This window comes from Oryza sativa, chromosome 2, assembly GCF_034140825.1.
Source record: "Oryza sativa Japonica Group chromosome 2, ASM3414082v1".
Lineage (NCBI taxonomy): Eukaryota > Viridiplantae > Streptophyta > Magnoliopsida > Poales > Poaceae > Oryza > Oryza sativa.
Genome location: NC_089036.1, coordinates 32,735,099 through 33,009,747, shown reverse-complemented (window position 1 = coordinate 33,009,747; position 274,649 = coordinate 32,735,099). Strand labels below are relative to the sequence as shown.

The 274,649-nt window shown below is 44.6% G+C and overlaps 37 protein-coding genes, 4 long non-coding RNA genes, 1 other non-coding gene and 1 pseudogene across 57 annotated transcripts in view; 28 read left to right on the top strand and 15 right to left on the bottom strand.

Moving 5' to 3' along the window:
* Positions 1-672, top strand: part of LOC4330867 (nitrate reductase [NAD(P)H]) — a 3,399-nt gene extending 2,727 nt beyond the window's left edge. Inside the window, exon 4 of the mRNA XM_015767224.3 lies at positions 1-672. This exon is cut by the window's left edge and continues 917 nt beyond it. Coding sequence (XP_015622710.1) covers positions 1-421 — 421 coding nt within the window. The 3' untranslated portion in view covers positions 422-672.
* A 319-nt stretch (positions 673-991) lies between these two features.
* LOC4330866 (separase) lies at positions 992-16,515 on the top strand. 2 transcript variants are annotated; one of them, XM_015770658.3, is made up of 27 exons: positions 992-1,773; positions 1,863-2,040; positions 2,128-2,232; positions 2,663-2,797; positions 2,897-3,360; positions 3,556-3,662; positions 4,431-4,561; positions 4,646-4,945; positions 5,020-5,139; positions 5,249-5,470; positions 5,551-5,661; positions 5,769-5,915; positions 6,015-6,386; positions 6,473-6,562; positions 6,703-6,951; positions 7,246-7,369; positions 7,762-8,604; positions 9,195-9,438; positions 9,540-9,642; positions 9,822-10,013; positions 10,093-10,148; positions 10,601-10,830; positions 10,918-11,164; positions 11,310-11,703; positions 12,532-12,771; positions 13,278-13,365; positions 14,222-16,515. In XM_015770658.3, the coding sequence occupies exons 1-27, from the start codon at positions 1,052-1,054 to the stop codon at positions 14,728-14,730; spliced, it is 6,723 nt and encodes a 2,240-aa protein (XP_015626144.1). In that variant the 5' UTR covers positions 992-1,051; the 3' UTR covers positions 14,731-16,515. The 2 variants fall into 2 exon arrangements, with proteins under 2 accessions (XP_015626144.1, XP_015626143.1); XM_015770657.3 differs by having other exon boundaries at positions 3,556-3,670; positions 4,436-4,561.
* On the bottom strand, positions 15,412-19,169 carry LOC4330865 (uncharacterized). The gene is made up of 2 exons (XM_015770660.3): positions 19,044-19,169; positions 15,412-16,673 (listed from the first exon to the last, which is right to left on the bottom strand). Exon 2 carries the CDS (start codon positions 16,659-16,661, stop codon positions 15,624-15,626), a length of 1,038 nt encoding a protein of 345 aa, XP_015626146.1. The 5' UTR covers positions 16,662-16,673; positions 19,044-19,169; the 3' UTR covers positions 15,412-15,623.
* Positions 19,170-22,796: 3,627 nt separating this feature from the next.
* LOC4330864 (WRKY transcription factor 72B) lies at positions 22,797-25,529 on the bottom strand. The gene is made up of 5 exons (XM_015768451.3): positions 24,974-25,529; positions 24,660-24,809; positions 23,977-24,414; positions 23,761-23,874; positions 22,797-23,656 (listed from the first exon to the last, which is right to left on the bottom strand). The coding sequence occupies exons 1-5, from the start codon at positions 25,400-25,402 to the stop codon at positions 23,060-23,062; spliced, it is 1,728 nt and encodes a 575-aa protein (XP_015623937.3). The 5' UTR covers positions 25,403-25,529; the 3' UTR covers positions 22,797-23,059.
* A 12,744-nt stretch (positions 25,530-38,273) lies between these two features.
* LOC136355390 (uncharacterized) lies at positions 38,274-40,332 on the top strand. The gene is made up of 2 exons (XR_010739630.1): positions 38,274-38,408; positions 40,090-40,332. It is a non-coding gene; the product is annotated as an uncharacterized lncRNA (long non-coding RNA).
* LOC4330863 (uncharacterized) lies at positions 38,274-40,332 on the top strand. Its single transcript, XM_015767658.3, has one exon. The coding sequence runs from the start codon at positions 38,773-38,775 to the stop codon at positions 39,352-39,354; it is 582 nt and encodes a 193-aa protein (XP_015623144.1). The 5' UTR covers positions 38,274-38,772; the 3' UTR covers positions 39,355-40,332.
* A 1,424-nt stretch (positions 40,333-41,756) lies between these two features.
* Positions 41,757-44,878, top strand: LOC4330862 (protein CPR-5). Its single transcript, XM_015767592.3, has 5 exons — positions 41,757-42,098; positions 42,611-42,667; positions 42,758-42,793; positions 42,872-43,540; positions 43,626-44,878. Exons 1-5 carry the CDS (start codon positions 41,760-41,762, stop codon positions 44,160-44,162), a joined length of 1,638 nt encoding a protein of 545 aa, XP_015623078.1. The 5' UTR covers positions 41,757-41,759; the 3' UTR covers positions 44,163-44,878.
* A 953-nt stretch (positions 44,879-45,831) lies between these two features.
* LOC4330861 (proteasome subunit beta type-6) lies at positions 45,832-49,419 on the top strand. The gene is made up of 8 exons (XM_015770314.3): positions 45,832-46,113; positions 46,790-46,866; positions 47,183-47,238; positions 47,364-47,436; positions 47,621-47,732; positions 48,132-48,205; positions 48,421-48,495; positions 49,046-49,419. Exons 1-8 carry the CDS (start codon positions 45,972-45,974, stop codon positions 49,175-49,177), a joined length of 741 nt encoding a protein of 246 aa, XP_015625800.1. The 5' UTR covers positions 45,832-45,971; the 3' UTR covers positions 49,178-49,419.
* A 377-nt stretch (positions 49,420-49,796) lies between these two features.
* On the top strand, positions 49,797-51,616 carry LOC4330860 (pentatricopeptide repeat-containing protein At1g05750, chloroplastic). The gene has a single exon (XM_015770312.3). It carries the CDS (start codon positions 49,827-49,829, stop codon positions 51,408-51,410), a length of 1,584 nt encoding a protein of 527 aa, XP_015625798.1. The 5' UTR covers positions 49,797-49,826; the 3' UTR covers positions 51,411-51,616.
* A 10-nt stretch (positions 51,617-51,626) lies between these two features.
* On the bottom strand, positions 51,627-55,852 carry LOC4330859 (mitogen-activated protein kinase kinase kinase 1). 3 transcript variants are annotated; one of them, XM_015770311.3, is made up of 9 exons: positions 54,723-55,852; positions 54,093-54,177; positions 53,920-53,982; positions 53,578-53,735; positions 53,377-53,452; positions 53,231-53,290; positions 52,830-52,934; positions 52,242-52,462; positions 51,627-52,135 (listed from the first exon to the last, which is right to left on the bottom strand). In XM_015770311.3, the coding sequence occupies exons 1-8, from the start codon at positions 55,604-55,606 to the stop codon at positions 52,283-52,285; spliced, it is 1,611 nt and encodes a 536-aa protein (XP_015625797.1). In that variant the 5' UTR covers positions 55,607-55,852; the 3' UTR covers positions 51,627-52,135; positions 52,242-52,282. The 3 variants fall into 3 exon arrangements, with proteins under 3 accessions (XP_015625797.1, XP_015625796.1, XP_066163397.1); XM_015770310.3 differs by having other exon boundaries at positions 51,627-52,110; XM_066307300.1 differs by lacking the exon at positions 52,242-52,462 and having other exon boundaries at positions 51,627-52,110.
* Positions 55,853-56,216: 364 nt separating this feature from the next.
* On the bottom strand, positions 56,217-59,841 carry LOC4330858 (mitogen-activated protein kinase kinase kinase 1-like; annotated as a pseudogene).
* Positions 59,842-63,036: 3,195 nt separating this feature from the next.
* On the bottom strand, positions 63,037-66,588 carry LOC4330857 (L10-interacting MYB domain-containing protein-like). Of its 3 annotated transcripts, XM_066307880.1 has the most exons (4): positions 66,359-66,588; positions 65,829-66,292; positions 65,268-65,579; positions 64,488-65,181 (listed from the first exon to the last, which is right to left on the bottom strand). In XM_066307880.1, the coding sequence occupies exons 1-4, from the start codon at positions 66,372-66,374 to the stop codon at positions 64,657-64,659; spliced, it is 1,317 nt and encodes a 438-aa protein (XP_066163977.1). In that variant the 5' UTR covers positions 66,375-66,588; the 3' UTR covers positions 64,488-64,656. The 3 variants fall into 3 exon arrangements, with proteins under 3 accessions (XP_066163976.1, XP_066163977.1, XP_025878893.1); XM_066307879.1 differs by lacking the exons at positions 64,488-65,181; positions 65,268-65,579 and adding exons at positions 63,037-63,580; positions 63,666-64,431 and having other exon boundaries at positions 65,829-66,576; XM_026023108.2 differs by having other exon boundaries at positions 65,829-66,586.
* An 18,542-nt stretch (positions 66,589-85,130) lies between these two features.
* On the top strand, positions 85,131-88,096 carry LOC4330856 (lysM domain-containing GPI-anchored protein LYP6-like). Its single transcript, XM_015768587.3, has 5 exons — positions 85,131-85,857; positions 86,790-86,907; positions 86,998-87,159; positions 87,237-87,268; positions 87,661-88,096. The coding sequence occupies exons 1-5, from the start codon at positions 85,176-85,178 to the stop codon at positions 87,942-87,944; spliced, it is 1,278 nt and encodes a 425-aa protein (XP_015624073.1). The 5' UTR covers positions 85,131-85,175; the 3' UTR covers positions 87,945-88,096.
* Positions 88,097-95,080: 6,984 nt separating this feature from the next.
* LOC4330855 (auxin-responsive protein SAUR32) lies at positions 95,081-95,925 on the bottom strand. The gene has a single exon (XM_015768581.3). It carries the CDS (start codon positions 95,773-95,775, stop codon positions 95,389-95,391), a length of 387 nt encoding a protein of 128 aa, XP_015624067.1. The 5' UTR covers positions 95,776-95,925; the 3' UTR covers positions 95,081-95,388.
* A 22,417-nt stretch (positions 95,926-118,342) lies between these two features.
* Positions 118,343-129,785, bottom strand: LOC107277268 (uncharacterized). 5 transcript variants are annotated; one of them, XM_015770378.3, is made up of 20 exons: positions 128,249-129,785; positions 126,281-126,366; positions 125,834-126,202; positions 125,654-125,737; positions 125,127-125,549; positions 124,477-124,543; positions 123,578-123,673; positions 123,481-123,508; positions 123,231-123,334; positions 122,921-123,124; positions 122,484-122,737; positions 122,176-122,400; positions 121,878-122,099; positions 121,749-121,802; positions 121,509-121,574; positions 121,278-121,415; positions 120,879-120,932; positions 120,518-120,577; positions 119,571-119,936; positions 118,343-119,496 (listed from the first exon to the last, which is right to left on the bottom strand). In XM_015770378.3, the coding sequence occupies exons 1-20, from the start codon at positions 129,570-129,572 to the stop codon at positions 119,329-119,331; spliced, it is 4,392 nt and encodes a 1,463-aa protein (XP_015625864.1). In that variant the 5' UTR covers positions 129,573-129,785; the 3' UTR covers positions 118,343-119,328. The 5 variants fall into 5 exon arrangements, with proteins under 5 accessions (XP_015625864.1, XP_066163178.1, XP_015625861.1 ...); XM_066307081.1 differs by having other exon boundaries at positions 122,921-123,121; XM_015770375.3 differs by having other exon boundaries at positions 123,481-123,673.
* Positions 129,786-132,851: 3,066 nt separating this feature from the next.
* On the top strand, positions 132,852-136,259 carry LOC4330853 (STOREKEEPER protein). Its single transcript, XM_066307079.1, has 2 exons — positions 132,852-133,850; positions 135,752-136,259. Exon 1 carries the CDS (start codon positions 132,961-132,963, stop codon positions 133,843-133,845), a length of 885 nt encoding a protein of 294 aa, XP_066163176.1. The 5' UTR covers positions 132,852-132,960; the 3' UTR covers positions 133,846-133,850; positions 135,752-136,259.
* Positions 136,236-139,498, bottom strand: LOC4330852 (soluble inorganic pyrophosphatase 6, chloroplastic). Its single transcript, XM_015771029.3, has 5 exons — positions 139,030-139,498; positions 137,514-137,614; positions 137,237-137,418; positions 136,678-136,776; positions 136,236-136,600 (listed from the first exon to the last, which is right to left on the bottom strand). Exons 1-5 carry the CDS (start codon positions 139,413-139,415, stop codon positions 136,508-136,510), a joined length of 861 nt encoding a protein of 286 aa, XP_015626515.1. The 5' UTR covers positions 139,416-139,498; the 3' UTR covers positions 136,236-136,507.
* Positions 139,499-140,845: 1,347 nt separating this feature from the next.
* Positions 140,846-144,474, top strand: LOC9270428 (uncharacterized). Of its 4 annotated transcripts, none has more exons than XR_010739732.1 (6): positions 140,846-140,967; positions 142,700-142,821; positions 142,945-143,013; positions 143,119-143,245; positions 143,549-143,775; positions 143,853-144,474. It is a non-coding gene; the product is annotated as an uncharacterized lncRNA (long non-coding RNA). The 4 variants fall into 4 exon arrangements; XR_010739731.1 differs by having other exon boundaries at positions 143,119-143,320; XR_010739733.1 differs by having other exon boundaries at positions 142,700-142,850; positions 143,125-143,320; positions 143,605-143,775.
* A 7,921-nt stretch (positions 144,475-152,395) lies between these two features.
* Positions 152,396-155,266, top strand: LOC4330851 (WAT1-related protein At1g21890). The gene is made up of 6 exons (XM_015767679.2): positions 152,396-152,728; positions 153,620-153,682; positions 153,772-153,888; positions 153,990-154,395; positions 154,491-154,642; positions 154,780-155,266. Exons 1-6 carry the CDS (start codon positions 152,538-152,540, stop codon positions 155,003-155,005), a joined length of 1,155 nt encoding a protein of 384 aa, XP_015623165.1. The 5' UTR covers positions 152,396-152,537; the 3' UTR covers positions 155,006-155,266.
* A 2,700-nt stretch (positions 155,267-157,966) lies between these two features.
* LOC4330850 (transmembrane emp24 domain-containing protein p24delta3) lies at positions 157,967-160,909 on the top strand. The gene is made up of 4 exons (XM_015770356.3): positions 157,967-158,266; positions 159,839-160,048; positions 160,157-160,233; positions 160,624-160,909. The coding sequence occupies exons 1-4, from the start codon at positions 158,042-158,044 to the stop codon at positions 160,766-160,768; spliced, it is 657 nt and encodes a 218-aa protein (XP_015625842.1). The 5' UTR covers positions 157,967-158,041; the 3' UTR covers positions 160,769-160,909.
* Positions 160,910-161,506: 597 nt separating this feature from the next.
* Positions 161,507-164,506, top strand: LOC4330848 (uncharacterized). 2 transcript variants are annotated; one of them, XM_015770352.3, is made up of 5 exons: positions 161,507-162,142; positions 162,434-162,543; positions 162,623-162,985; positions 163,209-163,721; positions 164,081-164,506. In XM_015770352.3, exons 1-4 carry the CDS (start codon positions 161,911-161,913, stop codon positions 163,719-163,721), a joined length of 1,218 nt encoding a protein of 405 aa, XP_015625838.1. In that variant the 5' UTR covers positions 161,507-161,910; the 3' UTR covers positions 164,081-164,506. The 2 variants fall into 2 exon arrangements, with proteins under 2 accessions (XP_015625838.1, XP_015625839.1); XM_015770353.3 differs by having other exon boundaries at positions 164,036-164,506.
* LOC136355372 (uncharacterized) lies at positions 161,586-162,629 on the bottom strand. The gene is made up of 2 exons (XR_010739586.1): positions 162,384-162,629; positions 161,586-162,210 (listed from the first exon to the last, which is right to left on the bottom strand). It is a non-coding gene; the product is annotated as an uncharacterized lncRNA (long non-coding RNA).
* Positions 164,507-164,516: 10 nt separating the features above from the next.
* LOC4330847 (uncharacterized) lies at positions 164,517-165,326 on the bottom strand. The gene is made up of 3 exons (XM_015770355.2): positions 165,043-165,326; positions 164,863-164,952; positions 164,517-164,758 (listed from the first exon to the last, which is right to left on the bottom strand). Exons 1-3 carry the CDS (start codon positions 165,295-165,297, stop codon positions 164,681-164,683), a joined length of 423 nt encoding a protein of 140 aa, XP_015625841.1. The 5' UTR covers positions 165,298-165,326; the 3' UTR covers positions 164,517-164,680.
* A 247-nt stretch (positions 165,327-165,573) lies between these two features.
* LOC112936045 (uncharacterized) lies at positions 165,574-171,147 on the top strand. The gene is made up of 3 exons (XR_001543450.3): positions 165,574-165,751; positions 167,180-167,252; positions 170,802-171,147. It is a non-coding gene; the product is annotated as an uncharacterized lncRNA (long non-coding RNA).
* Positions 171,148-182,316: 11,169 nt separating this feature from the next.
* On the top strand, positions 182,317-183,614 carry LOC107278246 (ethylene-responsive transcription factor ERF014). The gene has a single exon (XM_026022923.2). The coding sequence runs from the start codon at positions 182,489-182,491 to the stop codon at positions 183,203-183,205; it is 717 nt and encodes a 238-aa protein (XP_025878708.1). The 5' UTR covers positions 182,317-182,488; the 3' UTR covers positions 183,206-183,614.
* A 692-nt stretch (positions 183,615-184,306) lies between these two features.
* LOC4330846 (uncharacterized) lies at positions 184,307-188,184 on the top strand. Its single transcript, XM_015767681.3, has 12 exons — positions 184,307-184,416; positions 184,849-184,908; positions 184,995-185,048; positions 185,131-185,191; positions 185,279-185,355; positions 185,686-185,735; positions 186,142-186,224; positions 186,500-186,570; positions 186,894-187,044; positions 187,356-187,489; positions 187,560-187,652; positions 187,991-188,184. Exons 1-12 carry the CDS (start codon positions 184,378-184,380, stop codon positions 188,084-188,086), a joined length of 969 nt encoding a protein of 322 aa, XP_015623167.1. The 5' UTR covers positions 184,307-184,377; the 3' UTR covers positions 188,087-188,184.
* Positions 188,185-188,313: 129 nt separating this feature from the next.
* Positions 188,314-190,098, bottom strand: LOC107277305 (probable E3 ubiquitin-protein ligase RHC1A). Its single transcript, XM_015767680.3, has 3 exons — positions 188,992-190,098; positions 188,613-188,701; positions 188,314-188,518 (listed from the first exon to the last, which is right to left on the bottom strand). The coding sequence occupies exons 1-2, from the start codon at positions 189,938-189,940 to the stop codon at positions 188,664-188,666; spliced, it is 987 nt and encodes a 328-aa protein (XP_015623166.1). The 5' UTR covers positions 189,941-190,098; the 3' UTR covers positions 188,314-188,518; positions 188,613-188,663.
* A 1,044-nt stretch (positions 190,099-191,142) lies between these two features.
* LOC4330845 (mitochondrial phosphate carrier protein 3, mitochondrial) lies at positions 191,143-195,033 on the top strand. The gene is made up of 6 exons (XM_015771117.3): positions 191,143-191,550; positions 192,359-192,720; positions 192,821-192,864; positions 193,721-193,935; positions 194,411-194,535; positions 194,632-195,033. Exons 1-6 carry the CDS (start codon positions 191,257-191,259, stop codon positions 194,696-194,698), a joined length of 1,107 nt encoding a protein of 368 aa, XP_015626603.1. The 5' UTR covers positions 191,143-191,256; the 3' UTR covers positions 194,699-195,033.
* A 3,240-nt stretch (positions 195,034-198,273) lies between these two features.
* Positions 198,274-201,415, top strand: LOC4330844 (G-type lectin S-receptor-like serine/threonine-protein kinase At5g35370). The gene has a single exon (XM_015767761.3). The coding sequence runs from the start codon at positions 198,561-198,563 to the stop codon at positions 201,276-201,278; it is 2,718 nt and encodes a 905-aa protein (XP_015623247.1). The 5' UTR covers positions 198,274-198,560; the 3' UTR covers positions 201,279-201,415.
* Positions 201,416-202,070: 655 nt separating this feature from the next.
* On the top strand, positions 202,071-203,608 carry LOC4330843 (flavonol synthase/flavanone 3-hydroxylase). The gene is made up of 3 exons (XM_015769329.3): positions 202,071-202,771; positions 202,845-203,172; positions 203,265-203,608. Exons 1-3 carry the CDS (start codon positions 202,317-202,319, stop codon positions 203,475-203,477), a joined length of 996 nt encoding a protein of 331 aa, XP_015624815.1. The 5' UTR covers positions 202,071-202,316; the 3' UTR covers positions 203,478-203,608.
* Positions 203,609-210,183: 6,575 nt separating this feature from the next.
* LOC4330842 (triacylglycerol lipase OBL1) lies at positions 210,184-213,897 on the top strand. Its single transcript, XM_015771311.3, has 5 exons — positions 210,184-210,863; positions 211,480-211,673; positions 211,768-211,801; positions 212,140-212,768; positions 213,390-213,897. Exons 1-5 carry the CDS (start codon positions 210,524-210,526, stop codon positions 213,639-213,641), a joined length of 1,449 nt encoding a protein of 482 aa, XP_015626797.1. The 5' UTR covers positions 210,184-210,523; the 3' UTR covers positions 213,642-213,897.
* On the bottom strand, positions 213,823-219,067 carry LOC4330841 (THO complex subunit 5A). Its single transcript, XM_015771310.3, has 8 exons — positions 218,775-219,067; positions 218,390-218,680; positions 217,414-217,750; positions 216,629-216,963; positions 215,897-216,144; positions 215,026-215,611; positions 214,824-214,937; positions 213,823-214,742 (listed from the first exon to the last, which is right to left on the bottom strand). Exons 1-8 carry the CDS (start codon positions 219,015-219,017, stop codon positions 214,488-214,490), a joined length of 2,409 nt encoding a protein of 802 aa, XP_015626796.1. The 5' UTR covers positions 219,018-219,067; the 3' UTR covers positions 213,823-214,487.
* A 3,175-nt stretch (positions 219,068-222,242) lies between these two features.
* On the top strand, positions 222,243-227,690 carry LOC4330840 (uncharacterized). 3 transcript variants are annotated; one of them, XM_015767393.3, is made up of 8 exons: positions 222,286-222,531; positions 222,996-223,104; positions 223,191-223,295; positions 223,386-224,162; positions 225,143-225,500; positions 226,648-226,729; positions 226,874-227,133; positions 227,253-227,690. In XM_015767393.3, the coding sequence occupies exons 1-7, from the start codon at positions 222,397-222,399 to the stop codon at positions 227,072-227,074; spliced, it is 1,767 nt and encodes a 588-aa protein (XP_015622879.1). In that variant the 5' UTR covers positions 222,286-222,396; the 3' UTR covers positions 227,075-227,133; positions 227,253-227,690. The 3 variants fall into 3 exon arrangements, with proteins under 3 accessions (XP_066163946.1, XP_015622879.1, XP_015622878.1); XM_015767392.3 differs by having other exon boundaries at positions 222,996-223,128; XM_066307849.1 differs by lacking the exon at positions 222,996-223,104 and having other exon boundaries at positions 222,243-222,531.
* A 1,108-nt stretch (positions 227,691-228,798) lies between these two features.
* Positions 228,799-230,429, top strand: LOC4330839 (putative mannan endo-1,4-beta-mannosidase 9). The gene is made up of 5 exons (XM_015769478.2): positions 228,799-229,152; positions 229,241-229,435; positions 229,561-229,683; positions 229,790-229,986; positions 230,069-230,429. The coding sequence occupies exons 1-5, from the start codon at positions 228,799-228,801 to the stop codon at positions 230,427-230,429; spliced, it is 1,230 nt and encodes a 409-aa protein (XP_015624964.1).
* Positions 230,430-230,839: 410 nt separating this feature from the next.
* Positions 230,840-231,965, bottom strand: LOC107280099 (uncharacterized). Its single transcript, XM_015769559.3, has one exon. It carries the CDS (start codon positions 231,771-231,773, stop codon positions 231,138-231,140), a length of 636 nt encoding a protein of 211 aa, XP_015625045.1. The 5' UTR covers positions 231,774-231,965; the 3' UTR covers positions 230,840-231,137.
* Positions 231,966-232,760: 795 nt separating this feature from the next.
* On the top strand, positions 232,761-237,823 carry LOC4330838 (bZIP transcription factor 23-like). Its single transcript, NM_001416921.1, has 4 exons — positions 232,761-233,940; positions 234,404-234,475; positions 235,550-235,579; positions 237,135-237,823. Exons 1-4 carry the CDS (start codon positions 233,050-233,052, stop codon positions 237,213-237,215), a joined length of 1,074 nt encoding a protein of 357 aa, NP_001403850.1. The 5' UTR covers positions 232,761-233,049; the 3' UTR covers positions 237,216-237,823.
* A 1,335-nt stretch (positions 237,824-239,158) lies between these two features.
* On the bottom strand, positions 239,159-240,545 carry LOC4330837 (uncharacterized). The gene is made up of 2 exons (NM_001416922.1): positions 239,928-240,545; positions 239,159-239,636 (listed from the first exon to the last, which is right to left on the bottom strand). Exons 1-2 carry the CDS (start codon positions 240,403-240,405, stop codon positions 239,557-239,559), a joined length of 558 nt encoding a protein of 185 aa, NP_001403851.1. The 5' UTR covers positions 240,406-240,545; the 3' UTR covers positions 239,159-239,556.
* A 6,197-nt stretch (positions 240,546-246,742) lies between these two features.
* LOC4330836 (protein DCL homolog, chloroplastic) lies at positions 246,743-252,823 on the top strand. Its single transcript, XM_015771911.3, has 3 exons — positions 246,743-247,452; positions 251,806-251,920; positions 252,400-252,823. The coding sequence occupies exons 1-3, from the start codon at positions 247,040-247,042 to the stop codon at positions 252,586-252,588; spliced, it is 717 nt and encodes a 238-aa protein (XP_015627397.1). The 5' UTR covers positions 246,743-247,039; the 3' UTR covers positions 252,589-252,823.
* Positions 252,824-257,275: 4,452 nt separating this feature from the next.
* On the top strand, positions 257,276-260,353 carry LOC4330835 (ferredoxin--nitrite reductase, chloroplastic-like). The gene is made up of 4 exons (XM_015768278.3): positions 257,276-257,721; positions 258,597-258,948; positions 259,043-259,331; positions 259,415-260,353. The coding sequence occupies exons 1-4, from the start codon at positions 257,595-257,597 to the stop codon at positions 260,150-260,152; spliced, it is 1,506 nt and encodes a 501-aa protein (XP_015623764.1). The 5' UTR covers positions 257,276-257,594; the 3' UTR covers positions 260,153-260,353.
* Positions 260,354-260,547: 194 nt separating this feature from the next.
* LOC4330834 (sterol carrier protein 2) lies at positions 260,548-261,447 on the top strand. The gene is made up of 4 exons (XM_015769567.3): positions 260,548-260,740; positions 260,837-260,897; positions 260,987-261,086; positions 261,197-261,447. Exons 1-4 carry the CDS (start codon positions 260,615-260,617, stop codon positions 261,276-261,278), a joined length of 369 nt encoding a protein of 122 aa, XP_015625053.3. The 5' UTR covers positions 260,548-260,614; the 3' UTR covers positions 261,279-261,447.
* A 425-nt stretch (positions 261,448-261,872) lies between these two features.
* TRNAA-CGC (transfer RNA alanine (anticodon CGC)) lies at positions 261,873-261,945 on the top strand. The gene has a single exon. It is a non-coding gene; the product is annotated as a tRNA-Ala (tRNA).
* Positions 261,946-264,238: 2,293 nt separating this feature from the next.
* On the top strand, positions 264,239-266,137 carry LOC4330832 (alpha-amylase-like). Its single transcript, NM_001416920.1, has 4 exons — positions 264,239-264,379; positions 264,488-264,620; positions 264,715-265,526; positions 265,611-266,137. Exons 1-4 carry the CDS (start codon positions 264,272-264,274, stop codon positions 265,860-265,862), a joined length of 1,305 nt encoding a protein of 434 aa, NP_001403849.1. The 5' UTR covers positions 264,239-264,271; the 3' UTR covers positions 265,863-266,137.
* A 3,270-nt stretch (positions 266,138-269,407) lies between these two features.
* LOC4330830 (alpha-amylase-like) lies at positions 269,408-271,270 on the bottom strand. Its single transcript, XM_015768164.1, has 4 exons — positions 271,115-271,270; positions 270,882-271,014; positions 269,981-270,792; positions 269,408-269,889 (listed from the first exon to the last, which is right to left on the bottom strand). The coding sequence occupies exons 1-4, from the start codon at positions 271,202-271,204 to the stop codon at positions 269,638-269,640; spliced, it is 1,287 nt and encodes a 428-aa protein (XP_015623650.1). The 5' UTR covers positions 271,205-271,270; the 3' UTR covers positions 269,408-269,637.
* Positions 271,271-274,649: the final 3,379 nt, after the last annotated feature.

Sequence of the window (274,649 nt, the reverse complement as noted above, 5' to 3'; positions counted from 1 at the left end):
CGAGCGCCGGTTCGCGCGGCGGCTCGCCATGGTGGCCGGCGGGACGGGGATCACGCCGGTGTACCAGGTGATCCAGGCCGTGCTCTGGGACCAGCCCGACGACGGAACGGAGATGCACGTGGTGTACGCGAACCGGACGGAGGACGACATGCTCCTCCGGGAGGAGATCGACCGGTGGGCGGCGGCGCACCCGGCGCGGCTCAAGGTGTGGTACGTGGTGAGCAAGGTGGCGCGGCCGGAGGACGGGTGGGAGTACGGCGTGGGGAGGGTGGACGAGCGGACGCTCAGGGAGCACCTGCCGCCGGGCGACGGCGAGACGCTCGCGCTCGTGTGCGGGCCGCCGGCGATGGTCGAGTGCACGGTGCGGCCGGGCCTGGAGAAGATGGGCTATGACCTCGACAAGTCCTGCCTCGTCTTCTGAAACGTGACGTGTGTAGTGTACGACACTGCAAAAACTGTACATATACGTAGCATAGTTGCATAAATTTTAATTCAAAGTTTGGAGCTCTCTCGAGTTCCGGTACATCGGAGTAGCGCGCGGCGGTCGCATTCGATGGCCATGGAAAAAGTGTAGAGTGTAGATTGATGGATGGTTGTGCACATGGTTCATTTGAGAATCAAGATGTATATTTCATTGGTCATACTAGAGCAAATAAAACCGAGATATTACTACGACTGTAACAATCTGTTATTACATTGTGTTGACTGTCGGCAAAACTCACTCCTCTGCCTGATATTTTTCAAATGTTTGGAAATGGCTAATGTTTTCTTCTTGCATCACTAACCAAATTGTTGAATTGAAGTGAGGCCCATATAGAGGTCATCAGAATAGGCCCACTGGCAGCCCACAAGATAATTTACCAGCCCATTAATCAAATCTTCCAGCGTACGCCTCCTCCTCGCCGGTCCCCACCGTCCTATCTCCTCTGTCCAGCGCGCAGAGCTCCGAAATCCTCCTCCTTTCCCGCCCATCCCCGTCCCCGAAATCCCCAAATACGCGCACAAAAATTTCCCCACACGCGGCGCCGCAAGCGCAATCCGCACCACGGCAATGGAGGCCGCCGCCGCCGACCTCCTCGCCGCGCTCTCCTCCCCGTCCTCCCAATCCGGCCTGACCTCCCGCTTCGCCGCCTACCTCGAGCCCTTCTCCCCCTACCTACCCACGCTAAACCCTAGCGCCAAACCGCCGGCGAAGAGGACGGCGAAGCAGCGCAAGCAGCAGCCGCCGCCGCCGCCACCCGACGCGGCCACGGTCCGCCCGCTCGCTAAGCGGTTCCTCCCCTTCCTGTGCCGCGCGCTCCAGGTACTCCCGCTGCTACTCCGCCCCAACCCTAGCTCAGGCGACGCCGGGTGCACCGACGAGCTGCTCGACGTTTACGCCCTCCTCCTTGACTGCCTCGCGGTCATATCGGCGTGCCTCGCCGGGAAGCCCTACTCCGTGCTGCTCCAGCGCGGCCGATTCGTGTGCTGCCTCGAGTCGCGCGGACACTACGCACGCGCCGAGGCGGACGCTGCTGCCACTCTGGATTCGCTTCGGTCTGTGCTGTCAGTGCCGACGGCCTCAAAGTCTCGCCGTGCTGCGACTGCGAGTTTTGCTTCCCTCCTTCCTGATCCTGGCATCTCAGGGGAGGCTGGTGCGGACCCTGAAGTCACCATCCTCGCGATTGAGCTCACCGTGTGCTTTGCTAATTGTGCCAGCAAGTGCAAGGTGAAGGAAGCTGCCCCATACGAACGGGTTGTCAGCCTTGTTGACCAACTCCAGCCATGGCTTCGGTGAGATTGTGTGCTCAGCTAAGCTTTGCATTCAGTTTGATTAATAAAATAGGAAATGAGTGGTTTAAAGTGTACTTCTGTGTGCGCAGGATTCTGGCTGAGGATGTCAGCAGGAAGTATCTGACACTGCTTGTGAATGCATTAAGTCGCTGTGCCATTCTCTTGGTTGCTGAATATTCAGTGTTCAATACCAACCTTGTGTGTGAATTCTGTCGTGCAACCTTGGGGGAGTGTATGAAGGCGCAAACTATTGAACGCTTGCCGGCAGTATGTATCATTACACAATTGATTACCCTCTCGAATTTGCTAAAAAACGTGGCTAGTCAATGATGTTACTATATTTTTATGGATCAGGTTGCTCGCAAGATTTGTTCATCTGTAGATGTGAGTTGGGGTGGGGGCACTCAGCTTTTGCTTGATGTCTTAAAGACCGTTGTTGGGTCTGCTGCATGTCTAAAGGTATTTTCATGCTTCCTTTGTTTTTATGCAGCTGGAAACCTCTTTCTAGTTTGTAGTTTCTCTTACATTTTAATTTGCTTAAACTGGTAACCATGAATGCCCCTTATATAGGACCATTTCCAGTGCTTGTTATTCCTTTATGTTAAATATCATCGAGGACTGATCGGTGCTGTTTCACTGTATCATTTTCCCCCTCTTTTGAGTAATGTAGTCATGTGCCATCTGATGGGCTAAGTGATAATGACTAGAAACAACTAGGTCATGGAGAGCAGATTTGTGGCGCACTCTGGCCTGATTTGTTTATTTGTAATGTGCAATGACACCTTCATCTGTCTATTCTTTCATTCCATAAATAGCCAACAACCTGTTTTTCTGCCAAGGCATCTTTACCTGTGTAATGTTGTCATGTAAGTGATGTAACCTTTTTCAGGCTGACTTACCAAGGGCTGTAAATGGGCTTGTAGAATTTGTAGCATATTTTTCTCGAAGCTTTGTTTCTTCAAATTGGGATTTATCTGTTGGTGCTGCTGAGCTAATTTATGAACAAGGTGGTTATTTCTCTGAGGTACATGCTGTACTATTTCGTTAGCATCATTTAATGTGAATGCATACCATCCCAATGCAAGCAGTGCTTTTGATTAATTCAATTACTTGCTGTGTGTAGGTTTCCTCAACCCCTGCAACTGCCTCAGTACTTATTCTTTATGCCATTGGATTATACTGTAGTGCTCAGCAAATTGAAAATAGAGAGCGGCCTCATAAATCCACAGATTTTCTTAATGATGAAAAGCATCTACAAACTTTAAAGAGTGCCCTTGCCACACTGGCACATCTTTTTTGTTTTGCCAATGGTAGATCCATTCCACTTGATACTATGGGTAAAGCTTCTAGTTCATCAATGCAGCCTGGGCATTCTAATAAGAAGAACAGTTTGTCTCACTCTGATGACCATATATCTTTTGTGGCATACCTGGATTCGCTAGAGTTTCTTTGCAAGATATTATCACAGTACGTGAATGCAGTTTGGAAGAACTTCTCTGAAGGAATAACACCCAATTATTCTATAAACATGACCTATGTGTTAACAGCACTGCATCAGTTTATCAATTCCAGCATTGCAGCTTATAGGTAGGTTCATCAGAAATACACAGGCAGCATTTGTCAGCTCTACACTATGTTGCAAGTTATTTTCAATTATTGATATGTTCTTAGTCAATAGGGTTCCCACCTATGTTTATATGAGCAAATTTGCAAAATAGTTATGTTGATATAGATGAAACAAAAGGGATCCCTGATTCTGCGTGTTGAATTTTCTTGTGACAGCTGTACAGAAATGCCTGAAGGAGACAAGGATAAACAGCATGAACAACATGGAACCTTGCTGAGAGCCCTAGTTTCAGCAATGAAAGTTTCTTTTATTACCAATGAAGGTATCCAGGTACCCCATTCGCTTTTCCTGTATCTATCTTGGAGTTAATTGTTCGTTTGGTCACTTAATTACTGTTTGTGGTTCACGTTGGTCCTTCAACTAGTCAAATCAATCCTCGAATTTCATTAATTAGCTCTTTTAGTCCTTGTGTGTATGTGGCATCACACATCTCTATGCTGAGTCAGCACCTAGGATCTCCAGCCAACCTAGAGTACATGAAATGACCAAATTTGCTCTCCATTAACATTTTTTTAATTTCCATTGCTCATAGACCCAACAGAGCGTCTGTTGTGTTTGTGCATGATGCATAAAACCATGCAGTGAAATAATTAGAGGGTATTTCATTCGTTTCTCATAGTTCTTGTTGGGTAACCTTGGCTGCTGACCCAGAATATGGACGAGAATGGGCCAACTAATAAAGGTCATGTGCTAGTATGACTTGTTTCTTAAGTTGGAGGACTGATTTGAGCAATGGGTGATGGTTGGGACCATGTGAAGTATTTACACATAGATTGAATCTGATTAATTTGAACGGACACCATTTATCACTGACACTATGTCTTTTGCAACTACAGTATGCCTTGTTTCAGCCTGTTGGTTTTTAATATTGATATCATTTTATTACATATAGAAACAGTTGACTTACAAGTAAATCTGTTTGTTGTTCTCCTATCCAAAGGACATTAGTGGAGTATTGCCTTTACATAGCCTGCTGTTTACTAATTAGAATTGCATCCTTATCACCTATTAATGTATCTTGCTTTCATAGTCCAGAAGAGCGTGTCCTTCATCAAATGTGCCATTTCAAGTACATGGATAAAACTTGATGAGATCAAATTTCTCATGTCCTCACTTGGTAACATCGGTGTGACGCTTTACAATATTGGACATTTGGATGAGGTACCATTCTGAGATGTTGATCCATTTACTTGAACATGCTTTTGAGTTTTAACCACAAATTCAAAACCATTTTCTCTATTTTAGGCACCAAAGGCTTTAGAGCTATGTTGTCAAACAGTATGGGTGTATGCCAGGCTTTCTTACCATAGACTATCTGCAAGCCAGGACGAACAGAGAATTATTGAGGATATACCGAAAGATACATTGAAGGACATCAGTATGGATGCGTTTGCTAAGATTACCAAGATGGTTGACATTCTCCATAGATGTGGAGTAAAAATAATACCTGATATTATTGTGAAGAGCTTGTCTGAATTGCTGGCTAATGATAGCACATCCGAATTTTTGAACAGTTCATTAGTCCTCATCAAGTTGTGGGTTAAGGTACTGATCTGAAAAGAATTATGTTGCTACCAAGACCACTATTGATTTCATTTAATTGGTTATTCACACTACAGATAACACACAAAGATGCTAAGGATGATGAAAGTGTTGATAGTGCTCCCCTTCTGTACCACTCTCTTATGGGTTGTACACCTCCTTTGCCTACAAAGTTGGTAGGCTTAATTTTAGAGCAGGTACCATGTTATATTTTATTGGTTAACAATAAATAATGCTGTATCTGAGAATCTGTCATGTTCTGTATTTGAAGCTAAATGGTTTTTGCACGTGCATTGATTTTCACAGGAATTATTGGCTTATGCATTAGTTGAATCTCGAGGCACTATGTTTTGTGTAGAAATGCAAAAGAGGATCACAAACATTCTGTTGAATAAAATATACTGTTCAAAGGAGTATTATTTGGAGAGATCGAGGGTCCTTGTTAGAAAGGCACGTGTGCTTCGTACATGTGGAGTGCAAAGTATAAGCAGCTGCCTTGAGTCTTTATCTGAAGCCATATCTTTACTGGTGAGTTTGGGTCTACTGTCCACTTATTTTATTTAGACATAAAAGGGAGATCTGACATTTGTTTTTTCTTCTCAAACCAGCGAGACATCCCACTGGATTCATCTCAAGGCAATGCACCTGCAATCCATCAATTAGCTATTGCATACTGCCTGCATGCACATTGTGCGCAGGAAGCCAATCTTGGTGCGGAGGTAATTACAACAGATCCTAGATGTTTTAGCAAGTATATAAACAAAATAAATACTTCTGCCTTTTGCTTTTTCTGATCATGCTTGTTACATCGTTGTCATCTGAATAGGTAATCTTTGATAGCGCTCAGAATGTATTTGGCCTGTGGTCAAAGATCAAAACTTTTGGTTACTATTCTCCTGGTATGATATCTCAGCAGCCATCAGAAAATCTTGTACCACTTCTTTGTTCTTTGGTTGATTTGTTGGCAATGAAGGTAAGCAAGGTCATTATAGATTTTTCGACCTAGTTTGGATGAGATGCAATTGCTATCCTTTTAGCAACATAGTTATGTTCTTTTACTGTGACATATCAGGGCTGCTTTGAGCTTCAATTTGATCTGTGCAAGCTTATGATAATTATATGGAAGCAAGAAAACTTACCCCCTGAAAAGTTATTTTCCATGCTATTTACCAATGGGCGCCTCCATCATGCGTGTTGTCATCTCCCAATGGACCAACAATTTATTTCAATTGCAGAGCATCATCTTGATGTTGATTGCCATAGTACAGAATTTTGGAGAAACTGTTTTAAAGGAGACCATCCTTCTCTTTGTATGTTTCTCCAGAGATTGTGGCCTATTGATTCCTTTATTTCTACGACATGTGAACCTTCCTTTCGAAGGGAATTTGGTTTCGGTGGTAGTGTTCATGAGGTTGATAGTGTCGCATCATCTTTGGTTTCTGATGTAAGTTTTGTTATTTGCAGCACAATTGCATTGTAATTATGGCTGTTTTAGTTTTCTATTAACCATTGTGTACTGTGAATCTACAGGCTACTGTAAATGATCAATCAACCTTTCTAGCTGGCTATCTGTACTTTGATTTATCAGAAAGACTTCTATCAAGAGGAGAACTTTTCCAGGTAGTTGCACCGGTGCTCCAGTTTGAAATATCATGTCTTGGTGCAAGATCTTTATTTGTAGGAATCATTGCTAAATTGTTGTCTTGGTTGATATTTTAGATTTCTTGTGATATAAACATTTAGTAGTTCTGTTTTTGTAGGCCTTTTCATACGGAAAAGAGGCCTTGCATTTACGCAAGAAGCTCCTAAGAAAGAAATTCAAATTCAATTTTGGCAAGTTTACAAGTGGGGAAGCTCAATGTTCTGGAGGGCAAAACTCTGTTTCACTTGAAGCATGGGGATCAACAATAACTGAAATTTGGCCAGATTCTACCAGATCAACTGGAACAAGAGATTCTTTCCTTACTCCTTGGACTGTACTCCAGTGCTATCTTGATAGCATTTTGCAGGTACAATAATGACATGGCGTAAAGGCCATTGCAATACTCTTTAATGATTGAAAAAATGGAACTGGTACACCACTGTAGTCAAATAAATGTGGGCCTATCTGTCATGTCAATGTGACATCCAACCTGCTGATGGGTGCCTACTGTGGTATGCAAATGGCTGTAGACATAATTTTTACAGTGCAACACACAAATTGTTGGCATTTGGCCAGCATTCTTAACTTCGGGAATGATGCTTCCTAAAATAAAAAGAAACTTTGTGCATGATGCTCACACTGTAATGCATTAACTATTCAGGTTGCTTTGCTGCATGAATTGATTGGTAATGGTGCCGAAGCAGAAGTTTTGTTACGAACAGGAAAGGATATATCACAATTTCAAGGATTGCCGGTTTTTGGTGTCCTTTTCGCATCAGCTTTAGGTATGTGTGTTTATATACTTCCTTATCAATTTTAGGTCTGTGCGTATATATATACTTTTACATCAGTGTTACGAAGATCAAAGAGGCACTATTACTTGTAATTTAGTTTTGGCACTTCATAAGTTATGAAAAGGACCTCTTGGGACTTCTCCAAAGATAGTACTACCTCCGTTTCAGGTTATAAGACTTTCTAACATTGCCCACATTCATATAAATGTTAATGAATAATGAATCTTGACACATATATATGTCTAGATTCATTATATATGAATGTGGGCAATGCTAGAAAGTCTTATAATATGAAACGGAGGAAGTATACAACAGTTGTACATATTGCTTTTGGTGGTTTTTGCGTCATTTGTCCTTCTGCCTCATGTTGCCTGATTTTTTAGGTCAAATATACCGCAAGAGACAGCAATGGGACACCGCAGAGGGCGAGCTTAAATATGCCAGGGATCTTCTTGCACAAAATGCTACATTCATTTCGTGCAAGCTCTGCAAGTTAACTCTGGATATATCACTTGATGTGCAAGCTGGAGATCTATTTTGGAGTCTATATGAGAAAGACTTTCAGAAACAGTCAGCAGGCAATTTGTCTAATGCTCTAGGCATGTATCAGTCTGCCCTGGATAAACTGAACGGCACCAAATTGGAATCTCCTGTTGACTCATATGATAAGCTTAAAACTACTTGCATTATCTGCAGCAAATATGGGAAAGAACCATTAGCTGCAAATGATGGAGTGTTACCTTCATGTACTGTATGTGCAAATTTTAGTCAGGCTTCCGGTGATCACTCGAATGAGTTTACGGCATTAAAATTTCTGAAACATAAGGATTCTGAATGTTGTCCACCATTGGATGTTAAAGTTAAAAGGACAACCAGAAATTCATCACGTTTAGCTAAAGAACAGAATGTGGAAGCTCATGTAAAAACTAGGACGCGCTCTAGTAAGCGAACTGCTCATATGAAAGGTGAAAAGGCTTCAACTGAGCTACACTGTAAGAATGGCCTATCTTGCAGCGATAATCTGTCCACAGATACTTTGGTCCGTGGAAAAGCAAACTGTATCCTTGATGGCGTTGACCAGAGCATAGATTACACATGCAGTATATTTGGATGTTGGAATTGCCTTTTTGTGAATACACTCAACTCTGGGTCCATCCAGAATATTTTGCAATTCAGATGGGATTGTGTTTGGCATCACAACCATGTGTCTATCCTGTTAAAAATAGGTACTTTTCTCTATTTATGCTCCTTATTATGTGTGTTAAACAAATAAATTGCACACTTGACGTAATAACATGTGCGCAACTAAGGGCTTCACAATTTGCGCATAAATTACGTGTATGTTTTCAGGTTTTTGCTAGTTTATTTTCGATATATTTCATGTTTAATCATTTATTTACTATTATTTTTTAGTAACATGCTATAACATTCAAGAGGATACCTTTATTATGGAAGACCCATGGACCAGTCCAGTTTTTCAATTTTGTATACCTGGCTTTTGAGCAGTTCTCTGTTGAACAGCAGGAGTGCAGTTATTTCTGTGAAATGCTGTTGGTTTACACATATGAGATGGGAAATCCTCTTTTAGCTCCAAATGATATTCATATAAAGTTAAGTTTATTTATACATTCGAAGAGATTGTTACGGGTGAACATCAAATGATCTTTTGCTACTGTGAAATGCATTGAATCATGTGATGGTGACAGATATAGTCCTTTTGTTTAAGAAGTCTGATTGAATTTTATTCATTACTAAATTCCTATATAATATATTCATATAGTTTTTTTTTCTCACTTCTGAGTGTTGTATTTTACAGCAAAAGCCTTGGGTGCTCATGGAGGATTGCATGGAGCTCATAAAATTCATAATATCTATTGGCAGTGCATATCATTGTTGTACTTTAGATCCCTTCCTCAGGATTGTTATAGAACTTATGAGCATAATTTATTTGGACTAATCATGGATCAGAGCACTGGTGATTTTCTTATTTCAGAGAGGGCAGAAATATTATATAGTATGAGTTTGTTTTTGCTCAAGGGCTTCCTTTCAGAACAGTCAAGGTTATTTCATTGTCTTGCTATAGTATCAGTCACATATCCACATTGCAATTGTAGCGCTTCGTGAAACTTGTGTAAGTTGTTTTCATTTCATCTGTCTTCAGGGACATATGCTGCCGCTTCTGCAGTGTACAAATGTCTGATGTTGTTCCTTGGTTGCTGAAAGCTTTTGTGCTGTCCAGAGAGAATCCCTCACTTTTTCAGGAGGTCTGTGATTTCCTTTAGTCATGTTTCCATGCAGTATAATGTTTTAAATGCTCATTGCATATTCTTAATTTTATCATCTCTGAGTGCCTGCTGAGTTCAGGCTATAGTTTCCTTCCGTCTTCAAGTATATGTTTTACTGTTGATGGTTCTTGTGTTGAAATCCAACTCTCTTGGTTCAGGTTTGCAGGCTACTTGCATGTATATTCTTACTTGCAACGATTGATTCCACGGCTCAATTACCTTTATACTCCAGTGGATCTCTCTCTTTGAATCATTGGGCTGCATACTTTCATCAGAATTCTGTTGGAACCTATCTCGATTGCCAGTACTTTGCTGGCTTAAAATCATTACTCAGAAAAAATGACTCGAAGGTTTGTACGTAATTCACTGCTAAATCAACACATTCCTTTTCATGTACTATTTATCTTTAATTTTTACCCTGCATTTCAGGCCGCTCTTGAAGATTTTTCAAATGCGTCAGATGAGAGTCTCTCAAAGTTTTTCAGGTTCAAAATGTTTATGTAGTAAATTAGCCAAATCATTATTTGTCATTGTATAGGGGAAATATCATGTGAAAACGAGCTAAGTGTTGGAAACTCGTGAAAATCATATCTAAAAAGCTTTGTAAATTAATGAAAAAATTATTAGAGATAGGTGTACCTATGAAATACACTCACCAAATTCAAGTCCAAACTCAACTTCATTCGAGAGAAACAAAAATAACAAATTTCAGTTGAATAGTGTCCTGTTACTATTCACCCGAAATTTGTTCTTTTTTTACTCCCAAATAAAGTTGAGTTTGAACTTGAGATTTGGTGAGAATGTATTTCATATCTACACCTATCTCTAGTAATTTTTCATGAATTTACAAAACTTTTAGGTATGATTTTCAAGAGTTTAACACTTAGCTCATTTTTACCGGATTTGTCCTCCATGGTCATATTTAAATTTCTCTCAGGTTTTCATCAGCAGACATAGGACATCTTGAGATACATATAAAAGAATTCTTCCATAAGCTTCCTGATGTACCAATTGTGTGCATTAGCATGCTTGAAGGTGATTTTGTGAATGTTCTTGGGGAAATTCTTCTTCTCCCTTCTTATTTTCCTGCTTGGATGATGCTTTCGAGGTTTGATTCAACAAACAAACCTATTACAATGCTTTTGCCAGTGGATGCTATTTCTAAAGGTTTGTTGATTCCATATTAAAATTGCATAGCTTACTCTTAGTATTTCTTTTGTGTTTTTTTTTTCTCACATGGCTGTTGCTTGGCAGAAACCCAACATGAAGATTCCTGTACCAAAGAACTGGACAATCTAATGAGAGCCACAGATAAGAATTGGCAGTGCCCTTGGGGCTACACTATAATAGACTACGTGGCTCCTACTTTTAGAAAGATACTTGAGGAGAACTTTATTTCCCTCTCTAGTGCAACCCTCACTCTGAATGATGGACAAGCAAACCATGTAAAGTGGTGGTCACATAGAATGAAGCTCAACAACCACCTTGATAAGATGCTGAAGTAAGATTTCTTATGTTATGGCAAAACTTGAAAATTGATTCCACAAGATGTATTCCTAAAAAAATGTTTGAATTTTCTGTTGTTGAGATGGATCATATTTTTAATAACTTTTTGGTTCTGGTATGTTATGTTCTTTTTTGAACAGAGACATGGAGGAATCATGGCTGGGGCCATGGAAATGCCTTCTCTTGGGGTATGATTTAACTGACCAACACATTGAGGAAGCTCTGACAAACCTGATTGCTGGTCTGGAATCAGAATTCAAATTTGAAGTAAATCCAGTGCTCATCAAGGTCATCCTTGGTGGTGCTATGTCAGTGGATGAAGTGCAGGACTGTGTTTCCCAACTTATATCGTATAAAGGATATTTTGGCCGAGGAGGGTGTTGTGGGAAAGACAGACTTAGAGCCTTATCTTCTTGCTGTATTGAGTCTGAAGCTCTGGAGACAGTCGAATGCTTAATAAAAAGTACAGTGAATGAGCTGATTGAACCAGTTGATAGAGATCCAGTCATTTTTGTTCTGGACACTAATGTGCAGGTGAGCAATAAGATGGCCAGATTGTGAACTATGTTTACTGTGTGGGTTAGTACATGTGCGTAGATATTTCTTCGAGTCCTTGAGATAGTGTTATGGATGTTTTCCTTGACTGTTCGGTCTAATGGTAGGAATAGATACTGTGGATTCGATATCATTTGTCTCAAGCCTGTGTTGGTCCAGGTCTGTGGTTGTATTTAATATGAATATGAATATTAAACATAACCACAAATATCTTAAAACTGTCGCAACAGCTTGGCACTTACAGTTGTTGAATTTACTGCATCCTTTGTTGATTAAAAAAAGAATAAATTTCAGAAAACGCCATGCTTTATGGTTGGAGTTGTACAAAACCTTAGGAACTATTACTAGCATAGCTCCATAGCCCTGGATATTATGGTCCTAAAGTTTCACAAAATCCCACCCCTATACATGCAGAGCATATATTTACTTATTTTTTAAAAAATATGGAGTGTCTATGCTTTTTTTTAATTATTGACTTCTTGATTAAGGTGATTGGTTTAACTCTTCACTAATTTGAATAATATTTTTTCAGATATGCTAAAATTAATAGAGATTTGAATGAAGTTGGGGATTTATGAAACCTTTAGACAAAAAACTGTGGTTATGTGAGTCATAATACGTGTGGTTTTCTGCAGCTTTAACTATAAAACATGGCATTCTCTGAAATTTACTCTAAAAAAATAATTGCCTCTGCTTTTTTTTTCAATTTCAATCAGCAGTCCCTGTGACTCTGTGAGGCTGTGATGTATGTTCCTATCATTTATGATATCTTCATTAACCTCTTTTGTTTAAAATGATTAAATGCAGATGCTTCCTTGGGAAAACTTGCCTGCACTAAGGAATCAAGAAATTTATCGCATGCCATCAATTGGAAGTGTCTTTCTAGCTTTGACTAGAAGTAATAATTATTGGAAAGATGCCCGTGTTATAGCTCCTCCTTTTCCTGTCATTGACCCTTTCAACGCATTTTATCTGTTGAATCCTAGTGGAGACCTGAGCAGTACACAAGAAGAATTTGATCAGATGTTTAAGAACTACGAATGGAAGGTAACATTGATTTGACAACAATTTAGAAATGATAAAACAACAGTCCTTGTTCTAACAACCATTTCTCAGTGCTAAATTTGTGAAAAATAATTGCTTCCACCAACTGTGGAAATGCTCTTGTTGGGAGATGAGAAATGGTTATATTCTGGCATCTCAATGTGCTTGTAAACATGTGCTTGCCATACCAAAAGTGGTTATATTTACTGCTCCTTTCACTTTAGAAATATAAATGGCTGCAAAATCTTGTCTACCTGTAGGCTAGCACTAGATACCTCTAGCTCAGCTTGTCTGCTTATTGCTACTGTTGGTTGCAACTAAATTTAATAAATTGCATCAATCAACTACAGCGTCTAACATATGTCATAGAGATAACAGGACATGAACCCTTAGGGCTTTTGCAGGCTTGCTGGAGCATTTATGTTGCATGTTAAAGCATGAATTTGGATGCCTATATAGTGCACCAACAAACGGTTGTGATTTGTGAATGTTGCAACGATTGTATGCAGGGAAAGGCTGGGTATGCTCCAACAGCTGAAGAGCTGGTGTTGGCCTTGAGGAATCATGATCTTTTCCTTTATTTTGGTCATGGAAGTGGTAAGCCCTATAGATATAAAGATTGTAGTCATCATTTTGCTGGATCTACATATTAACGTTTTCTCCCATTCATGTTAAACCCTGATGCCTTCGGTCCTCAGAATTAAGTCTAGTAGGGTAATACTCCATCCATTTCAAAATATAAGCACTTCTAGAGTTTTTCACGGGAATTAAGAAGAGGTGAAATTAAATGAGGGATGGTTGTCATCGATTAAGATGAGAAAATATGTAGAGAAATTAAATGAAAGATGGTTGTGATTGATTGAGATAAGAAAGTAGGTGGAGAAGTTTTTGCATTTCGGGATAAAATTTTGAACACTAGAAGTTATATTTTGGGATGGAGGGAGTACCATAGTTAAGTTATTTGCTGAACCTGTTTTCTTTTTACTGATTGCTGCAACAGCGATACATTAAGGATTGCTATTTTCAACGGGTGATAACATGACCTAAATTGTTGATTGGTCTATTATGGCCACCTGGGTGAAATTTCTTTAGATGAATACTCAAACCCAGCTTTTATATAAAAATAACTAAAGCTTGAACCGCTAATTCATTAGATGGTGCCCTTGAGTCAACTACACAAACCGGCCACATGTGATAGCAGAGTGGGTTATGTGTCAATTGGAACAAGAACAACTGCTTCTAGGGGGCCCAGTGCCAATGGATGCTTTCAAGTTTTCAATTGTATTTATTACCTATTGATTGGACTGTTAGGAATAAGAACTAACCTAGTGATCATGAGTATCTTTGTTCTTACTGGGCACTGTTCTGGTAGCCTTTGACTAATACAGAGAACAGCCATTTTCATTTATTAGAACTAAACAGTTATTTTCTAACTGGTCTTGAAATGTTGCAGGAACTCAGTATGTCTCTGGAAAGGAAATTGAGAAATTAGATAATTGCGCAGCTGCTCTTCTTATGGGTTGCAGTAGTGGAACATTGCGTTGCAAAGGGTGTTATGCTCCTCAAGGAGCCCCTTTATCATATTTATCTGCTGGTTCTCCAGCTGTTATCGCAAATCTCTGGGATGTGTCAGATAAGGATATTGATCGATTCAGCAAAGCATTGCTCGGTTCATGGTTGCAAGAGAATTTTGTAGCGGCCAAAAATTGCTCGAAGTGTTGCCAGCTAACACGAGAATTTGAATCCATGACCATTGCTGTGGAGGGTAATGGCAGGCCGAGGCGAAGAGGCACACGAGGGAAGAAGTCCGAACGAATGAATAACTGTAGTAAGCGTTGCACTTGTGGCAACAGGCGAGTAGCTTCATATTTAAGTGAAGCTAGGCGTGCTTGCAGGCTTCCTCTTATGATCGGTGGATCTCCCGTTTGCTACGGTGTGCCTACCATCATTAGGAAAAAGTAACTGCCCTGTGCTCAAGTGGGAGATTTTGGGTGTCCAATGCGCCTCCTGGTTCTGGGCATTGAGCAATCGATGACATGATGGTGTATGGCGTTTGACAGAAGTGAGCATTCTTGGCACCGCATTGCACGAGCTCGCATGTGCTTGTGATGTTTGTGATATTCATTCGCCATCTGGGAATGTAGATCAGGCAAGATGGTGTGAATTGGCAGATGCCTTCGATCGACGGTTTACTAGAAGATCTGCTGTGGAAATGCTCATCGACCGTCGTGAAGAGATACAAATCTTTCTTCTTGCAAGTATATACAAGTAAATGATTATATTAATATATGCTCTGTAGAATGTAGTTATGAACAAAATTGTAATGTTATGTTACGGGAAATCATTTAGAGCATGTATGTTGATGTCATAAAGTGTAGGGCACTTCAACGATGAAGTGTCGAACTCAATGATAATGTATTCTACAGTTTCTATGTTTGGTTGAAACATGAGCTCAGGTCATTGTAAGATCTTACTGCTTCTTATGTTGTAATATCGTCAGTCAACACCTCCGGTTTAGCAAATGTTCAAATCTATGTTTAGTCAGCACTAAGCACAACTGAATATCTGAAGCTGGTGAGATCTAAAATCGATCCCCACTGGATTAATATTTAGCAGAGCTTCTGAAAAACTGGAAATAAAGGCTACACAAACCGCACAAGATGGGTGCGGTATTTTCCTTTTCAACAATGAATGTGAGATGGCATACATTGAAGTGAAACAATGAGCTAAAAGGTTAAGACAACTACTTTGGTACATGATCATGAACAAGTAAATTGAGGTTGAAATTGATGAATGCTATGCACCAGAGAACCAATTGTGCAATGTACTCCTCCAGTGGTAAAGCCCCTGTTGTCTCAATTAGCACCTAAGAACAACCTCTCGCGGTTTCTACGGCGGCGCCGACGCCGCCTCTCTGGTCTAACCATACCGGTGCTTCCGCCTCCGGCCATAACCAAATCATCCTCATCGTCGCCTTCCAAGGGGTAATGGTAAGGCGTGGTTGCATTTGCACCACTGCTCACCGCATAATTGTCCTCGGCACCGCCAGTTGTACCAATTGCATTCTGAAGCCTTTGGTTTTGATGATGCCGAGCAACTTGGCGCATTAGAAACATTAACATTCGTCTAGTGTTATCTGTCCCGTGTCCGTTGGCATTGTCATCCTCATCACTTTCTACATCATCTAAATCATCTTCATCTTCCAAGTCTAGCACATAATCACCGAAAACAATCGCCCTCCCCATAGTTGCTGTTATCGTACTGAGTGCATCTTGCCTCTCTCTTTCAATCTCTAGCAATCTCCACTTCTGTTCAAGGATGGGATCGACTTCCCTTGGCTTTGCAAGAGGGTGCTCTGACTTCACATGCTTGCGGAGTTCCTTGTAGGTTCCTACAAATGAGCAACCATCCTGCATGCATGTCCTCCTTTTCCCATTGAGATAACTTCGAGCTGGTTCTACTATAGTCCATCCCTTCACCTTGCCACGACACAGTGGACATGCAAGATCAACAGACTCATTTTTTTCACCTGCAATCAATGGCGTCGAGTCCAAGTTCGTGCCAACAGTGTTGGCAGGAAGTTCCTCTAGCAATGCACCCTTGGTGTAAGCCTTCTTGAATTGATCAAGGCAATTTGAGTGGCGGTGGCTAGTTCCACACATGTAAGGGCGACAACCTTTATCATGCGAAGAACAAAGGAGGAGAACAGCATTATGCGGGTATTCCATGCACACAGAGCAGTTGGCATCTTCCCAGTCCATCTTCTGTGCAGCTGGCAGAGTTTTCTTTCGGTTTGATTCTTTCATTGCTTTCCAGCGGTACGAAGGGATGGGATACGGTGCGGATCTAAGCTGACGAGCCACATGCCTCCTTGCCCTTGCACTTCTTGCCATTTCTTCGGAAACCTGTCCAGAAAGAAACCATAACGTGATTTGCATGAATTGTTGATACAGTTGTTTTCTTATAAACAAAAACAGGCCAGGGATCTGCAAGGATATTAAAATACAAGATAAACACAGAAATTAACCTTCTTTAGATTACAATTTTTTTTTGACTGGGAAAACTACAAGGGCTTTGCCTAGTAGTGTAATTTCATTAAAGAGAGAAAATATGTACAAGGTTAATTCTTTATATTACAATTTAGCAAAACAAAAGGGAAAAAGATTAATCAACTTTGTCAAGAATGTGTTGAGGACTTTTTTTTGGGGGGTGGGGGTGGGGGTCAGTAGGAGCTGCACAGATGGATCTTCCTTGGCCAAGTCAAAACATTTCCTGATTCCTTATCTGGTCATTTTCATCATTTGTCAAACAGAACACACAAGGCAACGTAAAAATGAACACAGCTTTATGGATGGATAGTTGAAGGGCGCAACTAAAATCATGAAACAAAAAACACAAATCACAACTGTCCAACTTCCAAAGGCAGCAATTTCTGTTGGCATTGGAATCACCATTTGCTGCTCCATTGAATTGGCATAAGGAGGAAAGTTTAATATTTAACATGATGATAGGGATGAACCCCGCCACAGAGGCAGTGAATGTAGACCCTGATATAATCACATAATCAAACAAGGAAAAGAGGCATCCACACAGTTATCATTTTTGTGAGTCAAATCAAGCATATGAAACCAAGCAAACTTACTAAACTAAGGCTGCAAACTTATAAAAAAGAAGCAAGAAGTAGCAAACTGGCATTGTACAATGTCAAAATGGAAAACAAACAAAAAGATCCTCCTTGGTTGTTGCAATTATACAAGAAAAACTCATGAGCAACATTACCAACCAATTGCAGCTTTACTCTTGCAGCAGCCTTCCTCCTTAAACCAAGTCAGCAAACTTAAGATCCACAACAATGACTAACAAGCAACCAAGGCAGCAGAAGTCACAGGTAGACTTTATGGGATCCAACCACAGAAGGGTAGGAACATAAACAAACGAATAGCAACAACCAAAGGCTTTTAAATAATCAAATCAATGAAGCACATTAGATGTGATCTACAATACCCATTAAAAAAGTCACACCTAAGAGCCAGATAAGAGATAAAGGGAAAACCAGTGGCCCACATGGAGCATGTCAGGACCCCTCCCAGATCTACCAGAATTAAAGAGAAACAAGGAACAACACATAACTTTTTAATTAGAGAGAATCAATTGATACTGCAATTGGGCCAAGGATTCCATCCTTTAAGAACATGCTAAGTAACCAGCACAAGAAAGGTATTTGAAGCAAAGGGCTTCTTTAAGTTTTACTTCAATCTTGATCCTCCTACCATGATTGCTAACACATGGATGGAGGTTGGCAAAAGGGTTTTCTTATGCCACAAATTGGTTCAAAATTCACCATTTTCAACTCAAATCAGTGACAAAAACACTTTCTTCTCCATCTAAAAAGTGCACCTTATCCACTGAATAGTGCATTATTAAATATTACCCGAGAAGCATCTTTCTTCGTTAACTTTAAGCAAAGAAATGAAAGGGCCACGGCCCAAGACTAGATAAGTGCTCACGATTTAACTAAAATGCTATCCGAAATGCTATTTTTTCTACGTTAATGGCATTATCAATGGGCACAAGGACAGTTCAGAAAATGAAGCTTTACTGCCAATTAAATTTCCTTACTACAGTACCTTCTCGCAGTAGATCATTTCCTACAAAATTGTTAATCACTACTACAACAATCAAAAAGCTTAAAAGCATCAACAGAAGCTCAAAAGATACATTAAAGGGTATTTTGCTACGCCATTGCGGCCAATCCTCCAATCTACACGCAAAGAATACACCGAGAACACCGCTCTCGTGCTACTGGTTCAATGACTAAAATTTTGACAATAGGAGGCCCCTTTTGCTCGCCCATCTTCGTTTTTAGGTCAAATACCCCAGCAATTGTAACCACAGTCACCTAAATCCTCACTGAGAAGGCATAATTCACCTTGATAAGATCAAATTAGGCCATCCAGTCTGAGATCCCGACCTAGACCACTCCCATCAGAGAGCTCCACAAAATTCTCCCGAAGGAGCGCCAAGAACCAGCCAGAAAACACTCAAATCAGCACCGGAACCCCCCAAATTCCCCCAAACCAAGAAGAATTCCTCCCATCCGCACCCAAATCACAGAGATAGAACCCCGAAACAAAGCTCCCTAGCCACCATTCCAGGACAAAGAACTTGGGCCTCGGCGCCTGGCGAACCAACCCACCACCAAGATACCCAACCAACCAAATCTGACATGTTCGAATCGGGACGAAGGGCATGGGCAGGGGGGCAAGGGCAAGTACCTAGACCCGGGGGGCGAGCGCCCGATGCGGGAGCGGAGGAGGTCAGCCGGATTCCGGCGGCGGTGAGCGCGAGGCCGCGACGGAGTTGGAGACGACGACGAGGAGGAGGAGAGCAGCAAACCGAGCGAGAGAGAAAATGGCGAAAGACAAGGACACCCCTAGTTAAGCCAAATTAACGAAAAAAAAAACAAAACGAAAAAGAAAAAGAAAAAATGGCGCAAAAAATAAAAAGTGGATTAGAAAGGGGAGGAGACGCAAAGATTTTGGGCGGGTGGGCCCCACGTTTTTTGGTGCGAGTTCGCGTTGCAATTACAGTTTCGCCGCCTGTTCACCCCTGCGTGGACCCGGTCCATGCACCGGCTCCCTCCTCGGGCGGGCGGGAGCCGGGACGGAAGCCGGGGTCGCGGTGCAGTCCATGGACCGCGTCCACGCAAAAGCTGGGGTGACGAAACCGGCGGAGACGGGGGGTGCCTTCTACGGGACGTGTTGCGATTTGCCGTACACCGTTGAACTGTAGCACGTTGAGAGAGAGAGAGAGAAAATAAAATATAAAAAGGAATATTCCTCTTATCGTTTGTACTTTTATCGTAGGGTCGAGTAAATTTCGGCGTGTTAACCCGTATTAAACGGGAACAGATTCCTTCCCGCCGGTGGTCATCAACCTCTATGTAAAGTTAGTGAGTTCATAATTGGAACAGCTAAAATTCATTAATAAAGCTAGTGAGATTACAATTGGAACAGCTGAAATTAACCCCATGGATAAAATTCAGAATGTTTGTTTTATAACTTGGAAAAGTAGGAATGTCTCACTAAGCAGAGTTTTACTTGACCAGGCAACTATAATTTCCTCGCTGTCACTGCGTGATTGTGGTGGAAGACGGGGGGATTAGGTTGGAAGATTCTTGTAAACACGCATGAGAAACAAGCGAAGAAATAGCAGTAATGAGTTGGGATTAAATCAACCATATCCGATATATTCTGATCTGGGATAGGGTTGGATAATTGGATTGGGCTTGGCGTTTTTCGGATGGACCGAGAAGCGCGGCTCGCACGAGATCAAACCGAGATCGCTCGCTGCTCCTGCGATTCTGGATGGGTGGTTCAGGCTTCAACACTGAGTACTGAAATTTCTTCAGAGAAGAGTTTGGTGGCTTTGGTGGTGGTGGTGGGGCGTGGGCGGTGGCTGATCACATGATCCGTGGGACTGTGGCTTTTGCTGGCGTATTGGTCCCCAGCCTCTCTCTCTCTCCTACCTCCTGCTCGAGGCTTCAGGCTAATGGCCCTGTGATAAAAGTTCAGAGAAGTTCAGTGTGGATTTTGGGGTTTTGTACTAAGGCTGTGTTCGTTCTAGTGACATTGGGTGAGAAAGCTCATCGTTTTTCGTGCGCACGCTTCCCAAACTACTAAACGGTGCGTTTTTTGCAAAAAATTTCTATAGGAAAGTTGCTCTAAAAAATCATATTAATCCATTTTTGCAATTTAAAATAGTTAATACTCAATTAATCATATGCTAATGGCCCACATCGTTTTGCGTATCTTCCCAATCTCCCCAATCCCCTTCTTCTCAAACACACCCTAATACTACAAGAAATTTCAGACTTTAGTGCTGATGAAAGTACATGCCAGGAGGGGATTTAACACTCGTGTAAGTACAAGCAATGACTGAGCTTAACGGAAAATAGGCTTAGTTACGCGAAGGACACTACTGCAAGAGAGCATAGGCATGTTCCAGAAATGGTCAGAACCATGTGACCAGAGGTGTTAGAATGATCAATGGAAACAAGGGGTTGGAAGTTGGAACGTAGTACACCACTCTAGAGTCTGGAGAAGCTTGTCCGGAGCGTACAGTGATTGTTTTCCTCTATACGAATGTAATATGCGATCTCTGTTCTTCCTTGTTTAGTGATAACATTTCCCCTTTCTTTTTGGGTACCGAGACAACTTTGCCCTATATACCCCATATATAAGATATCTTACTGAACTGAAGAGTTAGCGGCTTAGCGTTCTCTCTGTGAAATTCCTCTGGGGCCTTACAGAGGCCTGCCGGAAGATCCTGTCCACCATACTGGCTTCTAATGTGCTACAACAGTCGCTTCATGCGCAACAATAGTTTGCAGGCATCGATCCGGCCTGCATCCTGATGGCCGCTACCAACAAGCTGGTTCGCTGCAACGGCCTTGACTTGCATATTGCATCCCCGGCCGCGCCAATCTCTACGTACTCCCTCTGCCTTAAAAAAAAAAAGACAAACACTAGATTTTTATGTCAAACGTTTGACCGTCCGTCTTATATGAAATTTTTTTATAATTATTATTTTCATTGTTGTTAGATGATAAAACATGATTAATACTTTATGCGTGACTTGTCTTTTTAATTTTTTTCATAATTTTTTCAAATAAGATAGACGGTTAAACATTGAATACGAAAACCCAGGGTTTGTCTTTTTTTTTTTACGGAGGGAGTATGTTTTACAAGAGAAAGCTGAGCTGACGGCGCCAGATTGCTAATTAGTCAGGAGACCATGCAGAGTGCACAGTGCACTGCAGGCTTCCTTAATTTGAATGGTGCTAGACGACGTTCTCAAACCGAAAAATCAAAAGGAAAAATGAGTTATTCGCGGAACAACTCTTGCACTGCTAGCAGTACAGCACAAAACAATACTTGCTGAATTCGTATGATCTGTCTTAATTAATACTCCCTTCATTTCAGAATGTAAGACTTTTTAGCATTATCCACATATATATATATATATATATATATATATATATATATATATATGTTAATAAATTTAAACGCATACATATGTCTACATCTATTAACATCTAAATAAATGTGGGTAATACTAGAAAGTCTTACATTATGAAACGGATGAAGTAGTCATCAAGCTATATATTTATATATATATATATATATATATATATATATATATATATATATATATAGTACTAGCCACAAGATTTCAAAGTGTGGTTTTGTTATTAGGCCTAATTCAGTATTGTTGTTCTGGAAGCCAACTGATAATGCTTGATCAGCTACAGGTGTGACCCTGGCACAGTAGCCCATACAGTGTTTCATAAATGATGCGATCCTGTCATGATGTAACCCTTACTATTTAAGCGAACCTCTGTGGACATTTGTTTTCTCAAACAGAAAAAATAATTGTCACAATATATATAGTTACAACCAGATCATGTGTATAATTAATAGACCAAATAATGAAAACTCTTTTTCATTAATTACATGTCTAGCCACTTACGTTGTGTAACATTTTTTTATTCTAATACATTGATGTGCAATTGTTTTGCGTGTTAAAAAAATAAAAATAAATAAAAGGAGAGAGCAAAACAACCGATCAATTTAGACATAGGGACCAAATTGAAACCACTATTAAATGCACTGATATATCCACCGGTTAGTTTTTTTTCTCCAAAATTTAAAATGCCGGCAAACATTCTTGAATAAACCAAGGGCAAGTGTGAAATCGACTGCCCATAAGAAAATGAGAAATTTTATGGTTCTTAATAGAGCAGGTACCTACATTTTACACTAAAAATTTTGATAACTAATACCACCATATGCATCAAATTTTATACTAGAAAATATTTTCAATATAGAAAATATGGTAACTCCCGATAACTCCTTAAGTATGGTAAAATAACCATAAAAATGCTTATAAATGTAGTAAATAAAAAACTGTTATAGCACACAGAACTGAACCCCCACGGCCCTACTAATATAGGATACTACTTTGTATGATCTGAATATGATCGTACAACCTTGTTAATTAATAAAGACGATGAACAGATACTGTAATTTACGGTTAACAACAATTCGATCTGTTCCAAACAAAAAAAAACTGAAAAATTACAACGAAATCTCCCCGAAAAAAATGTTTCCAATGTGTGATTTCCCCTAGTTTGATTTGTTTACACGCAATAATCCTAACTGATTTCCCAATCATTGAATCAATCTTGTCACATTTGATTAGCTAGTAACTAGTAATATAATTCTCACTACTACTCATGGGGTGGAAGTGATTCAACCACGCCCCACTTACTACTACTCTTGCCGCTGCTACTCTCGCCGTCTTTCCCCATGAAGTTGTTGATCGCCGCGGCGATCGCCGCCGAGAACTTGTTCGGGTCCGACATCACCGCGCCGACGTTCTCGGCCAATGCCGCCGGCGCCGGCTTGTCCCCGTCGCCGCCGGCGCTCCAGAACGGTCTCTTATTACCTCCGGCGCCGGCGAGCGGAGGGTGGTTCGGAGACCACGGGTACTTGCTGGAGCCTGGCGCTTGCGGAGCTAGCAGAGACGACGACGACGGCGAATTCCCGAACAGGTTGAGATGCTGCATGCCGCCGCCGCCGCCGGTGGCGCCCGGCATTAGCAACGGCGAGGCGGAGTTGAGCAGGTACGGGCTGAGGTAGGACGACGACGGCGCGGCGGAGGCGTCGGAGACGGAGGAGGAGGAGGTGGTGCTGGAGAGAAGCATGAAGGTGGCCGCGGCGGAGGTGGTGGACGCCATGGCGGTGGCGCCGACGGGGAGCGGGTGGTTGTGCGTGCCCTCGTACGTCGTCACCAGGATCGACATGTCCTCGAGGCATCTCTGCACCTGCACACAATCAAACGAGATCGATCAATCCATGCACGAACACACATGATCATGCATGCAACCAATGCTAATCAATCTGAATTCTTGTCAGTTTCGATCGTCACCTGCTTCCGCACCGGGCAGCCCGGCGCGACGGTGCACCGGTAGTAAGCTCGCGGGCACGGGTTGCCCTTGGCGACCTTCTGCCCGTATTTCCGCCATTGGCACCCATCGTTCATCTGCACCGGTGCGACAACATCACAAGATCAATATTAGTAATTAGTACTCGTATCATGTACTGCACGCATGCACGCACAGATGTTGCATGCATTGTGTCTTACGGTGGGGCCTTGGCACCGGACTCGAACTGAAACCCTAGTTTTGCGGTTGGCCGGGTTGACGCTCTGGCTCGTGATGCCGCCGGCCGCGGCGAGCTCGCCGGCGGCCGGCGCCGCGCCACCCTGCACCTTGCTGCTCTCCAGCAGCGCGTACCCCCTCGGCGCCGGCCTGCTGCCGTCGCCGCCGATCATGGCCGCAGCCGCCGCGCCGTCGACGTCGTGCGGCCTTGCTTCCACCGCCTTCTGGTCGTCGTCGTACGACGACGACGCTCCCAGGCTAAGGGACAGCCCTAGATCCTCCTTGCCGCAGTCGCTGTCGTCGCTTCCGACAGAGCGCCGCCGCCACGCGGCCTGCTCCTTGCTCTTCGCCTCCGGGAAGCCGCCGCCGCAGCCGGCGGAGGCGGCGGCCGTTGCGCCGAGGGAGAGGAACACCTCGGTCTCCTACACGGAAATCGATCGAATCAATCACGAGTTCGCAAACAACAAGGCGTGACTTAATTGAGTAATATGGTAATTATGGTGTGTCACGTGGAAGAATAATTAAAGTCATGCACGAGATGAGCGCGCGAGCTAGAGCTAAGCTTAGTTTCAACATGGGTAGGCTCAATTGGATATTTAGCCTAGCTATAATAGCTAGCTAAATCAGCTTGGTTAAGCTAGCTCAGCTAATTAAGAAATTAAATCACCTTAGGCTCATCTGCTGCTGCCGGTTGCTGCTGGTAGGCGGCTAGCTTCATCTGCAGCTCGTAGTAGTCGCGCACCGTCTTGTCGACGACTCGCCGGAGCATCCGGTTCTCCTCCTTCATCCTCTCCATCTCCTCCTGCATCTCGCTGAGCTGAAGAAGCACACATATATATGTCAACTCCAAATGGGAGCAAAGGACAAGAGAAATCTCCATCGATATTAATTCTATCTACTTGCATCACATCACCAGCTAATAGTATAATTAGGAGTTTTTATAATCGTCGGTAAGTTTAATTGTAGTACTGTGTATAGTACCTCATCTTGCGCCATGGGGGTACGGCTATCGCCTCCGTCGTCGCCTTCGCCGCCGGTGGCCTCTGTTACCATGTGCTTCTCTTCCGCGCTAGCTCCGACTCCGTCGCTGTCGCCGCCATCGTCGTCGACGTTTGCTGCTGCAGCTGGTTGCTTGTCCTCCTCGATCATCTCTGCTTGTTGAGTCCTATATTTGATCTCCTCATTGGAGCCGTCTTCTCCTTGGTCCACAACCACTTCAACTACCTTCTCCTCCTCGCCGCCGGTTTCCTCTTTAGGGCCCTCTCGTTGCTTGACATCACCATCTTCCTCAGCTGCAGCAGCGGCGCCATCGCTGGCTTCGCGATCGCTGCCGCCGCCGCGTTCTTCTGGCCGTCTTCTCTCTGCCTCCAGGGAGAGATCTATGGCAGCTCTCTTCTTCTTGGATGACATGCTCCTGGCCTCTTTCTGGTAATCTTGTGTACCTTTGTCTCTCTTGGTACAGCTAAAATGGGGAACGGTCTTAAATCCTAATGCTACTTCTCCCGAGGCATCTAAGTCAATGTCTGGGTGTCTAAGACGTATTAAAAGGGCAATGAGGAGGGAAGACTCCTCCTTAATCCTATTATCCCATGTCATCTCATATTCAACAAAATATATTGCCTTGACACACATGAATGCGTATATATACACGACCTTCTACACCTATTGATATTTTTTGGGGGCACACATGTCAGTGATGAATACAATATGAGGGTTTTTACGACTCGAGATGAAATATCAACGAGATGGATTAATCTGAAGGAGTAGTGTGAATTGTGAAGTGCACGGTGGTGTGATCCAAATGACAAGGGATACCGAAGTCAAGTGGGGGCTTGGTCATGTGCATGATGGGAGAGAGCGCTTCTAACGCTAAGGGGATTAGTATTGTATGGAGCCCAGGTCAACTCTTGGAATTTCTTCAGGGCCGCTATCATCACGCACCTTAGTTTCCCCATTACCAAAATGACAGATTAAAATGTGAGCTATATATACATTAATATTTTCTTTTCATATGTATAAATCTAGCATTCTAGTTGCACAATGTCAACTTTCAATGCCATGTTTAGTACTTTTATAGAACTCGCTCGCGCTATAAATTGAACTGTTGACTTGTGTATGTGACTATAATTTAGTATCAAGTGGCTCGCAAGCACTTCATTTCATGGAGAATATAGCTGTCTACAGCACCTTAGGAATTGAGTAAAACAACATGCAAATTTTTTTTTGATGATATATATGTGTTAGACAATATAATTCGTTCATGACCTTTATATAATTCTTATGTAATTAAGGAGTGCCCTTGATTGAGGTTGCTAGCTAGCTTGTATGCAAACCTAGCAAAACCCAAAAATTAGTTAGAAAAAAAAACCTAAGGTGTTACCATTTTGTTTTCTAAACGCATGCATTAATTGTGATTCACAACACTTAGTGTATATATATGCTTCGATGTCTTAAGTCGGACCTCTGCAATGTTGACTCATGGCATGCCATCGTCTGCATCCTGTAAGGTGATAGCCATTTCAGTGCCTTAATCTGATCTCCTTCTATAGCTCACCGATGACCGAAGATTTATACAGTATAATGGAAAACTAAGGCCGGACTAGCAGTTGCGTCTCCGTATAAAATCTCGAGTCAACTTGTTTGGGCCACACAGAATTTCAGTAACAATGTATAGTTATTATTTTACGCCAACTATCCTCTCTTCTGTATTATAATACACCTTTGATCCTGATAATTTTTTTCTCTAGCTCTTCGATCGTCATGATGATTGAGGTCAACTGGTTGTTGGAACCAAAAACTGGCTAATATATAAGCTGTTCTCCTTTAATTGGACGTTGGACTTGGAATAGATCTCAAGATTCTCATTACCACCAGCAATGCAACAGACATATATATATTATGAATGTTAATTACATATTATGGATAATTAATGTTCTTACTATTAATTAATCTCACTGCTAATGTAATGTATATGCATGCAACATCTATCTTATATCGTTTTCTTTTTTGAAACAACCTATCTATCGATCTGACTATGCACAATAAGTAACAGTTTTTTTTGGTTAGAAAACTCAGCTCCTCGTGAGAGGAGGAGCCCCGTACGAAATCCCAAGACGTGGCTTCGGGATCAGGCATTGCATCGATATGGATAACACTTACAAGGGCTAGAATTAATCAACATTTCACAACAAGACACATGTACTGCTACAAGCAAAGAGTCGTAACAAGACGTAGTTTTCTTGGAATTCTAGTGCGTGTGTGCTTGTTTTTAATTTAATTTTATGGTCTTGCCTAGCTTGTAACGTCTCATCAGTCGTCACCGTCGTCGTCGTTTATTTCGGCGGTTGCACGGCCGGCGACGACCGGAGTGCTCATTGGACTAGCCTGAGAGTAGTGTAGATGTGTGTCGGCCATGGCGTTTTCCGGTTTTCCACGGGTCCGTTTCAGGTAGATGTAGGCATGTTCAGACGTACTGATCGTGTTAAATTCCAGATGGAATTTTAATTGCAGCATTAGTCTCTGTGCGATTTGATTTCCATGTGTATTACGTGTGATCGGTCTGGATTCTTATGCGTGTCACTTACGTGTGCATGCAACAGGAGAGTTCGAACACGTACTACCAGGTGTTTAGTTTTGACGTACGTCGAATTAACACGCGGTAATTAACGTACCGGTGAAAATGCTCTAGCATAGTCAAAGGTATGGAATCTTTCAACATCTTGTCGAGTGGTCTAATTTGATCGTTCCATTATAGCGACCATGGTTGATATTCTTCAGTAGCTAGCAGTCTTAGCTTGTTGGTTTTCTCCAGCTAGATCAACGATGTGATATTTTCTTGACCTCATCATTAATTATTTTCTTTCTTTCTTTTTCATTCGAGACAAGGAGAATATATCCGTAGAGTAAGTTTCAATGTACGGCGTGTTTAACTCGATGCCAATGTTATTGTCACCATTAACTCGATCCCAAATGTAATTGTCACCTACACTAGTCATGCACACGTTTCGGTACTCTAACATAACACGACTGCAAAGTAATTAAGCTGTCAAATTAGTTCACACCAACTGGTGTACTGCTTTGTAGCCACTAACGCCGGGGCCCAGAGTAGTACTGCGCTAAGGTTTTTCAGTCATCAGGTCTTACATGTCGTCGAGAGGCGACACGTACGTGCCTATATTATCACCGATTGAAATTCTCTCACATAACTTTCCTCCGATGTGGTGGCTGATATATGAACTCGAGAGTGATGGGTCTAAATGTTATTCACGGTGAACGTATAATAACGTAATGTAAGATTAAAGTGTGTTTTGATTCTTATTCTGTGATGAACAATTGACATCTGTGATTATTGGTTTTGATATTTGGAGATTATCGTCGAAGTGGTTTTGGAGATAATCAATTTTCAGGTGATGATCGGATTCACTATTATTTTATGTGACCGGTCCGACTAGGTGGTGTATGCCGGTCAGACCGGTGGTGATCGAGCGGTCAGACCGGCCAGCCCGCGGTCTGACCGGCCGACGCTATGTCGGTTTCGGTTTCGGGTTGTTTCTTTGGATATCCATGATTGTTTCATGGTTATGACTTCTAGATAGATAATATACGTATGTAATACTGTTGTTTGCTAACAATGAGTCAAGTTGGGGATAGCTTGGTATCGGAATATGGTTTCTTTGTTTATTTCGTGTGTAGGTGACTCGATGCCTCGGAAGAGTATTTGCGGTGATGGACTGAGAGTCGGCTTGATGGTAAGACGATGTCCGTGGTGGTCAGATATCATGCGGGATACTAAGGCTAGAGTTGATGCACGTGGTTGGTGAAGATTCCATATGGCATACGATGGAGGTATTGTGTGCGTATGGGATGCGGAGTCGAATTTGGAAGGAGTCCAAATTTGGTACAATTGGTTATGTAAAGTTTGTGTCTTGTACTAGAGGGTTTCCTAAGGTGTTTAGGACTCTTAGTATGAGTTTGGTTCGTGGCTTTAGGCTGCCTACCTCATGAATAAATAGAGGGGGAGCGTGAGTCTTCCCAGTATCACTTTTGAGAGTAATTGAGTTGCTAGTTTAGTTAGGGTTTCGAGTTTAGTCGAGATTTTTGTAAGGAGTGTTGTTGGTGCACTTTGTAAACATAGAGAGAAGTAATAAAGTTATCATCTACTTTGAGAGTTCTTCGATTTGTGTTTCATCGGGTTTCGGCGGTCTAACCGGCGACATACCGGCGGTCAGACCGGCGGCGACTTCACACGCGACAGGCAATCTTCAGGCAGTTGGACCGGCGGATCAACACTGGTCAGACCAGCGGCACGAGCTCGGTCAGACCGGCGGATCAACCTCGGTCAGACCGATCTACATCGAATTTGAGGGTAACTTTTATTTCCGCTAAAAGTTTGGGTTTTGGGGTATATCAACCATTCACCCCCCCTCTGGTTGGCTTAGTTCTTGTGATTCGATCCTACAAGTAGTATCAGAGCTTTGTTTGCTTCTTTGGATTTTAACCGATCCAAAGTTTTTGCCATGGCTGCTTCTAATAAGTTTTCAACTAAGCCTCATGTTTTCGATGGAATGGATTTTTCTCATTGGTGTAGTAGGATGCAATCTTACATTATGGCTGAGAATTATGATATTTGGAGAAAAGTTTCTCTTCCTTATGTGATTCCTGAAGTTATTAATACTGCTGCTGAAAAAACTGCTTTTGAACTGAATTGCAAAGCTCGCAATATTTTTTTGAGTGGGATTTCTCGTTCGGATTATGATTGTGTTGCTCATCTTCAAACTGCTCATGAGATTTGGGTTGCTTTGAATAATTTTCATTAAGGTACTAATAACATTAAAGAACTTCGTTGTGATCTTTTCAAAAAGGAGTACATTAAATTTGAGATGAAACCTGGAGAAGCTTTGGATGACTATCTTTTTTAGGTTTAATAAAATTTTGGGTGATCTTAGATCTGTTGATTCTTCTTATGATGCTAATTATCTACAATTTGAGATTTCTCGTCACTTTTTGAATGGTCTTGACATGTCTATTTGGGAGATGAAAATTACATCTATTCAGGAGTCTGTGAACATGTCTACTTTGACTTTGGATTCGCTTTACACAAAACTGAAAACTCATGAGATGAATATTCTTTCTCGTAAAGGTGATTCTAATTCTAGTGCTTTGGTTTCGTCTTCAACTTCTTTGGATGTTGGTGCTTCTTCATCGAAGTCTTATGTTCTTACTTTATTTAATGCCATGTCTGATGATCAACTCGAACAGTTCGAGGAGGAGGACTTGGTTTTGCTATTTAACAAATTTTCTCGAGCTATGAAAAATGTTAGGAACAGGAAAAGAGGATAACCGAATCGTTGTTTTGAGTGTGGTGCACTTGATCATCTTCGCTCGCATTGCCCTAAGCTTGGGAGAGTCAAGAAGGAAGATGATGGTAGAGTCAAAGAGGATGACGTGAACAAGAAGAAGAACATGAAGGAGAAGGAGAAGAAGAAACATTGCATGCAGTGGTTAATTCAAGAACTCATAAAAATTTTTGATGGATCTGAAGATGAAGATGAGGGCAAAGGTAAGCAAGTTGTTGATCTAGCTTTTATTGCTCGTAATGCAAGTTCTGATGTTGATGAATCTGATGATGATAATGAAGAAAAGCTTAGTTATGATCAATTAGAATATGATGCTTACAAATTTGCTAAGAAACTTCAAACATGTTCTATTGTGCTTGATGAGAAGGATCGTACGATTGAGATTCTTAATGCTGAAATTGCTAGATTAAAATCTTTGATTCCTAAAGATGATAATTGTCAATCTTGTGAAGTTTTATTTTCTGAAATTAATGCTTTGCGATATGTCAATTCTGTTAATTGCAAAAAAATGGAATTTGAGATTGAAAAATCTAAAAAGTTGGAGTCTTCTTTTGCTCTTGGATTTGCTTTACATGCTCGTGTTGTTGATGAGTTGATTTTGACAAAGAACGTTTTGAAAAAAATACAAAGTTGCTTTTTGTGCAAGTTCTTTGGTCAATGCTTCATGTGCAAATAAGGCAAAACAAAACAATGGTGTTTTGATTTCTCAAGATTGTTCAAAGTGTGTTTTGAATGAGTTGAAGTTGAAAGATGCTTTAGAGCGTGTTAAACACATGGAAGAAATTGTTAAACAAGATGAGGTGTTTTCTTGCTCAACTTGTAGAAAACAAAAAGGTCTTTTGGATGCTTGCAAAAATTGTGCTATTCTTACTCAGGAGGTTTCTTATTTGAAAAGTTCTTTGCAAAGATTTTCTGATGGTAAAAAGAACCTCAACATGATTCTTGATCAATCTAAAGTTAGCACACACAATCGTGGTTTAGGTTTTGATTCTTATGCTCATCATACTAGACATCCTCCTACGGTTTTGGGTGTTGCTGGGAGAGGTGAAATTTTGATTGAAACTGAGCCTAAGAACACTGTGTATAAATCTGCTGGCATCATGTCTTCTTTGAATGCATCTTCTTCGAAATCAAATGTTGTGAATGCAAAACCTTCTGTTGTTGCAAAACCATCAATTTCAAAACCATCCACTTCACAAACTTGTCGTGAGAAGTACACTTGTTCTTTTTGTGGAAAAGATGGACATTTGGTTGGTTTTTGTTTTAAACTTGCCCATAAACAGAAAAAAGGAAAGAGAAATTGCTTTTGCAAAACGACGTTGGCAAAAATCGGGTTTTAATTCGAGGACCACGGTTAGACCGACACTGACCAGTCAGTCAGACCGTCCAGCGGTCAGACCGCAGTTGAACCGGCGGTCAGACCGGCTGTCAGGCCCGGTCAGACCGTAGGCACAGCGGTGGTCAGACCGACCTCGGGGCAATTTTGTACGAAATTTAACTCAGACTTTTGTGAAGGAAAAAGGTAATTTTTCAGGTAAGTCTGATTCTGATTTTGTCAGTGCATTTGTACCTACTGGTTCTACAGGTCGTGTAACTCAGTGTTGGATTCCAAAATTTCTTATTTCTAACCCCAACACGAAGGCCTCGACATCTTCTCGTTCGTAGGTATTTTGGCAGCATACTCCCTATGAGTGTTCAATTTTGAGATGACGATTGCTTCACAAGGTAACATCAATTTAATTTTGGATTGACATATTTTTTGTTCTACTTTCTTAATTATTAGCTTTTCATATGCTTGTGTTTGAGGTAGTAGTTTTTGTTAATACAAGTGTATACATGTCAATTCATGATAATCTTGGTGATATCATTGGCAATTGGATGTCTTTTTCAAAATCTTTGATTTCTTCTTGATTTTTGTTTGGGGAGAATTGGAGGTTATTTTGAGGGGGAGTTAGTGCTTATTCGTGAATCCTTTTGGCATGTTTTGAGGGGGAGTTTGTACCTCATGGTTTTATCAAGCAATAATATGACAATGAAAAAATTGAGAAAAGAGAACTTTGTTTTATACATATGGTATTTTCTTGTGCATGCTAGCAATACTTTGAAGGTTTATTTGTCTCTAGCAAAGCTTGTATGTATTCTAGTCTTTTCATGTGATTTAGATTTTGCTTTCAAGGGAGATAATGCATGACACTTAAATTCTATACTTGAATTAAGCAAATATGCAATGTTGATGCTAGCATATGGTTTGATTTATAAATGCTTTATATATATGCTTTATTGACTTGTTATTCCTCAAATAGCTTTAATTGCTCATTGTGAAAAACAGAATAAAAATATGAGAAAAAAATAAATACCGAATCCTTGGAAACAGTCTTGACGACAAGGACGTATTCGATGTGAGCAAAATAATGGGTGCCGAATCCCTAGAAACAGTCTTGATGACAGGGACGTACCCGGAATAAAAAGAGAAAAATATGAGCAAAAATGCTCAAGAAAAAGAAAAAGTTAAAAATTCTCTTGGTTGTTTTGTGCTAAAGGTTATTTGAGAAAGAGTGATAAATGCAATAGGTATATGTGTTTAGTGTTTATTCTTCAACCTATGTGCTTGTAAAAATGTTGCATTATAAATCATATGAAATCATGAATTTTGATTGTTGATTCAAGCTTAATTGTAAAATCTTTGGTTCATGGTTATACTTTAATGCATGCTTGTTCTGTTATAGATGGGTTCATCTTCTTTTTATTGCAATACATGACTTGATATGCTATATGTATACTAAGCTCTTGAACATTAATGAACATAATTCCTATGCTTGATGAAATCATTGTCAAAAGGGGGAGAAGTAATGTGAAAATTTTTGGATTTTTTGAGAAGCAAGGTGGATTTTTGGAGAAGCAAGGTGAATTTTGAGAGTTGTTGAGAAGAGCATGTTTTTGGTTCAATTGGGGGAATTTCTTTCTTTTGGATTTTTGAGCACAGTGTGTATAATTGAGAATTTCTTTCTTTTAAAAAGGGGGAGAAGTTTTCTTTTGGATTTTTGAGCACGATGTGTACATTTGTACGAAGTGTGTTTTTTACCACTTTTGTTTTTATTTTTCCAAACACCAAAACATTTTTTTATGAGGTTTGCCAATGTGTTCATCAAGGGGGAGATTGTAAGATCAAAGTGTGTTTTGATTCTTATTCTGTGATGAACAATAGGTATCTGTGATTATTGGTTTTGATATTTGGAGATTATCGTCGAAGTGGTTTTGGAGATAATCAATTTTCAGGTGATGATCAGATTCACTGTTATTTTATCTTACCGGTCCGACCGGGTGGTGTATGCCGGTCAGACCGGTGGTGATCGAGCGGTCAGACCGGCCGGCCCGCGGTCTGACCGGCCGATGTTGTGTCGGTTTCGGTTTTGGGTTGTTTCTTTGGATATCCGTGATTGTTTCATGGTTATGGCTTCTAGATGGATACTATACGTATGTAATACTGTTGTTTGCTAACAATGAGTCAAGTTGGGGATAGCTTGGTATCGGAATATGGTTTCTTTGTTTATTTCGTGTGTAGGTGACTCGATGCCTCGGAAGAGTATTTGCGGTGATGGACTGGGAGTCGGCTTGATGGTAAGACGATGTCCGTGGTGGTCAGATATCATGCGGGATACTAAGGCTAGAGTTGATGCACGTGGTTGGTGAAGATTCCATATGGCATACGATGGAGGTATAGTGTGCGTATGGGATGCGAAGTCGAATTTGGAAGGAGTCCAAATTTGGTACAGTTGGTTATGTAAAGTTTGTGTCTTGTACTAGAGGGTTTCCTAAGGTGTTTAGGACTCTTAGTATGAGTTTGGTTCGTGGCTTTAGGCTGCCTACATCATGTATAAATAGAGGGGGAGCGTGAGGCTTCCCGGTATCGCTTTTGAGAGCTATTGAGTTGCTAGTTTAGTTAGGGTTTCGAGTTTAGTCAAGATTTTTGTAAGGAGTGATGTTGGTGCACTTTGTAAACACAGAGAGAAGTAATAAAGTTGTCATCTATTTTGAGAGTTCTTCGATTTGTGTTTCATCGGGTTTCGGCGGTCTAACCAACGACATACCGGCGGTCAGACCGGTGGCAGGCGGCGGTCAGACCGGCGGCGACTTCACACGCGGCAGGCAATCTTCAGGCGGTTGGACCGGCGGATCAACACCGGTCAGACCGGTGGCACGAGCTCGGTCAGACCGGCGGATCAACCTCGGTCAGACCGGTTTACATCGAATTTGAGGGTAACTTTTATTTGCGCTAAAAGTTTGGGTTTTGGGGTATATCAACCATTCACCCCCCCTCTGGTTGGCTTAGTTCTTGTGATTCGATCTTACACGTAAGAGAATTTGCTCCCTATTATCAGTGAGTTCGATCGCGAATAGATAAAAGATAATTCTAAACTATCTCGAGGGACGTCATCTCGTTGTTAGAATTTCATTTAAATAGTTATGAAATATTTTTAGAAGATCAATAAGATGGATTAATATGTGATAGATTACTCCACAAACATGTGCAATGATAGATTCAACTTTTATAAGTTAAAAAATACAAATTTAATTGTGAATATACATTAGTTTGATTAGTTATTTTTGTTGTAACTTGTGAGAGTTGAATTATAGCTTGTATATTTACGGAGTAATATATCACATATTAATTTATCTTTTTAATTTTTTTCATAAATATTTAGATGGTATATAGACAACATGAGGATATGTTCTTAAGAGTTTAATATTCACTTCCCGAATAAAATTAATTCTCTTCCCACATGCCTTCAACAAAATATTGTACTCCAATAGTACAAGACCAGTAGTAACTAACTCCCTTGGTAATAAACTGCTTAATTAGCACGGCAACCGTTGCATGTAAACAAAACAAGGTTCAACTTGAACTCTGCTCATAGTCGTCGTAGCCCAAAGCAAAATGGATCGGAACGACCAATCACGTGCAAATCTACCAGAAGTTCTACTGCTAGCTACTCTGCAAGCTGCATCGATCCTTCGCATGAACGTGTACGGCCCCTGATTGGCCATGATATTTGAAACGATCTGATTGGCCATGTTGCAGATCATTAGAGTTTACCTTTCTGGGATTAGTAAAAATTTATTCACAAGTGGTTTTTGCTCCCTTGTGATCCATTTATGACGACGTTGTGGTTAGTTATGCCATGGGTTTGAGTGCAGATTTGGATCGGGTTCAATTCGGTACGTTATACCCCCCGTCCCAAGTGCAGTTTTGTACTATTCACGTTTAACGTTTGAGGTTGAATGTTCGTTTTATTTGAAATTTTTTTATTATTAGTATTTTTATTGCTATTAGATGATAAAACATAAATACTACTTTATGTGTGACTAAATTTTTTTAAATTTTTCGCAAATTTTTCAAATAAGACGGACGGTCAAACGTTGGGCACGGATATCCATGGCTGCACTTATTTTGAGACGGAGGTAGTATTTAAATTTGTGCAAATGGATTAGTAGCTACCTAGGGCTCTCGGTTTCCGAGTCACCAAGTGATCAGCGATACATCACGATTCGTGCTGGGGTAAACCGGCTCGGTCCGATCGATGCACACAGGTTTAATTTGGGCCAAGTACGAGTCGGGATAGGGGTCGGTTTGACCCTTGTTTAGCCTATCAACCCCGTCCCAGGTCGAGGCCAAATTAGCCTCTAATTAAACAATTCGCCATCTAATAAACGCACGGTGTCCGGGCCCACGAGTCAGTGACTCGCTCTAGCTGGACGTGACAAGTTGCACGCTCTCAAAGCTACTAGCAGCAGCTACCCATAGGGTAGTTTCACCTATTGCGTGCACTCCATTTATAACACTGTTACCACAGTAGCCATGGCGTGTGCAAGGTGAGAGATCGTCGTGGACCTAATGGCTTAGGTGACCAATCAGGTCGAGCGGCAAGAACTGACTGGTAGAGATGATCATGTGATAGCCTACCAGAAAGCACCAGACGAGGGAATATGTCAAACATTTCGGGCTCTGGGATAGGTGACAGCTGTGACATACTCCCTCTATTCCAAAGAAACTTAACATAGAACTATAATATAATACTAATATAATCTAGTACAATAAATCTGAAAAAAAACAATCTAGGATTGAAATGTGACATAATCTAGTATGTCTATATTCATTATATTAGGTTGAGTTTTTTTTTGGGACGGAGGGGATGTATGATCGAGCTCCAAGAATTAAAACTTTTATAAATAGTTTAGCTTTTTATTCAGATTCCAAAATAAAATAAATAAAAGTCAGAAACCGAGAAATTCAGCTTCTCAAGAATCTCATAAGTTAACTACCAAGGACAACTTCTCAAAACTTAAGCTCATCCAAACAAATCCTAGGACACGAAGAGAGAGAAGTTTGGCACTACAGTAAACTGCACCCACAGATCGTTGTTGTTGGCCAGTTGTTTCGGCGTCACGGAGACCGTGCACGCACGCACGCACGGACGGACGCTGTCCGCTGTGGCTGAAGCGACAAGCATCAAGGCTCTATAAAGTGAAGTAATAGTGCCCTAGATATATAGGCCTAGGGCTGATTTCATATTTGGTGAATGGTGAAACAAATTCCATGCTGATACGATCGAACATTGAAGTCGTGCGGATTATCTAAGCGGAAAATGACCCTTGATTTTGACAATAATAATTAAGCAGAAGATTGCATATAGCCTAGTGGCTACAGTGACCTGAGTAGTACCCCAAGGTTCTGAGTTCAAATTTTCTATGGAGCGAATTTATTGTTTGCAGAACTAAATTCCCTATTTCAATGGATGCATATATTCGGTTGGATATAGAGGCCGGGTAAAAAATACCCTTCTAAAAAAAGAAGCAGAAGACTGCATTTTGGCCTTGATTTTGTAGTAGCTAGACCGTGGACAACCGAAGGCGACGCGGCGTCGGTATCCCATTCCAGACCACCATCTAGGTGGAATAAGTTCACTTTAGGTCTCTTAATTTTTCGCTTGGTCTGATTTTCGATTTTGAAAAAAAAAATAGCTAGACCGTGGACAACTGAAGGCGACGCGGCGTCGGTATCCCATTCCAGAGCACCATCTGGGTGGAATAAGTTCACTTTAGGTCTCTTAATTTTTCGCTTGGTCTGATTTTTGATTTTGAAAAAAAAGCCAGTTACAATGGATCCAGGAGTTGAATCTGGAGTGTAATTGTTGAGTAGTCTAAACCTAACTTTGCCTCTCTAGTTCATTTTATAAAAATGCTCCACCGAGCTTCGCGAGCTCCGCTCTTGTTTTAGCTAGAGCTACAAATGTTTGGTTGGTTCAGCTCCAGGACATGTGGAGCTGGAACCCACAAATTGGTCAGCCCACAATTGCTGAGGCCGGCCCAACATATCGGCACAGTTCACGGGAATCTGGCTCAGGCCCAGATCGTCGTTACTGGGCTGGTAGTTTGTGGTCTGTCCATAGCGCGATATCAGCCCAACATTCGCGACGTGGGAATCCAGTTCCGACCAATATTTCCGCACGTAGGCCGCATTACCGTTCCGGCCCATTTCGTCGATCGCCACGGGAACTCGCCGTGCCGCCCGCTACCGACGCCGCGGCGCTCTCCTCGCGGAGAGTTATCAGAACCTGTTCCGGTTAATTTCCATAATCACCAAGAACAACGGATGGTTTTATTCTCACCGCCATAAAAAAAATCGTGGCTGCATTGGACGGCCAGACGATCCAACCACGGCAGCATCTCCATCTTAGGCCTCGTTCGGCAGCGCCAGGAACGGCCCGGAACGGCCTCAGTTCCGGCCGGAACGAAGCGGCCCGTTTCCAAATCTGGTCTGGCCCGGAAGCGTCGTTCGTTTCGGCCGGCCCGGATTGGAAACGGGCCCGGTTTGGCCTGCCTCCCCCTGTTCCTGGCCCGGATCCATTCCCCACCTCTGACCCTCCGGTTCCAATCCGGACGCGAGGCGACGCGAGAGGAGAAGCGAAGAGGCGACGGCATGCGGCTGGCGACGCGAGAGGCGACGGCGACGACGACCCGCTTCCCATCCGACGTCCACGCTCTCCGCCGCCTTCTCGCCAGTAACGCATCACCGTCGTCTTCCTTGTTCCTTTCTCTCCCCGGCGCTAGGGTTGTTGCTTGCTAGGGTTCTTGGCCACCGCCTCCTCCCCTGCCGCTGTAGCACGCCACCGCCGCCTCCTTGGTTTTTGCTTGCTAGGGTTCTTGTGCTGCTGCTGCTCTTCTTCCGCCCAAATGAGGGCTTTCCAAGGGCTGGTGTTTGTTGGGGATTCCGATCCGCGTAGGGGGTGGGGATGGGGGAATCGTGATGGGTTCTTGGAGATTTGGTCTGTGGTTTAGGTTCTTGCAGTGTTGCGGGGGATTCTTGGTGGAAGAGCCCTAGGTTCTTGGTTCTGTTTCTTGCCCTAGATCTTGGCTGAAGGATCGATGTGTTGCATAGCCATGGATCTGTCAACCAGCTTCCCTTTCAGTTTGTCTTCTTCTCGAATGAACCAGGAAATTATGCTGAAAAAAAAACATGTCACTGTAACTGGACTGGTGCTCCATCTCTGTTTTTGTACTCACCCAAGCCAGGCTAAGTCAAGATTGTTATTAAATTCAGTGTTGCATAAGAAAAGATCCTTTGATAACCAGTTTTTGTCAGTTCTTGATGGCATTTCTGTTCATTATTCAGATTTTGATAACCACATGTCCTCATGGATTAGCTGCTTTTTAGCTTGGATACTTAATTTTAGCCAGCACTGGCTGCCTCAACAAACTACTATGCTAATTATAAACCTTTTCTATTTCCATCTTTCTGTTTATGATTCATTAAATCTTAGCCATTTTCCATCAGATGCTTTGGTCCCTTCTCCCTTTCTCTGCATATATCATTGTAGATTGTCCTTGTTCCGATGGGGCCATCCTCTTTCTCTGAGGATCATCATGCATGACAATTTGCACCTCATAACCAGAATTTGCAGGAAGCTTCAGGCGTTTTCAACAGACATGAAGGCCTGGCATTACTGACAACTATTGTTGAGGGTGGTGGAAACTGCAATCCTGCTAGTGATCCATTAACAAACCAGCCCCTGTTATCAGCAAACATCATTAACAAGCATATTTTTCTGCTTTATTTGGAGAAGAAAGCTTTGCGCATCGATGCTGAAATATAAATTGAACTGCAGTAGGAAGATGATTTTGTTGCCTCTTTTTTGGCTGCCTCATTCTGGCAACTACAGTGCAGTATCTTAACATTTTTTTCAGCTAAATTGCCTCTTATGTAGTCTGTAATAAATGACAACAACAAATAGGCTCATATTTTTCAATTACATCTAAGTCCTGGAATAGGACCATTTTCTTTCTAAGCTCTGGGTAGTTTAGGCTAATTAAAAAACTCAAACATGTGAATAAATGGAAATTCTCTGTTCATTACCAAATTTTCTTTTGAATTTACTTGATATTATGTTGTATTAGACTTCACATATCTACTTATTATATAAGCCGACAAGTTTGGTTTTTTCGAATCTGAAGATATCAAATGTTGTGTCCACATAGGATAGCCCTTTTATGATGATAACACAAATGCAGATCCCCCAAGTTTGTTTGAATGCATGCAAACAAACTTGTAAAATGGATAATAAGTGTGAAGTTCAACAGCTCTATTGTATTTTTACTTGCTCTGTTTTTACTTGCAAGAGTTGTACTGCTTCTATATCACACTGTCTAAGTCTTAACCGCAAGATTTCTTTGCTATGGCTGCAGCGGATAATCAATTGATATTCCCAAATGCCGATGGATTGCTACCAGAGGGACCGGAGGAAGGCGAAGCCAGATTGATTAGTGATATAGTCCTGAAAAGAATGTGCTTAATCCTGAAATATATTACTGTTCATGCTTAACTAGATAGAAATATGCATGATGTTCTGAATTCTGATGAATGATGACAGCAACTGAATATGGTGAAGAATTGTCCTGATGCTATTCAGGGTGTTCCCTGTCTTTCTATTTGGGAATTTTGGTTAATTAACTCCTGCAATATACTATTACTGTTAGAAATTAGAAATGTGCATGATTCTGAATTCTAATGAGTGATGACATTAACTGAATGTTTTGAGTTCTGAATCACTGGATCTGATCGATCGACAATCCACGGCAGCTTGAATGGCTTCATTCCATTCCAGGTCAAACCGAACACAGATTTTTGAAGAGGTGGATTGAAAAAAGGAATGGATTCAATCCACAGGTGGTTCCAGTGAATCCACCCGGATCCACTGAAACCTGGCCTTGATCAATTCCTGGCCTGGATTGGAAACATGCGTGCCGAACAAGGCCTTAGCCGACTCGCCGTCACAGCCGTCATCGGAGGCGTCGTCGTCGCGTCTCCGCAGCACGACGGTGACGAGCCACTTGGGCACGAGGTGGAGCGCGAGGACGCGCGGCACCTCGCATGGTTCGGCGACGACGTACGTCCACCTCGCAGACGAGCCGCGTGCGTCGTCTTCCCATCCGTCAGGTCGAGCCACCGGTCGATATGATGCGGACCAGCCCGGCGAACGTCTTCATGATCGACATCCTCGATGGCCTCCTCGTCGGCCATGATGTGCGGCGGGAGACCGAGCAATCATCAGCCACGTCCGCCGCCGCTTCAGCTGGATCGGGATACAATGAGGCCGTCGCGGTTGGTGATCGGCGGCAGGTCGGCCGCCGGCCAGCCTGTGGGCACCTCGCCGCCGGGCGCGGTGGTCTACCCGCCGCATCATCCATGGTTATTTGATTGATGGATATCTATCTTCTCTTGGATGAGGATGGGATTATGGGATGAGGTGGTTATAAATAAGTGGCAGATATGTTAAGGTAATCGTCAGGTTAATCAAGGGAGGATTGAACGAGATTTCGTGCCATCGAATCCGGTTCGCGCGCAAGCAAAATCAGCAGCGTAACGGGCCTTGTGGGTGCGGAACCCGTTGATAGCGGAGTATCCAGCCCAATCTTGATGTGCACCGGCCTGCAAAGACCGAGTGGCAGTGCAGGGCCCAAAGCTACTGACCAACTTCTCTCGAAAACTTGAAGAAAGTTTTTTGATCTTTCAGTGCATGTTTTTTGACGGGCAAATATTTCGGAAAAAGTTTGTGAAACCTTCTTAGAAATTTCAAATGACACGGTAAACTTCGTGGATACTACAACACCAGTAGTTTAAATAATATTCCTATAATAATTTAACACTGCTTTCCTTCCTTACAACATTTTTCCTTAATGGAAACCAGGCCAAAAGCCTAATATACACGCACAAAACGGCACAAAGTTTGCTCAGAATTTCCGAGTTTGCTTAACGGCTAACGTAAACCGCACCGTGACGCGACGCGACCCCGAAGCCGTTCCGCGTCGCGTTCCCATTTTGACTTGCCTTTCCTAGACTCTCTCTCTCCCCCGTTATGAGAAGCCCACCGGAGAGCGGGTCGCGCACCGGTCGAGGCGAAGAAATTGCGGCGCGGCAACTAAACCCTACCGCCTCTGCCTCGCCGCCACGCTCCCTTATTATGGACGGGGCCTGCTGCGACGGCGGTGGCTCGCCGGAGTCCGGCGGGGCGTCCTCGTCGGCGTCGTCGTACGGCTCCGCGTCCCGGCTGCAGAAGGGGGTGCGCCTGCGGCGGCGGCGGCAGAGGCTCCGGAGACCGCTGCTTGCGACTGGAGGGGATGGGAGGGGCGCCGCCGACGGCGCGCAGGACCTCGCGCTGCCTCTCGGGATGTCCTTCGCGGCGGTTCTTGCCCAGGTGCGCGTTCGCTTCGATTCTTGACTGGTTTCTTGTTTAGTCGCGGCGGAAAGGTTCGGTTTTTACCCTCCTCATGTGGTTCACCCAATTCTTGCCTTGCTGGGACGGTCATTGGATTATGAATTTAGGATGGAGAAGTAGAGATATTCTTTTGCTCCGGAACTCATTTTGGGCGTCTTTTCACATTGCATCTAAATTCAACTAAAGTCGTTTATATAACCAAATTGAATTAAGCAAATTTACATGGGACGGCACTAATGAACAGAAGCGTGTGTTTTGAAGCGTAGGCTCAGATATGTAATCCTTCTGTTCTCTGGATGATCGTCTCGCCATTAGGATGATGAAATACATCCAAGCCAAATTAAAATGAAGTTGTTTATTTACAAAAATGAATCAAATGAATTTCTTGGGCTCTCCAGTAGAGAACTGTGGTTCTGAAGCATGGATTCAGCTTGTATGGTTTAACCTTTTCTTACTCGTAATTAACAAGAACTGACCTTATCCTGTTTCAGGTCCTTAATAGAAGCAGTTGCTCTGAAGGAAGATTACAACCTGATTTCCTTTCAAAGGTACACAGTTCATGTAATTAGCCTTTCTACAAATGATGGCCATGGACTATAACAGAACTTCAGGTATGCTAACTCTGAATCTTGATGCAGATGTGCACGTCAGCAGTGAAAGAGTCCTTGACAAATGTATGAATGGTTCATTTCCTTGTCTGTGATTACACTTAGACAGGTTTTTTTACATATCTGACTTACGTTATTCTGCAGATATATGGTGATAGATTCGACAACTTCACGAAAAACTTTGAGAAATCATTTGGAAGTACATTGAGGACACTTCATTTAATTAATGAGACACCTGTCTATGAGCAAGATAACTCTCGGTTTTCTCACGAAGATGGTACTTCTGCTGCTGAAATCAAATTGAGTGGTGCTGATTCAAAAAGGCCGGTACATGATATCCAGGAGAGTACATCGTTAAGTTCAATGGATAATCAAATCATTCTTCATGCGGGCACCGATCAGCAGTTGGTTAAACTACCTCATAATAAAGCTAGTCCAGAATTTGATAGGCACATTCTTAATGTATTTGAGAGATCTCTGAATGAGCAGACTCGTTCAAATGAGCTCAAGGAACTTGAAATAGGACTAAACATGAGGAAATTGCAATTGAAGCAATCTCAGATAGCTCTCAGCTCATACTCACACATGCTAGAGAAGATCAAAATTTCTATGGGATTTCAGAAAGCTTCTTTCAGAGAGGAAAAATTTAGGACGCAAATGGAGGACACAAGACATGCTGAACTCCTCAGGAGGCTTATAGATTTGCTCCTTACCGCAGTGGTATTTATGTCTGTCTGTTTTGGTTATGGAACCTATATTTATTCGTACAAGCGGATAACTGCTGTTACTGCAGCTTGTGCAGCGGCTTCAAGGGTATGTCCCATCATTTTTCGCTACTAACTGCTAGTAAATATTTGTGCTATGAACTAATCTCTTTAACCCACTTTTTTTTTGGCAGGAACCTAAATCTTGGTGGATGCCAAATTCAGTATCAGCTTTCAATTCGGGTTTGCTGTTTTTCAGGTGTCATTTAATAGCAGCAACAAGGATGTCATTTGGCATGTTAATGATTCTCTTGATTGCTTGGTTGATATTCCAGCGTTCTGCAATGACTGGACCAAACATGCCAATAACGTTCAATGTTATGTTATTGGGAGTTCTCTGTGGTTCTGTCGGAAGGTTCTGCGTTGACACACTAGGCGGGGATGGAAATGTCTGGCTCTTTTTCTGGGAGATTCTCTGCTTCATCCATTTATTTGGGAACAGCAGGCCATCTCTTTTATACCGCATGCTTTATGGTCCTATTTCAGTGACTGACAGAACGAAGGCGTCTGATTTACCATATCGGGTTTGCCGATACACATTTTATACTGTCCTGTCGGTTATTCTCCCATGCTTGGCTGGTTTGCTGCCATTTGCTTCCCTGTCAGACTGGAATGAGCTTGTGGTAGAATATATGAAGTCCAAATTCATTAGAATTAATACTGAGGTTTGAGAGATTGGATCTGTCTACCAGCACGACAGAAAAGCCTTGATATGTTTTCAGGTTGGACAATAACACTTCCAACGTTGTTGTCAGATATGGATCAGATTTGACTGTTGTAAGAAGGGCTGTGTTTTTCTTAGGTTGCTCAGCTTTGTAGGTTGTTGGCATGAGCAGAACTTGATTGTTGAAACGTCAGATGAAGCAGCCAAGCAGGTTTTTGGTTGTGTTCATTTGCGCACCATTATCAAGTGCAAGATGCTTCATTTCCGATATGTAATTTCTTTTCATCAAGGAAGTTCAAAAAGAATATCGTTTATACTTTAATTGCCTCTTTTTTGTGGCTCTGATGCATATGGGGCTTGTCCTTCATATTGGGGGTATGTTAGTTATTCTTTTCTGCATATTTGAGTTTTCTCTGCGGCTTCAAGACTTCAACTGACAACCAGATTGGTGTACTTATTCAGGCATAGTTGATCGGTCTATGTAAAGTTGTAAATTGTAATGCCAACATGTTCGATTTATTAATTTCGTATTTTCTTGCCAATGTACAGTATGGGTCGTCTGATGTATGTACATGTAAATGGCTGTAAAACATTCAGCAGGTGATGTACAGAGTCTTGGTTTGTAAATACTAAATTGAAGAGTTATTTTTTCCAGTTTTGCTGTATGGATCAACCGGTGAAATATGTATATCGATTTTAATCAATGCATTTGATTTCTGTGTATTGCTTTCCTCCTCAGTTGTTTACAGTAAGGTGGTTGTGATATCTGTTTAGTGCTTGCAGTTTCCTCCAATGCTGTTTTTGTAGAGTACATTGCAACTTTTTTTTTCTCTGCTCCCTTCATCCCAAAATAAGTTAACATAATATGAGATGTAATATACTTTCTATATCCCAAAATATAAGTGATTTTAGTTAGATGGGACACATCATATTATTATGAATAGCTTTGTCCAATTTCGTAGTGCTAAGATGTTCTATCAAAATTAGTAGAACTAGGATGTTCTAACCAAATTTATAGTGTTAGATGTGTCCCATTCGATCAAAATCCTTTAGGGACTCTTTGGATCGCAGGCATGGAAAAAACAAAAATGAATTCAACTACAAAATAAAGGATTGCAAAATGCATGAAAACATATGAGTCAGATGAGAGGGATAGGCTCAAGGGAAAATCTTCAATAGATTAGAGCTCTTTTCAAGTTTCCTTCAAAATCTATATAGGATTGTCCATTTCATAGGAATTTTAAAATGATAGGAATTCAATCCTTTATTTCAAAGGCATCCATATGAAATATTCTTATATGATTAAAATCCTCTAAAATTGTTGTTTTTCCCTACATATCAAATAAGTTCTTATATTTTAGAATGGAGGGAATACAAGTTGTTAAGATTCGTAGTATATGTTACATCATATACTATGTAAATTATTTTTTTTGGAAGTAAGTAGTGTTGAATCTGAGTTATGCTGTGGGATATCGTCGATGCGGACTACGTCAAGCTGACGTCATCTCCGACCCGACCTCGGTCGGGCTCGGGAAGTCGGTATGTGGTTGCACCGGCTCGTGGTGCCATCGGGTCGAACCGCACCAGCACGCGACAACTCCGACCCAGTCACGTCCTCGTCTCGTCTCCGTTTCGTGTTCTTTCTTGCGGGGGAGGCCAGACCAGAGCCCAAAACCGTAACATACACAGCTCTCTCGCCGTCTGGTCTCTTCTCGCTCGCGCGACTGAAAGGAGCGCCTCGACTCGCATCTCGCCGCCGCGCAGCTAAGCTAGGGTTTTCCGCCACCGCCGATCTCGCCCCCGCCCCCGGCCAGCCATGGACGCCTCTCTCATGGGCGCCCCCTCCGCCGCAGCGGGAGACAATCCCACCTCCGGGGAGCACCGGATGGGGACCACCATCGTCGGCGTCTGCTACGACGGCGGCGTCGTCCTCGCCGCCGATTCCAGAACCAGCACCGGTATGCCTCGACACCTCCCGATGCGGGAGATCTCTTCCATTGATGTGGTTGGGGTTTAACGTGGAGCCGGTGGCGTCGCGGGCCCAATTTTGATGCAAAATCGCGGGGGATGGGGGGAATAGGAGTAGTGATTGTTAGCCTCTGCGATCCTGATTCAAGTTTTACTGTTTTAGGTTTGTGACTTATGAGATTATTAGTTGTAATATATATATAGCGTCCACAGTGGATCACGTAATGTAGTGTTGATGGAAAATTGCTTCTTACCACTAATTTATCCTGCTTAAATCTGTATGTGACGAGTAGAATGCGTGCTAAAACTTGTATGGCAGATATGTGAAAAAATCGTGACTGTAGCATTAGAGGAAACTAGAAACAACACCAATTGTTCCAGTTGTATTTTTCTGTCCATATAGTTCTCGTTTGGCCCTGAAGAGTGAAGAGTCAGAAAAGTGTACACGATTGGTGTTTAGCGTGATGTTGCTGTTTTGGAAATTTAGAACATTGGGTCTCGTGTCTACATGATTAACAAGCTTTCTTAGATGATTTTGATGTTCTGACTTGTTATCTTAGATGTGCATGTTCTGAACCAACTGAAATCGATGTTATGTTGACGTACTATGTTGGTTTTTGTTACTTTCCTTTAATATACCCTTTGTTGTCTGGTATTAATTCTTAGGAATGTATGTGGCAAACCGTGCGTCGGACAAGATTACTCAGCTAACTGACAATGTGTACATCTGCCGCTCTGGATCTGTAAGTATCTATATTAGGGACTTTACTCCTTTTTCATGTTGTCTCATTGTACTGTGGCCATAAGATATTGGGAAATCACGAGCTTCCTATTCATCAAGTTATATATGTTCTTTTGTTATACTGTGTCATGTCATCTTGATCGGTTTTCCCAGTCATTCATTGCCCTCTCATAAGTTACACTCTCATTGTCAATATTTTACTTTGATTCATTTATTCTGTAGTTGTTAGTAGTCGGCTTCTAATTATTATCAGCTAAGGCATTTCCAAGAGTCCAGTAGTATTCACATGTAAATATTTGTTTCTCTCTGTCTCACAGGCTGCTGATACACAAGTAATTTCCGATTATGTACGCTATTTTCTCCACCAACACACGTAAGTTGTCCCCTTGAAGCGAATAGGAAGAAGTTGAATGAACTCTTCATATATATTGTTCTACTAGTTACTGGAAACATTTGATGTGCAAGACAGTTCATGCTAAATTTTCCCTCCATTTTCAGAATTCAGCTTGGGCAGCCAGCTACCGTGAAAGTTGCAGCCAACTTAATTAGGTTGTTGGCTTATCAGAACAAGGTATATTTTCTATAGCATTCTGCGATCCAATAACTCCATGACTACATGAGATGAAATTCTTTCTCTGATACACGATTTTTTAAGTTATTGTTTTATTGTCGCAATGGTTTCTCTGATACACGATTTTAAGTTGTTGTTTTATTGTCGCAATGGTTTTTTTTTTACCATTTTTTTTATTTTTCAGAACATGTTGCAAGCTGGCATGATTGTTGGTGGATGGGATAAATATGAGGGAGGCCAAATTTTCTCAGTCCCCCTTGGTGGAACAATTCTGAGGCAACCATTTGCAATCGGAGGTATATATATTATGGCAAATGTCTCTTCATTGGGCTCAGAGTAATCTAATGGGAAACATATTTCCCACCAACATTTGTGTCTATATATAACATATCTACATATCGTACAAGAATAATTTGTCAGTTCAATAGTATAAGCCAATTAGTTATGAGATATTTTTTTTCAAACTTACCTGAGCAGTTTAATTTTTTCAAGCAAAGCAGAAGCAATCTTTTGCAGTTAGCAAGATTCATTTCTTTCTTTATTTGTTGATGTCTTGAATTAGCTTGCCTCATTCTTTTTTGTTTACCAACACTGTCCTGTGCAACCCTGCCCTGTTATAATCATTGACTATAAAATTTTCCCAAGCCCCTGTTTGCTGTTTGCCTGACACCAGATGCTATTTCTGAGTTTTGCAGGTTCAGGCTCTAGTTACCTCTATGGATTGCTTGACCACGAATGGAAGGAGGGCATGTCCCAGGAAGAAGCTGAGGTACATCATCTAAATATCAAACAGTCGTAATCCATGAGTAATAAGAGATAGTTTGTCAGCATTTTTGCCATGATTTAATGAAAATATCACAAATTATTTATATGTCCAGATTCATAGAGTGCAAAGATCATTTTCCATCACTTCAGTGTTCCCTGTATAATATTGCTGGCTGCATCACATCTCTTATTACTTAATTTTCCTCTTCATCTTTACAGAAGTTTGTGGTTAAGGTAGTTTCCCTTGCTATAGCCCGTGATGGTGCTAGTGGAGGGGTTGTTCGTACCGTCACTGTAAGTGCTCCCTTTTTTCGTCCTTATTGTCATTGTCTGTTCCCTTGTTGTAGATATTTTGAAACATCAGATACCGGAACTGATTGCTTTAGTTGACTTCATACAAACATGTAAATTTCTATGCTATATTTGTCATGCTGTTTGCTGTGATGGCCATAGAATATAGTATCAGATGAAACTTAAAATGAAAAAGTTGGCCTTTTTTAACTTCCATGGACTGGTTTTCTTGCCAAAAATGGATAATATTTCAGTGTGATATATCCCTTATACTTCATTCAGACCTGTTTTACTCTTTTACTAAAATGTGTTAGGGTATTGTAGACAAGACATTGGATGATTGGAAGCATTAGTAACAAATTTTCTTATGTCCTTGTTGGGCATCTATTTGCTTTGATTGCATTTTCTTGTAGCTCTTCCTTTTTCTGAAAATGTGTAGCATGTGGCAAAGTAAATTTTAAGTTGAGGCATGTCTTGTTATCTTTGCTTAAAATGCTATTACTTTTCTGAAAGACCAATGATTCTTGAACTTATGGATATGATAATCTTGCAGATAAACGCAGATGGTGTTTCGAGGAAATTTCACCCTGGAGACAAACTACAACTGTGGCATGAAGAGCTGGAGCCCCAGAACTCGTTGCTGGACATACTTGCAGCTGGGAACCCTGATCCGATGGTCCAATGAATCTGCCCTCCAGCCATACACCTCCCTTAAGCAACTTTCTTCTGTATCTGACTTTCACTAGATTTACTGAAGAACTGGACTGCAGAATTATGTTCAGCTGTGCGCAATTATCTAGTGCAAGATGCTTCTTGTGCTGTATGTAATTTCTTTTCGTTAAGGAAGTTCAAAAATATCATTTAGACTTTGATTTGCCTCCTTTTGTGGTTTTGATGCATATGGCTTGCCCCCTCGTATTGGCAGTATGTTGCTTTCTCTTTTCTGCATATTTTCATTTTGTGGCTCCATATGCACGTCGTACCTTATAGTCTTCAACTGAAAACCAGACTGTTGTGTTTATTCAGGCATAGTTAGAAGATAAAGGTGTAGATGAAGATTTAAGTTTTTTTACGTAAAACGAGGTGATACTAACGTATGATTGGTTAAGTTTTAATTATTACAAACTTGAAAAATAGATCAATATGATATTTCAGAGCAACTTTCATATAGAAAGTTTTCGCATGACACATACTGTTTATCAGTTTAAAAACCGTGCCATGAAAATCTTTATCTTTATCCAACTCTTGTTGGAGAAATGAACAGGATCTATATATGTTGTGAATTGTATCGCCAACATATCATTGGGATGCTAATGAAACCAGGATAAAAGGGGATGAATTCTGAAGAAAACCTGAAGAAACCAGGGGAGAGCAAAGGCTCCGTGCCAACGTGCCCGCGGGGAAATGCCTCAGCCCTCAGCCATAGACCTTACCTCATGGCCGTCGTAGCCCCTCCTTCCCTTGCCCTTCCCCAACCTCCTCAGAACCCAACCCCTAAACCTCGCCGCCGGCCGCCGCGAGACGTCGCCTCATGGACGTCCGCCATCGCGCGCCCGGCGAAGCAGGGCGACCTCCCCGCGGCGGCCGCTGCGCTCTCCGCCATGCTCTCCTCCCCCGCGGCGCCCGTCCCCAACGACGTCACCCTTCTCACCGTCCTCTCCGCCTGCGCCGACTCCCCGTCCTCCCCGCTCGCCCGCCGCCTCGCGCTCTCCGTCCACGCCCGCGTGCTCAAGCTCTTCCCCTCCCACCTCCTCCTCTCCACCTGCCTCGTGCGCTTCTACTTCGCGTCCCGCTTGCCCCACCTCGCCCTCCAGCTGTTCGACGCCATGCCCGTGAGGTCCGCCGTCACCTACAACACGGTGATCTCCGGCCTCATGCGGAACGGCCTCGTCGCCGCCGCGTTCGAGGTGTTCGACGGAATGCCGGCGCCGGATAAGGTCTCCTGGACGGCTCTCATCGACGGGTGCGTCAAGAACGGGCGCCACGACGAGGCCATCGACTGCTTCCGCGCCATGCTTCTGGACGGTGTCGAGCCGGACTACGTCACGCTGATAGCCGTCATCTCCGCGTGCGCCGAGGTCGGCGCGCTGGGGCTCGGGATGTGGGTGCACCGGCTCGTGGTCCGGCAGGGGCTGGAGCGCAACGTCAGGATAGCCAACTCGCTCATCGACATGTACGCGCGGTGCGGGCAGGTGGAGCTCGCGCGGCAGGTGTTCAGCGGAATGAGGAAGCGGACGGTGGTCTCCTGGAACTCGATGATCGTTGGGTTCGCCGCCAACGGCCGGTGCGCGGACGCCGTCGAGCACTTCGAGGCGATGCGGAGGGAGGGGTTCAAGCCGGACGCCGTGACGTTCACCGGCGTGCTCACGGCGTGCAGCCACGGCGGCCTCACCGACGAGGGGCTAAGATACTACGACCTGATGAGGGCGGAGTACGGCATCGCGGCGCGGATGGAGCACTACGGCTGCGTGGTCGACCTGCTCGGCCGGTCGGGGCAGCTCGAGGAGGCGATGCGGGTGGTGACCACCATGCCGATGCGGCCAAACGAGGTGGTGCTCGGCGCCCTCCTCGCCGGCTGCCGGATGCACGGGGACGTCGGCATGGCCGAGCAGCTGATGCAGCACCTGCTCGAGCTGGACCCCGGCGGCGACGCCAACTACGTGCTGCTGTCGAACATCTACGCCGCCGTCGGCAAGTGGGACGGCGCCGGGAAGGTCCGGAGCCTGATGAAGGCGCGGGGGCTGAGGAAGAGGCCGGGCTACAGCGCCGTGGAGATCGACGGCGACGTGCACGAGTTCGTCTCCGGCGATCGGTCGCATCCACAGGCGGAGGAGATATCTCAGATGCTTGGGTTGCTCATGCATGAGATGGCAGGGCATGATTATGACCATGTAATCGATTGCTTGGATGGGGGATGAATTCAGACCCTGGAGACTGGAGAATGCAGAAGACTGATATTCTGAAGTCAAAAGATAGCCGACGTTAGATTAGAGAACTGTTGTATATCAGTAGTTCAGTACATTTAGCTGTCCTGCCACTATGATTCCCCCTCATCTGTGTAGTCACAGGAGTGAAGTCCAACATGAATTGAATTATCGCAAAACACACTGATTTTTCTGGACAATTTCACGGTATGGCTATAAAACAAATTGGATTTTCTCGTCAACAGTCAATGACATACACAAGGAAGCCACTTTACAGGTACAAAAACGCTGTACAGAAACGCGGTCAGAAAAGTTAACTGTGCCGTGAGCACTGAGCTTTCTACGTCCCCTGCTTGGCTGCTTCCATAGGCCACTAGGCGAGATACCACTAATCCTCCTTTTGAACCTTTCCCAGTTTTTATCCAAGTCATGAAACGTAGTTCGATGGTTCGCACTGGAACTCATAATCCCTGACAATCAGCACTAAAAACTTTGGACAACCAACTGTTCACCCTGATGGTTGTGAAGGCACGGAGTAAACACCTGACAAGGTATCTTCTGTTCACATGATCCAGCAGCCTGAAAGGTATCTTCAGTTGAATATAGCTTGCACATGCTGTAAGCTCGACTTCCTACAAACTACCGCTGTATCATGGCAAGGGATTTGGGATCATCCTCAGCATCAACAGCTTTCCTGTTTCCACAGGTAAAATTAAAATCTATGAAATGCAACAGAGAGAAATCCATTAATGTTTGCAATACAGGATCATAGTCATAGCGCCCTATTTCTTGAAATTTTTGTATGAGAAAGAATGGAATACTGACCAGCTTATGTACAAGCAAGTTTGTTAGCAACACAAGAGTGATTAGGCGCCTTTATGTTGCAGTGATCTCTGGACAAATGGATGGTCCAACAGCTGAGCAGCAGATGGCCGATCATTTGGATTTACTTTTACACACTTAATTATGAAATCACGAGCATCTTCTGACAGTGTAGCTGGAATTTCTGGTGGTATTCCTCTACCAATTTTAAGCAAAGCATGCGTCTACATAGCAGAAGAAAAGACTGCATCACGGACAGTAATAATACAAATTCCCGGATAATAAGAAAATTAACACAGCAACATACAGTGGATTTGCTGTTTGCAGTTCTGAATAGAAATGTTTAATTTTCCTACTGACATTTTTAAATCCAATACTACCCAAATTTTCCTGATGAAACTAATGTTTGATTTTCCCAAAAAGATATACTTCATACGTACTGATGTAAGCAAACAAGTCATCAACATGAAGAAGTTGTCATCAATGTTTTTGCTCCTTTAATTAAATAGCGTGCAGCCCGCGTATATCAGTGCATTTGGTATTTAAAAATGGGATGCTGTTACTGGAAAGTAAGACAAGAGATATACTCACCCATTCCATATCAGGGTATGGAACTTTGCCAGTCAGCATTTCTAAAACTGTGCAGCCAAGACTCCATATATCTGCTGGAGGTCCATGAGGCTTAGCCTTAGCAACCTGAATGAGAACATGCTATCAGAAAATTTACACGCTCGGTACAATATGGAGACACATACCACTTTATGCAAAATATTGCTTGAACTTGCAAGACCGTGACTTTTTGACCACAGAGATACAATTATGTGTCCATGCAACATCTTACAAGTATAAAGAGGTGAACAATATGAACATAATAGATCAGGCATAGAAATATGCTTAAAACATAAAATGGTAAAGCACCTACACTCTTCTGAATAGGAGCGTAAGGTAAATGGGTTGTACAAAAAGGACCAAAGCATAACTGTGAGACTAACCTCAGGGGCCATCCAGTAAACAGTTCCCTTGCTAGATCTTGCCTGACTCAAAATTGACATCTGGGACATGCCAAATTAGAAAGAGTGAGGGCAACATGTAGTCTAGTGACAAATTGATTACATCAGATATTTGATAGAGCAAATACCTCTTTTGCAAGCCCAAAATCTGCCAGTTTAACTAATCCATTTGAATCCACTAGGATATTTGCACATTTAATATCTCTGGTAACATAGGAAAGAACGGGGTATCAATAGGCCAGCAAGAATACAGTTGAGCAAATCCTAAACAATAAAAACATCTAAGCTAGAGTACACTATCACATTGATAGAGCATTATAGTAATGCACCTGTGTAACACGTTCCGCTGGTGTAGATAGTTCAAACCTATCAAAATCTGCCTTGTGTACGCTGAGACTTGTGAGTCCTGTAAACGGTATTTTTGATATAGAGCTGCCAAAGAGCCTTGAGTTACTAGTTCAAGGAAAATATACAGTTTTCCATCTTCCTGTAAAATGTTTATCCAACAAAGTAAACGTAAACGTCGAAATCAGCAACTCAAGTCAGACAACTGTTGTTTACATGAAGATAACTAGCAGAGTAAAAGCAACATAATATTAAAATCAAACGAAAAGAATACATTCACAACTGTAATCTTAATGGAATTAACATCTATAAGAAAGGAGGATTACCTTGTCTGTTCCAAAATACTGAACAATGTTTTCATGCTCCAAACGACTCAACAGAGAGATCTCCTGGAACCAAATGATTCACCAGTATTCTCAGTGGATTGAAACAAAACAATTGTTGCTTGGATATTAAATAGTTCAATAACAAACATAATGTTTGAAACAGGGTAACTCACATGCTCAAGTTGGACAATGCGTTGTTTTGCATTGATCCCTTGATCAATCAATGACACCTCCTTGACAGCGAAGAAAAAACCATCACTGTAAAATAAATGTTAAAAGTCGATTATGAAGCTTTTTATTAACAAAACGAGGCACGGCTATATAGTAACTGTTGACAGAAGTTATATTTTCCAAGAGTGGTTTAGATGGAATCCACGCAGTGCTACAAAAGAACTACACAAGGGTTCACCTAAATAATTAAATTTGCCAAATGAAGTGTAAAAGCACTGAGTAAGAAATTTAGCTAGCCGCATGATTCAGATAATATGTTGCATCAGTATGTTCAAGTATTTCATTCAACCCGGCATAAAATAAATAGCCCAACAAGTTGAAATGGATGCAGCCAATTTGTGAAATCTCAGTTCGGTGGACACATGAAGCTAATACTCATTCTGATATACCAACAATTAAGTGAACTAGACAGATGACATATTCTGATTTCTCTGCATAGTCCAAAACCATTGATATTCTTTCTTCGTTGTATTCCTCTCATAAAACAGTAGCAAATGCAAACATATTAACAACAAACATAATGAAAACGAATTATGCAATCGTCAAGACAGAGTAGGCAGATCGATACTTACTCACTGATAGCCTCATACACTGACCCGAACGATCCACTCCCGAGATGCTCTCCCTTAAGCCAGGACGTGATGGTTCTCCTAAACCGCCTGTGAGGAGAGGGTGAAATCAAATGCTCGATGTCACGTGAAGTGGACTCCCTTGTCGCCTCCACGACCAGAGCCGAGGCACCGGTGGTCTCCCTTGTCGCCTCCACAACCACCTCTCCTCTAATTTCCTCTCGTGATTTATCCAATCTGACCAATTTACCTTTCTCCTTGTCCTCGTCTGCACTATCCTGCTTCAGCAGAGCTCGTTTAGAAGCTACTGATCTGACGCTCGCTGCAGGCCTTGCATATGATCGTGTGGAAACTTCTATAGCTTCTGCTTGAACAAATTTGGTGGCCGATGGAGCTACTACTCTGATGCTCGATTCTGCTGCAGGCGTTGCATTTGCATAAGCTCGTGTGGAAACTTCTGTAACCTCTGATTGAACCAATTTGGGGGCCGGACCAGCTTCCTCCCCCTTCTCGACTGCTTCCCGATTCATCGGAACCGCGGCTTCGGCTGGAGAAGCTTCTAGAAGCTCCGGCGGGGAAGCCACCTCGAGCGACGCGCGGCGGCGGGCGGAGCTGGAGAGGTGGGACATGGCGGCGGCGTAGACCGCGGGCGGGATGGTGAAGTCCTCGGGCCCGGAGAGCCCCAGCTTGCGGAAGATGGCGGTGACCTCCGCGGCCCCGCGCCCCCCGCGGATGCGGAAGCTGGTCTGCGACGCGTACTCGCCCCCGCCGTCGTCGAGCTCCCCACACACGTCGTCCCCGGAGCCATCGTCCCCCGCGGCGGTGTAGGAGTGCCTCATGGCGTTGATCCGCGCGAGCTGCGCCTGCGGCCGCTGGCGCGCCGCCATGGCCAGTGCCCCTCCCTCTTCCTCCTCCTCCTCCCCCGCGCTCCCGCGGCGCAGCAGCAGAGCGAGCGGATCGCGAGAAGATTGGGGGATTCTGCTCGTGGTGGGGTTTGACTAGGCACGGGGGGCTCACGCGCGACGACGGCGACGCGGCCGTGCGATGTGGGTGCGTGCGCTTTTGACCTGGACCCGGTGCGCTGCTCGCCGTGGCGCCGAGGGGTGGTGGCGAGCGAGTGACAAGGCGACGCCGGAAAGAGACCCGCGTTGCGGATGAGGGCCTTTTATAACGGCGTGGAGCCGACTACCCTCCCCGTACCCCGAGAGCGACCCGAGCGTCGATCGAGACGGCGTCATCGGTAACTGGCTAACTGCTCCCGTTACGACCAACCGCTATCTCCGAGTACCAAGTCGTGGGAATTGCGGAATTGGCTTTGCTTGTAAGATTCAGAGTGTGTGGCTGTTTGGTTTCGTCACCGGGAACGTCAGCGCCGTCGGTTCAGACTTCAGACTCAGACATGCAGACGCGGAGTAGCAAGTCGTCGTAAGTCTCAACCATAAAATACATGATTGGTTGATTGCTCTCCCAACTAATGGTCAAAGTCGCAAAGTTGGATAGTGGGATATTTTTATAAGGAACAGATGTCGTACAAACAAGTACTCGTGAAATTAGCCATAGGACTATGAATTTCCAACCACAAGCATTCTGACTTTCTGACCCTGAACTTACAGGAAGGAAACAAGGAGCTACTGAATGTTCTTCGCCTAGCAATGTTAAGCAAACATGCAGCATACTAGTCTGGTTCTGGAACAGCCACGAAGGGATGATTCAGCAGTTCATCTGCAGAAGGCCGATCATCAGGATTCACCTGCAAGCATTTGTGGATGAAATCGCGTGACACCGGTGATATGGAGCCTGGAACTGGAGGAAGTTGACCACGGCCAATTTGGTAGAAGACTGATACCTGATAGAACTGAATCAGTATCGAATTTGAAGAGACTGTAAGAAGTCTAAATGAGTACTGTAGGATTTACTGACCCAGTTATCATCAGGATAAGGAATTCTTTGGGTAAGCATCTCCAAGACAGTGCATCCAAGGCTCCAAATATCAGCAGAATACCCATACGGATTGCCACGAACAACCTGATCATCATCAGATATTCAGATAACCAATATAGATTCTGCTGGTCCGGAAAGTTGGACGACTATCGTAAAGTAAAAGTGCAATAAATTCTTCAGAGTAACGTTTATCTAGATACTTCATACTAATATGTCTAAGAGGGTTGCTCCCATCCAGCAACTTGTACCGGCAGGTACTGGTACCGGCAGGTACAGAGATAAATCCATCCGTCCATGTTAGAAGGGTACGATCGGGAAACAGAGAAAGGAGTCGCACCCTCGCTTTCTCTTTTTCGCTCTTTCTCTGTTTCCTCCCTCCGTGTGGCGCTGCTTTCTCATCTAATCTCCTTTTTTTTCCTCCCTCCGAGCGCAGCCCCACCCGTGCGAAGCCCACCTGAGCCGCGCGCATGCTCACCCCGCATCCATGCCCCCGCCTGTGCGCTCGCTTGCTCGCCCCGCATCTGCCATCCGCGGCGGCGGAACCAGCGAGCTCCTTCACCAGCGGCTTCATTCACGCCCTTACTCGAATTGCAGTAATCAGTAAATGATATGGGAGGGTATTGGCCATTTGAACATTCACAAAGAACAAGTAATGGTTGAGCTCATCAAAACATCCAATAAATCGTACAATACAAATCCTATAAGCAATGAAGAAGAAGAGTATATGCAGCCCAGAAAATGAAAGTATCTACTGCTGCAACCAACCGAACCTAATGATTTAGATCGGATGAAAAGAAATCGATGTATACACTGCCACATCGCCTGCTAAGACGACTCCATGACCATCTCGTCGCTGCAGCCGCCACAACACCGGCTCCGACGACCACCTCATCACCACGGCCGGCACCATCGCGCCCGTCGCCACCTCGCAGCCAAGGCTGCCCACACACCAGCCGCCGCCGCTACCTCGTGACCGTGGCCACCACCAGGCCACCGCCGCGCCCGCCACCAGCAGCACCAGGCCACTGCCGCGCCCGCCACCACTGCGCCCAACACAACCTCGCCGCAACGAACCACCTGCCGCCACCGCCGTCGCCGCCACCTCCGCCTCAAACGGATCAGACGCCGCAGCCTCAAACGGATCAGCCGCCGCCACGCCGCCTCCTCCCACGAAGCAAGTCGTCACCGACGAAGCAACTCGCCGCCGCCGACGAAGCACGAAGCAACTCGCCACTGCCTCCCTGGACACTCCTACGCGAAAAAACAAATTTACCCTTCCACCACTCGAAATTTTTTAGCACCTCCTCATGGGCAAATTTGTACCTGGAGGTACCACTTATTTTCCACCGTCCGATTTCGCTGATTAAATGGCTGAGATTTGGTACCGGACAGTCCCGATGGTACCTGCTGGATGGGAGCAAAACTCTATGTATAAATACTAAGTCAAACAATTACCTCTGGAGCCATCCAATATACACTTCCGGTACAAGATCTTTTCTGCTTCCAGACTTTTATCTGGCATTACATCAATTAAAAGGGTTGAGAATTCACATCGTCAATATCAAACAAAATCATTTCATAATCTGTCAGTCAAACCAGGGGAAAAAAGGACACTGAAACCAAAAATGAAGTAACCTCCTTTGCCAGTCCAAAATCTCCAACCTTCACTGCTCCATTTTTATCAACCAAAATATTTGCACACTTAATATCTCTGCATTGAAAAGGGAAGGACAGTGCAGATTTACCATAATATGACAAAGAAGTACTTCACTCATTTAGTCATTTGATCGAGAGTTGTACATCTGTACTTAACTTGATCACTACTATAACAAGTACATTTTCAAATGACCGGGCCAGCAGCAAGAATTTTTTTGTGGAGATAATGTGTTATCACCTATGCATTACATTATGATGATGCAGATAAGCCAATCCATTGAGGATCTGTCTTGTATAAAGATGATATAGTTGATTCCTCCAGCTGTTGCTTCTCATATACAGATACCAAAGAACCTTCACTCACAAATTCAAGGAAAATACATAGCACGGTTTCTCCCTGCAAGCAAATCCAAACAGGGATAGTAAGCTCAAACCGAAGAAAAATAACCTAAAATGAAGGTGTTTGGGAGGCAACAGTTTGCAGAGGCGATCAGCAACATAATGAAGACACTTGTTCAACTAGCATATGAGAACTGGCATACCATTTTGGCACCAAAATACTGCACTATGTTCTTGTGCTCCAACCGACTAAGAAGCAAGATTTCCTGAAATGTTGTTACTAATACTGAATTAGCTTATACTTGGAATCATTTAGAATTGGAGAACATCAATACTCTGAAATTTTACCCCTGACAAAAATTGCAATTTGCTTAATTAAACACTTACAAGATAATTTTTCACCTAATTAATTGATAAGAGATAAAACTACCTGCTTTAGCTGACATGCGGTTTGCTTCGTATAGCTTTCGGGACCAATCAACGAAGCCTCTTTGACAGCAAATACAAACCCATCCCTGACAAGGCAATAATACGAAGAAGCATTGAGAAATACAGAGATAACTCATCCGAAATTGCCGGTCTGCTGAAAGAATAGAACACACAACCAGACACGAAGTACAATGAAGCATTGCATCGAACAGTTCATGAGCAAGGCAAACGGTAAATCGCAAGCGGACTTACTCAGCCACCGCTTTGTACACCCTGCCGGACGATCCGGCCCCGATAAGATCCAGCTTACTCCAATTCAAGATGCTCCTCCTGATCACCATAGCCGCGTGGACAGAGACCGCAGACGAGCTCGAAGTCGACGCCTCCTCCACCACCAATGCGGCCGCCTCGGCTCCACCTGCCTCTGCATGATCTCCGACCTCATCTTCCACAACCCTTTCCTCCAGAACGGATTCCTCCGTCGAATACCAGAAGGCGGGTTGGTCCGACTCCGACGGCGGCGAGAGCTGTGACGCCGGCCGGGCCACGTACGCCGACTGCCGGATGGCATTGCGGCGGCTCAACCTCGGTGGCCGGCGGGATCGTTGCGACGGCTGCATTATCTGTGTTCGGGCTGACTGGATGATTTGTTGCTTGCTGGTGTTCGACAAAAAGAATTGTTGCTTGTTGACTTGGCATTAATCGTTGGGAGATGGAGTACTCTACTTCGTGGCGCGCGGGGAGCAAACAGCGTGGAGGAATGGGTGTACGGCTGTACGCGTCACGGGCGGGCGGGACGCATCTCCGCGAGAATTTAATATTCAGAGTATCGTTCAGATCCAATTATCGGCCCATGTACGGCCTATTTTATATAGGCTAAATCCAGGCCCATTTCATGGACGGCCGCTAAACTAGTTTAAACTGAGTAAAGTTATGGCCCATGCACACGGATATAAGACGATTTCAGTCTAATATAAAGTTTTTACTACAATTTTGATAAATTGCATGTTTCCTTATATAGTGGTAGTAACTTTGGTACGGGAGTATCTAAAAAAATGTCTCAATTCTTTTAATGAAAAACTTTCACATATAACAATAGTAGTATATAATTGAGACACAATTACATTGTAACTGTACTGTAATTACATGGTAACTACGATATAGTAACTTATATAAAACTTGTATTCAAGTATGGTTTGATTAGTTAGCATCATGTTCTTACGCGTGATATGTGTAAAAAATTATTTCTAGAAAAAAAATTCTTTCATGCGCAAATCTCGAGGTAATCCAATGGTTAAAAATCTAATAGTTTTGAAGGAAAAAAAAAAACTTACGGAAGTTTTCGAGCAAATAGGTGCACTGCCTACCAGAGGGCACGATTACTGTCCTTTACGACAAAGCTTCAGCTCTGGATTCTCATCCTGTGAATAGTGGATTTAAAGCCAAACCAAACGTTACTAAATTACAATTCTTTTGAGATTATAGCTAGTGTAATGCCCCGTTTTTTACGTGGCGTTCAAAACTGATGAAATACCTATCCGTGAAAATCTCGTATTCTGAGTGCTCTATTTATCTCCTTTCCTTCAAAACCAAAATTGACTCCTCAAAATTACCGTTTCGAAATAGACTCGGAGTTTAAATTTGCTTGTTTGAACCTCCCTCCTTAAGTCTATCAGTAAATCCTTTCAACTATTCAAATCCAATCCTCGTTTCAAGTAATCTTACAACTCCAAAATATTTGAGTCCCACCGTGTTTCCCTTCCTTGAGTAGTCCCTACATTCAAATATCAAACTTGAATCAAATCTCCGTAACGTCCAATTTCAAATCCAAATCAAATCACCCTCAAACTTCATCCAAATAAATCCCTCTCATGCCTATTTCTCCAATCAGGCCGCTTTCTCCCTTCTTTATCTAAGCAGGACAGCCCAGCAGATCCCTCTCCCTTACGCTCGCGTGCCGAAGCTCCGGTCTGCCCGAGCCCGACTCGCCACGGCTGCTCATCACGTGCTGCCGCGCACATGCAGGAGAGTAGGCAACCTCGCTCGCTCGCCAGCGCGGCCAGCCATGCAACCTCGCCGTTTCCCGCCCTCGCGTGCGAGTCACCGCTCTGGCCGCCGCCTTGCCTCCGCTCGCCGCCAGGCGCCAAGCTACCATGCCTGCCTTTACCGTCACAGCCGGCGTCTCACCATGGCCCCGCCGCTAGTGTCCAAGGCGTCGACGCCGGTCAGTCCGCCTTGCCAGTCGCGCCACCAGAAGCAGTCAAGCAGAGGGAGGCCTCGCTTTTTCGCCTCGCGCTTTTCCTTTTTCCTCCTTGCCTCTACCTTGTCCTCTAGCTCGGGGAGACGCGGAGGCAGGCACGCCGATGACGTCGCCGCTCTGACGCGCTCGCCCCACCTTGACCACGCCAGCTCTGTTAGAATAGGTGTCGAATATACTAGTCCTATTTGGTTATAGTTGGACTTGGAGTTGTAATAGGTGTTAGGGGTGGAGTTAGAGTCGGACTCTGTAACCCGGCAACTATCTTAAATAGAGAGGGGGGCACCACGATGTAACCATGACGACTACAATGTAGCGTAGACACGCAGTGAGAGGATGGCGGCGTGGCCATGGACTCGTAGCGGCTAGGTGCTATGTTGGTTGGGGAGGAGCGTCCATAATCAGAGCCCCGGGGATGTAGGCTTCGGCTGAACCTCGTTAACAAATATCGTGTGTTCCTGTGTCGTCATCTGGCATGTCTTGGGTGATCAACGACTGAAGCGATCGGGAAGGTTAGTCGTCGTTCCGCTATATCGACTAAATTTTATAACATGTGGTATCAGAGCCCAAGGTTTGAAACCCGGAATAATTTCCATGGGTCACATGGTGGAGAGGCCAGGTAAGAAGTCTTCGGGGTCACATGGGTTGATGTGACGGGGGAGATTATTGGGCCCGATGTGTGACGGGGGAGATTGTTGGGTTTAGTCCCACATCGGTAATTGATGGTGGGGGAGCACGACTTAAAAGGTGGGGGCGGTCCTCACCCATCAGACTAGTCTTTTGGGTTGTGTAGGCCCAGGACCTAAAGTTGTGGCTCCGGTCACCACAGGCCCAACCGGAGCCACAACTTTAGGTCCTGGGCCTACACAACCCATCGAGCAGAAGGTTTCAGTATTGGATCGAGAAGACATGTGGAGGAGGAAACACGAGGTGAGGATCGTGCATCGACAGGAGATCGTCAGTCATGGCGATGAGATCGATGGCGACAACGAGGACGTTGCGGAGGCGACGACCTCACTCGCGATCAGACCGACGATGGCGGAGCGTGACTGGAAGACGAGGCCGGGCGTGGCCGAAGGCGTTCGGAGAGATCGGAGGGGTAGCGCCATGGACGGCGCGCCCGACGCACGCGGCGATCGCGGATCCGCGGCGGCAGGGAGGCTAGTGATGGAAGGGCGAAGCCGGCGAGCGTGGCGCGGCGCGGCGGACGTGCATGGCCGATGATGACGGGGTCGTAGACGGTGAACACGAGGGCTGCGACTGCGGTGCGTGCGGAGGTACAGACGAACAGTACGGATGCTGTTCTTTGCGTACAACTTGAACGGAGTCGAGCAAATCGCATGGATCGGAGAAGACACTTTCATGCGGCACGATTTGTATACAATCATCATGGCTGCATGCATTAAAATATAGGATGGCTAGTGCATGGTGGTCGTCAGGCATATGCACAAGCTGCATGTTACAGTGCTGAGATTAAGGCCCTGTTTTTTTCAGCTTAGGATTATTATAATCCAACTTATTGAGTCAGATTATTATAAGCTGGATTATTATAAGCTAGAGGAAAATAAGCTGTGAGCTGTTTCTTTCTCTAGATTATTGGAAACCTGGATTATTGAGTTTGCATGGCTAAAGTCTAGAATGCCCTCAACTATTTTTTTGGATGCCTTTGTCATCATTCGGTGACTTTATACAATAGATATAAATTTGATGTAGATAAATAAAAATTTGACAAATATTTATAATTATACATTCATGAATATTTCTTCCACATATATATTAGACTTAAAACCAAATTATTATCTCCTAGCAAATAAAGCATCAGCAATACTATCACGGAAGGCATTTGCGTCCCCATCTTCGTCTCCCATGTGACTGGCATTCCCTTGAGATGAAGGCATCGGCATGTAGTTTTCATCATTATCACACAGATCAAACTCTTCATCACTCAATTTGCTATCTCGAATAAAATTATGCAGCGCCATGCAAGCATGTATTATTTTTGTTTGCTTGAGCATTGGATAACTTGGTAAGTCCAATAGAATTCTCCATTTCATTTTTAAAACACCAAAAGAGCGCTCAATCACATTACGAAGCGATGAATGTAAGTGGTTGAACACCTCCTTCTTGCCACTAGGACGTGGACCCTCTCGAAATTCCGGTAAATGGTATTTGGTCCCTTTATATGGAGATAGATATCCTAGTCGATTTGGATAGCCCGAGTCAACAAGGTAAAATTTCCCTGTTAGCATAAACATAAACCATGAGACATTATTTTATAATTGATGCTAGTTCGACGAGACTATTAAACGGATAAGAGAAGTTACCAGGTGGTGGATGAGGGAAGATAGCGGCATATTTGCGCAAAGCATCATTGAACACCCTCATATCATGTGCCGATCCAGGCCACCCCGCAACAATTAATGCAAACCTCATGTCAAAGTCACAAATGGCCAAGCCATTTTGCGTCGGATATTTATTTCTACCCACATGTTGAACCACCTTTGATGCGGGCACAACTACTGGTATATGTGTCCCATCTATTGCACCTATGCAATTGTTGAAATGGGGCTCAAACCGATCATCAAGTAGTCTTGGGTGAATAGTTGTGAAGTTTGGGTCTCTAGGTTTGACAAGATCTTTTGAAAGGAGATAGATACTCTGCAACACTTCATTGAATTTTCTACTAATTTTTCCTTTTGACCTCTCAAATCGGTTCTTAACTTGAACAAATGATTGTGGAGCCCCAATGGTCCACAAAAACATTTCTAAAGCTTCAACTGAATCCATCTTACTAGTTGACTTCAGACCATAAGATGAGACCAACAAATTATGTAACCTCTCAAAGAGTGGCCTACTCATTCTAAACATGTCATAACAATCTTGTGGAACTTCAAGGTTTCTCATAACCCAAGCATGACCCGCTAAATTAGCTTTTCTATACTTGGACTTGTTCAAATAATTTTCAGCGTAGAACATACCAAATGATGTCAACACCGGTCCAAATTTTCTCATCATATCTAGTTGTCTGCTAGCAACAATAATAGTTTCATCCTCCTCCTCATCGTCATCATCACTTCCATACATGCCCATCTACAAACAATGCAACAAATGATATCACCTCAATAGTCACAGAAAGACCATGTTGATGGATCACTAAACAGTAGTTCATCCAATCAAAATTAAGGCGCCATATTACATGGCCAGGCAGTACATAAGTTCATGCGAATAAATAAGTAGCAATCTTGCTAATACATATTGTCTGACAAAGTAAAAACAGAGATAACTAGTTCATGCATATAAATAATTAGCAATTTTCTACTGCTGCCCTTCCTTCTCGCACCATCTCTGCAACCAAGAGAGCCTTCCCACCTTGGTGGTAAGAGTCTTGAACATATCACGATGTTCAGCTTTCACAAATAATCTTGTAGCCATGAAATGCTCCGCACTTCCTTCTGCTGCCCCGCAATCCACCACCAAATCCATCACCTCCTTAATGGAATTGAACCTAAATTCACCTTGCATCACCTTGTTGGCAATATCACAATTGGTATCCATAGTGGTTTGAATATTCCTCATTATCCTAACCATGGGGTTCTTAACCTTCTTGTATGGACTAGTGGCGGTGCTGGAAGACCCTCGCTTCACTGGTTTTTTACCCAATGAGCAATCTACTGGTGTGTCGCCAAGGTCCTGTACATCACCACTTGCATCATCCCCTCCAGCATTTTCTCCAGGTGCACAAGCAGAAGAACCATCAACAGCAATAGTACCAAACATTTCATCCAGCAATTCTAAACATTCTGGTGGTCCATGTTGTAGCTTCTTCCATTCAGAATGTCCCTAAAAATAAAACATCAAATCTTCAATTATTGCAAGCACTTAAAACATTTTCATGAAAATCATGTACATGAGACATGAATTATTACCTTGGTGACTTTTTTCCAGTACTCAACAGGTGCAGCAACTGTTCCTTTTGCATGATCCCATCCAAGCCCTGTGTCGTTAAGGAGACCAAGCCAAAAGCTGTACATGGATTTCAGCACATCCCACCGGTTCTTCAGTTGTGTCTTATTGTGTCTTAGCCCTGTCTTTTGGAAGTACTTTTTGGCTATGATCTGGTACCATCTAGTAGTCATTATCCCGATAGGCCTATTGCCGTCTTCAATTTGTTGTACGCATAGTTCACAAAATATCCTATTGTGTGTGCTAGACCAATCTGCTTTATCAAGCTCCTCCTTCTATTTGATAAATCAAACACATCAAGGTTCAGATTTACATGTTGTTTTACACCACTAGTGTTTATATATTCACAAGTATTTCTATATTAGAAATGGTAAATACATGACCAATTAGCATAGACACATACACATTAATTTTTCATATGTAGTACACATACACGTTAAATTCAATTAGATTCAACCTAATCCTTGCAGTAGATAAATGCATTAAACCTTAATTTTTGAAGTAGAGAAATGAAGTAGACGTACCATTCCATGAGGCGCACTGTCCATTGTTTCTTCTGTGAAGTCATTGTCTACACCAGCTGCTCCCTCGGCGTCGCCGACAACAGTTGCACTGCTGGATGGCCTTGGTGGCTTGTATGGCACCTTGTTTCCTCGGCCACCACGTGCGGAAGGTTGTGTGGCCGATCTCTTACCACGTCCAGGTCCACCACCATGCCCGCCACGCCGTCCACGGCCTCTGCCAGGGGGAGACACATCTGCCACCGCTTGGAACACAGTGGCGTCGCGGTGCCCGGCACCGGCTCCATGGAAGACGGGTGATCCGCCAGAACTGCCGGCGCCATGGGGGGCAGGCGAGACATGGTGGCCGTGGACGCCGGGTGAGCCATGAAGATCGCCTATATGTCCATCTTCGCCGACGCCGTCGCCCCAAAATCCATCAGAGAAGCTGCCGGAGCCATGTAGGCCAGAGACGCCATGGTTGCCTCCTGATTGGGATCGCTTATTCACCACATCATCACGGTATCGAAATGCTTTCGAGAGGGAGTCCTCACCATCTGCAGGATCCATCTCCGTCGGAATGGGCTATGGACCTCGCCGCCGCACGCAGCATGCCCCCGAGTTCGCTGCTGCCGCGCACCGGACGCCCTCTGCTCGCCTAGGCCGATGCCGTCGCACAGCCCCCTCGCCTGCCGATCTTCTCGGTGGAAGAAGAGAAAGTGGAGGGGAAAGGGGATCTCGCGACTCCCGCGCAGGATACGAAGCGGTCACACGGTCAACGAAAAAAAGAAACGAAGCGGTACGCGGTGGCAATTCAGGTAAATAATTAGAATTAATCAGGGGCAGTGGGTCTTTTGCCATCTAATAATCCAGAAAAAGCTCCCTTTGGTGAGCTTATTAGATTACAATAACCCATCATCTAGATTATAATAAGCTGTAAAAATAATCTTCCTGTTTCTTTCAGCTTACTTCTAATAAGCTGGATTATAATAAATCCTAAGCGGAAAGAAAAAGGCCCTAATGCATGGGAGGCTAGATGCAAGCAGGTGCATAATTTGTGTATGAGCGTGGTGTGGCAAGCTATTTGCTGAGAGGAAGTTGGACGTGAGGAAAACGCAACAGAGGTCTAGGCGGACACGGTGGCTGAGTTGTATCTTTTTCTGTGGCCATTAGAGTCAAGTTGTGCAATCGGATTGCATAAGTCCATCAGAGTCAGACTCGGTTGTTTGGAATTCAGTTTGACTGGGACTTTCTTGGGCAATGGTAAAAGCTGGCTTGGGAAGATTCGATATGGCACAAAATTGGCAGAAATCGGCGCAAAATAGTGACTTGGCGAGAAGGCTCCTTGGGAACTCTGTAGAGATAGTCTCACGGTGACGAGGTTGCTCAGCAAGGTGGCGAGGTATGGCTCAGGAACAAGGAGTATGCTAGAGTGTTGGCCGGACCGAACCAGAAGCAGGACGGAGGTAGACCGGCCGTGTAGCAGATTGGTTGGACCGGTGCGGCAGTGGCAAACGGGTGGTTTGCTATGCGAGAAGTCCCGGGCAACATCGGGTCAAATATCGTTGATGGGGTCAACGATACTGTTTGGCAGTACAGGATATATCCAGAATATGCGGGTCGGCATGATGGGATATATGGAAATCTGCGTCACTGAAGGAGTAAGAGCGAAGGCTATCATGGTAATTCTTCAAGTGATTCGAGGCGACGGTGAATTTTCTCAAAATATCATGGATTCAGTCTACAGATGCAAGAAGCGTGGATGTTGGATTTGTTAGCTTGGTTCATAAGACAACAAGGAAGAAAGGGTTCAGTTCTTCATGCCTGGTGAGTTTGATTTGTCTATTTAGTGATGACATTGGTTATCTGGCCATGGATTAGATTGAATCAAATCAAAGACGGAATGTGGAGGTGAACATGGTCTTTGGGGAGTCTATGATGGGACAACTAGGAAGGAATCCAATTTCGCTTGGCAAGACGACCGTGATGATAGATGAGAAGGCGGAGCGCTGTTGCAGGTGGAGTCAAGAGGAAGAAATTACAGGGAGAGTGGAGTCTCTTGAAGACGGTGAGTCTGGTGTACGCTCGTCGGGCGGCTCGTGGTGAAGCTGCAAAAGGAAATAATCCAAGTCTGGAGGACAGGTGGATCGGCATGGTGATTCTACTACTTCTAGGTGACGTATATTTTCCAAGGTGGAGTTTGTTAGAATAGGTGTCGAATATACTAGTCCTATTTGGTTACAGTTGGACTTGGAGTTGTAATAGGTGTTAGGGGTGGAGTTAGAGTTGGACTCTGTAACCCGGCAACTCTCTTAAATAGAGAGGGGGGCACCACGATGTAACCATGACGACTACAATGTAGCGTAGACACGCAGGGAGAGGATGGCGGCGTGGCCATGGACTCGTAGCGGCTAGGTGCTATGTTGGTTGGGGAGGAGCGCCCATAATCAGAGCCCCGGGGATGTAGGCTTCGGCTGAACCTCGTTAACAAATATCGTGTGTTCCTGTGTCGTCATCTGGCATGTCTTGGGCGATCAACGACTGAAACGATCGGGAAGGTTAGTCGTCGTTCCACTATATCGACTAACTTTTACAACAAGCTCGGCACACACCGCTGGCTCGGTCTCCTCCAGACCGATAGCTCTATGAACTATGAAAGCCGCCCCAGGGCTCTCTTTCTCCCTCCTAGCTTCCACTCCTTCACCATCCCTAGAGCTCGCCGATCGCTTCCACCACTCCGCTCTCGTCCACCGCGTGGCTCGCCCGAGGTGCCGGTGCGTTCCTGGCGACTGGGGCGAGGTCGTCTTCCCTTACCCCGACCTTAATTGGTTCGCGCCGAGGTCGGAAGATTACTTCCGCTCTGCTGGCATTTCTTCACTACGCGCCCTTCGTCTCGGTAGTCTCCCAATCCTTTTTCCCTAGCTCATACACCTTCCAAAGGCTACTAGCTAGCTAGCTTACCGCTGTGTCTTGTTGCTCGCCATATTTCCCCACACTCGTGTTCACCTGGTTCCGCCGCTAATTCGCCGTTGGCCACCTAGATGCGCCGCGCCATGCCATGAGGATGCTTGAAATGGTATCATGAACCCTAGAGGATGCCCTAGCCGCGAGCCCGTGACGAATCGGTCTTGCGTTTGCTCCGGTGAAACTTTCCCCTTTGGCTTGCCGGCGGGATGCGCCGCCGCCGACCACGGGTTCAATTCATTCTGGGCTGCTGGGTGTGCATGCGAACTGGAACGTCGACCATTGTAGTTGTATACATTTAACAAACTGTACTTCTAGAAAGTCCCTTATGGAAAAAAAAAAAACATTAGCTTCTCTTAAAGAAGAGTTTCTCTTATAGTAACAATTCTAGTTGTAAATGAGATTTTACATGTAGTACTATTCCATATATAATTTTTTTTGGAGATACCAAGAAATAGAAAAATACACACATTAATTGTCTTCACTTTATCCAAATACAACTTCACAAGCTACCTGTCACACCCTGAAGTTCTTTCCCAAGCCTAAATTGAATTTATAATCCACCAGAGAAAATATCGGTGTAAAAGCAAGAGAAAACCCTAATGAATTAATGCAAATAATAATCGGATTTGGCATGTGGAATTTTTCTTGAGTTCTACATGTCGAAATACGCTAACAAGATTTTTAGTGGAATTTTCAGAGCTCTAGAAATAATTTTAACCAATTAAAATTGAGCACAAGCAATATTTAATCCCTGGAAATTCTTTTCCTTTTTCCTTTTTTCCCCTTCTTTTCCCCAAATGGGCTGTCGGCCCATTTCCTCCTCCTCCCGCGCCCCTTCCCATATCGGGCCGGTCCGCTTCCCCTTCTCCTCCCGAAGTCCAGGCCGCCTCCCCCTATCTCCCTCGGGCGCTGACAGGTGGGGCCCACCTGTCAGTCCCTTCCCCAACCTCCGGCCGCCTCCCCGAGCCGGCGACAGCCACGCCACGCGCGCGCCGCCCACCTTCTCCGCCTTCCCCGCGCCCCACCCCCACACGCCCCGCCTTCCCCGCGTCCACGCCCTCACTCCCGCTCGCGCCCACGTCACGAGATGGTCGGGATTCAAATTCGAATCCCGCCTCTCTCTCTCTCCCCACCTCCAACTTCCCCCACTAACTCCGGCGAAATCGAGCCACTCCCGGCCGTTCCCGACCTCTCCGCCCCTATATAATTCATCCCCACATCCTCCTCCTCATTTTCCTTTTTTCCGTCGGCCTCTCCCAAGCTCCCCATCGCTCCCGCACCGTGCTCCCACCCGCCGCCGCCTTTTTTTCATTGCTCCAGCCGCCTCTAGCCGCCGCTAGGGTCGCCGCCGCACCACGCCGTCGCCGCCGTCGGGTTCGCGTGGCCGAGCTCCACCTCGTCCACCCCTCCTCCGTCGAATTCCGCCATCGGAGGCCGCCGTCCGCCGTGCGCCGGTGAGCCTTTCCATAGCTGCCGCCGTCGGCCACGGTTCCCGCTCGCCATGGACTCCCTCTCTCCCTCTAACCTGTCTCTTTTTCTCTCTTAGGGTGTCTCGGAGCCCGTCCGCCGTTCACCGTCATTTCCCCGGTCGTCGCCGTCGCCGTTCGCCGTCGTCTTCCCCCGCGCCGGCCAACTCATGGTGAGGCGCCCCTCCTCCTCTTTTCCCCTTCCTCTCCCTCCTAGCGCCGAGCCGGGTCGGGCCGCCGCCTTCGCGCCGCCGTCTTCCGCCGCCGGTTGCCGTCGCTGGCGACGCGCGCGCTCCGCCGCCCTTGCCATGGCAGGCCGGCCGGCTTGATGTCGGGCCCGGCCGGCGTCTCGCCACCCCCCCCTTTTTGGAGCCGCGACCGGTAGGGCCCGCCTGCCAGCCGCACCCCCTCCCGCCTTGTGCCACTGCCAGTAGGGCCCACGTGCCGGCGCCCCTCCCTCTCTCTCTCGAGCCGCTGACCCGTGGGGCCCGCATGTCGGCGCCGCCTGCCCCCCTATGACGTCAGCCCTGGGATGCTTTATTGCGCAATAATTCATTAAGGACTTTTCTTTACTAGTAAAAACACAGAGAATCTTCTAAAAATCATAACTAATTCATCCGAGCTCCGTTTAAGTCCATTCAAGTCTCAGTAAATCAAGAAAAATGTGTAGAATCCATTAAAAATGGTTTTGTTCTCTGTTTCAGTAGTCTTATAGCCTGTTTGTATTATTTGCTTTGTATGTCGCTTAGATTCCGGCTCTCCCGACGCTCCGGTGTACTTTGAGATAGTCGTCGAGATTCCTCCAGCAGCAGAGCAAGGCAAGTCATGCTTGTCACTTGAACATGTTGATCCTATATTGCAAATGCTCTATTGTTTTTCTTCAAATACTGCATTGTTTTATAATATTACTGTGGAATGTTTACCTACTGTCATAGCCATGCTATTTTGTACCATGTTCCTTTGTTAGCTTGGGATATAACATGACTAGAGATTGGACTAGGGAGTGCTTAGCCATGATTAGTTCAACTAGCACACAATGGGGGAAATCATATTAATGTATAGACTGTAGGTCCTTATGTTAATGATTGGATTAGTGCCACCGTTCTGGTGTTGCTTAATTAAAATATATTAAATGGTGGGCTGTGGGTGCATGATTTTGATGGTCGCGCCCATGGCAATTAAGGACCGGTTCGCGGGAAACCCTGGAAGAATTCCTCGTACTTACCACAAGCCAGCGTGGGCAACGGCTGGGCTTGTAGTGTAGCTTTCCTCTAGCCGACGCATCCAGGCAAGGGTGGGCGTGATGGAGTTTGGATGGGCCCTGCGACGGCCTATGCGGCTTCCGGATTCGCCTAGGCACGAGAGGGGACTGCCCGCTGCCTTGCGAGGAGTGGGGGTGAAACCTGAAGTGTGGTGTGCTTGGTTAGAGGGGGTTATGCGAAGGGTCCTGTCACGGCCTCTTTCCGGTATGTCGTGGTGGCATGTCGGCGCATGGAAACATGTCGTGGGGCTGTGTCTTGTTGGTACAGTTGTACACCTCTGATCGGAGTAAAACTATTCGAATAGCCGTGCCCGCGGTTATGGGCGGTCAACCAGATTCACCGTGATTAGACTCACCCTAGACTAGTCTTTTGGAATTGAATAGTATAGGTGGATGGTTGGGCCTGTTGCAACGTGGTATAGCGTTGGACAGTGGATGATTAATATTGATTAATTATTACAACTGTTTACTACTTTCAACTTCTGGTTATAAATGACCGCTTTATGCAAATGAACCATTATAGCTATCCCTTGATAATTCCCTGCATCATACCCCTATTCCGGTATGACTTGCTGAGTACAGTGGGTAGTACTCAATCTTGCTCTATTTTCCCCAAAACCCCAAAGTTTAAGTATGCGTCAGATGGTGGCTTCTCCGAGTAGGCTTCGTCCGTGCCGTCGAGGATGCCTGTGGAGTGGTGTTCCCGCTGCGGTGCAAGTCAAGGCTTAGCTCCAGTTATCTTTTTATTTTCCGCTGCATTTATGTAAGACTTTTATAATGTTTGTAAGACATGGATCTGTATGTCAACTTTGTCGTTTGTGTACCCCGGCCGGTCCTGGACGGGGATTTTAATGCACATTTTACTTGAAATTCTATTCGGAAATTTCTGGGCGTGACACTACCAAGCATAAGTCTTCTCAGATAGTAAAACAGTTGAACTAGACATGAAGACATATACACGAATAGGGCGCGTGTTATGGGTGCACCCTGCGCCGCGTGGGCCTGCTTCTTCAACAAGAGACGCCGCTCCCACTCGCGCTCTTTCACGACTCGCCGCTTCAGCTTCCTAAACCGAGCGGGCATGCGACGGTGGAAAAGCTTCTGCAGACCTGCCTCAGCGGCCTCCAACTCCTCCCGCCGCGCCGAGTACTGAGCCCACGTTAACAAGCCGTGCTGCTTGATCCACTCCTGGAGCTTCCGTCTCACCTTGGACATCGCCGAACCGAGCGCGACGAACTTGAAATACCGCGTCTTCCTGATGTACTTTTGGTTTCGCCGTGACCACACGCCGAACCGGTTGCGCACGACGATGTCGCAAGCGTGGGCGTGGGTCCCCAATCCTGCGTACATGTGCCGCTTCATCGCAAACGCCCGTCTCCCTTTGGGCACCGGTGAGCAGCGGTGGACGGGCTGTACTCCGGCTGCTTGTTTCACCTGGCCGATCTCCATGCTTAGATTGCCCTAGCTGGACCGGATGCAGACGAAATTAATAACCCCTCTCACTTCTTTCCTCCTTGCGTACTCTTTTGCTTATCCATTGCGGATGGATAGCTAATTAACCAACGAGACAAAGTTGTAGTCAGTATGCACATGTAGATCAACACCGACTATCTAGATCGATGTAGGTGACTAACCGCTGTTAACTTCGATTCGGATAATTTCACACAAATTTTGACAATTTGACCCTTTCCAAAAACTAATTTTATAAATAAATCGCGGCCAAAACTTATTTAAAAAATAACGTTCAGCGCCAAATCGTATGACGCTGAATTTAGACACCCCAGCACCAAATAGCACGGCGCTGAATGCACGTTGGCACACCGACTGAGCCTCTCATCCGCGGTGGCATGATATTCAGCACTATTTGACGTGGTGCTGAGGTGTCTAAATTCAGCGCCATACGATTTGGTGCTGATAAAAAAGATTATTTCTAAAATAAGTTTTGGCCGCGGTTCATTTGTAAAATTAGTTTTCGGAAAAGATCAAATTGTCAAAATTTATGATAATTTCAAGTTCTCGTATATACGAGCCACTAACTTCGATAGTTCACTTCTCTCCGCGCTAACATTGCGAACATGTCACAAGTTTGCGCACTCACCGTGTAAACTCGCCATGAGTTCATATCATATCTTCGCTCCGTGATAACTTCTATCAATTATTTCAAAATGTGTATATTGGACTTGAAGAAAAGTAAGTAGGGGTTTTGCGTCTTCCTATATACACGCTTAAGGATGGTAGTGCCGAAAGTTTAGTAGTGCTGGTTTAATTTCCGTCACTGATGAGGAGTTTAGTACCACGGTTTCCTTCCGTCCCAGAATATTCAATGTACATCATAACTTCTCAACGGGCCGGGGCTTATACATGATCAGCACTTCAGCAGCCGATGGCCGCGAGAAGAGGAAGCAGTACACCGCCCGAAATAAACTTAATCATAAAATTATTAATTTCCTAAAGCCCAAACGGCCAACTGGTAACTGGCGCCGTGTGGCGTCGTCGCGCGGCGGGAAGCGACTGATCGAAGCCGAAGACGTACGTACTGGCGTTGTGGCCCGCGTCGTCCCCTCACCTAATCACCGGCGCCATCATTTGTCCATAATTGACCGGCCGCGCCGCGCAGCTGCTGCTGCTGCCACAGCGCCAGTCTACCCGGCGGCCAAGGCTCTTCTGACCGCCGCACATGACCCTGTCTCAACTCTCTCCCTCTCTGTCTCTCTCTTGGGCTCCTCCGGCTACCTCCTTGTCCCGTTGCTGCATTATGCGCCACTGTTAACCTAGCTAGCAAAAATAATGGAGACATCTACCCAGAGTTCAGAGAGGTTTGCTTTGGCTTTGCATGGCTATGTGGCTTGAACCATACAAGCAGCAGCTGGCCCGAACGATCGAGCGCGCGCGTGCGTGGAACAGGAAATGACAAGGGGAATCGTTCAATCGATCCCCCATTTTAGCAAGTTGATAGAGTCAGAACCTGCAAGCTGCAACCACTCGCTTCTCGGTAAGCTGGTTACTGATCACCTTTTTTTTGTCTCTTATGCAGCATGTGTATGTTTATGTCCAAGTTGATGGACAATGGACACTCAACTGGTCATCATCAGTTCACCCAACAAGTGTGCACCGTCTGCTCGATAAAATTCTGGGTGAAACCAGGGGCTCACATGCATGTGAAACTGGCAGGAGTAGTACCCACTAGTACATGCTGGAGCAGTAGAACAGCCGTTGGCCACGTGTACTGTGGTCTATGGTCCACAAGCCATGCACAAGAGTTAAACCGTTGCTTTTCTTTTTCTCGCGCGCGTTCACCGCGAAAAGAGCCCGTACGACCGGGAGAATCCTTCACCAACTTGCAAGCATCAAGCATCGCCAATTCGCCATGCGTGGGCGTGGGCGTGGGCCAGGGCCGGTCGGTCGCGTGTGATCGTCACTTAATCGTGGCCGTTCAAACCCGACGTTGCACGCGGATCTCGAGATCAACTTTTTGTTGACTCCGTAAGCGAGGGACGCCTCCAAGTCCAACGGACTAAATTTTCCGTCCAAGGACGGTGATTCATCATTTTTTTTCTCTAACATATTGATGTCCACTTCTTTTGCGAGTTAGGCCTTATTCGACATCAAGATGCGCACAAGCAGATTAAAAAAATCACATCCACACTTGGGGCATGGATCGAACCCACGATCTCACGGTGCATATGTTAACCAACTAAGCAACAACGTGATTCTGAGCGTTTTTGTGCCAGTTACATTGTAACTATAGTCTAGTTACAATGTAACTACGTTGTAATTATAGTGGAGTTACATTTGAAAGTTTTTCATCTAAAAAGTTATCGACAGTTATATAGCTAATCTCTTCCAAAAACATCACATCAAATTTTTGGACACTTGCATGGAGCATTAAATATAGATAAAAAGAACTAATTGCACAGTTTGCATGGAAATCACGAGACAAATCTTTGGAGCTTAATTAGTCTATGATTAGCCATAAAGTGTTACAGTAACTCATATGTACTAATGATAGATTAATTAGGCTTAATAAATTCATCTCGCAGTTTCCAGGCGAGTTATTTTTTATTTGTGTTCGAAAACCCCTTCCATCATCAGTCAAACATCCGATGTGACACCCACGAACTAAACACACCAGATTCACCAGATTTTTTGTTCACTCTCTTTTTGGCCACGAAATACGGGGAATATTACTACACTACGTACATTTTGAGGCGCTCATCATGCAGGAAAGAACACCGGTAAATTCTGAAAACAACATATTCAAATGGATATTGTTTTTGTAATACTAATCAACTAATATCAGAAAGCGTTGGTTCCATGGCATGTGTAGACATATGGACTGATGGACATACGCATGTTTTCTTCCTTGAGGAGAAGCTAGCTAGCCAGGAGAAGAAATGGAATAGTCCATTACATAATGTCACACCACCTACAAGGATTGAAGGCAGTCAGTCAGTCAGGCAGGCATACCTTACATACAGCTATTATCTCGCACAGTACGGTATCTGCTGCTCTCCACTGGACCGCCCCTGCAACGCGTGATGCCACGGCCGAACGGGCGTGTCCGGCCGGTGCCGTGCCTCGGGACCCGGCCCACCCCGGCGCTGCTGCTGCTGCTGCTGCGCGCGCGCGCCCCGACCCCTCCGGCCACGCCGACAATGCCAGTCGCTGCCCGCTGTGTCGCCGCGCGCCGCGCAGGCGAGGCAGGCACACTCTCGCGTTCCCGGACGCGGACGCGGACGCGCGCGCGCGCGCCACGGAACCGCGCGCCCCTGCGAATCCGCGGAGGCAGCGCTGCGCTGCGCCCGGTTGCCCATTCCCGCGGGCAAGGCAAACGTACGTACCAGCCGGCAACGACGCACCGCCGCACCGGTCCATATGTCTGCATCTGCAACGTAACTCTGCCTGTCCTCGCGCGTGTTCACCTGCCAAATGCCATAGTGTTTTTTTCTCGTTGTTTTTTTTTACATACATGGAGAGCCACGATTGGTTCATTGCTTGTGATGAGCAACGATATCAATAGGGGAGCTACGTCGTACCAGCTGAGCGTACATGTACACTTTGACCATGTGCAAGCGTTCAGAACAAAAAAAGATCAAAAGGTAGGCAGATCGGAAGCGTGCAAGCATTGCATGTAGCATGCATATAGTCTCAAGCTAGCGCGCGAGTACTGCTGATGGCACGGGGCCGGAGCGTCATTCACGCGTGTTTCTCACTCATATTAAAGGAAAGCAGAGAATGCTCGAGCCAGTGGCTAGCTAGCTAGCTGCAGGCCGTGGAGGCCCTAGCTGTAGCTGTGGCTCTCTCGCACGAGGCACGTGCCAGGGAGTGGGAGCTGAGCAAATCAACAGGTAATGATGGTGATCATCACAAGCTCTGTCGGGCTACGTGGGAGGCCAAAGGCACTGTGTACTTGTGTGTAATAGGCTGGTGGTCATTGGTCAACACTGCAAGGTTGACTGAGAGTAACTGCTACTGTGGTACAAAACTGCACATGCATTCATATACACAGGCATCTTGATCAGTTTCAAGCTAGTATTAGGTGTATTGGCTGTCAACGAGCCGAGGCGTGGCGCCGAGCTCGCTTGCCTATGCTTAAGCTCGAGCCGAGCCTACGAAACCTTCCAGCTTTTAGATAGGCTTGGGGCGAGCTTGACTATCGAGTTCGGTTTGTAAGTAGAACTATGTATATTTCAAGAATAATCTGTTTAAAAAATTAATTATTTTTAGTTCATCACATTAATAAAAGAGAAAATGAATAAAATAAACATATGATGCCAATACAAAATACTTCATTTTATAGGATACTTACAAATAGTATATTTGATACATAATTTATTAAATAAACAATAAAAATAATATATTGCTATGCTCGTTGGAAGATTGAGCTCGTCTCGATAAAGCTCGTGAGCTTGAAGAGAGGCTTGGGATCGGCTCGACTGGAGCTCGAGCCGAGCTTGAATCGAGCCTAAGATGAATAGAACTTGAGCAACTCGTGAGTCTCAAACTTTTTTGACAGCCCTAGACGTATATACAAAATATACAATGTAGGCCAGGTCGATCTTCAGACCATTTGGCAAATTAGTTTATGTGTATATGTATATAGTACACATTCATTTTTGAAATTTGAATTTTCCAAAATGCGTGGACTGCATGCGTGCGTGCACTGTGTATCCGTGTGTTGATGGACATGTTTTTGAATAAGCTGAGACATATACATGTGTATATACAGGAAGAACCCAAGAACAGGAAGAACCCAAGAACCCAGAGCTAGAAAGCCTTTGAATACTCTTTCGGGGAGTGGTGTTGACATTTCGGTGATGCAATTACAAGCCCTTTTTGGCTGGCGAGCTAGCTAGCTTGTCATAAAGGACATTTTGATTCTTGTAGCACTTGCTTGCGTCAAGTCATCCAAGTCTCATTCCTATTCTCCATCCTTTCCAAGATGGAAAACGTTTAGAAGTTTGAGCTACTATCTACTGCTAGTAGAGGTATGTGTGTAGAAGACCTTTAGTTTTGGGGCAGGTAACTGCAGAACAGTAAAACATGGAAGAGGGGCTAGTAGATCGCAGGTGACTAGATGAGGTTATATTTGGTGTGGTTTTAATGAAGGCTTTCTTCCTACAAGCCTTTCACAGACATTCCACTGACTTTAATTTACACTAAATTGGTTCATTTCACGAGGCAAAATGGACTCCATACACTGCTTGTCTTAAGGGGAAAAAAATGTAAATGAATGCACTTTTTTTAAGCTATCGCACTTCAATGCTGTCTTACAAACAGTGAACAGTAGGAGTACTGTATATGTAGTATTACACACAAGATCGTAAAGCTATACCTCATCTCTTGATATATATAAGGGCACTTCAATGCTGTCTTAAAGAGAATGAATATGCTCAGGTCGGATCAGAATTAAAAGCACCGACCGATCATGTCCTGAAAGTGTATTGATCACTGCATATAAGTATACCATTTTTTTCTTTTCATTTCCGAATTTTGACATTCATCTCGTGTGAGCCCATTGTTAGAAGAGTAGTCTTTTCCTCAGTTCTGAAAATATGAATTTTGCCGTTCATCTCTTCTGAACTTTTTTTAGAAGAGTACTTCCTCAATTCTGAATTTCAGATGAAAAGTAAATTTTCACCACAAGCTTGTCCAAGACATTCCAGGCCCTGAAGAGACGAGAGAGAGCTAGGGAGAGAAGGGGTGCACTTCACGAGGCATTTTGTGGGAATTCAAAGCAGTGGAGTGAGTCAGCTGTGGCCTCTCTCTGAGCGAGGAAAGTGAGAGATGCGCGCAGCTAGCAAGCAGCAGCAGAACTGCAAAGCCCTTCACTGGCTCGAGCAACGTAAAGACAGGCCGGGGGCTGGACGTAGAGTAGCGCAGTTATTGGGCATTAGGGCACCCGCTGTGCCAAATGGGGCATGTCACCATAAATTGCCATTACTGCCCCTGTCCTCGCTTCCCTGCCCCATCGATCCCTCTCCTCTTCAAAACCCTCGCATCCTTCTCCTTTCTTGCCCAACGATCCATCCATTGCAACGCGCTGCTAGCATGTGGTATCACTGCTAGCTGCTGCTCTTTCATGGCTCGCCATGTCCGTGCTCTTCTTCATTAAATTCATTGGCCATGGTGGCTTGTGGGGAATGTTGGCTGGCTCGAGGTATCCACATCTTAATTCCTCTCCGGCGATCGAGCCGGCTCGGGCGTGTGGAAGCGTCGGACCAGGCTTCATTCCTCGCAAGCCGATGCATCCATGGCGTCTCGATCTGTAGTGTGTGTGTATTTGCTTGGATTAGGTTAAGGGGTTTGTTGTCTGGCTCGAGGCATCCGGGACTCCGGTTTCTCCTTTCCTACTGGAGGCGCCTAATTTCCGGCGAGCTCGGAGCCTCGGACCAGGCTTCAATCCCTTTAACCATGCGGCATATTGTCCTGTCAATTCGATGATCTAGTCTTCTTTGCGATCGATCACCGCGCGTCGTCGTCGACCTCACACTGTCCAACAATCCACTGCCGACAGACGGTAAGCTTAACATATGCTCTCTGCCTCTCTTGGCTTCATCCCTTTGACTGTTTGACAATTGATCTACCGCATGCTAGGTTATTAGGTAGTTTTAGATCGACGCCCAATTGCTCTGCAGTTAGCTCTTCGATCTGTCTTCGTCTAGATTGCAAGTCAGCTAGCTAGTACGTAGTTTCAGACAGCAGGTAGTAATTCAGCACGAACTTGCTTGGGAGTCTGAAGATGATTGATCAACATGCTAACACTACTGATCCATTAATTACGCATACATTTGTTCTTGCAGCGTTAACTAACTAGTAAGGGTTTTACTACTTACCTGCAAAAATGTATGTTTCGTCATTCTTTGATCTCCCTGCATGGTTTCTTGATCGGCAACGAAGAGAGATTACTAGATATGAGGGGAAGGAGTACCTAGCTAGAGGAGAAGTGTTTTTCTACAATACGCATTATCATGCAATCATTCGAGCTTCTAGGCGGAATGATGCGCGCATAATTGTGGGCAAGTGGCATATGCAAGCATCCAAGCGCACACAGCTGCATGCGGTGACAAATTTCTTTCCCCATGTCTTTTCCAACAACAGTAGGCCACTGATAATCCAGGACGTACAAGTCTTCTTGAGTGTGACAGGAGAGAAAAGAGGGGAGTAGCCCTGACGACATGGCACCTCTGCCCTCCTTAAATACGCTAACCAGCCATAGAGCTCAACTGGGACTTATTACTAGACTAATTACACACATTTCATAACCTTAGACTAATTCGCGAGATGAATCTTTTGAGCCTAATTACGCCATGATTTGACAATGTGATGCTACAGTAAACTTTTAATAATTATGGATTATTTAGGCTTAAAAAATTCGTCTCGCGGATTAACTCTCATTTATGAAATTAGTTTTTTATTAGTCTATGTTTAATACTCCAAATTAGCGTCCAAACATCCGATGTGAAAATGATTAAAAAGTTTTAGCCCCATCTAAACAACCCCTCAGAGTAGCTAGCTAGCTCATGGGTGTCATGGTGAATAGAAAGAGATATACCAGTGTGTGTAGTTGTAGTCATTGTGAATATAGTAAATTCCACATGAGTATAAATACTTTAACCAAACTCTCGCCAGTTAATATCTAAAATAGAGTATCACAAAATTATGGGTGTGTTTAGTTCACGCCAAAATTGAAAGTTTGGTTGAAATTGGAATGATGTAACGGAAAAGTTGGAAGTTTGTATGTGTAGTAAAGTTTTGATGTGATGAAAAAGTTGGAAGTTTGAAGAAAAAGTTTGGAACTAAACTCGGCCTATATACTTCAGAATCAAAACACAATGTTGCAAAACTACAGATTTGGCACCAATTTAGTATTGTAAATGTTACTACTTTTTTTTCCTATAAACTTGGTCAAACCTAAAGCACTTTGACTAAGAAAAAAAAATCAAACTATTTATAATATAAAACGGATGAAGTATATAGGTATGGTTTGGGAAAATTTGCATCACTGAGAATATAGCAGCTATGTGTGTGTAAAAAACCTCATAAATTGTCACACTGCTATAGCATTAGCTGTGTTAGCTAGGGTTTACAAGCTCAGGAGGAGGAGGGCAACAAGAAAACAATAGAGGGGGGGGGGGGGGGGCGTTGGGGAGCATGGTATCTCTTGCGTACGTAGCTGGCGTTAATGGCAATGGCAGTATGGGCACACAACGCCGAGTACTATGTGTGGGCCACCTGTGTCTGTGATGGAGCACATCATGGGCCCCTGTCGCAGTGATCTCTGCTGAATACTGTTGCAGTGAGAGGTACGTACGTGCATGCTCACACTCTGCCATGCATGACCCTGTTCCACATGATACTATGATACTGATATGATCGCGTATGCATGGATGAGACAAATCGTTCATGCACCCAGCTTGTCCCTAATTATACACTCCAAATAACGAGTGTCTTGGCATGTTTTGTTTTATCTTTTTCGATAGGATTCCTTCCCGATACAGCATGCACATTTAGTACTCCTACATCAATATATAAATCATGATCAGTGGCACATTGGCGAACTGGGCACCAATTAATTAGTTTTGCAGATTCTCTGCAGTTTGGACACTTGTAGGGGGCATATATTGCTTGTACGTTACAGTATGTTTTACCTTTGTGTGACGCTTGTACGTACGTTACTGTATACTCCCTTCGTCCAAAAAAAAAAGCAAACCCTGGATTTCCGTGTCAACGTTTGACCGTTCGTCTTATATGAAATTTTTTTATATTTGGTATTTTTATTATTGTTAGATGATAAAACATGATTAATACTTTATACGTGACTTATCTTTTTAATTTTTTTATAATTTTTTAAATAAGACGGACGGTCAAACATTACACACGAAAATCAGGGTTTGTTTTTTTTTTTGGACGGAGGGAGTATTTTACATTTGTGTGACGGCGACTTGACCAGCTAAATAAACACACAAAGAAAATAGCGTCATTGCATTCTTGTCGAAGAGGCAGTCAGAGATCTTTCTGGCTTAAAGAAAAAGGAAATGAAAAGGAGGACGCAGTCAGATGATTTCAGTTCCAAAAAAAAATAGTCAGATTGTTGCAGTACAGTACTACTACTGTACTAGTCCATGCTACTGCTGTACTGGACGTTGTATACTGGCCACGTTATGCAGCTGCTAGCTTGTGCCCCGTTTTTCCTGGGGCCGTGCGTGCGGACGTACGTGGGTGAGCTTGTGTATCACTGATTTCAGTACTACACTGCATGTCTCCTTCCCGCATACCAGGACACTACTGCATTATCAAGTCTCTGAGACTCTGAATGTAATGACTCAGGGGTGTTCGGAAGAGAGGGGCTAAACTGAGGGACTAGTTTAGCCCCTCTCTCCCAAACACCCCCTCAAAGCAGCTATGCAGCTATGAGTATACTGCTAGTATTTGACTAATTGTAGTTGCAATATTTCTCGAGTATTCTGCAATATACTCAGGCCTAGTAGGCTAGTACTATATATGACTGCCATTTTGAGGTTGACCACTTTGTATACGTAGGTTTGATTACTTGTAGTGCTCCCAACTGGGGTCTGCAATTTAATAGCTAGCGCAAAATCCAATTGAACCACATCCGGTGAACCACAAAATAGCTGCTTTGACAAATTTTACAATTCAAATTAATCTGATGAATTTAATTTAAGCCATCGAATCAACATCCAAGCATGTACATGGCCCTTGAAAGGTGAATATATTTCTCGATGCATGCATATATATGGTTCACCATCATCAACCAGCAAATAAGGAATGACTTGGAATTAAGCAGTGGGGATCACACTATCACAAACAATATATTGGCTGTGTTTAGATCCAAACTTTCAATCCAAACTTCCAACTTTAATTTTTCCATCACATCAACCTGTCATACACATACAACTTTTCAGTCACATCGTACCAATTTCAACCCAAACTTTTAATTTTAGAAGGAACTAAACACAGCCATTGACGAGAAAAGTGGACTACTGCTTAAGAAAGGAGTATTCACGAGCAGGCGATCCAAAAACAACGTAGCATCAGGCACAGTGGCCCGTCCCGTAAGGCACGCAGACCAGTCGGCGTGATTTGATCAGGATGCTGCCTCTCCGATGGGACGCTCGCCTCGCACCCATGTGTGCCCCATCCCATGCATACATGCTTGCTAGCCAGCTTAGGCTGTGTTTAGATCCAAAGTCCAAACTTCATTCCTTTTCCATCACATTAACATGTCATATATACACATACAACTTTTCAGTCACATCATCTCTAATTTCAACCAAAATCTAAACTTTGCGTTGAACTAAACACAGCCTTACTCGTTTGTCCACCCAAACTGTCTCTGAACCCTCTTTCAGGCCGGAGTAACAGTGTGCTAATTGGCCGGCCATTACATGCATGCATGCTGCAGCTATCTGACCCGGACTAATTTTACATCGACGGTAATAATCAAAGATAGTACTGGAGTACTATTGATATCTTTAAGTTATTCGTCGAGATGGAAGCCAGAGAGAGAGAGAGAGAGGCAGAGTGCAGTACTGAGAAACATCCAATCCAATATCGTGGACAGGCAATCTGGCATCTCTTGAGTTTACGCAAACGGCAAACGTATGAATCCTCCCGTGGAATATTATAACACCGGTCAACTGTTTGCGAATACGGAGAGAACGTTATAATATGTGGTCGCGTCGATCATCGCATCCCTCCTGCCTTCGTCTGGTCTTGTCGCGCGCCACAGGCGCCGGAACTTGGATCGGAGGAGTACTAGCTACGAGTATCATATGGTTCGTGCTCCCATCCATGCACCAGAGCCACGCCTGCCCCCGGCCGGTAACATGCATGCACTGCCGGAAAGGCTACGAGTCAAACACCCTCTGCTAGCTGCTCGTACTCGTAGATCGGTCAGTACAGCGACGACGTCGACGTACGTACATTTTTCAATGGTACTAGTAGAATTCTGCATGTCTGCTTCTTCTTCTTCTTCTCTCTTTAGCAACCAATATTACACAGTTTCACAGTGTAGAAGAGGGGAAAGATATTGACTTAGTAGCCATGTCAGATAAAATTGATGTCAAAACTACCGAAGGATCTAAAGTGAACGGTTTTTTAAATTGAGAGATGTTATATATTTTATGGTTGAATGACAATTTTGTAATTCGATGACAAGTTGACGGACCTTCGGTTGTACTTTTTCCTGTCCCTCAACATATAAAAGGGCCATCCTACTTCGCTGCCGCACACGTAACAGGCCGGTGGAGAGTTCTACCTGGCCCAACTTGTGAGGTCGTCTGTTCATGGGCTATGCCACACCGTCCCTTGGGCCACACCGCTGCCTGACTCATTGCAGCCCAATCCGAAACACAGTTCGCGACTCTGCCACCAAGTCAGCGACAGCCCGCAAGGCCGCAAGCGCCAAGAGATCGTGACCGGGTCACAGCCCGCACGGCAGGCGAGGCCGTCCCGTCCGTTCTCTGCCACGCGGCCCAGTTCAGCTCACGTCGACCGTTGCGCCGGTTCGCCCTCTTTTCGAAAGGCAAAGACGCACCGCACCCCGTCAACCTCGCGGTTAACCAAAACCACTCCATGACATGTGGGCTCCATGGTATCCTCGGACCCACCAGGCAGTGACTCAGCCTCGAAACCAACGCGTGGCAGAGGCAAAGATATGGTGTCTCTGAGAGCAAGTTTAATAGTTTAACTCACTACTAGCTCCAATTCATCTATAGCCAATCTAATAACTCATCCATACAATAGTTATATACTACACTATTAATATATGGTCCCACCTGTCATACACATACTGCGTCTTGGAGTCCGTGCTACAGCTAGCTATAAATCTGTAGACCGCTGCTCTTTTCTCTCCTTATTTATCTTTTTAAAATATATTTGCAGCTGACTTATATTATGCTATTGTACCTGCTCTGATGATACCTTTCCCTCCTCCCCTCGCTTGGCACAGATTCCCCCATCGCTGCCAAAAGCGGACGCCTCCAGCGTCCTCCCGCCATTACTCACCCAGCAACCGACTCGCTCCTCCCTTTCCGCCGCTGACCGGTGGGCCATCCCCCCCACCCTCCTCCTCTCAGCTTGTATACCAGCGCTTCCGCAGAGTCACGCACTGCACAGTTGAAGTTGGTGGAGTGTGGAGTGGAGTGGAGTGGAATGGCGGGGGTGTGTGGCTCCGTCGCGGCGGCGGCGGCGATGGTCGTGGTTGTGATGGTGTCGTCGTTGCCGGGCGGCGTGGAGGCGAAGACGACGATCGAGCCGTGCACGGGGTCGGACTCGTGCTCGGCGCTGCTGGGCTACACGCTCTACGCCGACATGAAGGTGTCGGAGGTGGCCGCGCTGTTCGGCACGGACCCGGCGGCGCTGCTGGCCGCCAACGCGCTGGACTTTGGGGCGCCGGGGGCGGCGCACCGCATCCTCCCGATGGGCCTCTTCGTCCGCGTCCCCACCCGCTGCTCCTGCACCGACGGCGTCCGCAAGTCGGTCTCCGTGCGCTACGCCGCGCGCCCCGCCGACACGCTCGCCACCGTCGCCGACGGCGTCTTCGCGGGGCTCGCCTTCGCCGACCAGATCCGCAACGCCAACGCCGTCGCATCCGCGGACCCCGACGCGCCGCTTGACCCCGGCCAGAAGCTCGTCGTCCCGCTGCCCTGCGTCTGCTTCAACTCCTCCGACAACAACCTGCCCGCCGTGTACCTCTCCTACGTCGTGCAGGTCGGGGACACCGTGCCCGCCATCGCCGCCAGCTACGAGACCACCGTCACGGATGTCATGAATGTGAACGCCATGGGAAGCCCGATCGCCGCGCCGGGCGACATTCTCGCCATCCCATTGCCAGGTACATGTTCATCTCAAACTTTGCAAACGATATCGCAGATGAGCCGTATGGTTTATTGCATTGAGCTAACTGTTTTGAGCTAAAACTTTGCAAACGAGCATATTTTCTGCAGGCAAATTGGTTCGTCAGTATGTTTTTGTTCTGAATAAATAATAATCAGACAATGCATCATTGGGGATATAAACAGTATGCATGCTAGTGGACATTGCATTGGTGCCTTAGCTTTAATATTTGATTGCTTCATAGGCTGCTTATATTCTAGGGTTTAATTGATTAGTACAGTAAAGAAAATCACATCAGTTTAATGTCGGGCTTCACCATCTTGCTCGATTTTAGTCTTCCTCATGTTGGTCCGAACTGAACATTTGAAATTATGAATCTGTCGTCATTACAGTAGCCCAATTACTAGCTGCAGTTTGATGTTTGGTACTTCCTCCGTTTCATAATATAAGTCTTTTTAGCATTACACACATTCATATAGATGTTTATCAATTTAAACATATATGTGTGTCTAGATTCATTAACATCTATATGAATGTGGCCAATGCTAGAAAGTCTTATATTATGAAACGGAAGGAGTATATGCGATGTTTCAATTCGCTAACATCGGAGTCAGATAAATAGAACTTTGTTTAGGCAATCGATTACTCTTCAATAGGAATTAGGAAGATACTATTGGAGAGTTATGCACGAACTGTTCAGTTTTCCTTTCTATTCATTCAGTGAGTTTCAGATTGTGTATCCTGTAAGAAAACATAAGCATCATATTATGATGAGCCTCTGCGTTTATGGACTCTATCTTTTGTTGATTGCTAATTCTTCTGTTCTGCCTTCTGTGACAACAGTTGGGCTGCATCATTTATCTTTTCTAAATATCAGCATTTTCTCCCTAGTTCTTCCAGTGACAATTGTTGCTTGTTTCTGTATCTTAGCATGTACATCTGCATTTCCCAAATCTGCTTCAGACCATGGACTAATTGTGGCAAATGGGACTTATGCACTTACTGCTGGAAACTGTGTGCAGTGTAGTTGCGGGCCAGGGAATCTCAAGTAATTTTCAGATTGTACCTTTTCTGTTTAACACGATATTATATGGAACCATTATTTGGGTCGTAATGTCTGTCTTCTCTTCTGTCTCAGTTTATATTGCACACCAGCTTCATTGACAGGGTCATGTCCAAGCATGCAGTGCAGTAACAGCAATGTTCTGCTAGGTAATGTAAGCGCTCGTTCCACCAGTGCAGGCTGCAATGTTTCTTCTTGTAGCTACGGAGGTTTTGTTAATGGAACCATTACCACATTGTAAGTAACATGTTGCTCAGAGTCTCTGTTTTTTCTACTTCTACTATCAAGTTGTTACATTCTACCTTCCTTTGCAGGCTGAGCACAGGTCTTCAATCCAGATGTCCAGGTAATTACTGTTGCTGTGAGCTTGTGGCCTGCAACTGGCTTACAATGCAGCAATATCGTGCATTTGAATTTCAATCTGCCTCAGATGTTAGTATTTTTCAGGTTTTTGAACTGGAAAAGCATGCATCCTTTTTTATTAAAAAAAACAGTAGTAAGTTGCATCAACAGAATTAACATCCCACCTGAATAGTTGCAAAAATTGCACTTTGTCACTTTGAATTCCAGAGCAACCTGCATCATACTTTGCGAATGAATACATTCATACCTTCGCTTTGGCTGAGCAGCAATTGTTCGTTCTATGATTACAAGTTCTTTAACTCGGCTCTTTTAGTCAGCATTGCCACTTTTACTTTGATACATGTCCACTGTTTTTTATTCTTCTTCTGCACGCAGGACCACATCAGTTCCCTGAACTCACTGAACCCCCTACCACGGTGAACCATGATTCAACGTTTCTCCCGCCATTATCGGCACCTGGACCTGCAGAAGCCGGCGGCGCCATTCCCCCTCCGAACTCAGGCTCACCATCAGTGCAAGGAGGGTCTTTCACACTGCCCAAAGTATCCACTGCAAATGGCCCTGCCGGAAGCGTTTCAGAGGCTCCTTGGATGAACAAGCCGCATCAGATCCTGTCAAGTTTCATCTTGTGTCTACTACTTCTCTACTCGCAGATGTGAATTGCAATGTGTAGTCAAGGACCAATTCTGTAGTAATTGTAAACTTGAAGCCTCATTTAGGCAAGGGGAGGTGGACAGTATCATATCGGCGATGTTTTTGGAGCTTCTTTCTATGGGTATCAATTCATGCCATGAATTGTGGCTTTCTTTCATGACATCTTCCAGCTGTCGTCGTACTCGGTCGCATCTCTGAATATGGCCGAGTTTAGTTCCAAACTTTTTCTTCAAACTTCCAACTTTTCCATTACATCAAAACTTTCCTACACACACAAACTTCCAACTTTTCCGTCACATCGTTCCAATTTCAATCAAACTTTAAATTTTGGCGTGAACTAAACACACCCTATATAGCTTTGCAATCTTTGCATGAAAGGAGAGGTTTCAAGTACTCTCTTCTCTGACGACTGTCAATTCTGTCCATGTTATCATACATGACCATTGGTTGGCTTTTCTTTACTGGGGAGCCACGGACAAGCTCTTTTTCTTCGACCCCTCATCTGCCGGCGTCGAAAAAGATCTCGCTAGAGTGTTACGGGTAAATTTTTTTAACTGCTTGGAATCAGATCTCGTTGCTGATCTGTGGTCTACAAAGCAGTTTTGAGCCATGTGAAGTTAGCTTTCACGCTCTCTCCTTTTCTTCTAATTCTCTTTGGACTTTGGCCTCATCTTTGGTACCTTTCCGTCCGCGCAATGGTACTTTCGCTTTCAGTCTTTCAGTTGAAACTCATTTTCATCATGTAGGAGTAGCTTCTTGCCTAACGCACCACACTGTTTGATATGCAGTTCTGCACATTTCCAATGCTGAATTCCCTGACCAAAGTAGGGAAGCCAGTCCACTAACACGATGCACACCTCATATCCCAACCAACCAACGCATAGGACCAGCAGGACCATGCCACTGTATCAGGCAGAAGTGAAATGCCATTGCTCTTCTCTCTGAAATGAATTCAGATGCTCAGCTCCAGATAACATTTCGCCTTTCAGAAGCATCTCTGCAGGTTGCAACAAGTGTCTGCTCCTGTGCCGAAAGGACAGTGAATAGCTCCATGAGTCATGGCCCGTGGAAGGATCAATTGGCGCTGCAAATCGGAATAAAAATCCAAGAAATGCAGGAATATCCAACGGCGCCAGGCTTTCTGAAGAATATAGTTCTGCTGCTGCTATTGCTGATGCTATAAGCTGGTAGCTCTCGCCATTTGCTCCGTGTAAATACTGTCAAGTTAAGAGTGATACGCACGCTTTAGCAAGTGCTTTTATCGGCTTAAGATGCCAACCTCACGTGGTGATTATCCACTTTCGGTAATGTAGCAAACTAGCAGCTTATCTTCTTTAATCAAGAAGGAGAGCAGTGCCTTTCACATTTTCCTTTTGTAGATTCCTGACCAACCAACCAAATCTATGATGGTACGGAGTTCAGGATTAGTTTTTGTTCACTAGTTACTTGGATTTATCTCACATGAGAATAGCTGTTTTTTTTTATGTTGATCATGTGATTTACAGCACAAAAATTGATCAATAACACCACAAACATGCATAAATTGTGCCTGGTAACTTAGATGAAGCGTAGAGCAGGCAAGTTCCATCGTCCTACCATTTATTTTCAGATCAGCATAATTTCATATTTACAAAATAACATTTTCTTTAATGTGTCACAGTTCATTTAGCTACCGTAGCATCTCTCTATTTCAGCTATTGTACTTATCGTCATATTCAAATACTACCAAATATAAGTCACCGGTCATTTCACTCATTTCACTTTGGTACCATAGCAATTCAATAACCCCGCTGTACACACCTCATAAACACACAAAAGTCTGATCTTCAGAGTTTTTTTTTCGAGTTTCTCCAGATCTTCGGAGTTTCTTTTTCCAGTACATGAATGGTACTGACAGGACCATAGTATAACACAGAGTCTTGTCTAAGGTTTTCTCTACCGACGAAGGATCGAGTATTTTTCAACCAGTCCAATCAGGCCAGATTCAAAAGAAGTTCACAAAGCTAAACTCTTTTTCACGTGAACACGCAAAAAAAATTGCACGTTAATATATTGAAAGGAAAAAAAAAATTGTAACACAACGCAATCCACTGCCCGGAATCCGCACAATTCTGGTGGATTGTGATGAATGCCATTGGGCGTCCGGATCTCTTCCCTGCCTCTCAGAACTCCATCTCTTGGTGGTCGGCAGCCAGGAAGGGAGTGACGAAGCAGCTCCGTCGTGGTTTCGATACAGTTGTGGTCCTAGCCGCTTGGTTCATATGGAAAGAGAGGAACAATAGGGTTTTTAACCAGAAGCAGTGAGCGTGAGAGGAGGTTGCTAGGGCAGCAGCAGAGGAGGCCGCCCTATGGAGGCTAGCAGGTCTACTCCCCGAGTAGATCATGGCTGTCGTGGTTGCAAAGTTGATGTCATGAGATTATAGCTTAGCCTCCTTTTCTTGCCTTTCTTTTTCGGTTTCTCTTTCAGTTGCACTGTAAAGCTGTCACAATTTCTCCCCAATCTTAATACAAAAGATGCGCAACTCTTTTGCGCATTCTCGAAAAATAAAAGCTACTCCAATCAGCGAGAGGGTAGAGGTGGAGCCACACTACACTAAAAAAAACACAAAAGCAGCAACGCCAGTGGAAGACCACAGACAATCCTCTGAGAGGATGGACTCGAAAACCACGGAGACCGAGGAGAGCACCGAGTTGAAAACCCTAAAATTCCGCTCCTTTCACAGCTACTAAGAGACCAGAAGGACCAGAGAGTCGAAGCCGACACGAAGATGTTCAAGTAATCAGGCCCTAGAAGACGGCCACCGGTCCTGAAGCGAGCTGCCACGGGCCTCAAACTCTCAAAGATAATCCCAAAGAATAATCTGTGTTCACCAACTGCACACATCACCTCCAAACACGTACGTACGGACGTACCATGGCCGCCGGCGACGTCTAATCCAAAATTTCCAAACCAATGAACAATAGCCGGTTTGACACGACGAAGAAGCGACAGAAATGCAGATAGACGTGTCGAGGCCGATTGGCTGGCCTCTTGGACAATTTACGAGGAGTATCTGTCTAGCTGATGGCCTGTTGCTGCAGAAGTAGCAATTCGTGCTCTCCCTTTTCGTTGAAAGAGAGAGCGATCGAGAGGTAGCAATTACGTGCTCAACTGATCAATTGACAAAGCATACTATACATTTGTCTCAAACTGAAGGATTCCGCGAGAAGATTTGTGGACTTGTTTTCAGAGATGCTAGGCATCATATGAAACACTGCTCATGACGCAGATCTCAGAAACTTCAGAGTTACTAGAGGATCACATTCACGGTCATTTTTCGTCGCCGTTGTAAACTAGCTTTTACTACTACTTCCATTGACAGGCAGGGAAAACTTCAGAGCGATCCAATCTGTTCTTTTCTGTTAATGGTACTAAAATATTTGCGAAAATCTCATTTGGAAAAGTGTTCTTTGCACTAATAACTAGTACTAACAGAAGCACTTTTATTGCGAGAATAAGACGAGCCATCCAATGGCAACTCGTTACGCTGGCACGAGCTCTGAAATTCCGATCTCCACTTGGGCAGCACATCCAAATAAACAAGCTGCTTATGTTGTCATCTCTGTCCATTACTTTGCCCTGCAATTCTTCGTGAATATCGTTATCTGGAACATGGATCAGAACAATCTAGTGGCAGCCAGATTAGTTGCTGCCATTATCTCTTGGTTAATTAAAGGCTAAGACAAGCTCAGGTTAAAGCGCAAAAGGAAGTGGAAAGAACAAATGAGCGAGCTGAGGATTGGTTCTGACTTCTGTAGGAGATGATAGTTGAAGTTAAAAAAGATTAAACTTGAGACCACTCATGCATGCATCGAATGAGCTGAACTGCACTTTGGGTGATTTTTACGGCAGTAGTATATCTGATCTGATATTTGTTTACTCTGAACAAAGCAGATCAACTGCACAAATGGAGTGAGATCACGCGCCTCTGCTAGCCTTGCAGCTGGATTAGTACGGCAACTAGTACAAGTTGACAGTATTGTCAATATATACAGTTACATCTAGTGCTTCTGTTCGTTCACAGTGATCAGTTTTGTTCTTTTTGAAAAAAATCAGTGTTCAGTTTTGCGATCGGTGAAGATTGCAGGCATTTATTATTATTATTATTATTATTGAACTGAGCCACGAAGCTATATCATTATTGATCGAGATAAAATAGTTGAAAAATGAAAGTACGTTTTATATGATATAATAATTCTTGTGTCTACGCAGTTATACATGGGGAATATGCTGGAAATGTGCTAATGGAGAGAAGAGAAGTTGATACGGCAAGGGGCAAGAACCATGTACTTATCAAATTGCAACTATTTGTCTAGCTTGTTTCAGCTTTCCAGATGAGTTTCTTTCTTGGGCTATGGTAATGGATGTACAAGCTTTTGTAAGGTTAATATATCATTAGGCATCTAGTGTTCACTTCAATTTGTACTTTCTACCTGAAAACTTTAATTGATTAAAATCAACTTGCATGGTGATATGATATCTGTGTATTGCTCAAAGATAAGTAGTCACTGTACATTACTATTATGGTATTTCCCATTGTTCCACCAGATCATTAATCCTACTATACAAAGTCCAAATTGACTTATAGCTTTACATCTTAAATACATTAGAAGTCTTGGTGGCAAGAATACGAGTCATGACTTATATCCACTGAGTTGCAAGGACAACTTTACTGTATTCCCTCCGGTCACAGAAATAATGGCAGTCTAAAATGAATGTAATCTTACGGTGTTAATTTTCAGCTAAAAGAAATGTCAAATTTTGACTAATTCTAGTGTATAAATTTATAATTTGGATGTACACTAATGTACAAGTAAGCCTGTCATAAAGACCACCACTTTTAGTGTATAAATTTATAATTTGGATGTACACTCATGGTATAAGTAATGAGTCTTTTACCTTTATGCCATTATTAAGAAAGTTGGAGGTTACGCGTGTGCCACAAAAAAGTTTTGAGTTACATGTATACCATGACACAAATTTTCGTTTACCTGTGTGCCATTCCATCCACCTTCTGTTAGAGAATGAGCTCTGACATGTGGGACCCACGTATGAAAATAACTAAATTGCCCCTAAAGCATTTTCATCTCCACTACTCCTCTCCTCCAGTGCGCCTTGAACCCTAGCCGCCGCTGCCGCCGTTTGTCGCTGTCGCCGGCACGCTGCTGCCTCGCCTCGTTTTCCGTCGCTGGCACGCCGCCGCCGCCGCCGCCGGTCGTCGCCGTCGCCGGCACGCCGCTGTCGCCGCCTTGCCTCGCCGGCACGCCGCAGCGCCACCACCGCCGCCGCAAAAGTGGATGAAATAGAAGGGCAAAATAGATCTTTCAAACCTCTGTTAGTCTTTGTTAGTGCTAATTCCATCCAAAGTGGCGCACAGGTAAACGAAAGTTTGTGTCATGTCATACAGGTGACTCAAAATTTTTTTTGTAGCACACACGTAACCTCCAACTTTTTTAATGGCATAGGGGTAAAAGACTCACAAGTAAGCCTGTCATAAAGACCACCACTTTTTGTTGACTTTGTTAACTCAAGAACACCATTCTTCCGTGGCTGTTGGGTGGGCAGGGTGTAGGTTTGGCAATGTGCCCAGAGCCTAAGAAGAAGAAGGAAAACGATGAACTGCTGAAAGCCTTTTCGGGTTAAAACTGTTTTTGCCATAATATGGGGAGGTACACAACTGCGTCTCTTGCCTAGGCTTAGCCTCAAGTACCACCTATAAATTCACGTTAAAAATGAAGTAGTGGAGATTTTGGTTGTCAATTTGATTTGATGTATAGTGCAAAGAAAAGAAGGAAAAGAAAAGGAAGAGAAAGAGATCGAGAGACAAGATGCACTGAAGATCAGGTCCTGAGACGAGTGCTGTCACCTCTTCGCAAATTGCCTCAATGCTGAACCTATCCTGATTCAGTGATTCCTGATGGACACGACATGGATGAGTCGTCCAGAGGAAAAGAAACGCCGCACCGAGAAAACCAACAAAAATTAACCCTCATTTGAGATCATACATGCCCTTAATTGAAACCCATCGACAGTCAAAAGATAACTTTTCTCAAGACACTTATTAGTCAATCAAGATTCAAGAGCCTGGAAACAACAGTCAAAGTAGATCTTATACATACTAATCAAACTATTTTGCAACAAAGAACATATAGAAACTAACCGATCGATTGGGTTCCAGGAGATCGCCGGAGCTCCGGCGAGTTCGGGCATTCGGCACCAGAAGGAAGAGAGTCGCCGGCCTAACTGATAAGAGCAAGTTTAATAGTATAGCCCACTACTAGCTCCAAATCATCTATAGCCAATGTAATAGCTAATTCATACAATAGTTGCTTACTATACTATTAATATCTGGTCTCACTTGTCATAGACAAATTACGTCTTGGAGTCCATTCTGCAGCTGGCTACATATCTGTAGTTTGCTGCTCTTCTCTCTCTTACTTTATCTTTTGCTCTTCTCTCTCTTACTTTATCTTTTTAAAATATATTTATAACTAGCTTATAGCCCGCTATTGTATCTGCTCTAATACGAACAAAGAGGAGGGTTTTATGAAAAACAAGTCCTACTCTCTCCAATGGGATTGATATCGACCGTCAGATGATAATCGGACGATGAAGAGTGATCCAAGATGGTCGCGATCCAAACTCTCGGGAGTATTCTCAACGAAAACGTCCTACCTGCACTCGAGTCCAACCAATCTGAACTGCAGAGTTTGATCGAACGGCGAAGAGGTATTCTAGTCAGATCGCTACCATTAATCGCGACCCAATTCTCAGGGGTTGTGAAAGATAATTCGACGAAAACGAGGGTTTCCTGTGTAAATATACCTCCACCCCCTCAACTCCTCTCTCTGACAGGTGGGCTCACTCGCTGACCCGCAGTCAACGGCGGCTTTCACGGTGAGCTACCGCCGCCGCTGCCGCGACTCCTCGCCGTGCCGGCGTTGGTGAGAGGTGGGCCTCGCCGGCAGGCGGCAGAAGCAATCGCCTCGACCTCGAGCTCATGCCTAATCCGTCTTGATCAATCAGCGGCTAATTAATTCGTCTGGCTTAGCAATGGACAGAGAAGCAAATCGAGCTATAAAATGTGTGAAGAGAATATAATAGCTATGAACTGTGAGTTCAACTGATAATTATACATACATAAGTCGACCTGTCAATTCTATCATACATGCGTCTATACAAGATCGATCAAAAAGATCAAGAAGAAGAAGGGGAAATCAAGAGACCAAAATCATGAGATCGAAAACCCGGAGCAAATCACTAATCACCTAGCTACTGTATGCCACTCCACTCTCCTCTCGTCGTGTACTGTCTCTGCTAGCTATAGCTAATCGCTACTGTACACGTACGCGGGGCGTCCTCGCCGGCAGATCGACTCCGCCATGGCGCACGGAAGCGAGCTCGATCGATCAGGAGCTGACTTTGGCGCGGGTGCACGGGGAGAAGGAGTAGTGGTGGTGGTGGTGCGATCCGCCGCCGGCGTGGACGCGGTGCGGCGACGACGAGCCGCCGCCGCCGCCGCCGGCCGCGTGGGTCTCCCGCTCCACGAGCGAGCGGAGGCGGAGGAACTCGTCGACGGAGCAGGGGAGCCGGAGCGGGCCGGCCGAGTCGTAGCCGTAGGCGTCGCGCGCCGCCTCAAGCAGGCGGCGGAACAAGGGGTGGTAGAGGTAGGCGATCGGGATGACGAACCGCCGGAACCCGCCGCCGTCGCCGCCGTCGGCGCCCTCCACCCCGACCCTCACCGCCAGCCACCCTTTCTTCACCTTCCCGGCCTTCTTCTCCTCCCCCTGCAGCATGGCGGAAGCACCAACCACCGAAACAGACGCCGTCCTCTCCTCCGCGACGACGACCTCGCCGCCGTTGCAGCTGATTAACCTCGCTGCGCAAGTGCAATCAAGCTACGCACACTCCACGAGCTGGAGCTGATCGATCTCGAATTGGGGCGTGGTGTGCTCTGCCACGCGTGGTGTGTCTTTTATAGGACGCGGCCCGTGCGGGCGAGGAGTTTGGCTTTAGCTTAGCTAGTGGCAGTGGCGTACGTACGTCCTTTGCTACGGAAGCCGGCCGCCACTGTCATGGCGTGCTCGCGTTCCTTCCGGCTCCCGTGTCGCTGACACGCGGGCCTCGGGGAATATCAGGGTTCAGGTGAACCGCTGCAGTGAACGAGAGAGAGATTGTTATGCTCAAAAACGGGAAACTGTTTTGAACCCTCCCTCAGTTGTCTCCTCCTCCATCTAAAAACAATTCAATCAGTTACAAAAAATTCTGAAAAAAATAGATGATATTTATGCAGCGTATATATATATCGCTCCACAAAATCTTAGGTCGTTAAAACTCATCATATATATTACTAAGATATAAAAAGTTTCAGTTGGTAAATAGTAGTGGCACTATATATTTATATCCAAATTTGTCTCTTTTTCTTCTTTAATACGTAGGTCGAATTTGATGTTGATTTTCGGTTAAGCGCTAGATTTCACTGTAGTCTATATTGTTATTTTCTTTAAATCTTTTTCATAACTATTTGCATAGAATTTAGAAGGAAAAAAGTACACAAGTCTAAAAAAAAATCCAAAATATAACATGTGAGCCTGTTTGGCGCCTACACGAATCGCCGATGACCCGGGCGGTGGCGCCCACCGGGGGATCGAGTGGGGTGGCAATAGCTTGTGGTGGAACTGATCCGGCCAAGTGGGGGAGGGAATAGCGTGTGTTCGTGCAGTGTGTGCTGCCCCACGAGAGATGGTGGGGATTGGCATGCAGATCATGACGGAATGGTTCGTCAGATTGTTGTTGCTGCTGCTGCTGCTGTTGTTGAGTACTAATCACTATTGGATTTTGTTCTTTGTGCTTCTGCTTCTAGCTGTTTCGGTTATCTTTTCCAGTGATGGTGGGGGATGCGTGATTAACCCAATCTCATCTATGGTGTGCGATCGATCGACATGACTGCAGATATGGGCGTTCCTTTAATTTGATCGAGGATGATACACATACATACGCCACAATAATCTGTGTGGTTGCATGCAGTGCTATTGATTCAGTTCTTCTCGTCAATCTTTATCTCTGTTGAAATATCTCTGTTGTCGTCCTCAATAGTTATTCTGAGGTTAGTCTTACTGGTAGACAGGGAAGTTGTCACAGGGGAAATCTCACATCATTCTAGCTCCAAACCAAATGACAGGTGCTTTGTCAGGGGGTGTGATGGATTAGCGATCCAGGATTATTCCAGGCAGCTAGGGCCACAATGTTTTACTAATTTGTTTCTTTGCACGAGTGAGAGCACCATGCACACAGATATCTCGTACTACTACTCTTCTACTAGTAATTTGGATAAAATACGCAACTACTCCTACCTACGAGTTTTCTTTTTAAATTTTAACAGATGCACGCGCCTAATGGTTGTCTTTCTCGAAAGGATAGATATCATATCACGATGAGTAGACCGACATCTTGGACTGCTGGATTGCTTATCTACATGTATGTCATGATTATTGGTTATGTCAGCCAACTTTGTGGTCACAAGATGTGTTGTATGCTTGTAAAGTTGTACTAATAAAACTACCCAAAATTTTCACGTAATTCTACGCAAATCGCAGGTTAAGGTTCATTTACAAGTAGAATTGCATCTGCTATACAATTTCGTTGTGTTTCGACAAATTAATATGTATATTAATTGAGTGAATTGTAGCTTAGACTACTTTCTATTGCCAATGTTTCAATTTATACTATCTTTTGACTAATCCTTTCGCTTTGCATTAGTTAAATACTTAAATTTACTCTCTCTCTCTCACTCTGGACCACCCCAATTCTCTTATATACCCATATCTAACTACGCCTCCGACAAAGATATAGCTTGGGGAGGGAGTTTATCAGTGTATTGGAACCAATATTGGTTATTGATGTGCTTAAAAAAGTGGTTTGGGTGGTTTAAATCTGTTGACAGAAAACACGAGGCCTGGGAGATCTGCTTAACTCCAGTGCAGGTCCAAAGCTCGTCTTCGAATGTATGAGCGTGCCAGTTGATTTAATCCTGTAATCAACAAGAAATAGAGACAAAGAATTTGTGGTTAAATCTATAAATGATAGCCGATCGGCTAAGTGCCGATGACATATCATTTATCTTTGAGCCGATGTCATTTATGAATCGATCAGTGGTTATAAATAGATAGTAAGGAACTAAATCTATTCGATAGGCTGTAGATATTAACGATATATAGTTCTTATATTAATATATACTTCAATCAAATGATTGGGATAGATCGGTCACCATGCCGAGACAGTATAAATCACTTAAATCGAAATATATATTAATAATAGGATTATATATGTTTATAGCATAGCCGATCAGATAGATCTAGCATGTATCGGTTAATACTCCGATACTACTCTATATAAAGATATCAAAACAAGTATAATATACCAAACAAAAGCTTAATATACTTAAATGCAATAAGATCTTGATATAAAGGGCATATTTAACATGTCACTGAAGCATATAGATTGAATATGGTTAAATCAGATAAGATCGGCTGAAACTCCGATATTACCCTAATCGGTAACCAGAGGACATGCTAGAGATTGATATTCTAAGCACGACTTAATAGATCAAACTCAACTAATACAGCATTAAGTATGAAAAGAAGAACAATATCTAGACAACAAAGCCGCTGGATGTTTCATAAAGTGGTAGATATCTTATATAATCTAGGACAACGTCGCTATTTAACCTAATCGGCTGCCTTCTATTAACAGATGTTAGCCGATTGTAGGTTAGATGACGATATTGCCAAAGATTATGTAAGATATATAATAACTCGACGAATTATATAGACAAGATTAGAGTGTCATAAAGATGGAAGCACTAATCTCGAGAACACAAGTCGTCATAACAAGTTTTACCTCTTGTTGAAGATCGAAACCGATGCAGCTCAACCCGAAAGCAAGAACTCGTCGAAACAAAACTAAAGCAAAAAGGTGGCGATGCGCCGAAATTGTATTGAATGTGTGTGTTAAAAATTACATAGGGCTCGGGGTCTATTTATACTCGAGAATTACAAGATATGTCCATACCGGACATGACCACTATCTTTAACAAACACTAAGATACCATAAGTCTTTGCGGCAGACTTTTGCCCAAACATATCTCTAAGGAAGTTACATAAAACATCCTAATTAATAGATACAATTGCCTTCTTGGGACTCTATCCATGTGCGGAAATCATCTTGAAGCACCTCAATTCAACCCGATGTCATACACCAAATTATACTGTCGGAATCGGCTGCATCGGCTTACCTAGTCCGACTCAGACCCAGCCGATCCTAATCGTAGCCGATCTGGACTTCAGCCGATTCTTGCTCTGTTCTCGGATCAATCTCCGCCTTCGACTCCACTTCGATCTAATCTCCTTTTCTGATGCTGATATTACCAAATTTGGTCGTTAACACATGCCCCCCAAGTCCGGGATATTTGATAATGTTCCGGATTTGCCGTGTACCGACTCCGAGCAAGTTTCGCACTCTGCCGTTTTTTGACCGTTATTCTATCGCTTTAAATACCAACCGTTGCCCTCGAGAAATCTCACGCCGTGACTTCCGTTTTCACCGCTCAAGCAAAACTTTGTCCTTTCTCTCTCCGGCGATTCCTCCGACGCAAAAGCGATCCCCAGGCGATTTCGCTTCTGATCAGATCTCCGCCTGCGGTGATGTCGTCTTCCACTAGCCCGTCTACTGCGCCATCAGCCGAGTACGCTGAGGTAAGTTCTCACCGGCTAGATCCCTTTTCCTCGCATGAAATCGATTTCTCCTTTTCTCATTATGTTTTCTGCTTCCCGATTCCTTTGGATTTGCAGCACCTTTCCAACCTAGTTGCGATTCCCAGCCTATCGCACAAAAACCATTATTTTCTTGGCCCAATCGGCAATCTTGACCCCACTGATTTCATCATTGGTGAAACCAACATAATCCCCTTTAGACTAGCTAACCCTAACCTGGGTCACTGGAAGAATACCTTCAAGTCTTGGCCATCTCTCGAAAGGCCTACCCCTGATAAGAGCTGGACCACCTGGTACCATCGCATATCGGCTAGTAAGAAAGTCCACTGGGATGAGATTGGGATCGGCCAAGCGCTTTCTCTCACCATAGCCAATTCTGCTAAGGATGAACCTCTAATGGCTGCCGCTACCTATTTTTGGTCCAACACCATCAATGCCTTCTTATTTAACCAAGGGCCGATGACTCCAACTTTGATCGACATCATCATGATTACTGGATTAGATGTAACTTCATCGGCTAACCCTATGAGTATGAACACCAAGAACCAATTTGACTTCAAGACCAAAAGCATAGGAGGGTGGTCTGGTTATGCAGCGGCATACATGGGCAAAAGGCCTGTCACTCCTCGAGAGCACGTAGCTTTCTTGCTAATGTGGCTAGAAAAGTTTCTCTTTTGTGGATCCAGCTGTGGTCTCACAACCAATTGGCAATTTGTAGCCGGAGCCTTAGGATCAAAGAAACAATTCCCCTTGGGCAAAATCCTTCTCGGCTATCTATACCAAATGTTGAACAATGCATCGGCTAAGATAGCCGTCGGCTCAATAGTTGGAGCAGGTGGACCATGGTGGCTACTGCAGACCTGGCTAAACCTGGTAGTCATGAAAGTTGTCAATCGGCCATATGTAACAGAAGCTGAATTCCCAAGGTTGGAGCCAATTGTAGAAGACGATGGAGAAGAACGCACCCATCGCAGATGCATGTCATATGGAGAATATGCATCCACACTAGCCGATGCTGGGGTAAAACTATTGGCTGAGCTGCTCAAAGATTGGTTCTGCAGCTTTTATGAAGGCTTCCAGAAAGATGCCCGGGTTTGGTTTCTTTATGAAGACTTAGCAGACCTTGAGCTCCCATTAGACTTCAGATTTGAAGACATCAATCATGAAAGATATCAAACGTCCAGGGAAGTCTTTACAGCTGCAATCAGCCCATGCATCCTACATGTCGGTATTCACCAAGGAAGAAATATCCAAGTCTCCTACGAATTCTATCACCCTATAAGTTCAGCTAGACAACTTGGATTAGACCAACTCCCAATCGGCTTATTCTTTGCTGACAAGATCCAATGCCGAGGAGAAATTTCTTCAACTCTAATGATGGATCGACTGCTTAACCTCCAAGGACCTTCCTTAGGCAGTATCGACAATATTGAGTTAGCAGGATTTAGGAGTAGGAACTTTGACAGATGGTGGGGTGAATGGAAGTTGCATCTATTTCATCAATCGGCCACAATGTATATGACAGATCTATTCCCTGACGTCATACCCCAGGTAAACTTTGTCATCACTAAATTTCATAACGGTTAGCCAATTCATTACTTGACTAATCTTTTGTTCTTGTTTTGCAGACAACAGAATCCTCCCCTCCACATCAGAGCAATAGTGGTAGGAACATTGAATATGCCCTAGGTCTGATTCCTAATGGAGGCAGATTGTCTCCCCCTGTCATCGGCTATCATGCCCCCTTAGGTCTCAACCCTCCTCCAAGGCGCCATCAGGGAACCAACCGATGTAACCAAGAAAAGAAGAACTAGATCATTGGCTGTGAGCACCTTGACTCTAGCTCCAAAGAAAAAGGCCAAGTCTAAGAAAACCAAGCCAACCGATGACCTGCCTGCTTTGGATCCATCCATTGAACAAGCTCTGGATGAAGAAGATATTGAGGATGATGTTGATCAGGCTGCAGCCGAAGTAAGTGATACTGAAAAAACACCATCGGCTTCGCCTAAGCATATACCTCCAACTCCTTCTGCCCCCACTCCTTCAGAGTAAAACGTCTTTCCCTGCAAACCCTTTTATAATCATTATTTTTCAGCCGACTACTCATAAGCTTTGTAATTGCATAAGAAGAAAACTGCTATAAAGAAGAAATCGGCAGCAGCAATTCTCAAACCAGCTCCACCAGTAAGATACTCTCAATTTTACTAGTTGATTCCAGCCGATATTGTCTAACACTTGTCTTTTTACAGCCTCCTCCTCCTCCTCCTTCTTCCCCTGTACAACAATCATCGAGTGACCGAACTCCATCGGCCGTGGGGAGTCATCATATTGTGGAAGAAGAACAACCAGCTGCTCCTGCTATCCCAGTAAGTTTTCCTTTGATGCAAGAATTTAGATCGGCTATATTGGCTTAGCTCTCAAACTGTCTGAACTTATACCTGCAGGTTCTAGCCGATCTCTTCTCTTTTGATATCAAAGATTATCTTGATGAGGCAGAAGAAGATACTTCAAGCAAAGCTCTAGCTCTCTTATCTAACAATGCAAAGAAAACACTTGAAGATATCTCGCGTCGGCTAGAGGCCTCTTCTCTGGATAGCTTAGTGGTCGATTGTAGATCGATTAGGACACGATTGCACGAAGTTCAAGCTCTAATTCCTGAAGAACTGGCCGATGTCCTAACTCCAGCCGCTTATCTTGAGCAACATCAATTTAAACTAGAAAAAGCCAAGCTAAGATTAGCCGAACGCCGTGAACGCAAGGAGATTGAAGCCACAATCCAGGTCAATCGGCAGCTTGTGCATGAAGAAAAAGTCAAACTCGATCACCTATCCGAAGGTCCGATCAAATCCAATACCGATTGGCTTGAAGCCCGCAAGATCGATCTCTTAGCACAGCTTGAAGAATGCAATGCTGAATTGGATATGGAGCACAAAAAGCTAGCCGATCTCTCAAAATCTGTCGAAGAGCAAAAAGCAAGGCTCAAATCGGCTATCAAGAATGTTGCTGACCTAACCAAGTCCCTGAAGGTCATTTCTGGAACTGATGCTCAAGATGCCCAAGCCATTGAAGAAGTCGAACACATTAGGCAAAGAGCTATTTTGGCTATCCAGCAGTACTTGTCTCAATAACTTTTGTGTAATAGGACTTAGAAATTCCTGTAATCGGCTAAGATACCTTAATACCCTGCTGTTTTAACAATCCTTTGTGCCGAATAACATAACTTCTAATTTTCACTTTCATTTTTTGTATATATGTGCCCCCCAATTTTATAATGTCAACAGCATTGATAAAATTAGAAAAACAACTAAGGGCGATATAACAATATCGGTCGTTATATATCGGCAAACCATAACCGATGACAATTGGAAAAACGACTAAGGGCGATATAACAATATCGGCCGTTATATATCGGCAAACCATAACCGATTACAATTAGAAAAACGACTAAGGGCGATATAACAATATCGGCCATCTCAAGACGATGTAAAACACATCGGCTGTCATGCATCAGCAACACTAGCCGATCATGCGTCAACCCAAACACTTGGGTAATACTTCTTCAAGTATTTGCCATTGAGCGCTCGTCCATAAACCTCACCATCAAGCCCTTGCAACATATATGCCCCTTTAGACACAACCTTATAGATTTGAAACAGTCCTTCCCAATTTGGTGACCACTTGCCGAACTTGTTATCCCGAGTTCCAATCGGCAAAATCAACTTCCATACAAGTTCACCTTTCGAAAAATCCTTGGCACTACTTTCTTGTTATAATGCCTAGCAACTCGTTCCTTATCTTTGGTAACCTTAGCAAGGGCTCATAAACGCGATTGAACCAAGTCCTCCCTCTCATCGGCCATAAGGTTATAATACTCATCAGCTGTCAAACTGTCTTGCAATTCTATCCTTCTAGAGCCGATTCTAACTTCCCATGGCAAAACAGCTTCATGTCCAAAAACAAGCTTATAAGGAGGAACTTGAATTGATCCATGGCAAGCCATCCGATAAAACCACAATGCTTCGGCCAACCGGGTATGCCATTACCGAGGATAATCAGAAATCTTCCGCTTAATTAATTTGATCAAGCTCTTGTTAGATGCCTCGGCCTGCCCATTAGCTTGTGCATAATATGGTGAAGAATTCAACAATTTGATACCCACGCTATCGGCAAACTGAACAAACTCATCGGACACGAAGATTGAACCTTGATCAGATGTAATAGTTTGAGGAATACCAAATCGGTAGATTATATGTTCTTGAACAAATTGAATTGCATCCCTAGAATCAACTTTCTTCAAAGGAATGGCCTCCGCCCACTTGGTGAAATAATCAGTCGCCACCAATATAAACTTATGCCTTTTACTTGATGGTGGGTTTATCATACCGATCATATCAATTCCCCAACCTCTGAATGGCCACGGTTTAATAATAGGATTCATAGCCGACGTCGGCACTCGTTGAATTGTCCCAAACTTCTGACAATCTTGACACCCCTTATAATATCTGAAGCAATCCTCTAGCATTGTCGGCCAAAAATACCCTGCACGCCGAAGTAACCAATTCATCTTATGGGCCGATTGGTGAGTGCCACAAATTCCTTCATGAACTTCGCCGATTGCAACTTTAGCCTGATCGGCACTCAAACACTTAAGTAACACTCCATCAATCATCCGATAATAAAGCTCATCATCCAATAGAGTGTACTTCAACGCCTTATATTTTAATTTCCTAGAAGCCGATTGAGATGGATTATGTAAATATTGATGCACATCATATCTCCAATCATCGGCTGTTATTGCTGCAATTTCAACCTTAACATCTTTGATCATCGGCTTATACCCCGATGCCCCTTGGGCCAAATCATTAGCTTCAATATTTTGTTCTCGAGATACATGCTTTAAAGTAACCAGCCGAAATTTCTTCATCAGTTCTTGGCACTTCTCATTATAAACCATTAATGTATCATTCTTGCATTCATAGTCCCCTGCCAATTGACTGATTACCAGCAAAGAATCCCCCATGATTTCAATAGCATCAGCTTCAACTTCCTTGAGCAATTGCAACCCTTTAAGCACTGCTTCATACTCAGCTTGATTATTAGTCGCATAAGGTTTAATAGTATAAGCAAACTTGAAACATGCCCCCTAGGGGAAATTATAACTAGGCCGATACCACAACCATGAGTACACACCGATCCATCAAAGAATAAAGTCCATGGCACCATTTCAACTGAGCCGATTGAATCATCACGATGTTCCACGATAAAATCGGCTATAGCTTGTCCCTTAATCGCCTTCGGTGACTCATACCGAAGATCAAACTCAGTTAAGGAAAATATCCAATTTCCAACCCTTCCTTTCAATATTGGAGCCGATAACATGTATCTAACAACGTCGGCCTTGCATATAATAGTACATTCATTGGATAGTAAATAATGCCTTAACCTCGTGCATGAAAAATATAAACACAAGCATAACTTCTCCACAGGAGAATATCTAGTCTCTGCATCCAAGAGCCGACGACTGAGATAAAATACAACTCGTTCTTTTCCATCCAACTCCTGAATCAAGACTGAGCCGATTGGCTTCTCACCGGCTGACAGATACAATCTAAAAGGTATCCCTTTCTGTGGAGGAATCAAAACAGGAGGGGAACTCAGGTATCCTTTAATATTATCCAAAGCCTTTTACTGCTCTGCCCCCCAAATAAATTGTTGATCGGCCTTCAATCTCAACAATGGTGTAAAAGGTTCTAATTTTCCGGACAAATTAGAAATAAACCTTCGAACAATATTAATCTTGCCGATCATCTCCTGCAATTCGGTCTTGTTTCCCGGGGGCTTAATCTTTTTGATCGCATTGATACTTCTTTGAGTTATCTCAATTCCCCTCTCATGGACAAGAAATCCCAGGAACTGGCTAGCCGATACACCAAAAGCACACTTTATCGGATTCATCTTCAAGCCATATTTCCTGGTCCTCTCAAAAACTTTTCTTAAATCGGCTATGTGGTCTTTTATTTCCTTAGATTTAACAACCATATCATCAATATAGACCTCAACCAGCCAGCCGATTAGATCATGATAAATATAATTCATGGCCCGTTGATATGTAGCTCCAGCACTCTTCAAGCCGAAAGTCATAACAACCCATTCAAATAAGCCGATTGCACCAGGACATCTAAAATCTGTCTTATGGATATCTTCATCAGCCATAAAACTTTGATTATACCCTGCGTTTCCATCCATAAAACTCAAAATTTTGTTCCCTGACGCAGCATCAACCAGCTGATCGGCTACTGGCATTGGATATTCATCTTTCGGTGTAGCTTTATTCAGATCTCTAAAATCAATGCATACCCTCACCTTGCCGTTCTTCTTGATGACAGGAACTATGCTAGAAACCCACTCAGCATATCGGCAAGGACGAATAAAACCAGCATCATATAAACGCTTAATCTCAGCCTTGATAGGTTCAAGCATATCGGCTTTGCATCTCCTCGGAGGCTGCTGGTGCGGCCTAACCCCTGGTTTGATAGGTAGCCGATGTTCTACAATTGATCGGCTGAGTCCAGGCATCTCATAATACTCCCAAGCGAAGCAATCTCTAAACTCTTTTAAGAGCTCTATCAGCTTGGTTCTAAATTCTGGATACAAATTCTTACTAATAAATGTCGGCCTTGGCCGATCACCTGGACGTATATCTATTTCTTCCAAATCATCGGCCGACATAAAACCTTGACCTTGCTTGTCATCGAGATCATCTACCGTATCCTTAGTGTAGACATTTGAACCCTCCACGACACCCTCAAAATAATAGCTTGGGTTCTCCATCTTCAACTGGCTGTATATCAGAATCGGACACTTTTAGAAAATCTCCATCCCAAACTTTTCCAGATAAACAATCAAGGCCATCCATCTCCCAAAGAGCTAAATCGGCACTGGCAACATTAACTGACATGTCGGCTGGTACGATCTCTATTTTGTCGCCTTGCCACTGAATCAAGCATTGATGCATAGTTGAAGGAATACAACAATTGGCGTGAATCCAATCCCTTCCAAGCAACTAGCTGTAAGAACCCTTCCCATCAATGACAAAAAAACGTGGTAGGAATAGTCTTACTGCCGACTGTCAGCTCCACATTTAGAACACCTTTGGTTTCCGATGGATTGCCACCAAAGTCCTTGAGCACCATATTTGTCTTGATGAGATCCTCGGCATTTCTACCCAACTTCCTGAACGTAGCATAAGGCATCAAATTTACCGCGGCCCCACCATCAACCATCATTTTAGACATCAGCTTCCCATTGACATAGCCATTTATATACAATGGTTTAAGATGCTGATTCTCTGTCCCCTCAGGCTTCTCGAACACCGCATGTTCTGGTGATAGAACCAACTTAGCCGATTCCTCTTCCACCTCGTCGACATCGGCTTGATCGATCCCGAATTCTGCTGGCAAGGTAAAAACCATGTTAACTGGTGCCGTCACAATACTCTTTCCTTTTGCCAACCTCTTTGCCTCATCGGCTGCAACATCATCGGCTACAGGAGCCTGATTCTTAACACGCCACTCCTGCCTCGGTTTTGCTTTCTTCAGCCGATGATCAATTTCTTGCTCGACCTCTTGGAAGCGTTCCCTACTCCTCAATCTTTGAACCCTTCTTTTCTAATTCTTCGTAAAAATACCAGAAGGACACCATTGAGTCTTCCTATTTTCATCATCTTCCGAATCACCACGTTGGTTTACTGGGCCCAATCTTTGATGAACAGGTACTCTTGTCTGTTTTGGTCGATTGCCTCTATCGTACAATCGGCTTGAACCCCCTGCAACATCACTGCATCCAGGACAATCCTCGATAGATGGTAGTCTCATACCTTCATTCCAACAGAACCTGAAGAACTCACAGCCCCAATAAGGATCAAAGCCACCATTATCTTCTTCATGATGCCTTTCCTGTTGCTTGTCGTATTTTCTTTGATATTTGTTTATAATTCTAGCTGAACTTACTTGATAATCCCTCATGCGCCCCGTATCAGCTGTTCGGTCAGCTGTGTGTACCATGTTAACGGGAAATGGGTTACCATCGACCCTCATCGGCTTTTTGGAACCATCAAACTTAATCTTGCCTCCCTCAATGTCCACCTGAATCTGTTGTCTAAAAACCTTGCAATCGTTAGTAGAATGGGACCTAGAATTATGCCATTTGCAATATCTCTTTTTGCCTAATTCCTCAGCCGATGGAATCGTATGACCAACAGGGAGTTGAATTTGCTTCTCTCGGAGTAGCAGATCAAAAATCTTGTCAGCTTTAGTAATATCAAAATCATACTTCTCTTTCTTTCCAGAACTCTTTACCCATTGGCACGGTATGACCTTTTTACTTCTCACCCATTTGGCTGCAGCTATTTCAGAATCATCCTCATCGTCATCCGACCCATACATGTAAGGACAAACATGATTAACCTTCTTAGAGCTTTTTCTAGCCTCCGCAGACCTATGCTCGTGCAAGGTTACCTTTTGTATCAGATGTGACAAGCTATCAAAGTCTTCAGACGAGAATTTCTCCCTAATCGGAGCAATCATACCCTGAAAGGCCAAATCGGCTAACTGAGCGTCAGTTAAACTCAAGCTAAAGCATTTGTTCCTCATCTCCCTGAATCTCTGAATATACTCGTGCACAGGTTCATCATGCCGCTGCTTAATCGCCGTCAAGTCAGATAACTTCATCTCATGAACCCCACTGTAGAAATAGCTGTGGAATTGCTTCTCCAAATCGGCCCAACTATTGATCGACCCATACGGCAGAGAAGAAAACCAAGTAAAAGCCGATCCAGATAAAGATAACTGGAACAACCTAACCCTCAGAGCGTCCACAGCCGATGCTTCACCACACTGAGCTAAAAATCGGCTAATGTGCTCATAAGTTGACACACCATCTTGTCTCGAAAATTTAGAGAAGTCCGGAACTTTGAACCGATTGGGGAGAGGAACTCTCTCAAACCACTCAGTGTAAGGCTGCCGGTACAAGCTTCCAGTCTCTTTTGGTTTAAGCCCAAACCGTTCCCTCATTACATCAGCAATCACATTGGCCCACGGTCGTTGCTGAGCTGTTCCCTGTGACTGTTGTTGCATGGGCTCGAACTGACCATACTGAGATGCAAACTGAGGTTGAGCCAGTCCCCCTGGCTGATATTGGGCTTGCGGGGAAGGAGACTGATATTGATAATTCAAGTTGCCCCCCCTGGTAATTATGAAGGATCGGTTGAATATTACGTGCCAAATGCTCGGGAACAACTTGAGGCATTACTGTGTCATCTGGCTATACGTGGTGAACCAAGTGTTCTGTGACGACTTGATTTAAAAATTGTTGTATAGGCTGTCCACCAGGCGTCACAAGCCCGGCCGATGCGCTCATTGAGCCTTGGTGCTGAATCGGCTGACCGATTTGCTGTCTTAATGGCGTCTGCTGAATCGGCCGCGGAGGCTGTTGCCTTGGTAACGTTTGCTAAACTGATTGCACAACTTGTTGCTGGATTGGTTGTACAACCTGCTAAATTGGGAGTGTCTGTTGAATCGGTTGCTGTTGTATTGGATCAACAGCAGGTTGAGGCGGCAGAAACATGGCAGCAACCTGATCTTGCGTCAGCCGATTCGCAACCTGCCCACATGCTGTGGTTGCTCTCTCATTAACAACCGAGAGTTCACCAGCTGGCCTAGTGCCAATGCTGACGGAGCAGGTAAGGGAGTCGATGCCGGCGCCGTCAGCTGAGCTGATGGTGCGATGGGGGAAACTGCCTAAATAGATGGCTGGGCATCAGTGATCAAAGGCCGATAATTTGGAAAGACACCTCCTTGCAAATAAACTGGGCCTGCAGCCTAGGAGATCTGCTTAGCTCCAGTGCGGGTCCAAATATGATGAGATGCGAGCGTGCCAGTCAGTTTGATCCTGCAACTGACAAGATATGCAAATAGTATATCAAAATAGCCAATCGACTGACAAGCCGATGGAGTAGTTCCAGCAAATAGCCGATAATAGCCGATGCCGATACCAGCCGATAGTGATAGGGTTTAAGCAATGGGCTATATGTCAAATGTAGATAATGATATAACGGCAATCGACTGATGATAATAAAATACGACAACAATATAATCCGGTATAAACCAATCGGCTATCAATACAATATGATAGAATAAGCATTGATCCGAAGGTTAAAGCATACATCGGCTGGAGGTCCAATGTCATAAAATCCACAAGATTGGATTAAACAATGAAACCTTTGTTACGATCGACTAAATCCAATATGTATGCAATCCTTGTAAGCCGATGCAACGTCCACATAACTCATCGGCTGAAACCCCGATGAAACCCTTATTGGCAATCAAGAAGCAAGCTAGAGATTATGGTTCTAAACACGACTTAGTAGATCAAACTTAACTGATGCAGCACTAAGTATGAAAAGAAACATAATATCTAGACAATCAAGCCGTTAACTGATTTTTAGGGTGGTAGATATCTAAGCTAATCTAATCTAGCAACACGATTTAGCCGATACCGGCAGAAACCCTAAAGCGAGAAGCAGCCGATAGAGGTAAATTGATATGCTAAGACTAGATTAACAGAGACATATGATAAATAGGTAGGCAAATATATCATCCAAATCAGAGCAATCCAAGAGGTCGAATGTACTGATGCAGCCTTGAACGACGCCGACGTAGACGATACAATTGCTCGGACCGGCGAAACATTGGACTTACCCCTTCGCTGGAGATCGAACACCGATGCAGCCCCGCGTCGGGTGCCAAGTCCCGCCGGATGATAAAATAAGGTAGAAAAGGTAAAAGGGGTGGCGATGCGCCGAATTGTATTAATCGTGGAGATAGATTACATAGACCCCGGGTGTACATATTTATACCCATGGGTTGATACAAGTCCTTGTCGGACAAGAAAGAAACTAACCTAAAGATAAAAGGAAAATATAAAGTCCTTATCAGACACTAAACACACTTTCCTAAAGATAAAAGGAAACTAACAAACTATTCCTAATTAATAGATAAACTGTCATGCCGCATCCTCTTTAAACTCGGTCACTTAGGGATAAGCTTCCTTTAGTAGATTGATTTCCTTAACCGAATATAGCAGGAATCCGACTATTGGCGACTTGATAACTCCCATCGGCGAGATGCTGCAGCCGATAATGATTCTAACCCGATGACGTCGTTGCCGATTACCAAATTTCACTGTTAACAAAATCACAACAAAGATAAAATTACTAGTTTAAAGTGAAAATATGGTATAAATGGTGGTTCAAAATAAAAAACTTGAAAAATATAAGTGGTCCAGACTATAATTTATTCACTAATTAATTTATAATGTTATATAGTCTAGACCATCACAATATACTGCGTACATATTTCTTTTTCTAAAGTTAACATGATAAATTATAGGTCATCGATGCAAACGTGTTGATTCTTTTTTTTTAGTTGGCCCCTTTTCAGAACATAAACTTTATAATGCAATACATGGTTTTCGTATCAGCTCCCTTTCATGAGGATACTGGTCTATATATGTTAAACTAACCTTTAGCTACAAAAGTAACGTGTACCTTTTTTTACTGGTATCAACTTTAGAAGATAAATAATGAAGCAATCGATTAAAATACAAGAAGGCATGCATGCACGCCTTGCATGCTTACTGTAAAACCACGGCTAACTGTGGTTTTGATGGCAAAACTTCGAATATATGATTGGTGATAACAGCAAGTTTAGTACTAGTATATACGTTTCTCTTTAAAAAAGTATACTTTTGTAAAAAAAGAAAAATTGAAAGTATATCTTCCAATATGAGTATGGACTTCTCTTGTCGACTCATGCTATAGATGCTAATGTTGGATCTTCATGGTGGGCATGTAAGAGTATGCTACACAAAAACCCACGGTGAATTTAACAATGTGCACTATCAACAATCGTATTTGTTTTTTTCCTGCTTGTATAGGTCGAATTTAGATTTGTAGAGTGATATATATCATATATCTATCAATTTTTTTTCAATTTTTATGGCGTTTTCGTGACATGTAAAAACAAGGGGGCATCCTCTTTGAAAAAATAGCTTATTCACACTACAAATATTTCGACCAAACTATCATAAAACTACATATTTAAAGTGTTGTATTATAAAACTATACATTAAGTAGCTAAATTATCATAAAACTATAAATTTAGTACCAAGTTAACCACAAAACTACGCCATTTATAGCTCCAACATAAATGTAGTGTTATGGATTTAAACTCTAATAAAGGTTATAATTTTTTGATGACTTCTTCGATATTAAATCTATACTTTTATGATACTCAACATTAAATTTGTAGTTTTATTATAAATTTGGTACTAAATCTATAGTTTTGTGATAAAATACCTTAAATTTGTAATTTTACGATCGTTTAGTTAAAATGGTTGTAGTTATGTAATCCCTTCATCCAAAAGTCTAAGGGTGTATTTGGTTGGGGTGAGTTTTTATGAGAGATTAGAAGTTTAAAAGGATGAGGTTATTAACTATTCTATTTGGTTGAGAGACAAATGAGTTTTCGTGGGATGGGATGGGGAATTGAGGGAAGATCTCCCTCCTTTTTAATATTTGGGTAGGGGCTAGTAATTGATAGGAAATTTCTCCTTTACGTTGCCTAAATAAATCTTAGCCATCCATTTTCATTTAAAATCTAGTCACCAACTAAACTCCTTGTCAATTCCCACCACCTCTATCAAAAATAAAATTGTGACTAAAAATCAAATTCACATGTTAATCTCACCATCAATTCCCTCATCTAAACTTCCAATCATTTTTCCTCAAGTTGCCAAACCAGCCATAAGACATATTTTTCTTTTGTCACTAAAAACTAAATAGAAATTAACTCATACACCATGTGACAAAACGAAAGAAATTATACGCATGCAACCAATGACTATTAAGATAGCTTTTCAGGTATTGGTCGATAATTTAGTTTAGCACATAGAAACTACAAATATGTTTATCTCATTTAAAAAACCAGAAAATAAAATATATCTTAAACTTTTTGATGGAGGGAGTACATTTTACTTCAAATAAATGATTTCCCACACAAAGCTATGTACACTATACAACCCTGATTAATTGGCCTCAATATTACTACTACATCAATAACTAAAATTAGCATGCAAATCAAACATGCACCAGCACAAGACTGTATACATATCCTCTTTTATTCTCCTTTTGTTGCCACTTTCGCTATTCACAAACAGCTATCTAGGGTCTATCAAGCTCTGCAGGCCCCCCGAGAAAAAAGGGCAAACCAACAGGGGAGAAAAATCCCGGCCGTTGTGCACCCGAACAGCCAAACGCCACCCGACCCACGAACATGGCCACGGTCGCGTCACCACCAAGCCATCTCACCTGTCCGGTGGCCACCCCGCATACGTGCCCTATTGCGCTTGGCATCTGGCGCGGCATCATCCATTGTAATCCTCCTCCCCCCACCACCACCACGGTCTACGAGAACGGGCCTGTTTAGTGAGCTTAAGATTTTGAGAAACAACTGCTGAGAAACTAGCTGGTGAAAATCTGAAGAAACTGAAAAACTTAGCTTCTGGCTTCTAGTTTATTTTCCAGATTCTACAAGCACATATTCTCATAATCTAGGTAAAAAAAACTATACTGTTTGGGAGAGCTTCTGGTAACTGGAGATTCTAGAAGAAGCTGCAGCTGCTAGAAGCTCTCTAAACAGACCCAACGTCTGCTCCCCCCGTCCGCGAAACGCCCGATGGGTGTACCGAACGGTTGCGTGATTCCACCACGCCTCGCCTCGCCTCGCCGCAACTCAACGCAACGCCGCAGCCGCCCCCACGCGAGCGAGCGACGTAGTACTACGTAACGTGATCGCGCGCTCGCGCGCGGAGACGATAAGGCGGAGGCGATGGCACGGCACCACGGTGGGGATGGTGGATGATGGATGGGTGGATGGACGCGGGATCGCGCGTGTGGCCGTCGCGAGCGCGAGCCCCCTCTCTCCGTTGGCAAGCTGACAGCGAGGTATAGGTGGTGGTGGTGGTGGTGCGCGCTCCGCTCCCGGGGCGGGCGCCACACGGTGTTTCGCCTTTGCTCCCGCCCGGCTCCCGTTGTCGTTGATAGGAACGGGAGTGCACGCGCGATCGATCGATCGATCCCCTCCTGTGCGGTGCGGAAGCCGTACGGGGCTCAACCGCTCAAGACGCGTCGATCGGTGGACGTGGAGGCACCCATCATTCGATTTCGCCCGTGCATGCCGGCCCCGCAGCCTCTTGCCACGTTGGCTTTGTCGGTACAACGACGAAAGGCTCAACTAAATTCTTCGAAGAAAAAAAAAGGAGAAAAAGCTAAACTAACAAAGGAGGAGGATGGCGATGGCATTGCGAGCAGATATCCGCTGTACGTTGGTGATCGATAGTACGATGCTCGATCGACTTTTTATCAGTGCTCACAAGATAGTGTATAATAATAATTTCGTAAAGGAAAAGTGCACAAAATGGAGCTTTGCGAGTTTGTCACGAGGTGACGGAGTACACCTGCTTTGGTACTTGTTTGGCTCGCTCGATCACCACACATGAAAAAAAAAAAGTGACCTACCATGGTAAGTGGGAAGGGCCTGCAATCAACTTCGTCCCCTTCAGATAGCTACCCTTTAGAGTAACCAATCAGGACGTACATGATATCCTAGCTAGAAACTCCAGTTCATTTTAGTAGTTATTGTTAATTATCCTACAACTAACAAAGCGAGGAGAGATCAAGACACACTTGGATTAGCACAACTGGCGTGATTAACTCCAGGGGACAGCAATAAGATCGATACGCTCATGATTAGGCGCCAAGCGCACAAAGCAAAGTGCCGTACGAGTAAAGCAGCAAACTCCATGCAAAACACAAAGCCGGCAGAAAGTGCCGGGCCATTCGAGGATGGCCGGGGTCAAGAGGTCAACAAGAAAATCTCGAGCTAGCGCGTGGGCATCTATGATCTATCTCCATCCTCTTCTTTTCTCTTCTCTTCCTCTCCTGCGTGCTATACTAGCTTGCAAGCGAAAGAAAGCTAAGCTACCGGCTTCGATCGATCTCCACTTCCCCCCGGTGCAGGGCACGGCTCCCGTCCCATCCATCATCTCGAACCGCACAACAACAACAACAACAACTAGATTGCAATGATCGCAATGTCGTGGTCACCGAGACCCTGCAGGATCATCAGAACGATCGAAGCAGATCGATCGATCGATCGATCAATCGAACAACCGCATGCAGCAGCAGGGCACCGAATAATCCGCGCTTTGGAGGTGAAAGCAACGTGGGGTATCGGAGCCCAGCCACACGCCGAGCCCGAGCCACTCGCGGATCGAATCGCTCTCCCTCGCCGCCCTGCTCCTGGCACGTACATCGTCGAGGGAGATAGCACATGTACAGGAGCAAATATTCCTCCTCCTCCTTCCGGTTCTTTTTCCAAAAGCAACAATTCGCTGGATGATTGGTCAGCAATCAGCACTGTTCATTGGTCCAAGCTAGTAGCTGCCGACCCAAGCTGCCTGAATGAGGGTACTGGCCTTTTGTTGCGCTTTTGACCCAGTGCTGGTAGGGAACGACGAGACGCAACGTAGGGCCGTACAGGCAAATATGCAATGCAAGAGAGGAGAAGAGAGGCTCCCGTGAGACGGGCGGCTCGAAATCTCCCCGGCGAAAAGGGACAGAAAAACAGGAGTCGACGCGACCGTCTAGAAGCAGAGAAGCCTGGAGATATCAGTGCGTGTGTGTGTGCGTGCGATTTTCCCTGCAAAAGACGGCGCCTCGCGCGGCTGCAACAACAGGATTCGGTCGATCGGTTGGAGATGCGGCGGTGGTGGCTTTTCGAAGGGTCGGTCAAGTTGGAGTTGGGGGGTCGCATCGCGTGCGCCGCGCACCACACCGACATGGCCTGTCACAGTACTACCACCGTATCACGGATGCTCATTCGTCCCGATCGATATTTTTGCTGGTCGGCTCGGCTTCGTGCCGTATACTGTCGTGTCGTGGCCGGATGGCTGCAAGCCTGCAACGAGTCGTCGTTGCCTTCGCTAGCTGACATTGTGGCTCTGTTTATTGCCTGCTAGTATATCTCGCGGCGGTTTTTCACGCCCCTGCACGGGTACTGATCTGTACAGCAAGGCTGAACAGAGTAGAGAAATTAACGTGAAGCCTATCAATAAAATGTTGGTTAGTCCTCACCCTCCTACGACTACGAGCCAGATGATTCCAACCTACTCCCTCAGTCCAAAAACAAACACAATTCTAGATTTGAACCTGGTTCAAATTTAGAATTAGGTTTTTTTTAAGGACGGAGGAAGTAGTTCTTTTCTGTCGACTCTGTAAATAGCTTTATTTATTTGTTCATATTTGTGTAATCAGCAAGCATATTACTCAGTGCTACTTTTTTACTAGTTTCACAATGATTATTATCTAGTAGTTATCAGGGTATGAATAAGACATACCTCAGTATCCTTGGGGTTGTGCAGTGTACAGATATGATATACCCTCGAATATACGGGAAAGTTATCTTAGTCCTAAGGAATTCAGCAGATATATAAGAAAACTGTCTTTCCAAATATAAGGTGTTATAGTCATATTCGAAGGAGTTGCGGACTCTGTGATCTCGTACGCGTAAGGTATTCTCCAAGTTCTATTTGAAGGCCAAGACACTTAGGGGTATAAATACAAAGCTCTCAAGGATACGGGATCATCGAATCATAATCTCACAACCGGGCATAGCAGAATCAATTCGGAGGACTCGGAGCCAAGCCGCCGGTTAATCTCGTCGAGTTAATCTCGACAAAGGTCTAATCGGTACTCGTCGGTTCTATTGTTCTCTTAATTTCTGTGGTTTTCTTCATAATCTCATATAAACTGGATTAAGCCTATCACCTTACGAGGGGTCTGAACCAGTATAATCTTTGTATTCTGTGTGTTTGATATCGTATTGTGTAGATCCTACTCCAGCGTACCCTGATACCCTCATAATAGGTCTACGGGTATCACCTGTCAACAATAGTAGAGGAGCATCTAATTCTTATTTATCAATATATCTCTCCCCATTTATTTTCTATTAAAATGTAAATTTTTTTCATGATTTTCATTAGCACATTTTTAAACGGTTAAACGGTATGCTTCTTTCTATATAGAAGTTGCTTTAAAATATCAAATATTTTTTTACATGTTTTAATAAATAAAACTCAATTAATTATGTGCAAATAGTTTTTTTATTTTGTATACACTGACTTTGTCTTCATCTTAATCTATTTTAAACACCACCTGAATGCTCTATGACTACGAGCGTATCATGCTTACATGTTACTGTGCATTGCGTTTCTCGAGCATGTACTAATCGGTGGTTCCATCCAAGTGATAATTAACCGTGGAAGAACGGTTAATCGAGGGAGAAATAGTAGTAGCAGTACTGTATTCTGTATATAAGGGGACAAGGTACACATTGGGAAAGGGAACTGTACTCTAAAAAGTAAGTGTAAGGTCCTATGACAGTGATTTTTGCGACGTGCCCATATCTGCTGGGACGCGTCTAAACATCAACGCCGTAGAGGAAAAAAACTGTTATTGCTACGATGACTCCAAAAATTTAAAGAACGGCCGCAAATTATAGCCCTACATTCATCCAAAAAAGAGTATAGGTTTGTCTTGGTTATTATTAACGTTTGACCATATGTCTTATTTAAAGAAATTATGATTAATATTTTTATTGTTATCAGATGATAAAACATAAATAGTACTTTAGGTGTGACTATTTTTTAAAAAAGTTTGCTCATAAATTTTTGAAATAACGAACACAAAAATCCATAATTGCACTTAAATTGAGACGGAGGTAGTAGTAATGACCAGCTAAATCATTCGAGTTAAATCCCCAAAAATTTACAAGTTAAATCTTGTATGAACCCTCATGTAGTACATCAGTATGTGTTTAGTTCCTGTGCTAAAAATTTTTTAAGTATACGGACACACATTTGAAATATTAAACGTAAACTAATAATAAAACAAATTACAGATTCCGCCCGTAAACTGCGAGACGAATCTATTAATCCTAATTAATCCGTCATTAACAAATGTTTACTGTAGCATCACATTATCAAATCATAGCGTAATTAGGCTCAAAAGATTCATCTCGCGATTTACATACAAACTGTGCGATTAGTTTTGTTCGTCTATATTTAGTGCTTCATACATATGTCCAAACATTTGACGTGACGGAAAAATTAGAAGTTCGAAGAAAAAATTGAGTCTAAACAAGCCTATGACAAGTAGGCAGGACACTGGCGTACCGAAATAGGAGTGGGTGACATAAGCAAACGCAATACTGAACGCATACCAATATTGCAATACAGTAACATGAGTACTGGACAGCAGCATTATTACGTGCAGTACGTCATACAACGGTTTACTATATCGGCAGCCTTAAGCTCAGCTTTCCGACGACTAAAAAACAAAAATGCAAATGCGTACAATTAATGACAAATCAATATTTGGAAATATACACCAGGTACTTGGGGTCCGGTCCAAGCATACAACAAATGAACATAAGTACCACTAAAATCTTTAGAAAATGTTTTTTTACATCGTCTGTGTGGCTCCCAATGGTAGGAAAGATTATTAACCCAAGTTACAAATCTGGACGGCAAGAGGAAAACACCTGTCTCAGACTAAAAAATTATCTGCATCTAACATATAAAAAAGCTGACTACCACACCAGACTAAGTTATTACTAGTCATTAAAACAAAAACCTCTTGTTTGCTGAAATATTAAATGGTTGTTAACAAGCTCCGAGCAAGTCACCCGCAACCAATCAACATAAAAAAGAACAGGGTCAGACTGTACTGCTGTATCTAAAACTATACCAGCTATCACCACTTCACCATTAAAATGGCTGCTGTAAACCAACAGTTCCATTTCAACTGCTTTCGCCGTCTCCATCCCAACAGGCAGCAATGAATCAGACCTCATTAGCCATTACCAATTGCCTGTCTCCAATCCCTTGAGCGATTATCAGCCCCGCGGTGGCCCTGACTCGCACCAATGGACCATTTCTTTTCTTGTAATCCCAACAAAGAGTGGTTATTTCTTTTTTTGTCTTCTGCAAAGCTAAACTATCACTTCTGCAACGCTAAACTATCACACGCAAAGGCAAGAATGTACAAAGAAATTACAGAGAATTTATATGTACAGGCGAGAAAGGCATCTTTGTATATCCTCAAACAGGTAAATCCACCCATGTTGCCGTTCACCCGAGCGACCTGAGGCGGAGCAAGATTTCTGGTAAAGATCCCACACCATACATTCATCTGTTTCGTTCTCTCGTTCACATTAACTCAGTTTGCACCGTTCTACAACTTCAGCCCAATTGGATCATCGTTTGCTTGGAACCCTTTGTAGCAGCAAAAGACTGGCCAGCCCCACTTGACGCTTGTACTTTCTGGCTGTGAAGACCAAGGAAACAAACGTCTTCTGGCCTTTCTTGAGACAAGATTAACCATCTTGATCTCAGCTGCTCCTATCCACCAGGCTCTTGTGGTTCATGGGCCTGTGTATTTCGATTCCGCAACTTGTCTTTAGAAAGAGAGTCACGAGGAACATATGCATACCCCTTCGGAAGACGTTGGTTCTGTGTAGAAGCTTGATCAGATGTCATAAAAAGCTCCTTTTGAAATGTTTCCCTATTCTGAAAAACCATGTGGTCTACACATTAGCAAGGTACAGAAAAGAAGTAAAAAACCTGAAAACAGAAGTACAAACCTTCTTATCCTTCGTCTTCTTTTCTCCAGCTTCCAATTTCTGTGAGGTAACTGGTCTTCGCGGGAGCTGCTTACCAGCAAGTGATCCTCTTTCACTAAACTTCCGTTTGAACGATATCAGTGTCCTTGAGCTATCAGCTGTGTTTATCTCAGCATCCCTGTTATTCAGAGAAAACCTGATCGCCTTTTTCCCAGAAATAGTACTGTCCACTGTGACATCATCAGACCTTTGCATGGTTCCACTGTATGATTTGTTGTTAACAGAAGTAGTGGCAGATTCTGAACTTGCTCCATGTGTAAGGTAGGAGAAAACAAGAGTATCCTTCGTTTTGGCAAGTATGTCATGATCACATAGAACCCTCTCACGCTGCATAAATTATTTTAAGGTTTACACACGGAAATATCAAGACAAATCTGATGTATAAAAAAGAAAATAATCTCAACACTCAGCAGTAGATTTTAGTGGATTAATGGTTGAAATAGCATTCACGTGCACAAAACCATATGGATTTGTTAATTGAGGGTGTATTTATCTGGGCTTTTCTTTTTCATGATAAAATACTAGTAACACGTCCAAATATCTCTTCAAAATTGACTTTCTAGCAAATAATATATACTTCCTCCGTTTCATAATGTAAGACTTTCTAGCATTAACCACATTCATATAGATGTTAATGAATCAAGATATACATGTGTGTCTAGATTCATTAACATCTATATGAATATGAACAATGCTAGAAAGTCTTACATTATGAAACGGAAGGAGTACTAAATGAGTAACTCAAGCAAGATTTTCACCTATTAATATGAAGGAAACAAAAGGTGATTCACAAAGAGGAAAAAACACAAGGTCAAAGGTAGTTTCTCCAAACAGGGCTTAAAGTAGCTTCCTCATATAGTTCAATTTTAAGAAACAAAGCAAAAAGTATAAGTAGGGGCCACACATACCTTCACCTTTTCTCTCTTAATTATCCTCTCGCACAAGAGTCGCAATTTTTCCAACTCAACCTGCAAAATTGTAATGTAAATATTTCATCAGGGATTGAGGGATCATTTAATCAATGTTCAATGAGAATGGACATCCTTCAGACATTTCCTCAAGGATTGTTTGAAGTACAAAAAAGAAATACAAAAACAAATATTACTTATAGAAATACAAAAAAAAATTAACAGGGCCTCTAGAAGAAAGAGGAAGTGAGGGAACACAGGATTTGATGCACTGGAAGTTAGAAACCTTAGATAGTAACTGAACAAAAATATTGTATCACAGATCAAAATAGGAAAAGTGAAATGCATCATATATACGAACCCTCATTCTTTTCATGTTGTTGAACTCCTCAAGTCCATACTGTTGCATATCAGCCTGCATCAATTTCGAATAACAAAATAAGATTACAGAAAATAATTGTACCAACACAGGATTTCCATCTACTCATGCATCACATGCTCCCTTTCCGATTATATCGGAAGGAAAATGAGAATATGCAACCAAAGCCTTCAAACCGGATATAGGATTATATGAACCCTCATCCACCCCCCTTTCTTTTGTTTAAGTGTCACAATGCTAAAATGAGAAGGCAATTGACTAATTTCATTTCCTATCATAATGAAAGATTATCTACAGCATTAGTAGAGAATCCTGATCTTAGGTAGGAAAGAAGAGGCTCATCATTCCAGAACAGTTTCTATGTTAAACTAATACACTCACCTCCTTTTGCTCTATGCTGTGTTTGCTACAATATGCCTTGTGTTGCAAAATACCACCAGATCCTTTTGTGTTCATGTAGAAACCAGCATGTCTAGCACAATAAGGATGAAAAGTGGTTTGGCAGTCCCCATTATTGCACTGAATGGTAGAAAAAGACAAACTTATCAAGATTCCAAATGGTTGGTTTCATCATGCATTGAACTAGAAGAAAGAGCAAAGATTATGATGTACCTTTAGACATGCGCCAACAGTATGAAGGCAGACACAGCAAGTATCTTTGTCCTTTACAAGACTTTCCTGATAAATGCATCAAATAGCCAAGCATCAAGATGATGCAATATAAGATGATATGCCAACACTGACAAACAACCTCAGCTTCTAATTGTGCAAACAATAAACGCAGTTGAGACGATCCTATGAGTTCCTAAAATTGAAAAAGGGATAAATGTAATGTTGGGTATAGAAGACTACCATTCCTTTGACTGGACTATCTTGTCCCCTCACATACTCAGTCTCCAACAACCACTAAGAAAGCATTAGAAATATTAGATATCACAAGATGAGTCACATGAAAACCAAATATAATACTCATTTAAATACCTCAGCACAGAAAGCATGAATCCACTGTCCATCTGCAGTCTTTCTAAATGCACCTGATGTGCCATGGCACAGATCACACTGCACTAAGGACAGGTTTGTGCCATTGCAATCTGATTGATCACCAACACAAGTGTCTTCTGGTGAAATATCTTCGCAAAGTTCACACTTCCAGGGGCCAGAAATATTCTCAATATTTCTATAGCAACCTATGTGGACTGCAGCCTGTTGAACATGTCAGAATTAGTAACACAAGGGAGTACCATAAGACTTCAGAATTCAATAAAATACAAATAAACACCTTGCATCTGGAGCAGACAAATATCCGGTTCAACACAGTCTCACTTCGCATGCATACATCACAGTATAGTGCATTTTCTTTGGAATAATTTGGCATATGAAAAGTGCTGCGGTTATTATCTTGTGAAATTTTGTTGTTGGGTGGCTTTGACAAATCCTTGAGTCGTAGTAGTGAAGAAGTCCGCTGGCCAACGTTTGGAGGTCCAGTGCCAAATTTTGGAGAATTCTACAGGTACAAAAGAAATAAGAAACATAGCCTATGCAAGAATAAGAATTTGTTAATTGACCAATCAAAGTACAACAATAAACCTCTTGCTTAGCAGGTACTACATCATCATTGGCATCTTTTCTCACAGTTGAGTTACGTGAGGAGGCCACAACTGCAGCTGCAGCTGCAGCCAGAATGGCCTGGGCTTCTTTATGTCTCTTCTCTTTTCTCCCACGTTTCTTAGCTTCTCTAACATCACGGAGAAACTGATTGACAAAAATAAAATCCCATTTTCTCCTACTGAAAGCATCCAACTCACGAGAGAGATTCTGGACAACCTTTGCTATTAAATCTTCTGCGAGATTAAGAAGCCAAGTGGTTCAGAAAACTGAAGAAACAATAAATTCATCATATAGACAGTATTGTACACTGTTCAAGCAAAGGTCCATTGAAGAAGTAAACAAGCAATAGAGGAAACATAAAAAGTTTGATTATTCCATAAAAAATACAAAGAATAAACAACCACAGTATATTTTACCATATCTGTGCTTCAGAAAGGCAGCAGTGTCAAGTAGCCTGGCTTGCAAGTACAGCATTTCCCCTTCTACTTCATCATCAGGTGAGTGCTCAAGGATACCCAAGGATTTTGCTCTTGAAACTTGATCCATCACATCTGTTGTTTCTGTAAGTTTTATCGAGGAACCCACACGCCTTCTCTCATCGGGATAACATAACGGATCTTCTGGTGATATTTGGACAGAAAACAGATTTAATTACATCATAGCAAAAAAAATTGTATTATGAATGTACGTTAAGTAGTTAGCTAGGACAAGCCCTTAAAACTTTACCAGGGTGACATGGTGCCAGCTTATCTTGCTTGAACGTGTTGTCCCAAAGCTGAGTCATCTTTTCCTTGATGAGTGGATGGATATAATAGTGTGAATCATTGAAGCTGCACACAGCAAAACAGCAGTTAAGATCTTCCAGAGAGCATGCAGAAAAAGAAAATAAGGAAGGGGGTCACATTAAACAAAGAAGGGAAGTAAAACCATAGAAGAACAACTATAATTCAATTGGTTGAAATTTCTTTCGTCTTACTTGGAAAAGGGCTGTCCAGGAACATGATCTGCGTTGCAATCATGGTTATTCCCAACACCATTTTCAACCAAGTTTAACTCATGTTTTACATTATCACCTGGAGGAAAATATTGATTCAATGAAGAGACACCCTCCAGCTCCGAGCCAGGTTCAGCCTCAGTTAAGTTATATCTTTTCTTTCCAGGAGATGTACCTGTAATAACATATTGTAAGAACTAAAAAAAGGCAAACAAATGACCGGATAATGGAAGAAAGGGAATGATATCTGAAGAAAGGGCAAATGCATTGCCAGATAGCATTGCAGCAACAGCTATCCAAGTGAGACGAAATTGAGAAGACATCCAAATAGCCGTAAATGCCCATAAACCAGAACATAAACAGAAGAAATTGAGAAGGCATACACTATGGCCCTTAAATGCCTGCGACAAAACAGATAGATATAGAGGAACAGACCAGCCCTATCACATCTCACAAGTCAACAAATTCAGTATTACCAATAATAATAACAGCACACATACCTTGACTCTTAACTAACCACTAAAGAGTGGCAATATTTTAAATGGTTAGCAATAAACATATAAATAGTGTTAAATCAACACTTGCAAATTTACAACCATCAACATATAAATATTCCAAGTAAGCTAACTAACTAAGAAAATTTACAAAGTTAGTAGGCACTACATTCTGATAAAAGCAGTCAATCTAGCACAACTACAAATAGCATTCAGAGCTGATGCAGCATTACAGAGAAAATGTTGTGCAATCTCTTTTCAGGCTATTTAAGTTTTTTGCGGCTTTGTGGAATTTTAATTTTTTTTTCCTAATTCTGATTGTGGATGAACAATTACCAACAGTAAATTGAACTTCCAGTAACTAATGCAAAAGAGAACAAAAGGATAGGCCATCAAACAATCAAAATGTATTTTACAGTCCAGAAATTGTACCGATTACACAGAGAGACGAAAAGGCAGAGGGAGATACTTCATCATATTTTACCTTTATTTTCATTTGGTATCGCCATGGAAGTTCCAAATTGTGTATTGCCAGAGATGTTGTTCGATATCTGTCACAAGGATGGGAGTCAGATAGTATTTATGATGAAAGATTTAGTTCCTTAAGATAATAAAATAATGATAAATTCACCAGTTTGTTTTTAATATTTTTTTAGTTGAACACTTAGCGATAAAATTATTAAGGCAAGTATTGCTGTGTAACCAGTATAAATGGAATGCAAGTGTTTCCATGTCAGGCACGCGCACACGCACCCAACACGCGCACATACACAAGAGAGACTAATTGGGGAAGTGGAAAATCGTTGCTACATTTACAGACCAACTATCGTTTGCATGAATGAGCAAATTATAGTCTCACCTGACAGCTGGCAGAAAAGTATAGATTGCAACACTGACAATGAAAGTGGCCTCTACTCACTACTTTAAATGCTTGTGCCAGTTATTCGCTGCCAGTAGAGAACACTTTCATTGCCAAGTTGTAGGTAATAAGATTATAATTTGATCATTCGTGCAAACAATAGTTGGCTGTCCATAAATGTAGCAATGATCTTCCACTTCCCAAATTGGCACATGTGCGTGCGTGCATGCGTGTATGAGCATGTGTACAGAATCATTAAAAGTAATAAATCTTACCAATCCTCCATGCTCTTCCTTTGGAGTACCTTTAGCACAATCTTCAGCAGGGGAAGAACACTCACGCTCAGCGCCTGCTTCAGCCATCTTTTTTATTCCATTCTGCAAAAGGGTTGTTACTCCAGTTGCACAGACAGCTGTGTTATCCCTCATAATCTTGTTATTATCTTTAGATCTTGTTGATGAGGATTTCATCACAGCAGAATCTGACAAGTAAGCTGTTGTTCCTTTCTCATCATTCGGAACCAATGAATTCTTCATGTTTACACTATTTGTATCCTCAGACCTGCCTGGTTTGCTATTATGCACCACCATTGGGCCCCCTTTAAGAATCTTTGCCTGAGCAGCTGGTATATGTGCAGAATTTTGGAGCCACTTGATAATTTTCAGTTTCAGACCATGGGAAAAAGTGGTGGTTTCACCCTGACAAACAGATCATTAGCAAAAGTAGTTTATATCCTCTCAAAAAAAAAAGACAAAGTAGCTTATAAACAAATTGGCATAGTAAACATATAGTATGAACGTACCACAAGAGCAGCTTCCAAAGATTCTGAAGAAATACCCACTTCAGATGCTACATCACCAACACTAACCTTTCCTTGATCAATTAGCTAAAATACAGTACAGAAATTAATGTTTCTTTCCTTGGCATGGGTTACGTAGTAAATATCAGAGTCCTAACTGAGCTTTGCCAGAGTAGAAATTACCTTTCTAAGAACAAGAGCAACATCAGCAGAGTTTCTCATAAGGTTCCCACCAACCGAGAGATTGTCAGTATCCACTTCCATCCCTTGGATTGCTAGGGAATCTGAACTTCTAACAGTGTGGGGTAAAGAGGCTTGCTCTATGGTCTCTACTTTGATAAGGTTACTAGAGTTAAAGCTAGTGGCTTCATAGTTCATGAATTTATCCTTGTTCTTGCGCGTGAATCTTAGTTTTGGTACCTTTCCAGTGATAAGGTTTGCATCTTTTAGCCTTGCTTCTGTAGGACTCTGGTGAGATGCACAGTTACTTCTCTCTAGAGAATTGGCATATCCAATAGTAGAATGCTTTGAGCAAAATGCTCTCAGCTCGACCTACATGGAAAACAAACAAGTTGAACAACAGCGACCTAAATAAGGCTAATGGCAAACACCTGAAGAAAATGATCTCACATTAGGATACCCAAATTTTCCCCATATCTCCATTTGATGCTTGGACTCTCGTGCACATATAGGATGAAAAGGTGTTCGGCATGTTCCTGAAAACCACATGGATAACTAGTTAAAGGACTTAAAAAAATGTGATGCTAGTTTTAAGTGCCACCAAAACTGACAGAAAATATCAAAGATAATTCAAATCATAGAATGCTTCTATCCTACAAAATATTATATATGAACAATAGTTTAATATATAATTCACTGCTTACTCCATCTTCACAGCTAAGACTTAATATGTCAACTCACATGTACTTAGTGTCTTAAAATACATAATTTTGTAATTATATTGTGAACTAAACTTTAAAGCCTGGGTTCTCAGTATTACTTATTACATTGTTCTTAGCAGCCTTTTTTTGAAGTCTGTGGATATGGCATAAGTCAATTAAGGGTGAAATTATGATTAAAAGCATATTATGCTTCCTGCAATGTTTTTTGACAAAGGGTCAAATACTTGGCACCATCACAAAAATCAGAGAGTTGGAAAATATTATCATATGTGGCAATAATATATATAGGCCCATGCCCTATGTGTCATTCTCACATGTGATGGTATTTTGCTATTTGCATATCTTTACGATGGCGTTTTCCAATTTCTCTTCAAAAATGGATATTATGGATGTTCGCATACATTGAGAAATGTATGGTTTTATGTATCTGTTCGCAAAAAATACATAATGTAAACCACACTTATCAGAACCAGACCGGCCTGGCAGTCCAAAAAGGAAAAAAAGGGACCAGATCCCAGCCAGTCTGGCACGCTGTTGGATCATTCAAGCAGTTAGCCTGACTTGAACAAGTAAAACCCTGGCCAAAGTGGACAGTTTTTCAGTGAACCAGCCACAAAATGTGTGTGGCCCCAAAAGTTGGTTCAGTTATTAATTGCAAAAAAGTTATACAAGGGTATAGGTATAACTAACTAATATGCAGTTATCCATCATTAACAGCAGCATAGTAACTGGTTGGACTAGAACCCAGTTATCATTTTGATATGCTGTCATGTAAAATGCAGTTACAACTTACAAGATAACCTGGCATGTAGAGAACTAAAATGGATATCTGTATACACATTTCTTTTTACTATATATACGAAAAATATTTAAATAAAGCCAACAAAGGTAACAATGTAAACCCATTATTTATTGCATGAAAAAGTACCATTCTACCAAATTCCCGCATGCCAAACATAGAATTATCTTTGCCAGCAATATTCCATCATTGTATGGTGTAGCAATACTTCTGCCACAAACTACGTTGAGTTAATGAGTTGAGCAAAGTCATCCATTCAGATGAGGATTACTTCCTTTGGAAAGTTATCACCAGAAATGAGATAAATGGCATGTTTGGTAGCTTTGCTCATCCTTATCTAGCAAGGTCAGTGGACAAGGAAACTGGGTTGCCTTGCTTGGTTTGGTAATGGACACACAAGTCAGTGTTCCCCATTTTTTGATGAAAAGACAATTCAGCTCTCCTCTCCTAGCAATGATTTCATTGTGCATTAGCAAGGGTAGCCAAGGAACCAAACACACCTACTGCCCAGCTATTTTAGCAAGAATTTTGTGCTACCGTGCAACACCTGATTTAGAATTACCTCCTCAGGTAAACCTGAGTGACAGCATATTTGCGGTTTTTCATTGAATAGACCGATAAAGTTGCTACATATCTTCCAGTTCAAAGGCAAATTTAAAGGTTGCTTTTGAAGGCCCACATTGAAGAAAGGAAAAAAAAATAAGCAATGACTCGGTCTTAAGAAACTCGAGACCGCAGTAGAAGCATGATGCAGGGAAATTCTATGCGGTGGTACAAAATGGAAGTGTGCAAGAAAAATTATCTGCAAAACACTGATTCTAAATAACTTAAATGTATATATACATATAGTTCATCTAACTAAAATAGTAAAATGGAGACATAGGGTAAAATACATACCATGACTACATCGGACACATACACCATGCTTAACCTTGCAAATGCTGCACACCAATTTCCACTGATTCTCCTGGACACTTCCAACATTAGTAACAGGTTCCATTGATTCCATGTCTTCCACAAGAGCTCCCGGTGTCCAAAGGCTACAAAACAAGTGCACAAATTTAAGGTTCCCCCCATGCGCTGTTTGACCAGGCTCCCCTTTGACAGGTTTTAGAGCGCCTTTCTCTTTTGGGCATAGAACACAAGGCATCGACAAGGTGTTGTCCGCATCTTTCTTCAACGACTGCAGTGACTCCAAATCCTTACACCAAGTGCACAACCACTGGCCATCAGGCACAACATGCAAACCATAACACTTCTGGTGCACAGTTACCTTACAGCGGTTGCAATTGAGCATGCTATTGGACACCGTACTACTCTCCCCCAAACAACAAACATCACATACAGAACTAGCCTCAGCTCCCGAGCGCGGTAGCAGAACAAGCTGCTCTAACCCTGCATCCACACCTAAAAGCTTCCTCTTCTTGTTGGGCCGTTCTGAAGTGAGCACAAACCGTTCCTTTGATCCTAGCAACCAATTCAGTGATGATTCTCCCTCTTCTTCACATTTTGATGATACAATGCCAGCACTGCTAGTAGCTTGCTCCACTTCCAATGGCCAATTCTCCTGTTGCACAACCACCTCATGTATGCCCTGCTCTACACTCTGCTCACCGCGTTCCTTGTTACCAACGAACTGTCGCACAATCACCTCATGTATGCCTTGCTCAACACTTTGCTCACTTCGCTCACTCCGTTCGCTATGCTCCTTGTTACTGACTCTTTCTTCACCACCCAGACCCAAGTACGAGCTTGTTTCAGCCACAGCCACATCAAATGTCTCAGCTGTGTCCATCAATTCCTTGCCACTGCCCACAAATGGTATGAGGATGCACGAATCGAGCCCGCCATAGCCGAACGGAAACTTTGGCATTAACATATCAATATCATCCAAATTCACCGGCCGGAAATACGCCTCGAACTGCTCCCACACGCCAGTCTTCGCAGAGGGCTCCGTGGCTGGCTGCGGCGGGAGCTCCACATCAGCCACGTCCTGGGGCTGAATCTTCTTGTGCTTCTTCCGCGCGTCGCTCTGCCCCGACCAGTTCACGAGCCGCGCGGGCAGCGTGGGAACCCTAGGCGCCGTCCCCTCGCCCTCGAACGGCGTCCGCACCGACAGGGCCTTCCTGGCCTGCGCGTACAGGTCCACCCCGACGCCCGGGGCGGCCCCCTCCGGCAAGCCCTCGGCGCGGGCCATCTCCCCGCGGCGGCCGCCGCTCATAAAGCCTCGGCCAGGGAAGGGGGCATCGCCGCCGAGGCCCCCGCGGAACACGGCGGGGGTCGGGGGTAGGGCCTCCGGCGAGGAGGGACGGCGGCGGAGGACCGGGGGGCGGAGCTAGGGCTAGGGCTAGGGCGCTAGGGCTTCGTTCCGCGAGCCCGAGTATTGAAGAGTGTCTCCTTCGCGTCTGTTCTTCCTTCGACTCCTTTCCGGCCCGATTTTTCCGCGTCAGTCTCGCTCGGATCCGATGGGAGAGAGGGGCGGGGCTGGGAGAGGCTCGCGGCGTCAGGACACGGGTTCGGTTTTGCACGGGAGGCACGCAGCATATGCTCTGCTGCTCTTCTCGTTGGGTTTGTTATACTACTACTACCGGCAGGCACCTTTACTCACCGTCCTCTTCACGCTAGCAATAACGTGAGGTATCGAAGTAACTTCGAAATAGAGTGCGGTGCAAGTAAAATGAAATTTACATTGTGGTGATATTTGGTTTAAAAACAGTAATAAATACGTTGCGGTAATGAATGAGTTTCAAGAATCTACAGAGTTTTTTTAGCGGAGAAGTTTCAATGAAGTTGACGGTTTAATGAACTATGCATGGTTAAGATAACGATTTTATAAGGGAGTTGGTAAAGGATGAAGATGATTGGGTTAGGTAACATTTAATTTGGAATATAGTTTCTTTTCCACTTGACCGTATATAGTTTTGACAAAAAAAATAGATGAAACTTTGCGAGTCAATTATAACTTTTTAAATGGACACCTTCACAAATATGCCAAAATAAACATGACATGTATTTTTATCCGATCTTTATCAAATTTATCATATAACATTACGAGATAAGCTCCAAAATCACTCACACTCTCTTGCATGCCATTTTGTTTTCCAGCGTGCAAGCATACATGCATGCAACATAGCGTTTATCGTACCAGTCTTAGTAAACGACAATAATTCACGTACTACATTTACTGGATATTTGGACATTCTTGTCGTTTCTACCTTTCCTGCTATGCTCACTAAGGAGATTGTTTGTCGATACAATAGAGCATAGACAAATATTTCTGCATTTACCGGATATTATTGACCTACAGCTGTAGGTGTATATACCAACTTCATATTATGGTAAATATTATAATGTTACCATATTGTAAAGTTATGGGCCCATGGTTATAAGTGAATTTGACCTTAGGTCACAAAAATAATGGCATTAAGCTTGATGCTAAGGCCCACTAAGTTCCATTCACTTTCACCTAAAAAAACACAAAGATAACCCAACATGGCATAGACATGCCTTGGCTATGGACCATATAAGGGTTTGCTTTTTCACCCACGATAATTGATGTGTTTTTCTCATTTATCCCTGATTTATGTGGCATTGTAATTTGAAGAAAATCAAGTGTCCTAAGTAAGAAAACATTTATAAAACACGTAATTTGATAAGTTTGCACTTGATAAAACATATTGTAACTTGAATAAAATCAAGTGTCCTAGTAAGAAAACCTTACCTTTATAAAACTAGTTTCTAAGTGTCCTAGTGTGGGCAAATAGGATCCGAAAAACTTGGTGTTCGGAGATGGGGTCAAAAGCTATGATCGCATATTTTAGCACTAAACAAGCTCATACACACTTGATTTACCCAGGTTTTCGCGCCTCTCGAGAGATGATAGTTATATTCTTGCTTTCTTGATTAATATCTGGACAACTTTTTGCACCGGAGGTGTGTTAGAACTGGCTAAGTCCAGAGCTCGTACAACTTCTACGTGTTGTGTTCTTGTGTATCTAGGAGAGTTGAACCTTTCACTCGGTGATCTATCTGGTGCTTATAAGTTATATACTCTCCCACAATCTACCTAATCACCATGGGATAACTGACAAAGGTACTATAGTCATACATCATTACCTACACCGTACCCGCTATCATACCATCCACCACTTATAATTCTTCCATGCTACAAGATGCCACCTTCCACAGGTCTACCATAGAAGTGACTAGGCCTCCCCCTGACGGTATAGCTTGGTCAGATGGAGAGAAAGGAGACATGAGGGGTGAGGCGTGATACACCAAATCCCTACATTAAATACCTTTGACTTGCGGTGAGCATGCCTAATTAATGTGGAATGATGGGAGCGAGCTATTGCACGCTTCATTTGTACCTGTTGTTAGAGCGTGGTCATGTGATCCCCCACCGAGGGCGCCCACGCGACCAACCATTCGCGTCCTCGAGCAATCCTCCCGCGAATGACCATGAGATGGACGCATTGGCCCCTGAACTGTCGCCTCCGAGCAATCTTCCCGTGAATGGTCTCGAGCTAGGCGCGTTGCCACATACTAGACCCGAGCAACCTTCCCATGGCTAGCCTCTAGCGGGTCGACAACCACACGTCATTTCCTAGCCAGTCCAACCTACCAACTAGTTTTCTAGTCACCCTTTCACGCAGTGTTATCCGTACGCTATCTTGTGACCTGAGGAAAATTGTACCGATATCTTAGCTTCCAGCCTAGTCGTAGGGATATCAAGGAAAATTATACTCATTACTTTCTAAAATCAAGTGTTCTAGTAGTAGTATAGATGATGAGAGGTATAAAGTCATGTGTATACCAGATTCACTTCCTCCAATGTATCTAGCCTTTTCAATGTACTAATGCACACCTAACAGAAATGGTGAAATATACACACCATTCACCATTACAAAGAGGATGGAGATTGGAGAATAAAGAGGCCCAAGCTACAAACTACACAGTGCTGTCAAATAGTTTTTAGGGTGCGTTTAGTTCTTTAGGCGTAAAGTTTTTGAAGTATACGGATGCACATTTAAAGTATTAAACGTAGACTAATAACAAAACAAATTACAGATTCCGCCTGTAAAATGTGAGACAAATTTATTAAGCCTAATTAATCTATCATTAGCAAATGTTTACTGTAGCACCACATTGTCAAATCATGACGTAATTAGACTTAAAAGATTTGTCTCGCAATTTACATGTAAACCGTACAATTGGTTTTTTTATACATTTAATGCCTCATATATGTGGCCAAATATTTAATGTGACGTTTTTTGCTAATTTTTTTTTATCTATGCAAGGCCTTATTTCAAAAGGACAGCCAGCAGAAAAAGCGACTCACAGCACGGCGAATATACTAGTAGATGCAGATCAGATCATCAGAGACGACGGCCACGGCCAAATCGGGTTGACGCGCACGGCGCACACACACTCTCCCCCGAAGGCCTGAAAACCATCAGGCATCCGTATACAGAGCGCACAGTGTGCAGCCAGATCGAGCATTCCAATTTCCAAGCTCTCTCCCCACAGAGGCCGAGGCCGCAAGCGCATCCAGAGCGCACCCACGCCACGCCGCGCCGCACCGTGCCGTGCCGCGCCGCGCCGCGCGGATGCCATCCAAGCGGCCGTCCCAGAGCGCCATGGACGCGGGCGCCGCGCCCGCCTCGCCATCCCCTCCCAGGTCGTCGAAGAAGCGCTCGTCCCGCCCCAAGCCCCGCGCGGGCGACGCCGCGCGCCACCCGGCCCCCAACCCTAGCCCGCCCCCCGCCGCCGCCGCGCCCGCCTCCTCCCGCAGCCGCGAGCGCGAGCGCAAGCGCAGGCAGCGCGGCGCGTTCGCGGACCCCGCCGCGGTGACCGCGCCCGCCGCCGGGGGGCAGCACGGGGGCGCCGTCCAGAAGCTCTGGGGCGACGCCGACGAGGTCGCGCTCCTCGCCGGCGCCGCCGCCTTCCGCGCGCGCGCCGGCCACGTCCCGCGCCTCCCGGACATGGGCGCGCTCTTCGACTCCATCAGGGGCTCCCTCTCCCCGCACATCGACCAGGCCAAGGTGTACTACAAGCTGAAGCGGCTCAAGGGCAAGTACCTGCACGCGGCGCCCGGCGCGTCCGCGGGACCGCACGAACGCCGCGTGCGCGACCTCTGCGCGAGCGTCTGGGGCGCCGACCTCGAGCCCCTTGCTGAGGGCGACGACGAAAGGGCCGCCGCCGCCGCCGCCGCCGCCGCCGCCGACCAGCCGCGCACTGTCCCGGACGCCGCCGCCATGCTGCCTGTGCTGACTGAGATGCTTGATGAGTACTGGAAGACGGATGGGCGAGCGCTGTCCAGTGTGTCCCTGGCGAAGGGGTTGTCACTGCTAGGGACAGAGGAAGCAAGATTCATCGAGGGCAAGTGGAGGAGGCAGCTTGATTCAGAGATACAAACGCAGATGCGGCGACATGATCTGGCCAAGGAGGTCTACGCCTTGCTCATGGACGCCATCAAGGCCCTCGGGCCTTAGCTCGGGTATGACTGTCATCTACACGAGTAATTTATCCAAACTCTGCCATTTCCTTCCCTAGTCCAACTTCTCGCTGGAGAATTCGTTAACGCATTGCTCGTTCGTTCAATTACAGTAGAACTTATACAATCTATTACTCGGCAATTGATTGTTCTTGCTGACTGTTGGGGTATTTTACCAAAAAGGATAACACGATTGTGTGGTCTGTCGTCTGTTCACAAAGTAGCAAAGAAGCTATTTTTCTCCATCAGCACACCACAGATCGAAGTATTAAGCAATTATGCTTCCCATAGCATGATGGAAGTAACAGTCTTATAATCAGGAAGCAAGCAATATCAGCTTGATTTTGGTTTCTGTGGTCAAAAAAGCCTAGAGAATTTCATGTTTCATACTTGCTTTACATATTCTTTGCATCAACCTTGAGCAAAGCCAGAAATCAACCATGCCAATCCTAAATGGCTGCAACACCCCAGTTTTTATGCACTACTAGTATGTATATTGTGTCTCTGACTGGATAGTTTGGATTTTGGAGATGGAATAGTAGCGTGAAAGGAGAATTTGGAGATGACACACAATAAATTATGCATAACTTCATACACATCTAATAACCAAATACAGCACATGCTATAAGCCATATGATGATGATGATCTCAATTAAGTTGTCAAAACCAACAACCAAGCCAACAGAGTATCTTTGCTAATACTTTTTTCCTTGAGGTGTATCAGAAAATGAATTTGTGAGAGGTCACAAACCCAGGTTTTTAAGCTACTTCAAATAAAACTGTTTGAATTTAGAAAAAACTTCTCCAATAAAGTATGTGATTGCCAAATCAAGTCCATGGCATAGAGAATTCTGCCATGTATTTTCTTATGTTGGTCTCTTGGCTTTGGCAGGAGTAAACACATAAGCCGTACAGTTGTCCAAAAAAAAAAGGGTAAAAAGAGAGAAGAAGAAATGACCCCACTAAGATATGGACTAGCAATAATTGACCCCACAGGGCCACAGGATATATTTTCTGGCTCTGCTACTTGGCTATCTCATGGGCACCTGAAAGACCAGATATAGATATGTGCACCTGAAATTTTGAATTCTGCTTGGTTAGGGAAACAAAATTATCAGAGAGATACATCTACGAAATATTAGACACGAGCTATTACATATGAGATTGATGACTAAGAGATAACATATTTGAAGTAACCTATAGTGATCGAGAATTAGATGAGGAAGGTCATATACTAATTAGTGGAGTAGTACATAACAGGGTGTTGAAAGGAACATTTAAGTACTGAGCACCAAGGTCCTTTAATAGGCATGCTGCATGCAGCTGAATGCTTCGTTTGACACCTATAGCAAAGTTGATTATTATTTCGTCTCTTCAGAGCGTTAGAGCACTACCTCAGTTTTCTTTTTAATGGAAGAACCGGCTATTGATTTTTGCCAGCCTCATTGCCAAACTTTATTAACGATCTGATCAGCTTTGTTTAACATCATGGAGACGTGATGCATTATATCTATATGACTATATCTACATATATCTTCATTCATAGGATGTACTGTGTTTCCCTTTTTTGCTGAATTTTTGTTCTTATTTGATAGAATTATAGAATGTTTGATGTTTAGGCATATCTGTTGGGTATCTTTTATATAGCGAAGTACCTGGTGCTTGCTGGGTATAAGGGTATTACTGCGGTAGTCAAATTTGTTGAGCTCAGCAGCTCAATGCAGCTTTTCTATGTTTGGTGCACTACCGTTGAAAAGAATCTTATCAAACTTCATTGCTCTCAGGATCTCAATTTACCTTATTTGCAGTCAGTCACATTGTTCACAAACTGAACTGACACTTACCTTGCAGTCAGTCACATTGTTCACAAACTGAACTGACACTTACCAACGTCCGTTTTGCAGGTACAAGATGGTGGTTTAGATAGAGCTGGGTCTGGGTACATATATCTGCAATGCCTTTTGTATTGGCTGGTCGAAGCATTGTACTCGGTTGATGATTGACGAGGCCAGGGTACATATATCTGCAATGCCTTTTGTATTGGCTGGTCGAAGCATTGTACTCGGTTGATGATTGACGAGGCCAGGGTACATATATCTGCAATGCCTTTTGTATTGGCTGGTCGAAGCATTGTACTCGGTTGATGATTGACGAGGCCAAGAATCAAGTGGAACTCATTTTCGACTGTATCAAATAATTTAGGTTCATAACGGTTGCTTTGGCCGTTCTCCCGTCAGATTTAGATGTGAAAATGATTTAGTGGCTTAACCTGTTTGTAAATCGTATGCTAACTTCTGTATCTGTCATATTAGTGCATTTTCAAGTGTAAGGGGTCAGCATTTCGATATTTACTACATGGTGTGGTAAAAAACAATTAGGCCATCTTGGTTAATGATTACAATGTTGAAACTATATTTGCTTATCATTCAACTTCTAAACTGATTGTTCACTTTGTAAAGCTTGTTCCAAACACAATCGCTGCTCAAGAACACCCAATTCCCTTAGAAAAACTAGCTCAGAAAGCCTTATTCACTCCACAAGCTGTTCCTGTTGCACACAGGTCACCAAAGAGTTCGCAAGAAGCAGCATGCTTATAGCTTATGAAAACAACATGCTTAGGTAAATGACCAAAAGAATCTGATGGCTTCTCATGGACAAGATTAGGCTAGTGAGAGCTCTCCAGCAGGGATATTCCTTTTCACCAATTTCTCCCATGATTCGTTGGTTTCTTCTATGACCTTCAGAGCATATTCCTAGGAGAGAGAATTATACAATCAGAATGCAAAAATATCCTCTATGTTTAAATATAACTGAAGGAGTCCAGGCTTACCTTGCTTGTGGGTTTGTTGCCCAGACCAAATCTGTTTGCAGGCTTACCGTCTGGTATCTTGTAGTCCCTGAACCAGTCTCTGATGGCAGTCAATGTTCCCTGAATAGGTAATGTAAAATGTCGGACAAAGCAATTGTAAAATATAGAGGGGGTGAAAACTAACTGCATTAGCAACATTTTTAACCCTGCCCATGTAACATATTTTAAATGCAAAACTAATCAAAACTTCCAAGCGAAAAAACCTAATAACCTCAGCAAAAAAAAAGCTTCAGGGTAATGCAGTAGTCATTTAGAAAAGGATGTGCGCAACTAGGAATCTAGGATAATAATTATGGCAAGAGTAACACATCTGTCTTTTTCTCATGTTATGAATAAAAGGTAAGTTTGCTAAAATATGTTTTGCTTTTAAAAAATGCTTAGCCAAGGTCAGAATTCAAAACAGAAAACATTTGTCATAATCTAAGGGAAAAAAAGCCTACATTCTATCAACGAGATAGGCAATGCCAATCAGTGGAGAACAAGGACAAACACTAAAAATAAAGGCAGGCATCAGTCATACCGGAAAATGCTTCTCAACATCATCCACATCATTCACAAGAGATGCTTTAGGATCATCCAAAGAAATAGCCACAATTTTCCAGTCAAGCTCACCCTCATCAATCATTGCTAAAGCTGCCAACGGTTTTACCTTAAGAACATCTCCAATGTTAGCACGTCTTTCACCAATCTCAACAACATCAACTGGAAAGAAGGCCATCAGCAAGATTGGTCAGAGTGGCTGAAGATGATATATGAGCCATATCTACCAAATACAATGACACCGAAATGTTTATTACCAGGATCATTATCCCCAAATGCTCCTTCGACATCGGTGTTTGCAAGAGTTGGGTCCTCCCATGTTTGGGGAAATAATCCATAATTCCAATTAATGTTGTACCTGATATACCAGATAATTCCATGATGGGTCATGCACAAAGTTCATAAACAGGGTCAGCAAGGACAAGATGCACAATGTTCATCAACAAGGCCAGTAACAGCATAAAATCAATTGCTTGCCAACAAGCAAGTTTCACACTGCAAGGTTGATACCAGCTATAAGGCGGAAAAGGAACCTGTCCACAAAATATGTACACTAATCCTTTTCAAAAGGACTGAAATGGAAGTAACAGAACAGCCTAGCATTGTTTTGATTAAGAAAAATTATACAGAACCATGACTGCAAGGTTGAACTTGAAAGCAGACGAAATTCAAACCTTCTTGTAGCACAGTTTTGATGACAAGAGCAGGTCAGCTAAATCTATTATATGATAAAGAGAAGGCTAACAAGAGTCACCGCATTCGCTCCAAGGTCCTAGAAAATTACCATATTAACTGAATAAAAAGAGTAAGATCTACGCAGTTGTTTATCATGGTTTGTCCAAATTATAAAGTGTAGATTGATTGATATAGTTGTATACAAAATAAAATTGAATGTATAGAAACAGAAACAACAGTTATACATAAAATCCAACTCTGCTTTCGAATAAACTTTAGCCTAGCTCTGTGCAAAACTGTGTGGAAATCCAGCTAGTTCAATTAACATCACATCTTTGTAAAGATCTGCTATATCTAAGATGGCCACATTATACCTTGTGTGATTCCACCGCCAAACATGGGAGAACAAAATGTTCTTTTATGGAATCCCAAAAGTGCACAAGGTGGTGGCAGCTACAGTCTGATATTGACAAAATTCAAGCAGCCCATCTTTTTCACACTGAAGTAAGGTCCCACGAAAGAGCACCACATAAAAAACACAATCTCCTACATTATTTCCCCAGCCCACAACAAATATTGTAAAGCATGAATTTCTGGTATGAAAAGAGTTGCTATTCTATCCTTAAAGACCAACCTATCAACAATTGATACAACAATTGAAACAGACCAATTAAACTCTCTAATACAACTTCCCCCATTCTTAATGAAATTTGGTCGACCGAATCTTTCGGCCGACCCGGCAAAAAAAAAAAACTCACTAATACACTAAAATTATTAATAAAAGAAGATGCGACATCCTAAACAAACAGGATAGGATTAAATAAACAAAACTCATGCAACAACATTAAGGATTTCTAGAATTCTCAAACACGAACAAGCATGGACACAAAAGAAAATGTTACATTTGCAAACTAATCATGGCATCCACTTGTGGAGTGAAGATCTCAGAAGGAATTCCCAGTTAAATTAAACGGCCGTTATATCCTCGATTTGCAAGTCGCTCGTCCAATTTTAACACAAAAGACGCAATATTTTCAGCAGAAACGAACATAAACTTAGACATTCAGAATACGAATTTCCTCAGTTTCTAGTCCTTACGGGTAGTATCGGAGGTTGCCCTTCTTGGTGTCCTGCTTGATGGGGGTGAATGACTCGTCGGTGGCGACCTCCATCTTGGCGCTGCTCTCCTTGGGGATCTCCACGACGAAGTGGAACACCCCGTCGCCTGCGCGCAGGGGCACGTCGTGCCACGGCGACACCTTGCGGCCCCCGCCGTCGACGAGGAACACGCGGTAGTCGAGCGTCTCGGGCAGGCCCTGCTCCTTGGGCCGGAGCTCGGCGGTCCTGAGGAGCGCGGTGGTGGCGAGCACCCGGCGCTGGAACCGCACGGCCGTGGGGAGGCGGGCCGTGCGCCGGAGCCCGACCCCCGCCAGCCGCGTGAAGCGGGTGGCCGCCGTAGCCGACGCCGTCGCCGCCGTCGCCATCGTCGAGAGCTCGCCGGGGGATCGTCGGAGTTGGTGCGGAGTGAACAGCGGCGGCGGCGGCGGGAGACTGGAAAGTGGGAGCTAGTCTCTCCGGATGACGAGGCGATGGGTACTTGCGGCTCGCGTGGTAGCTAGCCTGACCAGGTGGGCCCACCCCCGTGATGTGGTCGCAGTCGCAGACAAGTGCGGATAGATCGCGAGTGGTGTTTGGGCCGGGCCAGATCACCCGGTTCTCTTCGTGAAGGATAAGGCCCGGACCATGTGTGAATTACTCCGGCCCACCTCTTGACACGATCACTACCAATTCTGGCGATCCAAATGGGGCTCCCGGTGGCGATGTACACCGTTCGATCGAAAATAAACGACCAGATGGAGGGTTTCCCTCGGGCCATTGTGGAGTTTTTGCAGAAAAGCCCTCGTATGATCTCGTATTACCGTTGTGTTGGCGGACGGTACAGATCGGCTTGGAAGGAGAAAAAGATAACTCTTTGCATATTAGTCCTCGTACTTTGTAGAATTTACCGTTCCAACTGGGAATATGGGAGAAATTTCAGTATTTATCATCCAATACGATGACCTTTAAGGAGCTGCCACTCAATACGTTGGCCTTTCAAAATTTACCACCAGGCACGCGAAATTCTTTATTTGGAGCCACTCCGTCCGCCTGCCCCGCCGTCCATCCGCGCGACTGTCTCCGAGCTAGGTGGCGTCGTCGCCCAGGCACGGTCATCGTCACCTCGCATCCCGCCCCCGCCGCCGTCCCCATCCCCAAGCTCGTTCGGCACCGTCGCCACCGCCGTTCCCAACCTCCATCGCCACCATTCCCATCCCCAAGCTCGTTCAGCGCTGTTGCTATGCTCGCGCCCTATCGCCGCCGTCCCTGAGCTCGTCTGCCACTGTCGTCGAGCTCGCATTCCGTTCCGCCGTTGCCGCCATGCCTGAGCTCGCGTCCGGTCGCCGCCGTAGTCACCCCCAAGCTCGCGTTCTGTTGCCGCCGTCGTCGCCCCAGAGCTCACGTTCCGCTGTCGCCGCCGTCGCCCCCGAGCTTTCCGCTGTTGCCGCCATGCCCAAGCTCTCATCCGATCATTGTCGCCGTCGCCCCTGAGTTCGTGTTCTGCTGTTGAACCGCCATGTCCGCAAACTCCGTCCCCGTCTACCATCTAGACGTCGACAAAACCATGTGCTCTTTCGTCCCTGTCGAAGGTGCAATGTCTCTCGCTGGCAACCGCGACGGGAGTGAGCTCAGGGATGATGGTCAAGCCTTGAGACGACGGCCGACGAGCTCGGAGACGAAGACAAAGACGGACGACGCGGACAAGCAGACGGAATGGCACGAAATGAAGAATTTCGCGTGTCTGGTGGTAGATCTTGAAAGGCCAACGTATTGGGTGGCAATTCTTTAAAGGTTATCGTATTGGATGGTTAATACTGAAATTTCTCGGGAATATGGGGATCGGAGAAGCCGCAACTCGCAGCCAAAGCCTTGCCGGCGACGGCGATGCAGGAGATGCAAGCGCCGCCGCCGCCGCCGATTCTTCTTTTGGCGCCTCAGGTACCCAAAAATATAATCCTGTTTTTTTTTCTACTGCTTATCCAAATTGCTCCTCTGTTGCTTAATTACCTACTTGTATTCGTGCAATCGTGCTTGCCTTCTCTGGGATCTAAATTATTACTAGCCCTATTCTAGTTCTTATGATGTTTTCGAGGTTGGATTTGAACTGATTTAGAAGAATTATTATAGAATAGAATGATGCCTCCATAGAATGGGTAGATTTCCAACCATGGTGGAAGATGGAGGAACTAATGTACCTCACTCAGATGGCAAAACATCGTGGATTTGTGGCTACTTGCTAAAGCAGAAGGGCGTTTTGGTGTCACTGTCAGTGTCACCAGAGCCAATTGGAATGGACCCCTAGCTGGCAAGGACGCATCGTGTTCTTCATGTGTCCATCAATGTCCGGCCACCGTAAGATCGGATCTTGTGAGTTGGTGATTGCCTTTCGCTGTTTCGCAAGCATGTAGAGAGCTTGGATGTGCGCCGCAGAGGGAGGCTTGTCTGAAACTTGTGTAGGGCATGGTCAGCATGTAGGTCTTCCCTATGAAGAAGATGGTAAGCAGCTAGGCCAGTCTATTCCATGTCCCAATTACTATGCCAAACGACTTCCAGATGATAGAGGGGAAGCACATGATGAGACCTTTTCTGTGTCTGTTTGACATGGCATGATTGGTTTCTTGGGAAATGCTTGATATGGTTACCAGCAATCATTTATCATCCTATTTTCAGCTGAACAGTTAGCAACAAAACCAACTTTTTAAGCGCAGTAGGTGGACTGGCAAAATCAGTCTTTAGTTTGATATGTGCTTGATCAGAACATGTGAACGACTTATTAAGTACTTTTCTTAGGCTGCGTTCGTTTGGAGAATAAAGGGAGTGAGTTTGTTTCATATTCCGCGCGCACACTTCCCGAACTACTAAACCTTTTGTTTTTTGTAAAAATTTTCTATAGGAAAGTTGCTTTAAAAAATCATATTAATCTATTTTTTAAGTTTAAAATAGTTAATAATCAATTAATCACACGCTAAGGGCTCACCTCGTTTTGCGTATCTTCCCAATCTTCTCTATCTCATTCTCCTCAAACACAGCCTTAGAGAGGTTTCAGCTGGAACATGAATACATGATTTGTGATTTATTTATTTTTATTTTTTTTGGCAGTTTGATTGGTGTTTCCCTAAAGAAGCTTCTGCATTATACTACTGAATCGCTTGGAATATCTTTATGATTTCAAATAATGAGGCTCCTTGATCTCTCCACCTGAAATTCTGTAGAACTGGATTTCCTTGACGAAAAAGGGCCCCATCTGCTGGCCTCAGTGGCCTGGGGACAAAACTTGACGCTGAAAATCTTTATGCCTAAACTGTAATATTGATTAATGAATATTACAGCCCATAGTCTTTTTTTTTTCTTTTTTGAAGATTGTCATAGTCTCAACTAAAAATACAACAATGATATTCTGAACTTATTCACATGCAACTTCGTACCATTTTTTTGTAAGTAATACAGAACTGATGCTTAATTATGATGATGGCATCTTATCTAGACTGTACTGTACAATTACAATGATGAAACAGACAGATAATAGTAGATGACATCATGGGCTAAGTCTCAATTTATGATTTTTTGAGATTCTATACTAGTGGATAGCTTCACTCCCATAATATTGTTCTAGTACTTTGTTCAAAAAGATGAAATACTATAAATATTACCTTTTTTAATCTTTTTGCAGTATGGTTTCCACTATCAACCGACTCTTGAAGAATTTTGGCAAAGTGCATTAGTCTCGGTGCTGGTTGACTCTGAAGTCAGGAAATTGTTTTTCGGAGCAATCAGCGAAGAAAATTTGGAGTAGTATTTTTCTTAACTCTAATGCCTAATCAGTAAGAGAATATAAATTGCGACAACAGAGTATCAACTATAACTAAATAAGCCACTAAATTGAACTATTGCTTTTTTTTAAAAAAAAATAAACAGTTGGGATGTATTAGTAAATTTCAAAGTGTGCAGCCTTCTGAACTGAAAATATTAGAGAGCTGATTTCAGGTAAAGAACCAAACCTGATGTACTTTATCATTCATTTATAAATTACAATAATGAATTAAGCAGCGTATCTGCTTAGATAAGCTAATTGTATGTCCAACGGATAAGATGCAGCAAAGAAGGATGAATCCTTTTCTCCTTTCCAACAAAAGGGGCATTTTCGTGAAGGCAAAGCAAACGCAGATATTCTAGAACGCATGATAGAAGTGGCCAAGAACTCGAAATGTGCAAGAATGTACGCAATAGCTTAATCTAATATAGCATCTCAAAAGCCTCAAATCATTGCTGCAAATGACATCACCTTCTGCATGTAAGCATTGGATTTCAATTGAATATTTGTTGGCTCTCTGTTAACCTCATGTGACAAGGTTAGCATTAACCCTTTTCTTTTGCAAGAATGAAGGTTAACAACAGCATTACCTCCATTAAACATTCTAATATACAATGCCGGCCAACAGAAACCATCCCATGCATATTTAACAATTCATAGTGTTTCTGTTCTTCAGTTGTGGTTGTTAACTTGTTATTGTTGTTTCAGTGGCGTTCGCAAAAAAAAATTGTTGTTTCAGTGATGTCCATGTATTGGAACTGCAGCTGCATAAAGAAGAGAGAAGACACTGTCGTTCTACAGGGAGCATCACACAACGATGGCAACTTGGCTATATCAGTAGCTGACTAATAAACTACTCAGCTCTAATGGCTTCATCAGCCCACTGCTTTGGATGAAACTAGCTGCATGCGCACCATGGCACTAACTTGGCTTGGGTATGTAATTATTTCCCTTTCCCTTAATTTCTCCTGGATATTGACCTGACCTTCAGAGAGAGAGATAAACATTTCAGTGCGTCTGATTCATGGCCGAATCAGCTCATCAGAGGTGCAGCGGAGGTCGTTGTGGAATGTATGATGATGTGCCACGCACGGCAGGAGGATCGGATTGCTGGGAAGATACGCCCATGTCCATATTCATCTCCTTTTGCTTTTGTCAGGCGCCGCGTCTCGCCGGCTGGCCGCCGCGGCCAAAAAAAGGAGAGCATATGCTCATCACTGGATCAAACTATGTCTAATGACTCCACAAAGTGGCAGTGAGTCAGAGCTAGGCAGCTCCCTAGTTCTTGTTGTTCAAGTGAAGATAATCTTGGTTTTGAATACCTGTTTGGAAGTCAGTTTTGAGGATAAACTTGGAAGATTGGAGTCTTTTACCATCGACTCACACAAATTTTAAATTGCATCATCCATTTGTACCCTTTTTCAATTGGAAGATGGTAACAAAAAGATCAGGGGTCAAGTTTGTATTATCTATTTGTACCTTTTTTTCCAATTCAAGTTTTTACAATGTATTTGGGCTGTCTCCCTCTATCAGATCCTCAAGTGTGGAAAGTATATATATTAACAAGCAGTCCATCTTATATAGAGTACTGGATTATGGAATTTTTTTAAAGCAATTATCTCATTTTCAGACAATGAATATATGAATATATTTCTGGGGCCAAACTGGTCTTTTACCCAACAGTTATTGGAACCCTGCTCATCCCAACCAGGAACAAAAGACATTGTCCAGTGTATATACCACTGGACATGGCAACTTTCATGTTGTAAATTTTTATAGTAGTGGGTGTACAAGTTCATCTTGGCTTGTGCCTACCAGGCAGCAGCAACCAGTAGCAGCTAGCCTAGGTTGCGATCGAATTGGATGACAGGCTGAAAGACAGAGAGAACCGAAGCCGCGAGCGCAAGAGGGATTAGATAGAATTCTGACGCAGAGCTCATCGATCGACCGATCAGAAGGTTCTTTGTGCCTAGCTTTTCGTGCAGATATGCAGAAACACGTACGTAGTGGACGCTGGAGGCCACTCACTAATCGTGTGTCAACCTAATTAAACACTCCCGTCCCTTTAACCACCTCGTAATCTTGTACTGTACCACTTACGGATTCCTCATTGAGTCATTGGTTTTTATTACCAAACCGGATGCTACGTAATTAACCAGGTGCTTTTGTGATGACTAGGGTAAGCAACCAAATTACTTTCCAGGAAAGGATACATTCAGTTGCATGCAGCTGATGAGAGAGAGAGAGACAAAGACGACAATATTTTATAATATCTATTAAGAAAATTATGAGTGAAATTGTTTACATACTACCTCTGTTTTTAATAGATAACGATCTTTTTGTCACACGTTTAACCATTCGTTTTATTAAAAAAATTATGTAATTATAATTTATTTTGTTATGAGTTGTTTTTATCACTCAGAGTATTTTAATCATGATTTATTTATTATATATTTGTATAAAATTTTTTAATAAGATAAATGGTTAAACATGTGTTAAAAATTAATGGCGTCATCTAATTAAAAAACAGAGAAAATATATTATTCTAACGACTTAAAAGCCGATGTAAAAAATAAACTACGATAAAAAAATAAAATTAGCTCTATATTTTAATATTTAATATTTCAACTTTGGTTGCAGTCGATATGCTGCTGTAAACACGGTAGAGCTCAAAACACTAGTAAGAAAAGTATAACTTTCGGACTCTACGAGATCAACAGATGAAGTTAAAGGCTTAAAGCCTAGCGGTACTATTTTCCGTGGGTCGCGAGGTGAGAAGAGAGGCGATGGATGCATGCACGCACGCACGCACGGATGGATGGATGCAAATCCTGTTTGGAGCGCACCATGCCGGCATGGAAGCACTTGGCACATCAGCAAGCACTAGCTGCTATGCTAGCTTGCATGGGCCGGCCGGAGAGACGCCCTGATTGCTTCCATTAGGTTTGGTGCCCCTCTCATGCGCTGAGATCATCACACTCGCGATCCAATGCAAATCTCAGAGCCCTGATTGCTTGTTGCTTGATCGATCGTATCTTTGGGTTAAAATGAGGGAGAAGAGAAAGGGGGTTAGAGGGGAGCTGTGCATGAATGATGTATGCACCATGGATAGTTACTCGCTCCTATGTGTCGGAACTACATATCTTCAAAAAAAAATACGTGCCTTTTTATTTATGGTTTTGATAGGGTTCACTTGTTGAAACAGGGTGCAGGTCTATCGTGGTTTCCTAAGTGATGTGTCTTGCACTCTTTTAATTAAAAAGAATGACCGAGCGAGGAGTGAAGATAGCTCGATCGATTAGGGTCTATATAGTGGAACCTATCCACGTGAATTCAAATCTCAAACTTAAACTTGCATACAATGCTCGTATTTTTTATAATTAATCTAATCTCGTAAAGTATGCATGGCTACATACACACATGATTATGTTCAGTGGTAAAGTGGTGTTCTTGCGTTATGAGAGGCAAGGCCTCTAATCTTGTTTAGATGTGGGAGAGTGTGGTTGGTGTCCGTGAGTATGTTGTGCGCATATGGTTACGCTTGAGAAAAATGACCAAGATATAAGTAGTCTAATGGCTAAGATCATTAATTTGATGTAATATGACAAGCAAAACATCATGCTATATGCTCACAAAATAGAAAACATAAGTCTTTCATGTGGCGAGTCTCCTGCATCTAACGACTCTCGAGGATCTCTTCATGCACCATCTCTACTATCCCCTTTCTCCTTTGCGGCATTCTCAATGGCGTCGAGAGGCAAGCAAATATGTTAGAAAGGTATATGTCTCTTGTCCTTATGGAGTAACTATGATTTTAGGGTTTTTTAAAACAAAGTGGATGAGGTTTAAATCTATTAGACAATTTAGGTGTCTTTCGTCTACGGTTTAGATACGTTTAGAGTATCTTGGTTTTTGTTATCTCTCTTTGTTGATGCCTTATTTGTTTGTGTGAACCTTGATGAAAATCTAGGTGTCTGCTGGTGATCCAACTAGCGACACTTGATTCAAGGTTCGAGTTGTAGACTCCTTTGGTGATACTGGTTTATTGACCTGTCAAAAGAATGAAGATGGCGACCAATGCTCGTTCATATGCTTTTGCACGTACCGGGGTTGGTCAACGTTATGGATGTGCTCGTCTACTTACATGTCTTTTGGCAATCTAAGATGCTCTATTTGCTAGGTTTTATATTTTCTGATGTTGTAAAACACGGTTGTAATCTTTTCTCTTATTTGATATATTTGGCATGGTTTCTACTACTATAAAACGTAGTCGCCCTCCTTCCTCCCCTTACGTTGCACACACGACCGCCCTACCCTTAAAACTAGGAAAAAAATGGTTGGTTAAAAAGAAAATCAGAGAAAAATGGTTGGTTAAAACAAATGGTTGGATACCATGAGCATGCGTAATCCATCCCTGCATGAGCCCATTGCAATGTACGGATAGTCGGGCATAGCATAGAATAAAAATCCATGTTGTATACCCCTCAAGTCGTTTTGACTTTGGTTAAAGTCAACTACTTCAAGTTTGATCAATTTTGTAGAAAAAAGTAGTAACATTTTTAACCCAAGACAAATATATTATAAAAATATATTCAATTATTGTAGCGCCCGTTCCGTCGTGGCACATAGCGGGAAAACTATCTCTTAAAAACCCTATTTGCGAAATCTGTTTCTTTGCTTGCTGTCTAGTGTCCGTGCCATCTCAGATCTCAAATCCCCGATCTATCGTCGAGTTCAATCCCGAATCCAAATCCTTCCCAAATCAATCCCTCCGCAAAAGTCTGTTTCGCCTCCCTCAGGTTCGATGGGCCGAATCTCTCTCGGCCCATCTCCCCCTCCCTCCCCGGCTATCTCTCTCTCTCTCTCGCTCTCGCTATCTCTCTCTCCCTCTTCTCCGCTCTGCCCGCGCGCCGCGCGCGCGTGCGCGTGAGCCGCGCCGAGCCGAGCCCTCCCTCTCCGCTCCCACGCTGCCACTTCCCGCGCGCCGTTGTTCGCGTGCGCGCGCCCGCGCGGTCGCCGCCCGTGCCGCGCCTGCGCCGTCTGCGTCATCCAGCCCCGCGTGCCCGAGCAGCGCCGCTCAAATCACCGCGCCGCCCGTTGCTTCCCGCGCGCACGTGCCGTGGTGGCCGACCGCCTGGTCGCCGCCGCCGTCAGCCTCTGCCGCGCCTGTCCGCGCCTGCCACCCGTGTCGTCGCCCCGCTCCAAACCGCCCCGCCGTCATCGCCGTCATCATCGCCCGGCCCCCGCCACTCCGCGCGCAAGCTGCCAAGGGACGGAGGCAGAGCCCCTCCTCCCTCTGCCGCGTCGCCCCCGCTCCCCTCCTCCTTTTCCCAAAGAGGCAAGGGGGCAAGCCCCCTTTCTCTCCCTCCTTTTCCCCTTTTTCCTCCCGCCGGCGTCATCCTCCGCCTCTGTCGCCGTTTTGGCCGCGAGCGCCGAGCGCCAGCTCGCGCCTTGACCGCTCAAGGTCGGTTTCCAAACCGACATCGTCGTCCTATAAACCAAGGCGCCCTCCCATCGATTCCTCCTCCCGTTTCGCTCGCCGCCACCACGCCATTGCCGCCCCTTTGTCTCGCCTCCGCCGTTCATCGCCAAGCACCGGGAGAGCCGGTGCGTTCGTGGACGCGGAAGGGGACTCCGGGCGCTCGTCTTCTTCCTCTTCCCCGGCCCGAGGCCGGAGAGATCACTCCCGCGCCGTCGGCCTCTCGTCACTGCGCCCGCCCGCACGGTAGTGCCTCCCTCCGTTCTTCCTCCTCGTTCCATCTCCTCCCCTTAGACTCGGGTAGTAGCACGAGTAGCCTCCCCGTAGTTAGCCGGCGCCGCCCCGACCGTTGCCGTCGCTCGCCGTGTGCTCGCCGCCGTCGCCGCCCGAGCTCGGAAGCGCCTCTCGTCGCCGGCCTCCCTCGATGCGTTTCCTCCTAATCCGGCGCAAGGGACGGATTCCCGTAGCCGCGTGGATGCTCTCGCCGCCGGGAATCGGCCCCTCGTGACCTCATCGCCGTTTTCCCCTTTTCTCTCCGCCGGTTGCCGCCGCCGCAATTCGCCGCCGACAAGCTCCCTCCGGCGAATCCGAGCCGTTGGCTCGTCTCCCCTCGTCCTGTGCAGCCACCCGGTGTGCTCGCTTTCGCCGGTATCGCCGTGGTTCGCTCCGCCGCTCACCGCTGTCGTCCGCCGTCCGTTCCGGCTGGCATCGTCGTCTACCTCCCGCCGGCCCGCGTGGCAGCCACGTAGGCGCCACGTCGGCGCTAGCTCGGCCAAGACCGGGTCGAGCCGACCCCGATCAGGCCCTTCCCGTGCGCGCGGTCCACCGCGAGCCGTGAGGCTGCACGTGGGCCCGCCACATCCGCGTCCTCCGCGAACCGCGCGCGTGCACCGCGTCCCTCCCCCAAACCCTAGCACGCGCCGCGTGCGTGTTCCGCACGGTGAACCGTGTCACCGACAAGCGGGTCCCACTCGGGACCACGCGAGGTGAGCCCGGTCCACCGGCTCCCTCTCTCCTCCCCTCCCGCGCGCGCGCTCTGAGCCGCCTTCTTGGGCCGGCCGGCCCATTAAGCTCGGCCGAGCCGCCCTTTCTCTCGGGCCGCGCCCTAGCCGCCCGAGAGAAGTCTAATTTCCCTCCCCCTTTCCCTTTTCTTTTCTTTTCTTTTTCAAAAAGGATTTAATTAAATCCTTTTTCCTTTAGACCAAAAATCCAAAAATCTTAGAAATTCGATATCTTCCCAACCGTAAATCCGTTTGACTCCGTTCAACTTCCAAAATTCCTCAAATCTCGAGATCTATCTAATGGCACGCTTAGAGGTCATTAATAGGGCTTTATTTTCGCCGTTTGTTGAGTCGTCCCGTTTTGCGTGTAGTTTCGGAGCCCGAAGACCCGCAGTGCGAGGATTTCGAGGATCAAGCTCAAGATCTCGAGCAAGGCAAGCCACCTTTGAACATATTGAGCCTATATTTGAACTTAATTATATTGCTCGCAAAATATTATGCATTGATAGGATTGCACTTAATCTGTTTGCACCGTCTGCAAGGCAGACCGGTGGGCCTACCCAACTTGTTGCATCTGATCCTTCCATTGTTAATTGTTATATCATGTTCCCTTGTAACCATCTAGCTGCGCCTCGATATTCGTGCACTCTGTGCGAGTATCGACGGTCGCCTTCAAACTTAAAATCTGAGTAACTTCTTGGGTAAAACTTGGGTTTTACAGAAGACTTGGAAAACCCGACACCTGGGTCGGTGCTTGCGAACTAAATGAATTTCTAAAACCGCGGACCGGGGAACGTACCGGGTGTACGGTTTCCCGCTCTTGCACTTAAGGACCGTTTCCTTGGAATTTCATCCGAACATAAGACAAGTACGACCACATGGGTGGAATGGGACACCCCTGACTGAGTAACTAGCTTATCAGGGGAGCCTTGATGCCGAGAGACATGTGGATTCGCCGGGGTGGTGTCGGGGAGGACCCCTGGGCTTCCTGGCACAGTATGGTCTGGGACCTAACCTGTTGTTGGTCTGGGACCCCTCTCGTCGGCATATGGTAAACCTGTGTCAGCTTTCGAAATGCCTTGTCATGAAAGCTTGGAGGTCTCTCGACGTGGCTGATCCCCACGGGCTGGGTGATCCGGGTTAGTAATGTCGTGTGGGTAAAGTGTACCCCCTCTGCAGAGGTTAACAAACTGTTCGAACAGCCGTGCCCACGGTCATGGGCGGATGTGAGGTGATTCCTAGCGTAGTTTTGTTTGACTACTGCCTTGTGAAATTGCTGTTGTGGAAATGGGATCGATGTTTGGAAAATCTGCAGCTGATGGGATCAGCTAGGCCCGGGTGGCCGTTTGAAAGTTGTTGGCCCGGGTGGCCGTTTGAAAGTTGTTGGCCGGGTGCCAACCTTGAATCAATTCAAAAGACTGATACTTTGCACATACTCCGACCGGACGAGACGCACTGTCTCATCCGTGTCGTTTGAGAAGCACTCACTTAGTTGATTTCAGAAAAGAGTTCAAATAAAATCAATTGCAAAAACAACAGCCTTTCCTTGAAGCCTGCATTAAACACTTATTTCCCATGGCTTGCTGAGTACTCCTGTACTCACCCTTGCTCTATATAAATATCTCCCCCCCAGTTGCTGAAGAAGATGAAGCGGATCCCGCTGACGAGGAGTTCTTCCAGGAGCAAGCCGGCTACGATGAGTTTTAGAGTTTCGGCCTAGTTCCCAAGTCACGCCTGTGATGTTTGGTCCAAGTCTTGGCTTCCACTTCCCTTTTGCAATGCAGTTGTGAGCTCGGGATCTGTCCGCAGCCCAACATGACTGTACTCCTACTCTATAATAAAGAGACCTCTGTTGCTGTGATATTCTGTCTTCCTGTGATACCAGCACTGTTTCCTGGGACTGGTATCGATTAACAGGTTAATTTGGAGCGTCACGGGCTAGTTCCGGTCGGGACTAGTTCGGGGCGTGACAATTATTGATTTAATGAGACTAATTTGGTGTTGTAAATATTACTATATTTATCTATAAACTTAATCAATCTTAAAGTAGTTTGACCTTGACCAAATTCAAAATGAGTAATTATAATATGAAACAGAGGAAGTAGTAAGTAAGACCTGATACATAAAGGCCAAGCTGAGCATAAGTGTATGGTTAAACCAAAATTTGTGGCTTAAATTATCATGAATATATTGTCCATTCTCCTTGTAATGTTACACGGTTACACCCATATATAAATATATATGCCTTTATATTACACTGTCGCACATCTCCCAGAAGTGATAGCATAGTGTAACTCTTTATATAAACGAAATGAAGATAACAATTATATATGGTTTTTCTGAGAATCTTCAGTTAATTAATTAGCACTCCAAGTTAAACTGAAGATAAGAGTAGCTAGCAGCAACCAACTAGCTAGTCAGCATTGATGCCACATCTTATCAGTCGAATAACCCATTGACAGTATTCTCCCTACTGGTCTCTAGTCTCTACACATCCATGTACAATGCATGCATGCATGCACATCGATTGTTGTCGGTACACAAGCACTAGCTCTGCTAGACAGGGGTTAACACAAGTAGTAAAAGCCTAGGAGCTGCAGATCAGAGAAGTTCCAGCTGACTCCCACAAACCTTGACTTGGACGGCTCTGATCATGCATCCTCTTCTCCTCAGGTAGCCAAAAAGAGACATGACAAAGTTGCAAAACCCATCGGCAGTATGTGCTCACTGCATTTTCCCGGCAAAGCAGAGAGAAAATTAAAAAGACGACGCAGACATATAGCCCTTTCTTTCTCTCTCTCCTTTAGCCGGAAGTGGAATATTAAACAAGCTGGAAACATACAAGCCAGCACTGCTCGCAACAACAACATTCAGAAGAGAGAGAAGTATAGAGAGAGAGAGGGGAGCATGAGTCAGATCCATGATCCATCAATGGCACCACACAGTCCACACTTGGGCATCTGGGCGAGACGAGACGACTAATCCAACTTCGATAGCAACGGTTGCTGCTAGCTGCTGTGCTGAACAGTGCAGCGTCGTGCAGCTATATGCCTATATATATCCCTCAAAACTCATTGCCTCTCCTCATCACAGCCACAACACCTAGCTAGCTGCAGCTTGTGTGCGAGCTACTCCTGCAGCTAGCTACTAGCTACAGCCAAAGATTACCAGCAACAGAAATTAACTGTGTGAGACGTCGATCAGATCGTTCGAGAGAATGGGTGTAGGAAGGGTTATGAACGATGCGAAGCCGTACCTGGCGATGATACTGCTGCAGGTGGGGTTCGCCGGGATGTACGTGGTGGCCGTCGCCTCGCTCAAGCGCGGCATGAGCCACTTCGTCCTCGTCGTCTACCGTAACCTCTTCGCCACCGCCGTCATGGCGCCCTTCGCCCTCTGGTTCGAGAGGTAATTAATTAACTAGTACTAGAGCGCTGTTAGCTAATTAGTTAGCTCATCAACTAATATAATCTCTTTCTCTAAGTCAAGCTAGATTTAATTAATTAAACTTCCTTTCATCGTTAATTAGAACGCATGCATGCAAAAGCATAGACCATGCATTGTTTGTGGTTTGTACAACACACGCATGAGCTTACATGTTTGCCTGAAGTCTGAACTCTGAACAAGCATGAATAATGAAAATAGCTAGTCTTGCGTGTTTTTCTATTTTCACAAGAGATGGGAGTAGTCCATTTCTAGCTATAGCTAGCACTGCTGTTCGTTCGTTCGTTCGTTCATAAGCCGGGTGACGTAGCGTTTTAATTAGTCCCTTTCAGAGTTGATGGTGCATGATATGCATGCTCCACGATAGGCACTTCTCCAGATCCTAATATGAAAAAGCAGCTTGTCAATTCCATTATGTATCTGCAAATTTAACATATGCCGATCGAAATTCGAAAAGTATATATTTATGCGCGCGTATGCTTTCTTTTCCCAGCTAGCTTTTAATCCCTTGAATGTCACGCGTTAAATCAGCTTATGCACATATATATTCCAACTAGAATCTATAGATCCCAGACAAGAACAGCAGCGGTACAGAAAGCAGAAAATGACACCTTACATATTAACCGTACCATAATCAACCGAATTTTATCACCATCAATTTAGTGACGGCCTAGCTATATATGTGTTCACTTAGCTAGTTGAATCATGTTCTTAGGGCCCTCCTAGAGTTGCAACTAGCAACTGCTGCATGAGCATTTTCTTCAGTAATCTCAGCTTAATAACCTAATTAACTGAGCTAATTAATTAATCAGTGGTTGGCTTTAATAACTGATTATTTGCTCCTACTTGATACAGGCGAGTAAGACCAAGGTTGACCCTCATCATCTTCCTGAAGATCATGGGGCTCGCCATACTTGAGTAAGTTAATTACAAGTCAAATAATACTAATACGATTATACCGTACATGCAATTCAGCTCTAGTCCTGACACGTGTACGTACTTGTCAGGCCTGTGCTTGATCAGAACCTGTACTACATGGGGGCCAACCTGACATCCGCCGGCTTCGCCTCCGCTCTCATCAACGTCCTCCCCGCCGTCACCTTCGTCATGGCCCTCGTCCTCAGGTAATCAATAATTAGCATATAATTAGCATGTGGATTAATCGTTTAATCAGCATGGAATGCGAGAGATTAATGGTGAATCGGTTGATTAATTAATTAATTAGGATGGAGAAGGTGAAGCTGAAGAGCGTGCACAGCCAGGCGAAGATCGCCGGGACACTGTTCACGGTGGCCGGAGCGGTGCTGATGGTGCTGTACCACGGCCCGGTGGTGCAGTTCCCGTGGACCAAGGGGCAGCACCACGACGGCGGCTCCGGCGCCGGCGGCGCGGCGGGCGGCGGGTTCCTCCAGGGCACCATCTTCATCGTCGTCGCCTGCGTGTGCTGGTCGGGCTTCTTCGTCCTCCAGTCCAACACCCTGCAGAGTTACCCGGCCGAGCTGTCGCTCACCACGCTCATCTGCCTCATGGGCTCCGTCCTCAGCGGCACCGTCGCCCTCGTCGCCGAGCGCCACAACACCCACGCCTGGCTCATCGGCTTCGACACCCGCCTCTTCACCTGCGTCTACGCCGTAAGCTCGATCTCTTGCTCGATCGATCAGCCATGGCGGTGTTCGCCGCCGGCGAGCTGTCGCGCGCTGACACGATGAGGTGAATGGATATGCAGGGTATCGTGTGCTCCGGCGTGGCGTACTACGTGCAGGGGATCGTGTCGAGGCAGAGGGGCCCAGTGTTCGTGACAGCATTCAACCCGCTCTGCATGATCATCACCGCCATCATGGGCTCCATCATTCTCAAGGAAGAAATCAACCTTGGAAGGTACTACTCTACCTCGTACACGACCCCATTATACTATATATAGTAATTAATCATGATTAGAGTGAATAATTAATTAACGGTCGATTGGTTAATTAATTAATTGATTTGTTTGTTTGTTTGTTAATTAATTATTGCAGCGTGATCGGCGCGGTGATCATCGTGATAGGGCTGTACGCGCTGATCTGGGGCAAGGGCGCCGACAAAGTCGAGCAGACAGACGCCGGCGCGGCGGCGGCGGGCAGCAACAAGGGCGGCGGCGAGCTGCCATTGACGGCGGTGCCCAACGGCCACGGCAGCAAGCACGGCAACGGCGGCCATGTCTACGACGTCGAGACGCCGCCGGCGGCGAACGGGCACTACTAGCCTAAGCACATGCAGCAGCAGTCCGTCATCCTCGGCAGTCCATTGTAAGCTAGTTGTGGTTCGATCGACCATCGATCGATCGAGAGCGTGACACGATTTCTTCTTCTTCGTCGTCTTCTTCTTCTTCTTCTTTTCCTTCTTGATTTCTCCTAAGAATTCTTGTGAGGTATTAAAATTTTCACATAATGCAATGTAATGGATAAGGCCAGGACGTGTCCGGAAGTGCTTGCTTAAGTAATGAATCACATATTATTCTCTCTAGCTCTGCTGTCTTACGTGGCCGGAGCTGCAATTAATTTACTTGTCAATTAACTATAGTGCAAATGCCTTTGCTTAATGCATGTGTTGTCAACGAGACAGTACTGCTAATCTGCTATACTGCCATCTCCGTTATTTGCTCTTGGCGTGTGTCTCCACTAATTACAGGCTTTTTGCGACTAATTAATTGACTCGAAATGGAATCCAAATGTACATGCAAGCTGGTATAGCTTTGATCGATGCAACGGCATGCATTGATTGATCTGTGCATGTCGTGATCTCTGCCTGCCGTTTTAGCTAGCTTTAATATGTTTGGCTTTGGTACTGAATGACATTTTCTAATCAAAGTCATTAGGTGCTGAATGACATCGATTGATTTAACAATAGATCAACAGGCCTAAACATTCTCTTCTCATCTCTACTTTTGCACAGTGAGTGACTGACTATTGCTATCTCTGGTATATAGGAACAGAACATGTCCTCTGAAACTGGTGAAATCCTAGCTAGACATAGTTCAACTGGTTTGGATTGGCCCCTTTAAACAGTCACCTTCTGTACTCAACTTCTTCATCAATCTTATCTTAATTATCTCTATGGAATCAAACACGTAAACCTAGCTACCTAGCTAGGAGCAGATAGTTTAGCTATCTCTTGCTAATTGTCTGAAAAAACAGAGAATAACTAATTTGGATTTTGATTGGACATCATATGGATATGAGCTGCATTGGGGCCGGATCGACATGACGACGTAAGATGATCATTTTGTAGATGAGCGACAGGCCGTGTTGGGTGTACACGCATGCTGACGTGCGTGCGTCGCATATACCATATGATGGAAATGGCAGATCGATCGGTAGTCACTAACATCAGCACTAATTAAAAAAATCCCCGGGATCACGGGAGATATTTGGGATTTCTTTACGGTAAAGAGCAGGGGATATGAACCAAATTCTGCCGTATCTTTTAGTGCTCGTTCATTGTCTTATTAATGACAATTTGTTTATCTTTATTAACTAAAGTTAGTGTGTGTGTACAACTGAATCAAAGTGTGCGCGTAGTACGTGTTCTATTAGTTTGTGCGATGATATAAGTTAGTTCACAGTACAGTGTGACTGTGGAGTCTAGAACCTATAAGTCTGTGATAATTCGAGAGAAATTATATAGTTTTCTGTAGGAAAAAAGTATAATTCCTGTAAATTTCAATATTTTTACAATGCCTATTGTAACGCACCAATATTTACTGGTATGACGAGGTGTGACGATAGAATTCCCAGGCTTATTTAGAGAGCCGATGCGAAGCTGGTTTATAAGAATTTAGAAAATATAAGTTTGTCAATTCCTACTCTCCAGTTTCGTAAAAAAACCATTTAAAGGTAGGCTATATCTAGATTTGAACGCATGAGTTTCTTTTTGTGGGACAAAGATAGCTTCTACTATCTCATTGTCTAGATTCTAAGTTAAATGCATGTTTACTTGCTTGTCATTTTACCCTACCAAATTTTAATAGGATAGTAAACTAAACACAACCTTACCATTATCACTCCACCAAAATTTGATAATTCTAGATGTTTCCTCTCATAAAAACATCATCAATATTTGACAAGGCACCAAATATATCTAACGCTATTCTTTTTCGATAATGCTAAAATATACCAAAATTTAACATTACTCTATCCATTTCATATTATAAGACTTTCTACTATTGCCCACATTTATATAGATGTTAACCTATAAGTCTTATAACCTGAAATGGAGGGAGTATCAAACTTTAATAAGGCTAAAAATGACAACCAAAGAGAACAACCACTGTGTGAGAATCTGCAGCCGCTGAAACTCAACCTTACTCCATCCATCTAAAAAACAAGCTAGTACTGGATATATCTCTATTCGTTGTATTATAATGTGTCATATTTAGTCCTAAATTCGTTTTTTTACGGAGGGAGTATTTCATTTGTCTTCACCATGGAAGAACCGGTCCCACTTACCATAGACCCACCACAGTAGTACACTACAGTAGTGAGTAGTACTGTCAGACCCTGTTTAGATGGGACTAAAACTTTTAAGTCCCTATTACATCGGATGTTTGGACACTAATTATAAATGTTAAACATAGTCTATTAATAAAACCCATACATAATCTTAAACTAATTCGCGAGACGAATCTGTTGAGCCTAATTAATCCATGATTAGCCTATGTGATACTACAATAAACATTCTCTAATTATGGATTAATTAGGCTTAAAAAATTTGTCAGATAAATTAGCTTTCATTTATGTACGTAAGTAGTCTATATTTAATACTCTAAATTAGTGTTTAAATACAGAGACTAAGAGCACCCGCAATGGTAAAGTAGGGTGCTCTCTATAAAACATGTACATCTCAGCAATAGACTAGATTAATAGTAAACCACCTCAATAGTATGTCTACATAGGTATCTATAGCTCTCTCATGCATTGCTTCGTTTTTCTCTATAGACTATCTCTAAGCTAGTAGATAGCTTTGCTCTCTCTCTTCATTTAATATCTTCCAAGTAGAAAAATATGCTGACATGGATCTCTTGTAGATAGCTTATAGATAACCATTGTGGGTGCCCTAAAGTTTAAGTCCCTAAATCCAAATACCACCCGACAAAGCCCACCTCACGGGCACCCCTAAACAGAAGTAAATAATTTCAAAATAGTCCCTCAAGCCGTCGCCTTCCTCACGCTCTCTCCCACTCCGCCACTGCTCCAGCTCCCCCTCCCCGCAAGGCGGCGGAGATCCCAAGGTCGTCGGGGGATGGCGGCGGTGGCGGCTACATCTCCGGCGCTAACCCTCGCTGTCGCGGCCGCGGTGATAGCGGCCGCGTGCCTCCTCCTCTGCGCGGAGGCGGTGTGGCTGGACTTGCCGCAGTCGGGGACCAAGTGCGTGTCCGAGGAGATCCAGTCCAACGTGGTGGTGCTCGCCGACTACGCCCTCATGTACGAGTCCCACCCCTCCTCCCACCCCACCATCGCCGTCAAGGTAATTCCCCACATTTCTAGCCGTCTCTCGCTTCGGATTCTATGATGCAGTGAGGCGCTTCCGTTGTTTTGGAATTTTTGGATGGGCTCCGATCTAGGTTGCGGTAGTTTTGGACGAATTAGGTCAACTCCATGGTAGAACGATAGATGGATGATTATTCCGTGAAACGGAGCGGTGGCGTGAAGTTTTTGGTTTTGCTGCGGGTTTAGAGATGCTTAGCGCACATTATATTGTGCTGGAATAATCGTTGAACTGGTTGAGTCCTTGAGTGCGAGGGATTATGTGTTATTGGTGCAGCTGTGCTCGCGAAAGACAGAAAAAGTTTGTGCCTAGTGTTCACCGGATTGCGATGGGAGCTGAAACTTGGAATCATATATTCTTTGTGTAACCTGCTAGGAATTTGTTGTTCTCTAGGATCTAGTGCTCTGTCTAGATTCCATTTGCATCGCAGGGAATGATGATGATAGTATTCTAGAATAACTGGCTGATGCGTCAAGTGGATTGGTATGATTCGCATTGATGACGCAGGGTATGCTTACATATGATCCACAAACCGCGTCGATTCCTTCTGTCTAAATTGCGGTGGTTTCTGTCCAGGATGTCACTCGTAACAGAATACAAGGTGATTCATCTTACAGAATCACACACTTGCTTTTCTAGCGACTTCTGTAAGAAACTCCATGGGTTGTGGGAAGTAAAAGGTGATCAATAAGAATCGCATCGATGCGAAATAATGAGAAGACAACGATGCAATCATGTTATTATGTGATGTGAAATTAATACTGTAATGACTTGGTACCATATGTGTATCTTTTTATTCGGAATCATTTGCATGAATATGACAGTGTGTTGCCATGCTTTTTGCGTTCGAACAAACAAGGGGACATACTGAATAAATAGACTAACGTGTAGACATATGGTTGATAAATTGCGAGTGCCGTATAAGATTGAATAAGTAGATAGACTTAGGTGAGATAATGGTAATGTCATATAAATTATTAATTGTAGAACCCACTTAAGTGAGCAGGTGATATCTCAACTCTTTCTTAATATTATTTTCCTTGAAAATGCACAAGAGGAACTTCATGGGACTAAAATTTCCAATTCCAAGGCAAATGGATGGAGTAGATTGTAAGGGTTACTAGGGTTAAATGGCCATGCAACTCGCTATATACTAGTTTCTTTAGTCTTTACTCCAATTTATGTCCACTGATTGTAATTTTATTTATGTGAAGTATAATATTAATTCATTAGGAGATCTATTTTCATCCATGAATTAGTACTGGCTAGATTAGACACTAAGCATACTATTTGTGTTTGCTCCATTTTGAACAGTCCTTATGTTTTTTCTTTTCGCAGCTTTCGAATCAAGAATATGGTTTTTTTTTTTTACTGTGCGAGTATCAATCTGCAGTTACTGCAGTCCACTAATGGAGTAAACGATGCTACTCCAATCCTCTCAAGCTTAGCATTTCTTCGAGAAGCTTAGCAATTTGCTTTTACATGATTTGTTGAATGAATTACTATCTACTTGTGCTGTTATAGTTCTGCAAATGCTTATGCTTGGTGCAGGTTACATCACCATATGGGAACACCTTACATCACAATGAAAATGCTACGGTTGGTCAGTTCGCATTCACAACTTCAGAAGCAGGAAACTATCTTGCATGCTTCTGGATAGATAGCGCAGAGAAAGGGTCAGGAATATCTATTAATCTTGATTGGAAGATTGGAATTGCAGCAAAGGATTGGGATGTTATCGCTAAGAAGGAAAAAATTGAGGTAGGAGTAGGCTTAGCCAAACTGCTGACGGTCCATATGACCATATTTCACTGATGTCCAGTTTAATTCACTGCTTCTCTAATTGCTGCAATCTAATTCCTTTTGTAGGGTGTAGAACTAGAGCTTAGAAAACTTGAAGTGGCAGTACAATCCATCCATCAGAACATGATATATCTCAAAGCAAGGTAAGTTTTACTTCCACATGATTGACTTACTGTGGTTGAGGCTTTAAAACGAATATTGGTGGTACTAATAGAGGGTTCAGTAGATTGCCAATGGAACTTGGAAGTGGTAATGAAACAATCATATTGTCTTCAATTCTCAGCACTAGATACATTCAACCACAAAGAGCGAGCATTGTTTACAAAACTTACGATCTGCAGTCCAGATCTGCTTTCTACTTTGAGAAACTTTATATTTCAAGATCTGTTGCGATTGAACCCAGTCATTGCCCTTATATGGTTAAGAAATCATAGTGTTATATGAGATTATGTGAACTTGAAGACATTTATTACCGCCCTACAGGATTTTAAATTAGCGGCAAATCTAATGATTTATTTGATTTGTTCATACAGGGAAGCAGAGATGCGAACAGTGAGCGAGAAAACAAACGCTAGGGTAGCCTGGTTCAGTATTTTGTCACTAAGCGTCTGCATTGTGGTTTCAATTTTGCAATTGTGGCACCTTCAAGGGTACTTCCAGAAGAAGAAGCTCATCTAGGTTAGCTCGCTTGAGCTGTACCGTGACTCCAAAATTGCAAATGTTGTTACATTGGGGAAAACAGTTTTGTCATGTTAGTTCGAACTTCACGCTAGCGAGGAGCTGCTTGTACTTTATGTAATTTAACCATGGTTCAGTTTAGATGTGTTGTGCATTATGATTGCAAATAGGTGATAACTTAAATCTCCCTGGAATATTTGATGCCTTCAGGACATAGATTACAAGAAATTCATCGTCTTATAATGGGATGCAAAAATTGTGGCTTATGTGGTAGTGGGCGGTGGTTTTTCTTCCATTTGCTTTAGCTATTACAGATGTCATGTAAGTGTCATAGTATGGTCCGATCCTTGTACCAGTAAACCGGCTTAGATGGAAACACCGATATGAGAAGGCCAATTATCTAGCATGTCTTTGTCCTGAACCTACAGTTTCTGTATGGGACAAATACACGTTAACGGATGAATCACGCACAATGATGCAAAGTCAAAACAACCGGAGCAACATCGTCAGAAATCTGATCACAGAAAGAGGCTAAGGCCCTCTTTATTTAGACTTTAGACTGATTGGCCTAGACTTTTAAGTCAGCTTATTGGCTTATATGATTTATAAGCCAGTGGATTTAATGTCCTAAGTTTAATGGTAGAGTTATACATCTATCTCATATAAGCCAAAAAAAAAGCTTCTCCAACCTAGTTTTTGGCTTAATAGTGTTAGAGTGGCTTATGGTTTAAAAAAGCCAAATGAAAAAGCTGCTTGTTTGTTTTGGCTTAGACTTTTCGACTTATAAGTTGGCTTATAAGCCTAAACAAAGAGGGCATAAGCTGGCTAACTTGCTATTAAAATTTTCATACGTTCTTAAACTAAACCAGAAAACCAATGACAGCCGGCCTAAGCTGTTAACGACTTAAGCATTCACATCCCAAAATTCCCAAGTCCTAACACGTATCCATCCCTATTCTAGTATTCTGATAACTCTCAAGCTCTTGATGATATCACCATGTCCGCGTCGCCGTTGCGACGACGGCGAGCACCATCTCCAGCTTTCCAGCTGCTCCTCGACGCCACGCAGCCGCAGATGCCCTCAGCTCTGATGATTTCTACGCTGGCGAGCCTGAGAAAAACCAGTGGCAGATGCGCTCACCATGGGCAAGGCCGGTGACGCCGAGCAAGCGGTGCACAGCACTGCGCCGGCGGCCGGCCACGGCTCCGCCGTCCGCCGGTACGCCGCCACGATTGGCGGGGCTGTCGATGCCAAGTGTGTCCTTGTGCTGTTCCTCTCCATCGGCGTCTTCGTGCTGGTCCTCTTCATGCTTCTTCCTCTCCATGACCATGCATCAGAAACCATCCCTGATGATGACCCTGGGGTACTTCCTGGTAAGAACACTTTCCTTCTGCAGCAACTTTCAGCACTGATTAACCGTCTGATCATATAAATTGACAAGCTACATGATTTAATTATGTTTGTAAAGTCAGATGCATTATCCCCAAAATCCAGACAGTAGAATCAAAAGATTTCGTAACCAAATGATCTCAAATAGTGGTAGATTAGAAGATACCAGCTACTCATGCTAGCTAAGCTTTCAGCAAATATGAAGATAAAGTGTGTCAAGCTTACCTTTATCCTCTTATGCATCTCTCAAAAGAAAACGCCTATCATTCCTCCAGGTGAAATTCAGGCTAGCTTCTTCTTGTTAAAGAAACGTCAACAGCTCATTCCACATGTCAGAAGGCTACAAAAGGACATATACAGAGAAATAGGGATCCCCAATACTACGGTATGCCATTATTCCACTTTGACAAAAGAATTTGTCTTGCACTCAAGCTATACTGAAATGATCGCTGAAAATTTTGCAGGTTTCGGTTTCTATGCATACATCCAAATATAAGGATTCCACTTATGTAAAATTTGGTATTCTACCGAACCCAAGAAATTCCTCCATAAGTGCACAATCCATTATTGCCCTGAGAAAAAACTTGATACAACTTACGCTTGAGCAGTCGAATTTATCTTTGACATCATCTGTCTTTGGAGATCCACATTGCTTGGAGATCTTGGGGTTCCCAGGAGGGATCACGGTGCCTCCACCACCTGATGGCAATATATGCCCAACAGCTCTTTTCAATGTCACACTCAACATGACTATACAACAACTAAGGGTGCACCTCAAGGAGCTAGAGAGTGAGCTTAGAATTATATTGCAGCTGACACCATATGAGGTCCATACATCTTATCTCATCTGATATAGTCAGTTACTCCCTCCCTTTCACAATGTAAGACTTTCTACCATTATCCACATACATATAGATGTTAATGAATCTAAACACATATGTATGTCTAGATTCATTAACATCTAAATGAATGTGGGCAATGCTAGAAAGTCTTACACTGTGAAATGGAGGAAGTATTTGACAGCAAGTGACAACATTTTATTTTGTGCAGGACTTAATTGTAGAGATAACAAATGAAAATGGTTCGACGATCAACCTGCCCGTTACAGTCCACATTTTAATTGCCCCAAACTATCCTAGCAATTATCTAGAAACCTACAGACTGAAACAACTAGCCCAAATCATCATTAAATTAATTCCAAAAAACCTTGACCTAAACCCAATATTTGGCATGATTGAGAATTTGTGGCTGTCACCATGTCTACAAAGTTATATTCCATCATGTGCTCCTAATCCAGCTCCAGCTCCAGCACCATCACTATCCCCATCCAATCCTGAACATCCACAGCCAACTACCACCAAGCCTTATGGAAGTTTTTCATGCCCGGCTTTGGAAAGAAGAAAAACTGTCTCTGTACATCGCAGGTTATCGACGATATCTCCCATGATGGTACCACCAGAAATACCGACGAGGTTTGATAGTTGGAGTGTACACACTGACAGGAAAAATCGCTCTCCACTTGCAAAACCAATGTCCCTTGTGCCAGCATCCCCATCAAAATAAGTAAGTTGCTTATAGAATTACCAAGCTAGTCCTTAAGTGTTCTTATATTGTTTAGCAAGATTGATGCACGTTTTTGTTACATCTTAGAGTTATAACTATGAAACATGCATTAATGTAAATTAGAGCAAACAAACAAGAGTAAATTAGTTTACATGACAGCAAGACAGGGATTCAGATGTTAGGTTTTCATTTTATCATCTGAATATTATTATTTCTATGATAAATGTTTATCTTAGTTATAAAGAGTTGAACACAAGTTTCAGTATTCGAACCTCAAGTTGATTTATTTTATCTGTTATCCATGCACTCTACAGGCCAGTGCCTTCAGGTCAGATAACTGTTGTTACTGTCTTCTGCAGTTGATTCTACACTTGTTCCTTCAATGTGATTTTGTCAGTTACATCCAAGGTTGCATGAAGTGCTTCTGAGCGAAAGTCCTACACTAATGCAGAGTAATGCTCAAGAAATCTTAACCAAGTGTATATATGAAATGGTTAAGTTCTCTTTTTGACCAAAAACACTGTAGGGGAAATGGTTAAGTTCTTTAGCAGTAAGATGGAAAACCTCCAGCTACGGGTGGTTAACCATAAGTTTCTTTAATGCGTTCAGAGATTTTTCATCCAAACAGCTTGTGCATTTGCATGAGTTATATAGATTGCTCTTGTCCCAAAGAACCATTCTGTGAGTATATGGGTAACATCTTGTGCTCAGATGCTCGCTTATCTGTATTTTTATAGCGATACGGATGATTATCAATTATATAAGCAAGCACAACTTATTCTGAACCGAATAGAGTATCCAGAAAAATTAGTGTATAATTTCTCAAATCCATAGAGATTAATAAAGATTACAACAAGTAAAGATCACATATGCCATCCATTATCCATCGGCATTCTCATAGCTGCTGACTCAAAACTGGAAGAAAAAAAACACCTTCTGAAAGAAACTGTGAAAATATCTTACTGATCAAAGGCAGAAAACACTTTCTTCTGCACGAGCTCCACGCTTAGACGAGGCGATAATCTGGGAAGCTTTTCCTGCAAAACGATCATTGATATGAGCTATGATGACACAAACTCTAGACTCAAAACACCTAAACTGAAGGCCAGGAGCGAGCGCGATTGGGAGGACGACACCACACCTCGCTGCCGTCGGGAAGAACCTTGGCGAGCACCGGGATCTCGTACTGGTACATCTGCTCCCAATCCGGATTCGTCGTGATGTCCCTCTCCTGATCGAAACACAAACCCCAACTTCTCAGGATGAAACCCCCCAAGGGAGAGAGAGCGCAAGAGCCACGAACGTGGTCTAGTCTGCTTGCCTGGAGCTCGAGGGAGGCGAGCGAGTAGGGTGTGCCGGCGAGCAGGAAGGCGGCCTGGAGCTTCTCCTTGAGGCCGTCGCAGAGGCAGCACCCGGGCTTCGTGTACAGCACCAGCCTCCCCGCCCGCGGCGCCGGGGACGCCTCGCCGTCGCCGGCTGCGGCGCAGAGTAGGCGGGAGGCAGACCTCCCATGCTGCGAGAGGCGCAGTACGCCCGCCGCGCGCGGAAGCACGGTTAGCGCCGCCGCCGCCGCCATCGATATCGTTTGGGTTATCGCTGAGACGCTCCGCGCCGGCGGCGAGAGGCGACCAGGTTAGCCGCGCTGCCACGGGCTGGGCCGCACACGTGCCAGGCCCAACGCGCAAGGCTCGCGTGTTCATGATGGGCCAGGCCCACCTCACTTTTGTTATGGGCCCAAAACGCGCAAGGCTCGCGTGTTCCCGATGGGCTAGGCCCACCTCACCATGGATATGGGCCCAAAACACGAACCCACAACGCCGCGACGTCGCGCATCTCCTCCTCCTCCTCCCCCATCCAAAGCGAGCGAGCCGAGGGCTCGAGGGCTCGAGGCCGGCCGCCATGGCGGCATCCGCTATCCGCCAATCCCAAATCTCCCCCCCAACTCTCCCCCTTCTACGCCGCACGCGCCATCCACATGCCGGCGGAGCTGGCGGCGCGGACCGGCGGAACCTCGTGGCGTTCGGTTTCCGGTAAGTTTTCGCTACTTCCGCGTAGACATTTGTTACTGCTTGTCTGGTACACTGGTACAGTCCACCATGGTGGAGCACATCAGCGGTAGTGCTTATCTGGAAATGCCCTTGCCACATCGATGGTGATGCAGAAAAATTGCCAAACGGGATACTGCAGAGTGTCAATTAGTTGATGCAAGTAGCGGGTAGAATACACTGTGGAGTGAATATGAACGAATTATCATCTTTGCAAGTTGAAAGCTTGATAAGGATGTGATTTTATCACCAATTAAATGCATGGTGTTGTGGCGTGCGATACAAAAGATGCATATTACTGCGCCTGTATTTTTCTCCAGTGTTGATAAACAGTACGAGAGAGATGGTTGCAATGATTTGTAGATTGGATTGCAATTCTGTAGTTAATTGATGGTTTAGGACTTTATGTTTCAATAGTTCATTTGTCAGTCTTTAGTTTCTCGAATGTATATATCATAACTATGCAGCTCAATTCTTTCTTGTAATTTTGCAACCGAAGAGTGGGTATTATACACCTAGTTTTCTGGTGAATATATAGACAATGTATCAAGATGTTGTTTTCTTGTCATTTTCAGTTCTTTTCTGTGTAGCAATGCTCGATGGTCATATTTACTGCTTATCATCAGTATAATATGCCTTATTGTCATGCCTACCAATTCAGAAACTCTGTTAATGAAAATTGACTGATGTTGGCTGAGAATGATTTCACATGGTTTTCAAATCAAGGGCTCTATTTTCCGAATCGAGAGGATTGGAGCTTGTCTACAACATTTCGCATTCGCAAGAAAATGGAACACTGACAAGAGCTACCCATTGGCCATATTTTAGTATTTTGCCACCCTAATCTGCTCTTTACAGTTTTAGGATTTATTAAGCATATGAGTTGGGGCCTTGGGGGATCTATGGGCCTGCTTATAATGAAATGGTGATTCTTCACAAACTGAATAGGATAAGTGCATCTACTATAACAATATAATGATACAAATAATATTGCTTATGATTAAGACATGCATAAGGTGAATTTCTAGCAACATTAGTATTATGGTAGAACTATAAACTATAGTATGGATCGACTACAGTAAGCACAACCCCTGGGTTCTGTATGCATATCATCTTAAAGGACATACATGCTAGTGAGCTCTTTCTCTAAAAAAAAAGATAAGGGGGACATGCCATTATAGCAGATGGTCTAATAGTATAGCTATTTGTTCTTTTCACCTCAGTACATTTTGAATTTGGTGCTCGTGCCAGTTGTTTTATTCTGGTTCTATCATTCAGTTAGGGTACAATACAAATGCAATCTTACTTTCACTATCTTTTTGGAGATTGCAGAATAGATGCCAGTACCAATCTATCAGCTGTTAAGCACTATCAAGTATCAAATTTTAATGGGTAATTGTTTTCTTGGTGCAGAGTGGCTCTAGTGCACAAACAAATATACTGCTGCTGTACCTTTTATTGAAGTGGCCACAGGAGAGCCATACAGGTACCATAACATCTTGCTACTACTACTCATGATTTCTGAGGCTGCTTTTCTTTCTTTCTTTTTTCTGAAATCCTTGGTTACATTGACAAGCACTTTTACACCAGGGTGTTTCCTAAACCATTTGATTTGTGATAGTTCTCTCAAATTTTAAACAAATTCCTGAGCAAGTAACATTGAGTCACAGTATGAAGTTGGTTAGTGAGAGTGTGAGCCTAGGCACTTAGGCAGTACAGGCCACCATCGGTTGGCTTTTTTTTTTCTAATAAGCCAAAACGGCTTATTAGGGAATAAAAATAAATTTGTAGGTAAAACTTTTATATATGTGTTCTTTGTAACTTAAAAGCCAATGCTGAAAAAAAACTACGTTGAAAATATTTCAAAATCAATTTCAAAATTAAGTTTAAAAATTCAAATTTTGGCTTATTCTTTGGCTTATTGGACCATCCGATGGGAGCCACAGCCTTCAGTGACTGATCATTCTAGAACTCCTCCAAACAAAGCCATCCTCCTTTTCTCTTACTTTTGTACTGGGAAAGTGAAATCAATCAGGTGATTGATGCAGTCTCATTTTTAAAAAGGGACAAAGGGTAGCTGTTGAAATTTCGTTTTCTAAAAAATTGTCTGCGATATAGCTGTCCCTAATTCCCAAAAACTTTTCAGGTTACTGATTCTTGATTCCCAGCACTTTGAATCGTAGCCATCTCTAATCCCTAGACCTTGTAGTAGTGACTGAATACCACTGTCAATACAAGTGACGATCCTAGTTTTGAAAGTTAGATATTGAAATTCTCACGTTCCTAGTAGACTGGAAAGGTAAATGGATATTTTAAAGACCAAGTGAGCCTCAACTCTCAACTCCTGCAAAATACATGTCCCTCTTTTGCTGAAACTTTCCCCGACCAGTGGTCATGATGGCACAACGTAGAAAGTAAGTATTTGTGTAGTACAATTAAGTGGTCCTTTGAACAAGATATTGCCTAGAACTCCCATATTTTTCTAATGAGCAAACACTTAAAAGTTGGAAACCATTTCTACAGTGGAAGACCAAAATCCCCTAGTAACAAATGGCAGTAGAAAATAATCTCCATCTAATCTGTCATAAGTTCTGAACCTTAATACTAGTAGAATTCTGTTTCTACTGATAACAGAACTCGTAAATCAACCGTTGGTATCACTTCAATTCATGATAATATTGGCAACAAAATACTAACAGTAATGACTACCGTAAAGTTACTCAAAATTCTTATCTGCTACGAAATCCTAATGTCTTCAGGATCACACTACAGTTATTAGGCTTTATTTAACGCTTCACCTAATTGAATAATGTTTTTTCAGATGTACTAAAATTAAGTGGGACTTAACATGTGTTTTTTTAAAAAAAACACTTAGGCTGAGTTTGAACCTGTAGGTTCGGAACCTCTATTTGGCACGAAAAACAGAGTACCTCATTAACAAATGATTAATTAAATACTACAATAAAAAAGTAAAAATAGATTAATATATTTTTTGAAGCAAATTTCATATATAATTTTTTTCAGAAACGTACTCTTTAGCAGTTCGGGAAGCATGCGTGTGAAAAAGAGAGAGTAGAAGATTAGAACCATCAGTTTCGAACGCGCCCTTAGACCATAAAGGTTGTGGTTATACGACACAAGTCATAATACAATAATACATTGATTTTTTTACGAACTTTGACTATGTTTAAACATAGTGTAAATTTGTTCGGAGTTGAAAACCCATTTCAACACCCTAGAACCCGTAGTTACACATTGCAGTAGAAAATGATCCCCACCTAATTTGTGGATCCTCTAATCTGCTACAAAATCGGAATGTCTTCAGAATCACACTACAGTTATTAGGCAAGCAAAGTTTATTTCCCAGCAGAGGCATAAACTCTGCCTTTTCCAAAGCCAGGTTAACATCACCTTCACCCCCTCCCTCACATGCAAAACAGAAAAACCACAGCACTCAAAAGCGATCGAAGTTGAGCCGAGAGCGGCTGAGCCCCCGCCCCCATCACGCTAATAATCACGCACGCAAGAGGAAGCTTCCCTCCCCATCCACTGTCCCCTGCTCCTAATGCATTCCAGCTCTTTGCCGCGAGGATGAAAGATCTTCCCCTCTTTCTCTCTCTCTCTCTCTGGGAGATAATTTATTCGAGCTGTCCTTCTCGCTTTGACGATCCGACGAACCAGAAGGAAAAGAGGGGAAGGAGATGACAAAAAACGATCATCCCTGCCCCTGTGTGTAGCGATCGGATTGCATCATGGGGTTTTTTTTTTTTCTTGTGCGAGCTAGGCTGTTAAACCGCGTCGCCGTGGGGGCGGCAAGACGGCAGCTAGTTTGTTGTCTTGCTCACTCGCTGTCTTGCTGACCTCTGAGAGACCGGTTCTTCTCTCGTTTGTCTGATGAGGTAGACGCCTGCCTGCCTGCCTGCTACTGCTGGTGCATTCATGTACATGCTGTGAGAGGGACAAGAGTTCCAAAATGCGACGATAACCGCTCGGTTCTCGGGTTTATTGGTGTTGATGTGTTGTGAAGTTGATCCATATTTCAAAATTATCCAAACAAATGTTCAATTTTTTGATAAAATTTGTCTAAGTTCCATCGTGTTTTTATCGGTTTATCGTGGTTGTCAATGAAACCGGTAGGGGGTAGTATTGGACTACCTGTCGTATTTGTAAATTATAGGGAGAGATATTCCTAGCAAAGTGTGAGATTTGAAGGCGTCTTTTTAATGAAACGTCTCTCTGCACATCGCAATCGACTAATCGAGCGATGTCTAAACGAGGTGACGTTAGTCTGCTTGAAAAATGAGGCTGGTCATTTTTGGTCGCTATCTCCTCTTTGATCTTGGCCTTTTGACCCTCCTGGATTTCAGGCTTGTCTACGTAGAGGGTTACAGAAGACCAGCTGTCACTACCTCTTTTGTATTGTTGGTATACGTGGCAAATTGCTAGGGTGTGTTTTACTTACCTGTGTGATTATACTAGGGATTGGTCGTGATCAGGTTGTGTCATGAGAACAATATGTTCATACCAATTCTTTTTCTTTCTTTCTGATTTTTTTGTCTTGCACTGGCATTGGTATGGAGGCTATACCTACTCGTCGGCAGGTTGGCTTTTTTACAGACCAAGTTATTTAGGAGATACTCCCACCGTTTCAGGTTACTAGATGTTTTTACTTTCATTATAGTTAAACTATTTCAAGTTTAACTAAATTTATAATAAATATAGTAATATTTATCATGCTAAATTAGTTTTATCAAATCAATAATTGAATATATTTTCATAATAAATTTATCTTGTGTTGAAAATGTTATTATTTTTTTCTACAAACTTGGTCAAACTTAAAGCAGTTTGACTTTGACCAAAGTCAAAACATCTTATAACCTGAAACGGATGAAGTACAATAGTGGACATCTGTTGGTGATGCTTTTAGATACTCTTTGTGTATTTTTCTTTTCACATTATATTTAGATAGAGATTATCTAGTTATCAATCACCTGAAAACAACAGAAATTTCACTCAATTTTTTTTGGGTGGATAGGATTGCAAATAAACCCTCAACTCTAACCTCGTCACCGTCGCTGTGCATTTATTGAAGAAGAGTTTGTCGTCGCTATTGCCGTCGCAGTTGATTTACCCCTTCTCCCTCCCAAAATCCAGTGCTCGATTGAAGGTGAGTGAAATTCATAGTAATTTCAGTCACTTTAAATCTCGCAAATCCCATTTAAATAATATGCAAATAACTTGTATAATTTTTGGCCAAAAGATAACTCGTAATCCCATTTACATAATATGCAAAAAACAAAAAGTTGTACAGTTTTTTACCAAAAGATAACTCGTACAATTTATTTTTAACAATGCAGAAAATGTAATATTGTCTATAAAAACGGGTACATCGTTTTATTGTTCATGCATTTAACAGTTTATTGTATGCTACGTGTTCTTTCAACTTTTTTTCATGCGCCAAAATGTGAGATCGGTGATATGACCATGTGTAGTTGTGTACTCATGTATCTGTGACATAGAGAGAAGGGGTTTGGCAATATCTGTTACAGATTGCTCGGAAATTCACCGAGATTCCGGCATTTCCAAACATGCCTGACTGAACTGCATACCAATCATGTGAGGGTAACACAGTCAAGGCAAAAGAAAAAATAGAAGTCCTATGTTGATATGTGTTCCTACTTTGACCAGTGATATCCTGCGTAAGCAGATAACGCTATACTCTCCTTGAACACACACATCCTAGCCAATAGCCACCATACAGAAGAACCCCAGCTAGCAGTGATCCATATGCTCTGCTTACCTGCCTCCCGGACCAGCAGAGCCCCTTGTCCAAATCAACAATTCCACACCCCCAAACACACAAGAATCACCGTGACTGATAAAACAAGTACAGAGCCGAGCTGCGAGGTATCTTCTCTGACCGAGCAGATCCATCTCACCGTTCTGTCATAAAACTAATCCCTTTCTCTAATCCCTTTCACACTACTAAATTTTATGCATTCCCTTATATATCCCTGAATTTTAATTTGGATTTCTTCCATACCCCTTTTTGTTTAGTTATCGTGAGTTGACTGTTGTATTCCTATCAAAAAGTCCATTTTTTTCCTTTGGTACGAAGAAACATATAAGATTATGAAATACTTCATCCGTTTCATATTATAAGACTTTCTAGCATTGCCCACATTTACCCACATTTATATATATGTTAATGAATATAGACATATATGTGTTCCTAGATACATTAACATCTATATGAATGTGGACAATGCTAAAAAATCTTATAACCTGAAATGGAGGTAGTATATTGTTGGAGGATAGAAATTTGTTATTTGAGACTATTATATCTATAAGTTTATTATGCAAGATATTATTTATCACAAAATTTACTTGTAGATATGGCAAAACTAATATTTATTTATTATAGTTATTAAAAATTATTTATGTAGCATATAAATAGATTTGTTTATATAGCAAACATGTTGTACTACTATCCACAAAATAAACTACATATACATTTTTAATAATTAAAAAATAAATAATATTTTTATGTCATATCTAAGAATAAATTGTCATAAATAATATCTTGTATTATAAACTCATAACTATAAAAGTCTCAAATAATAAATTCTTATATTTTACAAATTTAGAGTATTTGTTTTTCATACCATAGGGTAAATTAGACTTCTTCATAAGAGTTTAACTGTCACTGACGTAAAAGGTATGGAAGGAATCCAAACTAAAATTCAGAGATATATAAGAAGATGAGCAAAATTCAGGAACATATAAATGGGCAAATTTTCAAAGACACGCTAGAAATTTTCTAAAAAACTAATCAACACACCTCAACCTTTAAAAAACAATCCAAGCACCCATCCCAGAACAAGTTACTGTTCTTTAGTCTTCATGACCAATCATGTGACATGCGCACACGTACTCTGTACCACGCATGCACGCTGCTGGCACGATGATATCGTGTGCCGCCTGCACCTGTTTGGTCAGTACTGTACGCGGTCCGAGCATGAACAATGTATAGTGGCCTCGAGGTTTAGCTTCGAAGAGAGTGTGCAACATAGATTAGAGCAAGGCTAATACAGCCGACCTGTTGGCTATAAGGTTCTTTGTAGCCTTCTCTTAGCCTACCCATATAATAGTTAGCACTTTATTGTTAATACAGGGCCCACTTGTCTCTCTCACAGAGTTTCTTGGTCCTTGTGTCCAAGCCGGCTATAAGTTTACAGCCCGCTTCTTCTCTCTTCTCTCCTCCACCCTTAGCATTTAGCCAGCTTATAGTTTACCATTATACTTGCTCTTAAAGATAAAATCACAACTGAGGATACCTCATTCCCAATGCCCGGTGATTTGAATGGGTCTAGAAAAGGATTTGCTTCTCAGCCTTACTTTTTTTTAAGCAAGAACTAGCTCTATCTATTACTATATTATCTATAAACAACTTAATAGTCTTCACATATAATAGTTAGATACATATTTATTGCATTATTGATAATTGGTCACACCTTATTCTTACAAAATTTCTTAGTGTCCCTGCTGGAACTGATTACAAATCTATCGCTTGTTTTTTTTTCTCTTCTCTTTTCTCTCCTCCAACTCAGTACGAATTTGAGGTGGCAACTTCTATAGCTCATCTATATCAATTTATTGTACATGCTCTTACAGTCTATAAAATAATTTAACTTTGATACAAATATGCACATTAATCCCTTATATCATAAATCATTTTATAACAATGCACTGGCCCTCGTGTCAGGTGAACAAATACTCCTCTGTCCTTCCCCTAGCTCCATTCCTTTCTTTTTTGTTCTTCGATATATGCATGTTGCCGACCTTCTCAACTCTTTGTTGCTGTTGTCCTTTTTGGCTCTCGATGGCACCGTAGCTCTGTGCTCTAGATTTGGTCACTGCCCTTCTGTGCTTTGGGATCTGTCCTCCACCGTCGTCACCAGTGGTGGAGCTACATGTTACCTATGGGGTCAGGGTTTTTACAAAATAGCCAAAAGCTATTGATATTTGGGTTGCAACAACAGAAAACTTGCCATCCATCCCTCGTGACTTCAACCAGCCACCATAGTGTCTTTGTGCTCCAAACGTGGCCGCCCCGCCACTATGCTCACCGAGTATCGATTCACCTTCCAGGCATAGTTATTAGGACCGGACCGGACATCGAACCGGTCGTAGCCTCGGTTCGCGGTTTGATTGGTTTGATTGGTTGAACCACTGGCCCAACACGGTTTAAATAAATTGAGGTATATAGCCTAACTGCACAAGTATGCATAGCTCAGTGGTGGGGTTGCTTGAGTCTAAAGGGGAGATTGAGTGTTTGAACCCCTCAACCCACCTTTTTCTCCTATTTTCTTCCCTCTCCCCCACGTTTCAGCCTGCGCTGGGCCCTTTCTCACCCAATTTCCCCACATGCACCCGGTTCTTTAGCGGTTTACTTGCCCGGTTCTTTCCAAAAACTGGTGGTTCAATCGATTTTTCCTGGGTTGATTGCACGTTCGATCTTTAAATTGGACCTGACCTGCTAAGCCCCTGGTTCTGGTTTTTTTGGGTCAGACCGTCGATCCGGTCCTAATAGCTATGCTTCCAGGTTGCTAAAGTCAACCGCAAGGGTACCCTGATCTAGGAGAAGCGCGGCGGTTGTGGTTGCGAGAGTGGTGTATCACCGCCCTCTTGCTCGACTCCATGAGAGATACTCGATCAGATGACCTTAGCGTCCACCTCCTTCCCCTTTCAAGCAACAGTTGAATGTTCTCTCACCATAAATCACATCATTTTTGTCAACCCAACCACGCTCTCTAAAAGCCACTCACTTTTTCTCATCTCTCCTCCACGGCAACTTGCCATTGAGGCGGAGCCGTAAAGTCATAAGCTACGGTGGGACGTTGTCCATGCCCTCAGGCGAATTTAGATATACTTTAAAACACATTAATTTTATTTGAATTTTATAAAGAAAACTTAACATGAATCAGTCTAACAGTAGGATAAATTTTCTGTATTTTAAAGGAAGCCTCAACCTTGAAGCGGCATGGCGATCACTCGAAGTGAGTGCAGAGCTAGGGTACATGTGGTTGTACGGCTGGGGATACACCCAAAGTCAAGATCGTGCAGGTGGTGGGTTCCGGCGTGGGGTGGGGGGCCGAGCAGCACGTACAGCTAGCTGGCCTGGAAACCGGCTGGCCGCCGGCGGCGGCTGCCGGCCGGGACCGGACGGACGCGGACCACGGTACTTGTTCGATCTGGACTATAATGGCCGCCAGTTTGTCCCCGTGGTACGGAGGCGCTGTGGCTATAGCGCTGGTTTAAGAGCAAGGTCAATAATGCAGCTAACAACAGGCGGTAAAACGGCCCATGTCAGATAGTGCAGCTAATATTAAAAGCTAGTATGTACAGCAGTAGGCTGCACTCCATTTTCCGGTGTTAGTTTTTCATTTTCTAATCGTACTTTACTAGATCAGTCCATCACGTGATTAGGTGGTGTTAGGTTGGCCCCACAAAATGTGTGAAAAGCTGCGCTGTAGCCGGGCGGTAAAATAAGCGTCGGCTTATTTCTCTCTCCTGAGTTCTCTCTCCTCTACATAGGAATTAAATGATGTGGCATATTTTGGAGCCTGTCTAGTCAGCTTATTGTACCTGCTCTAAGGGAGAAATTACATGATGTACATCTCTCGAGTGTGAGTTTGCGATCACTAAATTAATAGTTTGATGCAGTAATTAACTCGGACTCAATTTAATTACCAGTGAAGCTAGTACTTAATGAATATGTTGCTCGTTGTTAGGCCTGGTTTAGTTTCCAACTTTTTCTTTAAATTTCCAACTTTACCATCACATCAAAACTTTCATACACACATGAACTTCCAACTTTTTCGTCACATCGTTCCAATTTCAATCAAACTTAAACTTTTAATTTTGGTGTGGACTAACCACACTCTTAGTTTGCCTAAGATTATGGCTATCGTTGGCGCACAAAGACAGCACACATCAGACAAACCTATATGCCTGGTACAACGACAGACTCTAACCAGGCAAGAGGCAACCATATACAGTTACGCACGCCCTCATGTTGAACACAAATGTCTGCCACTTTTGACTGAAAGCACATGTGACAGATTAAGATTGGTGTGAATGTGTAAATGTAATGATGATTTTCTATATGGACAAAGCATGTGAGCATGTATGCTATCTTCAGATACCCTCCGATACCCTTAATGCCTTGCTCCGGAGCTGTTCTTCTTTTTCCGTGAAGGAAAATGAGTCTTCTCCTGAAACATATAGCGATTTCGTATCAAAAGTCGTAGTTTTCAACCTTTTCAGTTGCTGACAGCACGAGCGAATGTGATGTAGTTTTCAATCACCCAGGTAGAAGCACGTATGTACTTTCCAGCCATCCGTTCGCACCAGTATTGTACGCTGGCTACTATAATAAATACATACGATCCACCAACCATTACAATCTTCCTCGACTTTGGCCTTGTACTTTTCTAGATTTTTTTATTAGATTACCGAAACGGAGTATTTAATTCATGCTTTAGAAAAATACGTTTTACTCAAGAAAAATTCTTCTACCTTAAGTAATTAGATCACGCATTTTAAGTTAATTGGTAAGCTTATTTCAGTAAATATTTAGCTTATCCTTATGATCAAGCTGATAATTCACAACAATCATATGCAGTAATCTACTACAAATTAAATAAGACCTTTGGCGATGAAGGTCATGTACACCATTGCATTTTTTTAGATAATGAAAAAACCTACTATTACACCCGGGACATGGCATATGCATGTATACACGCATGCCGTCATAGTATAGGGCATGTTTGGTTTGAAACTCTACCAAAACATTGGTAGTACCAAACCTTGGGCAAATTTTGGCACTACCAAATTTTTGATAGTATAGATTTGGCTCCACTCTATTGATTTGGCAAAAATTGGTTCCAATCCAAAATGCTAACATGCACTATTCAAAACTACTAAAGAATTGTTAGGGCAAGAATTGGTACCAAACCAAAATGGCCCATATTGCCATAGCGTTATTAACGGGCAGTAGTACCAGTGTACAAGTAATCACTATGGACAAATAGATGTGGCTACAGTCCTACGCAAGGCAACGTCAGCGTGAGGCAGCCATCGCTATCCGGGAATCTGCTTGCAGCTGCTAAGGTCATCGGCTAGCTAGGATAGATGGATCGGAGTGCGACATTGACGTGCTCAATCTGATCCTCTTCCTCTCGATCGCCATCGATCGGTATCAACTCCACGCGGTTTGCGGTCGGTCGCAACCCTGCCTGCCTGCCAGTGCAGCTCCAGCTAGCTCTCGCTATAGCATCTTCTCATCTTCTCTCCTCTCCCCTCCCCCCTCCCTGCCGCCGCGACATCGACGACTGCATGCCACGCGCGCGCACCGAATTCAAAGCGCCGGTTGGTTGTTGTCTTTTGTCTCCCCTCCCCTCGCGCCCGCGCAGCGGTGTGTCTCGTCTCACTTTTAAAAAATGAGTTAAATTTGATAAGTGCAATTGTAAATTTGTCGTTACAATTCCTCTCTTTATAACCATGCCACTTAAATTCTATAAAATTAGAACCATGCTACGAATTCTGGTCAAACTTTTCCTTAAAAAAAATAACTGACACGGTTACGAGTAGGCGAATTGTAATAGCATTTATTTGAATTGGTGCATTTGCAATGACACATACTCCCTCCGTAACAAAATATAAGTGATTTTAGGTGGACATGACACATCCTAATACTACATATCTAGACATGAGTTATGTACAAATTTGTAGTAGTAGTATATGTCACATCCACCCAAAATCCTTTATATTTTGGGATGGATGGAGTATCAAGTTAACCCTTAAAAAAATATAGGGTTCGTTCGCACAGTTTCAGCTCTAGTTACATCTTTTTTTTAGCCGAAGACCAACCAGATTTAGCTTCACCCAAAAAAGGAGTGGAGTTGACTAAACTGCTCTCACAAATTAAACTAGGGAGGTGAAGCTAGACTTAGGCAGCTCCACAATTTCAATACAGACCCAACTCCTGAAGTTAAATTTAGAAATTGAAACACTACCAAACAGACTCATAGTACCCCATTTTTTTAAATAATGAACTCCTTCACATGATGAATGTTGAGTTTTTGGAAATACACCATGTTACTTATTAGAGAACAAGCGCAAAACCATCCCGGGGAAAATGAAGTTATTTGAACTAAGGGAGTTTTTGAGGTAAAACCATAAATCGGTAATAGACAGGGTCGGTCAACGAGGAGCAACGGCATTGTCGCAATGATTTCATCCACATGCCTCTACTAGCATGCATATTGTTTGAAAAAATGGCGATCCTTTCAGTTGCCTTCGTAAACCGCACAAATTGAGGTTTATAGTTGACTCATAGTTTTTTCTCTCACCGGACTCACTCAAATGTTGCCATGGTTTTCGCTGTCAAAATTGAGAAGCACTAGCAACAAACTTGTCGTCCAGTGTTTTCATAGGCAATTGACACCCAACCTGAATTGCACATGGTTACAACTATAATTAAAGTACTGAGAACCCGCCTCCGATCCTCCTCCCCATCTTAATCCAATATACATGGTTCGTGCAAGGTTTTGGATGGTAACCGTGAAATATGTTTCAACTGGAAATCAACAAACTGCAACAGAAGGCAAAAATAACATCAAAGGAGTCGGCATGACCACTCTCTTTTCTACAAGAAGTCGGCGATGGCCTTCACAGAGATAGCAATATTGAAGTCGTCTTACATTGTCCACAACTTGATGTCGGAGCACTTCACCACCTGGTATTGCCCCATATGGTTTAAAGACCGGTGTCACTTTGTCTGCTTCCTTTCAACTGGATATGATGGTTTCAAGCATACCCCTCCCTACCCCTTGAATCTACTGATTGTTTGCCGGAACCAGCAACCACATGGAACTTCGCCACCCGGGCTGCCTCTAGGCGACAAGATCCAGCAACTGCAAGCTACGCATCCACTTCAATTGCCTACTTCAAGTTTTCTTTGAGTTTTGCCTTCTGTTGACACAAAATATGTCGTGACACACGAAGGCCTTGGAGATCTGCTTAACTCCAGTGCAAATCCTAATTTTAGGGTTCAAGACGTATTAGTTAGTTTGATCCTACAACTAACAAGGATGATATAAAGAATTGAACCAATGAACCAATCGACCAATACTGATATAATGTGGTAGATGCAGGTCCGATGGTTAATGCTAGCGTACATCGGCTGGAGATCTTATGCAAGTAGATTCGCATGTATATCGGCTAGCTAGCTGATACGTATGATAGTTGAAGCCCAAAATTATGATAACACATCAGCTAGAACTCTAATGGCCATTGCATAAAAACCTATCGCCTTACAAGAATCAAACTTATTAACAACAATAATCTAATAGATCAGACCTAACCGAGACAGTATAAGATCGAAGATGATAAGAAAAACCTATTTAGCCAATAGATCTACACAAACATGATGGATATCGAATCAATCAAAAACAACAATGTGATTAGAGAAATACCAGCTTAGTCGGAATATCGGACCTAATCGAGGAAGTACTAAGCCGATACGACTCTAAACAACGATACAGTCAAAAATAGAACCAATATATTAGATAGACATCCTTTTGCATCAACTTGGTTAGAATATTGTACCTATCAGAGAAAGTTCTAGGCACACTGATATAGACGAAGATGATGGAAATTACTTCCTCGCTGAAGATCCAAACGATGTAGCCCAACTCGAAACTAAGAACTTGCCGGAATAAAAGGTGGCAATGCACCGAAAGTAATTGTATTGATGTGTGGAGATGTCTCGTAAAGCCCTAGGGTGTAAAAATTTATACCCTCAGATTGATACAAGTCTTGATCAAACACGATACAAGATTTCTTAATAACAAGAAAAGGAAAATAAATAACCTGTCTATTCAAGATATATGTACTAAAAATACAAAAATTGCCTCGTTGTGGTCTTCACAATTCCTTCTTGAACTCGGTTTGATCTAGATAAACATCCATCTACCAATTAGTTAATTTCTTTAACCAAATCCACTAAAGAACCGTACCAAATTTCATTAACCACCATGGTTAATGCTGTGGTGTTTTTGGGCACACCATAGCATAGCCTCAACGTTTCTTCCACTATCCTCGAGATGAGGAGACCGGATGCTAGCAAACTTGATCACAAAATGAGAACAACCTGATTATGGGAGATATCCGACCAGCCTACGCTCACTACTAATAGTGGAGATGAGCCTAATCTGGCCTCTCCTTCCCTTCACCCACGTGAATCGCCGAGCCCGAGAGGAAAATGGGTCATAAATGGGAGTTTTTTTTTTCTACATTACTTTTTGCGGAAGTCAGGGAGGGATCGAGCAAGAGAACAAATGTCCCTCACTATCTCAGAAGCAACATTATACTACTCCTCTTATCTAAAAATATAAGAGATTTTGACGGAATATAACACATCCTAACACTTATTCAGATTCACAGTACTAATGTGTCATATCCGGTTAAAATTACTTAGACTTTGGGATAGAGAGAGTACGTTATTTAAGGACTGGCAAGTGCTTAAAATGCGATGGTAATAGTTGGTACAAACACAGAAATTGTTTTATAAGAATTCGGGCTATTTCTTAGTTTTTTTAAAGAAAAGCTTATTCCGGGTTTCACCGGTTTTTACCGGTAATATATCGAGCGGTAATCACAGTGGAAACGCCGTTCAGGAACTGTATTCGGTAACCGAACGGTTTTAAACAAGTGGCCGTGGCGCCGCGTCCCCAGTTCCCCACGGCACACACATCTCTCTGGGTCGCTGCAACCGCCGCCCCGCCCCGCGCGCGAAGCTGCCTACGAAGCCGCGGGTGGCCCCTGGCCCTTCTCCGTGCGTGCGTGCGTGCGTACGGCCGCGGGGGAATCAACAGATCTGCACAAGGGTTCAATACACACCAGCACACACGCATATATGCACGTACTCCTACGTTTCGCCGCCCCGTACTAGGTACTACTGTTCCGGCAACGACGACGAGCCGGTGTGCATGGTTTCCCACTACTGTGCATGCAAGCTGTCTGTCTTGCAGACGCGCCACGCCACGCCACACGCGACAGTGGTCCATGATCGCGCGTACGTGTGTGCCTGCGTTTTCTCGGCTTAATTTGCAACTACTAATCATGCTTACTTACTGTCTCGCTAATTAAGCATGTGGCTGTGCTGACATGTCGAGCTAGGATGGAGCGGGCGGTGCACTGCGGCACTGCACACAGCTGTGCGTATATGCTACTGTGGGTAGTCAACACGGCGGCTGTTTGATGATCACGGTTCAGTGTAATTAGCACGAGGGTTAAATTTAACTAACAACCCGAGGTCGTCGTCGCCGCAGGCACGTGTGTCTTGTAGACTTTTTTTCACGGCCTTTTTCGCTGGCCTGCTGGCTGGCTGGCTGCAGGCCATGTACACAGCCGTCGACGATGTGTCGGAACACCACCAGTACTACGTACATGAAATATGCAATAATGGTTTCTCCCAAACCATTTGCTTGTTGTACTAGGTACGAACAGGTTGTGATTCGAAACGTGTCTAATTAATCAGACCGTGCAGATTCTGCAGAAGTACACGGGTCGAGTTATTAATTACTTCCTCCATTTCATATTATATAAGACTGTTTAGCATTGTCTATATTTATATATATATACTAATAAATCTAGATATATATATATATATATGTCCCTAGATTCATTAACATATATATGAATATATATTGGTAATGTTAGAAAGTCTTATAACCTGAAACGGAAACGGAGCTAATACAAATTAATCAATTACTCCACAATAATTAGGACGCTACTACTGTCAACACACCCTGTCACGACTCTGGATAGACGTCGGTCGTCAGTTCCAGGTCGATGTACTGGCCCAAACCCAGCCATGTACAAGCACGACGACCGGACCGGTTTTGTTGGACACCTGTACAGCTCAAAATGATGGTAGATTCCACAGGAGCGATCGATCGAACCACCATTTCACGCCAATGCTCCTCATACTACTAATCATATACGCATGCATGCACACTGTGCTTATAACTCATCCACACTCGAGGAGTAAACTTTAAGGAAAAAACGTGTTGCTGTTCGGATCATGCATATGCTTGCTGGTTAATTAGCTAGCTGTTCTGTGGCTGACATGCTGCGTACGTGCACGTATGAAGCAGTTGTACTACTACTGGCCAATCGATCGAATCAGTAGAATCCTTCCTTCTTATTCCCTTTGTCTCCTAATTAATCCGATCGGTTTTCTTAGTATTTCCTCTCCATTATTGCTAATGTAGCTGCACGGTACTGTGTACAAATTGCCCAAAAACAAATGACATTATCAGCATGACGCTATCAAAAATGGTTACAATACTCACAACCAGTTCAGTCTAGACAAGAATAAGCAAATAAATAAGATAAGTCATGGAGTTAATTATACACAGTCTGATGCTGCTCAGCTGCTGTGCCCTATAAATAAGCCATGAGATGCAGCACATCACACCAGCCGGTAGCCACACACACGCATTACACCTACACCTACCTACTACTCTCAGTTGTTGCAGCCGTCTTCTTTGCAGTTTGGTCCGAACCATCGCCATCTCCATCTCCATCGAACGATCACACGTCGGAGTATCAGAGGTGAGCGGCGGCGGCGTCGGAGGAGGAGGAGGAGCAATGGTGAAGAGTGGGCAGGAGGCGGCGCCGGGGAGCGGCGGCAATGCGGCGGCGGCTGCGGCGAGGCAGGGCGGAGGAGGAGGAGGGAGAGGGAGGCAGTACAAGGGGGTGAGGATGCGGAGCTGGGGGTCGTGGGTGTCGGAGATCAGGGCGCCCAACCAGAAGACGCGGATATGGCTCGGGTCCTACTCCACCGCCGAGGCGGCGGCGCGCGCCTACGACGCCGCGCTGCTCTGCCTCAAGGGCTCCGCCGCCGACCTCAACTTCCCGGTGCACCTCCCCTTCCACATCCCCGCCGCCGCGATGTCCCCCAAGTCCATCCAGCGCGTCGCCGCCGCCGCCGCCGCCAATGCCACCAGCCCCCTCCAGCACCACAGCGGCGCCCCCTCCTTCGCCACCGCCACCGGCGGCTACAACCCCGCGGCCGCGCCCACCACGCCGCCGTGCAGCTACGGCGACATGTCGTCGTGCTCGGCCGTCAGCTCGCCGGAGACCGCCAACTACTACGGCGCCGACCACGACATGGTGGCGCGCGAGGACGACGTGGACTACGCCGCGCTCGCCGACATCGACGCCTTCTTCCAGTCGCCCAAGTGCATGGACTACTCCATGATGGACCCATGCAGCACGTTCTTCTCGCCGGCGCCGGAGTCCCTCGCCGCCGAGTGGGAGGACGAAGGTGAGATCAGCCTCTGGAGCTTCTCCTCCCTCAACTGATCGATCGAACCGGAGATCGATGGAGACCAAATCCATGGAGGTGATCGATCGATCGAAGCCTCCACACTCTCCAGTGATCACCATTAAGCGCAAATTCAATTACTGACTGATATATCAGTACGTGACCAAGAATTGGCCACGGTACAATAATAATCATATAATCATTCAATTCATAACTATTATCTACATATATATATGTAGTATATACTTAATCAATGTACTAGTGCTACTGCTTCTTGATTATTTTAGGCTAATTCTGAATTGCGTGGGAGCTCTGATGAAGCTACATGTTTTAAGGCAGCTTTCCATGGAGCAAAACTCCCCTCAATTCCATGTCATACCATGTGTAAAAGTGGTGTTCCTGCAATTGCAAGTAATGAAGTATAATCAATTACTATGATGTTAATTATACTCCTCTCAACTTATGTCCAAAGCATAATGGTCCTTTTTACTAGTGCAGTTATGGCATGATTGGTATCTAGTCGACGCAGAATTTCCGGGATCCTTACGACTGAAATTAAATTAACTTCTGTGCGTGTGTCTGTGGGGCCCTTGTCAGTCGTATGCGTCTGTCGTATTTCAGTACCCAGCTTTGATCCATCGCCGTCCTCTGCTGAAAATGCTACACTTGTCCCGCTTCTCTAATTGTCAAATCCAAAACGTTTTATTTACTAATCGAGCTGATGCGGTCAATATTTATTTTTATACTGTCACGTATCAACTGCAGTATGCATCTGTATATGTTTGCAAGAAAAGGGTATGGGCGTTGTGAGCTGTGGTCAAAAGCAACAGAGAATTTCCTTTCCCTATCATGTAAAACAGCTGGATTTCGTAGCGGATCATGGCGCGCCGCTTAGATTAATCGCAGTGTCCGTCGGAGAAGAAAGCGACCGGCCAAATCTCAAAAAAAAAAAGAGAGGGTAAAAACGAGAGGAGGCACGTATCGGTCTCGTCACGCTCGAGCCCGAATCCGCATTTCGCGGGGTAATGCGAGTTCGGATCTGAGGAAACGAGCCCGACCCGTTAAAGGCGCGTCGTCCAGCCGCCCGAATGCCCGATCCACCTCGTCCATAGCAGCCTCGCATCCGAACCCGAGAGGCCGAGACAGCCTCGCCTTTGCCCTACTCGTCTCCTTCCTTCCTTCCGCCGCCGCCGCCGCCGCCGCGAGGGCCATGGGGTACACCAAGGAGCAGCTCCTCGCGCGACTCCAGGTTGGTGCCGCCGCCGCCGCCCACTGGGCGCCACTGCTCTCTACCTCCCAACTCCTCGACTGTTCGCTTTGCGTCGTTTCCTGGTAGTGGGGATCGGCTGGATTGGTGGTCGTGGATGCGCCGGTGCTACGGATTGTAGCGTCGGCGAGATGCTTCCCGTTCCGTTCTAGCTTGATTTGGTTTTGGTTAGCATAGTTATAAATGGAAGCGCGATAGGGCGTTTTTGCTGCCGAATTTAGTTGGGTTGTGCTGCGGATAGTTTTTTTTTTTTTTTTTAACCCCGGATGTGCGCATGAATCGAAGGCCGGAATTGCCCAGTTATATTGTGCGATTATCGAGAATTGTCACATCCTATGTGTGGCAAACTAGAATTGCTTGCCTTCTGGCATCACAGTGGACCGCGACTCAATTTAGTGGTATTGTCTTGTGCAGGAGCTCAACATTGAATTCTCGTGCTACGATCACCCGGTTGTGTTGACGGTGGAGGAACAGGTTTGCAAACCGTGAAGTTCACACTTCGTTCTACAATACTTTTGATGGATTTACTGTAAGTGCTAATTGAACTTCCGCAATGTTAGGCCAAACATGTTGGGCATTTAGGAGGTGCTTTGAGTAAAAATTTGCTACTGAAGGTATGTGTCTTACCAAGTGATGGACAGTTAATTTCTTGGAACCTATTTTCATGTATTGATATTTTTAAATTCTGAGTTTCAGGACAAAAAGCATAGGCTGTACGTTGTTTCTGCCCTTGCTGGCACCAAAGTTGACATGAAAAGTAGGTGCATTTCTTGAAAACTATATCCTCTTTGTTACTTATTTGAATGTATGCCAACTAATTTTCTGTTTTCCTTAAACCCATTAGTTTTATCACAGCGTCTTGGTTTGGGAAAAGGTGGTCTGCGGATGGCTCCTGAGGAAAATTTGCTTGAAGTGCTTCAGGTCAGCCATTATTCATGTTTATCTAAAACTGCATACTGTTTGAAAGCAACGAAGAGCGAAATATAGTGCATCTTTCAGTTTCATATATTACGTGAAAATTTCACAAAAGTTAAAAAAAAAATTCTGCCTGTGATGAATATTGTTGGTTGTGAAAAAACAAATATCCCTTCATGTATTGTCTTGCCCTTTTTCTGTTTCATCTTTAATGAGTACTTGAATTTTGGTGCTTCCTGGCTCTACCAGCATTTTAGCTGGATAGCTTATTGTTATAGTTTCACCCTATATAATTTTCTTCACATGTTAATGTATTTTGTCCTTGATTATGTCCAGGTACCCTTAGGCTGTGTTACTCCATTTGCACTACTTAATGAGTCTGCAAGGTATGGGTGCTTGCTTTCACATGTTAATTAAATATGATTGGAATGGGAATTCGGTCCATTGTTGTGGAATTTGTATTTCTAATAGCTTGAAGCCTTTAAACTTGAAAAAAAAAAACTTTGTGAGCTCTGTTCACTTTACCTTAAACGGTGAAGAGCTATTTACTAGTGTGATGTGCTCATTTTATATCCGAGCGTCGTTGTTTTCATTCCACTTGATGGTTTCCACTTTTAGGATAGAAATTAGAAATGCAAATGCTATGGTTGTGACTGATGGAACCACATGCCTCTTGTTTTATAATGCTTAGCTTTTAATGTGTCCTATTATATTATACTTATATATCAGTTTTTTTCATGGTTATGCTATTGCCTTTTTAACTGATTCATATAACTGTGTATTTGCAAGCAGTGCTGTCTCACTACTACTGGACCAAGGTTTCAAGTCAAAACAGAGCTGCTACTTCCATCCACTGACAAATGATGTGACAATCGGTATGGTTGATACTATCATCACTTCCGTAACCAACACTGTTTCATCACACCATGTGTAATGTCATTAGTTAGTCATTACTGTGATACTAGAATGCACACCATTCCGTTAGTTAGTTATCATGGCACAGTTTCATGTAGGTTGCACAAGGCCTTGGTCTGGCTACTGTTATATTATTTTTATAAGGAGGGAGACCTCCGTTCAACTTTCTTTACCTTTTTCAAAAGAAGAATAGATTAGTAAAATGGCTTTCTTTTCCTGATTTACTCCATTTCAGCTCTCAGCTCAAGCAATCTGGACAAGTTTCTCATGTCCATTGGGAGGCAACCAGCTTATGTAGACTTAGAGGTAATCTTTGGATCACCGGAATATGTGCATATGATTTCATTCGGTCCTTCCGTCCCAAATTATAAGGCCCTCAATATCATACTTTGATCATTAATTTCTTCCATAATGTTATTAACAACTACAAAATTAGTATCATATGAAAGTACTTTCATACACAAGTCTAAATGTTATGAATGCGTAACACTAAACATAGATATTATTAGCTTAATTATTAGTTAAAAGTTACCAATATTGATTTTTCCTAGAAATAAGGGTGCCTTATATTTTTGGGATGGAGGGAGTATGTGCTGGGAAGGGATTGTGAAATTATTGGTTTTGTGCAGGCTTCACCAGTTGTAGGCAAGGATAATCCTCCTGATCTAGCAGATTTTGTACCATCAGGTGTCCCAAATTCTGCAGAACCAATTGAGAAGGTCACACCTACAAATGTTCCTCGTCAAAATGATGTGCCCAAAGAGAAAACATGTCTTCCTGGTAAGCTGTTATCTACTGATATATATATTGTCCCTTGTTATTTCTTCTGTATATGCAATCTATAGTCCTTACATTTGGGCAGTACATGAGCGTAGTAGTAGTGCTACTATAAGGAGGTACTACTGTATTATAACAACTATTGTTAATTAAACAAGCAGGAATAGATGACAGTGTGAGGATGAAACATGTGAACTTGTTCATGTTGTCTTTTACTCATTAACCTCCATTTCTTTTACATTTTTCTTGTGTTTTTTTTTATTACACTTTCAAGTTACAATAACCAGACATGGCATACTTTGTTCTTGTATCAGAAGTGAAGGCTAAGCCTAAAGTTCAGAACAAGGGTGCAGAAAAGACGCAGAGCAAGATACCTACAAACGGAGCTAATGTTGAGAAATTTGTAAATGATGTATTTGACATCATGTCCCCGTTGTTCCTTTCTGAGGTAATAAGATTGTGCATGATGACCCTCATGAATAATGTCCACTCTTTTTGTTGATAAATTTCTTTTGCAGGTATCAAAGAAACTGAATGTTAAGCAGGAAGAACTTTCTTCTATATTTGATGGCTTTAAAGAACAAGCCACTATTGATTTGGAGAGTGTAACGGTTAGTTCTCTTCTGCTATATGTTAGCACTGATTGCTCATTTGTGTTCATGATAGGCAACCGTGGTAAATACCCTAGCTTCCACTAATATGTGTCGAACAAGCATCTGTGGTAAAAATTAACCAAACAAAAAAAAAAAGCCATGGGCCTAAGTAAATGTTGCAAGTCACAATTTCTTTGTGAAGGCCTTCATAAGAAACTTTCGTTGTGGTAAAATCAGGCATCAAACTGCCCACGTTTGGAGTTTGGTGTGGTGATGTACTTCAGTTTGAACTTCAATAAATTTCTACCTCGTTAAGTTGTGAAGCATGTAACGGACGCGGCTGTGTTTCACTGCAGACGAGTCTGAAGAATGCAGCATACACCGCTGGATTTGAGGCTGGCTTCGAGACTATGCTCAATTCAGGTTTAAAAGGACAGGCTTCTCGGAAGTAAATTGTTTCTTTTAATACAATGGACATAAGTCGATTCAGTGAATTTTGTATGACATTTAGTGTAAAATCGATCAAATTATAAATTATGCTTTCCTTTGACCTGTTGTCTACTTCATGTTTGCTCAATTTTTCAAGAAGGTTGAGAGATCAACCTTGTCAGTTGAGGTAAAATTAGATCTCTTATAAGCTCTCTAAATGAAAAACACCGTTGAACGGACAAGCGTTGGAAAACACCGGTTAAATTTATTCTCCGTGTTTGATAAACTTTAAAACGTTGCATTGAGCATTACATAATTTCATTGTCTGCTCAAATAGGAACATTCTGCACTGCCATGTCTATCATTTACATGGTCAACTTTTACAGCAGATGTTCTTCAGCCATCCATCATTGTCACCAACTTTCGGAAATTTCCATGGTCGTTACACATTCTACCTGCCATTGCCAACAAAACATTAGTTAATCAGAGCAACTTTACTAATCAGGTAGTAACAAAAAGAGAAGAATGGTAGCTATCAGGTTACTTAACTGATCAAACAGGTATTTCTCTTTGATTGCTATTTGGCGATGATCTTCAAATTTAGAAAAGAAACAGAGAGCGCCACCAAGCGTAGAATGCTGAAATGAGAATTGAAGAACAGCAAAAACTTCAAAACAATAGCATAAAATCAATCAAATCAGCAAGTGAAGCCAATTCCCGGAAGCCCTTTTCCCCCTTTTGTTCTTCCATAGTAGATTCATTGTACATAATCATGTATGATCTCATGGGAAGAGTGGCAGATGAGATCAAGAGTGGCTGTTGCCTTTTGAGTGTTTGGTCGGAGGTTCAAGACTTCAAGTAAGGAAGGAGAAGAAGAAAACGCAAGTAGCGACGAGAACAAAAGACTGGAGGGCCGTCATGTCATTACCGCCGGCGTCGCCCGCCTCTGGCCTTCCTCGCCGTCCGTACTCCCACCCGTCGTCGGGGTCTTCGAGCCCCCGCGGCGGCCACATCCACGAGAAGGGCCCCCACCTCACGATCGTCTGCTCCCTGTCCCGGCCATCGCCGCCGCCGCCGCCGCCACCGTTGTTGGCGCTGCCGCGGCGAGCTCGGCTGTTGGCGTTGGACCCGGCGGCGGCGGAGGACAGCAGCTGGTACCGGCAGACGGGGCAGGAGTTGTGGAGGCGGAGCCACGGCACGATGCAGTCGGAGTGGTACACGTGCTTGCACGGCATCTGCCGCGCGGCCTCCCCGAGCTCGAAGTCCTCCTTGCAGACGGGGCACTGCGAGCCGTCGGACAGGTGCGCTCCGGTGATCTGCACCGTCGGGAGCGAGTCGATGGCCGACGACGGCGCGGGCGCCGGCCCCGGCCGGTCGTTCTGGGTTAGCTCCTCGATGAGGTTGTTCAGGTTGGGCCCATTGAAATAGTTCCCAGGGTCGATGGCCGGTGGAGTAGACGGCCGCCGCGCCACCGGCGGTGGGGACGGCATGCGTCGGCGAGGCGGCGCCGGCGCTGGAGAGGGCGCGGGCGCGGGCCCGGGCTGGCGGAACGCGCGTCCTGGCACCGCGGGCGCAGGCTGGCGGAACGCGCGGCCCGGCGCCGCCACGGGGGGCGCCTCGCCACCGTATATGAGCCAGCGGCGCGGGTGGCCGTCGTAGTGCGGGTGGTAAGGCTGCGGGAAGAAGTGTGGCGGGGGCGGCGCGGGGCGCGGCGGCGGGTCGATCTCGTGGAGGAACCTGCCGAAGCAGCGCGGGCAGAAGACGTCGGTGGACGGGTAGGAGATGATGCGGATGGCGCGGCCGCACTGGTAGCACCAGTACATGCGGCACGTCCGGTGGTGCCGCACGCCGCCCTGCGCCGGCATCGTCGACGACATGGCGTGGATCGATCGATCACACAGCTAAGCTATAACCACTTGGATCGCTCGAATTCTGTACGGGAAAATCTTGCGTGGGGTATGCATCTTGCATGGGCACGGCGCCGGTTTTAAGGGCACGCGCGCTATTGCGCCATGGAGAGGGAGAGCTCGACGGTTGATTGGGTCGGCGCGCGCGCGGGGAAATTAAGCGAGTGCACGGGTGGGAAGGGATGGCTTTGCGAGGTGGACGAAAGCGATTCCGCGGTCGCGGCGGCGTGTGGCGTGGTGAGGCGACGGCGTACGTAGTAGAGAAGGGCGCGTGCAGTGTTGGGCGCGGGTGACTTGTGCGTGGTGCAAAAGCGCGCGGCTTGCTTGCCGGCCAGGAGGAAGAGGAGGACATTGGCGCTCGCGGGAAGTAACTGTGTCGGTTGGGCCATGCGGGCAGCAAGGCCCATAGGATCGGCATGTGAATGTGGGCCTATTCTGGAGAGAATCAGGCAGGATTCGAATAACCGTGGACCTGGAATGCTGTCGGGCCCAAAGAGGTCAGGCTGGTGACTGGTCCCGTCCCGTCGGGTGGAGCGGATGGGCGGGCGGAATAATGCTGCCCGTGCCGGTCACGAATATTCACCTGCATATTCTTGCCACTGTCTCCGCCAGTCGTTGTGAACGTTACGCTATGAACTGGTCGCCGCCGCCGACGACGACGCGAGGCATCTGCTCGGAGAAATATACTCCTACCATGAGTCCATGACTTTACAGTACTCGTAGAGTCTCATAAACCTTTCAGCCAAATATAAAGTCGACGTATTAATTGGTCGGTATTTTCATATCGAAAATAGTAGCTCTTGACCCCCAAAAAAAGGAACTGCTGGGTAGCTCTTGGCCAATAATTATTTCTCATAACAAAAAGGAGATGACTAAGAAAAAAATAAGAGGTAGTGCTTGATCGTATTCAAAAGAGTGTACAATACACGAGAAAATTTTGGCACCGCTACCATTCTCTAGCCATAAAGTAGTCCCTCCACAGCCCAGATTCCAGGCACCAACAACAACCCCAACAGACGCTGACACATCGGGCCCACATATTAACGGGCCCCACACGCAGCGACCCTCCGGTTCATCTCCACCTCCCAAAAGATCGATGCCCTAACAACTTGGAAGCCCATCTCGCCTCGCCGCCCCCCTTCATATTCACCCTCCGCCGCCTCGTCAATTCCACGCGAACGCGAGAGCTCTCGGAAAGCACCACCACCAGCACAGAGCCAGCGCGAGAGAGAGAGAGAGGGAGACCAAACCCCATCCCGGATCTCTCGTCGTCGGCGGCGTCTGCGATGGCGCTCTCCGACCGCTCCCGCGAGTCGCTCCTCCCGAGCTTCCTCTACACCTCCTCCGCCGCGAGGTCCTTCGCCACCGGCGCCACCCGCTTCCCCTCCCCGGTGTCCCCAGCTTCCCCGGCTCCGGGTGCCGTCGGGGGCGGCGCGCCCATCTCGATCCAGGCTCCCAGGGAGAAGATCGAGATGTACTCGCCGGCGTTCTACGCCGCCTGCACTGCCGGTGGGATCGCCAGCTGCGGGCTCACCCACATGGCCGTCACGCCGCTCGACCTCGTCAAGTGCAACATGCAGGTGAGTTGGGGGAACGCCTGGATCTGTGACCCTGCTGGCTTTGGCGCTTCTGGGAGCCCTGCTCCTTCGTAGATCTGGTGATATTTAGTTTTGTTCGATGGTTAGAGGAACGTGTGGTTGCGAACTTGTGATATCCATCTAGGAATCTAGGCATGTCGCCATCCGTTTGCGTAAATCCAGCCGCGCGCGCTTTGCTGTGCATACAGCTTTGACTGTCGTTAAAATCTGTAGTTTTTATTTGTCCCGTCAATGTTCTTCGTCGGTTCCAATGTGCTTGCTTCTCATTATTTAGTTGGCGTAGGGATTGATGAGGAGTAGATACTAGAGTAGCTATCGATGTTAAACATGTTCAGTACTAGTGTTTCTGCAGTTGAACTGGCGTATGTAGAAACTGGAGAGTTGATTCACCTGCCCTCTTATTTAAGTTACACTACTAATCCTTCTTCTTTACTTGGTTGCAAATTATTCCGCTACCAGCAATTATATTTATCTACTGTTAAGTTCCAAGCTTTTTGTTAGTGTTAGTGTCGTGGAGCAAAATGCTTGTGTATCTTTTGGTGAAGATACTTTATATTTCTCACTTTGATAATACTTTATGTTTCTCACTTTGATAAGTCGATTGGTGCATCTCCCTTTTGCCGGTCTCTACTTTGTTTATTGGAATGTAGTTTGATTCTTTGAGATGGTTGGGTAGGCAGGTAAAATGATCGGTGAATGTGCGATGTCCAGTCAATGTTTGTTTTAAGTTGTAATTGAAATGTTTCTATTATGGATTTTGGACTGACAAGTTTTGGTTGATTTTTTTCAGATTGATCCAGCAAAATACAAGAGCATAACATCTGGGTTTGGCGTCCTCTTAAAGGAGCAAGGACCTAGAGGCTTCTTCAGGGGATGGGTGCCTACCTTGCTTGGTTACAGTGCTCAGGGCGCATGCAAGTTTGGGTTTTATGAGTTCTTTAAGAAGTACTACTCAGATATTGCTGGGCCTGAGTATGCTCAGAAGTACAAGACCCTAATTTACCTCGCTGGATCAGCTTCTGCTGAGGTGATTGCAGATGTGGCTCTCTGCCCATTTGAAGCTGTGAAGGTTCGTGTGCAAACCCAACCTGGATTCGCTCGTGGACTGAGTGATGGGCTCCCCAAGTTCGTCAGATCTGAAGGCGCTCTTGGGTAAGTATAAATAACATGTTTTTATCTTAGAATCTGATATGTGGCAACTCTTTCTCTAGTTTTATGCGCCTTGACAAATCTCATTCCTTGATAATGACAGGCTTTACAAGGGAATTGTTCCTCTGTGGGGTCGCCAAATCCCTTGTAAGTATTAGTCACTTTGCTACATTGATATTATTTTTAATGTTTTCATTTATGTAACTGCTACACGAGACTGGCACTAAAACCTGATGTTCCAGGACTTGCTTGTGTGATAATTCTGCACTATCTTGTTTTTCTTTGATAGTTGCAATATCCAACACTGCTTCATAACTTGCTAACTTGTCAACTGAATTTTCTGTACAAGTGAACTTCTATTGCCTCCATGGCTCATGCTGATATTATTCACTTTTCTTTTTTTTATTGTCAATATTTTTTTTCATAGTTTATATGGTTTATTCACTTAAGTTCTGTTTACTTATTCATGGTTGAAATTTAATTCATTTAGTTGAACTAGGGTTGGTCAGATTACCCATGGGTTGTCCTGTGTCCACCCCTAAACACTGGCTATTTCCTGAAACAACACAAAAATAAACCCTTCACATCTGTTACTATTTTCTGTTGGTAGAGAACTCCGTTTCAAATTTCCTTAAATTAACTGTTCTGTTTTGGATAATGTAGTTATCAGTTTAGGCGGAAGTTTACTACTACTAAAGTGTTTTGTAGTTTCTGCTATATGTGTAGTTCCGCAGATTGGCTATCCTCAGTTAGCTTTTGTTAACATTTATATATATATGAATATTTATTGAACACTCTAAAGTATGAACCATCAACTGTGTATGGATTAACAGTAGCTGTCAATGTAACAGCTATGTAACTATTATGTGATAAATTTATGCGTACGGGGATTTGAACACAGTGTGGCATGGCACCAATGAGTTTTTGTTTGTTTATTTTTATGAGAGCTATGCTGTCATGTTATTTCTTCTATGCATCCATTGAATATTTCCATCGTGTCCAGATACTATGATGAAGTTTGCCTCCTTTGAGACCATTGTTGAAATGATCTACAAGCACGCTGTTCCTGTTCCGAAGTCTGAGTGCAGCAAGTCTTTCCAATTGGGTATCAGTTTCGCTGGTGGTTACATTGCTGGAGTCTTCTGTGCCATTGTCTCTCATCCAGCTGACAACTTGGTCTCTTTCTTGAACAACGCCAAGGGAGCTACAGTGGGTGATGTAAGCATGTCTTCTACTAATAAAACCCATTATGTGCAAGTTTTATTTCTTATCTTGATGTTACTTTCATGTTGGTTGACTGCATATGAAAGTTGCATTTCTGTATGTTCCTTTCATCAGAGTCCATCAAAGTTGTAGTTAATGTTACATAACTGCTCCCATCAAATCTTCGTAAACACTAGAAAAGTTATAGCACAAGAGAGGTTTATTTCTATAGGCGGATTATTAAAAATAGTCTGCCAGTAATGATGATGAACTTGTGTGGTTAAATGAGCTGTCAGTATCCTAATAAATATGGGATATCCGATATATTTATGTACTAAGCTCGACAGGACCACCATATACCAAGTTCTATATGGAATCAAGTTTCATACATATGGCGAAAGTCCTGCATATATATGGAATCAAGTCTCATGTATTCTATTCATGTTCTTATCATGTTAATTGAATGTACATGTTTGTTGTATTATCACAGGCTGTTAAAAAGCTTGGTCTTTGGGGCCTTTTCACTAGAGGACTGCCCCTTCGTATTGTTATGATTGGAACTCTTACTGGTGCTCAATGGGGTATTTATGATGCTTTTAAAGTCATGGTTGGACTGTAAGTATTCCTTTTGCTTGCTAATTAATTTAATTGTTAGAACATTAAAAGGCTTTTGAGGAATCAAGGACTTATGGCCCATTTATATATTTTCAGTCCAACAACCGGTGGTGTTACGCCCGCGCCCGGTGCAGCAGAGAAAGCATTGCAAGCCAGTGCTTGATTCTTATGCAGAGATAATGGCGATGTATTCCTGAAGATCCATCTTTGTTGTGGCTGGAATTGTATCAATTACTTGAGTTTAGCACCTAAATCTTAATTTTAGTGGATGATTCTTGTGTCATCCTTTTGATGAGAGGAACTCATTAATCAGGTGAAGTAGGTCTTTTTTGCCCCCGGGAAAGTTTGATGCTTGATACATAATAAATTTTTGGACAGCAAGGCTGTTAGAGCTCAGGTTTTGGCATCACCTGTACTGAGGAATACTCACATCTTTGTGTTCCTTAAAAGCATACATACCTTGAATCAATGCTACCCTATTTTTTTTGTTGCAAGTCAGATATATGTGTGTGAAACTGTCAATACCAGGAATCTCTTGCTTCCGGTGGTGTTTCATTTCTACACGAGGGCTGTGTTCGCATGTGGATGATGGGAACATAGTGCCTCCACACGGAAAACGGAGCATTCCATTAGCACATGATTAATTAAGTATTAGCTATTTTTTTTAAAAAAAAATAGATTAATTTGATTTTTTTAAGCAACTTTTATATAGAAACTTTTTTTTAAAAAAAAACGCACCGTTTAGCAGTTTGCGGAAAAGGAGGGATTTAGGTTGGGAGAGGTCCGAACACACCCGAGGTTGGTATCTAAACACCAGTTGAATCTAAACTCTAAAGGCATTTTTCTGCCAAGTCGGCTGCCGTAGCTTGATGTGCTTATTTTGACCAGGTGGCAGAACTTCATTCTATTTCCTTTCTTAGCCTTCAGGATTTTCGTTTTGCAACTGTCTTTCTAATCTGACCACTGTTTGCATCGGGGGCAAAATGGAACATGCCATACTAAAATCCTCTTGATCTCGGCGGCAAAGCCCTCTGAAGTCTCTTGTCCAATGCAGGCCACACAGTTTCTCTTCTTTGTTTCGCGGTTGCTGCTTGACCTAAACCTTTGATTGATCTTGACATCCAGCGCTAGTTGACTTTCGTATGTGCAGTGTTGCGGCGTTAAAGCGGTTTTTGTATTTCCCTGGTGAAAGTCATGCAAGTGGCGTATTGACAATCAGGTTTTCTACGGCTACATCATGTATAAGCAGACGATCTTCGTCCAGAATTGTCCGTGCTCAGCGATGCTGCCGTACAAATGTACAATACATACCTGGGATGTATAGCATGTTATTATGCATCCATAATCATAACCTGCTGCAGAAGGAACGTGCAGCTATCAAACTGGCAATAGGATATGTACAAAATCTTGATGCATGCATCAAGTTGATTCGGAAAACAATTGCAACTTGCTTCAAACTCGGCGAAAAACAATTGCATCGAAACATGTCTACTACTTAACATCAAATTGACGGTTTGAGTGTACAAGCTCAATGTCTAGTTAACAGCAACTTGCCGGTTGATTGTACATCGACATTCTGGATGAGGTCGTTGTTTAGATCATATGTGTTACTCTCACTTTCTCAAAATAATCATCATAAATGTTTATGCACCAAGACCAATGATAATTTAAATCACATCAATTAAGACACCATACACACATTTTCCTACATATCGAGAAGAAAAGAGAACAGAGAAAAGAAAGTGGGCTATAGATTTGTAGCCGGCTGCAACACGTACTCCAAGACGTTATATGTGTATAAGAGGTGGGACCGGGTATTAGTGGTGTAGTATATTTTTATAGTTAACTATTGTATAAATGTGCTATTAGATTAGCTATAGATAATTTGGAGCCAGTAGTTGGCTATACTATTAAACTTTCTCTTAGCATGCACATATTCTCCTATGCTGTATTAATTGTATTTTGATAAAATTCGTGTTCATGCGATTATATGATGATCAATTTAAGAAATTTTAAATTTTATTATATGATTATCAATTTGGGAAGGAGGGAGTATTAATACTGCTTCTGATCATAGATGATGCCTTGAGAAGCCTCAGTTACAGGAGAAAAAAAAATTGCTTATCTGAGCGATGCCATGTGATTTGTTTGTGCTCATGATTAAGAAAGTAAATCAGCCGGGTTTAAAACCAAGTGCGGTTTTCCTATCACGTCCACTTGCACGCCTGCACGTTGGTTGCTAACTAATCAACCAAATCTGCACGCATGTGATGAGCTGCGGATCATGTGCCGATCTCCACGCAAGCACTACGCTACAGCGAGCGGCGCCGGAGAAGGAAGCTGCTGCCGTCGTGCTCCGGCTGGCCGGCCGGTCGGCCGCGACGCCGCGTACATCACGCGTGACGTCTTCACGTATCACACCACGTTAAACAAGCTCTCGCACACTCATTCCAGAGACGAGTAAACAACAGAGAAATAAATGGAGATCAGCATGGTGCCCCTACCTTGCCTAGCCTCCAACGGACAACCATATAATTTGTAGTTAAGTACCTCCCTGAACAAGAGATACATTTGTTAACTAGAGTTAGAGCAGGTACAATAGCAGACTATTAGTCAGCTGTAAACATATTTTAATGAGATAAAAGATGAGAGAGAAGAGCAGTGGACTCCAAGACGCAATATGTGTATGATAGGTGGGACTATATTAATAGTATAGTAAGCAACTATTGTATGAATTAGCTATAAATAAATTGGAGCTAGTAGTGGGCTATACTATTAAACTTGCTCTTAGACGAAGTACAGGCGTACTGATGACGATGATGATGTTGATCGTGCAGTTCTCTCGATCTATACCACTGTAACCTGCCCACAAAAAGGGTCAGGTTCATATGACCAACCCTTCATATATTTTGGTTTATCCCCCCTTTCAAAAGACGCTAGCTCTCCTCACTGCTTGTGATCTATTTTGTCAGGACCCAGGATTGATTCCACCTTATAATCACCATAAAATATGTGATCATGTACTAATAATACTACTCCTCCTAAGTCTAAAATATCCACCAAACTCTTAACTAATCAGCAAAGATAACCAACACACTGGCTGGCCAGTAGACATGCATATGAAAAAAATAATATGATTGCTTCGAATCGAACCGCTCCCCGCGTTGCCGGCAGCCGATTCGATGGATCGCCACGTTCAAACGCCGCCGTTGGCTCGCACAAAGAATCAAGGCTTTCCCTTCGAACTTCCAAAAATTCGGTCACAATATGCATGTAGCATTAGGGGTTGGTTTGTTTTGAGGCCTATATTGGCCTTACCAATATTTAGCAATTTCAATAGTGTTTATTGTCTATTTGGTGTGGAGCTAAATTTTGACATGCCTAAGAAAATAGGCCATTTCAACCGTTAATTTAGGCTATTTTGGCTTCAATCCAAACACAATTTTTCCTTTGCCAAAATTAGCCATGCCAAAAGTTACCAAAATTTGACATTGACAAAAATTGGTAAGGCCAATTTAGGCCACAAACCAAACCAGCCCTAGATATAGACAAAAAAAACTAATTGCACAATTTGCATGTAAATTGCGAGACGAATCTTTTGAGCTTAATTACGCCATGATTTAACAATGTAGTGCTACAGTAAACATTTACTAATGATAAATTAATTAGGCTTAATAGATTCGTCTCGTAGTTGACAGACGAAATCTGTAATTTATTTTATTATTAGTCAATGTTTAATATTTTAAATGTGTATCCGTACACTTAAATTTTTTTTTTGAAAAACAGGCGGCAGCGACACCAACTCTCTAGCCGCACGCTGCACTCGCGAGTCGTCGTCTCGCCGCATTATTATTTTTTTTCTTCGTCTCTTGCACACGCAGATCCCAGCGCGGCCAATGGCGCCACCCGAGTCAACCCCCTCTCGCGGCACAAACCCACCCACCCCGCAATCGCAATGCCATCGCGTCACGCCGCCTGCCGCTCCCGCCTCCCCCATGAGATGACCCCTCCCCCGCCGCCGTCCCATGTGCTCGCCACCGTCGATGCGGCGGCATCCGCTGCTCCCTCTCCTCGCCGCCGTCCTTGTCGGCGCCGCCGTCCGCGCCGGGAAGATCGCCACGGAGGTGGTCGTGCCGGACTTCGTGGCGTCGTACCTGCTGTTCATTGACACCTACGGCGTGTTCCTCCAGTCCGGCGGCGGCGGCGCGTTCCAGGCCGTCGTGTACAACCCGGCGGGGCAGCAGGACCGGTACTACCTCGCCGTGGTGCACGCGCCGTCCAAGACCTGCGTCTGGGTCGCCAACCGCGACGCGCCCATCACCGACCGCGCCGCGCCGCTGCGGCTCACGGCGAGGGGGATCTCCGCCGAGGATCCCAACGGGACCGTCGTGTGGTCGACGCCGGCGTTCGCGTCCCCCGTGGCGGCGCTCCGGCTCGACGAATCCGGCAACCTCGCGCTGCTCGATGGGAGGAACCGCACGCTCTGGCAGTCGTTCGACCGGCCCACCGACGTGCTCGTGTCGCCGCAGCGGCTCCCCGTCGGGGGCTTCTTGGCGTCGGCCGTGTCGGACTCGGACTACACGGTGGGCGGCTACCGGCTCGACGTGACGGCGGCCGATGCGGCGCTGACATGGAACGGGTCACTGTACTGGCTCCTGTCCATCGACGTCAAATCCACCAGAGATCGCGACGGCGCCGTGGCGTCTATGGCGGTGAACGGCACCGGCCTGTACCTTCTCGCCGCGGACGACACCGTCCTCATCCAGCTCCCCTTGCCGGACGCCAAGCTGCGTATCGTCAAGCTGGGCGTGGAAGGGAAGCTGGTCATCACAAGCTACGCTTCGGCGAACGCCACGTCGCCGTCGCCGACGGACGCTGGGTTCGTCGCGCCGAACAGCGGGTGCGACCTGCCGCTCTCCTGCGGCGCGCTCGGGTTCTGCGCGCCCAACGGGAACGCCTCCAGCTGCACGTGCCCGCCGCTGTTCGCGTCGTCGCATGACGGTGGCTGCACACCGGCCGACGGCTCCAAGGCGATGACCGTCGCCTCCTGCGGCGGCGCCGGTGGTGATGCCGCCCCGACCTCGTACATCAGTCTCGGCAATGGTGTCGCGTACTACGCCAATAGGTTCTCACGGCCAGACATGGTCGGCTCCAACGGGTCGTCGTGCCAAGCACTCTGCTCCGGCAACTGCTCCTGCCTCGGTTACTTCTACGACGAGTCGTCCTTGTCTTGCTTCTTGGTGCAGCACCAGATCGGCTCCCTGGTTAACGCCAACTCGAGGCGAGGCGACATGGTCGGTTTCATCAAGGTCCAGAGCTCGCAGTCACCGGGGTCGCCGAGCGGTTCATCTTCCAACAACAGCACGCTCATCGCCATCCTCCTGCCGACGATCGTCGCGTTCGTGCTCGTCGTCGTCGTCGGCGCCGTCATCGTCGTGTCGTGGCGCAAGCAAGAGCGGCGCGCGGGGAGGCGGGCCTCGCGATCCAGGGACGTGCAGCTCCGGCGCCACCGCTCGCCGGCGTCCGACTCGGCGCACCTTGTCTACGGCAACGACGACGACGGCAACGACATTGTGATCCCTGGACTCCCGACCCGGTTCACGCACGAGGAGATCGAGGACATGACCAACAGCTTCCGCATCAAGATCGGCGCCGGCGGGTTCGGCGCCGTGTACAAAGGCGAGCTCCCCGACAGCTCCGCCGTGGCCGTGAAGAAGATCGAAGGCGTCGGGATGCAGGGCAAGCGCGAGTTCTGCACGGAGATCGCCGTCATCGGCAACATCCGCCACGTCAACCTCGTCCGCCTCCGCGGCTTCTGCGTCGAGGGCCAGCGCCGCCTGCTCGTGTACGAGTACATGAACCGCGGCTCGCTCGACCGGACGCTGTTCCGGCCGGCCGCCGGCCAGCCGCTCGAGTGGAAGGAGAGGATGGAGGTGGCGATCGGCGCGGCGAGGGGGCTCGCGTACCTCCACTTCGGCTGCGACCAGAGGATCATCCACTGCGACGTCAAGCCGGAGAACATCCTCCTCGCCGACGGCGGCCAGGTGAAGATTGCCGACTTCGGGCTCGCGAAGCTCCTCACGCCGGAGCAGTCGGGGCTCTTCACGACGATGCGCGGCACCCGCGGGTACCTCGCGCCGGAGTGGCTCACCAACACGGCGATCACCGACCGCACCGACGTGTACAGCTTCGGGATGGTGCTCCTCGAGCTCGTGCGCGGCCGCAAGAACCGCAGCGAGCACGTGAGCGACGGCGCCGGCGCCGCCACCGGAGACGACTCCAACTCCTCGAACGGGACGACGGGCAGCTCGTCGCGCGGCGCCCGGAGCGATTACTTCCCGCTCATGGCGCTGGAGGGGCACGAGGCGGGGCAGTACGCCGCGCTGGCCGACCCGCGGCTGGAGGGGAAGGTGGTCGCCGGCGAGGTGGAGAGGGTGGTAAAGGTGGGGCTCTGCTGCCTCCACGAGGACCCGCAGCTGCGGCCGAGCATGGCGATGGTGGCCGGCATGCTCGAGGGCACCATGGAACTGTGGGAGCCACGCGTGCAGTCGCTCGGGTTCCTCCGGCTCTACGGCCGGGGGTTCGCCGGACCGGCCGACGGCTCGGGCGGCAGCGGCGGCGGCATCAAGCAAGCCATGGCGGGTTCCAATGGGGACCACACAAGGTCGGGGACGACGACGGTGACGACGATGAGCGGGTGGCCGTCGTACATGTCGTCGTCGCAGCTCTCCGGTCCAAGATAGGGCGGCGCACACCGGCGAGAAGATTGTGTTGTTAGAGATAGATTATACGGTTGCATTGATCATTTTGGTTGATTTGTAAACAGAGGGATTAATTTGTGCATTCGTGAGGTCTATACAAATTTTGTCCTGTTTTCCCATCTGCTTTTCTCAAGAAAAATGGAAGGATAAGTGAGTTTTTTTTTCTTTTTGGGTTGAAGCCGATGAAATCGAACTGCCTGGTTGGTGGAAATGGTTGACCAAGTGAATCAGTGATCAAAAAATTCTAAAGGAGTTCGTAAATGTTTTGACTTTCCCACATCTCTCATTTCAAATGGATTATAAAACTCAACATATATGGGACGGGATTTTCATCCCTCCAAAAGATGTTGTCTCGTTACATACATGTTATTTAAATAGTTATAAAATTTTTTTAAAAAAATTGCCATCACAGATTAATATGAAATGTATCACTCCATAAACATTTGTGGAGTGATATATTACATATTAATATATCTTATAATTTTTTTAAAAAAAATTATAATTATTTAGTTGATATGCACGAAAGGAGGGGATATGCATGTGTATGCCTTTGTAAGTTTATCGTGTGCCATGCAAATACGCCATTCGCGTCGATTGGTACTCATTGGTACTATTTACGAGACCTATTTAGTTGATATGCAAGAAAGGAGGGGATATGCACGTGTATGCCTTTGTTAGTTTATCGTGTGCCATGAAAGTACGCCATTTGCGTCGATTGTTACTCGTTGGTACTATTTACGAGATCTGAACAAGCAACTGAATTGCATGCGCGATGCGTGCGAAATGAAGGACGAAACGGAAAAAGGCAAGTTTTCCGCCTAGTCTCCCTCTCGTCCTCTCGTTGCCGTCCCCGTCGCCGTGCATCAGATCATTTCATCACCGGCAAGTGCAGTCGCCCCTTTAAATCTCAGCTCCACTTGTCTCGTTGCCGACGCGTGTGTTTGCTGAGACGCCATTGTCACATCGGTTGCTGCTTCCTTCTCGGAAGATAGCACCACCAGAGGTCGTCGTTGGGTTGTAATGGCGGAGGTGCAGAGCGTGCAGGCGCTGGCGTCGTCGCTGGCGGCGCTGCCGCCGGAGTTCGTGCGTTCCGAGCACGAGCGGCCGGGGGCGACCACGTTCCGCGGCGGCGACGCGCCGGAGATCCCGGTGATCGACATGGCGGCGCCCGAGTCCGCCGCGCGCGTGGCGGAGGCGGCGGCGGAGTGGGGGCTCTTCCAGGTGGTGAACCACGGCGTGCCCGCCGCGGCGGTGGCGGAGCTGCAGCGCGTTGGGCGCGAGTTCTTCGCGCTGCCGCAGGAGGAGAAGGCGCGGTACGCCATGGACGCGTCCTCCGGCAAGATGGAGGGCTACGGCAGCAAGCTGCAGAAGGACCTCGAGGGCAAGAAGGCGTGGGCCGACTTCTTCTTCCACAACGTCGCGCCGCCGGCCATGGTCAACCACGACATCTGGCCCAGCCATCCGGCTGGCTACAGGTACGCGTCTCCATCCATACATAGCTCGCCATGCGCGCCGGAAGCGGAAGCTAATGGCGACCGGGCGCGGCAGGGAGGCGAACGAGGAGTACTGCAAGCACATGCAGCGGCTGGCGCGGAAGCTGTTCGAGCACCTGTCGACGGCGCTGGGACTGGATGGCGGCGCCATGTGGGAGGCGTTCGGCGGCGACGAGCTGGTGTTCCTGCATAAGATCAACTTCTACCCGCCGTGCCCGGAGCCGGAGCTAACCCTCGGCGTCGCGCCGCACACCGACATGAGCACGTTCACCGTCCTCGTCCCCAACGACGTCCAGGGCCTCCAGGTATTCAAGGATGGCCACTGGTACGACGTCAAGTACGTCCCCGACGCCCTCATCATCCACATCGGCGACCAGATCGAGGTACGAAGCTCTCTTCTTCCTCCTCATCTTCGCCTCCCGCGCATTGCGTCGAACACCTGACATGCATGGAGCTGCCATGTGATGCGATACAGATTCTGAGCAACGGGAGGTACAAGGCGGTGCTGCATCGGACGACGGTGGACAAGGACAGGACGCGGATGTCGTGGCCGGTGTTCGTCGAGCCGCCGCCGGAGCACGTCGTCGGGCCGCACCCGCAGCTCGTCACCGACGGGAGCCCGGCCAAGTACAAGGCCAAGAAGTTCAAAGATTACCGGCACTGCAAGATCAATAAGCTCCCCATGTAAATTTGTAATTGGGCCATGGAAACATCGCCCCCATGACACCCAAGTACCAAGAGTGCTATTGCTGGATGTGGACGCTGCTCAATGTGATGCTAGTTAAGTTGCTCTGATTGCTAATCTGCTGCTTTCTGATTCGTAATCACCTTCGGAGCATCTAAATTCAGATTTTAAACAAACTCTTTCTGAATTGCCTTCCATGCCGACACCGGCATGTAGGCCATTTGATGCGATGGGAGCATGGAGTAATGTTTTTCCATCTCTTGAACAGTACACCCGAAAGTTGACGGAGAATGGGTCGCTTGATGGTGATAAAATCGGACGATTCATTCCACCGGCCTACAACCACCATCAAATGATTTGTCGATCACCGCCTTCTCTCCCTGCATGATTCCCTTCTTTCTCTCTCTCCAGTCTCTCTTATGCATATAACTAGTTTTATGTTTTTCTTTCAAATTATTTATTCGATCTATAATATGATATAGTCACTGTAACTATATTTTTATAACAAAATATGACATGACTATATTCTGATGATAAAAATATACATGTTTCAACTGTTTAGATATGAGGTTTCACTTTCACATGAAAGAAGTTAATGTTTCAATTGTAAATCAACCATGTTTAGATATGAGGTTTCACTTTCACATGAAAGAAGTTAATGTTTCAATTGTAAATCAACCATGTTGCGCATTTTAAGTTTTTGGATTACAATGGATCCGTGCTTAATGTTGCATAATAGTTATTGAGATGTTTCACTAGTTTGTTTGCAAATGTTGCACGTAATGTTCTTAGAGTGTTTCAGCGACACTAGTTCATTTGCACATATTGCATGTAGTGTTCTTTGAATGTTTCAGCATGCATTTCGTTATGTTTCAGCATTTACAATTCCATGTCGCATGTATGATATGTTTTAATTAGGAGTATAATCATAAATTTTTAATCTAAAATATAATCACTTGAGATTCTGTTCCAGAGATTCAGTTGCAATAAATATAATAGTGTAATTAGATTTTAAATTGGATAAGTAATTTAAGAGAGAAATGGTTTAGTTGAAAAGTTACTTGGAGAGAGCATGGAGGAAGAGAGCTATAGCACTATAGATTTTTTTTAATTGAAAATATAAGCATGCAGAGGCAAAGGAAACATGCATGCGACAAGACAGGCATCAAGCATCCATTGGAGAAGAGGAGGGCGTCCGATTTTGTCGGAGAAAATTTGGGCGCCCGATCCATAGTTTCTTCAAATATTGTCGTAGAAAATCAAGAGCTTTTAATTATCTATGTGATTTCAATATGTCAACGCATTATATTATAGTCTTGCCAAAAAAAGAATCATCTAAATTAGAGCCAAATGTGTCTCGATTCTGTTTTTGAAGCTAATGATCAAGTAAATCGATTGTCTGGTAGTCTTCTGATTGGCAAATTTACAGTTTTTTAGCTTGCCTCGGACGTTAGTGTACCAGTTTGCCCAATTTTCAAATTCTTACATTAAAATGCGTCTACCTACTAAATTCTTGTATCTTGTACAAGTACAATCTGGCAATAATTTCAATCCCTTCCTCCCTTGCCACTGGTGAGGTCGAAGGGGCGCCATGGCAGGTCCTAGGATGATGAGGCAACCGTAGATCTATAGGGGACGCAACTCCTGAGGGACCCTGACAAATGGGGTCCAGCATCATGAGTCCACATGGCCTAACTCAATGCTTTCTAAGAGCAGGTACAATAGCAGACTATTTACCAGCTATAAACATATTTTTAATAAGATAAAATATGAGAGAGAAGAGCAGCGGGCTACAGATCTGTAGCCAGCTGCAGCACGGACTTCAAGACGCAATGTGTGTATGACAGGTGAGACCATATATTAATAATATAGTAAGCAACTATTGTATGAATTGGCTATTAGATCGGCTATAGATGAATTGGAGCTAGTAGTGGGCTATACTATTAAACTTGAGTTGGGATCCTCTCCTGTAATGCATGTGCAGTAAGTGCCATTGACATGTGGGCCCGGAATAGGTGGGACCCATATGTCAGTGACACGTACTGCAGGTGCAGTATAACAGTGGATTTGCATTGCTCTAAGATGGAGTCAGGGATCTGACGAGTTGATGACTCCGACGGCAGCCATCGGAGACGGAAGGGACGGAAGGAGAGCTGGAGGCTGGAGATAGTGTAGTAGGCTTCTTTTCTCAGTAGGTCTTTGAGGCCCAACAACTAATGGCCTCTGATTTCGTTACCGCTGGGCCGTTTCCTTGAGCACCGGAGGCCCACATCGAGTTGTTATGGACCTTTTCAGGCCCATAGTCTTCGCGTTTTGGATCGAGGAAAGGCCCGTATCAGAACGTTCAGCCATTTCGGCCCACCCCAATATGGGTCGCAACCACTGGTAGGCGGTAGCGATCCAAATCTGGCAATCCCTGGCCCCATGGACATCAGATTCCACGGCGGCAGGCGGCAGAATGGACATTCCAATATGCCATCGTCTTCGTCTCTCGTAGTCTCGTGAAGAAAAGATCACGTTTATAATTGTACATACATGTTACTATTTACTTACTGTGTTAACTCCGAATTGGATCGACATGTCATACCAAAGTTAGGTTCTTGACGCAGACGGTTTCAGTGACCAAACTGGACAAGCAGAGGTGTCCTGGTTATCTGATACGTACAGGCCAGATTAGCATTGACTTGGCATACTCTGGAGCAGGCAAAATTCACAGAATCGCTTTTACTGACCAGATTACACCATCATTAACATAATAAAGATGCTTGTACAGTCAGGGGCGAAGCTATAGCAAGTTATTGGGGTCAGTAGACCCCGATGATTTCTTCTGAGTCCCTTATACTCCTTTTTATTTTACAGCTATGACCCCGGTCAAAGAAAACACTAGACCCTGGTGATTGTTTCGTTAAAGCTCAACTGGTGGCAAGGAACGATACCATTATCAGCTAGCAAATAGAAAATTAGTTAGCAATTGTGATTATATATCAGTCTACATAGATATACATATACATTTTAGACTGGCGCTCATAAAGTGGCCCTTATTTAGGATTAATTGCTCCAGTAGCCAACTAATCCTATTATTATTTCTTGATTATCATCACAATTTGGTTGAACCTAGTCTCTCAAGTCTGAATTTGAGGAAATTAGAGTTTTGAAATATAAACGTCTGATTTTTCAAGTTCAGTTACATGATCATGATGCATGAGCCTGGGGGAATTGTTGACGAAAAAATCGAACACACCGGCCTGGGAGATCTGCTTAGCTCCTGTGCAGGTCCAAAAATTAATGAGGTGCGGGCGTGCCAGTCAGTTTGATCCTACAACTGACAAGATATGTAAATGGTAGATCAAAACAGCCGATCGGCTGACAAGCCTATGGAGTAGTTCCAGCCGATAGCCGATAATAGCCGATGCCGATACCAGCCGATAGCGATAGGGTTTAAGCAATCGGCTATATGTCCAATGTAGATAATGATATAAAGGCAAACGGCTGATGATGATGTAATAAAATAACAATACAATCCAATATAAACCAATCGGCTAGCAATGATATGATAAATAAGCATCGATCCGAAAGTTAAAGCATACATCGGCTGGAGGTCCGATGTCATAAAATCCACAAGATTATATTTAAAAATTAAATCTTATTGCGATCGGCTAAATCCAATATGTATGCAGTCCTTGTAAGCCGATGCAACGTCCAGATAACTCATCGGCTGAAACCCCGATGAAACCCTTATTGGCAATCAAGAAGCAGACTAGAAATTATGGTTCTAAGCACGACTTAGTAGATCAAACTTAACTGATGTAGCACTAAGTATGAAAAGAAACACAATATCTAGACAATTAAGCCGTTGACTGATTTTCAGGGTGGTAGATGCCTAGGCTAATCTAATCTAGTAAGGCGATTTAACCGATACTGGCAGAAACCCTAAAGCGAGAGATAGCCGATAGAACTAAATTGAGATGCTAGGACTAGATTAACATAGACATATGATAAATAGCCAAGCAAATATATTATCTAAACCAGAGTAATCCAAGAGGTCGAATGTCCTGATGCAGCCTTGAACGACGCCGACGTAGATGAGACAATTGCCTGGGCCAACGGAACATTGGACTTACCCCTTCGCCGGAGATCGAACACCGATGCAGCCCTGCGTCAGGTGCCAAGTCCCGCCGGACGATAAAATAAAGTAGAAAAGGTAAAAGGTGGCGATGCGCCGAATTGTATTGATCGTGAGGATATATTACATAGACCCCGGGTGTACATATTTATACCCATGGGTTGATACAAGTCCTTGTCAGACAAGAAAGAAACTAACCTAAAGATAAAAGGAAAATATAAAGTCCTTATCGGACACTAAACACACTTTCCTAAAGATAAAAGGAAACTAACAAACTATTCCTAATTAATAGATAAACTGTCATGCCGCATCCTCTTTAAACTCGGTCACTTAGGAATAAGCTTCCTTTAGTAGATTGATTTCCTTAACCGAATATAGCAGGAATCCGACTATTGGCGACTTGATAACTCCCATCGACTGATTCCGAGATGCTACAGCCGATAATGATTCTAAGCCGATGACGTCTTTGCCAATTACCAAATTTCACTATTAACAGGAATATAACAAAGGTGATTTTCACCATATAAGAGGTTGTTATATTCTTTTCCCAAATAGTGTAACCTAGTACAATAATGATGTGGTTGTAATTGAGGCCCTGTTTAGTTCCCACACAAAAAATTTACGCCATATCACATCGAACGTTTAACACCTGCATGAAGTATTAAATATAGGCTAAAAAATTAGCTAATTGCACATATTGCGACTAATTTGTAAGACGAATCTTTTAAGCCTAATTGCTCCATGATTTGATAATGTCGTGCTACGGTAGACACTTTCTAATGACAGATTAATTAGGCTTAATAAATTCGTCTCGCTGTTTACTGACGGATTATATAATTAGTTTTTTTTATTAGTGCCCGATCACCCCATGTGATACCCTATATAATATCCGATGTGACACGCTAAAACTTTACACCCCTAGATCTAAACACCCCCTGATATGTAAAAGGTAACTACTACTACAACAATAGACTTAAAATTATTAGAAGCTATAGCCAATTGTTAGGATCGTTAATTAATAGTGACCCCGGTGACCATCTATCCTGGCTTCGCCCTGATTTTACTATGACTAATGGCCAGATCACTGAAGAATTGAGATTTTTCCTGAGCTGCTTCTTTGCATATTTGCTAGTAGAAGTTGTTACTAAGGCGTATTCTTCTTGTAAGCGACGCTTTACGTCGTTATCTTGTAAGCGACGTCCAGGAAGACCAAAGACTCGATGCTACTACATTGCCGGTCTATTTTTGGAGACGTGGTTATCTACTTATTTTCCATTTACTAATGATGTCTAGTGCTTTTTCAGTGGAGAGTAAGATCCAAAATGGTTCATCCATTTCGTCTGAATTTGCGAGATATACACACAAAGTGACATACACCTGTTTCTGTTTGGACCATAATTTCCATGTGGATCCACATCCACTGTATCAAACAGCACACACGTAGTTGAAGTGAGTGTAGCACGAGTGCACAACTGGTTAGGTTTCTTGTGGTGAAACCAACCCACCTTGATACAAGTTTTAAACTTAACACAGTACTCATTTATGACTAATTATTTTTTTAGTGAGATATTCATGGTGACTTCGTCGATTTTAAGATATATCGGCATAATCTTCTAAACGTGCTCATAGGGGTAGGGTGTGCGTGTGTGTTTAGGCGGGATGAGTCTGCGTATTATGAACGCTTACAATTGTACCGTGTTTCTAAAAAATACTGCACACGTGTAGCAATTTAACTATGAACAAAAACATCACACCATTTTTTTAAGTAAAAACAGTAGGAAATTAAGGACAAATTCTTAGGAGTATCACGCGGTGTTTTCCACCAAATTTGTTTGCTTGAGGAGCCCGGCGGGGATCGAATCGAACGCCAAGACCAAGAAGAAATGGAAATGGAAGAGAAGTAGCTAGCCAGCCATTGATGCCTCGTTAGTTGGGAGATCACTCCAATGCTTCGTGAGCCTCACGTAACAGCCGGTGATGCATATTGCATAGCTAGTTTCTGACCGAGATGGTGGGGGGTGAAGGAACGCATCAAGCAATAATCGAGCTGCAGCAACTGGGGTGGCTTGTTACGGATATGGTGATAGCTTCCAAGGATGAAATTGCCATGTCACTCTCTTAATTGCTTCTATTGAATCATTCTTTCAGGACTCGTTTTCCAGCCAAATGATACCCCATCTCGATCGATAATACCTATGTCTACTGCTGACGAAATGTACACAAACTTTTTTTGCCGCCAGCTGAACAATGCCTATACTAGTACTAGTAGCAAGGTTATGACAAAGGAATCGCATTGTTAATTGTCAGATAAATCTGTAGTTAATGATGAACTGTTGGCTAGGTCGCTATCGTTGCACGCATGACAGGCGCACTAGCTAGAGATCAGTACATCTACGCTTCTCCGTGAGAACTGTGACTGGCCAATCCCCTTTATGCTGAGAAATATTGCAAGAAAGAAACTTAAGATGCACGTCGCATACCATGCACGCACAGCAAAAACCACCAAATAAACTGTTACGAAATTGTGAAATGCCTCAGGATTTCAAATATCGCATCTTACAAATGTACGCAAAAACAAGAGTCTGACTTGGCTGAAAAAGATATTGTGTGTGTGTGTACTCGCGTGGACATGAACACGGTTTTATATATCATCGTTGATCGGACTGATCACTTTGAACTGGTTAATTAAACTCATCCAAGCTTTGCACTAATCTCATACGCTAATTGGCAGAGTTGACACGGCTAGGTCAGCTGCTAATTGCGCTTATATGCCTCTACCTAATTGCATTGCATGACCACTTCTATATAAACATCGCTGTGCTTCGACGTACGGGAAGAGCAACGAGCTGTGTCGACGCTAGCTAAGCCAACACCAACGAAGATTCGAAGCTCGCGGTTTTCTTGGCTTTGGTCGTAAGCATCAAAAATGGCCGGAGCTGGAGAATACGGCGGCGGCGGCGGCGGCGGCGGCGGCTTCGGCGGCGACTTCATGGTGCTGCGGCCGGACAAGGGCGGCATCGGCGACCTGTTCCACCTGCTGTGGTCGTGCAAGGTGGCGGAGAACGCCGCCGTGGACTGCCCCATCGGCACGGAGATCGCCGAGCGTCGGCGGCGGTGGGCGCTGTTCGTGTCGCTGGTGGCGCAGATGCTGCTGCTGTGGACGAAGAAGCCGATGGCGCTGCTCGGCGGCGGGACGGAGTACTGGATGAACCTCCTCAACGAGAATGGCGGCAGCGTCTTCATGCTCATCACCAACGCTCTGCAAGGTACAGATTTTAACTCTGTACAGGTTAACTAGCTACCTAGCTAGCTTGGCTTGCATGTTCTTCTGCAGTTAAACTTGCAAGAAAAACTTGCTCCTCGTACAAATACAGCTGTCAGTTACATTTATCACGGCCTCGTAGATTTGCATTTATGATTATTTCGCTTTCACGTTCGTGCGTGCTCCGATCTTGAGTTTGCTCTGCATCACAGACAAGAACATTTCCTCGTATTACAACGTAGCAGTATACAGCTAGCAGCTAACTTCCATCCTGATTTCTACTCCTAGCTAGTGTTCAATGTTACAAAGCAAGGGAGACTCGATATTTAAGGCTGTTTTTCAGTTTTTTCTAAGCAAATTTATCATATTCCGTGTTTCTGGGCTGCTTAATTGATTGCGCTTCTCTAATTAGATATGCAAAAAAATAAGCGCTAGTTTTTTGTTTTTTTTTGTCGTTTTTGCCCTATCATTTTCTATTTCAACAGTTGAAGATTTCTCGTAGACTAGCTACTTAAAATATGTTCTTCATTGCATCCTCTGTTCATCGAGGTATAATGAAGTAATGATATAAGCGAAGAAGAAAAAAAAAGATGATAATTGCTATCTCTGCACTTCTGCAGGAAAGGTGAAAATGCCAGACAAATCATCCATCAATTACCGATCATGCATTGGATTGCTTGACACAAGAATCGATCTTGACGAGAAGATCAAACCAGAGGATAGAAACTACCACGCTGCCCTGTCGATCATGGCTGCAAAACTAGCCTACGAGAACGAACTCGTCGTCAGAACTGTTGTTCAGAACCACTGGCAGGTCAGTGAAAATTCGTTCAAACTCTGCATAGTCCCAAATCTTGAAATCGCCGTCACATTTTTAACCTCTCCTCACGAGTCTGTTTCTTCTGCAGATGAATTTCGTGGGCTTCTACAACTGCTGGAATGGTAAAAATACAACTTTTTGGAAAACATTATAATGTCGTTTGATTTTTTTTCTAGTCAAACTTTTTTTAGGTATGACCAAATTTATAGAAAATACAGTATTATTTTCAACACAAAACAAACATATTATCAAAATATATTCAATGTTCAATTTAATGAAACTAATTTAATAGTTTAGATGTTGCGAAATTTTTCTATAAATTTAGTCAAACTTAACAAAATTTAATTAGAAAAAGAGTCAAACAACTTTACGAAACGGAGGGAGTAGTAAATTCGTGCACATTGTGAGTTGCATATGCCATTTTCACCAACTCGCTTAATTTGTTCCATTTTTTGTGCAGAATTCCAGGAGGACTACACGACCCAGGCGTTCATGGTGTCGGACAAGGCGGAGGACGCGAGCCTCGCCGTGGTGGCGTTCTGCGGCACGAAGCCGTTCGACACGGAGCAGTGGTGCGCCGACGTGGACTTCTCGTGGTACGAGATCCCCGGCGTCGGCAAGGTCCACGGCGGCTTCATGAAGGCGCTGGGCCTGCAGAGGAACGGCGGCTGGCCGGAGCAACCCACCGGCGCCGGAGACGACGGCGGCAGCGACAAGAAGCCGTTCGCCTACTACGTCATCCGCGAGCGGCTCAGGGCGTTCCTGGCGGAGAACCCGCGCGCCCGGTTCGTGGTCGCCGGGCACAGCCTCGGCGGCGCGCTCGCCATCCTCTTCCCGACCGTGCTGGCGCTGCACGGCGAGGAGGACATGCTGGCGAGGCTCCACGGCGTGTACACGTTCGGGCAGCCGCGCGTCGGCGACGAGGGGCTCTGCCGGTTCATGGACGGGCACCTGGCGACGCCGGTGAGCCGGTACTTCAGGTTCGTGTACTGCAACGACATCGTGCCCAGGGTGCCCTACGACGACACGGCCCTTCTGTTCAAGCACTTTGGGACGTGCCTCTACTTCGACAGCTTCTACAAAGGCCATGTCAGTGTCCAACTCTAGTCTTTCTACCTATAGTACTACGGATCTAATATGAGATGTGACACATTCTAGTATTATAAATCTAGATAGATATATGTTTAGATCTTATAAAAACCAACTTAGTATCAGATATAATACATCCTAATATAATATATTTGAATATGTGTCTGTTTAGATTTGTAGTATTAGAATATGTCGCATAGGTTGTTTTTTTATTAATTGAGCGAGTACGTTGTTAGTAGTGTAGGGCCGGCCTGTTGACAGATTGCATTAGATTGGGTTGTTTCTTGGCATCTAATCCAATCCCCTGAAAGAGCTTGGAAAGGGGTCCAGTGACCAATATACACACGGTCATGTTTTCAAGGCAAGCAAGCATGGCTTGCAAGCAAGAATTTGGTGTTAAGAACAATAGAAAGTGAGAAGCTTCTTTTCTCGTCATGGGCAGCATCCTTGCCTTGCTTGCTGAAAGCCTGGAACTGGAGCCCACTTTGGTGTGGGATGGAGAGAAGAGGATGATGCTGCAAACTGTGCCAATTGGCAGATGCAGCATGTGCTAGTTGTAGCCCACAACTGTGTTCCAACTGAACTTGGTGACTGACGAGGATTGGTGTTGTGGCGATGCAGGTGACGGAGGAGGAGCCGAACAAGAACTACTTCTCGCTGCTGACGGTGGTGCCCAAGTACGCGAACGCGGCGTGGGAGCTCGCCCGGAGCTTCGTCATCGGCTATGTCGACGGGCCGGAGTACGGTGAGGGTTGGCTGATGAGGATCGCCAGGGCCGCCGGGCTGCTGCTGCCGGGCCTGCCGCCGCACGCGCCGCAGGACTACGTGAACGCCACCAGGCTCGGCGCCGCCTCGCTCGAGCCGCTCCGATAGGTAGCTCGTCGGCGTCGGCGCCAACACATTTAGTAGTAAACTAGTAACAGGCTTGTGATTCATGATTCATGAAGTGGAATGCAACATCCACAGTGTAAATTCATGCCTTAAACACAATAATATGATTCATAAAGTGGAATGCAGCATTCATTTTCAGAATTCTTGAACAAGACAGTGTAGATTCGATGTAAATTCATGGCTTAAACACAATAATATGATGAAAATCGGTCCGGTTGGCATACAACAATGTTTCCAAGATAGCATGGCTAACATCAGTCAATCCATGGGTCAGGACTCAGGACGAGCAATGCATTACCTCACAGATGTCACCCAAGTGATGAAACATCAGATGACTCAAGTCACATACAAGTCTGATCACCCTTGGCACGCAAGCTATACTTGGTGCAAGCTGTTCTTTTGCTTAATGCTGAAGGCTTCCCAAAACGTGCTGGAAGAATACAGGATGCAACAAGAGTTTTAGAATGTTGTACGGTTACATATCTTCTGATGATGACCGTGAAAAAAGTGGATATCTTGCATTGGCTCTTACCCACCCCCACCCAAAAAAAAAAAAAATCCTCATACACAAGCCCGACAACACTCCATTGGCTACAGTCAGGGTAGTTAGATAATCTCATCAGTATCACAACAGCGAAGCATCTCTCCAGCAAACAAAAGAAAAGGAAAAAGCTCATCATCTATGTCAAGCCAGTAGGAATAACCATGAATCCATGTTAGGCAACTTTCTCCGTGGCGGGAAGGAATGAAAGACTGTCACTGTCAGCATCCAATTTCCTCAAAATGAGACGAGATGCTTGATTCAGTAGGGCCAGCATTATGCATACTCTATAAACAACTAGAAGAACAATCAGCGCTGCGCCAATAAATAGTCTGTCTGCGGTCTCTTCCCCTGACTGATCTGGTAAGCATGGTTCCACTAACTGGTTTACATAGACCCACATCAATCACTGAAGTAACCTTTCTTTTACCATGATCCTCATCAAAATGCATATCAAATAACATAGCCAGGCACAGAATTTGGTGAGTAAGTATGTAGTCCTCATATGACGAAGGTACAACCTGAAGGATGTGAAGATTCACCTGCATCATAAGTGTAGCCAGCATAAGCAGTGAAGCTTCACTGAGAAATACATTAAAGTGAGAGCAGTTAGCAGTACAAACCTCAGCTTCCATTGCTCTAAGATCATTGTGCCATTTTAAAGCTTCAGTCTTTCCCGAAAGCAATTGCAATGTGAAAAAAGGTGGCCTAACAGGATATTCCATGCTGATCGCAATCTGCAATGAAAAATCCACAGTGAGAAAGTATTGTGCATGGACATACTTTAAGGAAGGCTCACACCAAAAGAGTAACTGAAGAATTTACCTTGGCTTCCAGCATTACTTTTGGACCATTCTTCAGAGTTTTACTCAAGACCAGGGTAAACTCCCTGGAAGCATAGTCCTCCCAGGATTTGTCTGTAGCAAGGTTGACTTTTTCCACTTCTTGGTCAACAAATGTCTGTTCCTCTAACTCACTGTCACTATACATCAAGAGATCAAGATCGTCCTCATTTCTACCAAAACTGTGTGAGATGCTTAGTTTAGATGGTGTGGCGCTCTTTGATATCAGGGATAAGCCTCTAGAATGGTTTCGAACCTCCGGTGACACTTCAGAGTGTGATATTTTAGAAACACTTGGCGTGTTTTCAGCAGGAACCACGGCCAGAAGCTCCCCATCCTCCCTGGTACTCTCAGTTTCTTCCCAATGCGTCACAGATCTTCGCTCCATATCACTGTCAACACTTCCTGCAGCCCCAACAACCATCAAAGGAGAACGAGGTGCTGGCTCAGGAAATATCCCAGTAAATGACCAGCTATGCAGACTACACAATGGGGTACGTGATGCCCATGGTGCATTCTCGTGTTCAATTTGAGGCCACTTCAGCTTAGTTAAATAATCAAGCTGCCACCTGTAATCAAATAACTCAAAAACATATAAGAGGTCATAAGTAAAAGATACAAGATGCTACTAATCACAAAGGAAATGCATAGTACTCATAAGAAAAAGGAGACGAGATGTTCACAAACTTTGCTCATCAAATATTTTTCATCAACTAATAATGTAGCACGTCACAGAATGACATGTGCAATGAAGCAAAAACTCATCAGCCAAAGTACATTTCCTCCATCTATAAGGATCTACCATCCAAATTTTGTTACATCCCAAACTACAAGATTGTGAAGCAGTGACTCACGTAAGAGCCATCTGTGCAACCTTCCGTGAGCGGATTCTCTGCAAAATAGTCTGTGCACGATTCTGCTGACGGTATAAAGCAAGCCCAGATGACAAGTCCGCACTTCTCGATGCTCTGTTAGAATCATCACCAACAGATAGAGGCACTTCTGGCAAGAAATCTATACCAGCTAGATGTTGTGCCCACTTGTATGGCCTTGAATCCTTTTCACTGAAGTTCGGAACCTCCCCAGCATAAAGTTTAGCCATCTGCATAAAATTGATAAAACGACTCTCTTTAAGATAATATAACAGAGAACTAACCAAAAACATTTGGCTACCAACATGAGATAAAGCCATGATAGCTCACTGCTGCCTATGGCCACAAATATAAGGAAACCAAAATGACCTATCAACTAGAGATTGTCACAGAATGATTTGTATATATATTCCTTTAAAAAAACTCAAGTGGTGGTGGTGAATGGTGAATCTGCCTTAACCTACCACTATGATATCTCCTGACATGTGGGACCATCAAATAGTGATATGAACAAGTAGGTATACTGTGTTAGGTATCAAAACAATAATAAGAGAATTTTATACAAAGTATTTAAGGGGAAGATATCAAATTCCAACAGCAATATGAATTCTTGGATTAATATTTGAAATGGTAATGATATGATTTTTTTTCTTTTAATTCCATTAAAATGCAAGGGCATTCAGCTAGCAATAGTCAAAATCAGCTGATTCCAACCTGATGAGGCAACTCTAAACCAGTGTCATCTGGAAATAAGTTGCATAGGATATCATGGTCCAGCCCCTTTGAATCTTCAATTCCAACACAAACAACGTTCAACTTTGCCAAGTAGTCGAATCTCAGGACCATGAGCTTACGACGCTTTGCTCCAGACTCTTCAGTGTCGTATACATGGAGAATAACTTTAAGGGGATGAAGTTGATATGCCACTACTGAATTACTAGCTTCCTTCACAACACTTTTTCTTGACCTTGACCTTCTTCTTTGAGCATCTTCTTCATCATCAATTGCATCGTCATCCACTCTATTATCACCATTTGACAAAGTGCCAGCTATTGCAGATACAAAAGACACGCTTTATCAGAAATATTTCCTAGTCTACCACCTTTACAGATTATAACAAGTGGAAGAGAACCATTAGCAATCTGATTCTAACCATTATACAAGTATTGAAGCAAGCATGCATTATTTACATGCAGCTTCAATTTGTAATGAGGAACTAAAATATAACAGCTTCCATAAAAGACCGGGGCTTCTATACTGCTATATGAGAACGAACTGTTTATGCTAGACACAAGTATCTACTAGGAAATTGCATCTGGTCATTTAATATGTGGCTACGCTACATTGCTTTTCTAAAAGTAGTAAAAAGGATCCCTTACATATCATACGGTACATGAGAAGAGATAGAATAAATGTCATTAATTATTGCGAGTATTGCACTTCTGTAATAGGAAATCAAATAAACTATATTCCAATGAGATATGATTATATGAACCAACCATTTTCCTGCTTAGCTTGCTGTTGAGCAAACATCTGAGCATCCTTTGTGCTTCCAGTGATCTCCACTTCAATATTCTCTCCGAATGCTTCTTTCTGTCCTAAAAACTGCGTGTAAACTATATATAGAGGAGTTGGAAGCAGTTCAGCTGCATGATGCTGCTTTAGTTTCTTGGTATGTTGCATCCCCAGCTGCTGCTGCACTGGCAATGATGCTTTCTTCAGTGATTTCAAATGGGTTGGGAGGCTCGAAAGGAACTTTTTCTGATTTGCAATTGTGTCCAACAAACTGCTCTTCCGCTGCTCCAATTTCTCATGTAGCTTGCATAGCTCTTTCCGCTGTTTCAGATTTCAAACTTACTTTAGATATCAGAACAAATATTGGGACCCAAACAAATCAAGACCACACTAGCACAAAGGGAGTAAGGGACTTTTGTCCTAGCAAGCAAACACATATTCAAACAACTAGAGGTGATAAACAAATTAAGCAGATCAAATCATATCCAAAAACATACTACAAACCTTGATCACTAGTCACACAAAGAATTATCAGATTTAAGAAGAATTATGCAACTGACTAAAATCAATATACATAAAAAGAGTTTCCATAACAACAAAGCGTTCTACTTAAGAACAGTTTGATATATGAGCACTCTAAACTACAAAAATAACGGTGAATTTATAAAACATTTTCTATATATACATTTGAATTTTTGGAGAACCAATCCTGCAAGCCAAGCTAAATATTTACGTTAAATTTACTAGCAGGTCAACCCAGCTACGATGTGATTCTTTCTTTCGATTATTACCCTGATCCTTCAGAACAAACCCCCAATCTAAATGCTCATACAATCCTGTACACTCTCTATGATGCTTTAATCATTTAGACGAACAATGAACAAAGCACAAGAATTTATCCCATGACAAGTAAATCTCCTATTTGTGTAGGAACTGAATCAACTGATCACGGTACACAACCTGGACTAGCTCGAAATTGAGGCGCTTGAGCATGAGGTCGTGGGACGCGTCAGCAGCGAGCGTCTTATCGCGGATGTCCGCCGGCGCGGCGCGGTGGAACTCCTCCGTCGGCACGAGCTCTATGCCCGGGTACTTGGTCTGGAAGTCGAGGCACGCCCTAATGGCCTTCACGTAGTGGTTCTTCTCGTACAGAAGGTTGTGCAGCTGCAGCGTCGTGGAGTCCACGGGCGCCTTCGCCGCCTCCGTCTCCGCCTTCACCCTGTCCTCCTCCATCAGTATCTCCCTGTTCGCCTGCGCAAATCCAAACCCTCGAGTGAGCAAACAGCAGATCTAACGCGAGGGGTTCCCGGCGAAGAGGCGTTGCGGATTCGGGAGCGGCACGGACCTGGCGAAGCGTGATGAGGAGGAGGGACATCTGGGCGACGAGCTCCCGGAGCTCGGTTCTGGGGGCGTCGTCCTTCTTGATGGCGAGGATCCGGGCGGCGACCTCCTCCACGGAGGCGCGGGTCTCCGCGAGGAGGTCGTGGGGGGACTTGCCCTTCGAGGTGGATACAGTGCTGGTGGTGGTGGTTGGTCGCGCCGGCGCCTCGACATCCATGGCTTCGGCCGCTGCTGGCTCCGCCGCCATCGGTCCGGCCGGCGCTGGGAGAGACGATGCCCGAAGCGGCGAGAGGTGGTGGGAAGTGAGGTGAAACGATTCGTGGCTGACCTAGAGTTGTCGTGCGGGCTAACGGTTCAGCGTTTCGGGCCCAATTTGTAGAGAGAGAAAGAGAGAATTACCGGTTAGGCCCAGAAGGGAGAACCGCTCGGCCCATCTAACCTTTAGACACTTAAAGGAGGCCCATGTGGCAGATTTTATTTGGAGGAAATAAGTCCACTTTGATTACCTTAAAACTAGTGAACCAGTCTTCAAAATCGTAATATCGGATATCTCGATCCCTCAACTACTAAAACCGGTACAATTTAAATCATCGGAGGTTTGCTGACGTAATGCCTACGTGATGGTGTTGATTTAGTTTTTGTCTCACGTGACGCTTATGTGATATTAGAATAAAAAAATATATTGTCTCCATCTTTTTTTATTTGACGTTTGAGACAGCTTTGGAAAATTTAAGGAGTGCATGAGATTACCCTTTTCCCCTTCGTTCTTTCTCCCCCAATCCCACTGTTGTGTTTCTTGCACGCCACTCGCCGGTGGCGGACCAGCGCTCCACCCTCCACTAGCTGTGGCATTTCTTGCATGCCGTGCCAGGGTCGAACCAGTGCTCCACCCCGTCATTCCATGAGCCCGTCTACATCCCGACGACTACGCATCTAACCGATCGGTAGTGAAGCTAGAAAGTTTCCAAAGCCGCAAATCCAACTATAATAAGTAGGTCATTTCCAACCCAATGACTAGGATGGTATCCGTAACATTAAATAAAACTGTCACCTAGGATGAAAAATGATGTGGAAAGTGAATACATGAGAAAAGAGAAGGAAACCTTGTCTTATATGAGACTTGGTTTCTACACAACATCCAAGACATCATATGAGATAAATAGCATTAAATTTAAATATATATAGTGATGTTTGTATTGGAATAGTAGTGTCTAGTACCAGTTTTTTAATGATGTAGAGTTTATGGAAACTATGTGTAGTGTTTTGAGTTAGGAATAACCTAATATATCAAAATTTACAGCGTGTTCGCTGCAACGAACCTGGGGAAGAGGCGGAGCCGGTCGACGTGGAGGGCACGTGCGGGTAGCCATGGAGGCCAACAACGGTAGCAGGGCGGTGAATAAGTAGTACCGTGATTCTTGGTCAGGCTGAATCTTGGGTGTGTGTATTTATTGAGTAATCAGCTAATCTTGATCGGTAAGCATAACACGAACAAATTGCGAGTGAAAGCCATGACTTCGTGATGTTTCCCTGCAATCATCTAAAAGAAAACTTACAATATGATATCTCACTTGCGGCGGCCTATCTCTAGTGGATTCACCCCAATGATAAGGGCGGAGTCGAGATTGTGCATTGTGGAGAAGAAGACGAACATAAACACTCCGTGATTGTATCAGTAAACTTTCTTTGCCATGTATGATCATCGATCACTCTCTGGACGTCCGACTATCACGAGCGGTTCGTCCGTGATCTGTTGAGTTTATTATACGACTACGAGCGTACAACGGACAGGCTGGTCCGTGATGATCCAGCGCAATCATGTGTACCAATCGGCCCTACTACAAAAGCGCGAAGCTTTGCTTTCGCAACCCAGAGCCGTGCCAAATTGCAGCTGATGTACGCACATCGTATACCGGAAAGAACTGTTCGTCATGAAGAGCAGAAGACGTCCGTTGACGCTGACGGAGAACCAGGCGTGTTGATGACTTGATTGCAAACTCGTACGGATGCTGATGCCGATCGATGCCCCTGCTACACGATTGTTGGGTCACCGCATTAGAGCAAGTCTAACAGTACAGAATACTACCAGCTCCAATTCATTTATAACCAATCTAATAGCCAATTCATACAATAGTTGCTTACTATACTATTAATATATGATCCCACATGTCATACACATAGTGTATCTTAGAATCCGTGCTGCAGCTGGCTACAGATCTGTAGCCCGCTGCTTCTCTCTCTCATCGTTTATCTTAGAGCAAGTTCAATAGTAGAGAGAGTTAACTGCCGGCTCCAAAATTCACCACATTATTTAAGAGATAACTAAACAACGGTAGATACAGCAATTGGCTACACCCATGCTTTAACCAACGCATCCTGTCAGGTGTTGGTAACTTCTGAATGTTCAAGTTCTAATTTTCGATTGGTTATCCCGAGCGGCAGTGGCAGAGCCCCTAGGCGCTCGTGCTTGAGCCGGCGACTGAATTGTCGTCCGCTTTGTTCTCTCTGCTTTCCCTCTCTTTATCATATATGTTAAAATATTAGATAAGCAGGCTTTATACCTGCTCTTATTAAAATGTGTTTATAGTTGGCTAACAGCGTTATTGTACCTGCTCTTACTGCGTGACTTGATTTCTCCTTAAAAGCATCACCGGCCAACCGTGCTGGATAGCATAGTGCCACTGTTGTAGTATGTCACTCGAGAGAGGAGCAGGGGGAGCACAAGTGTCATGATTCCACCAATTCCCTAGACTGTTTAACGCCTCTCTCTCCGTGAACCTTTTTCAGTAGGAGTACTAGCTGACCATGATCATGCCACAGCCCACAGCACGCGCCTAGCAGTAAAATAGTGGCAGGGGCAGTAGTACTGTATTAGCTGGAGCGGTAAATCAAGAATGTATTATCCTTCTACTGCAGCTGAACAACCCAGATTGTACTAACCTGACCTGTAAATCAATAAGAGATGCTAGAATTACACCATTTGAAACAAAAAAAAATCGCTCGGAGCAGGAATCCTTTACGCTGGGCCTGAAAGACGCCACGGAGAAGTGGAGAAAGCAAAGCAAAGCGCCGTTTATTACTGCACGCGTCTGGGGCACCTGCCCTGGCAAGCATGGCACTGGTACTGTCACGGCAGTATCATCACCCGACCTCACAGTCTCACCTCGATGGGGGGCCCACACACTGTCGCAGTGTATCGAGCGGGACCCACCACCTTTCCGACGCACCCGGCTCCGCCTGACACGCCACGTGATCCGCCGCTGACACGCGGGGTCCACGACGCGGACGGTGTCCACGTGTTCGCGGCTGGGTTTTAAACGAAGCAAAGGAATAGTACTACTCCCTCTACCACCCCGACAGAAAGATTCGCGCCAAGTCAAAACCCCGGGCCCGTGGGTCCCACCTTCCATGTCTGTACTGGAAGCGAGCGGTGCGGGGGACGGGCCCACCTGGCAGCGAGAGCGAGGAACCCATGTGTGAGTGTGAAATGCCCCCTCGCGCCCGGTTGAAACCTTGCCGCACTCGTCGGCAGCCGCGTCCACACCTCGGCTGCTCCTTCCCAGTTCCCCCACTCCACTGCCACCACCCCCTCTGCTTCATCGGGGAATGCGACCGCGCGCTCGAGCATGCGACGCCTCGAGCCCGGGCTAGGGTTCCCCGACTCCGCCTCCGCCGCCGCCGCGGCCGACCGACGCCACCATCCCGCACGACGGAAGAAGCCGCCGCCGCAGCGGCGAAGGCGACCGGCGGCGGCCGCAGCAGTAATAAACATATCCCGCTCTTAACCTTCCCCTTCCTCCGCCGCATTGTCGTGTTAGGGATGGCTGCGGCACGCGCATCGCGAGTATTTTAGTGCAAGGGGCGGGCGGGCGCGGTAGAAGTCAATAGATCCAATCCAGCCACGCGCGCCGCTCACATGGCGGATCCGAGGTTAGTGGCGAAACCATCCCGCCCAAGCAAAAGATAAAGCCAAAAAGGAGAAAGAGGGCGGGCGAATTTGAACAAAGCTAGGCAAAAGCGCCGCATCTGACTGCTTCGTCGCTTTTCTATCATTGCTATTTTGGTGCGATTCGCCGGCTTACGGATCGCTCGCTGTTTCGAATTCGTCTCTGCTGCTTGGGGTAGTGTGAGTGTGTGACTAGTGCGGCGACTGTGCAGTGGTGTTCGGTGGTTTTGATTTCTCCTGATTGCTGAGGCGATTGCCCTCTCTTGGCGGTTTCTGCAGCCGGCGGTGGGGCCTCGCGGCGCGACCGATCCAGATCCAGCGCCCTCGCCGCTGCGCGTGCACGGCATCGGCATCGGCAGCCACGCCTCGCGTGGCACGGCACCGCGAGGTTGGTGGGCGGGCGATCGGCTTGGTGTGTGCTGTGTTATCCCAGTGCCCGCACATTTGTCGCCAGCTAACCTCTTCCACACGCAGGTGAGGAGGAAGAGGAGGAGGAGGAGTGGAGAGGCGACGGCGACGCGGGCTCGGAGGAGGAGGAGGGGGAAGCGGTCAGTGACTCCTTCTCCCACTCGCTGAGAGGTGATTAATCTTCCCTTGTAGTACGGTTGCTGCTTTTGTGCTCTGTTGAGTGTGATTGCTGACTTCGGTTTGGAATCTGTTGGTTGGTAGAGTGCCAGAAGCAGCGGAAGCTCAGAGCGGAGGGGGCTGCGTTGCTGCTTTCACCGGCCAAGCATGAGCTCACCGGCGGAGGTGGTGGGAGCATAGAACTGCTGGTGCTCTCGCCGAGGTGCTTGGTTGGGGGTAATGTTGGAGGAATGAGCAAGAGCTCCACAGCGTCATCACGGAGCAGATCAGGCACATTCCCGAGCCCCGGTACCCCAAACTACCACCGGCATTGCGCTAGCACCATGCAGTACCCTAAGGGATGGAGCTCAGAGCGGGTGCCACTTGGAGGTGGTACCAATAGGAGGTATGGGGGCAGTGGGGTTGTTCTTCCTTTCAACAATGGGAGGAAGCTGCCATCAAAATGGGAGGATGCAGAGAAGTGGATCCTAAGTCCAGTTTCCTGTGATGGGATTGGAAGGATGTCAGCCCCGGCGCCTCACCATAGACGGCCCAAGTCAAAGAGTGGCCCACTTGGCCACCCAGGCGGAATACCGGGTGCTTATGCGGCTGCTTCGCCGTTTGTGCCCTGCTTTGATGGTGTTCTGGCAGCGGCTAATTTTGCAGCACATTCTCCTTTTTCTGCTGGGGTTCTCATGCCAGAGCACGTGCGCAATGGTGACTTCAGCAGTGGAAGAGGTAGAAGTGGGGATGATGGCAGTAGCCGATCTTACTCTGCAGAGAAGGACCCATATATCTTGAGATCAGCAAGTATACATGCGTGGACAGAGACACTTATGGAAGCATCCGCCTTTGCTAATATCTCAGAAGAAACTGCACAAGGTTTGATTACGGCAGTCCCTTCTCCATTGTTATCATTTATTTGTTGGTATCTTGTCATGCGTTCTGATTCTGTTGCTACTGCAGTCTGCACATTTGTTATTTTGCATAAGATTTCATGAGGACGCTTGATATAAGTTTTGCAGCTTGTGTCACTTGTCCAGCGTGGACTCATAATTCAAGTAACAGCTTGCCTGTTATCACAAGCTTCGAATACGCGACTTTCCAACTTTCTGTTGATGTTGGGATAGGCCAAAAGAGTGCATGGCGTTTGTGATATGTTTTGGTATCATCAAATTGAACTTTCCACTTTAGTTTGTAGTGGTTAGTGAGCATGCATGACATTATGCTATTTGCATATCCTGTCATTTTTGCAGTGAGATACTATAATAAGAAAGATGCTCACATGCATAACGTCATACTACTACCTGTTAATGCATCTAAAGTTCTTCAATCAATACAGTGTAGCACAAAGGTGGAGATTTCAATCATACAACCCCTTGGCACTCAAATCCGAGCATCCATTCTGTTTAGACTGATCTTACCTGTTCACATTTCTAAGCATGCAAAAACACCTGATGCATATGCACTTGAACATTTAATTCTTTGACATGTGGACTGGTAGATTGTTTGGGAACATTTGAATCGGCTTGTAACATCTTGTTTTTTCCAGTTCTAAGGCCTTTCAAGTGTCTGATGTGTTCTGTGATCTTCTGTCTTCAGAAGGCTAGTTGTGTCGTTTAGATGGACATTATAAAAGACTTTCCATAACCATGTATGCCATCAGATAGTGTACATCAGGATTATGTTATTTCCATCTTGCTTAACAATGAAATGGATATAATTAGATTTTTGTCAACCAAAATAAAAATGTTATGGCATTTTTATGTATTGGGGATTTTCCACAGTTAATTCAACAACCTTCAGATGTATCTTCATATATGCTAATTAAATTTCTTAACAAATTTGTACCCTGCGCACAGATGATAAATTGCAAGGCCTGCGAGGAGAAACTCCTGCCATTTCCAGTCCAATAATAAAGAAAGATGTTGCCACACAAATGAGTCCTGATGACAGTATATCGTCTTCTCCAAAAGCAAGACATTCATGTTCCAGTTTACCATCAGGACATCCTATTAAAGAACCAAATAGTAATGCACTTAAACCTGAAGTCCGAGATGTCCAGGTAGATGATCAAGTAACTGTGACCCGGTGGTCCAAGCGACATGTAACACGAGGGTCTGATAGGCGGTCAACAAATATTGTCGAGTGGAGGAAGAAAACAATTGAGACTCGAGCTCCATCTTTTGATGAAAAAGAAAGAGAAAGCTGCGTATCAAAGTAAGATATTTTCCCCATGTTTATCATTTTTTTTATTTGTAAATTTGATTTATGCCTAGAGACCAGCATACAGTCATGTACTTCATATTGTAACTCATAATCCTATACTGCCAACCTACTGTCAGTGCCATAGTGACTATACTTCTCTGTTGGTTTGAATTTTGAAAGTCTTATGTTCTTTTTGTTGAAACCTGAAAGAGAAGTCTATGCCACACTCCAGGTCTCCTGCTGAAGCTGATTTGGTTGTATGCTTGTACATATACATAGGCAAGCGGAATTCGATTTGACTCTTATATGGTCTGCCAATAAGTGGCAAATTAAATATTTACTCATTTTCCTTCTTAAGAAACAAATACTATGCAACAAATTTGATTTTAATGCGCAAATCTATTTCAAGATGCCATAGGATCACAAGCCAGTAAGCCACAGGTTCTTTTATAAAGTTATTTTCACAGCATTCCAATTTATAATATAAGGGACTAGACTGTGAAATGGTTATTTTTTTTTATACGGTCTAACTAGCTAGGTGGCAGAAAAAAATGAATAAAAGACAAAACCATACTAATATAATCAAGAACCAATGTTGTATGGATGAGATATCCACTTAGTCATATGTAAATTTAGCCTTTTTTTTATCTATAAATTTTCTCAGTCCCTACTTTTTAGTATTCAGTTATGCAACCTAAACCTTGTGCCTGTTTTTCCCTTTGAACAGAAGAAAAATATGTTTCCCCTACTTCTTTCTTTACCCTTCGTGAATACCAGAACTCCGGACAGATAATAGTACTACCTCCGTATTTAAATATATGATACTGTTGACTTTATTTGGTCTTTGGTGTGCAACTTTGATCATTAATTTTCTATTAGAATATAATGGTAATATCTAACAAGATTATAATATTATAAAAGTACTTATTAATGAAAAATCTACCCATATGATTTTTATGTTTTCATACTAAATATTTTGAGTTCTATTGATGGTCAAAGTTTAAAAAGTTTGAGCAGATAAAGTCAATAGTGTCATAATTTAAATACAGAGCAAAAAAAAAGAGAGAAAATTTTGCAGTGCTTAGTATGTAATATTGACTTACTAATTAAGGCCACAAACTGTGACTTGTTCTATTGCTGAGACTTTATTTCTGTCAAGGTGCAAGAGGGAGGAAGCGAAGATCACTGCTTGGGAAAATCTGCAGAAAGCAAAAGCAGAGGCAGCAATTCGAAAGTTAGAGGTAGTCTTTTGTACTTCTGTACCATAAAAATGCATGCTTGTATAATTGATTTTCCTGAAGGTTTACTTTTTCTTTGATTATATGGAATTAAGTCTTTTTAATGTAATAAGTTGTGGTTACATGTTCTGCCTTCTGTACTTTCAGATGAAGCTTGAAAAGAAGAGGTCATCATCGATGGATAGAATCTTGGGCAAACTACGCACTGCTCAAAAGAAAGCGCAAGACATGCGTAGTGCAGTTTCTGTGAGTGAAGATCAATGTGGAGTGAGAGCAACCAAGAAAGCATCATACTTGAGGAGAACGGGCAAATCATTCAGTTGCTGTTTCACCTATCGTGCTTGCTAGTTGTGACATAGTTGGTACCGTGGGCGTAGCAATGGATGTACCTTTGTAGAAACTTTTTGGTGAGTTTTTGCTCGTATAATGGTAAACTAATTGTGGTGCAATGTACTGTTGTGGTGTTGCCTGTCTTATTAGAGCATTTTTACTTGAAAATTTATTAACATTTCGCATGAATCTTCAGGACGTTGCAGCTCATGTCAGCCAACAAATCAGAATTAATCAGGAAGTCAGATTTTTCCTTGCTGTGGCAGCTGGAGGTGACGGGGTTATTTAAAGAGAATTTGCATGGTCTGATCGATGAAATACCTGTAGTGCCAGTGGAGTGGTATAAATCAGTCATCGAGCAAAATCTATATTGTAGTTAATTTCGTGGATTATTGCTCCCGTTATTCTGTGCCTACAATCAATCTCTGTACACCCAATAGAAGCTCCTTCGAGTTCGAGAGCTTTATGCTAGTCACCACCAGATTGGCCAGGTTCAGTGGTTCTCATTCTGATTGATATGTATCTTTCCATGGGATTCTGTAAGCAAAGCAAGCCTTGGGGCTTGTACTGATATATTGTATTGAAAGAGGTTATGAGAGCTGCAAGCTACGACTGCAGCTTGCTCTCTTGTCCAGTTTTGCTCTTTGAAGCCCGTGTGGTTCTGTTTAGATGTTACTATATCTTATGCATACAAGTTTTTTGTGTACATACTACGCACATTAACTAAAAAGTTTCACCAAAAGTTTAAAGATTGGATTTTATGTGTAGATGGAATATTACTAAAGGTACATTATTTTTAAAGAATTTTTTACGATATTTGTTAGTTGGTGTGTACAAGAAAAGACGACTTGTGTGCATACGATACGTTTCCTTTTTAGACATCCAGGATGCCAATAGTTATTTGTGATTGTCTATTTAGAATTTCAGATTATCCTTTGCTCACCCAGAACTGATGTAGAGTTGGAGTTTAGTCAATGTTGGCAACATTTGGGGGAGACTGCAAAGTAACTGCTGTAGCACTAGCTATACATGAGTATATAAAGTGATGATTGCATGGGCATAAATACATTGATGAAAAAACAAAACGAACATATACAATCCATATACAATCCGCTGGGGCCAAAATTTTGTATGCAGGCCATTGAACGCCAGGTTGCTCGCTTTTTTATGGTACAAATTGAAGTTGTGTTGGGAGTACCTTCATGGCATAGAGGTTCTCAGAGTTTCTCTTTGCATAAGTAGGAGTACAGCGTTCTTCTATTTTGTTGTTCTATGGGTTCAAGTTGAGTTGAACCAGAACCTTAGGTCACAGCCTGACCCCTGATAAGTTAAAGTGCAATAGTCCGGTTGTATGACGTTAATTTATACCAGAACAGAACCGTCCTATACGAGAGCTATTTATACGTTCGAGCATGGGACATTGGAACATACTTTCGTCTTCCTCCAGCTAACGGCCTCGCATTCTCTACATAGCCTAATCTGCAGGATTGGTTTCATGAAACCCATTCTAGCTTACACCACAAACCATCTTTACATATACAGGAGAGTTAGTTTCATGCCGGCTGCCGCTACACCAGAACAGGAAACCCTGCGTGGCCATGATGTCATGGCCGGCCGGCAAGCTTTAGCCATATCTATATATAAAGAAGCACTTCATGCACAACGGCAGTACACATATCCAAATCTACGTTGTGTTCGATCGATCACTGCAACATCCATTATAATACAACATAGATCGTATCATGGGGAGCAAACGGCGAGTAATCTTGCTGCCAACTTTGGGCGTCGTCGTCCTGGCCATCGCGGCAGCCGTCCTCTTGCACGCCGGCGAGGCGGCCGACGTCGCCAACGGGCAATTCGCGAGGGCGAGCGGGACGCGGTTCACGGTGGGTGGCCGGCCGTTCTACTCGAACGGCTTCAACGCGTACTGGCTCATGTACATGGCGTCCGACCCCGGCGACCGGAGCAAGGCGGCCGGCGTCCTCCAGCAGGCGGCGAGCCTCCGCGCGACGCTGGTGAGGACGTGGGCGTTCAGCGACGGCGGCTACCGGCCGCTGCAGAAGTCCCCCGGCGTGTACAACGAGGACATGTTCATGGTATCGTTGCGTACGTGTTGTGTACACCATGCATGCGTACGTACGTAATGGTGACAATTTTGGATAACAATGTTGTCGTGTGATTCAGGGACTAGATTTTGTGATAGCCGAAGCGAAGAAACGAGGGCTGTATCTGATACTGAGCCTGGTGAACAACTGGGACGGATTCGGCGGGAAGAAGCAGTACGTGCAGTGGGCTAGGGATCAGGGACACAACCTGGGCTCTGACGACGACTTCTTCCGGAGCGACGTGACCAAACAGTTCTACAAAAACCATGTCAAGGCACGAGCTAACATCCGATACGCTGACAGTTTATAACCTGAAAAAAAGAGAGGAAAAAACATATCTGACAGTAAAAAACGTCCTCGATTAGTCGATTTGACGTTCTGCTCGCATGCATGCAACAGGCCGTCCTGACCAGAGTGAACAAGATAACCGGAGTGGCGTACAAGGACGATCCGACCATCTTTGCATGGGAGCTCATCAACGAGCCTCGCTGCCAGAGCGACCTCTCCGGAAAAACACTTCAGGTAAACAAAACTCAGTTTTAACCCTCGTTTAATTCGTCACCGGCCCGATCACGCCATGTGTTGCAAGATGTACTAATTTGTGATCGTTTGATCAATGTGCTTGCAGGCTTGGGTCACGGAGATGGCCGGGTACGTGAAATCCGTGGATCCGAACCACATGGTGGAGATCGGGCTGGAAGGGTTCTACGGCGAGTCGATGCACAAGAACTTCAACCCGGGCTACACCGTCGGCACCGACTTCATCGCCAACAACCTCGTCCCCGCTGTCGACTTCGCCACGATCCACTCCTACCCCGACCAATGGTATAGCACACGAATGACAAATTAATCCATCCATCCAGTGTGATATGGTTAATTTAACTGGTGAAAAATCATATTGCGGCAGGGTGTCCGGCGCGAGCAGCGACGAGCAGGTGGCGTTCATGAGGAAGTGGATGGCCGACCACATCCGCGACTCGGCGGCGGTGCTCCGGAAGCCGCTGCTGGTGACGGAGTTCGGGTGGTCGGCGAGGTCGAACGGGTACACGGTGGCGGCGCGGGACGCCTACTTCCGCACGGTGTACGACGCGGTGTACGCGTCGGCGCGGGAGGGCGGCGCGTGCGCCGGTGGCCTCTTCTGGCAGGTGATGGCGCCCGGGATGGAGAGCTGGACCGACGGCTACGAGGTGGTGCTCGAGCGCAGCAAGTCTACGGCCGACGTCGTCGCTCACCAGTGCGCCAGGATCGCCGGACTCAGCCCGGCCTAGTTTGCCAATTCACGAGACAGCGATAATTTATCTACACGAAGATAATCAGGAGAGGATATATTGTTATTATTATGCATAGGGAGATATTCAGAGGAGCTTAATTTATTTTTCTAATCGACAATATCGCGATGAGGAGACTTTGCGATGAGGTAGATGTTGATTTTCTTGGAGAGAATAATATTTTATACACGTATACTGAATTATTCCCTCCGTCCCTAAATATTTGACGCCGTTGACTTTTTAAAATATGTTTGACCGTTATTTTTTGTGAAATATGTAAAATTATATGTATATATAAAAGCATATTTAACAATGAACCAAATGATAGAAAAAGAATTAATAATTACTTAAAATTTTTGAATAAGACGAACGATTAAACAAATTTAAAAAAATCAATGACGTCAAATATTTATATACGGAGGAAGTACTTGTTATTACTCCACTCGATGTACTTTGTCCAAAGGAAAAAGTACCCCGAAAGTCCCTCAACTTGTCATTGAGTTATAAAATCGTTCCCCAACCACAAAACCAGACATATGACATCCTCCAACTTATAAAAACCGTGCACTGTAGGTCTCTCAGTGGTTTTGACACCGATTTTATTCTACGTGGCGGCTGAGTCAGCATGGGACCCCACATGTCAGGATGCCATGCCAGCACCCTCCCTCTTCCCCTCCTTTCTCTCTCTCACCTCTCGACGCGGAACGGCTATCCTAGGAACCACGCCGACGAGGTGTCCTTCTCCACGACGCACGACGGGGACCGGAGCAGCGACGACGTCGTGGCGATTGCACCCCACGTCCTCCTCCTCCTCGGCGAGGGCACCGGAGCTGCTGTCGTGGTGCATGCGGAACCGTGGGAGGAGAAGATGTAGACGCGGAACCGTGGCGACGCCGACGGCGACCGTTTCTCCTTGGAGCAGTCGTACTCGTCGAGCATGTGGGTCAGGTCCTCGTCCCAGGTGACGGAGACGAGCACGTCGAGGTCCTCGGCGACGACCGCCACCTCCGTCCTGAACATCTCCTCCACCTTCTTCTTCAAATCTGCACGCGGCGAGAAGGGTATCGAGCGGGGCACGGCGAGGATGCGGGTCTCGCTGTCGATGTACTTGAGGGCGTCGTCGGATGGGCAGGGCATGATGCGGCCGCCGAAGCTGCAGAGTATCTTGATGCGGCTGCCGCCATCGACGCAGGCTCCACGTCCGCCGCCGCTGCAGATGCTGGTCGGGTGGCGTACGTGGGCGGCCGTCGCCGTACAGCTCGCGTGGCGGCGGTACAAGCACCGCAAGACGCTCGCGTTGCTCTCCTTCATCCGCGCGCAGGCCGCTGTCAGGCGGCCGCCCATCTACGCCTGTCGGTGGCGCGCACGTAGCCGCTGCTGGCGCGCGCGTAGAAGCCTGCGCCCGGCGTTGAGGCCCTCCTGCTCTCGCGTCGTCGTCGCCGCCGCCTCGTCGCCCGTCGTCGGCCGCTGGACTCCCGCCTCCCCCACCGGCCTCCTCCCACCGGCCAGCTGCCCCTGCCCAACTGATGAGGAGAAAAGTGAGAAAAGAAGAGAGAGATAGAGGAAGATAGGTGGAGAGGGGAGGGGAAGAAGAGGCTGACATCTGGGTCCCATGTGGGTTTCATGTTGACTTAGCCGTCACGTAGGATAAAACCGGTGTTAAAACCATCGAAGGATCTGGAGTGCATGATTTTTGTAAGTTGGAGGATGCCATGTATCTGGTTTTGGTTTTGCGGTTGAGAGACGATTTTGTAACTCGATGACAAGTTGAGGGACCTGTGGTGTACTTTTTCCTTATCCAAAAGGCCTAATGCAAAGCAGTTAGGCCCTTCCCACCAAGGCCACACTATCCAGCCCAATGCTAGGTGCTCCCTCTCACGCGGCCCGCGTCACGGCTGATTGCCTGGTTGGTGGTGGTTCCACCACGATCCGCACCGTCCACCTGTCCCCTCCCGCCCGCACAGATGCTCCCACCTCGCGTCCTCCCATAGGGCAGTCCGTCGCGTCGCCACCCGTCAGCATCGTGCGGATGCCGCCACGTTTCGCGTCCCCCGCGCACAATCCTCCCCCCCGTGTGGTCCCCACCACGTTGAGTCCAGCATCCCAACCAATTGAACCAAACACGATTAAAATACCTTATCCCACTCGACCCACCCCACCCCACCCCGCAGATCCCCCACACCACTGACACCCCGGCCCCACTGCGAAGCCCCCGCGAGATCTGATGACCGGAGTACGAGTGGTGGACCAATCGCTGTGTGCGCGGTGCGAAAAGGGGAGGAAGGAGTATACTAAAACTTTATTACCCGGCACGCACTAATCGAGATTGGAGGGTGTCACTTCGTCGCTCTCGAGGCCGGCGTTTTAAACGCCCCCCCCACACGGCTCCTCGCTGCCGACACCTGTCCGGTTTCCTCTCCTCGCCTCGCCGCGGCGCCCGCGTCCTCCTCACCAACGCCAGAGCTCCACATCCCACCTCTCCTCAGGTTCCCGTCTCTGATCCCTCGTTGCGTTACGGGGAAGCAGGCGTGGTGGTTGCTCCCCGTGCGGAGTTTTCGATTGGTTTGGTTGGGTGAGTTTGGTGCTGGGGTGTTGGGGATTGGTTGGTTGGAGTTTGGAGATGGATTTTCCGGGAGGGAGCGGGAGGCAGCAGCAGCTGCCGCCGATGACGCCGCTGCCGTTGGCGAGGCAGGGGTCGGTGTACTCGCTCACGTTCGACGAGTTCCAGAGCACGCTGGGCGGGGTCGGGAAGGACTTCGGGTCGATGAACATGGACGAGCTCCTCCGCAGCATCTGGACGGCCGAGGAGTCGCACGCCGTCGGCGCCGCCACGACGACGACGGCGACGACGGCGTCCGTGGCGGCGGCGGAGCACGCGGCGGTGGGGGCGCCGCCCGTTCAGAGGCAGGGGTCGCTGACCCTCCCCCGCACGCTCAGCCAGAAGACCGTCGACGAGGTCTGGCGCGACATGATGTGCTTCGGTGGCGGCGGCGCCTCCACCGCGCCGGCCGCCGCGGAGCCCCCGCCGCCGGCGCACCGGCAGCAGACGCTCGGGGAGATCACGCTGGAGGAGTTCCTCGTGCGGGCCGGCGTGGTGAGGGAGGACATGTCGGTCCCGCCCGTCCCGCCGGCGCCGACTCCTACGGCGGCTGCTGTACCTCCCCCGCCGCCGCCGCAGCAGCAGACGCCGATGTTGTTCGGTCAGAGCAATGTGTTCCCTCCGATGGTGCCTCCGCTCTCGCTGGGAAATGGGCTGGTCTCGGGAGCTGTCGGACACGGCGGTGGTGGTGCCGCGTCGTTGGTTTCGCCGGTGAGGCCGGTCTCGTCCAATGGCTTCGGCAAGATGGAAGGCGGGGACCTGTCGTCGCTGTCGCCATCGCCGGTGCCGTACGTTTTCAAAGGTGGGCTGAGGGGAAGGAAGGCACCGGGCATCGAGAAGGTTGTCGAGAGAAGACAGCGGCGGATGATCAAGAACAGGGAGTCTGCCGCGAGGTCGCGCCAGAGGAAACAGGTGAAAAGTCCTTTTTGTTGCAACTTGCAACTGTTTAGCATTTACTTGTCGAATTGCCTTGCCTTCTAGTACTTGCCTGTAGTGACATGTGTAGCACATATATTTTCCCTTTTAAGCATTTCTTTTCTTTTCGATGCGACAACTAACAAATAGTAATAACCGTGAGAAATGTTTATCATCATGCTGATCGTTTTATTTGCTAACTAGGATATGTGCCTCATATTTGCAAAGTTTATGCTGTATTTGGTTCAAACATACTGAAATTTAATTAGTATAAACGCTATAAACATATCTTTTGCACGTATTAAGCCTAGCCTAAAATTAGTATACACGCTATAAACATAAAACAAAGTGGTGTTTATAAAACATAAGCATATCTTTCTCCTTGCTAAGTTGCTATTGATGTTCTAAAACTTTTTGTCATTTTTTATGGATTTAATTTGTGCTTCCTGATATGGAGCAGGCATATATGATGGAATTGGAAGCTGAGGTAGCAAAACTTAAGGAGCTGAACGATGAACTCCAGAAAAAGCAGGTACTCTCCATGTTCTGTTTACATTTCTAGTTTGAGTTTTGTTCGTTATAATTTGGAAATACTTCTTCATGAGTTGAAGTACGTAGTACACTTTGGTAATCTTTAAACTTTCAAACATATGGAATTCCAATGAAGCATTTGATGCTGGCATATTATTCATTTGCCTGTGAACTGCCACTCTTTAGATTGGGGATTTGATGATACGCCATTGATTTCAGAGGGACCCTTGTGTCACTGTCACATGGTGGCAAGTTGCTAATCATCAAACTAAAAAAATTGCTGTTTTGAAATCTTAAACTATCAGTTTTTGTTATTCTCAATTGTCACTAGTTTGCCACATGTCCACTTAGTTTCTAGCAGTAGTCTCCAGAGCATTTGACCAAGTGAGGTCCTTACCAATAGAAATATTATAGGTGTTTTCATATACTTCCTCCATCCTTAAAAGAGTATCTTTTTAGCTATGAACATAGACAATACCACTCTTTTAGTGACAGAAGTTGTATTGACGCTATACTCTAGTGTAGCCCCTTACTTTATAGTCTACTCTTGAAATTGGAAACTAATTCTAAACTGACAAGTTACCATGAAATATGTTCCACGCTTGAAAGTTAGTTCTAAACAAAACTGAAGGCATGGTAGAGTAATCAAAGTCGGTTCCATTTTAAACTGTTTAAATAGTTTGGTGGTGGACTGCTGGTTAGTTGCTTGCCTTCTTTGTACAGGATATTTCATTTTATAAATTGTAATATACGTAGCTTATCATGCATCTTAATTGCAAGTCTAACTAAAATAGTACTTATGAATGTTGCATTGCACCCACACCCACAATTGTGATTATTTCATTTTGCACTGTCTTATTACATTCTTTGAGGTTTGCCCTTGTTTTGTCCGCCTTTCATGGTAAGTACTTCTGAGAAGGAAAACAAAAGAAAGGCTTTACATGATTCAAACATAAGTGCCTTAAGACCTGACAATTCTATTCCCTTAGGATAGTGGACTAGTAGGCAGTAGCTACTCTATTCATTTGATTATGCTTTAGCATTTGAACTTATTTTTATGTATTCTAATGTGCAGGATGAAATGTTGGAGCAGCAAAAGAATGAGGTAATTGCTTATCTTGGAAAAAAAATCTTTTGCTCTGGATAGGTACTATGTTTTGCTTATTAATGTCAAACAAGAAACAAAACGAAGCTGTGCAACCTAGGCATGCTCTGTTTTACTGATAGCTTACTTGTTTACCAAAAAGTTTTACTCTGTAAAATCTGATAGTTTTACCCTTTACATGAGTATTACAGCCTAATCTGTCAATATCATACATATGCTCTGCTCTATGATTATTTTTCGCTCGTAATGTATGGTGTGAATTTTAACAATTATTGTTAGGAAAATGTATGCTGTGTATATTAACAATTATTGATTCACTTGTTTGAATGTCAAACGTTATGTTCTGATTGATAGCTACTGGTCGTGAGTTTTGGCTTTCACACTATTACCTTATAGTATGGGATTTTAAGCAATGATGAAGTAAAGCTTTGTGGGGGGTTGAGAAATAATGAGGCAAGGACTGATGTCGATGTGATTGATTGCATTTTCCTACATCAGGGGTTAGGTGGCAGCATTTAAATGGCTTAAACTAAAAAAGAAATTCTTTGAATTGATCAGTCAACTGCCATCATTGTTGAATTATAACCATTTAAATGATATTTCATCTATAATAATACAGTTTTAACTAAATGCAACATTGGAAGGGCAAGCAAATATTAAAGTTTATTCAAAAAACAGTTATTTGATGTGTGTATAGTTTAATGCCTATGTTTCCATCGTAGTGGGGTATAACTGTATTTTCCACAACATAACACTTAAAAAAGTTATGACAGGATAGACAATTGTGAAACTGTCAATATTGTTTGTTACAATCAATTTAACTGACAATTTTGACTGAACTTTACATGAAGTTAACACATCTCTCAACACTGTAAAATCTGTGGATACCTCCTTAGGCCAATCGTTGTAAACTCTGCTGAGAAGACTGACTGTTCTCTGTAAAAAGGGATATGTTCTCATAACACTGAGGCGGCAGAATTTCAAACCGCACTCCCTCCATGTCCTAGTTGTTTTTCCACATCTTAGACCACTAGTTTGAATGTGTACAGAAGCTAAGGGAGTGCCACAAATGGTTTGAAACTTAGAATCATCAGTTTTTTAGAGGCTACTCTAACCCTGAAAAAATGTGGATTGGACAAAAACTGAATTACTGAATGCTTGCTCTAACTAATACTGGTATGTAGCACACATACTTGGTATTTCTATTTCTGAGAAAGAGCCTCTTGTAGACTCTTGCCACTTCTACTCGACATAATTGTATTTTGGTAAAAAGGAAAACAATGGAGCCTCTGATGTTATCATAAACTGTACAATTCATTTTTGAAAAAGCAAATCACCACTCAATTCTATTTAATTTATGTTGTCCTTTGGTTGGGTTTTAATGACTTCAAAATGGGGTTCCTTATTTTTCTGTCAGCATACTATCTGACAATTGTTCCTGGTAAATTTGGGAGAGAAGTTTCCAAGCTTTTCGTTTCCTAGTTTGAGATTTTCCTCTGGCTTCAAGACACCACCGCGTAAAAGTCTAATAATGCACTGTTAATGGTTTCTGCAGGTTCTAGAGAGAATGAGCCGACAAGTTGGACCGACAGCAAAGAGAATTTGCCTTCGGAGGACTCTGACGGGTCCATGGTGATCGAAGCTAAAGGCCTAGTTACCTGTAACTAGAACACAGTCCTTTCAATGTGAGCAGTGATCATAGTAGTTGTAGGATGGTGAAGCTGAAGACCTGGTTACCTGTAACTAGAACACAGTCCTTTCAAAGTGAGCAGTGATTACAGTAGTAGTAGGATGGTGAAGCTGCCAGTTACCTGTAACTAGAACACAGTCCTTTCAAAGTGAGTATAGTAGTAGGTTAGTTCAGAATCGCCAGATCGATCTGCCCTTGTAGGCCAACCATTAGTCCGTGGGCTTGTCTCTTGGGCGGACAGGCTGCCTGAGATATTCACTCGATAGGTTTTAGTTGTCTGAGTTATATCCAAGCATTGTATGTAACCTATTTAACCATGGTGCCTGCTACCTGTATTGTATTTTGCTGCTGTAGGAACCTATGTCGGTGTTACCATCTTGTTCTTAATTTGTGTACTTCTCTTGCCATTTTGGATAAGATGTATCTGAACTTATACATATGTACTTTTCCTTGCCATTTTGGACAAGATGTATCTGAATTTACATGAACCCATTTTGGACAACGTGTATCTGAATTTATATGAACCATGGCACTGGGCTGTGTGTGTATACTGTATAGCATTGTGCCAAATTTGTGAGAAACGGATTGCTTATCATGGATAACACTTGGACAAGATGTATCTGAATTTATATGAACCATGGCACTGGGCTGTGTGTGTATACTGTATAGCATTGTGCCAAATTTGTGAGAAACGCATTGCTTATCATGGATAACACCACGAGCAATGTGGGGGCGCCTGGTCATGTGGCCGGCCAGTGACGCGACATGAATTTGGGGGACGTTTCGTGTAGCTGTCCGTCTCCGTCGTGGCCATCCTACTCCGGGATTGATCCAACTCGCTGTCCAGACACGTGCAGCACCTGAGGGGGCATCTCATTTCACCTCATCACTTCATCGGAATAGCTCTCCTGGAGAATCTGGACAAGCATCTCACGATTCTTTCACCAATTGGGTATTATTAGCAGCGTCGGATAGTATAACAAACATTCTCAGAGGTCACGTTAGTTAGTCAGGCTAAAATTCTCTCAGAAGTCGCGGTAAAATCGTTTTTGCAGCACAGGACACACCCGCGTGCCACTTGAAGGGCACTGTCAGAGCCTTTTCTTTTTACATTCACTGACTTTTTACGTTCACTGACAGAGCTAGCTATAGCTCTTCAATTCTATCGTGAGCTGTAGGCTGTGTTTAGATACAAACTTTGGATCCAAACTTTCAACTTTTTCCATCATATCAACCTGTCATACACACACAATTTTTCAGTCACATTGTATCAATTTTAACCCAAACTTTCAACTTTGGAAGGTACTAAACACAGCCGTAATGCCTGTACGTCGCGGCGCCAACGGACGAGCACCGTTTGCCACTCAAAAAGAGCCCGCATCAATGCACGCCAATTAACACAAGATTGACCTCCGGGTTAGTACCAGCAAACCTTGCACGGCGAGACGGCGTTGCTGTTTACTGCGACGCCGCCGTGCGCCTGACGAACGTGACGGGTGTGACCCTGCGTGTGTGTAGAGTGAAGTGAGAAAGAGACGAGAGCCCCCGTACCAGTTAGAGACAGACAGATCGCCGTGCCAAGACGACGACGGACAGGGACGCCCAACTGTACGTGCCTGCGCTGCGTGCATCCCTCCTCCCCCATTCGGCGCCAGCCGGACCACAGCCTGTCCTGCCCACCCCAACCAAACAATTCTCCGTAGAATGCACTGCACATCGATGACGAAGACGACGATGTACAGATGATGCAAAGCCTGCATCAAACCGGGCCGTCTGCTCTGCTTCACGGCTGACGCTTTCTCAAGAAGAATTTCAGGCTTTCAGATTCTTTCGTCTCCATGCAGATTGCAGAGAACATTTCACTTTTGCATGGTTGATTGTTCATCGAATTTTGAGAGCAATGAGCATGAGCAATAATCATTTTTTTGGAAATAAAATTAGTCTACCTCATGGATTTACATTGATGATTGATAAAGATCTGAATTAGGGGAATAAGCAAGAAATCTGCTAAAGTAAAGAAAAAGGATGGCTGAATGACTGAATGATATTATGATAATGTTAAATGAACTTGAACTGTTCAAGATAGGATAGATAGGAGGAGGGGAGCCGGCCGGAGGGTGGAAGGCGGCGGCCCACCAAACCCTAAATTCCTTTCATTTTCCTTTTTTTTTTCCCGCATCCGACGCATCGAGGCAGGGGATATTCTTTTCTTATCCTTCTAAGTTTTCGTTCTTGCATTCTTCTCGATGCAAGAGAAGATGTCAATGGCGTGGCGTCGCCGACGAGTTCAGCAACGGTTGCGCACGGACAACGCCACCACCTGCGCCCACTGCTTCAGCCTCATCTTCACCGTCTCCGGCGTGTCTCCTGCACCACATCGATCAATCAGAATCGAAATCAAAATCCAAAACTTTTAACTAATAATCGAATACCAAAACATCGAGACGACGAGACCTAAATCATATTTATTACAGAAAAGAAAAATCTCTGTTTTCTCTGATAAGATTCACAGGTGCTCTGCATCTAGGAAGTGGCCTCTCTCAATCTAATCAACACCACGATTGATATATATCATGGAAGTATAATCAACAACAGCACGATTGATGTATCAATGAAGTGGATGCGACTTGCGAGTACGAGGTAAACACGTATACATACCTGGAGAGAGTATGGACATGGGGCTCCCGAGCGGCGACTCCTCGGACACATCCGACGAGGAGGCGCCGCACGAGCAGGGGCTCGCGGCGGCGCAAACCTCGCCCGCGCCGCCGCCGCCGCCGCCGGCGTTGCCGTGAACGGCGTAGTAGAGGTCCAGCGCGGGGAGCGTCTCCACCAGGCGGCTCCTCCCGGCGCCGCACAGCGGGCACCCGGCCGCCTCGAACCCGAACCCGAGATCCATGCACCCGCGCAGCTCGTCGAGGTCGTCGTCCGTGACGCTCCTCACCCGCCGCAGCGCCGACGACGACGACGATCCCTTGTTCATCCCGCGCCGCCGCTCCCACGCCTCGTCCCTCTCCATGTCCGGCGACCACGAGTTCTGCTTCTGCAGCCCTAGCCCCACCCCCGCCGCCGGAAGGCCCCTCCTCTTCCCCACGCCGCCGCAGCCGCCGTTCATCAGATGGCTAACCTTCTCCATGACGGCGGCGAGCCGTCGGCCCCTCCCTCTCCGTCCTCCTCCGCCCGTACGCCGTCGCGTCGGGCCGCCCTCCTCCTCCTCCTCCGGCCCCCGCCCCGCGAGGCGAAGGGGGGATGTGGGAGACGAGAGCTTCGAGGCCCTCGAAGCCGCCGCGGCGATGGGATTTTTATCCTCTCCTCCTCCCGCCGCCGCCGCCTTCCTTTTCCTTTGCGCGGTCAGCTGCGTGACGTGTGCCGACGTAAGAGGGAAAGAAGCTTTTATTTATATATATATATAGCCCTTGATCCAACGGTGGTGGTTTGAATCGGAGGGCAGTAATTATAAAGGCATTTAATTTGGGTCACGGACTCACGGGAATGAGGAGCAAATGCACTAAAATTTCACCCGTTTATTGCCGTTTAAATCGCCGATTTTGAGTTCGCCCGTTTGAATCTGTGGTGGGTTCGGTTGTGATTTCAGTGCGATGCGGTACACACTAGTATTTGTACGACACGAGTGCCCTGCTCGGCTGCCTTACGAGCGCAGGTCGATGACAGGTGGGACCGGTAGTCAGAGAAACTTTATGATGATACAGTAAAAGATAATATTTTTTAAATATATGGCAATGTAATTAGTGTTTACAATATAATAATATGTGTAAAATTTATACGACTAAAATTTTTTAATACAACATAATAATTGTTTATGGGACACCGATTCTAATGCAAACAACTCATTCATTTTCAACCAATTAGATTTTTTTTCAAAAAAAAGGGGCAAAAGCTTTGCCTAGTATATATTGATAGAACATATTTATAGGGACAAAGAGCAAAAGCCAAAAGAAAAAAGTCTAGTTAGTCCGCGTTTCCTAGAATATGAACTCTGCTAGTGGGGTTGCCCCTGCCCTCACCCATGTAACCGCTTCTTTCTTGATCTTTGCAATAATGGTTGGTGCCTTGGTGGTATGGTGTCAACGTGTTGGAAAATCTTTGCATTACGTTCGCACCAAAACTCCCAAGCAATGAGGATGATTAACGACTTCAGCGTCTTGGTCGGTCTCGGCAACCTCAGCATGAGGTGATACCACCAATCCTCTACGGACGTGCGGTTGCCCCAGTTCTACATGTCGAGGTCTAGACCAATCCAGCGTTGGATCTCCTGCCAGATTCGCTTGGAGAACCTGCAGTGCGCGAGAAGATGCGTCGATGTTTTCTGAGTGGTGTAGCATAGTGGGCAGATCCACTGATTCACCCATCCTCTCTTCTGTAATCGATCCACAGTCCATATCCTGTTCCGTATTAATAATCAGGTGAAGATTTTGCACTTAGGAGGTACGAAGGGAATAGTTTTATCAGTATTCAAATTGGATAATTAGAAGAGCCCATGCTTGATTTTGGTTTTAACATGGGAAGGTTTTTTAAAAAATCATGCCAAGATCTAATCGGTTTTAGCTTGACTGCTTGAAATTTGTGAAAGTCCTGCAATCGAAATAGCATTGCCGTTGCTTGATCAGCTAACCACATTAGGTGGTAAGAGTTGCTTGCACAGAAAGAAGAATGATCGATCAACGTTTACATGATTGAGTATCCACAATCCCTCATGCATCTCACTATCAATCGTAATCCCTCTCGACATGGATTGACAATACAAAAATATCTGCAGACATATTTAAAATCCATTTTCCCACCCAGAAATAAACATCAGAAAATCAATCTGATTCCGACAACACAATGGAACTTGTGTTCTCACCAGGATTTCATGGTTTGCCAATCGCAATTAAGCATTCCTAATCATGTCTGATCCACACGTTCAATGATTTGTACCGAGGGGATGAGTTCATTTCAAACTTATTTGCAAGAGTAGCTTGACAAGATATCTAGCCCATTTAGAATATGACACTTCCTCTAAATACAGCAATTCAACTTTATACAAAAAACTATGGCAATTCAGCAACCAAAGGCAATGGAAGCACAGTAGCATATCACAGTACACTGTTCGATCGAAAGTTCTAAACTTGTCTAAAATTGTCAAGAAAACGAAATCCCTGACGTGCCTTGAACAAGGACATGCCATAATTTGCACGGCATACTTGACTTTGCTTAATACTCAGTGCTAGCTTTCAATAGCTGCGCGTAATGCCATTCTCTCCAAAATAGTTGGTGCTTTTAACTTGCCATTTGGGTCATGTTTCGAACAAAGAATTATTCTGAAATTTCATTGATTTCTTTTCACTGAATGTTCTAGAAAGCAATGTAAACCCTCCTGTATTTCAATTGATTTTGTATATATGTAAGTTGACAAAAATTCAAGATGCGTGCTTACTGCTTAGTCAAATTACAACATTGCTACTAAATAAATCAGAAGAGAGCTTCATTTGATAAGCGAGGCTACTTTTCTTGTTAGTCAATGTCGTCATGGAAGACCGCCTCTTAACTTGATTACATCATGGACGGCTCCCAAGTCTCAACAACCGGTATAAAGATGGTACTGATGTGCAATGATATACAGGAGCAACTTGTTCTTGCTCGTCGTTTCTGATTGGCCAATCTGTAAAACAATGAGAAGGATGACGACCTACTTCAATAATGTCCTTTTATAATTGCAGGTATTGGGGAGATTTCACGGCATTGGCAGCCATAAAGATACGCATATGTATGCTCTATGATGTTGTTGCGTCTAGCTGAACTGCCGAGTGGTTTCGCTATTGCTTTTGGTTGGCGATTAAACAAGCGTTTTGTTTTGTTTTCTCTGTGTAAAATAATGAAGTAGCCAGTTAGGAGTACAACCAAACTGAACATTGACCCGTTCCTAGGCTGAAATTGGCATTTGCTTCTAATAATAATAACCTGCCAGTTCTGAATTCAGAAGAAAATAAAAGCCTTAATTAGTTTAACCATTATGCAGTGACAACACAACTTGCAGTTGTTTTTCCCTTCGAGTCCATGTCATGACAGCTGACTAGAAGTTACCTGCATTAATCGCACTGCGAAATGGCAACATAGTTTCGTGAGAAGAAGGCAAGATTATTCAGACAAATACAATACTACACCTAACAATGACCTCACCTGGAACATCTTTGTACTCTTTCAGAGGACTTGACCTTGGGTTGGAACTAACAAGGAACCGACACTAGTTTTTCGTCAATGGTCAATGCATTAAGTGCCATTAAACATCAACCTGGAAGGCTGGAACCTCATAAATTATATCTCTCTCCCAAAATTTGACAGAATCAGCAGGTAGAACTCAGCCACAGATAATACAGGTAGCAATATAATGCTTCCTCAGTATAGGTCTGTTGCTGTGGGAATAGGGTATTAACGAATCAGGGTTGCCGATGCCTACTGGATTTGCCTTCGCCATCACGGTACTGCTAATGGAGAAGCATGACTTAAGCTGCACATTAATCAAATCTGGTTATATGTTGGTCATTTCAGAGCTGTGCATTGCAGACTTGCAGTGCAGGAGTGGTCATCACGACCACTGGGCGACTGGGTCCTCCACCCGTATCAACTCCAACGTGTGGGAGCCAAAAGATTTAAATTAGTGGAGAAGCCGGCCGGCCCTAATTGGCTGGATCAAAACTTTGCTCTTGCATGCCTTCGATTTGAAGATATTCCACACCCTTTCGGCCTTTCGTTTTTGTCGCGGTCTCGACGGAATACCTGACGATGGATCGGCAGCGATGTCAAACGGCCGCAGCTAGCAGCATGTGCGGGAAATCTTGACCAGTTTTAGCGGCTGGGTTTGAGCTTTCTCCACGAAGAAATTTTCAGACGATAGATTTGGAGGCTGTTCGTTATTATTCCCTCTTGCCCCAGCTGCATCCCATTATAGGGCGGCTTTTTTTCCACATCGCAACTGCACCCATCACGTACGCAGCACGATCGGATGGTGGTTGGCCGGATAAACGGGGTCGCTCGCTGGCTGTTCGGTTCGGCTCAGTGTGTGCGGAGGTTTTCTCGTACGTCTTGTTGCATGTCGCGGCGGTGGTATTTTAGATCGCTGACGCTCAGCGTTTAGCGTTGCGCGGTATCTCCGGCGTCGGTGGCGGCGTTTGGACCGACGACGGGCACCCGAAAAGAAAGGCCGAAGGGCGACGACGCCCCGCGCGGCAGGGAACAGCTAGTAGCCAGGAGGCCCGTGATTGCCTACAGCCCAGCGCCCAGCCTGCCAAGAGGAGAGCGGCTGGGCCTCCTCAGACCGAACCAAACCCGCCTGACGGTGAATGGCATGGGCTGTCCCGATCGAAATCACGTTGGGCCAACATGGCGATTCCATAAAAGAGCCGAAATGCACCATCTGCGCAGATGATACGCGTGGTGAAAAGGAACAAAGTCCATTTTGGCATCCTTAATTATTTGCCCGAATCTGATTCACATTTCTTAACCATAAAATTAGGTATATCGTCTTTCCCAGCTATGAAAACCAGTTCGTTGTTGCCTCCCCAACCGGATTGAACAATGATTTTGTCCTATATAACATGTTTGACCCGGCTTTAATCGGTGGCGTCGGACCCTATCCTATTTCTCTACCTCTCTCCTCTCACCCTCAACTCTCTCGATCTCTCCCGTCTTTCCTAATGGTCACTAGGGTTGGCGTACAAAGGATGACCTCATTGGCGGGATAAGCGATGGCACGATATGATAGGAAGCAGACAGGTAGGGTCTAGGGAAGGAGTCTAGATCAGGACGAGGTCAATGTTGGGATTGTAGGCAACGAGTGGTAGTGCCGGTAGAACCGTGTGAGCAAATCAAACTCTGGAGAGCGTGGAGGAAGCCATGCACAACGGCTATGGCGACCAAACAAAGGTAGGGACAACGAGTAGTATAGTCCGAAGCTTATATATGCTACCGTCATAATGTTGATAAAGGAGAAGGCAAACGGTGGTTGGTAACACGGGAGCTTGAGGAGTCTACTGGCAGCACAACGAGGAGAGCTCTACGCAACCTCCAGATGTATGACAAGGTGGAGGTCACAAGCATGGTAGGTGATGATCCAGTTAGGAGTAATGCGAGGGAAAGCGAGGCCAACCTAGCGATGGACACATTGACATGGAGTGAGATGTGGTGGGTAGAGATAGAGGCGTCAACGAAGAGGAGGAGGAGCAAGAGTGAGGTGTGGAGGTAGAGGAGCGGGATGGGAGTCATTTGGAAAGATAACAAGCGACAACCATGTGCGCAAAGGGTTACATTAGCGATAGATTTTATGTGTGGTGCAGCCGTAGGCAGTGAGGAGCCTGATGGTGGCGTGGGAGCTTGACGAGGGCGTCAGCATACGAGACCTTGACAAGGCTCGAGGAGATGGAGGAGGAAGGTGGGAGGGAGATTGACACCCTCCTCGCTGTTCACTGCTCTTTGCTGCCAAATCAATTCAAGGGAGCTCTGAAGGCACGTTGTCGTTTACATTCACATGCTGACTGGAAGGGGCGAAGAGGAAATCAACTTGTGCCACCAGCCTTTGATCTTGGAGGTCGCTCAAGGGCTCGTCGGTTATGGTGCGAGAGAGGATGAGGAGGAGAGTAGGAGGGGGAGGGGGAGTGGCGAGGAAAAATACGAGAGATGATCACTTACACGTAGATTTATTTTTAATGATTGGGCTGTCATATAGATATCCTGTTAAGAAACCACTTTAAAATATATGCTACAGAGAATTGTTTTTTTAAAAATATGTTACAGACCAGGCTACGTTCGTTGCATCAGGTTCCCAACATCATCTCCCTCGTTTTTCGCGTACACGCTTTTCAAACTACTAAACGGTGCGTTTTTTTAAAAAAGTTTCTATACGAAAATTGCTTAAAAAATCAAATTAATTTATTTTTTAAAAAAATTACCTAATACTTAATTAGTACGCGCTGATGGACCGTTCCGTTTTTGTGCAGAGGGGATGGGTTACCAACCCCACAATCGAACACAGCCCTAGTTTGAAGGCGAATCAAAATTGACCTTTCCCCGGTGAGTCCGGCTCAGGTGCAGGGAACCCTGCACATAGTAATATACAGGCCAAATCAAATCGCGACACCTGTACACAAGGTAGGTCCACCCAATCAACCAAGTAACAATGTAAACGGAGGTTTAACCACGATCCCACAAAATCAGGTAACAGAACCATTCACCCGTTTAGTCCTCGTTAAACCTCCGTTGCATGCGTAATTAAGTAGGGCCACCCTGAACAGGTGTCGCAATTTGATTTGGCCTGTATATTACTATGTGCAGGGTTCCCTGCACCTGAGCCGGACTCTTCCCCGGTGAATAAAAAAAATATCACACCACCTGATCGTTTCCTCTCACCGTGGCGCGGCTTCTGGCCGAGGCCGAGGCCGTAGAAACAAGAAAAGAACTGGAGAAAAACAAGATGCCACGCCTACGCTCCCGGCACGGGACGAACCCGAGAGACAAAGGAGAGAGAGACCTATCCACTCCTCCATGCGGCATCGCACCTCACTTCCCAGCCACTACTTGCCACCACCACCACCACCCACACCGAACTAACCTCGCCGTGGAAACCAAACCCCCGCGTCCGAACCACCACCTCGCCTCCTCCCCCCCTCTTCTTCCAGCCCCACCGCGCGCAGCAGCGGCAGACCACGGCACGGCGCCGCGCGGCCGTACCATGCCGTGACCGGCCGGAACCCACCACCGCCTCGACCGCCGCGCATATGCACCCCATGGCCGTGGCTGTGGCCGCCGCCGTCTCATGCCCGCGCCTCGTCCCCGGGCGTATCCCCCTCTCCGCCGCCTCCGTCGCCGTCGCCCGTGGCCGTGGCTGCGGGGTGGCGGTGAGGGCGCGTGGCCAAAGCGCCGCCACGCCCGACCCGGCTGCCATCCTGCGGCGGCCGGCGGTCGTGACGACGGCGGCTGCGGAGGAGGAGGGGGAGGGGGAGGGGGAGGGGGAGGGGGAGGGGGAGAGCGAGGCGGAGTCCTCGCCGGGTGGTGGTTCGGGGGAGGATGAGACGCCGGAGGAGGGGAGGAGGAAGGGGACGGAGAGGGAGTGGGTGGATTGGGAGGACCTCATCCTCGAGGACACCGTGCCGCTCGTCGGCTTCGTCCGGATGATTCTGCACTCCGGCAAGTAAGCAACTATCATTTCTTCTCACTTTAATTCTAGATGGAATTTGTAATTCACACTAGCACTAGCCATTTAGTCGTGCGTTGCACGACTTTGTATTCCCGTATAAAATCCATGTGTATATATTTAGATATGCGTCGTAATTATAATGATCATGAAATTGTATACTTTAAATTTGAATCTATGCAAAATTGTATAACCTGAGAACAAGAATAGTTAAGTCTAGACAAACCTGTATTTCCAACTAAAGGTTAAAATATTATATTCAAGATTGACCTCTTGCCGTTGGTTTCAATAAAAACAAAATGCTCATTCTAGGGCAATAACAGAATTGAAGAAAAGATGTTGCCTTCGTAGCAGTAGGATTCAAAAAGGGCACAGTGGAGGGAATCACCAGTGCTTTATGTTCCTTCAAGCAAGTCGAAAATGTTACAAATTGAAATTAACAGCTAGAATAAAATATTCAGTTAGAAAAAGCCACCATTTGATCAGTAAGCATAACTACTGTTTTAAGAGAGAACTTTCTGTTGCAGTGGTTGATTAAGTCATCTAGAATTGAACCAAGAAGATCAATGACCATGATACTGTACTACTCCCCCTCCAACCCAAACTTCAGATGAGGACTTCCAGCTGAAATTTATAACCCAGAACTCAAAGTTAAAATGAGTGAACAAATCTATTTGAATGAATAAACAATATCTGGTAGAGAGGATATCATCAGCCTCTTTGTTCACCTTTTGGAAATTGTATGCAGGAATTGAGCATATGGAAGGGAATTCTTAAGTCATCAGCTAAATTCTAACCTGCTATGGACTAAGACTTATTTATTTGCTTATTGGCTGGTAAAGAGTAAATCAAAGTCTGCATGTTGTATGTAGACTGCCTTGCAGTGTTAGATTGCTCAAACGGCAGCAGAAAAAAGACCTAAATTCAGTATGCAGCCTCGCCAGTGCCTTGCCACTGTACCGGCATGGGACCTAGAGGAGCAGTGGCGTAGTACCACGGTTGGAGCAGGCAGTAGCACACGCCGTCAGGAACATCGGGCGCACGGCACGGCCAGCGGCGGCGCACGGCGGGCCGGGCGCAGGTGGCGGAAGCGCACAGCACGGGCGCAGGTGGCGGAGGGGCACAGGGCTGCCGGCGGCGGTGCACGGCGGGCTGGTGCAGGCGGTGGCGATGCATGGGACTGACGGGGGCGGCGCACGGCGGGCTGGGTGCAGGTGGCGGCGGGGCAAGGCACGGCCGCAGGCGACGGCTGGTGGCACAGGAGCGGATTTCTTTCCCTCTCGTTCCCTTCTTCCTAACCTATCCAGAATATTCTTGACCGTTTGCTCTCTTTTACTGAGACTCTTTTACACAATGCATCCAACGGCAGGGGCTGAATTTTTGTTGCATCCAACGGCTCATATAAATCATATGACGTGGCTTAATATCATTTGAGAAAGCTTGTTGCTTTCACATATTTAGATGTGTTATTATGTTGTCACATGGCACAAGGATTATAAAGACCATTATTCCTTCGAAACACAATTCATCGAACATATGGTGTGCAAGCTAAACTTATTATGCGGATCCCATTATGGAATTATTAAGTGGCCAAGCACAATTAGACCAATTTCCACCAGTACCAAGTGCAATTTTTTATAATTATGGCATAACAGCAAAGCATATGCCTTGTATCAGGGTTCATATGACTAATCAGTAAACTGATTATATTTAGGGTTTTCGTTTGTGCCAATTCGTTCTAATGTAATTCATTCCACATGTTACTGGTTACTGCCTTACTCTATTGTGGTTTGCATGAGTTAGTTCAAAATCATTATTTGATATTTTGGTGTACCAAATGACGAGTAAAATACACGGCCGGTCCTTAAAGTTGAGCGCGGGTGTCACTTAGGTCCATAATCTTGTAAATTGCACATCTAGGTCCACCATCTTGTTTAAGTGACTCATTGAGGTCCAAACCCGGTTTGATCGAAGCTGACCGTCTACGTTGCATTCCACGTAGACAGCTCATTTGCAAATATCCCCTTCGCGCTACAGTAGAGCCCTGGGCACCAAAAAAATCCCCAAATCCCTCGGCTGCCTCCGTCGTCACCTCGCCCATCGCCATCGCACGTCATCCTCATCGCCAGCCCCTTCGCTGGCCACGTCATACCGATGGCCGAGCTGCTGCGGCGCCTCGTCGCGCACCACGGCTGCACCGCCTCGCTTGTCACGTTCTCCGGCCTCGCCTCGCCAACATCAGCGTCCTCCATCGCCGTTGTCGTGGACCTCGACGAAGCGGCGCATGATTGCCAACGACACAATATTAGAGGGGACGAAGCGACCGGTGGATGAGCTCGAAGATCAGGACGTCGCGCCGTCGTGGACCTCGACAAAGCCGACGCGCCTCGCCGTCGTTGTTGTTGCCACCGCCATGGTGTCAACGTCGACGTGCTGACCCGGGAAGAACTCGTGGTTGTTGAGGATGTCGAACGACACCAACTCCAAGGACGGCACGCCGCGCCGCAATGTGCCGTCCTGCCACAACACGTCGGCCGTGGTGCCGGTGCAGGAGATGAGCATCACCTTCTCAACAGCGGGCGCCCTGCCGCCCCACCCTCAAATCCTTCTTGAAGAACGGGCGGCGGGCGGAACGGCGGTGGGCAAGCGCGGCGGCGGGCTGCGAGCGGAGCGGCGATGGGCGAATGCGGCAGCAGTTTGCGGGCGGCGAAGGGAACTAGAGGAGAGCTTGCAGAGCACCGTCGCCATGACCATGGTGGGCGAGCTCGGAGCACCGTCACCATCTTCGTAGCTAGCGTGCCGGTGGCGCTCGCGCCTCACTGACGGCCAGATCCACCGGTCTCCCTTCCCGCTGGTCATTGGCGCCAGAGGCATTGGAGAGCTCGGCACGCACGGGGGAGGTGTCGCCGGCCGCGTCCCGGGGGAGTGGTCGCCTACCGCGGCCGTGCGTGCGGGGGAGGTGTCGGCGAGCTCGGCGCGAGCGGGGCGGGTGCGAGCTCGACGGCGGCGGCAGGGCGGCAGGGCGAGCTCGACTTGAGCAGTTGCCGCAGCCGCTTGCCGCGTGCACCTGCGGCTGGCAGGAGTGGGGGCCTTCCCCTTCCCCTCCTTCTTCTCCTTCCCGTCGACGACGGTGTGCGGTTCCTCTGGGCGCGGCGCAACGCCGGCGAGCGGCTGCCGGAGGGGTACGAGGCGCGTCACCAGGCGCAGCGAGGTTGAGACGGGTGGGTGCCGCAGGTGCGCGTGCTGGCGCACGTCGCCGTCGGCACGTTCCGGCGTGCGTCATGCGAAGAAGGGATTGGATCAGACACGAGGAAGCAAAGGGGGGGAATGCAAATATGTTGCCATGCGGGACAGCCACGTAAGCCAGTCAACCCGGTCATAGGTCCTTTGGATCTCAATGAGTCACTTAAACAAGATAGTGGACCTAGATGTGCAATTTACAAGATTATGGACCTAAGTGACACCCGCGCTCAACTTTAAGGACCAGCCGTGTATTTTACTCAAATGACAATATATCTCTATTTGGCTATTCCTCATATTCATCTACTTTCATCACACCAGACCATCATCTGATATAAATCAGTCCTAGCACCTGCCTGTAGCTGCCACAATTATATTACACATGTTCCTTCAAGGAAGCAGTACGGCACCTTTTCTTTACAGATCTTATTTGTTTTATTAATAATCTTAAAGTGTATCATGCTCATGCAAGCAACCAATTAGCTATGGATATCAGACAGCCAAAATATGATTTTTCTTCTCTTACCATCAGTGTCACGTGCCTTATGCAATTTTTCCTAACAGTTTATGATTCATAAAACGAGGTGTTATGAAACTTTGATCAGTTGCACACACATCACAGAACACATGAATGATGCCAGCAATATTTGTGCCTGTCATATAATTTTCCATTTTTTGGATGGAATGAGTTCACCGTGATTCATGCACTTTTAGCATCCTAAGTGTGGAAGAATTGTTTAATTATGTTGATATGTTGTGTTAATGTAAGAAACGATGTTGTTGCATTGTTCCCAAAAAGCATGTGTTGTTTGTTATCATGGCTTCTTACTATTGAAGTATAACAAGTCAGAAATTGCTTCACCGTATCAACCTTCTTATAGTATTAGGTATGCCATGTGGACTGTGGTTCCATGCTTTGCCTACAATCAGCAAGATATAATTGTAAGGCAACAGAACTGAAATACTTAAGGTGCAACAGCTTGTTTATATTTTATTGTCTATTGAACATCTGGAAGTATTCCCTTTCATAAACTAGTTCTTGCAAGTTAAATATATATTGCACTTGTAGAATTCAGTAAAAGAGAGGGTATGATATTGAAACTGCTGCAGGTATGAAAATGGTGATCGACTGAGCCCTGAACATGAAAAGGCAATTTTGGAACGATTGCTTCCTTATCACCCACAATATGAGAAGAAAATTGGATGCGGTATTGACTACCTTACGGTATGTAATCTCTCAGATATAAGGAAGTCTCCTAAGACATAGAGGCGAAACACTCAAGTTTTTTTTCTTTTTTTTTTCGAAACTGAAGAACAAAGAAATAATGTTTTATCATCTTTATCTCTTCTTGCTGTTGAGTGTTGAGCACAGAAAGTTTTGATTTACAGCTCTCAATATACTTCTAGACATACAGCTTGTAGTTTAACTTTATTTTGTAATTGATGTGTCAAGGTGATAGTCCCATGAATCACGATTACCAACAAACTTCAGCATGTTTATTTTTAACAAAAATTCTGAATAGAAATGTCACTATTTTGTTGTAGTTTTTTTTAGTTGGCTTGTTTGACTTTTGTATCGTGTATTAAATAACTTGCGTTTTTTTTCTTGAATAAAATTGAATTGAATATGGTTATGAGCTACAAATGGTGATTTCTTTATTTGTTTACTCCAACTGGACACTAACCTTTAGCGCTACTTTGCAGGTAGGGTTACATCCAGAATTTGAGAACTCAAGATGTCTTTTCATAGTTAGGAAGGATGGTGAGCAAGTTGATTTTTCATTCTGGAAGTGCATCAAAGGTCTCATACGACAAAAGTACCCCATGTATGCAGATAGTTTCATTCTCAGACATTTTCGCAGGAGGCAAGATTACCGAATTAGTGACTCGTAAAATTATTTCTTGTAACATTTCTCTGATTTTGATTTGGCCCATTTGCCCTTAATGCCCTGTGATCTTGCATACGTTCAAGCACACGTGGAAGGTTCCCGTTCTAAGTATCTCGTTGGGCTCGATACAATTTCCTTCTCCTGTGTGTACATATAGGGTAGTCTTCCAGTTGAACTTCGCCTGACTTTGCAGCACGCTCATTCTTGAGAAGTTATATATGTGCTAGTTCTTGGCTGAATGTTGCAATTCCATATTCTTCTCAGCCATATCCGTCTAAAATCAAAATCTCAGCTGATGTTTCTATTCCAAAGCTTAAATTGGAGAGTACGGAAGTTGACAATTTTGGTGAAAACGACTGTGTGTGTTAAATTGCGTGGTCTCTATCTGTTGTCTGCGGGCTGGAGGCCCAGGCGAGAGACTGGCCAAGGAAGGACAGGAGGTTGGCGTCGTCCAAGAGGCAGACGCTGTCTGTCTGGTGCATCAGCAGGATAGGCAAGGCAAAGTCGCCCTTGCACACGCATCAAAGGACAAGGGCCGCGGCGTGTGGTTTCGAACGTTTGGCCACTAGCTGCCTGCCTTGCTGTCCCCATGGCACGATGATTTCATCGCCACCATTGCTGAATAGTATCAGTATATCAGGTGTGTAAGTAACATCTGCAGGCTTCAGAAAAACATAAGTTGCTGCCTAAGAAAAAGAAAAAGAAAAAGGAAAAAGAAGAACCATGTGTCGTCGCATCAGGACTTTAGGTGTTATAATCAGTACTCCCTCCGTCCCATAAGAGCAGGTTTAATATTGTAGCTCACTGCTAGTTCTAAATTATCTATAACCAGTGTAATGTAATAGACAATTCATACAATAGTTGCTTCCTATACTATTAATATCTGGTCTCACCTGTTATACATATATTACGTCTTGGAGTCTGTGCATCAGCTGGCTATAGATATGTATCCCGCTACTATTCTCTCTCTTCCTTTATCTCTTTAAATATGTTTATAGCTGGTTTATAGTCTGCTATTGTACCTGCTCTAATGTAGCAATCTAGAACTACGTGGAGCATCGATATTTCTCGTCTAGATTCGTAGTCTTAGGATGTGTCTCATTTCATTTTAGATTGCTACATTATAGGACGAAGGGAGTATATCATTATCAACATTGCCAATGTCGATGCTCCACGTAGAACATCATCGACGCATGTTAATTTTTCATTTTCTCCTTCAGGTTCAGAGTCTTGAGACACACAGTGAGAAGCAAGGGCACGCCTCTGCACTTTGGCGAGCACGATCCGACACGAGAGAAATTTGGTGAGAAGAACGACATGCGTTACAAGCAGATCCACCCTTACGACGGCTCATGGGCCGTTTCTCATTCGCTGCCGGTGTATCTAGACAGGCTTGTTTAACTATTATCGTGTTGGTCTGATCTTTGCGGCCTCCACCTAAACTAAAATACCCAAAAATTCTGGCCGCGCTGCGAGATTACGAAGCTGCCCCGACGTTGGCCCTGCCCCCTGTGGGTGGCTGGAGCCTCTGGATGTTTTGGGTTGGGTGGAAGGGCGCGTGCGAAGCCTTCGGTGTGAAGCAGTCGCATGCATCTGCGTCATGTCGCTAAACCCTTTGAAACAACTGCTGTGCTCTGCAAAGCCCCCGGTTTCTGTTCTGCCTCTGAATTGCCTAAGCCCGGGAGCACTGTTCTGCCTCAGATAGTTTATAGTATGGACGTTCATATTTTGACTGTAGGAGTTTCAAGTATCTTTTTCTGTTGGAAAACTGAGCGATTTTCAACATAAATTTAAAACGAAATCTAATCTAAATTTAGGAGTTCCAAGTATCACCAAATCTAATCTAATACAGAATTTGGTGGTACTAACCGGATGTAGAAGAAGTCATTAGTATCACATATGTTGCTACTGTTGTAGTTTGTCGATGTGGATGTAGAAGTCCCGCACCAGTGAGATCTCCCGCTTTAGCTGAAGGCGTCATCGCTGGTGATTGACTTGCAACGTCCAACTTCTCTCACAATGGTGATTGTAGTGTTGTTGACAACAGTCGGTTGTGAGAAATGAGAATTAGCTATTCGGGTCCCTCCCAGTGATTTCCTTGTGATTGGGATGTATGGTGATGTTAGGGTTTTAAGGTGTAGGATTGGTGCATAAGAGATCATCACTTCACTTGCATGGCCTTCTCTCCTTTTATATAACTATAAAGGAAGCGCAAATGCGCGGGCATCTAAAATTTAATACTCCCTCCGTCCCATAATATAAGGTATTTTGAGTTTTTGCTTGCAACGTTTGACCACTCGTCTTATTCAAAATTTTTTGAAATTATTATTTATTTTATTTGTGACTTACTTTATTATCCACAATACTTTAAGCATAATTTTTTATTTTTTATATTTGCAAAAAAAAATTGAATAAGACGAGTGGTCAAACGTTATAAGCAAAAACTCAAAATCCTTTATATTATGGGACGGAGGGAGTATTGCTTGAAATACTACTCTACACATATGAATATTTGTGTATGCGTGACTTTTCCTACTTTTATTCTCAACCTAATTTTTGTCAATAAATTGTTTGTGACTATTTTGAATGCTAATTATACTTGCAATATATAAATTCTAAAATAAAATTACTTACAACAACCATGAAGTATAGGAAAGTATTACGTCGCAACCATGGAGTTGGTTCCTACGAACTATATATCATCTAATCTATATGTTCTTTTTAATACATATCAAATCTTCGTTTTGGAGTTCTAAACTTTAAGAAATTCAATTTTTTTAAAGAATAGATATTGAACTTCAAGCAAAAAAGTTCAAATGATTTATGCAATTTATAATAGGCTTTGGATTCAACAAAATTTGTTTCAGTTTAGCTCAAATCTATTATATACTAAAAGTCCATTAAACTTCCTAAAATCACTCTCAAGCTGACATGTAGCATCCTAAAAACACTCTCAAGCTGCCACGTGGTGATATGTGGCAAAGCTATAGCGCTGCAGCGGTCGTGATCACCTTAGATGACTCAAATACAACGCTTTGTCATGCGTGCAATTTCATTTGGAATATTAGATATCTATGTTCTATGTCCTTGAAATGCTTTTGATCTCTAAAATTTGGGATGTAAAGATAACTGTGTTGAGTGTACAACTCGGTATGGGGTAAATGTGTATTAAAAATTCTAAAATCCTGCCTCTAAAATCGAGCGAAAAATATTATAACAATGGACATAGTGTGTTTTACTATAAATGTGGGACATCAATGTGCATGTATGCAAAATTCTTTTACCATAAAAGGGCATTAAATATATTTTTTAGCTATCGCAGAAAAAAAGGCAAAGAAGAGTGCATGCATACTTGTTGGAGCCATCGGAGAATATATAGAATTTTATTTGTTAGATCTAATGGTATAGAACAATCAGTTAATTAGAAATTTCGTCACCATAAAAGGGCATTGATTATCTTTTAACAACCGATTATAACAACCACAGCAAAAAAAAAACAGAGGAAAAAGGGCACATGCGTACAGAGGAAAAACAGCAAGGTTGAAGACTTCAGAATTTTATTTGGTAGATCAAGCGGTTTATTAGAAATTTTATCTTTTAACTACTGATTAAAAAAAATCTATTAACTACCGTAGAAAAAGAAGAGAATGGAAGGAAAGCAGCCACATGCGTACATGGCTGCACCCGTGGATTTTTTCCTTAAATTTTTAGGATTTTTGCTGAATTTTGGAGTCCAACAACGCAAATACATGGATTGCACCCGTGGGTCCTTTATCTCCTCTGGTCGCACCACGTGGCAGCTTGAGAGTGTTTTTAGGATGCCACATGTTAACTTGAGAGTGATTTTAGGAAGTTTAATGGACTTTTAGTATATAATAGATAGATAGATAGATAGATACTACTAAGCTGGTGTAATATGGGGGACTAATGTACATTGGCAAATGGATAATGAGAGGAGGGAGGGGGTTTGGAAAAGGGAAATGTATGAATGGTTAGGATTAAATGAGGGTGAAGAATGGATGGTTAGGATACAATATTACTCTTTGGAGAATGGGATTATTTCCCTACTCTATTTGCCAAACAAAACCTAAAAAGTATCACCAATGTATCACCAATCATGGCGTACAGTTTAGAAAGTGTGTGATTTAGGCATGGGGCGGACCACGCCCTTTACGACTTGGTCTCTCGGTTTGTTAGACGAGAAATCAACTAACAAAAGCTACGATACATAATGTACACTATGTCAGGATACAAATCTTTACAAATAACAACATTAACTATCCGACAGCTCTATTAGCTGCCTAGGCTTACCGACGTATAATAAAACGTCGATATTCCATATTGCTGATATCGGTAACCGTTTGCCATAGGTTTTTTTGTCCAAGCTTTGAAAAATTTATGGATCCACCATTGCTTTCCAAAAATGAAAAACACCGGGAAAAAAAAACCATTTGATAGCAACACAAGACAAAATGATGTTAATGTCTACCCGAGCTCCTATTCCGTACCAGCACAACCAAACGAACAGTACCCGCCGGGCCACGGGCATGTTTGTAAATTTTCCTCCCGTGGCTGCCATCTCTCGCAGCATCTGCCCTTTTGAACTCGCCAAGAGCCAACAACAGCGCCCTCGTGCCCCCTCCCTCCTCTGCAATAAACAACCACACGCGCCGCACCCATGGCCACCCTCATCGCAACAGCGCACCACCACCACCACCGTCTCCAGCCATGGCCTCTTCCGCCTCCCTACAGCGCTTTCTCCCCCCGTCCTCACACGTGGCAGCATCCCGCCGCCGCCCTCCCGCCGTCCGCACCCGCCCCGTGCAGTCGTTGACCGTGTCCGCGCCGTCCTCCTCGACACCGGTCGCGGACGATGCCGTGTCGGCGGAGCGGCTGGAGCCGCGGGTGGAGCAGCGAGAGGGGCGGTACTAGGTGCTCAAGGAGAAGTACCGGGCAGGGCTGAACCCGTAGGAGAAGGTGAAGCTGGGGAAGGAGCCCATATCGTTGTTCATGGAGGGCGGCATCAAGGAGCTCGCCAAGATGCCCATGGAGGAGATCGAGGCCGACAAGCTCTCCAAGGAGGACATCGACGTGCGTCTCAAGTGGCTCGGCCTCTTCCACTGCCACAAGCATCAGTGTATGCCTCTCTTTTGCTCCTCTGTTCAACACATTTTCTTGCTTTCGATCGGTTAGTTGATCTGTCGCGCCGAGGAAGAATTACCTCAATTAATTCGCCAAGATATTCTGCTGATTTGTTTTTTCAAGATGCACATTCAGCAACATAATTAAGACTGATTAAGTTGCTGTGATTTTTATAGCTTAATTACGATCTCGTGAGTAATGACTATTTATATTGAGCAAACATGGAAACCTTTGATCCAATCACTTCATCTCCATGTGCCACATATAGCCACAGTCCCAGGCTCTAACAAGTAACATAATGTTCGCACAACCGTTTGATAAGTAATAGTATGAGTACTTTATTTGGCGCCAGCATCTGATGTGTGGCCTTTGTACTGATTGAACCAAAAAGAAAAACGAAAGTCATTTTGGTCCCTTACAATTCTACTTCATCTGCAGGATGTACATAAGCTTACATATCCATTTTGTTCTATGTTCTGTTTACATTTTATTACTAGGTTGAAAAGGCTCACTTGGTGGCTGTCATTGGTTGGTTGGTGCGGTATATACTATATAGTTTTTTAATGGCATATAGCTATATATATATATATATATATATATATATATATATATATATATATATATATATATATATATATGTTCTTAAAACAAACTAGAAAAGCAAAAGATCAACTATCTTAGCCACACCAATGAAATGGAATATACTGACTCTCACGGCTAAAATTCTCTTCCGTCACCTGGCCCAACTGGAGCCGTGGGCTCGTGGTCCTTTAATTAGACTCTTTGCTAAACATATACTAGTGTTTTGGGGGCCCAGAGTGAATTTGGCCCAAAATGCTAACGGCCGCTCTACGGCTCTACGCTGTGCAGATGGGCGGTTCATGATGCGGCTGAAGCTGCCAAACGGCGTGACGACGAGCGAGCAGACGAGGTACCTGGCGAGCGTGATCGAGGCGTACGGCAAGGATGGCTGCGCCGACGTGACAACCCGCCAGAACTGGCAGATTCGCGGCGTCACGCTCCCCGACGTGCCGGCCATCCTCGACGGGCTCAACGCCGTCGGCCTCACCAGCCTTCAGAGCGGCATGGACAACGTCCGCAACCCCGTCGGCAACCCGCTCGCCGGCATCGACCCCGACGAGATCGTCGACACCCGATCCTACACCAACCTCCTCTCCTACATCACCAGCAACTTCCAGGGCAACCCCACCATCACCAACCTGTCAGTAATCGAATCAACTTGATATGCTCGTGCTGTTCGTGTCGTCGATCTCTGACATGTTTGTTGACTTGTTGTTGCTGCGTGTTGTTGGCAGGCCGAGGAAGTGGAACGTGTGCGTGATCGGGTCGCACGATCTGTACGAGCACCCGCACATCAACGATCTCGCGTACATGCCGGCGGTGAAGGACGGCAAGTTCGGGTTCAACCTCCTCGTCGGCGGGTTCATCAGCCCCAAGAGGTGGGAGGAGGCGCTGCCGCTCGACGCCTGGGTCCCCGGCGACGACATCATCCCGGTGTGCAAGGCCGTTCTCGAGGCGTACTGCGACCTCGGCACCAGGGGCAACCGCCAGAAGACCCGCATGATGTGGCTCATCGACGAACTTGTGAGCCATTTTTTCCACGCCATTGTCTGAATTACGTATGTTCCAATGTTCTTATCAATTAATTGCGGCGTTGGCAATTGCAGGGGATGGAGGTTTTCTGGTCGGAGGTGGAGAAGAGGATGCCGAACGGCGTGCTGGAGCGCGCGGCGCCGGAGGACCTCATCGACAAGAAATGGCAGAGGAGGGACTACCTCGGCGTGCACCCGCAGAAGCAGGAAGGGCTGTCCTACGTCGGCCTGCACGTGCCCGTGGGACGGGTGCAGGCGGCGGACATGTTCGAGCTCGCGCGCCTCGCCGACGAGTACGGCTCCGGCGAGCTCCGCCTCACCGTGGAGCAGAACATCGTGATCCCGAACGTCAAGGATGAGAAGGTGGAGGCGCTGCTCGCCGAGCCGCTGCTTCAGAAGTTCTCCCCGCAGCCGTCGCTGCTGCTCAAGGGCCTCGTCGCGTGCACCGGCAACCAGTTCTGCGGCCAGGCCATCATCGAGACGAAGCAGCGGGCGCTGCTGGTGACGTCGCAGGTGGAGAAGCTCGTGTCGGTGCCCCGGGCGGTGCGGATGCACTGGACCGGCTGTCCAAACAGCTGCGGCCAGGTGCAGGTCGCCGACATCGGATTCATGGGCTGCCTCACCAAGGACAGCGCCGGCAAGATCGTCGAGGCGGCCGACATCTTCGTCGGCGGCCGCGTCGGCAGCGACTCTCACCTCGCCGGCGTGTACAAGAAGTCCGTGCCGTGCGACGAGCTGGCGCCGATCGTCGCCGACATCCTGGTCGAGCGGTTCGGGGCCGTGCGGAGGGAGAGGGAGGAGAACGAGGAGTAGGAGCACAGACTGGGGGTGGTTTGCTTGCTCCGGTGATCTCTCCCCGTCCTTGTAACGTAGACGACAATGCCTTCGCCAATGGCACGCTTGTACTATCACGTTTTGGTTTGATCTTGTAGCCCACAAAGTTGTGTTCATTCACGTTACAGTCTTACAGAGGATGGTTGATAAATAAAGAAGAACAGATTCTGCAACTGTTCATCGCTGTTCCTAAATCTGATTTCACAATAGTACCTTACCTGAACTGTTCCAATCTTGCATGAAAGTGAAAGTTAATTAAGAGTTCAATGCAACTACTAACAACATGACAAGGCCTCCGGAACCGAGTTCTGTGTCCCCAAGTCTGCAAGGTGGATGGAGTTTATACATAAAAAGCCTTCCAGATCAAAGCCCAAAGAACACAACTCCGTCTCTCACCTTCAATCAAACTTCCAAAATCTGAACCAAGAATCGCGCGACGCGATGGAAGGGAGCAACCTCAAGTCGGCTGCGCTACTGGAGCAGTTGCGCGTCCACCTCGCCTCCGGCGCCGGCAAGGAGCTCGTCGAAAAGATCGGCTTCGTTTACCAGCTCAACATCTCTCCCAAGGTAATATAACCATCTCGGTCAATCGACTAGAACACCATGAATTTCCGTGAGATTAACTAAGTACGTGCGGCGTTGCACTTGTGGATTTTCTCTCAGAAGCTCGCTTTCGACGAGGAGGTATTCGTCGTCGATCTCAAGAAGGGCGTCGTCTCCAAAGGTAGAGCTTTCCCGGCGATCGATCTCCGTCGACTCTTGTCTTTGTCTGTCGCGTCGTCGTACTGAATAAGCTCTGCCTTTTTCTGTCAGGGCCGTACGAAGGGAAGCCAGACGCGACCTTCTCCTTCACGGACGACGATTTCCTGGCCATCTCCAGCGGCAAGCTGAACCCTCAGATGGCGTTCATAATGTGAGATTGGAAAGAACTGTTTGATTCAATCTTGATTTGATTCAGAGATTGCTTAGGAAAAAAGGAATTATGAGTTGTCGTGATGATATCGTGTTCGTGCGTTGTTGCAGGGGTAAATTGAAGATCAAGGGGAGTATAAGCGCGGCGCAGAAGTTCACGCCGGACATCTTCCCCAAGCCATCCAAACTGTAGGGTTGAGTGGAGTTCGACAATACACAGAGGCAGTTGGCGTAGTTGGAGTAGTAATTTTAGGCCCCTTTTGATTCGAAGGAAATTCATATAAATTTTAGAGGTTTTCATTCCTATAGGAATTTTTCCTATATAGCCGTTTGAATCAAAGGAATAAATCTTATGGAATCCTATGAAATTCCTATGGATTGTCTAATGCCATGCAAGTTTTGGAGGAATTCTAACATGGGGTAAAACCTCTTGGAAACTTTCCTCTGAGTCTTTATCTCTCCTCTAATTCCTGCGTTTTTTCTGCGGTCCAATCAAACGACCATTCCTGTGTTTTGCAATCCTCTGTTTACACTTACATTCCTATTAAAATCCTGCGTTTTTCCTATTCCTATACTTTCTCATTCATGCGATTCAAAGGGGACCCTTAGTCTAAAAAATTAGTTCAGAGATGTTCTTGTCAATTGTGGTGCCTTAGAGATGCTGTTGGCGTTTTAAGATACGGAAAATATCTGACTGTCCAAATTCTTCTACCGCGATCCCACTTTCTAAACAACAAATTGCATGGATTAAAGTATCATACACTGGTTGTTACACATTACCATCGTTGGGGACGTAGCTCATATGGTAGAGCGCTCGCTTCGCATGCGAGAGGCACGGGGTTCGATTCCCCGCGTCTCCATCGGCACTGTTTTTTGAACATCAAACGCTGTTCGATCCACTATCTGTTAATTTCGCAAACACAACTAAATCTTTTTTTTTTTTTTGCCGGTGCGTGCAGTGTGACGTCCAAGGCATGGCGCATTGGCGCCTCCCCTCTTTCCCTTGATCTTTTCATCAGTTCGTTCTTCTTGCAGAAAAGCTGTTCTGTTAAGTCGGTTCCGATCTGCTCTTGGGCTCTTGCCAGAAACAACCTGTGTACGCCAGACTTATCAAGCCAACCATCCTGATGAGCCTCTGCTTATACAAGCCTTTGACTCCAAAAAGGACGAGGAGGCTTGCAGCCGCACGGAAATAAGCCGACCGATCCTTTATTGCTCTATCTTTTTCCCTTGGAATAACAAACAGCCCAATTAAAATCTGGGATGAAACTATGGCTAGCTGTTCGCGGTGTCAGTTCTCGGGACGCTACCGTTGTTTTGTTTGAACCGGAATGTTCAGGGCGGTTCACACCATAGACTTGGAGCCAAGTGGTTCCATCCACAAAATTTTCTCATCTTGAATATTCTGTTATCTGCCTCGACAGACGCACCATATCCTGTGTTCAGGAATGAATGTGCTACAGCCAACGTGCTGCATGAAATTTGCTGAAATCGTGCTAAAATGTGCATGGCAACAGGAACCTGATGCCCTGGTCCTGTGGAACTGCCACGGGAAAGTATTTTTTATAGCTAGGTGCAATCGTATCTAGGTGTATACATGTCACCTACATAGCTACTCCCTTTATCTTAAAATATAATAATTTTTAACTCTCAGTATTTGTCCTAAAATATAACAAATTCTCCATCAACATTATCTTCCCAACCAATCACAACCCTTCATCATTAATTTTTTCCCCCTACCTCCACTACTCATCTAATCACAACCCTCCAACACTCACTTCTATCTACTTTCTTAATAACTGTGTTCAACCCTAAAACTTCTTATATTTTAGGACGGAGGGAGTATGTAAATATTTCATAAAAAAAATGTTAAGATAGATAAAGAAGATATAAACCACTATGCAAACATGCACATCAAAATTTAATTTACAGTAAAGAAACAGAAATAACATATTCTATTTGTGCTGGAGATGTACTGTTCACAATATTGTTTTTTTATTTTTTATTTATCTGATTATATATCTGTTTCAGCCTTGCATGGTTGTGTATGTTTGTGTATAGACTTATGCCATTGTGATTGATGCTACCAATTATTTTCAAACTATTTTTTTATAGAGGAATTTTATAGTTCTTGAGAAAATACCTTGAAGTATCTAAATTTTACACTAAAATTGTTGGTACCTTGAGGTATAAAGTACCTAGAGGTACCAAATTTTACTAGAAAATTGTGGCACCTTTAGGTACCTTCTCAAAAATAGTACAATTATGGGCCGTTTTGGATTTAGTGCCAAAACGTGCTCTACAAATATTTTGATAGTTTGAACAGTGCATAAGACGGGTTTGGTTTGAAGCCAAATCATTGGCATTGCCAATGTCCAATTTGATATTTTCTATATTATGCTAAAAGCTTGGTTCTAAATTGGCCTCCAACCAAATACAACTCTACTCTACCAAAAAATTTGTAGTGCCAAAACTTGCCTAGGTTTTGTCACTACCAACATTTTGGTAAGTATTAAACCAAACAAGCCCTACATTTTTTTATGTACATTTAAGTTGTATGTAAATGATGGGTGCGGTTGCACCTAGGTGAAAAAAAATACATATTCGCCACAACTCGCAACATGTACCAATTCAGCAGCAAGTGTAAGAGAGAAGATTTCTCTCGTTTTACACGCGCACCGTTCAATTCCTGAACTACTAAACGGTATGATTTTTTGCAAAAATTTTCTATAGGAAAGTTACTTAAAAATTATATTAATCTATTTTTAAAATTTAAAATAGTTAATACTCAATTAATTATACGTTAATGGCTCAGCTCGTTTTGCGTACATTCTCAATCGATTCTTTTCCTCTGCTCTCAAATGCTCTGTGTGCGATCAGGTATTCATGTTCAGCTCGCACAAGCACAAGCAAGACAGATGGAATTCCTACTGACCTGCGCCTTTTGAGTGCTCCAACTCTCAAAGTCTCAAGGCCATTAAATTGCCTATGGGCTCACCAGCCAATAACAAACTCCGGCTGTTATCCATCCAATCCAGTGTCCCAAAGCAACATTCAAGCCCAGCCAGGCCTCCAAAAGTTGCAAGTTGAGCATGGCAAAATCCCCGGCAATTCTCGACTATAAATACCTGACCAGACACACCCAGGAGCTTCATCAATCATCCATCTCCGAAGTGTGTCTGCAGCATGCAGGTGCTGAACACCATGGTGAACAAACACTTCTTGTCCCTTTCGGTCCTCATCGTCCTCCTTGGCCTCTCCTCCAACTTGACAGCCGGGCAAGTCCTGTTTCAGGTAAGAGATCGCCATGAGTTGGGTTTCAGGCTTCAGTGAACTGATCGGGTTTTGTACTGAGCCTAAGAGAATGATGCAGTGATGCTCTTGTGTTTGATGATGATGCAGGGATTCAACTGGGAGTCGTGGAAGGAGAATGGCGGGTGGTACAACTTCCTGATGGGCAAGGTGGACGACATCGCCGCAGCCGGCATCACCCACGTCTGGCTCCCTCCGCCGTCTCACTCTGTCGGCGAGCAAGGTGCGGTGCTCTGCTCTCTCGATCCCCTCCGTCGTCGCACCATTGCCGGCAAAATACATGCACAGGTCGTTGAATTGCTTGAATGCTTCTGCAGGCTACATGCCTGGGCGGCTGTACGATCTGGACGCGTCTAAGTACGGCAACGAGGCGCAGCTCAAGTCGCTGATCGAGGCGTTCCATGGCAAGGGCGTCCAGGTGATCGCCGACATCGTCATCAACCACCGCACGGCGGAGCACAAGGACGGCCGCGGCATCTACTGCCTCTTCGAGGGCGGGACGCCCGACTCCCGCCTCGACTGGGGCCCGCACATGATCTGCCGCGACGACCCCTACGGCGATGGCACCGGCAACCCGGACACCGGCGCCGACTTCGCCGCCGCGCCGGACATCGACCACCTCAACAAGCGCGTCCAGCGGGAGCTCATTGGCTGGCTCGACTGGCTCAAGATGGACATCGGCTTCGACGCGTGGCGCCTCGACTTCGCCAAGGGCTACTCCGCCGACATGGCAAAGATCTACATCGACGCCACCGAGCCGAGCTTCGCCGTGGCCGAGATATGGACGTCCATGGCGAACGGCGGGGACGGCAAGCCGAACTACGACCAGAACGCGCACCGGCAGGAGCTGGTCAACTGGGTCGATCGTGTCGGCGGCGCCAACAGCAACGCCACGGCGTTCGACTTCACCACCAAGGGCATCCTCAACGTCGCCGTGGAGGGCGAGCTGTGGCGCCTCCGCGGCGAGGACGGCAAGGCGCCCGGCATGATCGGGTGGTGGCCGGCCAAGGCGACGACCTTCGTCGACAACCACGACACCGGCTCGACGCAGCACCTGTGGCCGTTCCCCTCCGACAAGGTCATGCAGGGCTACGCATACATCCTCACCCACCCCGGCAACCCATGCATCGTGAGTAGCCAACTCGATCAGAAATTCTGAATCATCCTGCAAACTGATCGATGAACTGATGATAAATTCTGTAAAATTGTTCAGTTCTACGACCATTTCTTCGATTGGGGTCTCAAGGAGGAGATCGAGCGCCTGGTGTCAATCAGAAACCGGCAGGGGATCCACCCGGCGAGCGAGCTGCGCATCATGGAAGCTGACAGCGATCTCTACCTCGCGGAGATCGATGGCAAGGTGATCACAAAGATTGGACCAAGATACGACGTCGAACACCTCATCCCCGAAGGCTTCCAGGTCGTCGCGCACGGTGATGGCTACGCAATCTGGGAGAAAATCTGAGCGCACGATGACGAGACTCTCAGTTTAGCAGATTTAACCTGCGATTTTTACCCTGACCGGTATACGTATATACGTGCCGGCAACGAGCTGTATCCGATCCGAATTACGGATGCAATTGTCCACGAAGTACTTCCTCCGTAAATAAAGTGAGGATCAGGGACATACATTTGTATGGTTTTACGAATAATGCTATGCAATAAAATTTGCACTGCTTAATGCTTATGCATTTTTGCTTGGTTCGATTGTACTGGTGAATTATTGTTACTGTTCTTTTTACTTCTCGAGTGGCAGTATTGTTCTTCTACGAAAATTTGATGCGTAGCCAAAAGCTTCAAAAGGAATAGTTAAAAATGATTTATGATTTATTTTTATAATTCATAAAAAATTCAAAAGATTGAGAAGATTTGCCGGTTTTTCCAACCATGTATGTATATTTTGGGCTATTGTGTTCTTACCCATATTTTCGACTTCAAGTATGATTTTATCCCTTGATTTTACCCTTACTTTTTGAACTGAAGTTTGTGTATGCCCCCATTCCATTAAGCCCTCTTAACGGTATTAAATGCATGTAGAAAAAGGGTCAAACTTCATGTCAAGTTTTAGTTTGACCTTATGTTTTAGTATTGAAAATTTGAAAATCATGTCAAAATATAGGCACAATCTAAAAGTTCTAAAAAAAAGTAGAGGCAAATATGCAAATGGCATACATGTATTTAATAGGACTTGATGGGATTGGGGCAAACACAAGCTTCAGTTAAAAAAATAAGGGTATAATCACAAAGTTAAAAAAAATAGGGGTGTGATTACATTTGCAGTTGAAAACAGGGACAAGAACACTATTAAACCTATATATCATGTGTGGAGATATTGTACTTGCTAGATCGCACGTCTTTTATAGTTTGAAGTATCTGCACACATAATATGATATTTTCTATAAATTTTTAAATATTTTTAAATTTTAGTCATTTTCAAAGAATAAGGAAAATAGTTTTTCACAAGTAGACTTCTTAAAAATGGCATCGATTAGTGTGCATGCGGTTTTTTTTCTAGCTATCAACCTCTAAAAATGGAAAAACCTCAGATTTAATTTTTTTTCAAACTTTTACATATGAAGTCAGATGAATGCAAATTTCGTGTGAATGTTACAATCCTCGATGAGAACTTCAACTTTGTAATTAAAAGTTTTCTCATTTGAGATTGTTTATAGACATGTATTTGTTACAAGCTCTCATATATACTATAAGAAGAGTAAATTTCACAAAACCATAGGTATTATGATCTAGAGTAAATTGCATAAAACTACAGGGTTTTGGTCTTTTTCACATAACTATGTGTATTATGACCTTATAGTTTCACACCGTAAACAAAATTTTCTTTGTCTACCATACATATGAGTTCCAAACAATGATCGAATATATGAGTTCTTTTTAATTCATCATTTGAATATTGTAGTACTTTAAGTTCATTATTTTTCATATTGCAGCAGTACTAAACTAGATTGGTAAACATTGTGGTTTTGTAAAACCTTAGAACCACAATATCGATGATTACTTAACACATGCCGAAACTCCGGTGATTTTGTGCAACTCGAACAATAATACCTGTGGCTTTTTGAAATTTACTCATTTCTTAATCTTTTGATTTTTTTATGTAATTTTAAATAAATCATTTATATAGTTTTTTTTAGCCTTTGCTTGCACTATCATATTGGTATGTGTAATATTACTATCCTTAAGAATCGAAAATATCTGAAGGTACCATATTTTCTAGTATAAAATTTGGTAATTCTAGGTGCTAAGTATATTAAGATACCAAAAATTTTATTATAAACTTTAGATGCATAGAGGTACTTTCTCGAGGATTGTCTAATACCTCCATTGGTATGGGTTATGTTTGGTGAGCTGGAGATTTTGATAAGCAGTTTATGAGTTGTTCATTGGTTTGAACCCTTGGAAGAAAAAAAAGACTAGTTTTCCTAGTTCCTATCTTCTAATTTTCTGAATTCTGTAACTATTGAAGTTTCTACCTTCTAATTCATTTTCTAAATTCTGTGACTATTAATTGGGAAATGTGAGCTGACAATCTAGCATTGCCACTACTACAAAATTAATTTTTCACAGCGTCACCCTATCATTTTTCATGGCGAATATTTATGAAAACCGCCACAAAAAATATAACAAGGGGTAGGAAGTTTCGAACCGCCAGCGAAAACTGATCTTCGCTGGCGGTTGATTTAAGCGGGCCACCATCAAAGATATTACAGTTTTTGCTGGCGGCGCACTTAATACACCGCCAGCAAAAATGGCAGATATTCACCGGCGTTGGTCTTTTTTACAAGCAGTCCACTCATACAACCGCTTCTGAAAAGGTTTCACCACATAGCCCCAGCAAAAAAATTACTCGAGCTATAAAAAAAATCTCTCCCCACCCTATCCTTATCCCTTCACTCCTCACCACTCATTCTTCCTTATCCCTTCGCTGCAGAGAGGGTCGCTGTAGAGAGAGCGGTGGCCGGGTGCACGCGGCGCACGCGGCGGATCCAGTGCCGGGAGGGGCGGGGCTCGACTGCGGCAGACCTCGGCAGCGGTGGCGAGGAGGTCCGAGGCAACTCCATCCAGAAGGCGTCGGCGCACATGGCGGACCTGGTGGTAGTGCGCGCGGGGAGCGGCGGGGCTCAGCTGCGGCGGAGCTCAGCAGCGGAGGCGAGGAGGCCCGAGGCGACTCCATCCAGCAGGCGGCGGCGCGCGGGCACGCAGGTCGAGGCGGCGGTGGGCAGGCGGCTCGCGGCGGCGGCACGGTGGCGAATCGAGGCGGTGGATCCAGGTCTTCCTCCCTTCTCCCATTCCCCCGCCGCCACCACCCCCTCTCCCTCTCTCAGATCTGCGCGCGGGCCGCGGTGGAGGTTGCGGCGCTGCTCTACAGCGGTGGAGGCCGGCAGGGCTCACTAACGGCGTCGTTGAGGCGGAGGCGGTGGAGGCCGACGGGGCTCGGTGGCGGACTTCAAATTTTTGTTAATCTGTTGATTTTTGTGATGTTTGAATGCTTGAGTGAATGGAAATTGTTGATTGTAAATTGTTCATGTATTTTTTTGTGGATTTTTGAATGCTTGATAAATTTTTATGAAATTTTTGAATGGTGGAGCGTTGACGGAGGACGGACGGAGCGGTTGCTCTGCTCCGTCGTTTTTTTTAAAAAAATTTGGCCAGGATTAACACTGGCGGCTGGCACACTGTAACCCGCCAGCGATAATTCATTTTCGCTGGCGGTCGTCTTAAGCCAGCCGCCGGCGAAAATGGATCTTTGCTGGCGGTTGGCTTAAGACGACCACCAGCAAAAATGAATTATCGCTGGCGGTCGAAAACCGCTAGTGAAGATCGTGATCTTCACTGGCCTTTAGTTTGTGGCGGCTGCGATTTCCGCCAGCGAAAATCCAAAATGGCCGCCACGAAAGATGATTTTTGTAGTAGTGTGCTAAAACAACGTTGCCATACAAAACATGAGTAAAATAAAATATTCCATTATTAGTAAAACAAACCAAGCAAAAATGCATAAGCAGTGAAAATTTTATTGCATACCATTATTTGTAAAACCATGCATGCAAACGCATGTTCCATATCCTCACTTTATTTACGGAGGTAGTACTTTGTGGACAATCGCGTACATAGTTCAGATCAGATACAGCATACAACTCGTTGCCATCACATGTATATGTTATACGTCGAGGGTGGAAAAAATTGCAGGTAAATAAAATCTGCTAATTGTGCCTCTCCACCGCTCAGATTTTCTCCCAGACTGCGTAGCCGTCACCGTGCGCGACGACCTGGAAGCCTTCGGGGATGAGGTGCTCGACGTCGTATCTTGGTCCGACCTTCGTGATGACCTTTCCGTCGATCTCGGCGAGGTAGAGATCGCTGTCAGCCTCCATGATACGCAGCTCGCTCGCCGGGTGGATCCCCTGCCGGTTTCTGATCGATACCAGGCGCTCGATCTCCTCCTTGTGGCCCCAGTCGAAGAAATGGTCGTAGAACTGAAAGAATTTTGCAGAATTTATCATCAGTTCATCGATCAATTTGCAGGATGATTCAGAATATTTGCTAGAGATCGAGTTAGCTACTCACGATGCATGGGTTGCCGGGGTGGGTGAGGATGTAGGCGTAGCCCTGCATGACCTTGTCGGAGGGGAACGGCCACATGTGCTGCGTCGAGCCGGTGTCATGGTTGTCGATGAAGGTCGTCGCCTTAGCCGGCCACCACCCGATCATGCCGGGCGCCTTGCCGTCCTCGCCGCGGAGGCGCCATAGCTCGCCCTCCACGGCGACGTTGAGGATGCCCTTGGTGGTGAAGTCGAACGTCGTGGCGTTGCTGTTGGCGCCGCCGACGCGGTCGACCCAGTTGACCAGCTCCTGCCGGTGCGCGTTCTGGTCATAGTCCGGCTTGCCGTCCCCGCCGTACGCCAGCGACGTCCATATCTCGGCCACGGCGAAGCTCGGCTCGGTGGCGTCGATGTAGATCTTTGCCACGTCGGCGGAGTAGCCCTTGGCGAAGTCGAGGCGCCACGCGTCGAAGCCGATGTCCATCTTGAGCCAGTCGAGCCAGCCGATGAGCTCGCGCTGGACGCGCTTGTTGAGGTGGTCGATGTCAGGCGCGGCGCCGAAGTCGGCGCCGGTGTCCGGGTTGCCGGTGCCGTCGCCGTAGGGGTCGCCGCGGCAGATCATGTGCGGGCCCCAGTCGAGGCGGGAGTCGGGCGTCCCGCCCTCGAAGAGGCAGTAGATGCCGCGGCCGTCCTTGTGCTCCGCCGTGCGGTGGTTGATGACGATGTCGGCGATCACCTGGACGCCCTTGCCGTGGAACGCCTCGATCAGCGACTTGAGCTGCGCCTCGTTGCCGTACTTGGAAGCGTCCAGATCGTACAGCCGCCCCGGCATGTAGCCTGCAGATCAGCAATCAAGCCAATTGGATATATTTTGCCGGCAATATGGATCGACGACGACGACGAAGGTGCTCGAGAGAGCACCGGACCTTGTTCGGCGACAGATTGAGACGGCGGAGGGAGCCAGACGTGGGTGATGCCGGCGGCGGCGATGTCGTCCACCTTGCCCATCAGCATGTTGTACCACCCGCCATTCTCCTTCCACGACTCCCAGTTGAAGCCCTGCATCATCATCAAACACAAGAGCACCATTCTCTCAGGCTCAGAACAAAACACGATCAGTTCACTGCAGCCTGCAACCCAACTCATGGCGACCTCTTACCTGAAACAGGACTTGCCCGGCTGCCAAGCTGGAGGAGAAGCCGAGGAGGAGGATGAGCAGGGACAGGGACAAGAAGCGTTTGCTCGCCATTGTCCTCAGTACAGTACGTGCAGGCTGCAGCTATACTTGGAATGAGACAAGGCGAGATGGAGTGATGAAGCTGGGTGTGTTTCTGGTCGGGTATTTATAGTCGAGAATGCCGGGGATTGCACGCTCAACTTGCTACTCTTGGAGGCCTGGTTGTTGGGCTAGCTTGAATGTTGCTTTGGGACACTGGATTGGATGGATAACAGCAGTTTGTTATTGGCCGGTGAGCCCATAGGCACTTTAATGGCCTTGAGAGATGGAGCCCTCAAAAAGGTGCCGGTTAGTAGGAAATCCGGCTTTCTTGCATGTGCTTGTGCGAGCTGAAGCTAAAACACCTGATCGCATTGCAGGTGCGTTTGGTTCTCGATTATATTTTATCATCATTTATCAATAAATATTTTTTTAGACCGGTCACGCGGGAAAGCTTCCCAATCTGAATTTCTTTAAAAGAGAGAAACAGTACATATGATTAATTCGTTACATTGGAGTGCAGCAAGGAGGAAAGAATTTCTTTCCAGGATTCTAGCCTTTCCACCCAGAGGTTCACATCTTCTAGGCATTTTGATATAAGCCGAGCGGTGGAGGGGTTCTGATTCCTGAAGACGATGTCATGCCGATGATTCCACAGCCCCCAGAAACAAAGAAGGTAGAAGAGTTCGTAGTGTTTGGTCGGGATCCGGCTGGGCCTGTCCAGGTTGTGAAGCTCCTGCATAGAGGTGATGTGCAGGTGGATTTCCAAGGAGTTCCAGAATGCAACCGCGAAGGAGCATTGTATGCAGAAATGGAAGGCAGTTTCAGTCGCTCCATTGCAGAGGTCGCATGTTGCCGATTGGACAACCTTTTTCTTCAACAGATTTTGCTAGTCGGTAGTCGTTCTTTTGAGAGCACCCAGGCGAAGAATTACACTTTCGGTGGAGCCCGGTTCTTCCAGATGAAAACCCAATCGTGGCATTGCGACCTCTGTTCATGTACTAGTATTATAGTACTCCCTCCGTTTCGAAATGTTTGACGCCGTTGACTTTTTAGCATATGTTTGACCGCTCGTCTTATTTAAAAAATTTAAGTAATTATTAATTCTTTTCCTATCATTTGATTCATTGTTAAATATATTTTTATGTAGGCATATAATTTTACATATTTCATAAAAAATTTTTGAATAAGACGAACGGTCAAACATGTGCTAAAAAGTTAACGGTGTCAAACATTTCGAAATGGAGGGAGTATTTGTTTAAGTTGATATGTCTTAAATTCTTGATCACACCTATAATAGGGTGACGTAAACAGTCCGTACATCTTGCCACGTCATATTTCTATTTATGTGGAGGAGAGAGAAAAAAAGCAGACTACATATTTGTACTCCCTCCATCCCAATATATTACAACCTACCCATCCTAGGACTACGAATCTGGACATACCAGATATACCGAATCTGGACATACCAGACATACCATATGTCCAGATTCGTAGTCAGATCCATCTAAGTTGTAATATATTGGGACAGAGGGAGTAGTTAATTGCAGCACGTGCTCCAATATGTGAGTGGATTAGATACAATGTATAAGTAGACTACTAGATTGGTTATAAATGATGTTTCAATTTTTGAAATGAGTAGTTGGTTATATTATTAAACTTGCTCTTAGTAAACCTTGGAGAATCTTACTACATTTTTTCGAGTCAATGATATGTGAGACCTAATTTATTATAAGAGAATCTTATTACAACTGTGGACACAATCAAATAGCTGCTAACGTAATCAAACTTATCTAATCTTAGACATAATAAACTGTGGTAAAGTGTGACCGAGAATCAAACACTTGGACTTTTACTTAAGAGAGAGAGCTTATAATTAGCTGCTGCATGTTGTGAGCTGGGGCAGTTGTAGTCTTCCACATCACATAGGCCGTGTTTAGTTCACCCCCAACTACTCTCAACTTCCAACTTTCCATCACATAACATCTGTCACACCCCAATCCGGCACCGCCGTACAACGGCACCTGACAGGAGCGTGTCGTAGGAATAACGGCGCGAACCGCTTCCTACGAAACCGCGATCTCAGTACCAGTCCCAGGACATAGTGCTGGTACCCACGGTGACAAATATGAATCATTGCAAATCTTTAAAATAAATAGAGGACTTATTTACCTTAACTTAGGTTGCAGCTCAGACAGCCCGAGAATGCAACCGATGACACGGACGAGGAAACACTAACAACAGCAGCAGTAGCAGAACCAACGAACTAACACCCAACACCACAGGCGACGGCTGGGAACCAGGACAAAACCCTAATCTTCACTTCACTTCATCTTCACTTCACGACGGGGGAACTATATATATATATATATATATATATATATATATATATATATATATATATATATATAAAGAGAGAGAGAGAGAGCAAGGGTGAGTACTTTTTCGTACTCAGCAAGTCACGGGAATTTAGATGTTTAATGCAAGCTTGGAAGAGAGGCAAGGTTGTTTTGCAAATCCTTTGTTTGAAATCACTAAGTGATTTCTTTCTTTTTAACTTTGGGTCAAAAGGAGACTTGTGTCTCGATTCGACTTAAGAGATGCTTTTCAACAACTCAAATGGTAATGTACCGACCTCCCGGGTCAGATCATTACTTATCGGCTCCCAGAGCCATTTCACTTGATTAGGCGGCTCCCAGAGCCTTTTTCATTTTCTCGGACTCCCAGAGTCCAGCTGCCCAGCAGCACAACAATCCGCTTCTACTCGGAAAGCCTAGTCTATGATGCCCGCAGACATCCCGAATCACACAGATTCGTTTCTGACCACTTAGGTCATCCATCTGCCACATAGGCTGATTCTGGTTACGATTCCCACACCACAACAACTTTTCACAAAGCACTGGCAAACAAATCTACGCAACGGGAACCACCTCACATCCGCCCATGACCGTGGGCACGGCTGTTCAAACAGTTAGTTAACCTCTGTAGAGGGGTACACTTTACCCACAAGACACGAACTTACTCCAGACACTGGCCGGTGTCAGAGGTTCGCGACAAAGCCTTTCCCAAGCCGACCCAGGGTTACCTCATGCCACATAGAAAGATCAAATCCTCACTTAAATATAGGCCATTTTAGCCATTCACAAATCAACTCCAACTACCTTGATCGGTAAGTGAGCAAGCTTCTCGTCCTTGCCTTACCAGGAACCCGGTTTGTCCGACCCCGCCCCGGCGTTCCCAACTATTGGCATGCGAGGTTTCCCTGAACCGACTAGTTACTTAGCCAGGGTGTCCCATTCCACCTTGTGGTTGCACTTTGTTATGCTTGATGAGTTTCCCATAGGAATCGGTCCTTATATGCGAATACGGGACAACGCCACGTAGGCACGGCTCCCGCATCGCGAGTTTTCACAATTCATTTTATTTTCAAACACACCGACACCACATGTCGGGTTTTCAAGGCTTCACAAACCCATTT

Excerpts from the sequence above, each read along its gene's own strand:
- LOC4330866 (XM_015770657.3), top strand. The coding sequence starts at position 1,052 with ATGGAGGCCGCCGCCGCCGACCTCCTCGCCGCGCTCTCCTCCCCGTCC. Across the intron at positions 2,233-2,662 it reads GGTCTGCTGCATGTCTAAAG|GCTGACTTACCAAGGGCTGT; the intron begins GTATTTTCATGC and ends AACCTTTTTCAG. Across the intron at positions 6,952-7,245 it reads ATCTTGATAGCATTTTGCAG|GTTGCTTTGCTGCATGAATT; the intron begins GTACAATAATGA and ends TTAACTATTCAG.
- LOC4330865 (XM_015770660.3), bottom strand. The coding sequence starts at position 16,661 with ATGGCAAGAAGTGCAAGGGCAAGGAGGCATGTGGCTCGTCAGCTTAGA.
- LOC4330864 (XM_015768451.3), bottom strand. The coding sequence starts at position 25,402 with ATGTCATCCAAGAAGAAGAGAGCTGCCATAGATCTCTCCCTGGAGGCA. Across the intron at positions 24,810-24,973 it reads CCCCCATGGCGCAAGATGAG|CTCAGCGAGATGCAGGAGGA; the intron begins GTACTATACACA and ends GTGCTTCTTCAG. Across the intron at positions 23,875-23,976 it reads TCCGGTGCCAAGGCCCCACC|ATGAACGATGGGTGCCAATG; the intron begins GTAAGACACAAT and ends GCACCGGTGCAG.
- LOC4330863 (XM_015767658.3), top strand. The coding sequence starts at position 38,773 with ATGTGTTGCATAGCCATGGATCTGTCAACCAGCTTCCCTTTCAGTTTG.
- LOC4330862 (XM_015767592.3), top strand. The coding sequence starts at position 41,760 with ATGAGAAGCCCACCGGAGAGCGGGTCGCGCACCGGTCGAGGCGAAGAA. Across the intron at positions 42,668-42,757 it reads AACCTGATTTCCTTTCAAAG|ATGTGCACGTCAGCAGTGAA; the intron begins GTACACAGTTCA and ends ATCTTGATGCAG. Across the intron at positions 43,541-43,625 it reads CTTGTGCAGCGGCTTCAAGG|GAACCTAAATCTTGGTGGAT; the intron begins GTATGTCCCATC and ends TTTTTTTGGCAG.
- LOC4330861 (XM_015770314.3), top strand. The coding sequence starts at position 45,972 with ATGGACGCCTCTCTCATGGGCGCCCCCTCCGCCGCAGCGGGAGACAAT. Across the intron at positions 47,239-47,363 it reads TATTTTCTCCACCAACACAC|AATTCAGCTTGGGCAGCCAG; the intron begins GTAAGTTGTCCC and ends CTCCATTTTCAG. Across the intron at positions 48,496-49,045 it reads GGGTTGTTCGTACCGTCACT|ATAAACGCAGATGGTGTTTC; the intron begins GTAAGTGCTCCC and ends ATAATCTTGCAG.
- LOC4330860 (XM_015770312.3), top strand. The coding sequence starts at position 49,827 with ATGAATTCTGAAGAAAACCTGAAGAAACCAGGGGAGAGCAAAGGCTCC.
- LOC4330859 (XM_015770311.3), bottom strand. The coding sequence starts at position 55,606 with ATGGCGGCGCGCCAGCGGCCGCAGGCGCAGCTCGCGCGGATCAACGCC. Across the intron at positions 53,736-53,919 it reads AGTATTTTGGAACAGACAAG|GAAGATGGAAAACTGTATAT; the intron begins GTAATCCTCCTT and ends AACATTTTACAG. Across the intron at positions 52,463-52,829 it reads CATACCCTGATATGGAATGG|ACGCATGCTTTGCTTAAAAT; the intron begins GTGAGTATATCT and ends TCTGCTATGTAG.
- LOC4330857 (XM_066307879.1), bottom strand. The coding sequence starts at position 66,374 with ATGGATCCTGCAGATGGTGAGGACTCCCTCTCGAAAGCATTTCGATAC. Across the intron at positions 64,432-65,828 it reads ACAGTGCGCCTCATGGAATG|ATGGGCATGTATGGAAGTGA; the intron begins GTACGTCTACTT and ends CATTGTTTGTAG. Across the intron at positions 63,581-63,665 it reads CTTCCCTCATCCACCACCTG|GGAAATTTTACCTTGTTGAC; the intron begins GTAACTTCTCTT and ends TTATGCTAACAG.
- LOC4330856 (XM_015768587.3), top strand. The coding sequence starts at position 85,176 with ATGGCGGGGGTGTGTGGCTCCGTCGCGGCGGCGGCGGCGATGGTCGTG. Across the intron at positions 86,908-86,997 it reads TGCGGGCCAGGGAATCTCAA|TTTATATTGCACACCAGCTT; the intron begins GTAATTTTCAGA and ends CTTCTGTCTCAG. Across the intron at positions 87,269-87,660 it reads TCTTCAATCCAGATGTCCAG|GACCACATCAGTTCCCTGAA; the intron begins GTAATTACTGTT and ends TTCTGCACGCAG.
- LOC4330855 (XM_015768581.3), bottom strand. The coding sequence starts at position 95,775 with ATGCTGCAGGGGGAGGAGAAGAAGGCCGGGAAGGTGAAGAAAGGGTGG.
- LOC107277268 (XM_015770375.3), bottom strand. The coding sequence starts at position 129,572 with ATGAGCGGCGGCCGCCGCGGGGAGATGGCCCGCGCCGAGGGCTTGCCG. Across the intron at positions 123,674-124,476 it reads GATACCAAATGAAAATAAAG|GTACATCTCCTGGAAAGAAA; the intron begins GTAAAATATGAT and ends ATGTTATTACAG. Across the intron at positions 122,401-122,483 it reads TAGTACCTGCTAAGCAAGAG|AATTCTCCAAAATTTGGCAC; the intron begins GTTTATTGTTGT and ends TTGTACCTGTAG.
- LOC4330853 (XM_066307079.1), top strand. The coding sequence starts at position 132,961 with ATGCCATCCAAGCGGCCGTCCCAGAGCGCCATGGACGCGGGCGCCGCG.
- LOC4330852 (XM_015771029.3), bottom strand. The coding sequence starts at position 139,415 with ATGGCGACGGCGGCGACGGCGTCGGCTACGGCGGCCACCCGCTTCACG. Across the intron at positions 137,615-139,029 it reads GGCAACCTCCGATACTACCC|GTACAACATTAATTGGAATT; the intron begins GTAAGGACTAGA and ends CTGGTATATCAG. Across the intron at positions 137,419-137,513 it reads ATTTGGGGATAATGATCCTG|TTGATGTTGTTGAGATTGGT; the intron begins GTAATAAACATT and ends CCTTCTTTCCAG.
- LOC4330851 (XM_015767679.2), top strand. The coding sequence starts at position 152,538 with ATGGGTGTAGGAAGGGTTATGAACGATGCGAAGCCGTACCTGGCGATG. Across the intron at positions 153,889-153,989 it reads GTCATGGCCCTCGTCCTCAG|GATGGAGAAGGTGAAGCTGA; the intron begins GTAATCAATAAT and ends TTAATTAATTAG. Across the intron at positions 154,643-154,779 it reads GAAGAAATCAACCTTGGAAG|CGTGATCGGCGCGGTGATCA; the intron begins GTACTACTCTAC and ends TAATTATTGCAG.
- LOC4330850 (XM_015770356.3), top strand. The coding sequence starts at position 158,042 with ATGGCGGCGGTGGCGGCTACATCTCCGGCGCTAACCCTCGCTGTCGCG. Across the intron at positions 158,267-159,838 it reads ACCCCACCATCGCCGTCAAG|GTTACATCACCATATGGGAA; the intron begins GTAATTCCCCAC and ends TGCTTGGTGCAG. Across the intron at positions 160,049-160,156 it reads CTAAGAAGGAAAAAATTGAG|GGTGTAGAACTAGAGCTTAG; the intron begins GTAGGAGTAGGC and ends TTCCTTTTGTAG.
- LOC4330848 (XM_015770352.3), top strand. The coding sequence starts at position 161,911 with ATGGGCAAGGCCGGTGACGCCGAGCAAGCGGTGCACAGCACTGCGCCG. Across the intron at positions 162,143-162,433 it reads TGACCCTGGGGTACTTCCTG|GTGAAATTCAGGCTAGCTTC; the intron begins GTAAGAACACTT and ends TCATTCCTCCAG. Across the intron at positions 162,544-162,622 it reads TAGGGATCCCCAATACTACG|GTTTCGGTTTCTATGCATAC; the intron begins GTATGCCATTAT and ends AAAATTTTGCAG.
- LOC4330847 (XM_015770355.2), bottom strand. The coding sequence starts at position 165,297 with ATGGCGGCGGCGGCGGCGCTAACCGTGCTTCCGCGCGCGGCGGGCGTA. Across the intron at positions 164,953-165,042 it reads TCGCCTCCCTCGAGCTCCAG|GAGAGGGACATCACGACGAA; the intron begins GCAAGCAGACTA and ends TGTTTCGATCAG. Across the intron at positions 164,759-164,862 it reads TTCTTCCCGACGGCAGCGAG|GAAAAGCTTCCCAGATTATC; the intron begins GTGTGGTGTCGT and ends ATCGTTTTGCAG.
- LOC107278246 (XM_026022923.2), top strand. The coding sequence starts at position 182,489 with ATGGTGAAGAGTGGGCAGGAGGCGGCGCCGGGGAGCGGCGGCAATGCG.
- LOC4330846 (XM_015767681.3), top strand. The coding sequence starts at position 184,378 with ATGGGGTACACCAAGGAGCAGCTCCTCGCGCGACTCCAG. Across the intron at positions 185,356-185,685 it reads ATTTGCTTGAAGTGCTTCAG|GTACCCTTAGGCTGTGTTAC; the intron begins GTCAGCCATTAT and ends GATTATGTCCAG. Across the intron at positions 187,653-187,990 it reads TTGATTTGGAGAGTGTAACG|ACGAGTCTGAAGAATGCAGC; the intron begins GTTAGTTCTCTT and ends GTTTCACTGCAG.
- LOC107277305 (XM_015767680.3), bottom strand. The coding sequence starts at position 189,940 with ATGTCGTCGACGATGCCGGCGCAGGGCGGCGTGCGGCACCACCGGACG. Across the intron at positions 188,702-188,991 it reads AGAGGCGGGCGACGCCGGCG|CATTCTACGCTTGGTGGCGC; the intron begins GTAATGACATGA and ends TTCTCATTTCAG.
- LOC4330845 (XM_015771117.3), top strand. The coding sequence starts at position 191,257 with ATGGCGCTCTCCGACCGCTCCCGCGAGTCGCTCCTCCCGAGCTTCCTC. Across the intron at positions 191,551-192,358 it reads TCGTCAAGTGCAACATGCAG|ATTGATCCAGCAAAATACAA; the intron begins GTGAGTTGGGGG and ends GATTTTTTTCAG. Across the intron at positions 192,865-193,720 it reads GTGGGGTCGCCAAATCCCTT|ATACTATGATGAAGTTTGCC; the intron begins GTAAGTATTAGT and ends CATCGTGTCCAG.
- LOC4330844 (XM_015767761.3), top strand. The coding sequence starts at position 198,561 with ATGTGCTCGCCACCGTCGATGCGGCGGCATCCGCTGCTCCCTCTCCTC.
- LOC4330843 (XM_015769329.3), top strand. The coding sequence starts at position 202,317 with ATGGCGGAGGTGCAGAGCGTGCAGGCGCTGGCGTCGTCGCTGGCGGCG. Across the intron at positions 202,772-202,844 it reads AGCCATCCGGCTGGCTACAG|GGAGGCGAACGAGGAGTACT; the intron begins GTACGCGTCTCC and ends CGGGCGCGGCAG. Across the intron at positions 203,173-203,264 it reads ACATCGGCGACCAGATCGAG|ATTCTGAGCAACGGGAGGTA; the intron begins GTACGAAGCTCT and ends GATGCGATACAG.
- LOC4330842 (XM_015771311.3), top strand. The coding sequence starts at position 210,524 with ATGGCCGGAGCTGGAGAATACGGCGGCGGCGGCGGCGGCGGCGGCGGC. Across the intron at positions 211,674-211,767 it reads TTGTTCAGAACCACTGGCAG|ATGAATTTCGTGGGCTTCTA; the intron begins GTCAGTGAAAAT and ends TTTCTTCTGCAG. Across the intron at positions 212,769-213,389 it reads ACAGCTTCTACAAAGGCCAT|GTGACGGAGGAGGAGCCGAA; the intron begins GTCAGTGTCCAA and ends GTGGCGATGCAG.
- LOC4330841 (XM_015771310.3), bottom strand. The coding sequence starts at position 219,017 with ATGGCGGCGGAGCCAGCAGCGGCCGAAGCCATGGATGTCGAGGCGCCG. Across the intron at positions 216,145-216,628 it reads GTTTAGAGTTGCCTCATCAG|ATGGCTAAACTTTATGCTGG; the intron begins GTTGGAATCAGC and ends AATTTTATGCAG. Across the intron at positions 215,612-215,896 it reads GTTGCACAGATGGCTCTTAC|GTGGCAGCTTGATTATTTAA; the intron begins GTGAGTCACTGC and ends ATTTGATTACAG.
- LOC4330840 (XM_066307849.1), top strand. The coding sequence starts at position 222,243 with ATGTGTGAGTGTGAAATGCCCCCTCGCGCCCGGTTGAAACCTTGCCGC. Across the intron at positions 222,532-223,190 it reads GACCGGCGGCGGCCGCAGCA|GTGAGGAGGAAGAGGAGGAG; the intron begins GTAATAAACATA and ends TTCCACACGCAG. Across the intron at positions 223,296-223,385 it reads CTTCTCCCACTCGCTGAGAG|AGTGCCAGAAGCAGCGGAAG; the intron begins GTGATTAATCTT and ends GTTGGTTGGTAG.
- LOC4330839 (XM_015769478.2), top strand. The coding sequence starts at position 228,799 with ATGGGGAGCAAACGGCGAGTAATCTTGCTGCCAACTTTGGGCGTCGTC. Across the intron at positions 229,153-229,240 it reads ACAACGAGGACATGTTCATG|GGACTAGATTTTGTGATAGC; the intron begins GTATCGTTGCGT and ends CGTGTGATTCAG. Across the intron at positions 229,684-229,789 it reads TCTCCGGAAAAACACTTCAG|GCTTGGGTCACGGAGATGGC; the intron begins GTAAACAAAACT and ends ATGTGCTTGCAG.
- LOC107280099 (XM_015769559.3), bottom strand. The coding sequence starts at position 231,773 with ATGGGCGGCCGCCTGACAGCGGCCTGCGCGCGGATGAAGGAGAGCAAC.
- LOC4330838 (NM_001416921.1), top strand. The coding sequence starts at position 233,050 with ATGGATTTTCCGGGAGGGAGCGGGAGGCAGCAGCAGCTGCCGCCGATG. Across the intron at positions 233,941-234,403 it reads GGTCGCGCCAGAGGAAACAG|GCATATATGATGGAATTGGA; the intron begins GTGAAAAGTCCT and ends GATATGGAGCAG. Across the intron at positions 235,580-237,134 it reads TGGAGCAGCAAAAGAATGAG|GTTCTAGAGAGAATGAGCCG; the intron begins GTAATTGCTTAT and ends TGGTTTCTGCAG.
- LOC4330837 (NM_001416922.1), bottom strand. The coding sequence starts at position 240,405 with ATGGAGAAGGTTAGCCATCTGATGAACGGCGGCTGCGGCGGCGTGGGG. Across the intron at positions 239,637-239,927 it reads CATGTCCATACTCTCTCCAG|GAGACACGCCGGAGACGGTG; the intron begins GTATGTATACGT and ends GATGTGGTGCAG.
- LOC4330836 (XM_015771911.3), top strand. The coding sequence starts at position 247,040 with ATGCACCCCATGGCCGTGGCTGTGGCCGCCGCCGTCTCATGCCCGCGC. Across the intron at positions 247,453-251,805 it reads ATGATTCTGCACTCCGGCAA|GTATGAAAATGGTGATCGAC; the intron begins GTAAGCAACTAT and ends AAACTGCTGCAG. Across the intron at positions 251,921-252,399 it reads GCGGTATTGACTACCTTACG|GTAGGGTTACATCCAGAATT; the intron begins GTATGTAATCTC and ends GCTACTTTGCAG.
- LOC4330835 (XM_015768278.3), top strand. The coding sequence starts at position 257,595 with ATGGAGGGCGGCATCAAGGAGCTCGCCAAGATGCCCATGGAGGAGATC. Across the intron at positions 258,949-259,042 it reads AACCCCACCATCACCAACCT|GCCGAGGAAGTGGAACGTGT; the intron begins GTCAGTAATCGA and ends TGTTGTTGGCAG. Across the intron at positions 259,332-259,414 it reads TGTGGCTCATCGACGAACTT|GGGATGGAGGTTTTCTGGTC; the intron begins GTGAGCCATTTT and ends TGGCAATTGCAG.
- LOC4330834 (XM_015769567.3), top strand. The coding sequence starts at position 260,615 with ATGGAAGGGAGCAACCTCAAGTCGGCTGCGCTACTGGAGCAGTTGCGC. Across the intron at positions 260,741-260,836 it reads AGCTCAACATCTCTCCCAAG|AAGCTCGCTTTCGACGAGGA; the intron begins GTAATATAACCA and ends ATTTTCTCTCAG. Across the intron at positions 261,087-261,196 it reads CCTCAGATGGCGTTCATAAT|GGGTAAATTGAAGATCAAGG; the intron begins GTGAGATTGGAA and ends GCGTTGTTGCAG.
- LOC4330832 (NM_001416920.1), top strand. The coding sequence starts at position 264,272 with ATGCAGGTGCTGAACACCATGGTGAACAAACACTTCTTGTCCCTTTCG. Across the intron at positions 264,380-264,487 it reads CCGGGCAAGTCCTGTTTCAG|GGATTCAACTGGGAGTCGTG; the intron begins GTAAGAGATCGC and ends ATGATGATGCAG. Across the intron at positions 265,527-265,610 it reads ACCCCGGCAACCCATGCATC|TTCTACGACCATTTCTTCGA; the intron begins GTGAGTAGCCAA and ends AAAATTGTTCAG.
- LOC4330830 (XM_015768164.1), bottom strand. The coding sequence starts at position 271,204 with ATGGCGAGCAAACGCTTCTTGTCCCTGTCCCTGCTCATCCTCCTCCTC. Across the intron at positions 270,793-270,881 it reads TCAATCTGTCGCCGAACAAG|GCTACATGCCGGGGCGGCTG; the intron begins GTCCGGTGCTCT and ends GCTGATCTGCAG. Across the intron at positions 269,890-269,980 it reads ACCCCGGCAACCCATGCATC|TTCTACGACCATTTCTTCGA; the intron begins GTGAGTAGCTAA and ends AAATTCTTTCAG.